This window comes from Miniopterus natalensis, chromosome 10, assembly GCF_054644295.1.
Source record: "Miniopterus natalensis isolate mMinNat1 chromosome 10, mMinNat1.hap1, whole genome shotgun sequence".
Lineage (NCBI taxonomy): Eukaryota > Metazoa > Chordata > Mammalia > Chiroptera > Miniopteridae > Miniopterus > Miniopterus natalensis.
This window is the reverse complement of record NC_142090.1, coordinates 84,524,938-84,770,527: the sequence shown is the minus strand read 5'-3', so window position 1 is coordinate 84,770,527 and position 245,590 is coordinate 84,524,938. Positions and strand designations below refer to the sequence as shown.

The 245,590-nt window shown below is 55.7% G+C and overlaps 12 protein-coding genes across 28 annotated transcripts; 5 read left to right on the top strand and 7 right to left on the bottom strand.

The window, feature by feature from the left end:
- Nucleotides 1-47,633: 47,633 nt before the first annotated feature.
- Nucleotides 47,634-51,763, top strand: LOC107542059 (secretoglobin family 1C member 1-like). Its single transcript, XM_087820888.1, has 3 exons — nucleotides 47,634-47,712; nucleotides 51,239-51,435; nucleotides 51,731-51,763. Exons 1-3 carry the CDS (start codon nucleotides 47,634-47,636, stop codon nucleotides 51,761-51,763), a joined length of 309 nt encoding a protein of 102 aa, XP_087677014.1.
- A 1,374-nt stretch (nucleotides 51,764-53,137) lies between these two features.
- MRPS24 (mitochondrial ribosomal protein S24) lies at nucleotides 53,138-55,803 on the bottom strand. Its single transcript, XM_087821301.1, has 4 exons — nucleotides 55,642-55,803; nucleotides 55,473-55,532; nucleotides 55,265-55,376; nucleotides 53,138-53,571 (listed from the first exon to the last, which is right to left on the bottom strand). Exons 1-4 carry the CDS (start codon nucleotides 55,678-55,680, stop codon nucleotides 53,288-53,290), a joined length of 495 nt encoding a protein of 164 aa, XP_087677427.1. The 5' UTR covers nucleotides 55,681-55,803; the 3' UTR covers nucleotides 53,138-53,287.
- Nucleotides 55,804-61,520: 5,717 nt separating this feature from the next.
- Nucleotides 61,521-82,266, bottom strand: URGCP (upregulator of cell proliferation). Of its 4 annotated transcripts, none has more exons than XM_087821300.1 (6): nucleotides 82,228-82,266; nucleotides 68,781-68,807; nucleotides 68,315-68,385; nucleotides 66,385-66,435; nucleotides 66,145-66,183; nucleotides 61,521-64,532 (listed from the first exon to the last, which is right to left on the bottom strand). In XM_087821300.1, the coding sequence occupies exons 4-6, from the start codon at nucleotides 66,416-66,418 to the stop codon at nucleotides 61,951-61,953; spliced, it is 2,655 nt and encodes an 884-aa protein (XP_087677426.1). In that variant the 5' UTR covers nucleotides 66,419-66,435; nucleotides 68,315-68,385; nucleotides 68,781-68,807; nucleotides 82,228-82,266; the 3' UTR covers nucleotides 61,521-61,950. The 4 variants fall into 4 exon arrangements, with proteins under 4 accessions (XP_087677426.1, XP_087677423.1, XP_087677424.1 ...); XM_087821297.1 differs by lacking the exon at nucleotides 82,228-82,266 and adding an exon at nucleotides 74,788-74,819; XM_087821298.1 differs by lacking the exon at nucleotides 68,781-68,807 and adding an exon at nucleotides 81,772-82,044 and having other exon boundaries at nucleotides 66,385-68,385; nucleotides 82,228-82,244.
- Nucleotides 82,267-82,479: 213 nt separating this feature from the next.
- Nucleotides 82,480-93,245, top strand: UBE2D4 (ubiquitin conjugating enzyme E2 D4). Of its 2 annotated transcripts, XM_087821295.1 has the most exons (7): nucleotides 82,480-82,540; nucleotides 84,546-84,609; nucleotides 85,710-85,741; nucleotides 85,833-85,910; nucleotides 87,792-87,897; nucleotides 88,900-88,993; nucleotides 90,047-93,245. In XM_087821295.1, exons 1-7 carry the CDS (start codon nucleotides 82,517-82,519, stop codon nucleotides 90,090-90,092), a joined length of 444 nt encoding a protein of 147 aa, XP_087677421.1. In that variant the 5' UTR covers nucleotides 82,480-82,516; the 3' UTR covers nucleotides 90,093-93,245. The 2 variants fall into 2 exon arrangements, with proteins under 2 accessions (XP_087677421.1, XP_087677420.1); XM_087821294.1 differs by lacking the exon at nucleotides 90,047-93,245 and having other exon boundaries at nucleotides 88,900-89,727.
- Nucleotides 93,246-96,233: 2,988 nt separating this feature from the next.
- Nucleotides 96,234-107,733, top strand: DBNL (drebrin like). The gene is made up of 13 exons (XM_087821293.1): nucleotides 96,234-96,340; nucleotides 100,363-100,418; nucleotides 101,670-101,782; nucleotides 102,295-102,369; nucleotides 103,318-103,464; nucleotides 104,253-104,330; nucleotides 104,712-104,860; nucleotides 104,940-104,985; nucleotides 105,250-105,340; nucleotides 105,817-105,912; nucleotides 106,004-106,116; nucleotides 106,393-106,489; nucleotides 106,929-107,733. Exons 1-13 carry the CDS (start codon nucleotides 96,258-96,260, stop codon nucleotides 107,066-107,068), a joined length of 1,284 nt encoding a protein of 427 aa, XP_087677419.1. The 5' UTR covers nucleotides 96,234-96,257; the 3' UTR covers nucleotides 107,069-107,733.
- A 668-nt stretch (nucleotides 107,734-108,401) lies between these two features.
- On the bottom strand, nucleotides 108,402-111,190 carry PGAM2 (phosphoglycerate mutase 2). The gene is made up of 3 exons (XM_016219278.2): nucleotides 110,535-111,190; nucleotides 110,241-110,421; nucleotides 108,402-108,691 (listed from the first exon to the last, which is right to left on the bottom strand). The coding sequence occupies exons 1-3, from the start codon at nucleotides 110,946-110,948 to the stop codon at nucleotides 108,525-108,527; spliced, it is 762 nt and encodes a 253-aa protein (XP_016074764.1). The 5' UTR covers nucleotides 110,949-111,190; the 3' UTR covers nucleotides 108,402-108,524.
- Nucleotides 111,191-111,849: 659 nt separating this feature from the next.
- POLM (DNA polymerase mu) lies at nucleotides 111,850-119,364 on the bottom strand. Of its 3 annotated transcripts, none has more exons than XM_087821291.1 (11): nucleotides 119,168-119,364; nucleotides 118,273-118,453; nucleotides 117,485-117,583; nucleotides 117,153-117,323; nucleotides 116,459-116,530; nucleotides 114,940-115,060; nucleotides 113,721-113,853; nucleotides 113,485-113,587; nucleotides 113,146-113,391; nucleotides 112,992-113,075; nucleotides 111,850-112,894 (listed from the first exon to the last, which is right to left on the bottom strand). In XM_087821291.1, the coding sequence occupies exons 1-11, from the start codon at nucleotides 119,338-119,340 to the stop codon at nucleotides 112,580-112,582; spliced, it is 1,698 nt and encodes a 565-aa protein (XP_087677417.1). In that variant the 5' UTR covers nucleotides 119,341-119,364; the 3' UTR covers nucleotides 111,850-112,579. The 3 variants fall into 3 exon arrangements, with proteins under 3 accessions (XP_087677417.1, XP_016074744.2, XP_087677418.1); XM_016219258.2 differs by having other exon boundaries at nucleotides 112,671-112,839; XM_087821292.1 differs by having other exon boundaries at nucleotides 112,671-112,836.
- Nucleotides 119,365-128,952: 9,588 nt separating this feature from the next.
- Nucleotides 128,953-138,229, top strand: AEBP1 (AE binding protein 1). The gene is made up of 21 exons (XM_087821465.1): nucleotides 128,953-129,213; nucleotides 130,741-131,082; nucleotides 131,588-131,650; nucleotides 131,753-131,824; nucleotides 131,977-132,120; nucleotides 132,193-132,261; nucleotides 132,918-132,992; nucleotides 133,125-133,208; nucleotides 133,325-133,378; nucleotides 133,888-133,997; nucleotides 134,071-134,210; nucleotides 134,523-134,607; nucleotides 134,704-134,848; nucleotides 134,948-135,033; nucleotides 135,312-135,435; nucleotides 135,699-135,895; nucleotides 136,038-136,217; nucleotides 136,385-136,736; nucleotides 136,819-136,958; nucleotides 137,079-137,178; nucleotides 137,384-138,229. The coding sequence occupies exons 1-21, from the start codon at nucleotides 128,964-128,966 to the stop codon at nucleotides 138,007-138,009; spliced, it is 3,438 nt and encodes a 1,145-aa protein (XP_087677591.1). The 5' UTR covers nucleotides 128,953-128,963; the 3' UTR covers nucleotides 138,010-138,229.
- A 155-nt stretch (nucleotides 138,230-138,384) lies between these two features.
- POLD2 (DNA polymerase delta 2, accessory subunit) lies at nucleotides 138,385-143,189 on the bottom strand. Its single transcript, XM_016219283.2, has 11 exons — nucleotides 143,078-143,189; nucleotides 142,126-142,399; nucleotides 141,348-141,469; nucleotides 141,026-141,149; nucleotides 140,661-140,775; nucleotides 140,295-140,493; nucleotides 139,957-140,037; nucleotides 139,650-139,807; nucleotides 139,293-139,420; nucleotides 139,011-139,112; nucleotides 138,385-138,640 (listed from the first exon to the last, which is right to left on the bottom strand). Exons 2-11 carry the CDS (start codon nucleotides 142,343-142,345, stop codon nucleotides 138,480-138,482), a joined length of 1,410 nt encoding a protein of 469 aa, XP_016074769.1. The 5' UTR covers nucleotides 142,346-142,399; nucleotides 143,078-143,189; the 3' UTR covers nucleotides 138,385-138,479.
- A 5,762-nt stretch (nucleotides 143,190-148,951) lies between these two features.
- Nucleotides 148,952-164,599, bottom strand: GCK (glucokinase). The gene is made up of 15 exons (XM_087820887.1): nucleotides 164,555-164,599; nucleotides 159,558-159,749; nucleotides 158,966-159,208; nucleotides 158,444-158,563; nucleotides 157,444-157,539; nucleotides 157,161-157,260; nucleotides 155,175-155,358; nucleotides 154,606-154,753; nucleotides 153,994-154,227; nucleotides 150,828-150,941; nucleotides 150,592-150,667; nucleotides 150,261-150,365; nucleotides 149,699-149,777; nucleotides 149,484-149,532; nucleotides 148,952-149,102 (listed from the first exon to the last, which is right to left on the bottom strand). Exons 1-15 carry the CDS (start codon nucleotides 164,597-164,599, stop codon nucleotides 149,001-149,003), a joined length of 1,887 nt encoding a protein of 628 aa, XP_087677013.1. The 3' UTR covers nucleotides 148,952-149,000.
- Nucleotides 164,600-169,269: 4,670 nt separating this feature from the next.
- YKT6 (YKT6 vesicular SNARE protein) lies at nucleotides 169,270-178,970 on the top strand. The gene is made up of 7 exons (XM_087821289.1): nucleotides 169,270-169,423; nucleotides 172,933-173,015; nucleotides 174,530-174,630; nucleotides 175,487-175,591; nucleotides 175,839-175,904; nucleotides 176,570-176,671; nucleotides 177,353-178,970. The coding sequence occupies exons 1-7, from the start codon at nucleotides 169,320-169,322 to the stop codon at nucleotides 177,386-177,388; spliced, it is 597 nt and encodes a 198-aa protein (XP_087677415.1). The 5' UTR covers nucleotides 169,270-169,319; the 3' UTR covers nucleotides 177,389-178,970.
- Nucleotides 178,971-182,730: 3,760 nt separating this feature from the next.
- Nucleotides 182,731-233,520, bottom strand: CAMK2B (calcium/calmodulin dependent protein kinase II beta). Of its 11 annotated transcripts, none has more exons than XM_087821454.1 (23): nucleotides 233,456-233,520; nucleotides 219,261-219,355; nucleotides 211,803-211,862; nucleotides 210,958-211,012; nucleotides 208,396-208,461; nucleotides 203,428-203,500; nucleotides 200,623-200,725; nucleotides 200,457-200,540; nucleotides 199,837-199,931; nucleotides 199,631-199,753; nucleotides 199,436-199,519; nucleotides 198,517-198,559; nucleotides 197,605-197,679; nucleotides 192,989-193,029; nucleotides 192,822-192,893; nucleotides 191,587-191,631; nucleotides 190,033-190,081; nucleotides 188,816-188,929; nucleotides 188,500-188,580; nucleotides 187,627-187,740; nucleotides 183,333-183,408; nucleotides 183,115-183,209; nucleotides 182,731-182,963 (listed from the first exon to the last, which is right to left on the bottom strand). In XM_087821454.1, exons 1-23 carry the CDS (start codon nucleotides 233,518-233,520, stop codon nucleotides 182,731-182,733), a joined length of 1,941 nt encoding a protein of 646 aa, XP_087677580.1. The 11 variants fall into 11 exon arrangements, with proteins under 11 accessions (XP_087677580.1, XP_087677579.1, XP_087677581.1 ...); XM_087821453.1 differs by having other exon boundaries at nucleotides 187,627-187,803; nucleotides 192,989-193,026; XM_087821455.1 differs by lacking the exons at nucleotides 187,627-187,740; nucleotides 188,500-188,580; nucleotides 188,816-188,929.
- Between the last annotated feature and the right edge of the window lie 12,070 nt (nucleotides 233,521-245,590).

The window sequence follows — 245,590 nt, the reverse complement described above, 5'->3', positions numbered from 1 at the left end:
CGGTATGTGCTCTGGGGGTGCTGCTGGGTGGGTCCACGAATCCTGCACACAAGGAACATCCTTCCACAGGCCAATGTGGGGGGATGGGGCCTGGCTCACCATGCACCACAGCCAAGGCAGAGCCTGGAATTCTCTTAAAATATAGAACTGTCCAAAGAAAATATTGGAAGGCAGATTTTAAGAAACACCCTCAAAGCATGTCCAATGACCAAAAAAAAGAAGACCTAAGAAACAAGGTAACCATTTTGGAAGATTGGTCCAGCATTTCCAACATCCACATCACATCTGTGCTCAAGAGACACACCTGAGAACATGGAGGGAAGAAATTATCAAAGAGACTATGGAGTAAGATGACCAAAAACTGCCCAGCGCTTAAAGGAGACCTTGATGTCTTACTTTAACTCAAAGGCTTAGCACCAAGGTGAATTAAAGGTCTCTTACCTAGGACTTAAAACTCAAAACAAAACCCTCCTTTTCAGCTTCAGCCATTCACGGTGGATGGGATATAAAACAAAAAGAGGAACCACTGAACTGACAAAAACAATCCAACTCACAAGTCTGGTTACCTGAAGAAGGGGGTGGAGAGGGAGAATTGGGTAAAGGGCTCAAAATATAGGATAACACCCCAGGCGGTGTGGCTCAGGGGTCGAGTGTCAACCCATGAACCAGGAGATCTGCAGTTCGATGCCCGGTCAGGACATGCCTGGGTTTTGGACTCGATCCCCAGGAGGGGGTGTGCAGGAGGCAGCCCATCAATAACTTTCTCTCATCACTGATTTTTCTCTCTCGCCCTCCTTCCCTCCCTCCCTCTCTGTGAAATCAATAAAAACACATTAAAATATATATATACAGTCAAAGGTGGTTAAGCATACAACTGAATATACAGATACCAAGTTATGATGAAAAGTACCTGGCAATTACGTGATGTTAGGAACCAAAGTTACCTCCGAAACTTTAATCTCTTAAAAAGCTCCAATAAATGAATTGCAGGTAACCTGCAGAGAAGGAAATGTCCAAGCGACTTGTGACTTATCAAGGACCCTGGCTGCCGCAGTGATACGGAGCTTTCAGGTTTCAGGGAGATGATGGTATCTAACAAAGTCATAACTTCAGGGATGCTTGACCTCCTTCCAGTCAAAAGAAGAAGAAAAAGTTGCCTAACATTAAAAATTACAGGTACTAGTTAACTCCTATGACTAAGTCCAAATTCAGATGTTGAAAACCCATAGCCCTAAATAAAAATTTATTCACTCTCTCTAGTTTTTTCAGCATTGTGCCTAGAAGAGGAAGGTAAGAGAAATGGAAATAGGCATCAAGGATGAAAAAATAATGCAAATTAACCTTTGTCAGTGAAAAATACTGCCTCAGGAAAAGGCTACGAACCATAAGACTCTGATTGCTCAAACCGTATGTCCTCTGGCCACCAGGCCAGTGTCAAGAAACAGCCTGGGAAACGAACAAACCTGAGTTGGAGCAATGGGAATGAAAGAGACAAAGTTATGGGATCAGGAGGACTGCTCTCTGAGAGGAGCAGCCCCAAATGGCTTCAATGCCTTTAGTATATAGTAAGTGACAATTGGTAATGAGGTGAGGGTGATACAAAGTAGTGCCTTCAAGGCTGCATAAACACTTTCAGAGTAAACTCCCTGCCTCCTGCGTGAGCCCAGACCGTGGTAATTTCTTTATCTCCACTCCTCATGGGAACTTGTGGGGAGGGTTGAGTCCTTGACTTCAAACCCTCAGGTGACATGGGCCCATGTCCGGACACGTCACCAGCTCCCAACAGGCCGGGGAAAGGGCTGTTTTACTTTCCCTTCTTGTCCAGGATCGGGAGGGTGAGGCAGTAATTCTAGCTAAAAACAAAATGACTAACTGCAAGAGTAAAACTAAAATAACTATGAACACCTGGCAGTGATGAACTGGCACCAAAGGTACGAGGCACGTCTTCCCTCCAGTCTCTGCAAGCAGACACTCTCAGGTGACTGAGGGGTCTCCCTCGTGATGTGCAAGGGCCTCATAGGGACTCTAGAATACAATTGTAACTAGACTTTGACCCGTCTGGGGAGTGCATATAAGGTTTGGTCGCCCAGCATTTCGGTCCTCAGGGTTGTTTTAGACAGCCTGTGAGAGAAACCGAGGCACGTAAACTGAGTGAGGGTGACCATCAGGCTTCGCAGGCCTCTGAGCACCTCCTGCACAAGCAGCACACTCTGACCCACCACGTTGATCCCCAAGGATTCGGCTTGCAGCCGTGACCCTGGAACCCACACTCTCGCCGTATAATCCTATCACCCATGTGTTGTTACGATTTAATAGGCCTCACCTGCCCAACTGGTCTGTTTAACCTACACTTTCGCTGGTCTCTATGCTCCAGGAACATTGTTGCATTTGTCCCTCAGTTAAAAACTGGACAGGAACCGTTAGACAGGAATCACTTTCTAGGACAGGAAATGGACCCTCCTCTTCTTACCTGTGCCCTAGTGACATTGTAGGGAACATCGCTAGGCTAGCTCTTTATTTTTAATATATTTTTATTGATTTCAAAGAGAGGAAGGGAGAGGAAGAGAGAGCTAGAAACGTCAATGATGAGTCAGTGATGGGCTGCCTCCTGCACACCCCCTGCTGGGGATCAAGCCTGGAACCGGGGCATGTGCCCTGACTGGGAATCTAACCTCGATCTCCTGGATCCTAGGTCGATGCTCAACCACAGAGCCACGCTGGCAGGGCTGGGCTAGCTCTTTAAATTGGCAGCTAATAACCTGTATCTGGAGGTGGTGAATGCCAAACTCTTTGCAGGAAAAACAATAAAGCCAGTCGTCCTCAACACTGTGGCTTGAAGGGACAAGGTTAACTGTGGTCTCTTTCCTCCCTGCATCTTTTCATAGCTATGGAGTTCCCTCTCTCTCTCCTCCCCTCCCTCTCTCTCTCTCTCCCTCTCTCCCTCCCCCTCCCCCTCTCTCCCTCTCCCTCTCTCTTCCTCCCTCCTCTCTCTCTCTCTCCCTCTCCCTCCCCCTCCCCCTCTCCCTCCCCCTCTCCCTCTCTCTCTCCTCCCTCCCTCTCTCTCTCTCTCCCTCTCCCTCCCCCTCCCCCTCTCCCTCTCTCCCTCTCCCTCCCCCTCCCCTCCCCCTCCCCCTCTCCCTCTCCCTCTCTCCCTCTCTCCTTCCCTCCCTCTCTCTCTCTCTCCCTCTCCCTCTCCCTCCCCCTCTCCCTCTCTCTCTCCCTCCCTCCCTCTCTCTCTCCCTCCCTCCCTCTCTCTCTCTCCTCTCCCTCTCCCTCCCCCTCTCTCTCTCTCCCTCTCCCTCTCCCTCCCCCTCTCCCTCTCTCCCTCTCCCTCCCTCTCCCTCCCCCTCCCCTCCCCCTCTCCCTCTCTCTCCCTCCCTCCCTCTCTCTCTCTCTCCCTCCCCCTCTCCCTCTCTCCCTCTCCCTTTCTCTCCTTCCATCCCTCTCTCTCTCTCCCCCCTCCCCCTTCCCTCTCCCTCTCCCTCTCTCTCTCTTCCTCCCTCTCTCTCTCCCTCCCTCCCTCTCTCCCCCTCCCCCTCCCCCTCTCCCTCTCCCTCTCCCTCCCCCTCTCCCTCTCCCTCCCTCCCTCTCTCCCTCTCCCTCTCCCTCTCCCTCTCCCTCCCCCTCTCCCTCCCCCTCTCCCTCTCTCTCCCCCTCCCCCTCCCCTCCCCCTTTCGCCCTCCCCCTCCCCCTCTCTCTCCCTCCCTCCCTCTCTCTCCCTCCCTCCCTCTCTCTCTCTCTCCCTCCCTCCCCTCCCCCTCTCCCTCTCCCCCTCTCTCTCCCTCTCCCTCTCCCTCTCTCTCTGCAGACTGCCACACTGTGCAGGCATGGGTAGAGTATTTAAGAGCCATTAGGCACTCGCCACTCCCGCAACAGGATGAGTTGGTCATGGACCAGGGAAGTTTGCAGTAGGGACCTCGGTGACTGCAAGACAACGTCCATACACCCAGGAACACTGTGAAATCACACAAGGCCCTTCCCCACACATTTTCCCTGTTAGGTCACTAGTTCCAATGGAGACAGAGTTTTTTGGGTTGTTGTTTTTTAATATGTATCTTTCTTGATTTCAAAGAGAGGAAGGGAGAGGGAGAGGGAGAGATAGAAACATCAAGGATGACAGACAGTCATTGATCGGCTGCCTCCTGCACACCCCTGACTGGGGATCGAGCCTGCAACTCCGGCATGTGCCCTGAACCAGGAATCAAACTGTGATCTCCTGGATCCTAGGTCGACGCTCAACCTCTGAGCCACACCCAGCCAGGCTGGGGAGAGAGATCTTTGCCCTTTGGCTGGAAGGATGTTCTTTTCTTCACTTTCTCTTCCTTCCTTTGTGTCTGTAGTTAAACTCAGATGAACTTCTTTGAGCTTCTTGAAATCCTCAATGTAGCGCTAAGGGTTAAGGGTTGAGAGACCCTAGGCTACAGGTAAGGGTCAAGAAAATTAAGAACAGGGGAAAAAATAGATGGCTGTTCTTTAATATTCACGTTTCTGTTGGAGTTGCTTTGTGAGGGTCTCAACAGGACATGATGCTGGATAAATGAGAGCCCAAAATATTCTGACTTGGAAAATGAGGGACACCTGGCAGTTTCTAACCTTCCTAGACAAGGCCCACAGGGCTCACCCCCGGGGCCGGAGGTGCTATCTCTGGCTGGCTGCCCAGCTAACCTGCAGGGAGTATGCCCACCCTCGCTGCGACTGGGCATCTGGGGCTGCTGGGAGGTCTGCCCTCAGGGCACCAGGAAAGCTCCACATCCCGTCCCCCTGGGCGAAAGGGACCCTGCCCTGCTGTGGTTCTCAGGCCACAGGACTACTGCCCAGACAGTCCAGAGACTAGCAGGGACGCCTCTGACTCTCGGCTGGGAATTTACGTCCTCCGCAGATGGGAGCCAGTCCAGTGTCTGCAGATACCCCATTGGGGTGACATGCCCCTGGGGGTGAAATGTGACGAGTCCCTCAAGCTTTGGTTTTATCTGTGTGTGGTTTTTTATCTTTATTGTTGAAAGTATTAGAAATGTCCCTTTTTCCCATTTACCCCTCGCGCCCGCTCCCTTCCCCTCTCCAGCCTTCCCCTCACTATCATGGCTCCCTAACGAGCGTGAACACTATCGCCCGTCCCTCACGGGCATGGACACTATGGCCGGTCCCTCACGGGCATGGACACTATGGTCGGTCCCTCACGGGCATGGACACTATGGTCGGTCCCTCACGGGCATAAACACCTGTGAGTTCATTGGTGACTCTTCCCTCCTCCCTCTTCCCTCTGAAACACGTCGGTCTGACGCTTTATTTCTGACGCCTTTTTGGACCTGCCTTAGTTAAACATAACTATTACTCACGATGCCACTTCGAGATTTAAAGTTCTCCCAGAGACTCTCCTACTATATTATTTCACCTGTTCTTTGACTATTTGAGCCCCACGCACTGTTCTGTCCACGACTTGTCTGGGAGGATGTGCTGACAGTCCCCCGGGTGCAGCGCAGCCTTCACCACACACGACCTGGGTACTGTTCATCCTGAAAGGGGGCTGACAAGGGAGGGCGCCCACGGGCCCAGGAGAAAGTCCGCGGCCTGAGCACAGTCTGGCGGCAGGAAGGCCCGGGCCGCCCTCAGGACCTGCGGGCGCTGGGCTCTCCCAGCTCCTGCGGCGCCCGCGCCTCACCCACGCGGGGGAAACTAGCGGGAGAAACCGCCCGCCGCCGAAGGCTTCTTGACAGACACTCGCAGGACCCAGAGCAGCCAATCACCGCGCGGTGGGGCGGGTCCTTCCACAGGATGCGAAGACCCGCCCGCCAGACGCCAGACCTGAGCCAAAGATTCTGACCGCAACTGACGGACAGGCTCCATGCTATGCCCCGCCCTTTCAGCTTCTTCTGACCACCCATTGGCCCGCAGGGCCCTGTGATCGCAGCACTGATTGGTGGCTTTGCCCGACGCCTCTATAAGGCGGGAACCTAGCCCCGGGCGCCCTCACTCCTCCTGAGGGCAGGTAGCGCGAGGGGCTCAGAGAGGGCGCTCGGCCAGAGTGGGCAGCGCAGCAGGAGAGCCGGGACACTGACAGGACAATGGGGACCTTGCTGTACGAAACCCTTAGCCCGAGGCCTTCGAATTCCAGCCCAAGACCCTAGATGCATCTCCTCCTGAGATGCTCCAAGTCCTCTCAGCACTGAAGGACCCCAAGTCTCCTCACCCAGATAAACACTAAACCCCCCAATGCTCACATCCCCAGACACCCTGAAAACCCCATTCCCCTCAGCCGGGGGCATTCTAAATACAGCCCAGAAAGACCAAACCTCCCACAACTCAAACCCTAAATGCCCCCATCCTGGGAACTCAATGTCAGGAAGCCTGAAACCCCTTAATGAGAGACCCCAAATCTCCTCACCCTCAGAGGTCCCAAATCCTGTCACCCCGAACATTCTAAATGTCCTTGACCAGAAAAACCCAGATCTTGTCCAAGTCTCCTCAGGCTGAGAAGTGTCTGCCCCTTGGAGACTGCGCCTCGTTATGCGCAGATTTTTCCAGAATGTCCAGGTGGAATTCCCTCCATTGTCGCTGGCACAGCCCCTCCTAGCTGTCAGCGCGCCTCCAGCCTCGACCCTCAGGACCTCCAGACCCCAACTTTCCCCTCAGGGCCCCTCAGGACCCCACGGTCACCCCCCCAGGCCCCTCACACACCCCGCCGCGCCCCCCAGGGCCCCTCAGAGGCCCCAGCTGAGCCCCCCAGGGCCCCTCAGACGCCCCGGCTGAGCCCCCCAGGGCCCCTCAGACGCCCCTGCGGCAGCGAAGCGGGAGCTGCGGGAACGAGTCTGCTTCCGCCCGCGGGTCTGCATGGCCGCGTCCCCGTCCCAGCCGTGCCCTGGTCACAGCTGGGTCCCGCGTCTTCCCCTCTGGACGCCCTGCCCGACGGGGACACGGGCTGTCACCCTCTCAGCACCTTCTCGTTCCACAGGCACCTTGGCCTCAGGCTCAGGGACTCGGGGTCGCAGCACCATGAACCCCGACAGGTGCTCGCAGGGGAGCCCTGAGGAAGAAGGGGGAGAGCGGGGTGGAAACCCAAGGTGGGAGCTGGGGGGCCGCGGGGAGCCGGGGAGCAGGGCTGGGTGCCCCTCTCTGCGCATGGGCAGCGCGGAGGCCGGGAGAGCCCCCCAGGGGTCAGGGCCGGGTCAGGTCACGGCGGGGGCACGAGCGCCAGAGCGGCTCAGGAGCCGGGACGCGACGGGCGGGGCGGGGGACAGAGCGCTTCGTCCCGGCCCCGCAGAGGCCACAAAGGCCTGGCTGCTCCCCGCGCGAGGCGGAGCGAAGGCCCCGCTGCGAGTTCTCCCGCAGGAGTGAGTTGTCGACGGAATCTATTATCGTCTCCAGGCCAGAGCCGCTCAGAGACATTTCCGTCTACTTCCCCCGGGAAGAGCGGGCACAGGTGGGAGACGGCAGAACGCGGTGCGGGAACGTGAAGAGGAGCCACGAGGGGCTCCCAGCCTAGGGGACGGCGGTGCTGGGCCGGGGGACCCGGGACACGGCGCACGGGGCTGTCTCTCCTCAGGCGCTCCTGCAGCGCCCTCCCGGGTGGGCACCAGTCCCGGGGATGCTGCTCCTGCGTCAGTGCAGGGCTCGCGCTGGCCGCGCAGAGCTCTCAGCACCTGGTTCTGGACTCTCCGTCCCACCCCCTCCCCTCCCCCCCATCGCATCCCATCCCCACCGGCTTGGTGGCCTTTGTTCCTCCTTCAAACTCTTCACTTTCAGGACCAAGGTTTTGTTTCCTTCCCGGTCTCAGAGCCCCTCGACCAGCTGTCATGTGTCACCGCAGGCAGGCCACCAAACCCCAGGCGGAGGACCCTGAGGACCCTGGTGAGGAGAGGACCCCGAGGCAGCAAGGTGAGGGGCCTGGAGAACTCAGAGGTGCCCTCCAGGAAAGGACCTGGGTTTAGGTCAGGCTGCATGTCAGGAGTTACCAAGGGAACTGTGTTTGCTTGTTCAGCAAACAAGCAAGATGCAAAACTGTTATACAGTAAGGGGCTATTCATATAAACTCTTTAAATGTGTAAAAGAATTATATGTTTTTATTGTCCACACTATTACAGAGGTCCCCATTCCAATATATAGTTATATATGTTGAAAGCACACCCACTCCTTTCTGCCCCCCCCCCCCCCCCTTATTCCCCCACAGCCTACGTCTCCTAAACACTAAAGGACCCCAGGAGGTTTGCATGAGCATCAGCAGCTTGTTCCTGGATAACCCCCTGAACCTGTCTCCAAGGCCCTTTCTCTGTGAATTGACAATGGGCCAAAGCAGCCCCGCCTAGGCTGATTGCTTTCCTATAACAATGAGCCAAGGCAGCCCAGACTAGGCTCTCCTGCTGCTTCTTCTGTCCTAAGCCCTTCCTTGTTTCACTGTGCCCATCTTTAATAAACATACTCTCAAAATAAAAATAAATAGATAGCCCTGGCTGGGTGGGCCAGTCAGTTGGAGCATCCTCCCCTACACCAAAAAGATTGCAGGTTCGATTCTGGGTCAGGGCACAAACCTAGGTTTTGTGTTCGATCCCCAATAGGGGTGCATGCTGATCAATGTTTCTCATATCAGTGTTTCTCTCTCTCTCCCCCTCCTTCCTCTCTCTCTAAAATAAATAAAAACATATCCTTGGTTGAGGATTAAAAACAATAATAATAGCCCTAACCAGTTCTCAGTGGTTAGAGCATCAGCCATGGACTGAAGGGTCCCAGGTTTGATTCCAGCCAAGGGCAGGTACCTTGCTTCCAGGCTTGATCGCAGGCCCCAGTCAGGGTGCGTGCAGGAGGCAACCAATCAATGTGTCCCTCCCACATAGATGTTTCTCTCTGTCTCCTTTCCACTCTCTCTGAAAAGCAATGGAAATAATATCCCCAGGTGAGGATTAAAAAATAACAATAATAATAGACACAGCGTGGAGGTGCAAGAGGGTATAGGGGGGATAAATGGTGATGGAAAAAATAAAAGAAAGAAAGAAGAATAAATAAATATATATTTATAGATAATTAATAAGCATTAAGTATATAAAATACAAAAGTGAGTAAGAACTAATTCAGAACAGCTGTCATCACTCAGGAGGAAGGTCTGCAGGTGAGCGGAGTTCTAAGACCTGGCTGCCTGTTGGCTCGCATAGGGACATGTGAGAAAAATTAATAATCATGGTGATTAAGGGGGTTGGGCTATGGGCCAGGATAGAGAGTAGTTCATCATTTAATCAGGTCCTGATGTCTGCCATGGCATCATTCTGTCAACTTTCATGAAAGTGTGGTCAGTAGAGTCATCCTGCTTTCACGGGACTGGGGTTTAAACACAGCTGAAGTCAAGATGTTATCTCTAATTTACCCAAAACTCTGTGTCTATGGCCAACAGACCTGAGCCTTTGTTCCTAAGACTGTGTGATCCTTACCAGAATCAAATGATTAAGAAAGGGGGTGGACGGCCAATACATGCAAAGGTGGAAGGATAAGAAAGGAATGAGGCAAAGTAGTCACGGTGCCATTGGACTGGACAAGGCCAGTGTGAATCAAGAAGACAGAAAGGAGAAATGGAGTTTGTGAACGGTTACGTGGCATTTATTACATTTCTGTCATGAATAGGCCAATTTTTTACATAAATGTAATAGATACCTTGTAAACATAGGAGGAAGCTTTGTCTTTTTTTTTTTTTAAACATTCTAAGATAATTGGTTGATGTCCCCAATAGAATCATAGGCCTTAATGAAACCTCAGAAAACATTTTCCAGTTATCCTTGGACTATCCTTATATTACTCTCTGATTTAGAATTCTCTGTCCCTAATAAGAATCTCCAGATTTGGGAAAAAATTACCAACCAAAACACTGATTTCTCATCATCTTTTAGTCAAACCTTCTTGGGTGGCCTTCAGAGTGGAACAGAGTAAACACCAGAAGGTGAGTATTTCCCAAATCCTGTTGACAAGAAAATCTTACTCATGGGTGCAATTCAGGTAAGAGTAGGAAAATGCAGAGAGTATCCTAGGAACCGCTGCCTTCCTCTGCTGATCTCCTCAACACAATGTCCGATATTATCATCTTAATAGTTCATGACAACAGCAACAAGAGTAGCTACCACTCACTTTATTTTCACAATGTTTCAGACTTTAAGAATTCAACATGAATAAACTCACTTAAACCTTACCCCACTCCTATGAGCTATAACTATCACCGTTTCTGATGAGGAAGCTAAGGTTTCAGACATATAGAAATGTTTGATTTTTCTGCGATCACAGTATCAGTGGTAGTGCAATATAATCCACAGCCTCTTCTCTAAACCACTTACAAGCTCATTAAACCAGTCATACTTCTATACATTTTACCCTGTCTTATTCATATATCACTACACCATTCATCTGACTGGTGATTCCAAACTCAGCTCTTTTCTGCTATGCTTCAGTGAGAGGTGCACTAAGACCCTCTAACTAACAGAAGCTCACTGACGTATACGCAGTTTGCACAGTGGGTGGTCCCAGATGAAGAAGGGTGCAGGATCCCCAGTATCAGAGCCTCCCACTCCAATAAAAGAAAGCATCTCCCATCCCTGAAAAGCTTCAGGTTTGATGACTGAGGAACAACAAATAAATAATAAAGTGACTTAAGGACTTCATCTATGTTACACGCTATTCAATAGAAACTTATCCATCTGGAACTGATTTCAAAGGTCCACTCCTGTAGGAGGAAGTACCAGCTTCTTTCTCTGACCTCTAATTAGGCCACTCTCATCTTGTTTGGAACCATTTGTTCAGCCTGCCTGGCTCTGCATTGTGAGCTCTTTGAGACGCTGATTCTTCTAAGAAGTCCCAGGCTCAGCTCAGGGTCCCTGAGGGTCCCCTGAATGTTTGCCAAATGAATGATTTCATATTTACAAATTAAACTAGAGGAAGGTCAATGAATACTAAAGATAATTAACGTGCAATTTCAAATATGGAGATGGCTGAGGGGTAAAATAACAGGACTGTAATCTCAGTCATACTGTATTAAATAGCTCACAAAATACTTTGGTGTGGACATCATTGTATTTCATGTTCACTATAACATTAAGAATGAGCATGTTATAGATCAGGAAACTGAAGAGAACTAGCTAGTGATACAACCTTCCTCAAACATAATTGATGGGAGCCAGCTAAACTAATCACAAATATTCTTTCCAAGATACAACAATTTGCAAATTTCAACACCATTTTCTTTATTGTTTAGATATGTTTCTGCCAACTATTTCTTTTTTCTCTCCCCAATACCCCTCACTTTCACTATTATAGAGAAAGCTGAAAGGAAAGAACCTTAAGGCATAGGTTCCAATCTTGGATTCACTACCCACACGGCCCTTTCTTTTCCCTCTAATATTCATACTCCCTAGGTATTTCCAAGGGTTGTTTAAGTATTGATTAAAGTCATGCATATAAAATATATCATAAGTCCTAAAGAATTAAAGAAATGAATGTTGTCTTTTAACGTGTGACTTTTACATTGCAGGCAATGTCCAGGGCACCATTAAGTAATGATTCCAGTTTGAAGGAATTGTCAGGAACAGCAAATCTGCTGACCACAAGTGGTTCAGAGCCGGCCCAGAAACCAGTGTCCCCTCCTGGGGAAGCAAGTACCTCTGGACAGCACTCTAGACCAAAATTGGGTAAGAGAAAATAATTTGGAGGTTTCAGTTCCACTAAGTCCTCTAGAAAGGCTGGTAAGTATGGCTTATGTATGTGGGGTAGACTGCAGAGGCCTGGATTGAAGCTGGACTAAGCTGAGACAGAAGGTAGCACTGGAACTTTGGGCAAATCTTATAAACCCTGAGCTCCTGAATGCTCATGTGTAAAGGGAACATAAGGATACATAACTCATATATTGTTTGAGAGCATTACATTATATTTAAAGTAACTGACACATGCAAGTTTTCCAATAAATCCATCTGTGATAATAGCAACCATACTTTCTTGGTGTTGTACGCCCAAGCCTTTACTCAATACCTAACCCATAATGTGCCCTCAATAAATATTTTATGAATGAGTAAAGATTGGGAAAGATTTTCCCTGATAATGGGAAAATCTAGAAACTAAAATTGAATTGGTCTTCGGTAGTCTTTGTGGAGTCTTAGTCTCTCTTAGTTAACAGAGGAAAATACCAGAGTATATAGAAGAACAGGTAATAATTTAATGGGAGGAGATTGTGTGTTTTCTCACAAAACACAACCCACCACCCTCGCTCACCTGCTCTTCTCAAACTTAGAACTCAGGAGGAAGGAGATGTAGGTGCAGATGTACAGCCTATGAGAAAGAAAGGGCCACGTGTACCAAGAGGTCAGAGAACTCCAGGACAACAACTACCTCTGTAAGTGACCCTCACCAAGAAGCATGTTATATCTTGATACAATAATTTCATCTGGTCATTGGGTCCCCAAATCATTCCCTTCTTCTCGTGACCTGAAGTACAGGATTGAGGCTCAATAATGTGAGTGCCTGGGTTCTCTCTGAAGCTCTTTATGTCCAGGAACATACACTATACCTTTCCTGATCCCTGTTCCTCTTGCCTCCAGATTGTGAGAAGTGTCAGAACTTCTTCATTGACGTGCTGTGCATGGGCCCCCTATATTTGTAAAAGACAGTGCAGTGGACAAGGGTCACCCCAACTGCTCAGCCCTCAATCTGCCCCCTGGGTTGAAAATCAGACTGTCAGGCATCCCTGAGGCTGGGTTTGGAGTGTGGAACGAGGAATCGGATCTGCAGGTGGGTCTGCACTTTGGCCCTCATGAGGGCCAGATCACAGAAGATGAAGATGCAGCCAACAGCAGATACTCCTGGCTAGTGAGAAGTGTTTACCTCTTCCCCTGTCCTTTGGCTTCACACATCCCTCCTGTGGCTTGGTGGGAGCCCACCTTCTACATGCTAGATCATGGGTGGGCATAATATGGTTAGCTCTGTGTACTGAGTGGAGTTTGTTTGAACAGGGAGCTCCTGTTTAAGAATCAGACGGTGAGTGGGAGCAAGGTGGTACAGACACAAAGGAGTGGCTCCTCCCTGTGAGACTCTTGCTCTCAGTGGACAAATAGACTCAGACATGTAGATGATGAGTCAGAAAAATATCATATGGTCACCATCGACAGTTGAATCCCAGGCAGGCTGAAGGAATCCTAACCCTAACCCTAGCAACCCTAACCGTAGCCCTAGCCCCAGCCCTAGCTCTAAATCTAGCCATCCCCCTCGCCCTCGCCCATTTCAAAGAATGGATGAATGAGTTTATTAGTCTTTTGCCAATATTTCCCAATCCTTAAGGTTTTAAGAGTGACTGTCTTTATTTTACAATTAGTCTTTATAGGGCCACAGGTGTGGCTCCAAAATATCCAAGCCCACCAAATCTTTTTACCTCCCCAAACCTCCTCAGTTCCTCAGAATGCACATAGATAATTGGTTTTATGAAACCCAGGCCTTGGACCTTTGAAATGCAAATACCTGGTCAAAAACTCTTATCTAGATAATCTTTTAAAATGCTAAAATAAAATACAAGTTTCTCGGAGGTGAGCCTTTTTGAAAGGAAAGAAAAAGAAAAAGGAGAACCTTAGTCATCTATGTAAATCAATTTCACTTATTTCAACTATTCCTTTTTAAATTTCAAGCTGTTAATGTAATGTCTTATAATTTGTGGGAGGTGTGCTTTTTGAAACTGAGAGTATGTTTGAAATGTGTTAATAAAACTATCTAAAGAATAGTAATTGCTTACTTTAGAGGGGTCACTAAAAGTAAAAGGTTTTAAAGAGTTAAGAATTTTAATTAATTGGCCCAGCCGGGCGTGGCTCAGCGGTTGAGCATCGACCTAGGATCCAGGTGGTCAGGGTTCAATTCCCGGTCAGGGCACATGCCCGGGTTGTGGGCTCGATCAATGACTCCCTCATCATTTATGTTTCTAGCTCTCTCTCTCAAGTCAATAAAGATACATTTTTTTTAAAAAAAGAATTTTAATTAATTGAAAGAAATTGTATGCTTTGGATAATAGAAGGTATAAGGTACGGAAACATGTTTTGAAGGGAAAAATAAAGTGAGTTGTTCTAAATCTGGTTGCTTCAGAATGGGTAAAAAGGTCTGAACTTAATAACAAACTTCAAGAATATAAAAAAGACTTACAAGGGAAAACAGACAAATTTATAATCTGTTAAATGTGTAATAGATTTAACACACCTCTCATTCAGGGGCAGAGCCTACCTCTTTCAGAACCAATAGACGCCCACTAAAAATACAATAAGGATGTAAGAAATTTCAATAACATGACCTGCAAATGGAGTTCAACAGTCACAAATAATCCACTCTACCCAACAGCTTTTCCTGATCACCTGCGCCCGGTGTTATTCCCAAGGTGCCCAGGAGAGGGCAGCAGAGAAACACGCTTGGAATGTCTCTAAAGTGACCGTGGCCAGGGCGCAGAGGGGGCAGAACAAAGGCGCTACACCCTCTGCGCCCCAAGGATCATGATCCCGGGAACTGAATCTGACCGGGGCCTCCCGGGTGAAACGCGCAGGGAATGCTGTTGGCCGAGGGGCTCCTCCACTCTATCCCCACTTCACAAAGGCCGAGGCCCATGAAGGCAGCCAGTCCGCAGCCAGCTCCATCAGGAACCTCGGTGTCCAGCCTCTGGGTCCCAAAGATGCGACGTCAGGCTGGGCACCAAGCAACATCACGTGGGCTAAGACGTCATGTTGCGTGATATTGTTGGGGGCAGAGATGTGGATCATACTCTGTTAACCGTGATTGTGAAATGAGAGGGGCATCTAATAGGAACAGGACCCTCGTTGTTTAATTCACCTTACTGACTATAAAGGATTTTCCTACAGACCCCGGGAAACTGCCGGATGTGCTATGGCGCAGCCCACATTGAGCCCACTGAATAAACCTCATTTCAGCCTCAGACACATCCCAGTGGCTGCCAGGGCAAGAGGGTTTAAAGGTCACTTCCACCGCAAGGAGACGTTAACTAGGCTGCGATGACAGAGGGGTTGGCATGTCACTGGCAGCCCCGCAGGGTAGTGCAGTTGGTTAGAGGTACCTCCTGACTAGGACAAGGTTGCGGGTTCGATCCCGTCAGGGCACATATAAGAATCAACCTATGGGTGTGCATCGCGGAAAAAGACGCATGGACTGGAGTCCCAGGACATGGCCTGTGGCCCGCAAAGTCCCCCAAGTTACAGGAGGCACTGTGACCACAACGCCAACCGTATCCTCCCCCATGGCCAGCACTGATGGCTCAGGGTGCTGAGGGCACAGAGGGCGCCGAGGCCACCACCCCCTCCCCAGGGAAGAGGGCCTGCAGCCACAGACCTGACAGCTTCACCACCCCGAAGCCCCGTCCTCTGCTCAGACTGGGCGAGTGCCGTGGAGAAAATGAAATGACTGAGGTGAACGAGGAAATTGCCAGGTAGAAAACTCCTCCCACCTTGAGATGGGAATGACTCTGGAAAAGAAAGGAAAGCATCAACGGGAAGTTGCGACTCAAAGGCATCCTTGGCCGACCTGGAGACGGACGAAACCGTCCTGATGAGAAGACAGAAGAAGATTCACCGCGGGAAGAACACCATGGCCTACAATCCCAGCATTAGAGGTCCCGAGGCACCTTTCAGACATGGCATGGGCCAGAGAGCCCAAAGGGCTTAACAGCAGAACCCCACAGGGAACTCAGGAAATCCCCCGTTTTAATCAAGATAAAGCTCTGTAACCTGTGTTGAATGGCCAAATGTCCATACCTGCTTCCCCAGGACACTGGCCTGGCTCTGAGAGGTAGCTTAGCCCAGGCATCCCTCTAAAAGCTCGAGGAGCATCCTGCCCCCCCCCCCCCAGATGGCATCGCTGCAAGCCTGGCTGTCAGCCCACTGTGCCTGGAAAACCAACACAGCATTACACAGGCAGGTGCCTTCTGCCTGACTCCCCCCCCCCCCCCCACAACCCTGCCCCGCAGCACACAGCCCCCAGTTCCCATTCCACCGACGTCCAGCTTCGAGACCTCAGGTCCTGTGTTCATCTTTGGCCACCTGATTCACTCCAGGAGTTAGGAAGGAAGCCCACACTACCTCCTAGGAAAGCCTCACTTGGCTGGATGGCAGGGGCTTGCTCAGATCCACAGCAGTCGCAGGGCTGGGAAAGGTAGACAGGGCAGGGGTGGAAATTCTTCACCACAATCCTCGGTTCCTCCTGTCTGCAGCCTTCTGGACTGTTGTCCTGGCCCCAGGGCCAGTCCACAGCAGCCAGGATACCCACGGCCCTCCCAAGCCCCTTTAAGACTACAATCTCGATATGAATCCAGGATCTTTATGCTGCTCGGAAACTCTGACAGCCTTTATCTGGGGAAAGAAAATGCCAGAAAGAGGCTGCAGGAAAATCCCAGGACAATCTCAGGGAAGAGGCCTGAGCACCATCCAGATGTCCTGTCTGCCCTCATGTTTCTGGATCTTCATTTGTCTGATGGAAAACCACCCTCTTCTTTTTGGGAGATGCTGGCTGGGGAAAGCTGTGGTTTCCAGAAACAGGTAAGCAAAGGGCTTTATGGGCACCAGCTGGGTGGGAGTCTGTAAACCAGGTGAGACTCCTCACATAGCCTGTGGATAGTGTTGCCCGAGACACAAGGCTTTGCTGCCTTACCTCTGAGGGAAGACACATTCTGGAGCCTGCAGTAGTGTCTCCAGGAAGCTGCCCGCCTATGTGCCTGCCTGGCTAACGCCAGTGCCCTGACCCTCCTCCCGGTATGTGCTCTGGGGGTGCTGCTGGGTGGGTCCGCGAATCCTGCACACAAGGAACGTCCACAGCCCAATGTGGGGGGATGGGGCCTGGCTCACCATGCACCACAACCAAGGCAGAGCCTGGAATTCTCTTAAAATATAGAACTGTCCAAAGAAAATATTGGAAGGCAGAGTTTAAGAAACACCCTCAAAGCATGTCCAATGACCAAAAAAAAGACCTAAGAAACAAGGTAACCATTTTGGAAGATTGGTCCAGCATTTCCAACATCCACATAACATCTGCGCTCAAGAAACACACCTGAGAACATGGAGGGAAGAAATTATCAAAGAGACTATGGAGTAAGGTGACCAAAAACTGCCCAGCGCTTAAAGGAGACCTTGATGTCTTACTTTAACTCAAAGGCTTAGCACCAAGGTGAATTAAAAGTCTCTTACCTAGGACTTAAAACTCAAAACAAAACCCTCCTTTTCAGCTTCAGCCATTCACAGTGGATGGGATATAAAACAAAAAAAGGAACCACTGAACTGACAAAAACAATCCAACTCATAGGTATAGGTCTCACAAGTGTGGTTACCTGAAGAAGGGGATGGGAGAGGGAGAATTGGGTAAAGGGCTCAAAATATAGGATAACACCCCAGGCGGTTGGCTCAGGGGTCAAGTGTCAACCCATGAACCAGGAGGTCTGCAGTTCGATGCCCGGTCAGGACACATGCCTGAGTTTTCGACTCGATCCCCAGGAGGGGGTGTGCAGGAGGCAGCCCATCAATAACTTTCTCTCATCACTGATTTTTCTCTCTCGCCCTCCTTCCCTCCCTCCCTCTCTGTGAAATCAATAAAAACACATTAAAATATATATATACAGTCAAAGGTGGTTAAGCATACAACTGAATATACAGATACCAAGTTATGATGAAAAGTACCTGGCAATTACGTGATGTTAGGAACCAAAGTTACCTCCGAAACTTTAATCTCTTAAAAAGCTCCAATAAATGAATTGCAGGTAACCTGCAGAGAAGGAAACGTCCAAGCGACTTGTGACTTATCAAGGACCTTGGCTGCCGCAGTGATACGGAGCTTTCAGGTTTCTAGTGGGAAAAGTATTTTAAACTCTGAATTCTGTCCCTGTCAAATCGTTGGTCCAATGTGAGGGCAGATTAAAGACAACCTGAGGACAACTTACGCCCTTTCCTATAAAATTAACCGAAGACGGTCTCCGACATAAGACATGTGCCGGGACAGAGAGGGTGAGACCTGTGACTTGGGACTCCCTGGAGCTGACCCAGGGAAGCTACTGCAGGGGCTGTCGGGAGGATTTCCACACCCCTGGCTCAGGGACACATCCCTGGGATGGGGACAGGGAGGAGGGCTGCAAGCAGCAAGTCTTCACTGGGGACACTTCAAACACTAGAAAGACTAAAGGATGTGAAAAAAAGCAGGTGATGGAAGAATAAAAGGAAGACAATTAGAAAACCCAAGAAAACATGTCTGTAACCACAGAAGACTCAGAAATGTGGGGGAGGGGCCGCAGTCATAGCCCAGGCACCTTCCTGAAGAGGTGGGAGGTCTCACGATGCTATTGTACTGGAGGACAATACAGATACACCTATCGCAATGCACATTCTTTAAAGGGACTGATGACGGCAATAACCCCTAGGAAATAAACCCAGATAGTGATATTTCCACTGTGGGGTGAGAGTGGGGGGAGGCGGGTCTCAGAATCTCCACCCTCTGCTGCAGGGGCAGGAGCTGGCAGGTCCTCAGGGGCACTGCAGTGGGGAGTGCAGGGCTGGCAGTGGCGTCCTTTCATTTTCTGCTCTTTCCTCACTGTCCCATTTTGTTTCATGTGCATATTTTATTTTGACAAAGAGACGACATGAGAACGATAACCTGGGTGGATTAAAGGTGACGGAGGACTGAGTGGAAGCTACCCTGCCACTCTCCCGGGACCAAACTGGAATGACAACTAAACTACAGAAAAACCATCCTGAAAAACCAATTGCAACTGAAGACGAGCTGGACGGCACCCCCATAACCAAGGAAGAAAAGAGAAGATCGCAGAGACGTGTAGGAAGTGTGGAAGCACGAGAGGGCTGGCTGGGCTCCCACAGGCAGCAGCTGAAGGTCCAGAGGGAGATCTCAGCTGTGGGGGGTTCCCACTGAGGACTCTGGGGCCTCAACCCCTGGTGGGGCTCCCCAGCCCAGAGCACCAGACCTGAGACGGATGCCCACATAACATCTGGCCCTGAAAAGCAGCCGCATTTCTGGCAGGGAGAGATGGCTGGAAATGCAGGCCCCCTCTTCAAGAGCCAACCCACAAAGTTTGGTGTGCAGCCACTCACCTTGGGCTCTAGCAGAGGGAGGGCAGAGTGGACCGTAGCTGTGTGGGAAGAATCTAGGCCGAAGGCACCCCTCTGGATTCCGGTGCAGAGCCATTCCCCCAGACTGCAGAGGCAGACACTGACCTTTCCAGCAGGTTTTGCCTGAGGAGGAAGGAATTGCCCCCACCCTGCTAGAAAACCTCTTGCCCTACCCCCCTGGAGTTTCTACCCCCCTGAGGCTCATTAAGAGAATCAGATTAATCAGCCTGCAGGCAGAGGCAGACCTCAGAGTGCTTTGAGTCTTTGCCTGATCTGCTTCTGGACAGGGGCTTGCAAAAGCAGACTTTGGTGTGCATCTCAGACCTGTTCAAACACACTCAGCTCCAACAGAGGGGACCTCAAGCTGTGGGCTGCTGATAGCTTTAAACAGGTTACTCAACGCCACTCACAAACAGTGTCTGGCATTGGCTTGCATTAGAGACCCTCCACAAGGACAGCTTGTCCTAGCAGGCCAACCTAATGATTAGAAACAAACGCCAATAGGCAGCTATTACGGTAACCATCAGCTGCTAACGGACCCTGACATGGAACCCTAACGCAAAACCTAAAGCAAACTTTCATCCTAACACTAAACCTAACATTATCCTAAACACTATCCCTAAACCTAGACTTACCCCTAGACATAAACCTAACCCTAACCTTAGCCCAAACCCTAACTCTAACCCTAACGCTGGACCTAAACCTAGCCACAACCCTATCCCTAACCCTTACCCTAGTCATAGCCCTAACCCTAGCACTAACCCTAATGATAACCACAAACCTAACCCTAACACTAGCCCTAACCATAATCTAAGCCCTAACTCTAACCCTCCCCCTAAATGTAACCCTAACCCTAACCAAAGCCCTAGCCTTAAACTTAACCCAGCCCCAACCTTAATCCTAATCCTAACCCTAGCCCTATCCCTATCCTTAACCCTAACCCCAACCCTAGCACTAACCCTAACGATAACCAGAGACCTAACTCTAACACTAGCATTAACCCTAATACTAGCCTTAACCCCAACACTAATCCTAAACTTAGCACTAACCCTAACCTTAACTCTAGCCGTAATCCTATTCCTAACCCTAACCCTAATCCTATTTCTAAACATAACCCTATCACTAACAAAGTTCTAGATTTAAACCTAACCCTAGGTCAAACTCTAACGCTAAACCTACCACTAATCCTAACCCTAACCCTAACCCTAATCCTAGCCTTAAAACTAACCAGAGATTTAACCTTAGCCCTAAAGCTATCCCTCTCACTAACCCTAGAACTAAACCTAATTCTAACCCTAACCCTAGCTTTAACACTAAACCTTACCATAGCCCTAAGCCTAACTGTAACACTACCACTAATCCTAACCTTAGCCATAGTCTATCCATTGCCCTAGTTCTACCCCTAATACTAACCCTAGCCCTTACAATAACCCTAAGCCTAACCATAGCCTTAAACCTAACCTTAGCACTAGCCCTAAATCTAGCCCTCTCACTAACCCTAGCACTAAACCTAATTCTAGCCTAAGCCTAAGCCTAGCCCTAGCCCTAGCCCTAGCACTAGCCCTAACCCTAACCCCAGCCCTAGCCCTAGCCCTAACCCCAACCCTAACAGCCCCAACCCTAAAAGCCCCAGTCCCAGCCCTAGCCCCTAGCCCCTAGATCCTAGGCCCTAGGCCCCAGCCCTAGCCTTAGCCCTAACCCTAACTCTAACCCTAACCCTGACCCTGACCCTAGCTCTAGCCCTAGCCCTAACCCTAATCCAAAACCCTGACACTGACCCTTACCCTAACCCTAAACCCTGACCCTGACCCTACCCCTAACCCTGACACTAACCCTAACCCTAAAACCCTAACCCTAACCCTAAAACCCTAACCCTGACCCTGACCCCCACTCCGACTCCGACCCGACCCTGACCCTGACCCTAACCCCTAACCCCTAACCCCTAGCCCTAGCCCTAGCCCTAGCTCAAGCCCTAACCCTAACCCTAACCCTAACCCTAACCCTAACCCTCACCCTCCCCCACGAGCCCACATGGGACCGCAGACCTGACAGCTTCACCAGCCCCGAAGCCCAGGCCTAGATCTTCAGCCTGGGAGAGTGCCATGGAAGATGATGAAATGAGGACTGAGGCAAACAATGAAATTGCCCGATAGAAAACAAAACCCCTCAGAAATCACTTTGGAAGAGAAAGGAACTCATCATGGGGAAGCTGCAACTCAAAGACATCTCAGTTGACCTAGAGATGGGAGAAAGCATTCTAATAAGCAGACAGAAGCACTTTCGCCGCGGGAAGAACACCATGGCATTAGAGGTCCCGAGGCAACTTCCAAACATGGCATGGGCCAGAGAGCCCACAGGGCTTCTCAGCAGAACCCCCCAGGGAACTCAGGAAATCTCCCCTTTTTATCAGGATAAAGCTCTGTAACTGTGTTGAATGGCCAAATGGCTACACCTGCTTCCCCAGGACACCGGCCTGGCTGTGAGAGGTGGCTAAGCCCAGGCTTCCCCCTGAAAGCTCAAGGAGCATCCTGGCCCCCGAGAAGGCATCGCTGCAAGCCTGGCTGTCAGCCCACTGTGCCTGGAAAACCAACACAGCATTACACAGGCAGGTGCCTTCTGCCTGACTCCCCCCCCCCCCCCACAACCCTGCCCCGCAGCACACAGCCCCCAGTTCCCATTCCACCGACGTCCAGCTTCGAGACCTCAGGTCCTGTGTTCATCTTTGGCCACCTGATTCACTCCAGGAGTTAGGAAGGAAGCCCACACTACCTCCTAGGAAAGCCTCACTTGGCTGGATGGCAGGGGCTTGCTCAGATCCACAGCAGTCGCAGGGCTGGGAAAGGTAGACAGGGCAGGGGTGGAAATTCTTCACCACAATCCTCGGTTCCTCCTGTCTGCAGCCTTCTGGACTGTTGTCCTGGCCCCAGGGCCAGTCCACAGCAGCCAGGATACCCACGGCCCTCCCAAGCCCCTTTAAGACTACAATCTCGATATGAATCCAGGATCTTTATGCTGCTCGGAAACTCTGACAGCCTTTATCTGGGGAAAGAAAATGCCAGAAAGAGGCTGCAGGAAAATCCCAGGACAATCTCAGGGAAGAGGCCTGAGCACCATCCAGATGTCCTGTCTGCCCTCATGTTTCTGGATCTTCATTTGTCTGATGGAAAACCACCCTCTTCTTTTTGGGAGATGCTGGCTGGGGAAAGCTGTGGTTTCCAGAAACAGGTAAGCAAAGGGCTTTATGGGCACCAGCTGGGTGGGAGTCTGTAAACCAGGTGAGACTCCTCACATAGCCTGTGGATAGTGTTGCCCGAGACACAAGGCTTTGCTGCCTTACCTCTGAGGGAAGACACATTCTGGAGCCTGCAGTAGTGTCTCCAGGAAGCTGCCCGCCTATGTGCCTGCCTGGCTAACGCCAGTGCCCTGACCCTCCTCCCGGTATGTGCTCTGGGGGTGCTGCTGGGTGGGTCCGCGAATCCTGCACACAAGGAACGTCCACAGCCCAATGTGGGGGGATGGGGCCTGGCTCACCATGCACCACAACCAAGGCAGAGCCTGGAATTCTCTTAAAATATAGAACTGTCCAAAGAAAATATTGGAAGGCAGAGTTTAAGAAACACCCTCAAAGCATGTCCAATGACCAAAAAAAAGACCTAAGAAACAAGGTAACCATTTTGGAAGATTGGTCCAGCATTTCCAACATCCACATAACATCTGCGCTCAAGAAACACACCTGAGAACATGGAGGGAAGAAATTATCAAAGAGACTATGGAGTAAGGTGACCAAAAACTGCCCAGCGCTTAAAGGAGACCTTGATGTCTTACTTTAACTCAAAGGCTTAGCACCAAGGTGAATTAAAAGTCTCTTACCTAGGACTTAAAACTCAAAACAAAACCCTCCTTTTCAGCTTCAGCCATTCACAGTGGATGGGATATAAAACAAAAAAAGGAACCACTGAACTGACAAAAACAATCCAACTCATAGGTATAGGTCTCACAAGTGTGGTTACCTGAAGAAGGGGATGGGAGAGGGAGAATTGGGTAAAGGGCTCAAAATATAGGATAACACCCCAGGCGGTTGGCTCAGGGGTCAAGTGTCAACCCATGAACCAGGAGGTCTGCAGTTCGATGCCCGGTCAGGACACATGCCTGAGTTTTCGACTCGATCCCCAGGAGGGGGTGTGCAGGAGGCAGCCCATCAATAACTTTCTCTCATCACTGATTTTTCTCTCTCGCCCTCCTTCCCTCCCTCCCTCTCTGTGAAATCAATAAAAACACATTAAAATATATATATACAGTCAAAGGTGGTTAAGCATACAACTGAATATACAGATACCAAGTTATGATGAAAAGTACCTGGCAATTACGTGATGTTAGGAACCAAAGTTACCTCCGAAACTTTAATCTCTTAAAAAGCTCCAATAAATGAATTGCAGGTAACCTGCAGAGAAGGAAACGTCCAAGCGACTTGTGACTTATCAAGGACACTGGCTGCCGCAGTGATACGGAGCTTTCAGGTTTCTAGTGGGAAAAGTATTTTAAACTCTGAATCCTGTCCCTGTCAAATCGTTAGTCCAATGTGAGGGCAGATTAAAGACAACCTGAGAACAACTTACGCCCTTTCCTATAAAATTAACTGAAGACGGTCTCCGACATAAGACATGTGTCGGGACAGAGAGGGCGAGACCTGTGACTTGGGACTCCCTGGAGCTGACCCAGGGAAGCTACTGCAGGGGCTGTCGGGAGGATTTCCACACCCCTGGCTCAGGGACACATCCCTGGGATGGGGACAGGGAGGAGGGCTGCAAGCAGCACGTCTTCAATGGGGACGCTTCAAACACTAGAAAGACTTAAGGATATGAAGAAAAGCAGGTGATGGAAGAAGAAAAGGAAGACAATTAGAAAACATGTCTGTAACCACAGAGGACTCAGAAAAGTGGGGCATGGGCTGCAGTCATAGCCCAGGCACCTCCCTGAAGAGGTGGGAGGTCTCACGATGCTACTGTACTGGAGGACAAAATATAGATACACCTATCGAGGTGCACATTCTTTAAAGGGATTGATGACAACAATGACCCCTAGGAAATAAACCAAAATAATGATATTTCTACTGTGGGGTGAGAGTGGGGAGAGACAGGTCTCAGAATCTCCACCCTCTGCTGCAGGAGCAGGAGCTGGCAGGTCCTCAGGGGCACTGCAGAGGGGAGTGCAGGGCTGGCAGCGGCTTCCTTTCATTTTCTGCTCTTTCCTCACTGTCCCATTTTGTTTCATGTGCATATTTTATTTTGACAAAGAGACGACATGAGAACGATAACCTGGGTGGATTAAAGGTGACGGAGGACTGAGTGGAAGCTACCCTGCCACTCTCCCGGGACCAAACTGGAATGACAACTAAACTACAGAAAAACCATCCTGAATAACCAGCTGCAACTGAAGACGAGCTGGACGGCACCCCCATGACCAAGGAAGAAAAGAGAAGATCGCAGAGACGTGTAGTAAGTGCGGAAGCACGAGAGGGCTGGCTGGGCTCCCACAGGCAGCAGCTGAAGGTCCAGAGGGAGATCTCAGCTGTGGGGGGTTCCCACTGAGGACTCTGGGGCCTCAACCCCTGGTGGGGCTCCCCAGCCCAGAGCACCAGACCTGAGACAGATGCCCACATAACATCTGGCCCTGAAAAGCAGCCGCATTTCTGGCAGGGAGAGATGGCTGGAAATACAGGCCCCCTCTTCAAGAGCCAACCCACAAAGTTTGGTGTGCAGCCACTCACCTTGGGCTCCAGCAGAGGGAGGGCAGAGTGAACCGTACGTAGCTGTGTGGGAAGAATCTAGGCCGAAGGCACCCCTCTGGATTCTTGTGCGGAGCCATTCCCCCAGACTGCAGAGGCAGACATTGACCTTTCCAGCAGGTTTTGCCTGAGGAGGAAGGAATTGCCCCCACCCTGCTAGAAAACCTCTCGCCCTACCCCCCTGGAGTTTCTAAAGCAGGAGGCTCATTAAGAGAATCAGGTTTATCAGCCTGCAGGCAGAGGCAGACCTCAGAGTGCTTTGAGTCTCTGCCTGATCTGCTTCTCAACCTGGGCCTTGCAAAAGCAGACTTAGGTGTGCATCTCGGTCCTGCCAAAACACACTCAGCCCTGAGAGAGGGGACCTCAAGCTGTGGGTTGCTGATAGCTCCAAACAGGATGCTCAAAGCCACTCACAAACAGCATCTGGCATTGGCCTGCATTAGAGACCCTCCAAAAGGACAGCTTGACCTAGCAGGCCAACCTAATGAATAGAAACTTGCCCAGATAGGCAGCTATTAGGGCAAGCTTCAGCTTCTAACAGATCCCATGCAAAACAGGTCCACTGTCCTAAGGGTTTTACCTGTTCCTTTTTGTTTTATACACACAAAATTTATTTGAAATGCAGATGTCCAAGGCCTATCTCCAGAAATTCTTCAGCTGAATTTGGTGTAATATCCAAGAATATGCATTTTAAACATGTTTAGATATTTATATCTGGATTACTGCCTGAATTTTACAACTGGCTTCTGTTTTTGTATTTGCTGAGACACAATGACAAGTAAATGGGCTTGAATTTGGAATGTCAAGATGGACCAGATATATTATATTTGAAGTTAATGTAATACTCAACATAAGATTAGTGGTGTACGCCTCTCTCGTTGCTTTCTATTTGTATAGGGTTAGATATAGTTTGTATTTTTCCAAGGTACTGCTTCCCATTTTAAGTCTCTTTTTGCACATTAACTCCCTCATATGTGCTGATGTCTATTATGTATTTGTTTAACAAACCAATTAAAATCAGTATATTTACTTATTTACTTTATAATCAAACCTCCATTACACCTCTGACTCAGACACTCCAAAATCCTGAGGCTGTGCGTTCCTTTTGCCTCCTTCATAAAGTAGTAAACTCCTACCCTATTACTTAATGGAAAAAGAACTTTCCTACATTGAAAAGGGTTATTGGAAACAAGGGGAGAAATGTACAAAATTATATAGCCACAAAGATGACGCAAGAAATTGAGCCAAGAAAGACTTTTACAAATGGATTTGTGCCCCTTTTTTGTGGCTCTTACATTATAATTATTTTCATAAGTGCTAATGAAAAATCTTCAGGGAGATGATGGCATCTAACAAAGTCATGACTTCAGGGATGCTTGACCTCCTTCCAGTCAAAAGAAGAAGAAAAAGTTGCCTAACATAAAAAATTACAGGTACTAGTTAACTCCTATGCCCAAGTCCAAATTCAGATGTTGAAAACCCATAGCCCTAAATAAAAATTTATTCACTCTCTCTAGTTTTTCAGCATTGTGCCTAGAAGAGGAAGGTAAGAGAAATGGAAAAAGGCATCAAGGATGAAAAAATAATGCAAATTAAAGGGAGATATAAAAATTATCAAACGAAGGCTGAGAAATTCAGGAATATAGTCTTAGATATTTATTGTAATCTCCAAAAATTAAAAGAAGATAAATCCAAAGAACAAAAACCACTTTCTATACAGAATTCACATACAAATACCTAATACAGCGCATACAATTTTTACACAATTAACTTCAAGAGAAGTAAAATTTCAAATGTGAACGCACGTTATAGCTTTAAGCCCAGGCAAGAGCTCCTGTGGACACGTGAAGAGTCACGAGATTTGCCGCGCAGTTTTCAGCTGAACATCAGATCGCCACAGGAAAGCAGGGAGCAGCTGCTAGTATTTGCTCAAGAAGAGCTCCACGGCGTCCCCAAGGCGCCCAGGGTGCCCGTCCCGGGGGCTCCAGCGCGCCCTCCCTCCCGGCGGCGGCGACCCGCACAGGACCTCTGGCGGGCGGGGCTCACCGCCCGAGTTACCTGAGGGCGAACTGCGGCTCCCAGGGCGCCCGGGGCCGCCTCCACTCCCGTTCTGGGCGACTTCCTTTTCCCTCAGTCCCGGGTAAATCTCGGCCTCTTTGTAACCCGGGGGAGGCTCTCAACGGACGGGGCGGGGCCAGTGGCGGCTCAGCCAATCAAGGCCGCTCGCCCGTCTCCACGGCGACCGCGGGGCTCGCTCCCTTCCCAGCTGCTGAGCGTCTCTGCTGAAGGTCGCTTGCGGTTTCTGAACATTGTATAAAAGAATCTAATAAACAAAATAGACTGAAGAAGAAAAAAGATCCAGAGAAACAGAAGCAGGGAACAGTCTGATGAATCTCAGTGGGGAGGCGGGGGTGGGGAGTGGCTGGGGGGAGATTAATCAAAGACCTTATATGCATAACCTATAGACGCAAGGCAACTGTGTGGTGAAGGACTGGGGGGCGCGGATGCCGGGTGCACGGGACCCACGGGGAGAAAAGGGGGGGGATATATATAATACTTCCAACAATAAAAGTAATTTTTTTTTTAATTAAGACAGCTCAAATAAAGTCAGACCCGCTACCAAAAGCAAAGGAAGGTCCAGGATCCAGGAGACACTCACACAACTTCACCACATGGGCAGGGAACCAGCAGGCTCAATGGCCCTTTCCTGGATCCTAGCACCGGGTCAGAGTCAAAGGGGTGGTCTTGGGGGAGCATCTTTGGAAGCCTAATGACTGCACCAAGTAATGTTAATGTCAGAAATCATTCAAACCTGTGAAGATATTTTGTGAGTTTATTTTAAATGGCATGCATGAAATCCATTGGTGATAGATTAGGGAGGCAGGAGAAAGCAAAGCAGGGAAACCTCTGTGATTGGATAAAAGGTACAATGATAGACACATACTTCTTTTACGTAGGTGGTTACAGGATAGTTAACAGTCAACAGTTAACAAGATATCAATAACAATGAGAAAATTCCTGGTCTCTGCCCTATTGCATTGAGGGCCTGGAAATTACTTTGTTTTGCAAAGACATGTGTTAGGTGTGCCATCCCAGATGCAAAAGACAACAGGTTAATGTGAAAATTAACCTTTGTCAGTGAAAAATACTGCCTCAGGAAAAGGCTGCGAACCATAAGACTCTGATTGCTCAAACCGTATGTCCTCTGGCCACCAGGCCAGTGTCAAGAAACAGCCTGAGAAACGAACAAACCTGAGTTCGAGCAATGGGAATGAAAGAGACAAAGTTATGGGATCAGGAAGACTGCTCTCTGACGAGGAGCAGCCCCAAATGGCTTCAATGCCTTTATTGTATAGTAAGTGACAATTGGTAATGAGGTGAGGGTGATACAAAGTATCGCCTTCAAGGCTGCATAAACACTTTCAGAGTAAACTCCCTGCCTCCCGCGTGAGCCCAGACCGTGGTAATTTCTTTATCTCCGCTCCTCATGGGAACTTGTGGGGAGGGTTGAGTCCTTGACTTCAAACCCTCAGGTGACATGGGCCATGTCCGGACACGTCACCAGCTCCCAACAGGCCGGGGAAAGGGCTGCTTTACTTTCCCTTCTTGTCCAGGATCGGGAGGGTGAGGCAGTAATTCTAGCTAAAAACAGAATGACTAACTGCAAGAGTAAAACTAAAATAACTATGAACACCTGGCAGTGATGAACTGGCACCAAAGGTACGAGGCACGTCTTCCCTCCAGTCTCTGCAAGCAGACACTCTCAGGTGACTGACAGTCTCCCTCGTGATGTGCAAGGGCCTCATAGGGACTCTAGAATACAATTGTAACTAGACTTTGACCCGTCTGGGGAGTGCATATAAGGTTTGGTCGCCCAGCATTTCGGTCCTCAGGGTTGTTTTAGACAGCCTGTGAGAGAAACCGAGGCACGTAAACTGAGTGAGGGTGACCATCAGGCTTCGCAGCCTCTGAGCACCTCCTCCACAAGCAGCACACTCTGACCCACCACATTGATCCCCAAGGATTCAGCTCGCAGCCGTGACCCTCGAACCCACACTCTCGCCGTATAATCCTATCACCCATGTGTTGTTACGATTTAATAGGCCTCACCTGCCCAACTGGTCTGTTTAACCTACACTCTCGCTGGTCTCTATGCTCCAGGAACACTGTTGCATTTGTCCCTCAGTTAAAAACTGGACAGGAACCGTTAGACAGGAATCACTTTCTAGGACAGGAAATGGAGCCTCCTCTTCTTACCTGTGCCCTAATGACATTGTAGGGAACATCGCTGGGCTTGCTCTTTATTTTTAATATATTTTTATTGACTTCAAAGAGAGGAAGGGAGAGGGAGAGAGAGCTAGAAACATCAATGATGGGTCATTGATCGACTGCCTCCTGCACGCCCCCTGCTGGGCATCGAGCCTTCAAGGGAGGCATGTGCCCTGACCAGGAATCAAACCTCGATCTCCTGGATCCTAGGTTGATGCTCAACCACAGAGCCATGCCGGTCGGGCTGGGCTAGCTCTTTAAATTGGCAGCTGATAACCTGTATCTGGAGGTGGTGAATGCCCAACTCTTTGCAGGAAAAGAATAAAGCCAGTCGTCCTCACCACTTTGGCTTGAAGGACAAGGTTAACTGTGGTCTCTTTCCTCCCTGCATCTTTTCATAGCTATGGAGTTCCCTCTCTCTCCCTCCCTCCCTCCCTCCCTCCCTCCCTCTCTCTCTCTGCAGACTGCCACACTGTGCAGGCATGGGTGGAGTATTTAAGAGCCATTAGGCACTCGCCACTCCCGTGACAGGATGAGTTGGCCATGGAGCAGGGAAGTTTGCACTAGGAACATCGGTGACTGTAAGACAACGTCCATACACCCAGGAACACTGTGAAATCACACAAGGCCCTTCCCCACAGCTTTTCCCTGTTAGGTCACTAGTTCCAATGGAGACAGAGTTTTTTGGTGGCGGTGTTTTTTTTAATATGTATCTTTCATGATTTCAGAAAGAGGAGGCAGAGGGAGAGCTAGAAACATCAAGGAGAGTCATTGATCAGCTGCCTCCTGCACGCCCCCGACTGGGGATCGAGCCCGCAACCCGGACATGTGCCCTGAACCAGAAATCAAACCATGATCTCCTGGATCCTAGGTCGATGCTCAACCTCTGAGCCACACACAGCCAGGCTGGGGAAAACGATCTTCACCCTGTGGCTGGAAGGATGTTCTTTTCTTCACTTTCTCTTCCTTTCTTTGTGTCTGTAAACTCAGATGAGCTTCTTTGAGCTTTTTGAAATCCTCAAGGTAGTGCTAAGGGTTAAGGGTTGAGAGACCCTAGGCTACAGATAAGGGTCAAGATAACTAAGAACAGTGGGAAAAATGGATGGCTGCTCTTTAACATCACTTTTCTGTTAGAGTTGCTTTGTGAGGGTCTGAACAGGACATGATGCTGGATAAATGAGAGCCTAAAATATTCTGACTTGGAAAATAAGGGACACCTGGCAGTTTCTAATCTTCCTAGACAAGGCCCACAGGGCTCACCCCCGGGGCCGGAGGTGCTGTCTCTGGCTGGCTGCTCAGCTCACATGCAGGGAGTATGCCCACCTTCCCTGCCACTGGGCATCTGGGACTGTTGGGAGGTCTGCCCTCAGGGCATGAGGAAAGCTCCACATCCCCTGTCCCCCTGGGCGAAAGGAACCCTACCCTGGTGTGGTTCTCAGGCCACAGGACTACTGCCCGGACAGCCCAGAGACTAGCAGGGACGCCTCTGACTCTCGGCTGGGAATTTACGTCCTCCGCAGATGGGAGCCAGTCCAGTGTCTGCAGATACCCCATTGGGGTGACATGCCCCTGGGGGTGAAATGTGACGAGTCCCTCAAGCTTTGGTTTTATCTGTTTTCTTATTTTTTAATTTATCTTTATTGTTGAAAGTATTAGAGATGTCCCTTTTTCCCATTTACCCCTCGCGCCCGCTCCCTGCCCCTCCCTGGCCTTCCCCTCACTATTGTCTGTCCCTTACATGCATGAACACTATGGTCGGTCCCTCACGGGCATAAACACCTGTGAGTTCATTGGTGACTCTTCCCTCCTCCCTCTTCCCTCTGAAACACGTCGGTCTGACGCTTTATTTCTGAAGCCTTTTTGGACCTGCCTTAGTTAAACATAACTATTACTCATGATGCCACTTCGAGATTTAAAATTCTCCCAGTGACTCTCCTACTATATTATTTCATCTGTTGTTTGACTCTTTGAGCCCCACGCACTGTTCCGTCCACGACTTGTCTGGGAGGATGTGCTGACAGTCCCCCGGGTGCAGCGCAGCCTTCACCACACACGACCTGGGTACTGTTCATCCTGAAAGGGGGCTGACAAGGGAGGGCGCCCACGGGCCCAGGAGAAAGTCCGCGTCCTGAGCACAGTCTGGCTGCAGGAAGGCCCGGGCCGCCCTCAGGACCTGCGGGCGCTCGGCTCTCCCAGCTCCTGCGGCGCCGGCGCCTCACGAACGCGGGGGAAACTAGCGGGAGAAACCGCCCGCCGCCGAAGGCTTCTTGACAGGCACTCGCAGGCCCCAGAGCAGCCAATCACCGCGCGGTGGGGCGGGTCCTTCCACAGGATGCGAAGACCCGCCCGCCAGACGACAGACCCGAGCCAAAGATTCTGACCGCAACTGACGGACAGGCTCCATGCTATGCCCCGCCCTTTCAGCTTCTTCTGACCACCCATTGGCCCGCAGGGCCCTGTGATCGCAGCACTGATTGGTGGCTTTGCCTGACGCCTCTATAAGGCGGGAACCTAGCCCCGGGCGCCCTCACTCCTCCTGAGGGCAGGTAGCGCGAGGGGCTCAGAGAGGGTGCTCGGCCAGAGTGGGCAGCGCAGCAGGAGAGCCGGGACACTGACAGGACAATGGGGACCTTGCTGTACGAAACCCTTAGCCCGAGGCCTTCGAATTCCAGCCCAAGACCCTAGATGCATCTCCTCCTGAGATGCTCCAAGTCCTCTCAGCACTGAAGGACCCCAAGTCTCCTCACCCAGATAAACACTAAACCCCCCAATGCTCACATCCCCAGACACCCTGAAAACCCCATTCCCCTCAGCCGGGGGCATTCTAAATACAGCCCAGAAAGACCAAACCTCCCACAACTCAAACCCTAAATGCCCCCATCCTGGGAACTCAATGTCAGGAAGCCTGAAACCCCTTAATGAGAGACCCCAAATCTCCTCACCCTCAGAGGTCCCAAATCCTGTCACCCCGAACATTCTAAATGTCCTTGACCAGAAAAACCCAGATCTTGTCCAAGTCTCCTCAGGCTGAGAAGTGTCTGCCCCTTGGAGACTGCGCCTCGTTATGCGCAGATTTTTCCAGAATGTCCAGGTGGAATTCCCTCCATTGTCGCTGGCACAGCCCCTCCTAGCTGTCAGCGCGCCTCCAGCCTCGACCCTCAGGACCTCCAGACCCCAACTTTCCCCTCAGGGCCCCTCAGGACCCCACGGTCACCCCCCAGGCCCCTCACACACCCCGCGGCGCCCCCCAGGGCCCCTCAGAGGCCCCAGCTGAGCCCCCCAGGGCCCCTCAGACGCCCCGGCTGAGCCCCCCAGGGCCCCTCAGACGCCCCTGCGGCAGCGATGCGGGAGCTGCGGGAACGAGTCTGCTTCCACCGGCGGGTCTGCATGGCCGCGTCCCCGTCCCAGCCGTGCCCTGGTCGCAGCTGGGTCCCACGTCTTCCCCTCTGGACACCCTGCCCGACGGGGAGACGGGCCGTCACCCTCTCAGCACCTTCTCGTTCCACAGGCACCTTGGCCTCAGGCTCAGGGACTCGGGGTCGCAGCACCATGAACCCCGACAGGTGCTCGCAGGGGAGCCCTGAGGAAGAAGGGGGAGAGCGGGGTGGAAACCCAAGGTGGGAGCTGGGGGTCCGCGGGGAGCCGGGGAGCAGGGCTGGGTGCCCCTCTCTGCGCATGGGCAGCGCGGAGGCCGGGAGAGCCCCCAGGGGTCAGGGCCGGGTCAGGTCACGGCGGGGGCACGAGCGCCAGAGCGGCTCAGGAGCGGGGACGCGACGGGCGGGGCGGGGGGCAGAGCGCTTGGTCCCGGCTCCGCAGAGGCCACAGAGGCCTGGCTGCTCCCCGCGCGAGGCGGAGCGAAGGCCCCGCTGCGAGTTCTCCCGCAGGAGTGAGTTGCCGACGGAATCTGTTATCGTCTCCAGGCCAGAGCCGCTCTCAGAGACATTTCCGTCTACTTCCCCCGGGAAGAGCGGGCACAGGTGGGAGACGGCAGAACGCGGTGCGGGAACGTGAAGAGGAGCCACGAGGGGCTCCCAGCCTAGGGGACGGCGGTGCTGGGCCGGGGGACCCGGGACACGGCGCACGGGGCTGTCTCTCCTCAGGCGCTCTGCCTGCAGCGCCCTCCCGGGTGGGCACCAGTCCCGGGGATGCTGCTCCTGCGTCAGTGCAGGGCTCGCGCTGGCCGTGCAGAGCTCTCAGCACCTGGTTCTGGACTCTCCGTCCCACCCCCTCCCCTCCCCCCCATCGCATCCCATCCCCACCGGCTTGGTGGCCTTTGTTCCTCCTTCAAACTCTTCACTTTCAGGACCAAGGTTTTGTTTCCTTCCCGGTCTCAGAGCCCCTCGACCAGCTGTCATGTGTCACCGCAGGCAGGCCACCAAACCCCAGGCGGAGGACCCTGAGGACCCTGGTGAGGAGAGGACCCCGAGGCAGCAAGGTGAGGGGCCTGGAGAACTCAGAGGTGCCCTCCAGGAATGGACCTGGGTTTAGGTCAGGCTGCATCTCAGGAGTTACCAAGGGAACTGTGTTTGCTTGTTCAGCAAACAAGCAAGATGCAAAACTGTTATACAGTAAGGGGCTATTCATATAAACTCTTTAAATGGGTAAAAGAATTATATGTTTTTATTGTCCACACTATTACAGAGGCCCCCATTCCAATATATAGTTATATATGTTGAAAGCACACCCACGCCTTTCTGCCCCCCCCCCTTCTTCCCCCACAGCCTACGTCTCCTAAACACTAAAGGACCCCAGGAGGTTTGCATGAGCATCAGCAGCTTGTTCCTGGATAACCCCCTGAACCTGTCTCCAAGGCCCTTTCTCTGTGAATTGACAATGGGCCAAAGCAGCCCCGCCTAGGCTGATTGCTTTCCTATAACAATGAGCCAAGGCAGCCCAGACTAGGCTCTCCTGCTGCTTCTTCTGTCCTAAGCCCTTCCTTGTTTCACTGTGCCCATCTTTAATAAACATACTCTCAAAATAAAAATAAATAGATAGCCCTGGCTGGGTGGGCCAGTCAGTTGGAGCATCCTTCCCTACACCAAAAAGATTACAGTTTCAATTCTGGGTCAGGGCACAAACCTAGGTTTTGTGTTCGATCCCCAATAGGGGTGCATGCTGATCAATGTTTCTCATATCAGTGTTTCTCTCTCTCTCCCCCTCCTTCCTCTCTCTCTAAAATAAATAAAAATTTATCCTTGGTTGAAGATTAAAAAACAATAATAATAACCCTGACCAGTTTGGCTCAGTGGTTAGAGCATCAGCCATGGACTGAAGGGTCCCAGGTTCGATTCCAGCCAAGGGCAGGTACCTTGCTTCCAGGCTTGACCCCAGGCCCCAGTCAGGGTGCGTGCAGGAGGCAACCAATCAATGTGTCCCTCCCACATAGATGTTTCTCTCTGTCTCCTTTCCACTCTCTCTGAAAAGCAATGGAAATAATATCCCCAGGTGAGGATTAAAAAACAACAATAATAGACACAGCATGGAGGTGCAAGAGGGTATAGGGGGGATAAATTGTAATGGAAAAAATAAAAGAAAGAAAGAAGAATAAATAAATATATATTTATAGATAATTAATAAGCATTAAGTATATAAAATACAAAAGTGAGTAAGAACTAACTAATTCAGAACAGCTGTCATCACAGAGGAGGAAGGTCTGGAAGGTGAGCGGTGCTCTAAGACCTGGCTGCCTATTAGCTTGCATAGGGACATATGAGAAAAATTAATAATCATGGTGATTAAGGGGGTTGGGCTGTGGGCCTGGGTAGAGAGTAGTTCATCACTTAATCAGGTCCTGATGTCTGCCATGGCATCATTCTGTAACTTTCATGAAAGTGTGGTCAGTAGGGTCGTCCCGCTTTCACGGGTCTGGGGTTTAAACACCTGAAGTCAAGATGTTATCTCTAACTTACCCAAAACTCTGTGTCTATGGCCAACAGACCTGAGTCTTTGTTCCTAAGACTGTGTGATGCTTACCAGAACCTAATGATTAAGAAAGGGGGTGGACAGCCAGTACATGCAAAGGTGGAAGGACAAGAAAGGAAGGAGGCAAAGTAGTCACGGTGCCATTGGACTGGACAAGGCCAGTGTGAATCAAGAAGACAGAAAGGAGAAACAGAGTTTGTGAACGGTTACGGGGCCTTTATTACATTTCTGTCATGAATAGCTAATTTTTTACATAAATGTAATAGATAACTTATAAACATATGAGGAAGCAGAGATGATGCTTTCTCTCTTTTTTATTTTTAACATTCTAAAATAATTGATGTCCCCAATAGAATCATAGGCCTTAATGAAACCTCAGAAAACATTTTCCAGTTATCCTTGGACTATCCTTGTGTTACTCTCTGATTTAGAATTCTCTGTCCCTAATAAGAATCTCCAGATTTTGGAAAAAATTACCAACCAAAACACTGATTTCTCGTCATCTTTTAGTCAAACCTTCTTGGGTGACCTTCAGAGTAGAACAGAGTAAATACCAGAAGGTGTGTATTTCCCAAATCCTGTTGACAAGAAAATCTTACTTATGGGTGCAAATGCAGGTAAGAGTAGGAAAATGCAGAGAGTATCCTAGGAACCGCTGCCTTCCTCTGCTGATCTCTTCAACACAATGTCCGATATTATCATCTTAATAGTTCATGACAACAGCAACAAGAGTAGCTACCACTCATTTTATTTTCACAATGTTTCAGACTTTAAGAATTCAACATGAATAAACTCACTTAAACCTTACCCCACTCCTATGAGCTAGGTACTATAACGATCACCGTTTCTGATGAGGAAACCAAGGTTTCAGACATATAGAAATGTTTGATTTTTCTGCGATCACAGTATCAGTGGTAGTGCAATATAATCCACAGCCTCTTCTCTAAACCACTTACAAGCTCATTAAACCAGTCATACTTCTACACATTTTACCCTGTCTTATTCATATATCACTACATCATTCATCTGACTGGTGATTCCAAACTCAGCTCTTTTCTGCTATGCTTCAGTGAGAGGTGCACTAAGACCCTCTAACTAACAGAAGCTCACTGACGTATAGGCAGTTTGTGCAGTGGGTGGTCCCAGATGAAGAAGGGCACAGGATCCCCGGTATCAGAGCCTCCCACTCTAATAAAAGAAAGCATCTCCCATCCCTGAAAAGCTTCAGGTTTGATGACTGAGGAACAACAAATAAATAATAACGTGACTTAAGGACTTCATCTATGTTACACACTATTCAATAGAAACTTATCCATCTGGAACTGATTTCAAAGGTCCACTCCTGTAGGAGAAAGTACCAGCTTCTTTCTCTGACCTCTAATTAGGCCACTCTCATCTTGTTTGGAACCATTTGTTCAGCCTGCCTATCTCTGCATTGTGAGCTCTTTGAGAGGCTGATTCTTCTAAGAAGCCCCAGGCTCAGCTCAGGGTCCCTGAGGGTCCCCTGAATGTTTGCTGAATGAATGAGTTCATATTTACAAATTAAACTAGAGGAAGGTCAATGAATACTAAAGATAATTAATGTGCAATTTCAAATATGGAGATGGCTGAGGGGTAAACTGATAACAAGACTGTAATCTCAGAGTCATACTGTATTAAATAGCTCACAAAACACTTTGGTGTGGACATCATTATATTTCATCTTCACTATAACATTAACAATTAGCATGGGCCCAGCCGGGCATGTCTCAGTGGTTGAGCGTCAACCTAGGATCCAGGCAATCAGGGTTCGATTCCCGGTCAGGGCACATGCCCGGGTTGTGGGCTCAATCAATGACTCTCTCATCATTGATGTTTCTATCTCTCTCTCTCTCCCTCTCCTTTCCTCTCTGAAATCAATAAAGATATATTTTAAAAAAGAAAAAAAGAATTCGCATGTTATCGATCAGGAAACTGAAGAGAACTAGCTAGTGATACAACCTTACTCAAACATAATTGATGGAAGCCAGCTAAACTAATCACAAATATTCTTTCCAAGGTACAATTTGCAAATTTCAACACCAATTTCTGTATTGTTTAGATATGTTTCTGCCAACTATTTCTTTTTTCTCTCCCCAATACCCCTCACTTTCACTACTATAGAGAAAACTGAAAGGAAAGAGCCTTAAGGCATGGGTTCCAATCTTGGATTCACTAACCACATGGCCCTTTTTTTTCCCTCTAATATTCATACTTCCCAGGTATTTCCAAGGGTTGTTGAAGTATTGATTAAAGTCATGCATGTAAAATATATCATAAGTCTTAAAGCATTAAGAAATGAATGTTGTCTTTTAACGTGTGACTTTTACATTGCAGGCAATGTCCAGGGCACCATTAAGTAATGATTCCAGTTTGAAGGAATTGTCAGGAACAGCAAATCTGCTGACCACAGGTGGTTCATAGCCGGCCCAGAAACCAGTGTCCCCTCCTGGGGAAGCAAGTACCTCTGGACAGCACTCTAGACCAAAATTGGGTAAGAGAAAATAATTTGGAGGTTTCAGTTCCACTAAGTCCTCTAGAAAGGCTGGTAAGTATGGCTTATGTATGTGGGGTAGACTGCAGAGGCCTGGATTGAAGCTGGATTAAGCTGAGACAGAAGGTAGCACTGGAACTTTGGGAAAATCTTATAAACCTTGAGCTCCTGAATGCTCATGTGTAAAGGGAACATAGGATACATAACTCATATATTGTTTGAGAGCATTACATTATATTTAAAGTAACTGACACAGGCAAGTTTTCCAATAAATGCATCTGTGATAATAGCAACCATACTTTCTTGGTGTTGTATGCCCAAGCCTTTACTCAATACCTAACACATAATGTGCCCTCAATAAATATTTTATGAATGAGTAAAGATTGGGAAAGATTTTCCCTGATAATGGGAAAAATCTAGAAACTAAAATTGAATCCGTCTTTGGTAGTCTTTGTGGAGTCTTAGTCTCTCTTACTTAACAGAGGAAAATACCAAGAGTATATAGAACAGGTAATAATTTTTTTTAAATATATCTTTATTGATTTCAGAGAGAGGAAAGGAGAGGGAGAGAGAGAGATAGAAACATCAATGATGAGAGAGTCATTGATCGGCTGCAGCCCACAACCTGGGCATGTGCCCTGACCGGGAATCGAACCCTGATCGCCTGGATCCTAGGTCAACGCTCAACTGCTGAGCCACACCCGGCCGGGCAGAACAGGTAATAATTTAATGGGAAGAGATTGTGTGTTTTCTGACAAAACAGGGACCAACACTCCACACCCCACCACCCTCTCTCACCTGCTCTTCTCCAACTTAGAACTCAGGAGGAAGGGGATGGAAGTGAAGATGTACAGCCTACGAGAAAGAAAGGACCACATGTACCAAGAGGTCAGCGAACACCCAGGACGGCGACTACCTCCGTAAGTGACCCTCACCAAGAAGCATGTTATATCTTGATACAATAATTTCATCTGGTCATTGGGTGCCCAAATCATTCCTTTCTTCTAGTGACCTGGAGTACAGGATTGAGGCTCAATTATGTGAGTGCCTGGGTTCTCTCTGAAACTCTTTACATCCAGGAACATGCACTACATCTTTCCTGATCCCTGTTCCTCTTGCTTCCAGATTGTGAGAAGTGTCAGAACGTCTTCATTGACAGCTGTGCTGTGCATGGGCCCCCTATATCTGTAAAAGACAGTGCAGTGGACAAGGGGCACCCCAACCACTCAGCCTTTACTCTGCCCCCTGGGTTGAAAATCAGACTGTGAAGCATCCCCGAGGCTGGGCTTGGAGTGTGGAAAGAGGAATCGGATCTGCCGCTGGGTCTGCACTTTGGCCCTTATGAGGGCCAGGTCACAGAAGATGAAGATGCAGCCAACAGTGGATACCCCTGTCCTCTGGCTTCACAGATCCCTCCTGTGGTTTGGTGGGAACCCACCTTCTACATGCTAGATCATGGGTGGGCATAATATGGTTAGCTCTGTGTACTGAGTGGAGTTTGTATGAACAGGGAGCTCCTGTTTGAGGATCAGACCGTGAGTGGGAGCAAGGTGGTACAGACACAAAAGAGCGGCTCCTCCCTGTGAGACTCCTGCTCTGAGTGGACAAATGGACTCAGACATATAGATTATGAGTCAGAAAAATATCGTGTGGTCACCATCGACAGTTGAATCCCCATGCAGGCTGAAGGAACCCTAGCCCTAACGCTAACAACCCTAAGCCTAGCCTTAGCTCTAAACCTAGCCCTCACCCTCGCCCTCACCCTAGCACTAGCCCATTTCAAAGAATGGATGAATGAATTTGTTAGTCTTTTGCCAATATTTCCCAATCCTTAAGTTTTTAAGAGTAACTGTCCTTATTTTACAATTAGTCTTTATAGGGCCACAGGTGTGACTCCAAAATATCCAAGCCCACCAAATCTTTTTACCTCCCCAAAACCTCCTCAGTTCCTCAGATTCACATAGATAGTTGGCTTTATGAAACCCAGTCCTCAGACCTTTCAAATGCAAATACCTGGTCAAAAACTCTTATCTAGATAATCTTTTAAAATACTAAAATAAAATACAAGTTTCTGGGAGGTGAGCCTTTTTGAAAGGAAAGAAAAAGGAAAAGAAAAAGAAGAACCTTAGCAATCTATGTAAATCAACTTAACTTATTTCAACTATTCCTTTTTAAATTTCAAGCTGTTGATGTAATGTCTTATAATTTGTGGGAGGTGTGCTTTTTGAAACTGAGAGTATGTTTGAAATGTGTTCATAAAACTCAGTCTAAAGAGTAGTAATTGCTTACTTTAGAGGGGTCACTAAAATCAAAGGTTTTAAAGAGTTACGAATTTTAATTAATTGGGAAGAAAGCGTATGCTTTGGATAACAGAAGGTATAAGGTACGGAAACATATTTTCAAGGGAAAAATAAAGTGAGTTGTTCTAAAGCTGGTTGTTTCAGAATGGGTAAAAAGGTCTGAACTTAATAACACACTCAAAGTATATAAAAAAGACAAGGGAAATTGATAATCAATAGACAAATTGATAATCGTAATAGATTTAACACACCTCTCATTCAGGGACAGAGCCTACCTCTTTCAGAACCAACAGACGGCCACTAAAACCTCAATGTGATGTAAGAAACTTCAACAACATGACCCGCAAATGGAGTTCAACATTCACAAATAATCCGCTCTACCCCCAGGTTTGCCTGATCACCTGCGCCCGGGTGTTATTCCCAAGGTGCCCACGAGATGGCAGCATTCAACATGCAGGTGATGCCCCTCTACCCCGCCGCTTTTCCTGAGCTCCTGCGCCCGGGTGTTATTCCCAAGGTGCCCAGGAGAGGGCAGCAGAGAAACACGCTTGGAATGTCTCTAAAGTGACCGTGGCCAGGGCGCAGAGGGGGCAGAACAAAGGCGCTACACCCTCTGCGCCCCAAGGATCATGATCTCGGGAACTGAATCTGACCCGGGCCTCCTGGGTGAAACGCGCAGGGAATGCTGTTGGCCGAGGGGCTCCCCAACTCCGTCTCCACTTCACGGACAGAGGCCGAGGCCCATGAAGGCAGCCAGTCCGCAGCCAGCTCCATCAGGAACCTGGGTGTCCAGCCTCTGGGCCCCAAAGATGCGACGTCAGGCCGGGCACCAAGCAACATCACGTGGGCTAAGACGTCACGTTGGCGTGATATTGTTGGGGGCAGAGATGTGGATCACCCTCTGTTAACCGTGACTGTGAAATGGGGAGGGCACCTCGTAGGAACAGGACCCTCGTTTAATGATGATTCACGGTACTGACTATAGGGGATTTTCCTACAGACCCCGGGAAACTGCCGGATGTGCTATGGCGCAGCCCACATCGAGCCCACTGAATAAACCTCATTTCAGCCTCAGGACATGTCCCAGTGGCTGCCAGGGCAAGAGGGTTTAAAGGTCACTTCCACCGCAAGGAGACGTTAACTAGGCTGCGATGACAGAGGGGTTGGCGTGTCATTGGCATCCCGGCAGGATAGCGCGGTTGGTTAGAGGGCCCTCCAGACTAGGACAAGGTTGCAGGTTCGATCCCCGCCAGGGCACATATAAGAATCAACCGATGGGTGTGCTTCGCGGAAGCAGATGCACCGGCTGGGGCCCCAGGACGTGGCCTGTGGCCCCCGAAGTCCCCCAAGTTACAGGAGCCGCTGTGACCAACAACGCCAACCGCATCCTCCCCCACGGTCAGCACCAATGTCTCAGGGCACAGAGGGCGCCCGGGGCGCCGAGGCCACCACCCCCTTCCCAGGGAAGAGGGCCTGCAACCACAGACCTGACAGCTTCACCACCCCGAAGCCCCGCCCTCGATGCTCAGACTGGGCGAGCCCCGTGGAGAAAATGAAATGACTGAGGTGAACGAGGAAATTGCCAGGTAGAAAACTCCTCCCACCTTGAGATGGGAATGACTCTGGAAAAGAAAGGAAAGCATCAACGGGAAGTTGCGACTCAAAGGCATCCTTGGCCCACCTGGAGACAGACCAAAGCATCCTAATGAGACAGAAGCAGATTCACCGCAGAAAGAACACCATGGCCTACGACCGCAGCATTAGAGTTCCCGAGGCACCTTCCAAACATGGCACGGGCCAGAGAGCCCACAACACTTCTCAGCAGAACAACCCAGGAAACTCAGGAAATCTCCCGTTTTCATCAGGATAAAGCTGTCACTTGTGTTGAATGGACGAATGGCCACACCTGCTTCCCTAGGGCACTGGCTTGGCTCTGAGAGGTGGCTCAGCCCAGGCTTCCCCCTGAAAGCTCAAGGAGCATCCTGGCCCCCCAGAAGGCATCGCTGCAAGCCTGGCTGTCAGCCCACTGTGCCTGGAAAACCCACACAGCATTACTCAGGCAGGTGCCCTCTGCCTGACTCCCCCTCCCCCATGAACAACCCTGCTCCCCACTGCACAACCCCCAGCTCCCATTCCATTGACGTCCAGCCTCGAGGCCTCATGTCCTGTGTTCATCTTTGGCCAGCTGATTCACTCCAGGAGTTAGGAAGGAAGCCCACGCTACCTCCTAGGAAAGCCTCACCTGGCTGGATGGCAGGGGCTAGGGCTGGGAAAGGTAGACGGGGCAGGTGTGGAAATTCCTCACCACGCTCCTTGGTTCCCCCTGTCTGCATGCTCCTGGACTGTTGCTCTGGATGCTGCTGGACTGTTGCTCTGGCCCCACACACAGCCAGTCCACAGCACCCAGGATCCCCATGGCCCTCCCAAGGCCCTTTAAGACTACAATCTGGATATGAATCCAGGATCTTTATGCTGCTCAGAAACTCTGACAGCCTTTATCTGGGGAAAGAAAAGGCCAGAAAGAGGCTTCAGGAAAGTCCCAGGACAATCTCAGGAAAAGGCCTGAGCACCATCCTTGGGACAGATATCCTGTCTGCCCTCACGATTCGGGATGTTCGTCTGAGGGAAAAAACACCCTCTTCTTTTTGGGAGATGCTGGCTGGGGACTGTTGTGATTTCCAGAAACAGGTAAGCAAAGGACTTTATTGGCACTGTCTTGGTGGGCATCAGTAAACCAGGTAAGACTCCCCCCATAGCCTGTGGATAGTGTTGCCTGAGCCACAAGGCTTTGCTGCCTTACCTCTGATGGAAGGCAAATTCTGGAGCCTGCAGTGGGGGCTGTGTCACCAGGAAGCTGCCCACCTGTCTGCCTGCCTGGCTAACAGTGGTGCCCGGACCCTCCCCCTGGTATGTGCTCTGGGGGCTGCTGCTGGGTGGATCCGCGAATCCTGCACACAGGGAACATCCACAGCCCAATGTGGGGGGGATGGTGCCTGGCTCACATGCAGCACAACCAAGGCAAAGCTAGGAATTCTCTTAAAATATATCTGTCGAAATACAATATTGGAAGACAGAGTTTAAGAAACACCCTCGAAAGCATGTCCAATAACAAAGAAAAGAAGACCTAAGAAACAAGGTAACCATTTTGGAAGATTGGTCCAGGATTTCCAACATCCACATCACATCTGTGCTTGAGAGAGAGACCTGAGAGCATGGAAGGAAGAGATCATCAAAGAGACTAACGAGTAAGATGACCAAACAATGCCCAGGGCTTAAAGGAGACCTTGATATTGTATTTAAACTCAAAGGCTTAGCACCAAGGTGAATTAGAAAGACTCTTACCTAGGACTTAAAACTCAAAACAAAACCCTCCTTTTCAGCTTTAGCCGTTCACAGCGGATGGGATATAAAACAAAAAGAGTAACCAGTGAACTAACAAAAACAATCCAACTCATAGGGACAGGTCCCAGAAGGGTGGTTACCTGGCAATAGGGGTAGAGGAGGGAGAATTGGGTGAAGGGCTCAAAATACAGGGTAACAGCTCAGGCGGGGTGACTCCATGGTTGAGCATCAACCTATGAACCAGGAGGTCTGAGTTTCAATGCCAGGTCAGGGCACATGCCTGGGTTTCGGGCTCGATCCCCAGTAAGAGGCATGCAGGAGGCAGCCCATCAATGACTTTCTCTCATCATTGATGTTTCTCTCTCCCCCCTTCCCCCCTCTCTCCCTCTCCCTTCCTCTCTCTGAAATCAATAAAAACATACTAAAATATATATATACAAAAGTTAAGCACACAACTCAGTATACAGACACCAAATTATGATGAACGGTACCTGACAATTATGTGATGTTAGTAACCAGTTACCTGCATAACTTTAACCTTTTCAAAAGCACCAATAAAGGAATCGCAGGTGACCTGCAGAGAAGGAAATGTCCGAGCGACTTATGACTTATCAAGGACCCTGGCTGACGCAGTGATACGAGGCCTTCAGGTTTCTAGTGGGAAAAGTATTTTAAACTCTGAATTCTGTCCCTGTCAAATCGTTAGTCAAATGTGAGGGCAGATGAAAGACAACCTGAGAACCATTTATGAGGAAATTTATTTTTCACTCACCCTTTACTGTCAAGTTAACTGAAGACAGTCTCGGACATAATAGGGGTGTCAGGACAGAGAGGGTGAGACCTGTGACTCGGGGCACCCTGGAGCCGACCCAGGGAAGCTACTGCAGGGGCTGTCGGGAGGACGGCCTCACCCCTGGCTCAGGGACACATCCCTGAGATGGGGACAGGGAGGAGGGCTGCAAGCAGCAAGTCTTCACTGGGGACACTTCAAACACTAGAAAGACTAAAGGATGTGAAAAAAAGCAGGCGATGGAAGAATAAAAGGAAGACAATTAGAAAACCCAAGAAAACATGTCTGTAACCACAGAAGACTCAGAAATGTGGGGCATGGGCCGCAGTCATAGCCCAGGCACCTTCCTGAAGAGGTGGGAGGTCTCACGATGCTATTGTACTGGAGGACAATACAGATACACCTATCCCAGTGCACATTCTTTAAAGGGACTGATGACAGCAATGACCCTTATGAAATAAACCAAGATAATGATATTTCTACTGTGGGGTGAGAGTCAGGAGAGACGAGTCTCAGAATCTCCACCCTCCGCTGCAGGGGCAGGAGCTGGCAGGTCCTCAGGAGCACTTTCATTTTCTGCTCTTTCCTCACTGTCTTATTTTGTCTCATGTGCATATTTTATTTTGACAAATAAAATACATGAGAACGATAACCTGGGCAGACTGAAGATGGTGGCGGATTGAGTGGAGACTACCCTGCCACTCTCCAGGGACCAAACTGGAATGACAACTGAACTTTAGAAAACCATCCTGAAAAACCAACTGCAACTGAAGATGAGCTGGAAGGCAACCTCATCACCAAGGAGGAAAAGGGAAGATCGCATAGAGACGGGTAGGAAGTGCAGAGGCACGAGAGGGCTGGCTGGGCTCCCACAGGCAGCAGCTGAAGGTCCGGAGGGAGATCTCAGCTGTTGGGGGCTCCCACTGAGGACTCTGGGGCCTCAACCCCTGGTGGGGCTCCCCAACCCAGAGCACCAGACCTAAGACAGGTGCCCACATAACATCTGGCCCTGAAAAGGAGCCTGGTTTCTATCTGCCAGGGAGAGACACCTGGAAATGCAGGCACCCTCTTAAAGAGCCAACGCACAAAGTTTCGTGTGCAGCCACTCACCTTGGGCTTCAGCAGAGGCAGGGCAGAGTGGACCGTAGCTGTGTGAGGAGAATCTAGGCGGAAGGCACCCCTCTGGATTCCTGTGCCGAGCCATTCCCCAGACTGCAGAGGCACACACTTACCTTCCAAGCAGCTTTTGCCTGAGGAGGAAGCAATTGCCCCACCCTGCAAGAAAACCTCTCGCCCTGCCCCCCTGGAGTTTCTACAGCATGAGGCTCATTAAGAGAATCAGGTTTATCAGCCTGCAGGCAGAGGCAGACCTCAGAGTGCTTTGAGTCTTTGCCTGATCTGCTTCTGGACCCAGGCCTTGCAAAAGCAGACTTAGGTGTGCATCTCGGTCCTGTCCGAACACACCCAGCCCCAACAGAGGGGACCTCAAGCTGTGGGTTATTGATAGCTCCAAACAGGGTGCTCAAGGCCACTCACAAACAGCGTCTGGCATTGGCCTGCACTACAGACCCTCCAAAAAAAAACAGGTTGTCCTAGCAGGCCTACCTAATATATAGAAACAAATCCAAATAGGCAGCTGTTATGACAAGTTTCAGCTGCTAACTGACCCCAACACAGAACCCTAACACAAAACGTAGCACAAACTTTCACCCTAACACTAACCCTAACCCTGGCCTAAACACTGGCCTTAAGTCTAACCTTACCCATAGCCCTAACCCTAGCCCTAACCTTAAGCGACAACCTAACCCTAACCTAAACCTAACACTAGCCCTAACCATAACCCTTGCCCTAGCCCTAATCCTAAACGTAACCATACCCCTAACCATAACACTAACCCTAAACATAACCCTAGACATAACACTAACCCTAACCCTAGCCCTAATCCTAACCCTAAACCTAGCCCTGACCCTAAGAGAAACATAACCCTAGCCCTACACCTAACACTACCCCTAACTGTAAATCTAGCCCTGACCCTAACCCTAAATGTAACACTAGTCCTATCCCTAATACTAACCCTAGACCTAGACCTAGCCCTAGCCCTAGACCTAGCCCTAGACCTAGACCCAGTCCTACCTTAGCCCTAACCCTAGCCCTAACCTTAACCCTAATCATAACACTATCCTTACCCCTACCCCTAACACTAGCCCTAACCCTAACCCTAACCCTATCCCTAAACCTAAACAAAACCCTAACCCTAAACCTAGCCCTAAGCCTAAGTGAAACCCTAACAATAGCTCCAACTCTATCCTAGCCATATCCCTACCCCTGAGATAAACCCTAACCCTAGCCATAACCCTAACACTAGCCCTAGCTCTAACCCTAGTCATGATCCTGAAACTAATCCTAATCCTAACCCTAGCCCTAACCCTAACCCTAGCCCTAACCCCAATCATAGCCCTAACCCAAATGCTAAACTTAGCCCTAAACCTAACCCTAATCCTAGTCCTAATCCTATTCCTAACACTGAAACTAACCATAACCCTAAACGTAACCCTAACCCTAACAATAGCTCTAGGCATAAACCTAACCCTAGCCCAAACCCTAACCCTAAATCTACCACTAACCCTAATCCTAACCCTAAACCTAGCCTTAAACCTAACCATGGCCTTAACCCTAGCCTTTAACCTAGCCCTCTCACTAACCTTAGGACAATATCTAATTCTATCCTAACCCTAGCACTAACCTTAACCCTAGCCTTAGCCCTAAGTCTAACTATAACACTAGCCTTAACACTAACCCTAGCCCTAACCCTAAACCTAGCCATAAACCTGGTCCTAAGATTAACATTAGCTCTAACCCTAACCCTAGCCTTAAACCTAAAAGTAACCCTAGCCCTAACCCTAATGTTAACACTAACCCAATCCTATTCCTCACTTTAACCTTAGCCCTAACCCAAACCCTAGCCTTAATCCTCACCCTAGCCCTAACCGTAACCCTAACCCTAAAACCCTAACTCTAACCCTTAACCCTAACCCTAACCCTAACCCCTAACCCTAACCCTAACCCTAACCCTAGCCCTAACCCTAACCCCAACCCCTAACCCTAACCCTAACCCTAACCCTAACCCTAGCCCTAGCCCTAACCCTAACCCTAGCCCTAACCCTAACCCTAACCCTAGCCCTAGCCCTAACCCTAACCCTAACCCTAACCCCTAACCCTAACCCTAACCCTAACCCTAGCCCTAACCCTAGCCCTAACCCTAACCCTAACCCTAACCCTAACCCCTAACTCTAACATAATAAAATAATGCTATGATGAGCACAGTAGACATGAATTCGTGGGTCAGAGGTCAAGGACCATAAAGCTAGGCACTATCACAAGTGCAGTGACTACGGCAAGCAGCAGCTACTATCTGACAGACAGCTTCCTAAACCAGGCACCACTATCACGAGGTGTGTGCAGTATCGCAGTAAGGGAGATGCAGCCACTATCTCATGAGGCAGCCAGTACCTTGGGAGGCAGGCACTAGGATGAGAGGCATTCATTACACAGAGAGGCATCACTTTCTAGAGGCAGCGATTATCTCAAGGGGCAGCCAGGATTGCCAAAGTCAGGAACCATGTCACCAGGCAGCCAGTATTGCGAGATGCAGTCACTATCACGAGAGGCAGCGACAATTGCAAGTGGCAGCAACTATTGTGAGGCAGACACTATCGTGAGAGGCGGGCACTATTGCAAGAGGCTGGCACTATTGAGAGAGGCAGCCAGTATCTCGAGAAGCAGCCAGTATCACAAGAGGTAGACATAAAATATGGGCTGCCCTAAAATCTGGGGGAGTTGAAAACAGAGTCAGAGGCATCTAATCTAACTAGTGGCGGCCAAGGAGACCCCTGCCCAGCCCACCCCTGATAGATGGGCACTGAGCCTGTACGGGAGCTGCTGCAGGGACAGGAGCCTACTACCCACCAGTACCTCTCCTCATGTGCCCAGCACACTCTGGGTATAGACAGCTGCGTTATTAGAAAGATTTTATTCTATTGAGACTGTTAACATAAGAAAACATTCACCTGTGAAGAATTTTTGAGTTTATTTGAGCCAAACTGTCGACATATACCGTGGAGCAAAATCTCAAAGGGTTGAATTTATGACCAAAAGGGAAATATATGAACCAAAAGGGGCCCAATACTAACCTTACAAACTCAGGCAATGACTGCGTGAAAGCCTTGGTAACTCAGAGACCTAAAGTAACTTCAAAGGATAGTCCAAAATGAACACTTTTTAACTAAAAGCAGTTTGTGGCGGACGGTCATGTCCTAGATGAGAACCTTCCCTGACAAAAGCCATCTTCACCCTGACTAGGCCTGTCTGTTGTCTGTCTCCTTTTAGTTTTTCTTATATTTGGAAAATAGAAAGATTTTAAAATTAGCAATATTTTTAAAAGTCATAAGAATAGCCCAGCTGGGCATGGCTCAGTGGTTGAGCGTCGACCTAGGATCCAGGAGATCAGGGTTCGATTCCCAGTCAGAGCATATGCCCGGGTTGCGGGCTTGATCTCCGGTCGGGAACGTGCAGGAGGAGGCTGATCAATGACTCTCATCATTGATGTTTCTATCTCTCTCTCTCCCTTTCCTTTCCTCTCTGAAATCAATAAAGATATATTAAAAAAAAAAGTCATAAGAATAATAGTCATAATAATAAAATAATAGAATTACTAGTATATTTAGTTCCATAATCAATTTCTTGTTAATTTTGATTATTTGCCAGTATTTATATGAATTATTTCTTAGAGTTTTCTAAATTTTTCTTTACTTAAAGACAAGCCACATGCTAGGAGAAAATATTTGCAAAACACACATCTGATGGGGAGAAAAAGGGGATATCTGTAATACTTTCAACAATATAAATTTTTTTAAAAAACATATCTGATACAGGATTTCTGCTCAAAATACGCAAGGGACTATAAAAAAACAACCCCATTAAAGGTGGGTAAAGATCTCAAACACCTGCCATTCTCCGGAGCATTATCTCATCCTGTTGAGATTCTGCTTCCCAGAAACTGTCGACAGTTTGGCTCAAATAAACTAAAAAAAAAAGTCTCTATATGTTTGAATGTTTCTCACACTGACACTTCACATATATTATTAAAGCAATACTGTATTTGTTTTCTTTTGCGTTGTCCTTTTTGCTGTCACTGTCTTAGATTTTATTCTATGTATGTGATAAAACCATAATTTGTAGTTATTTTAAATTTAATCTGCCAATTTTCATTTAAAGACATTTAGAAATAATTTTTATTACTATGTGTTTCCACATTTTAGTATTTTTAGCGATTCACATTTTACCATTTCTGGCAATTTTTTTTTTCAGTTTAGACTTTTAGTCAGAATATAATTATGTGTACATCATATTGTGTCATGTCAAGAGGGATGCAGAGTTTCATAACTTGATTAGGTGGTTCCCATCAGATTTATACATTATTATATGTGTGTGTGTGTGTGTGTGTGTGTGTGTGTGTGTGTGTATAGTTTGACTTTGTTAAAGTTCTGTTCCCCAGTTCCCTTGCACCCAGTGGCTACAGCGCCCATTGATGATTCCTGCCTGAATAAACGATTATATAAGCGATGGCAAAAAGGTGGCTCTATAATATTCTCAATAATTACATACTTTTTCACCCAACATTCTCCTGAAAAAGAAACTCTCCCTTCTCCCTCCCTGCTCTTTTTTTGTGGATTCCTAGAAACTTTTTGTTGTTCAATGTATTAAAATCCATTGTAAGCAGGTTGTTTTGATATTTAAATCCCTCAAAGTTGAACAGCAGGAGCCCCTCAGTGCCTCCATCAGGTGGCTGCAGCTGGCTTCCCTGAATCCTAGAGCTCCCTGGGCTGGCCTGGCCACAGAAGGAAACTCTTCTCGTCTGCGTCCCCTCCTTCCTCCCCGGCAAGGACACGATCATCCCACCAGGCCTCAGGGACGGCCCTGCTCCTCACGCCTCAGTGCTCTCAGGCTCACCTTCACCCCCTGGATGCTGCTGCCTAGCTCAGGCCAGCTGCAGCCCTGGGCCCGTCTCCCACAACCAGATGCACGGGCCCCAGGAAGCCCCAGAAAGCCCCCCTCTGCTGTCGCACCTGGGGCAGCAGAAACCGCCACCCTGTTCCTGGACTCTGAGCCAGATGTGGACCCAGGTCGCTCCTCGAGTGGAGGGGAACTCCCACCCCAAAACGAATACCCAGAACCAACCCAGATCTTGTCACTCTGAGCTACAAGCCAGAGGCCCTGAGCATCCCAGCCTTGGCCATCCTTCATCACTGACCAGGCTTGCGTCACCCCCTCATCTATGTCCACTTGCCCCCAAACCATTTGTCAACCACCCCTACACCCAAGCCTGCGTCTGCTCAGTACTCACCCTCGCTGCCCTACCTGGGCTCTCACTTGCCAGGTCCTGATGGGCAGGCCAGCCTGCCACCAGCCAGGTTCCACCCGCCCACTGGCCCTGAGACATAAAGCCTGCCAAGGCAGCTCCTGAGGAACCTCCGCTGTCAGCCATGAAGGGGAACAGCAGCTGTCACCTTGCTCTGCACCTGCACGCTGACAGGTGCTTCCAGCACATTCTGCTGTTGGGGGGTGGGGGGGGGGACTGGTAAGCTGTGAAAATCCAGGCACTGGGCCCCTTACAGTAGATGATGCCCACCTATCAAGGCACCCAACCCCTCCTCCATCACAGGAAACAAATGTGGGCAACAACCCCGGCCTCTGCCAACTCCAGTTCCCACCCCAGCCCAGCCTGACCCAACCCTCCAAGCCCTAGGCCAGCCAAGCTCACATGAAGGGAGGGTCCTTGCATCAGGGGCTTGACTCTCCTCCCCCCCGCCCCCGCCCCCACTTGTGACCCAGGGAGCATGGAGTGAGGAAAGAAAGCTGAGGTTAGGGTGATGGGCAGGGTCTGAGGGCAGGTGGGTTTGGGGATGTTGTGGAGGAAGACCACAGGCAGATGAGGCAGGGTAGTCATGGGGGACACCTGGGGCAGGTGAGGTGCGGGTAATTGTGGGGCACACCTGGGGCAGGTGTGGTGTGGTAACTGTGGGGAGCACCTGGGGCAGGTGAGGTAGGCATTGTGGAGAAATTGGGGAAAGTGGAGACCACTGAGGTTGGAGACCTGGGGACATTAGGGGCTGGGATTGGGTTGCCATCCTCCTGTCCTGGCATTATGTCGCCCCCACCATGCAGGGCTGGCCGCAGGGAAGGACAATGAGTTTTTCATGGACTTCCTACAAATGCTGCTGGTAAGGTCCCCAGAGGAGCTCTATGAGGGGCCCCTGGGCAAGTACAACGTCAATGCAGATGCCAGGGCCGCACTGACTGAGCCCAAGTCCTGCATAGTTGGCCTGCATCCCATGCACAAGGTGGAGCTGGTCAAGCTGCTGGTACTGTGTCTGGGAGGGCACCCATTCTCCCCAGACCTGCACCCCATACACCCCAACATGCCTCACCAGCAGGGGTGACATCCCAGATCTCACTGCCTGCAGAGCAGCCCTCAGTCCCTACACACACACACACACAGGCACATGCACACACCCCAGCTCCCCAGCTGCTAGGGGGGAACTACATGTGCCAAAGCCCATTGTCCCCCAGAGGGTGGCCTGCACCTGTTTTCCTGATGGAACTGTGGCTCTCTGATTGGTCACCAGGGATGAGACCCCACCTGTGTCTGCATTCTAGGTGCAAGTGCTGGGCAGTGAGGATAGCACCTAGTGGACCCCAGATGTGCGTACAAGAAGCCATACAACCAGCTACATGAACAGCCATGGCCACATCAACTACTGCAACTTCCCCATGCATGAATCTGTCCTCAACTGTTCAATCAATAAAGTCTTCTGCAGTACAGGCTCTGGTTCCTGTCTCTTCCCACACTCAGGGACACAACCACACGTGTGTGCACGCGCACAAGTGCACACACACACGCAGGTGCACATGCATAGGGTCACACGCATGAAGCATGCATGGGTAAGTACACCACACCAAAGGCCCAGGGGGTTGAGAGCAATTCACTCCCCAAAGTCACCCAAGAGCCTGGAAGACACCCAACCCAGAGGCCCAGGAGGAATCCTGCGGAAGTTAAGAAGATGGCACCTGCTAGTGAGGACAATGAGTCTGAGGGTCCAGCTGGCCAGCAGGGCACCAGAGGCAGAGCAGGGTCTACAAAGGTCCCACAGGAGAACACCAGCTCCCCTCAGGCTCCCACCCACATTCACCCTGGACCCCAGGACTCCTTCTCAACTGTTCCCAGCTCAGGTCTCTGTAGGGGGCAGGGCTCAGTAGGTTCAGCTCTGCCCCTCACCTTTGCTCCTTGGTTACCTGGGTCTGGACCCTGTGGCCTCATTGTCCTGGTCCAGGACTTCACTGTCCCTTTTCCTGCAACAAGGAGCAGAGCGAAGTCCCAGGACAGAGCCATGCCTGGCAAGGGGCAGGGTCCCTCTAACAGAAGCCATTGTCTTCATCACACAGACAGGAATCTAGAACCCACCATCCCATAGAGCCACATTCTAGAGCTCAGGGGCCGGGCCCCTCCCCAACTCTCAAAGCTCCTCAGTGGGAGAGAAGAGAGAGGTAGAGGCCTTCCTCTCCTGCCTCCTTTTGGGGGATGACGCAACAGGACCACCTCTGAGGAGGCTCAGTCCATAGGTTGCTCTGAGTGACACACCTGGATCGAAGAGGTAAGGGACTCTCCAGAGGGCCCCTCACCCTGCCCCACCCCATAGCACAGCCTCAGCCAAGAAGCTCCCCACCTTTACCCACTGCTCCTGCCCAGGCATGCCCAGCATCCTCTGAGTGGGAGAAACCTGGCCATACCCCCTGAAAGCCAGTGAGGGGTAGTCAGTGAGGCCCAGAAGAGACAGCTAGTCTGGGCTTGTACCCAAGGGTCTAATGCTGCTGCCTTGGGCACTAATGAGGGCAGAGCAAACCCACTGCTCCAAACAGAAGCTTCAACTACCCTTAGGTACAGGACCCAGCTTGCGGTCCTGCTGGGGAGTGGGTGGCCTGCACTCCTGCCCATCAGTGGGGGCAAAGGCAGGCATGGAGGTAGGACTGGGGCCTCCCAGCATAAAGACAGAATGAGAGGCCAGACAACATGGACAGTCCATTTATTCAACAGCAGCTTTGAAAGTGAAGTCTGTGGATTCTGAAGGGATGTGTACCCCCATTTCTACTTCACCCCTTTCCCACTCGTTTCTGTCCTTTGTAGGCTAGAGCCTGACACAAAAAAAGATGAATGTCCTAGATGTACTTATACACAACCTTTGAGGGCACCGTTTGCAAGTACACACGCACAGGACACTTGTAGAAATGGGACAGCAGGGTCTCACTGTAGCCCACGAGGAAGTAGAACTTGTGCGCAGGAAGCTGCCTCAAGACCAGAGCACAGATCTCCACCTGGTTAGCCCGGCGCTTCAGGACAAGCTGGTCAGCCAGGCAGCCGGGGAAGGTGCCCAGCATAAACTTGCGAAGAAAAACATCCTCCACCGTTCGCTCTGCAGCACGGTCCTCCCCATCCAGGTTACCTGAAGAGAAGAACACCTCAGAATCACCCAAAGCTCCAGAGGTAACACCCAAAAGCAAGGGCACCCAAGTCCACCCCCAACCCCGCCACTTCTCCTTCCTTCTGTAAGTGGAATAAGAAAAACACTTTAAAGTTCCAAGTACATTACTTCACTGAACTCCCAAACTAGGTACTATCAGTAGCCTTGTTTTACAAAAGGAAAGAATGAGGCCTTGGCCAGGACACAGAACTCAGATGATCACTCCCTTTCCAGCTCTTGCTTGACTGCCTTAGAGCACTGGTCATCCCACAGGCCAGAGATGAGGCCACCGACTCCTTCTGAGGTTTGGAGCATGAGCTTTCTCACAAGCCAGGGCCATGGCCTTCACCCAGTGATTCTCAGTGTGGACCCTGCCACCCCTACACCTCTCACAATATCCACTGAATCTCCACCACCACCTCCAGATCTAAGAACGAGACCCCAGAAAGGGTGGGGGGACAAGAATCTTTAATTTCTCTAAATAAGTACATAGGAAACATCCAAGTTGAAAACCCTCATACTGAACAAAATGCAGTTGATTATCATTAATTTACAATAGTTCTATAAAGTCACCGTGATCAGTGAATTAGCAAAAACCGAAGCTCAGCTCCTGGGGAAATGCAGGGTGAGGCTCCGCAAGCCTTTTAGTTCTATTGTGCTTGTAAACAGATCAACACATAACCTTGGTTTGTGTGTTTCTACTTAGAGACACCCTGTGGGTTACGTGAGCTGATTAACACTGAGCTCCCCCAGCAGCACTAGGGCTCAAGCCTGAAGGAAGTCATCGAACACGCAGTCTCTGTCAACTCGGTCACAGCCTCTGTGAGCTCAGGGGCACTTCACTAGCACTTCGGCATCACCTGCTATTTTAAAGCAGCTGAGTCACCAATAAAAAGCACAAAATTGCAAAAACGTGGCACTAATAAATCTCAAAAAGGACACATTTACTGTAGGAAAGCTGAAACAAGAGAGCAGAGCCCAGAAGGAGTCTTGACTTGAGGTGGTGAACAGACAATATACAGATGATGCATTACAGAGTTGTACACCCGAAACCTATGTAACTCAAGTAACCAATGTCACCCCAATAAATGCAAAAAGTTTTTTAGAAGAATGAGTGTGGATACATTTTTTTTAAAAAAGAGAGCGGGCAGAGGGCAGAGCCCTGTTCAACCTCAACTGGGAAGGTGCCCATGTCTGACAATGACCAAGAAAGTGTCAAGAGTAGGCAAAGGCACAAACACAGAGCAAAGCAAAACCTGTGCTTCAGTGGAAACTGCAGGCTTTGGGCCACCCCCCCCCAGCCCGAGTCACTGCTACGGGGTTCACTCCTTCCACTGCCTCTGGGCCATTCTGCGTCTCTGTGGACCACAGGCAACGGAGCAAAGCCCAGCTCCCGTCTCCTCTCGTGCAGTGGCTTCCAAGGCGCCGCCGCCGGTGTCCGCTACCCGCGGAAAGGGCCAGCTCCGCATCCCTGGCGAACACCCTCCAACGCGCCGGACCTGCCGGGCGCGGCTCTCACCGCCCCTTTGAACGTGAACGAACTATGACGCCGACACTGGCTACCGATCTGAACAAAACCTCTCCCACGAGCTCATTTCGGCCTGTGTCGGTCACAACTGAGAACTTCCGCGGGGCCTGGGGTCGCACCGCCAACCGCCAGCGTCCCCGCCCTCACCTGTGTGCAGCGACAGCCAGCCCTTGCGGTGCGCGATGAAGTGGGGCGCGTGCGCCTCCTCGTAGGTCACCGGCTTGTCCCCTTTGCCCACTCGGACCCGGGCCGCCCGGTTCTAGGAGCAAAGAGCGGCCGTAAGTCAGTGCGCACGACCCAGGCTACGACCTGGCCCCGGCCCCGGCCGCTCGCCCCCCCGCCGCGGCCGGCTCACCTTGGCGCACACGGCGGAGACGTGCAGGGCGCGCGGCAGCGCTCGGCCCCAGGACAGCACCTGTGCGTGGGGAGCGGGAGCGTGAGACGGCGACGAGGGCGCCCTCCGACCCGCCGGCCCGCCCGCGCCGCCCGCTCCCCCGCCGCCCGCTCCCCCGCCGCCCGCTCACCCGCGGCCCGAGCCCCCGGCCGCACACGGGCGCCGCCATCTTGGGCTGAGCGCAGCCCGTGACGTAGCACCGCCCGCGGGGCAAAGGGCAGCGCCGGGAGGCTGCCCGGCGGACGAGACCAAGTCGAAGCCGGCGCGGGTGTGAGTCGCTTGGCCGGGGCGGGGCCTCTGCCGGGGCGTGGCCTCTGGGCGGGGCCTCTGGGCGTGGCCTCGGGGCGGGGCGGGGCCGGCTCGGCTGCAGCCCGAGACCCGGGCTTCCGCACCTCTCCGCCCGCCGGCGCCGTCGTTCGCGTCGCGGCTCCGGTCCCGAGGTCGCGGGGGGCGGAGCGCGGGCGGGTCCTGAGGACGACACCCCGGCCCGCGCCGCCCGCCCGGACCGCCCCTCGAGCGTTTCTCAGGCTCTGCAAATTAGGCTACTTGTCTTGTCTCGTCTCCAAAGATTCTTCTTTTTTCCCCACAATGTGAAGTATATTTATTAAAGTCCTCACGATACACAGAAACAAGATCACAAAAACTGTCAACCAGATGCATTTTTGTAAAAAAAAAAATATGTACACACAGTGAAAATACAGAGACAGTATTTCAAATGTTAGCAGTAGTTTATCTTTGGAAAGTATGATCATGTGTGATTTCTTTTGGTTTATGTATTTTCTATAATGAACATATTTCTTTTATAATTCTGAAAACTACTTTGGTTTTTTAAACCATTTTTAAGTTATTTTTTTAATTTTTCTGTTACAGTTTACTTTCAGTAGTATTTTCAAATATTTAAAACAAAGGAACTCCTGGCTTTATCCACAAGTGAAGAACAAATACCTTTTGGCTAAAACGTCACCCAGGGCTTGGGACGAGCCATGCACAGGGCAGGGAGTCACCTGTGAGGGGCCCTGGTCTGCCTTAGGGGACAAAGAGCAGCCATGGGGATATTAGGGGCTTGGGACACTCACACCACCACCTTCATGGTCTCCAGTGGTCACTAATGTCACAGGGAAAGTAGCAACACTATGTCATTTCAGAACTCAACACGGTGATAGGAAAATACCTAGCATCTAGGCTCTGGAGCTGGCCCCTGGTGTAACAATCTGTGCACACTTGAGCCTTGGTTTCACGGTCTATAAAATGGGTTTACTGATACTACCTCACAGAGCTGTTAGGACAAACAGCTGTCATTGTTTCTGTAAGGTTGAATCATGTGGCATCGCCAACATTTGGCCTGTTGGGTTTTTTTACCTACGTCATCCACCCTGTTGCTGCTGTGGTTCCCATGTGAGGGAAGATGACAAGAATATCATCTACATGGAGGGGAAATGGAGGCAAAGGTGGAGGATAAGTTGCCTAAGATCACACTGGGAAGAGGCAAAGGGACCAAGGCAGTAGTCCCTTGGATTCAGTCTGTACATTCTCCATGACCAAGATTCCTTTGGCCACTTGAAGCTGGGTCCTCAAAAAACAACAAAAACGTTAGTAAAAGGACAGTGCCTTTCATGCCCATTTCACTAAGGATGTTTTAGTTCTAATTTTTTTAACTGTGGCCTCCAAATGTTCAGCATGTTGGATAAGGGGGCAGGACAGGGCTGAGATGTTCTCCAATAACAATATTTTCCAAATGTAAGAACTTTCAACTCTTCCTGAAGGACCCTTTTAAACTGATACTATTTTATTTTTGGTACAGTTTGACAATATTATAATTTGATGTTTTATAAATCTGCTCCAAAGTGGTGAGGAACATGGGATTTGGTTTTTGAATTACTGATTCCTGGCTGTGTAATTTAGGCAAGTGACTTGACCTTCCCGAGCCTCTGTTTCCCTTATCTGTAAAATGGTGACAGTGATGGTCCTTTTGAAAATTACATTGTAAAACATCTGACAGAGGGAGCAGATAATAAATGTGGTTGGGGGGGGTCTGTTTTTAACAACAGAGTGAGTCCCTGGTTTCTACATCCTGTTATGGAAATGAGCCAGCTATTGAGGGTTCATAAGAACTCACGGGAACATGACCTTAACCAGAGGAGAAAAGTAGCTGGTTTTGCAGGAAAAGTGACAATGGCCTCAACTCCTCTGCGAGCAGAAGACAGTGCTGAGCGGGGGCCACTGTGCTTGGGATTCTAGCTCTGCCCTCGAGGAAGGAGGCAATACCTCGATCAAACGTTTTTTTCTTGAGATGTTTCCCAGCAATTCCAAGCTGGTCTAGATCTTTCATGGTTACCTACCTTTTTAAAAATCTTTTTTTATACTATGCCTTGTTGCAAAAAAGGATTTCATCCAGTTCCTTGATGTGGGTGGAGGGGTCATGTGTTTGCACGATTAAAATAACTTAAAAGGACAATTTAACACATTTGTATGAGTTGTTGCACTGTTTTACATTGCTAGTGGAAATTTTTAATGGGTGTTTTATTTTCCTATGCTTTTCATTTGCTTCCCTGTCAATCCTGTCAAAGGCAGTATTGTCCAGGTTCTACAGATCAGAGGATGGAGGTCAGAGACTCACCTGAGGTTAAAACAAGCAAATGGTAGTGAGTGTCTGGGGTCCCACTACATCACTGTGTGGGTGTGGCCCTTCAGAACCACGCAGGATGGGGAATGGCCTGCCTGGGTTGCTGTGGCTGAGCACAGACTGCTTAGGACTGACCGTGGGGGACTTCCTGGATAAGGAGCAGCCACATCTAGGAACAAGTGACCCACACCAAGGGCCCGGGACACAAGGATGTACAACTGTGTTGTTCTCAGACATGAGCCCTTTGCTCTCCTCATGATCACCAGGAGTCAGTCACTCTTACGCTCTGAGTGGAAGTTCTCAACCCTGGCCGCACGTGCAAGTCCACCGGGCCCCACACCCCAAGTACAGGACTGGGGGCTTTTGCAACACTCCTCAGATGATCCAGATTTGCAGCCAGGGGTGAGAACCAGGGCCCCGAATGCCACATTTATGCAGCAGACTCCCAGAACCTGATTTGCAGGGACCCTGGAGAGAGACCGTTGGATATCCCTACGCCAGCTCACTCAGAGGGGACTTGACTGAGTCCACGCCTGCCCCTCTTGGACCACAAGGCAAAGGAGGGACCTCCTGGGTGGTCTGGACGTCTTCCAGACAGTCTTGTCTAGTGGGTCTAGTGCAGCCCAAGGGCTCATCTGTATCAGATAGGGCACTGGCCAGCTGTGGGAAACATTGTGTCAGAGGGGCTCTGGGCCCCTGGACTGGCACAGTCCAGCCAAGAAATGGTGTTTATTTCCTGGAACTCACCAGAGTCCAGCCTCAGGGAGGGGTGCCCCACCAGCGCAGCTGCCTGACTTCCTGTTGGCTGCGGGGTTTGCCCAGACAATCCCACTCACACTGGTTCTCCTTGCAAGACTAACTTATTCTCAAAACAGCTCACACTTTACATTCTGTAAACCTGTTTTCTCCTAGTAACCAACCCATTCACCAGGAAGAATCCCTGAGGCTCCAAGCTCTCTTCTGGAAACTAAGCCAAACCACAACTGAACCCGTTACATCACCACCTTCCTCTTTCTTGTGTGGGTAGCCAGAGGGGCTCTAAACCCGTTTCCTTCTCCAGCCCTCTCCCCACTGCTAGGGCACAGAATGGGGTGGGTTCAGTGGGTTAGGTCCCAAACTAGCACTACTGACTTCAGCTTCTAGGTGCTGAAATAATCCAGTCTCCTGACGGAATCGATTACGAACGCCCTGGGCCACACTGAGAACTGGGGCTGAAATCCCCAACTCCAGGGCTTGGAATAGACGGATGGGGAAATGGGCCTCACGTGCGCCAGCAACTGAGTCCTCACTTCCTGATTCTCAGACACCCTGATAGATCAGGAAACAAACATGGGCTGACACTGCCCTGCGCAGGAGCCGGGGGCTCAGAGCAGGGAGCTTGGAGGGGAGGGGCGGCAGACAAGCAGACAAGAGATAAGACAAGGACCATAATAGGAGTAATTACAGGTCCTAGGCCCCCTTGGTGGTGGAATGGAGGTGGGGCTGCCATCCTGAGAGAGAAGAGCCTGCAGGGCAGGATCAAAGACAGATGAAAGGAATCCCAGGTATAGGACAGCACGTGGGTGCTGGGAGGGAGAGGTAGAGTCACTACAACCAGGATCTCTCTTCTGCGCCCTATTCTTCGATCCTGACTCATCAGTGCTTATAAAGCCAAACTCTGACTTAGTTTTGTTGACATCTTAGGAACTGAGGATAGGTTTATAGTCAAATTCATTTTTTTTTAACTACTGACTCAGAAAAAAAGAGAAAGGATTTTTCTGTCCTGGGCTAACTCACATCTGAGGAGCTGGGAGAGCTACCATACCAGGTGTACATTCATACAGATTTCTAACACCAGCCCTACTCGGTACTATGTCTCAGTAGAACCAAGATGACATCAGTGGCAGACACTGCTTCATGTCTCATGAGGAAGAAACACGTCCCATTGAAAATCCATTGAAAGCTGTGAGCCAAGCACACACCTGATTATCAGGAATTCAATGACCAAAACTTAACTTTGGACAATTGGTAGACCCCCAAGTAAAGAGCCCTTGATTAGTAGAGAACCAGTAGGGCTGGCTTTCCCACTTCACATTTCAGGAATAGCTAGAATGAATTTTAAAGGGAACTGGTTGATAGTCAACAATTCTAAGACAAGTTTCCAGTGCCTGAACTTGGGGCCCAGAAATACCCGGGGTGAAATTCCCACTGTGCTGGAGAAGCACCTGGGTGGCTTCCATGGCCCTCGGGGAGAAAGTAATGGAAAGTTTGGGGTATTTCCAGGTGAACAACTTGAAATTTGTGTTACTTAATGACCCAGGAAAAGATGACCTTCCAGTGCCTGAGAGTTACAGATTCCTTTTAAGTTTCAGAAAGGAAAACATTTTCCTAAATTTATCAGGTTTCTGGAGTTCCAGTGGGGCTCTCTGCCTGCTATGCTCGTTTAGAGGCTCACAGAACCCAGGGGGCAACATTCCAGACACCAAGGAAGCCGCAGATGTCCTGGGACTCCAGGAAAGGGGCCAAGGGGCCTGCGTTCAAGGAAGTTGTTCCAGGGCAGAGGGCTCACTTACTGAATCTGGCAAAAGGAATAAAGGACACGGAGCTCCTGGTCACTACCTTGGGGCCGAGTTTTCGTGACGCCGCAAAATACAAAGGGAAGGAGGCCCCAAGGACTAAACTGAAATTCTCTGAGTTAGTGACACCACTGTGACTGGGTTCTGAGGCTCAGCGAGGTGACCTTGGTAAGGGCCAGTGCAGGCCAGGACTTTAGCTGGAGAATGAACAGGAGAAGGGCCTCAAATTCTGGCTCCAATGGTGGCAGGTGGGCATGACATCAGGGAGGAAGGCTGGCCCCAGGGACACTGCAGTGAACTGAAGGGCTGGCATTGAGGGCAGAAGGGGGTGAGCCTGCTGCCAGGAAGCAGAGGTGCGGCACGGAGGGCAGCGGCTCCCTGTCAGCTCTCTGCCCACGTAGGTCCACTGCTGTGGGCCCCTTCCCTCATCTATAGAATGGGACAGTGACAGAGACCTCCTGGAATTACCACAAGAACATTTAGTTCAGTTTCCCAGTAACAGCCTACAACAGACCTCCTCTGAGGGTCGACCATGCAACCCTCCCTTAGAAAGACAGGGTCCTCTTGGAGGAAACAGGACCATCAAGGCCCAAAGAGGAACCACCTGCTACTCTCATTTGTGCATTCATTCAGTTCAAACTTTTATTAAAGCGCCTACAGTGTACCAGGCCCTGGGGTGACAAGGTTGGGTAACAGCCCCCCCCCCCGTCACCCTCAAGGAGCTCACAGTGTGGGGTAGGGGCAGATGTGTGAGCAGGTAAGCCACGCTGCACCTATTTGTACTGGAAGGTATACACAAGGCGCTGTGGGGTGTGGGGTGTGGGGTGTGGGGTGTGGGGTGTGGCAGAGCGAGCAGGGTGGGGTTGGGGAGAGCTTCACAGACAGTCAATAAATAGACTTGCCCACACGGGCACTCACTGAACAGGCAGCATGGACCCACCAACGCCGGGTTTGCTGGAAGCCTGTCTGCTTCCTGGGGCCCCTTCCTGACCCATTCGCACCTGGCTGCAGTGATGGAGAGCAACTCTCCACTCCAGGCACAGATGAAAGAGGCCCCACTACGGGGGCTGCCCAAGGAACTCAAACAGAGCTCATGTTGCCCCTGACCCCAGGGCAATACACACCCCACAGCCTCTCTCAGCTTAACACTGTTTAAGAAACTCCAGGCCCGGTCTTTTGCTTTTCTACCTTTTCACATGGGCAGGGTACCAGCTCCTCTCGGGTGCCAGCCCTAGGTGGACACCCCTCAAAGCAGCTGCACTCACAGCAGTCTCACCAGCTCCATCAGCTGTTGAAAGTTCCTGCTGGGGTCGGACAGGCCGTTCCTGATGTTCTCCAGCAGGCACCTCTTCAGCTCAAACACGGCTTCACTGTACCCCAAGCTCACGGGGGCCATGGGAAGAGCCCCGTGCCACAGGCCAGGGACATGCCAGATGTGCTGCTTCTCAGGGTCACAAAAGGGCAGGTCCACCAGCGTCCGGAGGCCTTCTCCTTGCCTGTCCACATATGAAGCAGCTCTGCTCACGTCCACGGGCTGCTCCAGCAACGGCCTCCTCTCCCGTGGCTTTGGGCCAGGGGCAAAGGTGTCGTGAAGGTTCTGGTACACAAACTGGTAGTTGGGCATGTGCCCCATTTTCTCCAGCCTCAGAAAGGCATGTACAATAGCCGGTGGGATGTCCCTTGTTTCAGCTAAACTGACCACGGTGACGTTGCTCAGCCCCATAATCAAAGTGGCAAGGGAGGCCTCCAGCTCAAAGCGCTCCCCAGCCGTGGCCGGGGCACCTCCTATCAAACCCCCAGAGTCTATCACCAGGATGTGGTCACAGCCTAGGTCCTGGCTGAAGCTCTCGGCCACCGTGACGAGCTGCATGAAGGCCCCTCGAGGACCACGACCCCTCCCTGTGGCAAACCGAAGCCCGAACATGGTGTTGAGAAGAGTGGACTTTCCCGTGCCTGGCACACCCAGCGCAGACAGCACCACCAGCCGGGACCTTCTCTCCAGGCGCATGTGCAGCTCCTTCAAGAGCCCTGTGACCCAGCGCAGTGGGGTGCTCCACGTGCTCCCGTCGATCAGCTCCAGGGGCAGCCCCCTCACCAGCAGCTCCAAGGCCAAGCCTGGGAAGTGGGCAAACCGCCTCTGACCTGCGGACAGCTTCCCTGCCTCCACAAGGCAGCTCTCTGCCTCGTAAAACTGTCCCATCTCCCGCAGGAAGTGCTCCACCCCCAGGGGCTCTGGCAAGAGCGGCTCACTGAGGTCCCCAGCCCCACCCTGCTTCAGTCTCAGGGTCAGAACAGTCTCCGGAGGCTGTCTCGGCCTTGGCTGGGCCACCCAGGCCAACCCCCACTCCATCCACCTCAGGAAATACTGCCTCTCGCCCAGAGAAGGGCAGCTGATGCCAGCAATAAACTCCTGCACATCCCCAGTGGGGTCGTAGCCACTCTGCTGCATGCGAAGTTCCAGCAGCCGGCGCCTCAGCTCTGCCCGGTGCTTGTCCGGAGGGTCTCCGGCCCACTGTACCTGGCACAGCTCCTTCTCCACCCGGGCAGCCTTTCTCCACAGCTCCCCCTGTAGCCTCAGCTCTTCATGGCGATAGGCGTCCGAGTCTTTGATATTCCTGGTGATCCGCTCCATCCGGTCCTTTGCCCGCTGACACTCCTCAGAGTCCTCATCGACCCTCAGCCCCAGCTTGCGGGCTGCGTGGGCCATATCCTCCACCGACACTCTCCTGCAGGGAGACCTGGCCACGTTTGCCACAATGGAGCGGACCCTGCGCACGAAGCGTGCGCCGTCCGTGCTGCTGACCTTCACGAGCACGTGCGAGTGGTCCATCTTTAGCACAGGGATCAGCCTGTTCAGGAACCGCAGGTTCGAGTTCCGTTTCCCACGGTAGGGACTCAGGATGAAGTAGTACTTGGTGGCCGATCCCTTCATGGAGGACAGCAGTTTGTACTCCTTCTTACTGATGTTGTCGGTCAGGATGAACACAGCCGAAGAGACTTCTGTCAAGAGCTTAAACTGCAGCCAATGAGACCCGATGTCACCTCGGAGATTCAGAAAGGCCACGGGCTCTGGGAAAAGGTCCAGGTCCTCCCTGCCACTGGGCAGGGACCAGGAAATCTCCACCAGCCCGTCTGCAATCTCCCGAGAGCTGGTGCCTAGGCTCAGGTCCCGATGCCAGAAGCAGTCTCGCTGCCTGTGGCCCGGGCTCAGCACAGCGTTGAGCAGCTGGGACTTGGAGTTGCTGCTGACCTCCATACGCACAAAGGCAAAGGCAGGTGCCCGGGGCAGGACCACGCTGTCTTCCCTGAGGCTGCCCATGCCCCTTGGGGGCTGTGCCCACCACGTCCGCACAATGCCCCGCATGGCCCACAGCAGTAAGGTGTGGCAGTGGTTCTCCGAGTCAGGCAGAACAAGTGGGAGCGCAAACTGGCAGAGAGACATTCTCAGCACGATCTCTTGCTGCAGGAAACTGTCGGAGGAAAGTAGCAGGGCACATAGGAGGTCCAAGGGGTGCACGGGGGTGTCAGGGGTGGGCAGCTCCGAGAAGGAGTAGATATCTGCGGAGACATCATCGGCTGTGTCCCAGTAGATGACCTCCTCCTCCTTCTCCACAGGTCGGGCGTCCACGGGTGCATCCAGCACCATCGTGGTGTTCCTTGCTTCGGCACTCAGGGCCTGCAGCTTCCTGAGGAAATTCCAGGGCAGGTCTCTGGGAGCCTGAGGAGCCCAGTTTTTCATGCTGTCACTGCTGATCTGCAGGGCATCCTGGAGGCCCAGTTTCTGGGCCTGGTATGTCTCTAGTCCCAACAGCAACAGCATTTCCTGCAGGCGGCTCCTCTCCACTGTGGAGGAAAATGAAAACTTAAGTGCTCACCATGCAGGGCAGGGCCCAGGGTAGAGGCAGGGAGGGAACAGCAGCATGGGGGGGTGGGGGGGTTGGGGGGTGGCTGCCTTCAGAGCAGAGCACAGGACACAGGAGCCCTGGGCCACCTGAGACTGAGACACACGTAAATCACACCACCAAATCCAAATACAGGCAGACACCTGGGACATTAAAGGAAAGGGGACAGGACACCAGGGGCCACATGCAGAAGTCTACCTATCTGCTTCTCTAGAAACCTACGGGCTCCAGCAACACCAAGCCCAAATTAACAGGGTGGAGTCAGCAGCTGTGCACCCAGATGTGCAGGCAGCCCGTTCCCCCCACATACACCCCGCCCCCAGCGTACCCTGCGCCCTCCCTGCAATCCGCCTAGCAGTGAGGTCCCTCACACTGTCATGCCACCAGGAATACCCATCGGCGACACTACCCTGAAACACTGAGATTTTCTTATACATGTTCTTTTCTCTTTACAAAATAATTGGAGAATTTTTAAAGGAAATAGGAAGTTGCTACTAGGTATGGAGTGCTGCAAATCATAGCTAACCTATTTTTTAAGTCTGAAGCCAATCATAGAGGTTTAAATTTTACTGTACTCAAGTATTTGCTAGGAATTATCATAATTCTGCACTTACTTATTCAGATCTTCACCTATGGACTCAAGAACAGTCATGCCCCCCCCCCCCCCCCCAAGGACTGCGTCCACCTCCATCTTGGCCGTGGCCTCTTACCAATTTTCACACTACATATATTAGTACACTTTAAACGTTAAATACATGAACAAAATAATTTAAACTCCTGCTCTCCAGGATCCTCTTCGATTCCTTTCTCAAGAGAGGAAGCACCGCCTGTGATGCTGCTGTGGATGCTCACAGGCACCACATGGGACGGGCTCAGGACCACGCTGGGGACCAGCAGCACTCAGAGTGCTATGACACATCTGTCTCACTCCTCCACAGGGTCCACCTGCTGCCCACTGTCTGCACAGGCGCTCGCCAGGTTCTCAGGACATGGCTGCAGTCGGACTAGGGGCTGGTGAACTTGTTGCAGGGACAGAGGACTTGTGGGGAGAGACAGACACATTGAGGAAGAAACTCTTCATACATGTTATTCAGGTTTGTTTTGCCAGAATGACACCAGGGATACTGTTTTTCTTATGAGACATGGAACAACTGTCTTTATTTTTTAAGTAGTTAAGTGCAGTAGAGAAAAACCAGAGCAAACAAGCCTATTTTTATATGCACTCATGCCCCATGCGTGACCCTCCGCAGATCTGTAAATGAAACCACTAGACCACGAGTGGTGTACAAACCTGGATGTGCTTTAGAGTCCCTTCGAGAACTTGTTAAAAATAACATCCAAAGATGCCAACTCACTATGTTAGTCTATACAGTGACAGCTCCCCAGGGGTTTGTTTTTCTGGCACTATTAATATGTAAGTTGATATAAAGAGTTAATGGACTAGAGGTGATTTTGATGCAGCCAGGTGTGGGAACCACCAGCACTGATGCTATCTTATTTCAACAGGACAGGAAGCTGGAGCAGAGAGAAGAAATGAGAGAGAAAACACATACCTGTTGGAAAGTCACTGTCCTGAACCTCATTCGCACCATCTACAGAAGCAAAGGAAAAGGCGTGTCAATGAAACCAGGTGCCTGGGACTCACACCAATTAGTTTAAGCTGCACTCAGAACCCCGTTTCTCACTAAGACAGCAAGTTCTCCCAATTGTTCAAAATGTAAAACCCCAGTAAGTTCTACTTTGCCCATTCCCTCTACCAACCCCCACCCGTCAGCAAATCCTGTGGTTTCTACCTCCATACTGAAGCTCACAGTCATCTCCTTCCATTTCTCTCCATTCCAGATCTGGAAGTAAAACACATACACACAGAGTTTCATCAGCAAGTGTGAACTACATGTCCCAGCAATTCCATGTCTGAGTGTGCACCTCCAAAAACTGAAAACAAAGTCTTGAAAGGATATCTGCACACCATGTTCATAACAGCATTACTCACAAGAGCTAAAACAGAAGCAACCGGAGTGTCCATAGATGAATAAATGGATAAACAAAATGCAGTCTGTACATATAATAGCATACTATTTTTCCTTTAAAAGGAAGGAGGTTCTGTCCTAGTTGGTTTGGCTCAATGGGTTACAGTGTCGACCTGCGGACTGAAGGGTCCTGGGTTTGATTCCAGCCAAGGGCACATGCCTCGGTTGCAGGCTCGATCCCGAGCACCAGTCAGGGCCCTTGGGGGAGGCAACCAATCGATGTCTCTCTTTCACATCGACGTTTCTTTCTCTCCCCCCTCCCCCCATTCCACTCGCTCTGAAAAGCAATGGAAAAAAATATCCTCAGGTGAGAATTAAAAAAAATAAAATTAAAAATTAAAATAAAAGGAAGGAGGTTCTGCAAAATGCTGCAGCATAGATGAACCTCATGCTGAAGGAAGCCAGTCAAAACCAGACAAATGCTGTAAGAGTCCATTCATAGGAGGTACCTGCAGTAGTCAAATCATAAGAGACAGAAAGTATAATGGTGGGTGCCAGGGGCTGGTGGAGGGGAGAGCGGGGAGTTAGGGTTTAATAGGTACAGAATTTATTGACAGGATGAGTAAAGTTTATGTTGTGGATGGTGCTGATGGGCGCACAACAGTGTGAATGTATTTAATACCACTGAACTGAACACTCAGAAATGGTTAAGATGGTAAATATTATATGTATTTTAACAAAAAAGGAAAACTCTTTGGGGGAGAAAAACATTTTATGGTGAATCTGTGGCATTTAGCAGTCACAAAGTTGTGCCATACCCATTTCTTATCTATTTAGTTCCAAACATTTCCATCACTTGAAAGTGAAACTCTGTCTCCATTAAGCATTTTTCCCACTTGCCTCTTCTCCCAGCCCCTACAGCAAACCTGTGCCCTTCTCCACAGCAGCTGCACCATTTACATTCCCACCAAAAGGGCACGAGGGCTGCAGTTTCCCCACACCCTGGCCAACACTTGTTCCTTCCTGGTTTTTTGATAGTAGCTATTCCAGTGGGTGTCAGGTAGTATCTCACTGAATAAATATATGTTTGAATTAATAAAACAAAAAGTGGCTGGCCCAAACTTATTTGCATATTTTGTGGGGTTATTTTTGCATAATGTTATTAATATACAATAGAGCACATTCATTTGGAGACGCACCAAATTAATGAAAAATACATCCAAAATGAGTTACTAGGAGAAATTACAATTTCTGGAGTGTGGCCACACCTTAAAGCTGAAGTCATGAGGGGCAGCTACAGCCTCACCCCACAAATCTCCAGAGAAAGAATAACCAGTGTAGGGGGACCATGACCAGAAAGACCACAAGCCCCAATCTGCCCAGGACAGTTCCATTTAATCCTATGGTCCCAACAAAACACACGTTTCCATCTCAGAAGTGTCCAGTTTATAAGCTAGTCAGTCACCCTAGATGTGTCTCAGGGTAGCAGTTACGTGCTCAAACTGGACTGATGTGTCCCAGTGAATGGTGTGACAATCACCTGTTTACCACTGAATCCTGGTTTGAACACATAAGGGGAGTTTAAAAGACCCCAGATGGAATACTCTTGTGAAAGGAAAAACAAAGCCTTACGCTATTTACTTTTGAGGTCCATGATCCCCAGGCCAGGGTGGTACTGAAATTCACCAGCATCCCAATGGGACAGAAGAAACACACAGGATCTGCTTCAGAATGGGCCCAAGCCCGACTTTACCTGCAATGGCCACAGCTGCTTGTCTCTCAGAGGCTTTTATTTCTGGGGCCACTTCTCCCAAATCTGACTGTCTGAAACAATTTCAGAAGAACATTAAAATTAAAATAATGAAATATCACTTTCCCCTTTCAAATTGGCTGCCTATCAAGATCTCTTGGGGAGCCTTTAAAAACTACAAGTCCCCATTCAACAAAAATTTATTGAGCCTTAAGACACTAGGAACAATGTGAAAAACAGCAGGAGTAAGGCTGGGGGGGGGGACAAAAAACAAACAAACAAAAACTACAAATCCTTAAAACCAGAATCTCAGAGGTTTTGAGTCCAGGCCTGGGCATCATTGCTTCTGAAAGTGCCCTGGGTGGTGCAGCCACACTGAGAAGACACTGGTCTAGAAAACCAGCCCTCAGAGAAACCATGAGCCACAGCGTAAACCCAGCCATTCAGAAAGACATAAAAATATACATACCCTCTGACCAGTAAGTCCACTTCTACCCTAAGGAAATAATTAAGATTTAGTTACAAAGATGTTGATGCCAGCTTTATATATCACAGCAAACAACTGGACACATTTTAACATCAAAGTCCAATAACAGGGACTTCCAGTACAGTCTCACTCTGCTACCATTACAAAATATCCTCTGGATCTCATTCTGTAGACAGAACACGTCAGATAAGGTGTTGTGGAGTGGTGCTGGTGGGGAATCAGGTGAGAGTGTGCAGCGTGACGACGGTTCATCTGCAGGTAGACACGGAAGCCATAGGGTGTTCACCCAGAGTGGACAGTGTAGGCAGGGAGGGATGGTCCTGAACTCTTCTAACTAGGTTTGATAAGTATAGTCCACTTCAGAATCAACTATTTTAGGTGTATCACAGGAATGAGTAAACCTGCTGACCTTGTCAGGAGCCAGGGCTCACAAATGAAGAAAGGACACAGAGATAAAGAATGGAGAAAGTCAGACAAAACACTCACAGAGCCGCACTGGGACTGGGTGTCCAAGTGTGAACCTGTGATCCCTGACCGCATGCTTGTGTGCCCATCTGTGTGTACATGCATGGATTTCCTAGCTGTCCACTGAAAGGGCCACAGTGGCAATAAGCACACCAAGCGCCCTTTAATATCACTGCTCAATAAAAGACACCAGGTTTCCGTGGAGCAATGGCTGATGCCGGGCCTTAGTTTTGGAATCCCAGCCTCTGGAACTGTGAGGGAACAGGCTTGTTTGCTCTAAGCCCCAGGCTGTGGTGCTGCTACAGCCCCAGCAAACCGGCACAGTGCCCGTGGCTCTGGGCAGAGGCATTGGCTGCTGCCTGGCCTGGCCTGGGTTCTCCTCTCAAGTGTCTGGTTCTTCTCTGCTGCTTATAAAGACACCAGTCATTGGATTGAGGCCCAACCTTACTCAGGGTGACCTCATCTTAATTAATCACATCTACAAAGAGCCGACTTTGAAAAAGGTTCCAGTAACAGGTACTAGGGCTTGGGACTTAAGTTTCAGGGGGGACACACATGACTCAACTCACAACAACATACAAACTAGGGGTCATCCCACCTCTGCAAGGTGACCACACATTTTGAAGTTTAAAGTCGTCATGCAGAAGTGGGGACTGAGAAAACACACGAGAAAAGTTTCCGTCAACTGTCATGTGGGGACAAGCAGATATCCGGTATCAGAGCACAGGGACAAGAGCCTCAGGCTCAGTCCCGGAAGCTGCCACAGGGTGCGGGGAGCATGACCCAGGGCCCGACGTCTGCTTGACAGGGGAGGCAACACTGAGAAGAAGCACCCTTCCATTGGGCAACAATGTCCTGGCTGCTGGGCCCTTCATCAGGGCCCTGGGGCAACAATATTGCAACACCCGAACCTAAGGTGTTCCGAGGAGAGACCTGGTGTACTGAGCACCCAGTCCCGAGTTCACGCTGTGCAAGTTCACCCAATGAGAGGTAATGGCTCTAAACTGCAGCCCTAATGCTCCAGGAACTTCCACTAGAGCCGGGTTGGAAAGAGATTATAAACACTCATCACACAAGCTCTACAGAATACACACATGTGATCAACTGAACCAGGAGGCCATCCTAGGCCTGCATCAGATTAGTATCAGGATCCAGAGAGACATACAGACATGAAGTGAGTTTACAGAAGGCAGTCAATGTTCTCTTGGATTTATCCACGTATTCACTTGTTCCCTGGAACTTTTCTAAAAGTCTAGGATGCATCAGTGAAGGACACAAACATCCCTGCTCATCATCTTAGCTCACATTCAACAAGGTGGGGGAGATTGACAATAAACAATTATTAAGAGTTTTAAGCAGAGAACACACTGGGAGATGCTCAGTGTGGTGAATGGGGTAGACAGGGTGCTCAGGGCAGGCCTCCTGGAGCAGCACACCTGCCATACAGGCTTGGCAGAACGTGAGGACATCAGTCATGCAGCTCTCTGGGGAAGGTGGTCCAGGCAGAGGCACAGGCCCATTGGCAGCCAAGGCCCCAGCGAGGCTGGTACAGAGTGAGCAGAAGGAAGGCAGGAGAGGTCAGATGGGATGGAGCTTCTAGGCCCTAAGAAAAGACTGGCTTTGATTCTGAGGATACTCAAGAGTCCAAGCGTCACGTCTTATGTTGACTACAGACATGAGATGAAGATCAGACCTGAGCGGCAGCACCTGAGGTAAAAACGTGGGGCTGGGCTCCGAAATCCTTGTGAAGGGTTTCAACAGACTGGCCAGAGCATGTGAGAAAACAGTCCAGGAAACCTCCAAGTGTTCAGGCTTAACAGGGCTGCCACTGTCTCAGGTGGGAAGGGTTTGGGTGAGCAGGGCTGGAGGGGATCATGAGCGGGTTGGTGCCAGGTGCCAGCCCAGGACACACAGTGAACCCCGCACAGATGCTGCGCAGACACAGGGCTGGAAGGGGCTCGCTGGGCCCAAGGAAGTTAGCCCTCCACCATGTAGGGGACAGACCACAGCCGGCTCCTTCCCTAAAGACACACACTCTACCCACAACAAAGGCAGTCTCAACTTGTTAATGTATCCATGAAAAGAGAAAATAATCACAGTGCTGAGAGATCTGGAAAACCTGAGATCAACTGCAAAAATGACTGCAAACAATGAGCACAGAGAGCTGGGGACACCCAGCTGCCTTCCTGTATACAAAGAGCACTTTAGAAATATGGAAGGGAAACTCCCATTTATAGTCTAGTAGCAACAGGGGAAACTTAGGAATATATGTTATACCTGTGCAACACCTATATGAAAAGACTCTAAATACTAAAGAATATAAGACGAACAAATGAAAAAGCCAGCTGTTTGGGGAAAATAAGGCTTAATATAATTTTTAAAGGCAATTCTTCCTCAATTAGCCTACCAGTGAATTTAGGTTCAAAAACAGATAAGGTGATTCTATAGAGAAATAGTTGTACGACAATAATCAGGAAAACCCTGAAAAATAACAGTAATGAAGGACAAAGCCTGCCAGAGAGTGAGGCACAGCACAGGCAGTGCTTTCAGCTGCAGAGCTGGTCTGTGAACAGAGTCCAATACAAGGAGAGCCCAGAAACAGCCCCAACCAGAGCAGTGTCTGGTGACTATTCAATCGCAACAAGCTGGAAAAATAAAGGTAATCCCTAACATTCCTTTCACTGAAATGAGTACCACATGGGTCTAAGAGTCAAAGTACAAAATGAAACAAAAAATGCACTGAAAGAAAATATTAAAGACTTAAAAAAAATTCTCAGAGTAAAGTCAAAAGGCAAATGACAGATGGACAAAAAGTATTTGTGACACAAATAACAAAAGTCTTGCTTTCTGGATGTACAAACATCTATAAACCCATGAGAAAGAGCCAAGGACATCTCCAAAATGCATCTGGGACTTAGAACAAGACAAGGAACAGAAACCCACTGTGCCTCCCCCCTGGGGACAGTCTCAGCAAGGAACAGGGTGCGAGAGCCCTGAATGTTCATTTAAGTCCCTTCTATACCTTTTGAAATGTGTACCATGTGCATGTATTACCTCTTTTTAAAAATAAGGCAACTGCTCGGCCAGGCGTGGCTCAGCGGTTGAGCATCGACCTGGGATCCAGGCGATCGGGGTTCGATTCCCGGTCAGGGCACATGCCCGGGTTGCAGGCTCAATCAATGACTCTCTCATCATTGATGTTTCTATCTCTCTCTCTCCCTCTCCTTTCCTCTCTCTGAAGTCAATAAAGATATATTTTAAAAATAAAAATAAATAAAAATAAAAATAAGGCAACTAATAATTTTATAAAAAGCTACAATGTAGCGCGGACAGTGTGTCTCTGTGGGTTGGTCCACACACTGATCAGGTTCTATTCCCCTATGGGAGGGAACCAATCGATGTGTCTCTCTCACATTGATGCTTTTCTCTCTCTCTTCCCCTTTCCTCCCTTCCACTGTCTCTATTCTCTCTAAAAATCAATGGGAAAAATGTCCTCCAATGAGGATTAACAACAACAACAAAAGCTACAATATAAGAGAAATCCACAACAGAACCATCATATCTGAACTACAACAGGAAAGGCCTTCCCAACATGCAGGTGAGTCTCAGAAGGCACAATCTAGAGTTGGAATCCTTAAAAGGAAATAGCCACTTCTAAGTTATTTCATTTTCAGACATCTTTTGTAAAACCATCACCAAAGGGACAACCACTCTGCTAATACAGCTTCTTACTCCAACAAACAGTGATAACACATCCATACTCCAGCTTCATGCAGAGAACACAGGAGATATGCCACTTGTGCTCTGTGGTCAGAACAAAATACAGAATCCAACATTTTTGTTTATGCTTCAGTAACCAAATATAAACCAACCATCCTTAATGGGGTCATTTACTATCAAGTTTTAACTTAAACTGCTTAGCTGGGCCTCAGTTTCCTTACCTGTATAATGGGGACAAAAATAGGACTTACTGATAGGGTTGCTGTAAGATTCAGTAACTTAATACATGTAAAAACACTGAGAACAGGGCTTTACAACATGCTTCTTGGCAGTAAGATTGGAGGTTCCTCCATGAACAGCCCAGCAGAAATCACAGCCCCCTTCCCATCCCTGCCCTGAGCCGCTGCACTGTTCCCACAGCACGGAGTCCAGTAGGCTAAGTAACTGCTGGTCAGCTGACCAGAGAGGGGCCAGAGGATCTCAGGAAGCAGGGTCTCCCTGGCTGGACTCTGACCTACCAGCAAAACCTGCCCAACAGACACATCTGGAGGTGTGGACTATCCCCAAATCTGTACATTGCATAACGGCATAGTTCTCTCTATAAAATGACATAAAGTGTACTAAAGGTTCTGTGACCTCACCTTTGCAGTGGGTACCCCTCAGAAAACTTACAGATTTGTACCAACTTCAGACTCATGGGGTCATTCACAAAAAGTTGAAACTGCAAATATCAAGTCTGCACTAATGCCACCTTCTACAGGAACACAGTTTATGGCGTAGTGCCTCACAGAAGGCCATCCCAGCCCAGCATCAAGTCCGCTTCTGACAGCTGTCTATAAGGTAGTGGCTTGGCCGCCAAGTGCACTGTTACTTCTAAAAGGCCTGAGGGCTTCCAGACACAGGCTCAGCCACCTGCCTGCTGCCTCACCCTGCTGGCGGGACCTGGAGGCAGTGGGACCTTGACCCCCTGGGTGAATCAGCCAGGCCTTCTGAGGGATGGGCTCTTGTTTATCCTCTTTATGAGCTCAAAGGGCTGTGTGCGTCGGACCAACTGCTCCCCAAGCCTGGAGAGCAGCCGGGGGGAGTCAGATCCGGCTCACCCCACCCAGGGCTCTGGCCGCCCATCCCCACCCCGCAGGCCCGCCCCTGTAGGGGCTGTTGTGCAGTGGAAGGATGCACACAGCTTCATTCACATCACACCCACTAGGCCTGAGACCCTCTGAAAAGTGGGCAACAGTCAAATGACGAATTTTACCAACTACAGCAATGACCTTGAGTCTAATTTTCATCCTCGGTGAACTGGAGGAGTTGGACTGTCATTCCCAGCTTTCATAACTAAATTACCAAAATAAAAAGTAACAGTGAACTCATGAGGTTTTATTTTGCAAGTAGGATTTTTTTTTAAATTGCAAACTGTCTGTCGCCATCGTTTCCTAGAAAAAAAGAACACTTTAATACCAAGACAGCAGAAGGGAGGCGAGGTCACCACGGGGGCAGCAGCCCCAGCAGGCCCGGGGCCACACCGGGAGCGCAGGAGGTGCCGGGCGGTGCGCGGGGTCTCCCCGCCCTCGCTCCTGCCCCTCGGGGCGTCCGGGACGCCTCCCCACGGCGGGGCCAGCGGACCAACGGACGCGACAGCCCCGGGGCGCGCTCCCCTCCCCCGCCGGCCCTGCCGGCCGCAGCGTCAGCCCAAGGTCGGCCAGAGTGGGCCGTGGGCCAGGGCGGCGGAAAGCCTGGGAGGGGAGGCCACCCCCGCCTCGCCCACCCCCGACGCGGCCCGCCGCGGCCCGAGCGCCGCACTCACCCGGGTGACGCCATGAGCGCGGCGAGGTCTCCGCGCTGCCGCCGCCTCCACTTCCTCCGTGCGGCGCGACTCGGGGAGGGGCCTCGCGCCGCCACCGGCTGCCCGCGGGCGCTCCAGGCGGCGGGGCTCTGGGAGGGGCGGGGGCGGGGCAAGTGGGGCCGGAGGGGGCAGGGGTCCGAGGGGCGCCGGGGGAGGCGGGGCGCAGGGGGGCGCGCGAGGGGGCGGGAGAGCGGAGAAGTACAAACCCAAGAGGACCGCGCTAGGAAGGGCTCTGGGGAGTGGGCAACCCCTGGAGTGCGGGAGGTCCGATAGCTTTTTAAAATAAATGTTGTTGGTTTAAGGTATACTTTACGTAAGTTCACTAAAATTAAATATTCTTCCTCAACATGAGTTTCAACGGGTATGTAGCACTTCCCTGCCTGGTGGACCGTCCTAGGTTCTAACCAGCCCCTGGCGCTGGACGTGAGGATTGCTGCTAGTGTCCATTACTGTGAACTGGACAGTACGTGTCCCTGCAGCCGGAACTTCCCATACTAACCACGATTATCTCAAGCCAAGTTTCTAGGAGCTGAATTTCTAGGTCAGATGATACCAGCATTGTCAGTCTTTCTCAGGTACACATGTCTGTACATACACGTACACGAACATAAATACCGGTGCACGTATATACCTACGTATACATATATCATACACTTACATATACATACTGTGCACACACATACACGCTCTCCCAGCAAAGTCACCAACACTGAAGACAGCGCCAGTTTCCCAAAACCCTCTATAAATTTCACATTGTTATTCATCATTGCCAATCCAGCAGGTTAAAAACAAGTACTCTCCTGAATGGCAGACTAGCAAGTTCCAAGCTCCCATTTCTCCATAGAAACATGAAGAAAACAACCAGAAGGTATCTGAACTAGTTATGTAGAGGCTTTGAAAAGTAGTCAAAGTTTTACAGCAACCAAGCAAACACTCAAGCAAGAAAAAGCATCTTTAAAATGGCAGGAAAGTTTTGTGGCATTTTCTACTTGTTATTTACCCCACCCCTTCCCCAGGATGGTAGGTAGTGGCCCTGATATAGAGCAGGTTGCATCCTGCCTGCTCTGCTCTCTCTAGTTCAAGGGGAAGGAGATGTGGGGACTGAAAAACTGGATGGGGAACAGGTATAGGAAACGCTGGCAGGCAAGTTCTAACTGCAAGAGCTTGACCATTTGTGGTGAGGGGCATCACACAGGATCTTCCTGCACAGCAGACCCTCTGTTTCTGAAAGGGCTGTGGTGGTGGTGTTCCCAGTAAGTCCAGATTATTTGGTTCCGTGAGGGGAGCGGAGAAGGAGGGACTTTGGTTCTGGTTGCAGCTGGACGGACATTTTAAAAAACAGCAAACTGGCAGTAGGTCCCTTCTCATCAGTAATTATTTTACATGTAAATGGATTAAACTACCCAATCAAAAGCAGAGAATGGCAGAATGGATTTTTTAAACTGATCCAAATATATACAGTCTACAGTCTCTAAAGAAACTCACTTTAGATCTAAAGATAAAAAAAGGTTGAAAGCAAAAGGGTGGAAAAAGATATCCCATGCAATTAGTAACCAAAAGGAAACTATACTAATATGAAGATGAGAGCTACCATATGTGGAGGAAAGGGGGCCACATGCTAAACCTGACAAGCTCAGGGAGGCCTGCGTGGCCTTGCAAACTCAGAGACCTAAAATGACCACAAATGGTCTGAAATTAAAACTTTTTTAAACTAAAAGCAGTCTGTGGTTGGTAGCCCTGTCCTGAGGCAGTATTTTTCCTTCACAAAGATGAATTTTCACCCTAACTAAGCTTGTCCGTTGTCTTTTGAATCTGAGATAACACACCTGATTAACACAGGCCTTTGAACAAAGTAATCCCCCCCCTCACTGCACCCCCCTCACTGCAGAGACAAGGAATCCTCTCAGTTTTATTGGTATCTTAACTATTGACTTAACTATCCTGTACCCACTTATGTAAAAGAAGTGTGTGTCTATCACTTTACTTTTTACCCAATCCCAGAGGTTCCCCACCCTTTGCTTTCTCCCACATCCCTAATCTGTCACCAGTGGATTTCATATAACTCACTTGCATCTTCCCCTTTGATTGTAATCTATAAAGCAAGGTGCAGAACTGCCATCTCCGGAGCATTATCCCAATCTATTGAGATTTGGCTCCCTGGCAATTGTTGACAGTTTGGCTCAAATAAACTCACAAAAAATTCTTCACAGGTTTGAATGTTTCTTATGATAACACATATGACCCAGCAATCCCTCTTTTGGGGCTCAACCCCAGAATTTGAAACCATTTATCAGATAACCTGTGCCCCCATGTTCACTGCAGCATTATTCATGGACACAGCCCAAGTGCCCTTCCACTGATGACTGAATATGTGGTACAATGGGATCTACTACTAGCCGTAATAACAATGCAATGTTGCCATTTGTGCCAATATGGATAGATCCTGAGAGTATCAGGCTAAGTGAAATAAGTCTGAGAGGATGAGAACCATGTGATTTCACTCATATGCATGATATATTAAAAAACAAAACAAAAAAACAGCCCTGACTGGGTGGCTCAGTCGGTTGCAGCTTCATCCATACACCAAAAAGTTATGGGTTTGATTCCCTGGTCAGGGCACATACCTGAGTTGCAGGCTGGTCCCTCACTTGGGGCATGTTCTCACACCCATGTTCCTCTCTCTCTCTCTTCCTCTCTCTCTAATAGCAATAAAAACATAACCTCCATTGAAGATTAAAAAAAAATAACAAGAATTATCTCAAGTCAATAACTTAACTCTATGCCTTAAGGAACAAAAAAATGAGGAGCAAACCAAACATAAAATAAGTGAAAGGAAGGAAATACTACACACTAGAGCAAAGAAAGGCTAGAAAAATAAGAGAGAAAAGCAATTAAAATAAAAGTTTGTTCTTTTAAAATACCAACAAAATTAACGAATCTTTTGTTAAACTCACTAAGAAAACAGGAGAGAGCCCTGGCTGGGTAGCTCGGTTAGTGAGAGCATTGTCCCAACTGCCAAGGTTTTGGGCTCGATCTTTGGTCGGGGCACATACGAGAAGCAACCAATGATGCATCAGTAAGTGGAACAACTCGATTTCTCTCTCTACCTGTCTATCTCTCTCTGTCTCTCACACTCTCTAAAATCAATAAATAAAATTAAAAAGAAATAATGAGAAAGGATTCTAATTACTAAAGTCAGAAATAAAAGTGGGAATGTTACCACTGATTTACAGAAATTAAAAGAAATGTGAGAGAATAGTATGAACGGTTATGCAACAACTAGCTGGATGGCCTAACTGAACAAAACAAAACAAAAAAGATTTCCTGGAAATGCACAATCAACCATAACTGAATAATGAAAAAATGGAAAATATGAATAGATTTATAACAAGACACTGACTTAGTAATAAAATTAAAAACCTGCCAAAAAAGAAAACTGTGGGTCAGATGGCTTTACTGGTAATTCTACCAAACATTTAAAGAACCAATTCTAACACTATCTTCTGAAAACAGAAAAAGAGAAGCTTCCCAACTCATTTTATGAGGCCAGTATTACTCTGATACCAAAACCATACAGAGACCATCCAAAAAAAGGAAACTGCAGATTAATATCTCTTATGAACACAGGAGCAAAAATCCTCCATGAAACATCATTAATCAGTGGAATTCAGTAATACATAAAAATAGTTATAGGATTCTGGGGAGATGACAGAGTAGGAAGCTCCAGGATATGTCTTCTTGCCTAGACAGCTGTACTGGCAGAATCTGCTCGGTAGAACTAACATCTACATGGAACTCTGGAGTCTATTCAAAGATTTGCAACTTTGCATAGACTAGGTCTAACTTCTTACAAAATTTTTAAGTTTCTCCCCACAAGCTACTTATTTAAAATGAACTTTTTAAAAAGTTCACAGTGGCCCAGCCAGCGATGCTCCGTGGTTGAGCATCGATCTGTGATCCAAGAGATCGAGGTTGGATTTCCCGTCAGAGCACAAGCCCAGGTTTCCGGCTCGATCCCCAGCAGGGGGCGTGCAGGAGGCAGCCAATCAATGACTCTCATCATTGGTGTTTCTATCCCTCTCCCTTCCTCTTCCTGAAATCAATAAAAAAATATTTTTTAAAAAACTCACAGTGGAGAAATCTGAAATATGTCAACAAAGATATCAAACTTAATCAGTCATACTTAATAATGTCATGTACCCTGTGATACGAGCATTGAGAGGGGCACCTCACTTCTGTAATAGTCTTCTGTAAATGGGTAACTTTAATCTCATCAATTAGAAAACCCAAACTGAGGCATATTCTACAAAATAACTTTCCAATACTCTTCAAAAGTGTTAAGGTCATCAAAGACAAAGAAATACTAAAGAATTATCTAAGAGGGCAAGAAGTTAAAGTGACAGGATGAACAAGTGCATGATGGGATCCTAAGTCCACTCCTGAACCAGAAAAAGGACTTTAGATGGACAATTAGTAAGATTTGAATAAAATCTGTAAATAGTTAATAATATTGTGTAGATGCTAGTTTTCTGGATAATTATATTACAGTTATGCAGTATGCTAATGTTGGGGGAAGCTGGGTAAAGGGTATACAAGAATTCTGTGTGTTGTTGTTGTTACATTTTAAACAGCTTTACAGATATATAATTTTCCAATTAGCAAATCACCACCTATTCCCTCACTCCCTCAGCCCTAGGTGACCACTAAACTACTTTCTGTCTTTAGAGTTGCCTATACTGAACATTTCATATGAATGGAATCATATATTTGGCATTTTGCTACTGGCTTCTTTCATTTAGCATGTTTTCAAGGTTCATCCATTGTTATATATTGAATTGTGTCCCCCCACAAAAGATTTTGAAATACTAACCCCCAGTACCTGTGAATGTGAATTTATTTGAAAACTAGGTCTTTGCAGATAGCAAGGTAAGATGAGGTCATTAGGGGGTGCCTTAATCCAATTATGATTGAGTCCTTATTAAAAGGGGGAAATCTGGACACAGAGATAGGCATGAAGACCATATCAAGACACAAGAAGAACACCATCGACAAGCCAAGGAGTGCTTGAGGCTGCCAGAAGCTAAAAGAGAGGCTTGGAAAAGATTTTCCCTCACAGCCCTGAGAAGGAACCAACCCTGTCAGTAACTTGATTTCAGACTTCTAGCCCCCAAAATTGAGTCAATAAATTTCTGTTAAGCCACCCAGTTTGTGGTACTTTTGTCGTGACAACCCCAGTATATCCATGTTGCAGCAAATATCAGTACTTCATTCCTTCTTATTGCCAAAAATATTCCATTGTGTGGATATATCACATTTTTGTTTATCCAGTCAACATTTAGGTTGTTTTTACCTTTTTGGCTAGAATGAAGAATGCTGCTTAAACACGTGTGTTTAAGTTTCTGTGTGGACATGTTTTAATTTCTCTTGTGTATATACCTAAGAATGGAATTGCTAGGTCGGAAAATTGTGTTTAACTTTTTAAGGAACTGCCAAGCTGTTTTCTAAAGTAGCTGCACCATTTTACATTCCCACCAGTGAAAGTGTGAGGGTTCCAAAGTCTCCACATCCTCACCAAAATTTGTTATTGTCTGTCCTTTTGATTGTAGCCATGTTAGGATGTGAAGTGGTATCTCACTGTAGCTTTGATTTGTATTTCCCTAGTGACTAAGGATGTTGACCTTTTTTGTTTTATGTGCCTAATCGCAATTTTCTACATCTTCTTTGAAGAAAATCTATTCAAATCCTTTGCCCACTTTTTAATAGTTTGTCTTTTTTCTATTAAGTTGTTAGTTCCTTTATGTATTCTAGATACTGAGCCCTTATCAAATATATGACTTGCAGGTACTCGCTACCATTCCATGGGGTGTCTTTTTGCTTCCTTGATGTGCTAAATAGCAAAAGGAGTTTTAAATTTTTATGAAGTCCAATTTATCAATTTTAAAATCTTTTTTTTTTTTTTAAATCCTCACCCGAGGATATTTTTTCCATTGCTTTTCAGAGAGAGTGGAAGAGAGGGAAACATCAATGTGAGAGAGACACAATTGGTTGCCTCAAGCACATGCCCCAACCAGGGCTGAACCTGCAACCGAGGTACATGACCTTGGTCGGAAGGGAACCCTGGACCAGTCAGTCCAAGGACCGGCAATCTAACCACTGAGCCACACTGGCCAGGGCTTAAAATCTTTTTTTTAATATTTGCAACACTTCTATACATCTAAAATTACTTCAAAATAAAAGATTATACATAAAAACTTATGTAAAAAGTTTAGAAACCTATGTGTTAAACTACCAACAGGAAATGGAAATTATGTTTTCACTTGCTATTCAACACAAATTTCCTTTTTCTGGATTAAACAAGTGATGCAAACTTTCGGAGGAAATTTTGGGAGTTAACCTCATTAGTAAAGTCACCATCCAGAGATAACCATCATTGTAATTGAGGTTTATAGTCTTACAGGAATAGGTACACATTTGCAAAAGTTTAGGATCATTTGTTCTATGAGGGCACAGCCAGGTAAACGAAGTGGGTATGGACGCCTCAGGGACCAGCAGGACTTTGCGCTGCGCAGTGCCCAGGAGAGGAGCTCTAGCAGAGCCTCTGGGGTAGGGGTGGCGCCTGAACTCGCTCTGCAAGGCCCGGGACGGCTCCGCTCTAAGAGAGGGTCCGTGCAGGCTGGGCAGCCGGGTAAGGCGTGCGGTTCGGGGGAACGAAGCCGCCGACAGTGCGCCGGGCAGGGCGACGCTGGGCCCGAAGGGCCTTCGAGGGCCGGGACGCGCTCTTCGCAGGCCACAGGGCATCCTCCAGCGTCTTAGACAAGGGTGCGTCATGATAAGACTTACACTTGAGGGAGGCAGTTCGTGGAGCTGTGTGTGAGACAGGTTAGAGGCACGGGAATGGAAGCCGGGGCCCGGCTGGGGCCGCGGAACGTCCGCAACGCGTCTTACCTTCCGTGTGTCCCGCTTGGCCAGAAACGGCCTCAGATTACATCTTTGTCCCAATTATTCTGCACCTCGTTTCAGCATCAAAAATGTCTACGTTTGAGGATAAGTATCTCTACGCACACAACAGGACTTCCACAGGCTTTATCATGTGAGACGCACTGATACTTTGTCTTCTATTTTATCTTTTAAATGGTGGTTTCAACCCACTCAACTTATTTCGTGGCACACTAGTCGTTCCTAACCTAGTTTAAGCTCAGTCCTGGACGCCTGCAGGCCCTGGGAAACGGGAGAGGAGACGGAGAGTGAGGCTCGGAGGAGCCGGGCTTCAGGCCGCCTCAAAACGGCCGCGGGCTGGAGCGCAGGTCGCCGGCCGCCGCACGGGCTGCGCGCTCTGCGCGTTTCCAGGGAAAGAGCGGCCACGTCTCTGAGCCTGACGCGGAGAAGGGTGTGAATACTTACAGCTTAGGTTCTAGCTGGACCGAGAGCCCCTCCGCGACCGGCCGGGAGGGCGCGGGGACGCGGGCACCGCGAGCACCGGCACCGCGAGCACGGCGGCCGCTGGTCAGCCGGGCGCCCCCTCGCGGCCGGCTCCCAGGCCCCCGCCGCGCGCGCCCGCAGACGCCGGCCCACAGTGCCCCGCGGCGCGCACGCGCAGGCGGCCGTTCCCCCAGCGGCGCGGCGCAGGAGCCGGCTGCGGGCCTCGCCTGGCCGCCCTGGGCCGGCAGTCCCGGCCGCCCGCAGGGGAGGGATGGCTCTGAAGCGGATCAAGAAGGTGAGGAGCCTTCCGGTGCTCAGGCTCCTAGCGAGTCCCATCGCGGGGGTCGTTGGCCGCCGGGTGAACGGCGGCTGAGGTGCGGCTGCCCGGAGGAGGCGGGCCGCCGCGGGCGCAGCCTTGGAGGAGCCGGGCGCCCCGACGGGCCGCAGCGCCTGGTCGAGCGTCTCCCGCTCGCCGAGGCTGCGGTCCGGCGGGCGGGACGCTAGGGCCTCAGCCAGGGGGCGCGCAGTAAGGGGGCAGCAAGCCCGTTTCTCTCCTTTCTGTCCTCCCTCCCTGCCTCCCTCCCTCCTCTCCTTTTTCTCTCTCATCAATAAACTTTTTAAAAAATTAAAAGGGGGGCACGGCGCGTGGGGCGGCGCCCGCGGCCGGCAGGCTGGTCGCACGGGGGGGCGGGCTCTGCGGGCGGCCCGCACCTGCTCTCCGAGCCCCCGGCCGGTCCGGGTCAGGGGCGCGAGAATGGGTGGGCGTGTGTTTTCAAGCTCGTGGTTCTTCCTTTAAACGCCGGTTAGCGTTTGAAAGCCCGCGGTGCTGGTTGGAGTCTGTCAGTCAAGGCGCACTCGCGGCCGTAACCCTTGGTAACCGGTCCCCGCAGCCCTGAAGAGGGCGCGCTCCCAGGGACCCGGCCCGTGCGAACGCCCGGAGGTGCGGGGGCCGCGCTGCCGCAGCTCCTCGTGCGCCCCGGGACCTGCCCGGCCGGGGGTACTGGGGCGCGGAGGGCACAGAGCGGACGTGCGCGGAGAAGGCACTGCTCCCGGAGGAGCCTGTGGCCGCACCGCATCCCTGAGCCTGCCGCGGGTCCCTCGCGCCACCGGAGTTGTTGCCCAAGTTCATTTCTACTGTGACTAGTGCTGCCGCTTACTAGGTGCTTAACTCGCTGAGGCTCCTTAGAGGCTGAGAATCGGTAGGTGTTTACAAGCCAGCTCTCGGGGGTGAAAACGTGGCCCGGATGTGTAGTGCTTGCTGACTTCTGTGGTATAAACACTCCTGCGTGGCCAGTATTTGAGGGGAAGAGGGATAAGCGCAGGTGGTCGCAAAGCCGGGGGACTAGAATGCTCAGCATGCCCCCAGGTGTCAGGTGGGATCCTGAGGGTCTTTGTGGATGAGCTCATTTTCGGGCTTGTTCAGATAGGAGGAGTGTCACCAACCAGGTATGAACTTTGTGCATGTTCTCCAGACCCTGGGGTTCCCATCCCCTGGGAAGTCTCCCTGCCACCTGATGGACCGTGGTCTGTACCTTCTTCCTGTGCTTTAGAACCTCTCTGGAAGCTCCAAGAAGTTTACCCAGGTCTGTACCTGGGAGGATGCAGAATATTAGGAAATGTGCAAGTACATGCAAGCTGAAGTTTGAGAGTCACTGCTTAAAAGCTTGGGCTTTGAGGCTCGTGTTTGGCCAGGATAACGAGGGGATTGTGGCCAGTTGTATTCCATAAAGGGAATCTAGTGGTGCAATTCCTGTTCCTCCGCAAGTACATGGAGTGGCTGTGTTAGACTGACGTGGGTGGTTTAGTCTCCCATTCAGAGCCCTGGGCTTTGCCACACACGCGGTGGTGGGTCTGGTGGGAGAGGAGAAAGAGATGGAAGTACAGCAGCCCTGCCCTTAATTGGGCACTTCCTCTGGGCTGAGTGCTTCCATACCTTAATTCGGAGCTCAGAGCTCAAACCCTGCCCTTCTCCACCTGAATGGGTGAGAGGGTAGGCTTCAGGGAGAGGCACACACGGAACATCTTGCCCTGCCCTCTCAGCTCTGTGACCTTGGGTAGGCAGCTTAACCTCTTCACTTTTCAGTTTCCTGACTTACAAAAGGGAAATGATAATACACACTTGTCAGGTATCTTCACAGCCTTGAGCAGATCTTCCAGTCACTCATTTTCATTAGCTAGGTCAACCCCCCCAGAGGCTTGGGAGCCCCTCCCCACCAGGAGAATGCACTTCTGGCCAGGAGGAGGAGGGAGTAGAGCAGCATCCCAGTACTCGAGCTCTGAGCCCTCTTCTCATGTTCTAGGAATTAAGCGACTTGCAAAGGGATCCTCCTGCCCAGTGGTCCGCAAGACCTGTGGGAGATGACTGTAAGTACCTTTCATGCTCCAGATCACAGGAGGCATACAGTCAAGTCCCAGAAATGTATTAGCCCAACAATTTCTTAAGAAAAGCTGTTTTCCCTAATTTGCCTGTGAATTGCCTTTTCATTAGACGCATTGAGTTCATAGTCTTGCTGATCTGGATGGTGCCTGAAATCACCACCTCCCTCCACTGAGCACCAGAAAGCCGGCATGTCCTAAAGCACACTGGCTTCTAGGAAGTGCCTCTGACCAACAAAAACTTACGTTGTTGGTGTAAAAGTGGTTATGAAGGTAGTGGTGGAGGACCTGCTGATGAACTTGGGGTGGCTCCTGGCCTCTGCCAAGGGAAGGGGAGTAAAAGTAGCCTGAGATGCCAGAGAGGGCACCAGGCATGATGTGCAGCAAGGGAAGAGAAGGGAGAGCAAGAGAGGCTCATCCTGGCCATGTCACCGAGTCCCCAGAGCACGGACACTGCCAGCGGCAGTGTGGGAGAGGGCACCATGGAGGGTGGCCCCACTGAGGCTCCAGGGCCATGGGCATTGGCTCCTGAAAGAGACCCTTTGCGGAGGGCTTCAGTATGAACCCAGGGGAGGAGGAGGGAGTGGAAGAGATTTGTAACCAATAATATGAAAAGTGCTTGAAACCTACCTAAGGCTTAATTCCATACAGAGAAGAGTAAACTGTTGGTAGTAAAGAATCTAATTCTGTCAAAGAAGGTCTGGCCTTTGTCCTCAGCCTCTGGGAGGTGATTTCTGAGATGTCCTGCCTGTTAGGACTGTCTTTGCCTACCCGAGACTTTGACCCACACTGACCATGTTTCTTAGGGAGGGGGCTGGCCACATCAGAGAAACCAGCCAGGTGGTTTACGGGAGGGGCTTTGGGTCCTGCCCAGAGGGACTGGACACTCAGATCAGCCATGTGAGTGGTCCTTTTATCAGTTGTCACTGATGAGCCTCCCTAGTGATAAACCATTAACAATGAGCACTGAGCACAGGTCTCCTGGGAGTCTGGGGGCTCCTGGGCTGCACTTTTGTCAGGAGGGGCTCCTGGGGTGGAGTTAGATACCTTATGGGGAGTCTCTGACACCCTCCCCTTTTGTCTTGCAGGGTTCTGCTGGCAGGCCACCATCACTGGCCCGGTAGGTAGGAGCTGCTGAACGCCACCCTGCACACTCCCTCCCTTGACACTTCTGTGGGCACTAACCTGCCTTCTGTGTCTCGTCCTTCCAGAATGACAGTCCTTACCAAGGAGGCATTTTCTTCCTGAACATCCACTTTCCTACAGATTATCCGTTCAAACCCCCGAAGGTGAGGATGGGTCAGAGTGGGATGAAGGGGCCTTTCAAGTCAGTGGTGCAGAAAACTGCACACGGGGCTGCTCCCCGGTCCCTGCACATCTGCATGGTCACAGCCCCCAACTTTACACCCTGGACTCCAGTCCATCCCTATGGATAGTGCTTCCCCTGAAGCCATGGTAGACGGTGCTTTTCGTGGTTGTACTTGAGTCTGGCCCCTTCTCTGCAGTCCCTCTCAGACCAGGGGTCCTCAGCCCCTGCCCCAGGGACATTGGAGAATGTCCTGGGATATTTGGGATTGTAGAAACAGGATGGGTGGGGAAGGGGAATTGCTACTGGTTTATAAGGGATGGAGCCCAGGAATGCTGCTCATACCTACAGGGCACAGGACCCCTGAATGTCATTGGGACCCTGGCAAGTCACCACCCTTCATACACATACCATCCCAGCAGTGGGGCCTTAGAGGGAGGACAGTGTCACCAACAGGAGGAAGAAGGCGGGAGGGTCCTTTTTCACACCCCTGGCCAAGCAGGGCTGCCCACCACTCACCGGGCACCAAAGGCCTGAGGCAGAGCCCAACCCAGAGGAGTCCTGCCTCTTAATGGAACAGTTCTGTCTGGGTGGACAGCACTGAGGAGAAGCACAGAGCAGCAGGGTGGGTGGCAGCGGGGGTCGCCCTAAGCATGTCAGGGATCACAGGGTGGGGAGAAGGGCAGAGGGGCCCAAGGAGTTGTGCTCTGAGATGGAGGCTAAGCAGGGTGGAGATGACAGCCGGCGGCTACATGGAGCTGGGGAGAAGAGTTGGATTCTGGGTGCTCCACAGTAGAGCCAGCAGTATGGGCTGCAGGTCAGAGGTGGTCACAGCAGTGTGTGTGGGTTCACATCACTTTAAATTGTTCATGTTCCTGATTATAAAACTGGTAGATTGATTATTTTAAAATTAGAACATTAGGGAACTAGTGTGCAGATGGAAATATAGGTCTCATTACCTACCCGTAGAGAATACCACAGCTAACTGCCAGTATACATTCCTCCAGGTTTTGTCTGCATATACCATACAGAGTGGGCAAAAGTAGGTTTACAGTTGCTCATATGGAAAATAATACAATAATTAATGAAAATGCAAGAATAAACTGTTTTGAGTACTCACAACTGTAAGTCTACTTTTGCCACACCCTGTATATATTTTCATTCTAATTTTTAAATAAAATTATCAATTCTGGCCGTGAATGATGAAACCAGAGCCTTGAGAGGGCACATCATTTCCTGAAAATGGCTCATAGTGGAGGGTGGGCCTTAGGCCAAATGTGTCAGCTGATTCTTTAAAATTGTTTTCAATTACAGTTGACATTCAATACTATGCTAATTTCAGGAGTACAGAATAGTGGGTAGACATTTATATAATTTACAAAGTGTTCCCCCCGATACATCTAATACCCACCTGGCACCATTCATAGTTATTACAATATTATTGACTATGTTCCCTATCCTGTACTTTACAGCCCCATGACAATTTTTTAACTTTCAATCTGTACTTCTCAATCCCTTCACCTTTTTCACCCAGCCTCCCACACCCCCTCCATGCAGTGTCCAATCTAAGCCCCATTACTCAGGAGACTTCCAGTGCTGCTGCTTGTCACTCTTCAGAGCCCACTGCCTTGGAGGAGGTGGTGTCAGTCCCCCATGTTTAGAATGAATGGGTCAGGGGACTTCCCTAGGCTGCCCTGCCTGAGTCCTGTCAGGGTTTGGGGTGGGGGGCCCAGCTCACCCAGGACTGCAGAGCCAGGTACTGCCCAGCAGCAGCCACTTCTGCCTCCCTCGGTTCATTTTCCAGATGGATACTGTCTGGAATGTCCCCGTGGCCTGTTTGACTTGACGTCTCTTGTCTCTGCAGGTTGCTTTCACGACCAAAATTTACCACCCCAACATCCACAGCAATGGCAGCATCTGTCTCGATGTCCTGCAGTCCCACTGGTCTCCATCACTGACAGTGTCCGAAGGTACTGCCAGGCTCTGACAGCCTCACAGGCCCTGTCCCACAATGTGGCTCTCACAGCAGCGTTTCTGCCCCCACATCCCTGGGAGGAAGCAGACTCAGAGCAGGAAGCTTCCCACAGCTCCTAGGGGAGGAATTAGGTGATGCTGTTCCAGCCCCGACCAAGTCCACATGGATCAGTTGCTGTGGCGAGCTCCCGCCAGACCCTTGCATGAGTGAAAGAAGAAAGCACTCATCCTGTACCTGTTTCTCTAGAAATAAGAAAGGCAAATATCACATTACTTTCTCTACCCTCATTTATTCAGTCATTCAACATGGATCGTGAACCAGCCCTGAAGGAAGGAGGCACAGGCCTGTCCCCTGCCTTTCAGTCTTGGAGAACCCCCCACCTCCAGAGCCGTGTGCTGAGCACAGGTCTCTTCATGGGGTTAAAGAAACCAGTCTACACGGGACTTCAGAAATGCACATACTCCTTCTGAACTAAGAAGGGCTGAAACTGAATGTAAACAGTCTGAGTGTCCTGTCAGTGGAGTGGCCAGGATGGTGAAAAAAATCATCCCAGAGAAACAGGGTCCCAGAGCCCAAGAAACAAGCAGAGGGGAGTATGAGGCAAAACAGGCAGCCGAGCTTGGCAGGCAGCCAGGTGGAGGGGCTGGGAAGCACCAGCAGCTGGAAGGACAGGCTTTCAAAGACTGCATGATGAATCCAGAGGGAAAGCTACCTACTGGAATGTTCTGAATTCTCATTTCCTGATTAGTAAACAGGCCCCTGGGAACAAACACCAGAGTGAGTGGCAACTACGGCTTCCCTAGAACAGGAGGATGGCACCCTCAAGCAGCTGTGTCTGGGACTGCTCGGGTTCAGCCGTTAGATGAGGAGAGATAATACTTTCATAACTATTGGGGTGTCCAGAAGAATTCAGATAGAATAGAGCGTGAGTGGGGGGCTCACCAGACCCAGTGACCTGGTGGCCTCACGGCTGACCCGGCATCTCTTCTCTTCCCAGTGCTCCTATCCATCTGTTCCCTGCTCTGCGACCCCAACCCTGACGACCCTCTGGTGCCAGAGATAGCCCACACCTACAAGGCCAACAGAGAGAAGTACGCATCCTCTTTAGTTTCCTTAGGGCCTCGGTGGTACCCACCCTGAGCTGGTGCCTAACCAGGTTCCCGCAGACATCTTCCTGCCCTGCCCAGGCTGGGGTGCAGGGTCCCTCTGCTCAGACTCCCAGCTCCCTCACTCACTTACCCTCTGGCTCTGAGAAGGGAGGGGGAGGAAAAAGCAGTTCACCCTCCTGGGTAGCTCATCAGCTGCTGCTCCCGAGCCCTAAAATAGTGTTGCCAAGCCTGCCTTTGAGGTCAGCAAGTCAGAAGAATCTGACAAGAAAATGCTGGAATAAGTTCTAAAGTTTATAGCATAAGACAGGGTGTCTTCTCAGTTATGCCAGGGTAAGGCCAAGGCCAGTCAAGGCAGGAACTCCGCTGTGGTCAGTCTCATGATTGAGCCTCAGCAGTCAGCACCATGTTACTGTTTTACTGATAGACCCTCATGGCCAACCCTATTTTTGTTTATTTTTTGTTCATTCGTTTTTTTAGATTCCACGTATAAGTGAGATCCCATGGTATTTGTCTTTCTTTCTCTGATTTATTTCACTTAGCATAATATCCTCCAGGGCCATCTGTATTGTTACAAATGGAAAGATTTCATTATTTTTTATGGATGAGTAATATTTCATTGTATATATACCACGCCTTCTTTATCCAGTCATCTATTGATAGATACTTAGGTTGCTTCCATATCTTGGCTATTGTAAATAAAGCTGCCATGGCCCAGCCGATATGGCTCAATGTTTGAGCGTCGACTTATGAACCAGGAGGTTACGATTCAATTCCTGGTCAGGGCACATGCCTCGGTTGCAGGCTTCATCCCCGGTAGGGGGCGTGCAAGAGGCAGCTAATCAATGACTCATCATTGATGTTTCTATCTCTCCTCTTCCTCTCTCTGAAATCAATAAAAACATATTTAAAAATATAATAAAGCTGCCATGAACATAGGGATGCATTAGTGACATTGAGCATCTTTTCATATGACTATGGGCCACCTGTAAGATCATTTTGAATGAGTGTGTCACCTCTTCTGCTGTTTTCTTCCAGGTACAACAAACTAGCAAGAGAGTGGACACAGAAGTATGCTATGTAAGTGCCTTGGAGGCTTCACAGGAGATGCTGTTCAAGAGAAGCTAGCCAGGCAGAGAGGCCCTTCCATGAAACTGAGCTCCTGGCTGAGCCTCTCAAAAAGTGTCATCTCTTCTATGATCAAATACTGGCTGCACTTTCTCCAGCTGCAGCATGTTGGTGCCACTCTCAGTCATGGTGGCTTTGACACCATCACATCTTTGATGCCAAATCAGTAGTTACTGTTACAATCTACAACCTTCCTGGCTACACTAGAATTGGTCCCTCCACCCTGACTCAATGCTGGACTCCGGGGGGGACAGTGTGCTGTCACCTACCCTGCCCGGCCTCACTCGGTGGCCTCTCTTGCTGAGGCACCCCACACAGCCTGGCTTTCACCTTTTGGAACTCAGTGCCAGCCTGAGTGTCCAGGGCAGAGCGAGCAGGCGTTCCTCACGTTCTGTCTGCCATAAATCGTCCCAAGGAGTCTCAGCTCATCCTAGGAGGCTCCTGGGAGTTGGGAAGAGAGACCCTCACACCGAGAAGCAGTGAACAGAATGTCAGGATAGAAAGCAAAGAACACCCAGGAGAGAGGACTGTCTTTTCAGAAGCAAGACCTGGAGAGGTTTGGGTTTTGCCTTTCTATGTGAAGAGGTTTTTTACCGCCTACCTCCCCCCTCGGAGCCTACACTAAGTCTAGTGTGAGCCATCCACAGGCTAGAGCACAGGGACAGGGAGAGACTTTTAAATGTAAATAAAAATGTACTTCACGCATAACTCTAAACAGTAAATTACTTGTCTACTTTTCCCCCAGGCAGAGCATAAAATACGGAAACTTTTAACAGGTTCTTTGGAACCTTGACTTAAAACAGCCTGTTGAGTGACTGGCCACCTCTTAGGTTTCTAAGGCAATACATTTTAAGGGCTGCCCTTAGAGTTCAGAGCTTTGGGATTAGGTTAGCTAGGAGGGCAGGCGGATTATTCTAATCAGCCTATGCCGCGCATGGCTAGCTCAGTTGGTAGAGCATGAGACTCTTATTCTAATCAGCCTCACAAGAGGGAGGAAATTTGAGGGGCTTCAAACCTAAAGTGAAACCTGACCTGTTCTTTTCTAAGTGGTCTCCTCCTCCCGGGACAGCCATGGAAGTAACTTGGATGAGTAGGAGCAGGGGATGAAGCATGAAACTCTGCCACCAAGTGGCCATATGGGGCCTGTGCAGGCCAGGATCAAGGACAGGTGACCACAGGAGGCCAGCCTGCTCCAGGAGCTCCCAGTTGTCACAGTTTCACTGCCTAGGCTCCCCAGGCAACAGTCTGAGCACAGTCTGCTTTTATGGGAGTCCCCATTTAGGACCCTAATAACAGGCAACTTTTGGGGTTCCATGGGCCCTGTTCCCTGCCTGTCACCATGGTGAGGACCGCCTTTTTAATTTTTGTCTCTTTGCCACCCCTTTGGTCTTTGCTTCAACAAAATGTTAAACCTTTATAGACAGGCAAATGCCATTATCATGTCCCCTGGGAAGGATGTCAGTGGTCACAGTGCCCCTTAGCCAAGGGTCACAAAGCACAGGAAGATGGGGTAGACTCACATTTCAGAGACAAGTCAGAGGCTTAGAGGGAAATCCCAGCCCAAGCTGGTATGGAGACCATGGGTCACTTTCAAGTGTAATAGCTTAGGACTCCTAGAAGCAGATGAATTTCCTGAGTTCAGTCAAAATTTCCCCACCCCTGCTCTCCCTGCTGAAGACGTGGTAGAGAACGTGAGGTCAGCCCCTTGGGATCCCAAGTATAATTGTCTGCCCTTTGCCAGTTCAAGTTGTGCTCTATACCTGCCAGACCCTTCAACAGGCCCAATCCCTGCAGGTCCCCTGGAGTGTCTTCCCCTGGGAAACTCACCCACTTGTCAGGCCTGAAGAATGGATTTCTCAGGTCAAAAACCTTACTTCAAGGTGCCCTGTGCTGTGGGAGCTCCCATGCAACCCATGTGTGCAGACTTCATGTTTCCCAGGTGGGCAACTGGACAGCAGATCCAGAAAGCCAACTGGGGGTGATGTGGCTTTTTCCTTGTCGACCAGACGTCAGGGAGATGAGTGATCTTAAGCAATCGACCCACTGTGAACAAATGACTGTTAATACGGCCAGAAGCATCTGGGTTTGTGGGATAACACTGAGATCGTGTTTTATGTTAGGCTCTAGGAACACCCAGGAGTTCCAAGAATATGGCGAAGGGTCAGCATCTTCTGACCAGAGAAAATACAACTCAGAGCTGAAACCGTTTCCACATCCCCTCACTGCAGATGCTTACGAGGTTTCTGTCTGAAGTTCAGGAGACAGTTTCCTTAAGTGCCAGACAAGTGTTTGCAGGACAGGCCTACAGAACTCCTGGCCTGCGGTCTGTCTCTGGTAACCAAAGGGGAGCAAAGAAGCCTCAAGATCAGCCTGGCTGGTGTTGCTCAGTGGTTGAGTGTCCATCCATGAACCAAGAGGTCACCAGTTCGATTTCCGGTCAGAGCACATGCCCAGGTTTCAGGTGCAATCCCCGGTAGGGGGTGTGCAGGAGGCAGCCGATGGATGTTTCTCTTTCATCAATGTTTCTATCTCTCCCTCTCCCTTCCTCTCTCTCTAAAATAAGTAAAAACAACAACAATAATAAAATGAAGCCTCAAGATCAGCGTGGGCCTCTTGTATCTCCTGCCCCACAGGCCCTCCTTCCTGTGCCTCTTGTCACTGTGACACACTCTTCCTCCCCAGTATACTGAGTGATGGCCGGCCCTGGATTAGACCTAGTCATGACTGCTGGCCCTCTGAGGATGTGAGGACATGGCAGACAGCACCCCACGAGGGCAGATGCGCTCCCTCACTCATTGTCCTGTCTTCCCTGGCCACTCTGCCGGCCTTGTCATCCCTAGCACCTAGGTTTCTCCCTGTTGACAGATTTTATTAATAAAATCACAAAGCTATAAAGAACATGCAAAACCTCCTATCAGACTAAATAGCAGCTTCTTAATTTTCCTTAAAATGTCTCCTTCCTGCCCGGCCGGGCGTGGCTCAGCGGTTGAGCATCGACCTAGGATCCAGGCAATCGGGGTTTGATTCCCAGTCGGGGCACATGCCTGAGTTTCAGGCTCCATCCCCAGTCGGGGGTGTGCAGGAGGCAGCCAATCAATGACTCTCTCATCACTGATGTTTCTGTCTCTCTCCCTCTCCTTTCCTCTCTCTTAAATCAATAAAAGATATATTTAAAAAAAAAAAAAAAGGCTCCTTCTCCCAGACCTCCATTCCCCGCCTTCTTCAGGCAGAGGCAAGGGAGGCAGGGCTGCCACCCTTGTGTGGGAAGCTGGCCATTTCTACATCTGTGACATGCCCAGCAGTGCAGGCCTTCACCCTGAAACAGGAGAGACTGGCATGTTTCTTGACATTTTGGGCTTAAAAATGTCAGCGAAGTTTTAGTGAAACTTCAAAATCCCCACTGCTTGTATGTTCCTTTCCTTTGTGTGGTTTCTGCTGGCTCCTTGTTGTGAGCCCACGCTTGATGGCAGGAAGCTGGGCTGAGGCTTCAGGCAAGACCTGAGAAGCCAACAGACCCTCATGGTGAGAGCCATGTGAGCAGCAAGCGTACCCTCTCTGAAGCCTTTTTAACCCTTAGGTGGCAGGAAGGCGCCCTCCGTCTGGATGGAGGACCTTTGCCCTCCCGTGAGCCACCTCTGCTGGCTTGTGGCTGCCCTCAGCCAGCCCTCAAGGGTGAGGTCCTGCAGCCTCTCCCCACCAGAAGGCCTGTGACCTAGACCACGGCAGGACCGCAGCCTGCCCACCTCCTACCACTGACTGTTACTCTGTTCAAATCGTAACAGGGACTCAATTAGGAAGGTGTTTTGTTTTTTTTTAATCTCTCAAGGTGTGAAGTATTTGTTTACTGGATTCTACTTACCATGTAGCATAAATAAGTTTTCTTTTTAGGGCAGGAAAAGCAATGATTCCATCTCTCTAACTCTGTAGTAATGGGGCCACGTGGGGCTGGAACACAGATGTAATCCTGGTGGTTTTAAGAAAATGATTTTTCTGATAATTGACATTTCTGTTAATGAATACTTTGAATAAATAGCTATCCTTTCTTACTGATTGCTTTGGTCTGAATGACTGTGTCCCCCAAATTCCTATGTTGAAATCTTAACCCCCCACCCAGGTGATGGTGTTAGGAGGTAGGGCCTTTGGGGGTGATTAGGTCATGAAGGTGGAGCCTCATGAATGGCATTTGTATGCTTAAAAGAAAGACCCCAGAGAGCTCCCTTGCCCCCTACACCATGTGAGGACATAGCAAAAAGATGCCAGCAGTGAACCAGGAATCGGGCTCTCAGCAGACTGAATCTGTGGAGCCCTGATGTCAGATTTCCAGCTTCCAGGACTGTGAGGTATATATATCTCTGTTGTTTATGAGCCTTCCCATCTGTAGTGTTTTGTTATAGCAGCTTGAACGAACTGAAGCGCTGGTCTTGCAGTTCGTGTCAGTCAGTTCTTTTCCTTAATGCTGTTGGTTTATTATAGACTGGGCTCCAGAGGGAGTCTGCCAGCAAAATCCTCCCTCCACACTCAGACACAGATGCCCTCAGAGTGTGGAGGTGACTGACCATTCAGGGCTCTGGTTTTGTGTCCTGGATCTGTCCTGTGAATCCACCAGGTGAGCATCTGGAAGCAAAGCAGATCTGGGTTTACCCACATGCAAGAAAAGTATAGAGGCTTGTATAGATGGCAGAGAAGTCAGCTAAGGAGAAGAGAGAGGAATCCTTGGAATGACCTCTGGAGACCTTTCTCTCAAACAGGAACAGCCAGCCAGAGAGAGGGGGGTGGCGAAAGGAAACAGGAACTCAAAAGCAGGAGTGGCAGGGAGAGGTGGCGGGAACCGTCCCCGGGTGGCAGCCAGAAGGACCTTTGTAAAACATCGCCAGATCAGCCCTCTCTCTTGAAAGCCTACCAGAGGTCCTGTTACAGGTAGAATAAAACCCGAAGTCCCTTCCCTGACCCTGGGTCCTGCAGGATCCAGCCTCCACCCACAACTTCCTCCTGCTTCCTGTGCCCCAAGCTCAGAGCCCAGACACATCTTGTCCATCTGCGGGGAGCACTCCGGCCAGATCTCGCATCACCCGCCCCCATACTGACTGCTCCAGTGTCACTTCCTCAGAGAGGCCTCCCCGAGCCTGTCACACACCAGGACAGGACAGGAATCCCACACCAGGGCCCTCCTCAGCCTCCTCTCCACGGGCCGGGCCTCCCACCTTTCCCTGGTCAGCGTGGAGGAACCTGCTCCCCGCAGACGAAGGCCGCAGAGCCTGATTCAGGGGCGTTGTCCTCCTAGGGGTCCAGGGACCCCAGGCTGGGGACTGGCAGCCAGGTGGATGAAGGAAGCTGGTAACTAGGTGTTTAAATAGGAACATTCCCAGAGAAAGAAGAGAGGGCAGGACAGTAAGCGGGTCCCCCAGAATATGGAAGGTGGGGGAAGTCACCTGAGTGTGAGGTGCAAGGGAAACGAGGACGGCGGGGGTGTCGCTGAAGAAAGAAGACCAGAAGTGGGAAGGGCTGGGGGCTCAGTCAGTAGAGCCCATTTTTTTGGACGCAAACACGTGAAGTGAAAGTGGGGCAGACCCAGGACCCAGGCCTCCCCAGGTCCGGGCGGTCGCCGCTTCTCCCTCGGAGAGGCAGAGGCGACGGCGCGCCCAGAAACGAAAGCGGCGCACGAGCAAGGTCTGTGCCCGGGGAAGGCGACCTCGGGCTGCTCGGCGTCGCTCTCCCCGGCCCGAGACTGAGCCCGAGGCAGGCGCGGGGACGCTCGGGCCGGCGGGCGGCGGCGGCGGGGCTGGAGGCGCGGCCGTGCGCAGCCGTCCCTCTCGCCGGCGCCCGCTGCCGCGCGTCCTGTCGGGCCACGCTTCCGCTGACGGCCCACCGAGGCCCGCGGTCCCGCTGCGGGGCCGTCTGGAGCCCGGGACTCGCCGACGGGCGGCGGCCGGGAGGAGTCGGCACGAGCTGCGCGCGGCGGCGAGCAGCCCCCGGCTGGTCCCGCGGCCACGCCCCGAGGAGCACCGCCCACCCCGAGGCCCCGGCGCCGCGGCCCCGCCCTCCCGCTTCCGGCTGGGGCGGGGCTTCCGGGCGGCGGGGCGGGGCGGGCCCGGAAGCGGCGGCGGCGCGGGGACCGAGGGCCATGGCTGCGAACCTGAGCCGGAACGGGCCGGCCCTGCAGGAGGCCTACGCGCGCGTGGTCGCCGAGAAGTCGCCGACCGACTGGTGGGCGCCGAGGCGGGCTGGGCCCGGGCTGGGGCCGGGCTGGGGCCGGGCCGGGCGGGGAAGCGCGGGCGCCGCGGACGGGACTCACCTGTGCACCCACACCTGCGCCGCTGCGGGCCGTGCGGTCCCCACCCCTTGCCCCGCGGCGCGTGAGCCGCAGGCCCTGGGCTCCCCTGGGCCCGGGGCCGCCGTGCAGGACCGGTCCTGCTTCCCCGCCGGCCCTCACAGCCCCCTGAGAAAGCGGAAGCCACTCCCGCTTCTTGCGAACGCCGGGCCCCGGGACGGGCCTCTGCGGGCCGGCTGGCGGCGGGAGCCCCGCCCGGAGGCGCCAGGCAGGGAGGTCAGGGGCTGGGGCCCCCCTTCTCTGTGCATGCGGGTTTCAGAGCCTCCCTTTCCCCAAGAATCCTCCCCGTGCCGGAGCCTGGGGAGCGGGTGCCTAACGATGCGGGCGACCATCCCCCCACCTCCCGCGACTTCCTCCGCGAGGCGGCGGTGTTGAGGTCCCCTCCTGGCTGGGGTGTATGGCGCCGGAATCCTGTCCGAGCTCTCTGGGATGACCCTGCGCGGCCCCTTTGCTTGCATTGTTTTCGCTGACGCTTTTGAGCACGTCCAGGTACAAGAAGTGTTGAGTGTGGCAGCCCAAGAGGACCGGCTCTGGGCAGGGCCCACTGGGTGTGGCGGTGCTGTTGGGACTGGTCTCCACTTGTCAGGCTGCAGCTTTCTCTCTGCATTTCCTGGTGCCCAGCAAAGTGGCTTCGCTGCAGTGTGCCTGAGACAGGAGGCTTTCCTCTCCTCCAGCCCCAGGCGTTGTGGGGAAGAAGTCAGAACAGCAGCTGCCTGGTCTGCAGACCCCTCTCCTGCCAGGCCTAGGTTGATGTGGGCGCCTTGCGTGCCACTTGTGCCCAGTTCTGCAGGGGAGACACTCAGTGCACCCTGTGTTTAGGAAGCATCCCTTCTAATTAGGGAAAGGTGCCTGGTAACTGCTAGCGGTTATTTGCTTTCTCTTCCTTATAGTCCTTCAGGAAGTTCACTGTTATTTCTCTAAAGAGAGTTTCTAGATTACCACCCCTCCTCTCTGCTGTCCTCAGAGGGCCCTTAGGCCTCTGATGATACTCCAAACCTTGTCAAGGGCGTCTCCACACAGAGTGCCCCATTTTTACATCCACATGAGGCCACCTGACTTTGGAACTTGGAAGTATCTTTGCCCCCTCCAGTCCTTCCCAGTTAGGGTTTTGCTCCTTTGCGTAGCTCTTTCTGACTTACCTAGAAGACTCCTGGGCATCCTTCCACATGGGCCTTCCTTCCAGGCCTCTCTTTTTTTTCATATAACTGTTGACTTCAGAGAGAGGAAGGTGGGGAGAGAGAAACATCAGTGATGAGAGAGTCATTGATCTGCTGCCTCCTGCACACCCCCAGCTGGGGATCAAGCCCACAACCCAGGCATGTGCCCTGACCAGGAATCAAATAGTGATCTGGATCCTAGGTCAATGCTCAACCACTGAGCCACCCCAGCCAGACCAGGCCTCTCTTTATCCTCAGTCTTCTCAGCGACTATCACTGGTTTGGGGATGATTAGGCTTCCCTCTTCAGGCCCATGTTTCAGCCTTTTCGAGAACTTCTTACCAGAGCTGCCTGCTACCACCCTATCTCCTCTGAGGGTGCCAAGCTTCCTCTTTCCTCTCACCCAGTCAGAGCCCACCCATCTCACCAGCCTCCTCCCCCACCTCCAGGCTCCAATGGCAGTGCAGGTAGTACCACTCAGCAGTGTGAACCCCTGGCCTCTGCCCTCGTTGTCAACAGGTACTTTGTGGCAGGTCCCGCTCCCTGATGTCACTTCCCTGCTTATAACCCTGCAGTGACTTCTGATTGAACATTAAATAAAGCCCAGACCCCTCACCTGGCTGACAGGCCCTGACAGCCCACTCCTCACCTCCACCCCTGCAGCCCTCCCATTAGCTACACTGTAGCCCTTTTCTCTTCCTCAAGCTTGCAAGCTGGTTCCTCCTCAGAGCCTTTGCTCCAGCTCTTCCTCTGCCTGGACCTCCCACATCATCCCCAGGGCCTCCCCAAAATTCAGTTCTCAGCTCCAAGGTGGTCTTCCTCACTGCCTCACTCCCTGGCTGCAGTCACATTTTCCCAACTTCTCCAGACCCATCCAGACATCTGCATTGGTTGCTCTCTTTTCCATAAGAGGTGGGTGGGCCATGTGTCTGTCCTTGGTGCAGGGCTGTGGTGTGGTAGTAGGTGCTCAGATGAAGGATGGAATGGGGGTAGAGGAAAGGTGGTATCAGAGCAAGAAGAGGTGGTCTCCGGCATGGTGGGTGGCGCGTGGGTGATCTCTGGTCTTTCTCTTGGTTCTCCCTGGTCCGTCTTCCCTAGCTCACAGCCTGCGTCCTGCTCCTGAACCACCCCCCCCCCGGCAGTGCAGCAGGTTGCTGTGTGTCTCTCTCTGTCCCGTTGGCACTGCTCACTTGTGCTGCATTCCCATCACCAGCGAGCAGCAGGTTCTCGGTGCGTGTTTTTGGAAGGAATGACTTAATTATAAGGTGCTCAGTGCCCTATGCTCCATGTGCAGTGCACAGGCCAAAGCACCATTCTTTTCATGTTCATTAGAAAGAACATGGGGCTAGATACAATGTGGGAATGAGCCTCTGAGCTGGGAGCGTCCAAGAATGGCTAAGGCTGGAGCCCAGGGTGAAGAGTGAGGCCAGGGGATGGGTGGTAGGCACAGAGCTGGCTCTTAGTAGCTGCTGGGTCCTGGAAGAGCTGGGCTACGTGGCCATCTCTGTCCCTGCTGCTTGTGTGGTGTTCCTGACATCTGTCCTTCAGGGGGAATGGGCTCCTTCCCACTAAGAGAAAGGCTGGTCAGGACTCTGACCACCAGAGCAGGAGACGAAATACTAGACCAGGTTTCCCCTTTGACTTGCTGTCCGATGGTCAGCCAGCATGCCTGGAGCTGAGCTCCTGCAGAGTTGGTGCTGATGGCTGGACTGCCGGGAAGCCACCTCTTCCAGCATTCTCCAGGAGAAGCTTTCTTCTTTTCTGGCAGCCTGTCCTCCCTGTCAACCAGATCCACTGGGCCTGGGTCAAATTTCGTTTCTTCCAACTTTCTTAGGTATAGGCAGCTCTGCCCAGTGGCGTTATCAGGGCCGTAGGGAAGCCGAGAGGAAGCTGACTGGGTCCCTGTCAGACTGTCTACCCCTGAAGCCTGGTCTGGCTGGCTCAGCAGCCTCTGTTCCCAAGTAACCTTTGCTCTGGTTGAGGAACCTTCCATAGGTATGCCCACATTTAGTAAAGTTCACCATATTTCCTAAACACCTCTGGGCACACATTTTTAAGCCCAAATCTTTTCCAGAGTTCTTATGAATTAGTCTTACAGGAAGAGAGGTGTGGCCCAGGGTCACCTGTGGAGAGGTAAGACTCTGGTTGGTCTAGGTCTTGCCCCACTAGCGCTGTCCCTAAGGACCTGGCAGCATGCTGAGTCATGGCCCCCATGGTTTCTGGTGCTGCTCAAGGCCTAGGGAAGCCTGTGTTTGTCAGGAGAGTCCCAACCCAGACAGACCAGCTGCACCAACCCTGCCGGCCCCAGAAGATGGGGCATTCGTGCCCAGAGCATTGGCACCTTCCCAGGTGCCTGGTGCCGATTCCTCCTTCCTGCTCCTCTGGGAGCTTTGGGTTCAGGAATGTGCGGGTGTCCTTGTCTTTTCAAATTCACATAAGTGGTAGCCAGGCGAGTATTTGACACGTGAATGTATAAAAAGTTACCATAAAACTTTATAGCTCAGCCCTCCACAGAGGAGATATATGGGCCCTGTGGTCTTAGGTTTGTTGCCCCCAAGTCACTGTGGTCAGTCAGGCCAGCATCGTTTTCAGCTCAGAGCTGAGAAGGCCACACTGGCAGGCCCAGTGGGTCACCATGGGGCCCGTGTTGGCCCAGAGTGTGACTGCCATGCTGAGCTCTCTGGGCTGAGGGCAGACGGCACCCACTGCACTGGCCACAGAGCCCGCCTGTTTTCTTTCAGGGCTCTTTTTACCTATGAAGGCAACAGCAATGACATTCGCGTGGCTGGCACTGGGGGTGAGTACGGCCAAGGAGGAGTTGAATGGGCTCCCAGAGGGAGGGAGGATGAGGTGCAGGAAGGGGGAGTGTGGCTGTCACTGTCCAGCTCCAGTGGCATTTCAGCCATCACAGCAGCAGGAGGGGACTTGGGGCAGCGTCAGGGTTGAGGAATTCTCTGACCCCTGATCGGGACATGGACCAGGAAGGATGGGGGGGTTTCAGGTATTTCCAAGTGAAAGTAAGCCCTCCTTGGTGTTCTTGGCTTGAGGTGCAGGGTAGTGCCGCTCTGCGTTGTAGCTGGGAGAGCTGATGGATGGGCTACTGCCAGCTCACGGGGCCTGGACCGGAGAAGAGGTGCAGACGCACCTTTCCCTCTGCCCCGTCTAGTGGGCGCTACATGTGCAGCAGTGTATGTGTTCAGTTGGGTTGGGGTGACCTGGAAATGTGCTGCTGGAATACGGGGCAATAGGAGGTCTCTGCAGGGAGCATGGTTCGGCAGGCCTGGGCCAGAGACAGCAGGTGGGAGCTGCAACACCCAGCAAGTACCCTGACTCCATGTGCTCAAGGCCAGCTCCTGTGACTGGAGCCAGGCACAGCTTCACCACCAAGCACCTGCTGGCCACACAAATGGTTCTGATGACTTGTTAGTACAGAGTCCTGCCCTCTCTCAAGTGCCTTCCCTGGTGGTCCTCTTTCTAGAAGGGCTGCCACCACAGTGTCTCTCACACACTGTGATGCCATAGGCAGCAGTTGCAGAGTTGAGCAATTGAGTTCCTCCTTGCAATCTGATAAGAGCAGCAAACCCTGGTACATGCTGGGCCTCAGCCTCAGTGTAGGAGAGAATGGCTTGGCCAGCCCCTCCTGTGCCCTGTCACTCCCTGAGCATCTAAGAGCTGAGCCTGTGGGGGTCCTTCCCTTCTGCTCCCCACCCTTGGGTGGCCCTGCCCTCTGAGCAGCCATGTGGGCAGGGCCCTTTGTGGGGTCCAGGCGATGGTAAGGTTGTTGGAAGGTCTTCCTTTTCAAAGGCTGGTGCCTGGTCTGTAGCATAAATTACATTTTTATTTTACAAAAGTGGTATTTAGACGAGTGTGAGTAAAAGTCAGTGGAGTTTCTAGTCATAGTGCAGGTCCTGCATCCCACCCGGCTCACCCATTGGGCCCAGGATCTCACTCTGATGCAGGTGGCAGCTTGGGCTTCCGTTCCTGGTGGACTAGGTGCCAGGTGGGCAGGGGCTGCTGCCCTCCTCTGACCCTCCCATGCCTGCTGCAGAGGGGGGCCTGGAGGAGATGGTGGAGGAGCTCAACAGCGGGAAGGTGATGTACGCGTTCTGCAGGGTGAAGGACCCCAACTCCGGCCTGCCCAAGTTTGTTCTCATCAACTGGGTATGTGAAGCCCGAGGGTCCGCGTTCTCGTCTGGGTGTGACCGGAAAAGCTCCCCCTGCTCTCTGAGAGATAGGAGCAGAGGAGGACTTGACTTGAGGACTGCATAGCTGGAGGGCTAATTCATTGTGGCCCAGAGAATACCTTGGGCCTTGGAAGCTCAGCATTCACCTTCCAAGCCCAGAATTGCTCCTGCAGAATGAAGTACTGACAATCACAGGACAACCTTGCCCTTGTCCCCTTCAGGCTATCCCAAGGAAGCAGAGGGCCTGGGGAAGGGCTGGGAAGGCTTTGGGAGCACAGGATGGGGCTGGGGTGGGGACTGGAGGATTTTCAAGTGCCCCCACAGTGGAAGCTGCCCCAACCACCTTCCTGACTTGGAGATGGGGCCACCTGGTCCTGTGCTTTGTGGTAGCCATTTTCTCCTTCCAGAGACACAGAGAACCTGCCAAGTCCCTGGGAGTGCATTGGCTTTGGGGAATGGGCAGGTCATGCTGGGTGTGTTGCCTTGCAGACAGGCGAGGGCGTGAACGACGTGCGGAAGGGTGCGTGTGCCAACCACGTCAGCACCATGGCCAGCTTCCTGAAGGTGAGGGCCGCGCCCTGCAGGGCCTCATAATTCATCAGACCCCAGGTACCCAGAATGAGTGAGTGGGACCCACAGCCAGAGTTGGAGGTGTGCCCCACACCCCATGCTCTAGGACACAGGCCCCAAGGCCCCAGTGGTGAGTGCTGCCTGGGCCCGCGGGCAGTGGGGTGGGTGGGCAGTTCCCAGTGTCCAGACTGGCTGCACCTGCCCTCAGCATCTGGATCTCAGGCTGTTCCAGTCTTGCTCAGCTGGTGTGCATAGCGGCCTGGGTGTGGCCTCGGTATGGCCTCAGGGGGGAGGCAGGACAGAGGACTTCGAGGAGCACTGTGTGGGAGCTGGTCTTGGGCAGGGCTGGCCTTGCTTGCGCTGGCTTCACGAGAGCTGTAAACAGTACTGAGCAGTACTGCTGGGTTTAGTAGGAGAGGGAGGGTCACTATGCCCCACAAGTGGCCCCTTTGATGCGTTGTTTTCCGCCCACTTCTGCATGTCCGTCATAATTGGATACTCATGTGGTTTCAGAAGCATTTATTCTGACATGTCAGGTGACTGCATTTCCAGTTCTGCCAACGCTTCTTCAGATGTACCTCAATTTTTCCATCTGGGAGCTAGAAGAGAGGGTCCCAGGCTTCCTGGGTGTTTAGTGACAGTGAGTGAGGTTGTGAGCCAGGCCTCTCCATAGGTCAGTGGCTATAGAAAATGTGCTTGTTCCCAGATGTCTGTCAAGGTTAGTTGTCACTGATTAGAAAGAAATCCTCTAGTGCCTGAGCCATCTGCTCAAATGCAGAGCCACAGAACATGCCACAGGCACGAAGGCCTCACACATGAGCTGGGACAAGCTTGAGCGTTTGCCCAGTTCTCAGCAGGGTCTCCAGAACCTGTGCAGACAGGTGTGCAGCCTGTCCTCTTGTGGAGTTGCAACACCTTTTGTTACTGCTGCTCTCGCCACAGGGAGCCCACGTGACCATCAACGCGAGGGCTGAGGAGGATGTGGAACCTGAGTGCATCATGCAGAAGGTGGCCAGGGCCTCAGGTGCCAACTACACCTTCCACAGGGAGAGCGGCCGATTCCAGGACACAGGCCCCCAGGCCCCAGTGGTGAGTGCTGCCTGGGCCTGAGGGCACGGGGGTGGGTGTGCATTTCCCAGTGTCCAGACTGGCTACATCTGCCCTCGGCACCTGATCCCTCGTGGGGCTGGCTCCCACCTGCCTGGCTTCTGCCTGCCTGGCTTCAGGTCCCTGAGTTGGGTCAAGGCGCAGATGGTGACCCATGTCTGACAGGAGCAGGAGCTGCCCCTATGAGGCAGGTGCTCATCAGCATGAGGAACAGCCCTCTACCCTGACCTTGATGGGTTTTTCTGGAGCCTGTGATGCTGTGTGGCGGAGGTCCCCTGATGGGAAAGTGCAGCCATCAGAGGCCACAGCACCAACATGTCCTGTGTAGTGGCCACCATGGAGGAACTTCAAGTGGCAGACAGGGAAGGCCCCCTCCAGGTTGTGGGCAGATTCCGTTGAGCCTGTGGCCTTGGTGCTGGCTGGGGATCTGAGTCCCCTGACACAAAGCAGGGTTCATGGGGATTGGTAGGTGCTTCCCTGGTGGTCAGCTGTCTGTGGCTGGTGGGCCAGCCTCCTGGGAATGGCTGCTGGCCAGAGGTCAGCCTCAGACGTGCCCTGGCTTCACCCACAAGGGCCTGGTGTAACCAGAGGCCTACCTATGTTGCACCTCCCTGCTCAGTGGTATCCAGGGCCTTTCAGGCCACCTTGCTGTTAGCCTCCTTCAGGTCATTGAGCTGGGGCCACTGTGTCTGCCAGGGGCTGTCCTAACAGTTCCTGCCTGGCCGTGCGCTCCTGCTGAGGGCCCTGTGCTGCGGCCCCTGTCCCCGCAGGGCTCTGTGTACCAGAAGACCAATGCTGTGTCTGAGATCAAGAGGGTCGGCAAAGACAGCTTCTGGGCCAAAGCGGAGGTGAGTGCTGTTGGGGCGTGATGATCGCTGGTGTCTGTGGGGTGTCTGGTGTGCACCAGGTGGGGAATAAGTGTTTTACTCTCTCTCTGTCAGTTTTCTCATAACGAACTCCTAGAATGACCCATGCACACAGACAGTACTGCGGCGAAGGCCTTGGGGGGCAGGAGCAGGGTGGAGGGGAACAATGGGGGGGAGGGGGAACATCTGTAATACTTTCAACAATAAAGATAAATTTAAAAAGAAAAAAGCTCCTAGAGCAATGTTCTCGTCACTGCCTGTGCACCAATGGTCACTCGTGTTACCAGGGTTAAGTAAGGAGGCTGGGAGTGTCCCTCTGGAGCCCCCACTGCACTGGGTAGGGGCTGAGCATGCTCCCTGCAGGAGGAGGAGGAGGCACGGCGGGCAGAGGAGAAGCGGCGGGTGGAGCAGGAGCGGCAGCAGCTGGAACGGGAGCGCCGGGAGCGGGAGCTTCAGGAGGCCGCCCGCAGGGAGCAGCGCTACCAGGAGCAAGGCCGAGAGGCTAGCCAGAGGTGAGGTCCAGAGGGGAGATGGGGCTGCCTCAGGGGTCAGCAGGCAGAGGCTCAGCCCTGCCCTCTGCCCTCCCAGCAGGAAGTGTGAGCAGCAGGAAGTGGTTTCAAGGAGCAGAGAGGAGCAGGTGAGACCTGGGTGCTCAGACCCAGAGGGCCCATCCCACATGGTGTGGAGGCCACCCACTGTGAGCTGCTGCAGCAGGTGGGAACCTGGGACACACTTGGGTGCATCAGAGGTGGCAGTGGAGAGAGGAGCCAAGGGCAGGAGCTCCTAGCATGAATCTCAGCCGGGGCTTGGGGAAGGCCTGTGAGCCCCCACGCTGCAGGAGCCAGGCAGGCTGGCAGGCTCCAGGTTCCCGCTCACAGTGGGTCCATGCATGCTCCCCCAGGAACCTGGTCAACAGTCAGCACACCCACGGGAGATTTTCAAGCAGAAGGAGAGAGCCATGTCCACCACATCTGTCTCCAGCCCCCAGCCAGGTGAGACTTCCCTCTGCCATGAGGTAGGGCCAGGCCGAGGGGAGTGACAGATGGGTCAAAAGGTGACAGGGACAAGTGAGTCAGGAGAGCCTGTACTTATGACAGCTTCTGGGAGGGGACCCAGGTGTCCCCTCCCTGCCCTTGACTTCATCCTGCAGAGACCTGGTAGGGAAGGAGTGGAGACCCTCCAGCCCTGGCCCCATAAAGCCCTGGTACAGGTCACACTTTGGGCTGTAAGCTGGTTCCCAGTACCTCTCTGTTCCTCGAAGGACACAGGACTAGCCCTGCCAGCCAGCTCTCATACTGCATGTGCACCCGAGGGGCTGTGTGAAGCATATGGGTGTGTGTGGTGTCCTCACTCCCAGTGTGAAGCCACTGTACAAGACAGGTCTCCCTTCCGGGCAGGGCCCAGAGAAAGCAGAGGCTGTGTTCTTCCTGTCCCGCTGTGTGAGGTCCTGTTTATCATTGGTTTGCAGGCAAACTGAGGAGCCCCTTCCTGCAGAAGCAGCTCGCCCAACCAGAGAGCCCCCTCAGCGGAGAGGTGACTCACACTGCCTCAAGGCCCAGGGCAGGCAAGTCTCTCGGCACCCAGTGGGGGCTGGGGGGGGCAACGGGGGTGTCCTCTCCCCTCCCAGGGTCAGAGCTGGCTGCATCCCTGTGCAGGTCTGTGTGAGGAACCGGTGCCCAGTGCCCCTGCATGTCCAGTGCAGGCAGAAGAGGAGGCCGTATACGAGGAGCCCCCAGAGCAGGAGACCCTCTATGAGGAGCCCCCAATGGTGGGTTCTCTGCAGCAGGGCCAGGGCTGCAAGGGCCTGTTCCCTGAGACAGCCCCCTCAGCCGCACTTGCGAGGCTCATTACCTGTGGGTTGTCTTGTTTAAATTTGGAGCCACTTGTGAGATAAGTTCTGTGGCAAGCACCACCATGTGGGAGGTGCTGGGGGTGGTCACCATGCCATCCCTCACATGCCACACCCTCCCCCAAGCCTGATATAAGTCCTGGCCTTGTGCAGGGCCCAGGTAACCAGGACCCAGACTTCTTTCCTGTCTGGCAGGTGCAGCAGCAAGATGCTGGCTCTGTGCACATGGATCACTACCCGGGGCTGAGTGGGAAGGGGCTCTGTGCCCGTGCCCTGTACGACTACCAGGCAGGTAACATGCCCCCCGCCCCGCCCCCCCGCACCCTCCCAGACCACAGGGCCCAAGATAGGGGCCTGTTCTGCGGCTCCTCAGGGACAACCCCAGGGGGTGTCAGAAGACAGGAGGGTGAGAGAGGAGCAGGGTGGATGCCTTGCACAGCCAAGCCTCTGTAGGCACTGGGCAGCCCCTTGCTGTCCATAGTGTGACTCCCATTTACCAGCCTAGTTGTAGAGCCTGAAGGTGTGACTGGAGAGGTGGCTCTGGGTGGTGGCCTTGGGGAGCAAGCTGATGTGTGGAAGGAAGTGCTGTCTATAGCCTTTTGCTGGAACACTAGCCCAGAGCCAGGCCCTGCGGAAAGTGTGTTTGGGAAAGGCCAGTATCAGGACAGGCTGAGCTGGTGCCCAGGGCCCTAGAGCTCCTGGTGCAGCATCTGGGCTCACCTTCCTTTCAGCTGACGAGACCGAGATCTCCTTTGACCCTGAGAACCTCATCACGGGTATCGAGGTGATTGATGAAGGCTGGTGGCGTGGCTACGGGCCCGACGGCCACTTTGGCATGTTTCCCGCCAACTATGTGGAGCTCATTGAGTGAGGGCCGTGCCTGGGGCCAACGCTCAGGCCATCCTCCCCCACCCCCACGTGGTCTCATTGCTGGAGGTGGCAGCGTGAGGGTTGCATATGGTCTTCTTCCAGGAATGGGCCCCAACTGCAGCAATAACCTAGTGACTCCCACACACTTCTAGCAGCCCCAACAGGCAGGGACTCCCGCCTTTTCCCTGTCCTCGCAGCTCTGAGGGGTGATGGCTCCCACTGCCAGTGACCAGGGGAGACATAGCTGGTCTTTCTGGGTCCTGCTCGGTGCTCCTGTGTCTGTTCCTCTGCCTGGGCTGTGTGTGGGGACAGGGGCGACCAAGCCCCCATCAGTATGGAAGCATCAGCAGATACTTCTGTGTGGCTCACTCTTGCTTGCTGGCCCTGGTGGGGACACCTGCCATCTTCCCCATGTCCCAGTCTGCTCTGGGAGTCAGAATTGACCCACACAGGCCCTGGCTCTAATACCCACTGTTATAACCTGACGGTCCCGTATGAAGCAGCCCCTTCCTGGTGTCTGGTGCTAGTGGGTGTGCCCCTCAGACTAGCCGGCTGCAGCCACCTGGAAGAGGCGTAAAGGTTAACATGTGATCTATGTTCCTCTCTCTCCCCCCTGTCCCCCTCCCTTTCCCTCATATCAATAAAAACATATTTAAAAAAATAAAATTAGGATGTGAGTGAAATGAGCCTCCTGCACCTAGTTCTGTGGGAGGGGCCGAGGGCCTGTACCCACGCCAGACTGTATGGGTGTGCGTGGGTATGCAGCGAGATGCCTGGTGCCCAGTGGGCACCAGGGAGAATCTGCTTCCTCATGTGCCCTGGAGCTGCTGGGTGGAAGCAGCCAGGGTGGAGGCTGCGCTGGGGAGGCCCCAGGTGATAGCCAAGCCCAGTGCCCCCTCCCCGCCTGGTGGCAAGTGGCCTGTCCTGTGTGCCCCTTGGGCAGGCCAAGCTACAGGCAGGCCCCACTGTCCTGATTTCTCTCCTGTGAATATGACAGTGCTTCCCACCCCCAGCATGGAGGCTCCATGAGTTAGGTATTCCCAGTTTTGAGGCCAGCTGTGGGCTTGTCTGTTCACAGACAAAGGGACCCTCAGGAGGAGGGGCTTGGGGTGCTGCCTCACCTGCAGGGACAGCAGAGGACAACCCATCTAAAGCCAGCTGGGTGCTGTGCTAGCTTGGGGAGGGCTGGGTTACTTGGACTGTTCCTAGCTGACCCAGGCACCCTGATTCTAGAGTAAGGTTACCAAGTGGGTCTTCGGCCTTGGGGGCCACCTGATAGCCAGGGATGGGGGCCAGGGTCCTCACACCTAATGGGGGGGCAGGGCTGGGCAGGCAGAAGGGGCCAGGCCCTGCCTGGGCAGTGTTTGTAGAATCCCAGGCCCTGAGTGAGCGCTGGGCATGAGGGCCACGCTGGACTCGTGGTGGTGGGAGGTGCCTTTATTGCCAGAGCCAAATCTTCACTTGGCCTTGCCCTGCGCGGCCACAGCCTCCATGGCCTTACGAACCGTCTCCTCATCGCCCAGGAAGCGCATGGGCTTGGTGGGCTTCAGTGCTTGGTCCAGCTCGTACACAATGGGGATCCCAGTGGGCAGGTTCAGCTCCATGATGGCCTGGTCCGACATCCCTGGACGGGAGGAACCAGAGGTCCTCAGCCCCTCCCAGCCTGCCCACCAGGCAGCAGGCTCTGTGACCTTTACGAGCCACAACTGGCCAGCTAGGCACAGCCCTCCCACCCCAACAGTAGGCAAGAGAAATGTGCCTGGAGAAGGTCAAGGCGGAACTGAGACGGTGGCCTACAGAAATAGCCACACTAAACCAAGGGTTGCTGTGACCTGGGCTGGCACCATGGGTCTGGGACTAGCGTGAACTCTGGCCAGGCCGACGACATTTGGTTCAGTTAGGACGTTAGCCATTCAGTGCTAAGCTGGGGCATCCTGAGCAGAGGAGCAGCGGTGCTGCTATGAGATGGGTGGGTGAGGGACAGCAACAGGGGCCTCCGTGGCCACGGTGGACAGGAGTCTCTGCCAGGTGGGAAGGGCTGTTTTCTGAGGAAACTTGACCCGCCAGCCTCCCACCGTCTCTAGCCTGGAATAGCTCGCCCTTTGGAATTTTCCACCACCCTACAGAGCAAGGAGGCAAGTTTCCTGGGCAGTGGAAGACCCCACATGTTCCCGGTGTGCCGAGGCATGTGGGCTGCAAAAAGCCCCCAGAAGGCAGGGGCAGAAGGTGGTCTGTGCACTTGCTAGGCTCAGCACCTGCTGTGAAGGGTCTGGGTGGACCTGGCATCCTGGGGAGGACAGTAGGGCTGGCCAGGCTGCAGGGGCCTGCCTGTCTGCTCTGGCCAGCTGCTCGTTGACCCACAGGAGCAGGAGGTTTGGAGCCCACCATCCCACCTGCCTTCCTCTCTCCCTGATCCCAAGCTTGAAGGCCATTCAGATGCTAACAGATTCTCCTGATATCTGAAAATCCTGAAGGTCCCTGTCCTGCCTGGGACATTAGCAAAGGAAGCCCCTGGAGGAGCCCGTCATGCTATTTAGTGGGAGCCCAGCTATAAGCCTGGGGTCTCCAGGCCACTACACACCCTGCATCCTTTTGAGTGGTCTTATGTCTGCTGGAGTGGGTAGAGCTGGGGGCAAAGGGGCAGGGCTTTGCCCTGGGCCCCATGTCCAGCATTCAGCAGTACCAGGAGTTGCCCCAGAGGGTGGTCGAGGCCCAGCAAGTGACATGACTGGACCAGGGACACACAGCAAAGCAGGGTTTGGAACCAGAAGGCCCTGCTTTTCCTGGCTGGTGTGCTTGGGCAAGATGCCACCCCCAGTGTTCCCCACCTGCTCAGGGCTCAAGTCCAGGAACCTGGGCCAGCCCCGACGCCTTAGCCCCTATGCAGGGCCTGGGCCCTGGGTCAGAGGTGGGAGATGTTTTCACCTCAGTCTTCAGAAGGAAACTACATACACAGAACTGAAACCAAATTCTAAAAAAATGTTCCTTAAATGATTTGTCTACCCGCCCCCCCACCCCAGTTTAATTCCGTTTGAAAACCCCACCCTGGGCACTGAGGCCTGCAGAGCTGCCTCAGCCAGGCAGTGGGCCCTTCTGAAATTAGAGGCTGGGCAGGTTCAGGGACGTGTCACCCCACCCACCTCCACACACACCCCACATGAGGGTGGCCTCACCTTCCAGGTGTTTGACGATGCCCCGCAGGCTGTTGCCATGGGCTGCAATGAGCACTCTCTTGCCGGCTTTGATCTGGGGGGCAATCTCCTCGTTCCAGAAGGGCAGGGCCCGGGCAATGGTGTCCTTGAGGCTCTCACAAGTGGGCAGTTCCCCGGGCTTCAGGCCAGCATACCGACGCTCCTGGGGACATCCCCACCGCAGTTTTACATCCCACACAGCCGGCCCCCCACCTGAGCTCCCATTCCCAAGGCTCCTGCCCCCAGGCCTTCCCTCTGGCACCCCGAGCAGCCCACCTTGCTGATGGTGCTATAGTAGGGGTGCTTCTCGTCCATGGGGGGTGGCGGGATGTCAAAGGAACGCCTCCAGATCTTCACCTGCTCCTCCCCGTGCTTGGCGGCCGTTTCCGCCTTGTTGAGGCCCGTCAGTCCCCCATAGTGCCGCTCGTTGAGACGCCAGGTACGCACCACAGGCACCCACATCTGGTCCGTGCCATCCAGGATGGTCCAGAGGGTTCGGATGGCCCGCTTCAGCACCGATGTGTAGCAGATGTCAAACTCCATCTTGGCATCCTTGATGGCCTGGGCCCCCCTCCTGGCCTCCTCGGCCCCCTTCTCACTGAGCTCTGCGTCGAACCAGCCACAGAAGCGGTTCTCCTGGTTCCAGGTGCTCTCACCGTGTCTCACCATCACAAGGCGGTGGGTCGACATGGCTGTGGTGGTGGCAGGCTCTGGACGAGGACAGCTTTCTGGCCCCTGACACCAGCTTTATAACGGTCTGTCCCCACCCCCCATCCCGGCCAACTGCCAATTCAATCTGCATTCCATGCTGGACAGGCGGGGGCAGGTGGCCAGTAGCAAAGCTTTCGTAGGAGGGTGGGCCGAGAGCTGGACTTAAAATAGTTCCACAGCCACCAGTCCCCACAGTCCAGAGCCCAGGCTGGGGGCGGGGGGGGGGGGGGGGCAGGGTGCCAGGCAGGGCTGGGTGGGGAGTGAAGGTGTAAAGGACAGAAGTCCTGGCCTGGATGAGCCTGAGAGGTAGGCACTAGCAGAGGCAGAGGGGCTCGCCAGGGCAAGGCTCCCCAAGGTTGGTGCTCCAGCCCTGTCAATCCCTCCCTCCCAGGGGACCTGACACACCAACAGGCACAAAGTCCCACCTAGTCATTCAGCACAGCTGGGAACAAGCCAGCGCCTGCTGTGAGGGGTCTGGGTGGACCTGGCATCCTGGGGATCAGGCTCCTCTATGCACACACAGGCCTGTGGCTGCCTGATCAGATATAATCCGTGCACTCAGAATTGAGGTGCTGTGAGAGTGGATCTTGCCAAGCCCCACAGATGCTGCTCCCATCAGAGAAAAAAATAATTTCTTCTGAACCACATGCCCTTCCATTTCTTATAGGAAGTTCAGCTCCATTATGATCTATGGGGCCACTGTCGTACGTGCAGCCCACTGCTGACCAAATGAACACATGTGGCCATGACTGTCCTCAATAGTGAAAGATGAAATCAGGAACGAGTCTGTCCTAGCCACGGCAATTAGGCGAGAAAAAGGGAGAAGTGAAGCTCTCTCTCTGAAGATGGCATGGCCTTGTATGTAGGAAATCGAAAGGAATCCACCAAAAGATGATCAGATTTAATAAAAAATTCAGCAAGGTTCCACTATCCAAAAATCAGTCGTATGTCTACATACTATCAGTGAACAATCAGAAGATAAAATTAACAAAATTCTGCTTAAATAACACCAAAAGAATAAAGTACTTAGGAATAAATTTAACAAAAATGCAAAACTTATTCTTCAAACTATAAAACATCACTAAAACTAGAGGAGATCTAAGTAAACGGGCAGGCACAGTGTCTATGGATGGGAAGGCGACACTGGCCCCACGGCAACACTCCTGGACTGATCTCTATCACAGCCCCAGGTGATGTCCTTGTAGAAACTGCCATGCTGACCCTACGAGGACTTGGCAGTTGCTGAGGGAGGTGGAAAGCTGCTGGGGGGCTCTGAGCAAGGAGTGACCCCACAGGACCTGGGCCTACTTTTAAAAGGATGCTTTGAACAGACGTTACAGGAGCAAAGGTAGAGACAGGCACCCAGGTTGGGAGGTGGGGCTAACAAGGCAGGAGGTAGTGGGTCAGCATGGAAGGTTCTCTTCCTCCCAGTGCCCTCCCTCTGGGCCTGCTCCCTCTCCAGATGCCAAGCTCACCCTGCAGAACCCCAGGGTCACACAGCCATGATGCCCCCACCTCACCGACAGCAAATGGGAGCCAGGTGCTCCAGCCCTGCACAGCAACTTTCAGAAGACAGCCTGGTCTGCTCCATGTTCTCATTACATTAAGTCTCAGGTAGGGTATGCATCGGGGAGTGGGGATGCATACAAGGGGCTCCCCCAGGAGGGTGAGGGCTGGGGCAGCCTCTTCTGCCTGCAGATGGTCAGTGTCCAAGGGCATCCATGGGTCTGGTGGGCTGAGCAGCCCCCCATTCCCAGAGTGTCAGTGGGGCTGGCAGAGGGGGTCAGGCATTTCTCTGCTCTGGGGGAAGGTACGTGAGGCCCAGGTGCCTGAAGATGTCTTCCTCTGCAGCCACTTGGAACACCGCCTTCTGGAACAGGAGTGTGGGCCTTGGTGTCTGGAAACCCTCCACCATGGAAGCTTCCCTAAGAAAGGCGGGGAGAGCCCAGCCCAGGGTAGGGTGCCCCTCAGGACCCTGTCTGTGGGTTCCGGGCTCCCCTGCCTCCTGCCCTGGCAACACACCTGCTCCGGATCAAACAGACCATGGCTGTTCAGCCACAGACCCCTCTCCTTCCGGCTGAATCGGCGAAGCTCCCGCTCAAAATGCTGGGGGGAAAGCAGGGTGTTAGCAGGGCCACAGCCCAGTCCCAGGTGGCCCCAACAGCTTACTGCCTACCTTGGAGCCAGTCCAGCCAAGCAGGGCAAAGGGGAACTGACTGATGGGGGCGACCACCAGGTCCACACGCACAGCCTTCCAGGAGGGGCAGGGCCTCTGGGTCCCCCCCACAGCAGCCCCTGGGGGTCTGGGCAGGCGGAAAATGCAGAAACTCCGCTCAAAGGTGTCCATGGTGTGGCTCCGTGGGGGCAGGTGGGTGGGGTCTCCGCTGTGGCCATGCTGATGCTGGTGGTACAGGACAAGGCCCTGGGGGGCGGGGGCAGGTGTGACCCACTGTCCATGCAGCTGGGAGAGTGGGACCCAGTAGCATCCTCAGGAGGGGCAGCAGGAAGCTCTCACCTGCTGCTTCAGGTAGCTCATCACTCTGGGCAGCAGCCCCGCCTCCTGGCCCTCCTGGGGGTGGGTGATGAGGAAGTCCACGTCGTGGCCCTGTAACTTCCCCCTGAGGGGCAAGTCTGACTTCCAGGCTAGCCCACGGACAGGGTCTCCCTGTTCTCCCAAGACCCCTCAATATGGGACAGCCGCCTCAGCAGCCCACCTGGGAGCTGAGCCAGGGTGCACACGGGGCCCCTTACCTCCGGAAGCCGCCAGCCAGCGTGACGGTAGCCCCAGGCAGGGTGTGCCCCACAGCAGCCTCCACCACCTGCTGCAGGGCCTCCGCATCAGACCGCTGGACGGGGGTGCTCAGGTCCTGGTAGTGCTGGAGTCCTGTGGGCAACATGCTCTCCTGACCCACCCCACCTGCCCTCTTTCTCTACTACCTCTCCTCCCTTTTAAATATTAAGTTTTTATTTAGAAATAATTGTAGATTCACGTACAGTTAAAAGAAATAACAGAGGTCCCTGTGCCCTCCACCTAGCTCCCCACCCTTAGTTCTCAGACCACCGTGTGCTGACACTGCCACAGCCTCGTCTTCAGTGGTGACAAGGGGCCAGGAGCTGATAAAGGACAGAAGAAAGACACTCCACCACTTAGGAACATGCACCACTGCCCCCAGTGCCCGTCCTCGCCTGTCAGGAATCACCGCACCCTCCACACACGGGGAGAGGCCTGAGTGCGAAGGACAGCACGTGGCAGCCACTGGGAGTGCTGCTGGCCGATCTGGCTTTGGGACCCGTGGGTGTGAGCACATACTGCCGCATTGGGCACAGCTCTGTGTTCTCACTTCCTACCCGACAAACCAGGCAAGTCTCCTAGGATCCCCAGGAGCCCCCCCAGCCCCTGGGAAGATGTTCAAAGGGGTGGCGGGTGCTGTACTACTGGCTCTTTCAGCAGGGCTCCCACCCACCAGGCCACAGACACTCGCGGGACCCCCCTTCCCAGAGAACATCACTGCAGCTCAGAGAGCCCCCATCTCAGGGCCACGGTCACCTACCTGGTTAATGGGACCAGACTCAAGCCCAGGCCTAACCAACTCTCAAGCTCACGTCCTCCCTACCGCACAGGACCCTCACCATCGGTCAGTGGGCCAGAGTGCCCAGCCCCACACTAGCCAGGTGGGTCCAGGGCCCAGGCTGCTGGGGAGTAAGAGGCCCGGGCCTGGTCCAGTCCAAGTCTAACCAGGGGGTCCCGAATATCACATTAGCTACTGTGCCCATCACTGTCCACTGAGACAAGACTGCCATGGACCTTTACTCCACCTGGTGGGGACCTCAGGAAGCCCACCAAAGATGCCTGCCTACCGCTGGTCCCTCTGCTCTGAAACCCACCCAGGCAGCCTTGGCACTAAGTGTGGGGAACTCTCAGGCCTCAGTGCTTTGGGGGAGCCCAAGGTGCGGCCTCTCTGAGGGTCACCTGCTTTCTGCTGCTGGGTCAGTCTCTGCACCTGCTTCTGGACGTCATCCAGTGTCCGCAACCCTTCCCGGTACCACCGGTCAGCAGTCCTTACTCCGACCCCAAATATCTGGGTGAAGAGCTGTTGGGAGGGTGGGTGCAGGCTGTCAGGGGCCCGAGTCCCCTCCGCTAGGAGAGGTCTCTTCCCAGAACTTGCACAGCATCACTCATCACCTTGCAGCGGCTGAAACTCATGACCACATTTCTCCTTAACAAACACAAACACAACAGGCTGTGGGATGTAGAGGGAGGTGGAGGAAATGCAGCCCTGGTGCCCAGCCATCGGTCAGCAGACATCCAGGCCAGTGGGGATGACCCGACTGGAGCTGGCCCCTCATGGAGTGGCTGCCTGTCTCCCGCGGGTCTCCTTGACTCCAGCCCAAGCAAGTCGCCTGTCTCTTATAGCTCGGTGGTTGGGCATAGGCACTTGCCCTAGGCCAGCCACTCAGAGCCCCTCCCGGGGAATTTCTGGAACTAAAACAGGTAAGGCCCATGCACTGGTGGCGGCTGTAACATGTGGCAGGAGCACCTTCTGTGGCCACACCTGACCAGTGGAGGCAGCAGAGGGTAGAGGACGTCCCCAGCCCTGCTTCCTGTGGACCCGCTGCACCTGCCCTCTTAGGCTGTGGACCATCCTCTCCTTGATCCTCTTAACCAACAGCATGAGCTGGGGCACTGTCACCAACAGAATCCTCTTAGAAAGTTGCCGAGAATAACCTACTCATAGTATATAAAAATAACTATCAACGTACTTCCCTGCAGGCTCAGATGCCTCCTGGGACTGGGGGTGCCCACAAGGAGGCAGACGGCTCTGTCCTCTGTCCACACTTCCCCAGTCACTAGCTCCTGGGTCCCCCCACACCCCTTTCTCCACCCACCTGAGCCCCTCCATCCTTCACATGTGGCTCCTCCCCCTCCTGGAGGCCCCCTTGATCCTCACATCTGGGCAACCCCCCAGGGCAGTTTCACCCCAGGCCAGGGAAGCCCCATTCCCACAGGTCACCCATCTGACAACGTCTGGCCCCAAAACAAGGGTGTCCAAACAGCAGGACAGGGCACTGGGGCACCAGCAGCTCCACATCAGACCAGAGGTGAGGGGGCAGAGGAAAGGCGCACTGTGTATGCAGGTGGGACACACCAAGAAATGGGAGCTGAGCTCAGGACAGAGAGAGCGCACGGTGAGCAGCCGCACTCACTCGTCCCCGTGGCACGTTGTTCAGAGGCTCTGCTGAAGATGACAGAGCAGGTAACGTACTGGGGTAGAGACTATCCATCAACAGTCCAACAAGGACAGTAGTGCTGAGTGATCTAGAACATTCCTGTGCTCAAAATAAGCTTCTTCCTGTGGTCTGTTTGGCTGCCTCATGCAAATCAGGTGTCAGCTGCCACTTCCTCAGAGACCTTCTCTGGCCCTTGGGCGGGTCATTCTGGGGAGGACTGAGGGGCCACGTGCCCTGGCTGGGGTCTGCCCTGTGTGTACCTTCATGCTCTGGTACCTCTCTGAGAGCCGGACTTTCTCCACCTCCTCACACACTCCATGCTCCAGCAGCTCCTGTAGCCAAGACAAAGCAAAGCCCAGCCTGACCACAAAGCAGAGCACAGCTGGGAGCCAAGGACCAGCAGACCCCACATTCAGCAGGGGGCTCTGCAGTTCTAAGGACCTGAGGGACTTGCAAACGGAGGCTGTGCCCCAAAGCGTCTGTCCTCATCCCTCCAATAAGCCCCAGTATATGTAAACAATTACTTTGCAAAACATAGGTGATGAATTCAATGCAACTTCATTTAAAAGCATAACTGAATTCAAAAGAATCTTTTGTCACGATGTCCTCTCCCAGTGATGCATACAAAAGCATGACTTTCCTCAAATACTCTGTACTTAAAAGGGTTGCTCACACTCAGGCTGCTCTGCCACATCCTGGACAGTGTGGGCCGATGCCAACAGTGCCAGCTACCAACCCTGCAGCCCCTGAGTCCCCTCAGCCACTATGGAGCAGGTGCTGTGGCCCTAATTTACATGAGGCATGCGGATGGAGGGTGGCATGCCCAGCAGGGAGCCTGCAGCCTCCTCCCCAGCTGGGCTGAACTACAGAGCCACCTGATGTCACCAGGCTCCGGCCTCCTTGACACCCACTTGAGTTCACAACTCCACCTTGCTAAGTGTGGTGAGCACCTACCTGGATGACCCTGCAGGAATGTTCTCCAAAGTGGGGTAGGCCCTCCAGCTGGCTCAGGTATGTGATGGGGCCAGGCAGCGCCTTGAGCACGGAGGCTGCTCTGCAGAAGGAGAGGAGGCGGCCCTCGCTGCCTTCAAAGCCTGCTGCCTCTGCCAGCATCTCCAGCGCCTCCTGCAGGGAGGGGCCCTCGTGAGGGCAGGGTGGTAGGGGAGCCTCACCCAACCCTCCAGCTTCGACCCATCTGTCCCCAAGGCTTGGACAGAGCAGAGTGAGGAGTGCTCACAGGGGCAGGCCTGGCCCCAGCTCAGGGAGGCCAGGGTCGGATGGCTCACCGAGAGGATTGTGTTATGGTGTGTGAGAGGTGTGGGACGCTGGCAGGCATAGGGTGGCATCCACACTGGGCTTGGCAACCCCTTCCTGGGCACAGCCACCTAGGGATGAGCAATGAACAGGCCACTTGGAGGCTGCAGGGCTGGCAGCTCCCAAAGCCTTGCCTCTCCTAGGCGGTCACCTAGGGCTCTTGGGCACACAGGACAGAAGGAGCTGACCCTGAGGGGACAAGACTCCTGGAGGCCTGGAGCAGAGGTGGTACTGCCCTACAGAACAAGCCCATGATAGCTCTTCAGGCCAGAGGGGCTGCTATGACACCACCTGCTACCCTCAGGGGGCACTTTTCTGGCCAATGCACATGCTGCTGTGCCACACTGCCATCCCCACCTCAGACAGGGACCCTGAGGCCTCACGGCTCACAAGCAGAGCCAGAATCTGAACGTGGACAGCCCAGCTCCGAGACCACGCCTGCTTCCCCCAGCTCTGCTCACCCAGGAACCACGGAGGCAGGGCAGAGGCCTCCTGCTGGCCCTCGGGTCATCTCACTTAAGGTCACAGTCATCTACTTGGTGAAAAAGAAAAGGCCTAAAGATGCTAAAGACAAGTGGGCCCCAAGAGAGTTTGCAGCAACAGTGAGAGGAGAAGGTGGGATGGCCTGTCGTGGCAATCCGGACAGAGCCCTCACTGCCCTCCCCATCTGGACACAGCTGCCTGTGACTTGTCCCAGCTGAGCTACCACTCACACTGGGCCTTTCTCTGTTGCCCAACACTAATCCTCTACCCAGCTCACCTCCAGGTGGTGCCGGGCCTCCACAGGGACCGGCTGCCCAGCTGCCATGCTCTCTGTGAACCAGCTGATGTCCAGCAGCACTGGGCGGTTGCAACCTGGGGGAGGGGCCGCCCTGCTCTCCAGCCAGCAGATGGCCTCCTCTGGTGAGGTCTGTTCCATCACCACGTGCGTCACCTCGGAGCTGGAAAGGGGGAGCGGTGAGGCCCAGAGCCCTCACCAGGCCCTGCCCTCCTCTCTGCTTCACTCCACACCTGCAAGTTTGCTCTGCTTGGTGAACACTGTTCATTCTTCAAATGTCACCTTCTCAGAGAGACCTGCCAGCTCTTCTCCTGGAACCCCTCCGGCGCCCAAGAGCCGTGGTCCTCTGCTCTAGCTACCACCACAAGCCCAGCGGGATTTTGTGTTGTTCTGCCTCCTTTCTCACCCCCACCCCAAAGAAGGGGGGTCCTCAGAGGATCATCTAAGTGCTGAGCCAGACAGCTTGGGTTTGGCCCTGAGCTCTGCCACACACCTGCTGTGTCCTGGGCACCTCACTATTTCTCTGTGCTTTGATTTCCTCCCCTGTAAAGCAGAGATAAGGTGTCTCCCTTGTAGGGTGTGGTAACGATTACGTGAGCTAAGGAGGAAAAGCGCTGGACAGTGCCCAGCGCACAGTAAGCTGCCCCGCCCCCAGGCACGCAGCTCCGCCCTCAGGTGGGCGCCCCGCCCCCAGGTAGGCGGCACCGCCCCTAGGCACGCAGCTCCGCCCCCAGGTGGGCGCCCCGCCCCCAGACACGCAGCTCCGCCCCAAGGTGGGCGCCCCGCCCCCAGGCACGCAGCTCCGCCCTCAGGTGGGCGCCCCGCCCCCAGGCACGCAGCTCCGCCCCCAGGTAGGCAGCGCCGCACGACGACGCACCTGTAGGCGTCCATCACGCGGAAGCCCTTGGACAGCGCCAGGCGAGCGAGGAAAGCCCGGCGGGTGCGGCCCATGCGCGGCTCCGCCAGGTGGATGGCGACGCCGGGGAAGCGCACGGCGGAGGGGATGGCGCAGGGGGTCCCGACCCGCGCCCGCCGTCGTCTCGGGAGCATCGTGCCTGGGCCACGGGCGGCGCCCGCAGAGGCAGCGGGAAGGCGGCGGAGCCGGAAGGAAGGCGGAAGGAAGCCGACTGGGAGGGGAAGCGGCGCCGGACTCCCCGCCCCACGCAGGCCCCGCCCCCGAAGGCCCCGCCCCATGCTAATGAGGCTCGGTGAGGCGGTCCCACGGGATTGGGTGTCCGGCCGCTCGGCGCCAGGAGCCCCGCCTCTATGCAAATAGCCTCCGAGGACCCGCCTTCTCTTTAAGGGCGGGGCCGGGCGCAGGCGGGGAGACCGGGCGGCGCGGGGGCCGGGGCAGCGCCGCGGGGCGGACTCCGGAGCCTGGAACCCGCTGGTGCCCGGCCGCTTCCCACCAGGAAAGGTTTTCAGTCGAATGGCGTTGGGACAACTGGCCAGCCATCTGGAAAAATAGAAGTCGGCTCCCTCCCTCGCTCCTTAACACCAAAATAAAATCCAGATGGATCAAATAAAGAACGTACTGGAAAGGTGGTGAACGTTTTTATAGTCCAAGTATCACCATAAACCCGAAACACTGAAAGAAAAGAATGATAAACTTGGCTACATACAAATTTAAAATGTGTTCAGAAATCAAAATTAAAAAGAAACTCGGAGGGAAAAGTGTCTGTGACACATTTTGAAGCTGTCCACAGGTAAATAAGGAGCGGCGGCCTAACAGACAACTGGCCAGAGGCCGGTAGGCGAACCACAGAAGAAACGCTGCTCGTGAGCTTATGCCCTGTTGCCTGACCTGTCCAATCATCAGAGAAGTGAACACAGTGGGACACTCCACCTGCTGCATTCACTGTTAATCGTTTAAAAAACTGATCACACATGTTGAAGGAGTGAGGGAATTGGCAATTTGTAGGAAGGACTTTTTAAAAACCAGTTTGGCAACCATATCCAATAAAAACAAAAGTCACAGCCAGCAATTTCTTTTCCAAGACTGGGATTGAGCTGAATCTACAGACCGGGCTGGGAAAGCTGACCTCTTGGAAATATTGAATGTTCCTGTGTGTCTCATTTTGAGACAGCAGTGTAGCCATGCTCAGACTAGATGGGACAGTCAAGGTACAACTGTCCTCTCCTCATCACTCCCATGCAGGGGGCACAGGGCTGAGGGAGGCAGGTGCCCCAGCCCAGGACAGCCTCCCACACCAGCTCCCAGCCTGCCCTCCTGAGCCCCCAGACACACACTCCAGGAGGATGGGCTTGTGACACCTTCCGCATCCCCACTCCCCTATGTCTCCTCCTGCCAGCAGGGAATGGGGAGCTCCCAGGGCCTCTCTAAGGGGTGGGAGCCTTGTTCCCCATCTGTGGGTCCCACGTCTCCTCAGGGAACAGCCCTCTACCCCCTGAGACCATTTCCTTTCCTTCTAATGTCCTCTGTCTCTGACCAGGGCACCTGGGTTTCATCCTGGGGTGGCAGAGGAAGCTTTTAATAACCCATCACAGCTGAGTACTTAAAACACTGGGCGACTTGCAAAAATGAGGAACACAGGGCTTTCCACAGGTGCAGCGAGGTTTTGTGAGGGGGGGTGACCCTCAGTGCCCACTGAACAGAGGCCTGGGCACCAGTGGGCAAGACTATGGGTGATATGCTCCTCTCATCCATGGACCACCAGGTCACCATCCAGCCAGCTGGAAAACATAGACTTCAGTCCTCTATTTCCAAAAACCCTGGCTTGGGGTTCTCAGATGCCTAAGTCCCCAGCCTCCTGCTCCCCACACTGAGACCACCCCTAAAAAGTCAGAGAGGCTGCACAGGTGAGCTTCCAGCTGGGCCCCCCCAGCTGCCCTCAGGGTTGCAGTCCGCCTCCCTGTCCCACGCTGTGGCTCTCATCCTGTGTTTTGGATTAGTTTTATCCAGATGTATGAGCTTGTATTTTCCAAGATAAATCTCATCTAGCTATTTCCTGTTCCCACTTCCAGCTTCACGAGGTCCCTGGGCATCATTTTTCAGTCCTCGTGACCTTCATGAAGCACCTTCTTTGAAGTTAACTTCAGTGCTGTTTGTGCCTGTCCTTGGCCTGTGAGACCTGGACTCTGCCCTGGCTCTCAGGCCACCACTCCAGGTTCCCATCTTCTGTGGGCTGCTTGCCAGCAGCATTCTGGCAAGCACATGGTCAGACTGCTGATGCTGCTGGACTGAGATTCCCAAGGGCTGCTGGCCCCAGTGCGCCAGCCTCTAATGCTAGCCCTCGGCCCTCCTGAGCTATCTCCTACGTCACTGTGGGTTTGGGTTACCTGGTATATCAGTCAGCTAGACTGACATAACAAAATACCACGGACTGGGTGGCTTAAACAACAGAAACTTGTCTCACAGTTTTGGAGACCAGAAATCCATGATCAAGGTGCTGGCAAGAGGTTTCATTCGGAAGCCTCCTCTCTTGGCTTGTAGGTGGCTACCATCTCACTCACATGGCCTCTTTGTGTGCTTGTGGAGAGAACAGACAAATCTCTTCCTCTTTTAAGGCCACCAGTCCTATGGAATTAGGCCCCCACCTTATGACCTCATTTAACCTGTTACCTCCTAAAGCCCAATCTCCAAATACAGTCACATTGGGATTAAGGTTCAACATATGAATCTGGGGGGACAAAATTCCATCTACAATACCTGGTATATTTGTGTCCTGTGGCTGCTATAACAAATGACCACAAACTGGGTAACTTAAAACAACAGAAATTTATTCTCTCCCAGTTCTGGAGGCCAGAGTCTAAGACTGAAGTGTTGATGGGGTATGTGTGGAGGGGGACCTTCCTGCATCTTCTAGCTTCCAGTGGCTCCGGGTGTTCCTGGGCTGTGGCCCTACCCCTCCAATCTCTGCCCCATTTCCAACAGCTGCCTTCCCTCTGGATCTTCTCCATTTCTTATAAAGGCACCAGTCATTGGATTTAGGACCTACTCTCATTCTGGATGACCTCATCTTGAAATTCTTAAGTACATGTGCAAAGATCCTTATTCCAAATAAGGTCGCTTTCGAGGATCCACATAAACATGAATTTTGGGGGCCACCACTTACCCCACTACCCTGACCCGGGCTCAGCTCTGGACTCTGTGACAGACTCCATGACCCAAGCCAGGTGGCCAGCCTTCCCTGATCTGCAGAGATCCATCAGTTGATAAGTCAGATGCCAGTGACAGGCAGGATTCAGTGTAACATCTCCATTTCTGCACATACTTGGAATTTTAATAATAAAATGCTTTTAAGCATGTGCACATGCATATAATGAGGTCAGTGCTGCCAGGCACTGTTCTAGGCACTTCACAGGTGTCAGCTCATTGATGCCCAGGACATTCCTGTCTGTGGATGACATCCATGTTCCCATTTTGCCAGGGAGGAGATAGACACAGAGAGGGCAAGTAACTTGCCTAAGTTTGCAGAGCTATTGAACAGCAGTGTTGAGATCTTGTCTTGGAAAAACACTTCTGTGTTCTCCTCGATTCTCACATAGCATTCCTGACGCCGATGTGCAGGTTTTCCACACAGAGCAATTTGGTGCCACCAGCTAGGTGTCCTACAGCTCAACTCAGTCACCTCACACACACACACTTCAGATGCCAACCTTGTCTCCAGGTTATCATCTGTACTCTGACTGACCAGCTATAAATTGAGGTTCCTATGACCCCCCCTCCTTGAATTTGGTAATTTGTTAGAATGGCTCACAGGGCTCAGGTAAACAGTTTACCTACTAGGTTACCAGCTCATTACAAAGGACATGAATAAACGTCGAGACAAAGAGACACACAGAGCGAGGTCTGAAAGGGTCCTGAGCCTGGAAGCTTCTGTCCCTGCGGAGTTGGCTGTGCATCCCTAACACTGACGTGTTTAAGAACCAGAAGCTCCCTGAACCCTATACTTTAGGAACTGCAATGGAGCCTTCATCACATAGGTGTGATCCCTTGTTAACTCAGTCTCCCCTCTGGAAGATGGGGCCAGGGCAGAAGGTTCCAAGCTTCTCTTTGTGGCTTGGTCTTTGGGGTGATCAGCCCCATCCAGGAGCCCACCCAGAGTCGGCTCATTAGAACAAAACACACTCCTTTCACCCAGAAAACTCCAAGGGATGTAGGAGCTCTGTGCCAGAAACGAATATGTATACTTTTTATTACCTCACAGATGTGACCCAGCAGGCCAGGCTCCGTCACAGACCTCCCACCTATGTGCTTCCAAAACACCTGGACGATCGTCTAACAGACTGCTCCCTGTTCTCTCTGAGAAGTGAAGAGTGGTCTGAAATTCAGTAAAACTTATCCTAAGTGTTTTATTACTTTGCCTTTTTTAAAAAAATGTTTTTATTAATTTTTTAGGGAGAAAGATAGAGATAGAAACATATCGGGACTTGAACTAGTGACCTCTTGGTTAACCAGTGACCTTTTGGTTCATGGGTCAACACTCAACCACTGAGCCACACTGTCCGGGCTATTTTGCCTATTTTTTTACAGTGAGCACATGCCAGTTGCATAACAAATAACTTTGACGTAAGAGTCTTCAATGGGCCCACAGCCAGGAGCCGGAGGAGTGGAGGAGTCAAAGCTTTAGCCAGGTGGGGTGCCCAGCCAGGGGTGGGGGTGGAAGTGGGGCAGGCAGGGGGCACTGGTGGTCCTGAGGCTTCCCAGTCTACCCCCCTGTTTCTGATGACCTGCAGCTGGCAGAATTCCAGACCCCAAAGCAAGTTGGAAAGACCACCCAATGTCCAGCAGGGCAGACTTGGGCCATGCACAGGCCTAGGAGCACAAGCTTTTATGGGAAGTGGCATCTAAAATGACCCCAAGAGGCCAGCAGGGGGTACTCTCAGCCCTAGTGGATCTCTGAACCCATAGGGAAGAATTGTCCATCATCGCAGCTTCCTCTCTATTCTCTGGCCATTAGGCCCCAAGTCCCAAATTGCCATTCTCTGTTGTTCCTGAAGAAACCGATTTCGCTGGAGAAATATTTGTTTAGGTCAACAGTGAGATTGGGCACCACCACCTCACATCTGATCTGTCACCAAACCTGGTGGGTCGGGTCACTGCCTCATTCCCCACACATGCATTCCTAGGGCCCAGCAGTCACCCCAAGTCCACACTGCCTGGTGCGTGCCCAGCTGCCCGCAGAGCAGGCCCCACACTGGCCTACCCCTCCTCACCTCCCCTGTAACTGCTCTTCCCAGGCCCCTCTCAGAACCCCACCCTCCAGTTCCCAACCAGTGGCCTTGCTGGCTCCTCTCTCATCACCTGTAGGCCCAGGTCTTGAGACCCTGCCCCAGCCACATCCCTAGCCTAGCACCCTGCACCCACAGCCCCCTGCACCACAGCCCCCTGCCCTCCTTGTTTGCACTCAGTTGTACAGAGCCCCACAGCTCTCGGGATAAAACCCAAGTGATATAGAGAATTATTATGAAGGATTGGCTCACACGATTATGGAGCCTAAATCCCTCCGTCTGCTGTCTTTAAGCCAGGGGCCCAGGAAATCTGGTGGTTTAAACCCGGAAGCCTGAGAACCAGGGATTGCCCCCCCCCCCCCCCCCCCGCCCCGGCCATCTGCTTTCTCAGCTCACTGACTCAGATGAGGGACTCTCTTCTGGAGACGTCCTCACAGACGCACCCACAGCTGTCCTGGCGTCCCTGAGCCCACTCAGTGGACACACATTAGCCACCACAGTAGCCCAGCGACCCTGAATGACAGCAGTTTCCCAGCCCCACCTACACCAGGACATTTTTTCATCTTTGAGGATTTGATACAGGAAAAAGTATTGCTCAGTGTATTTTAATTTGCATTTTCATGGTTCTTAGTAAGGTCAACATTTCTGCATGTTTATTGCTCACTCCGGTTTCTTCCCTTGTGAATGACCTGAAGAGGTCTCACAGCTCACTTTAAAAAAATGGAAACAGTCAAATTCGCTTGAAAAATGTAGAGAACTTTATTTAACAGCTTTCCTTTACCTAAGACTTACTATTTTTCAGGCATAACTTTCTCAGTGAATCCTTGTGCCGTTTCACAAGGCAGAGGTAGTGTTATTACCCACTGTCCAGAGGGAAGAAACTGAAGCTCAGGCCACAGCCAACCTCTAAATGCTCGCTTCTGAGCTAGGGCTTGCAATTCCTTTCCTGGTGTTTTGTTGGCATTTTAATATCATTTTCAGTATACATTGAACAGAAAGCTAAAACTTTTATGCAACCAAAGTTCTGGATCCTTTTTCTTCTACAACCTCTGCTTCGAATATAAACACAGGCTCCTGTTTTCTTTCAATGCGTCGACGTTCTCTTGAAACCCCTGTGTCTAATCCCCCGGGAGTGCACTGCGATGACAGTGGGACCTTCCATCAGGGGACCCTGGTGAGGAACTGAAGACCCTCCTTTCCCCTTGGACTTGCACACAGGTCTTGTCACCCTTCCTTCCACACCCCTGTCTGCTGGCTGCTGAATTACTCATGGCCCTGGAAGGCAGCCTCCTGCCCCCTCAGCCAGGCCACCCCCCTGCCCATGGCTGCGGTGACCCCCCAGGCTCCCCAGGGGCTGAGTCCTGTGGTGAATGGAAGGAATTTGGGTGAGCCCTGCTCGCTCAGCAGTCTGGGCCTGGGGAGCTGGGCGGGGGCACCGGATGGTGGAAAATCACAAGTGGTTTTCAAGTTGTTGGAAACCAAAGAAATTGTTCTGCCAGTTGTGCACATGGCAAGACATGGTCTGGGAGACCCCAGGTCCCACAGCTCTGGAACCATCCTCTTGTGGGCCCCAGCAGCCAGACTGCAGGCAAAGGGTTGCTTCTAGCCCCTCCCCCCCAGGAGGGAGGAGCAGACGGACAAAACAGGCCTGGGTCTTTCTCCCTGGGTCCCTGGAGGCAGACCCATGACTCCAGGAGACTGGGAGGGGCTGGGGTCTGATCCTGAAGCCTGTTGTCCAGAGCCCAGGGTCCTGGGTTCTCTGGTTAGACCATCCCCAACAGTCATGAAGGAAGGCACCTCGGAAGGGTCCACTCAGCCATCTCAGTATCGTGGCTTCCCTCCCGTTGTGGCCTGGCCTCTGTTGACAGAGCTGCTGCCTCAGAGGCCTGAGCACCCAATTCGGTCTCCTCCAGGCCTCCCAGACCTCTGAGATGACCCTGTTCCTGACCCTGGGTGGGGGCACTGCTCCTACTCTTTGTCCAGGGTATCCCATCGTGGTAGGCAGCTGTAGGGAGCTCCACGCACTTTCCCCCAGCCCATGGCCCACTCCCCAAATAACTCTTCTTACCCCTCTGGGAGCAGCGAGGGTAGACCTGCCTAAGTGACCTGTCACCTTCCCTCCCTGTCAAGCCCAGTCCTGCTGCAGTCCCTCGGGCAGACCCTCACTGGGAGGGAGGAAGCTGAGGGATATCCCTAGGGTGTCCAGCAGACCCCCAGACTGGCTCACAGGGTCCTTGGACACAGACACAAATGCCTTTCCTTGTGCCAGGGGCACTGGACCCTGGAAGGGTGAGCAGCAGCCACGGGAGGCATGAGCCTCCCACCCCCCACCTGCCTTTCCCTGGGGAGTTGGTTTAGACGCCGCCTCCTCAGCACACAGGGTCTCCTGATGGGCCCGGCTGCCTCCCTGCACCCAGGCACGGACCCTGGCCCAGGTCTAAGGGACTTCTGTGGTGTGGTCTTAAAGCTAAGTGGGGTCCCAGCCTCACCCATGACCCTGCATGGAGGGCAACCACCCCTCCTTTCCACCTGCCCAGACCCTCAGGGTGAAGGGACCCCGATCCCTGACGCCCACCCTGGGGCCCAGCACCCCAGGGGGCCTTTGCTCATCATGTTCCCACTGGTGAGTCACTGTGGCTGAGGCAAAGTTTCTTTCTATTCCTTCCTAATGTTTTCATGGCTTCTATTTTCCCTGGCAGAGGCTGCTGGGCCCAAATCTGATCCATGTGTGAGCCAGCTGAGCCGGCCTCTGCGGGAAGTGACGCTCCACAGCCTCGGCCTCCCTGCTTCACACTCAGCTGGGGCAAGAGAGCAAATTCCAGACAGCCGAGGAGTGTGATTCAGAGGCTCGCAGAGGACATTTATGGGCAAGAGCTGGCTTCATGTGCCTGCTGCTAGGACCAGCCTGGGGACACATGGCAGGGTGAGAACAGCCAGGAACAAGGAGGCCTGTGCGGGCAGAGAGCCCAGTGTGTGCGCTTGCCTCCCAGGGGAGATGGGTCCTGGAGTTGTACTAGGCATAGCTTGGGCAGGACCCTGTCTGACCTGCAACTCGAGGGGGGGCACAGGTGAGGAGCAGAAGATGACACTGCGATCAGATGGCCCAGGGGGCCCGGCCCTTGAAACGTCCCACTGCCTCCTTAAGCGGGTACAAGGCAGAGCCCGTGGGAAACGCAGGAAGGGCCTGGAAAGGAGGAGGCGGGAGGCGCCAGGCAGCAGCCCCGCACTCTCCTGCTGCTTGCTCGGGGGCCAGGGCTGTGCAGGCCCCATGCCCCTGGCTGTGCTCTGGGCTCTGGGGAGAGGAGGGAAGGAGAGAGCCCGTCCCGCAGCTCGGCGGGGGCGCGGCGGGTCTGCAGAGCGAGGCGGCGTCCCCTGTGGGAACAGTGCCTGCGCTTGGGTGGCCAGCAGCCAGCGCGTCCACGCGGCCCCGGCTCGCAGCTTCCTCGGGGTGAAGGCACAGGCCCTGGCCCCGCAGGCCGCCTCCTCGGGGCGGCGTCTGGCCTCCTCTGCCTTTCAGGCCCCCTTCGTCCACCTGGAGCCGGCCTCCCAGGTGCGGCCCCTAAAGCCGGCCCTTGATCCGACCTGGCTTCCCGGGGGCCGCTGCCTGTCGCCTCCTCGCCAGGCCCTTACCTGGGCCCAGGCGCCCTCTCGGCCGCTGGGGGTGCCGCGGGGCGCCCGCGGGGAAACCGCCGGCCGCCGAGCCCTCCGCACCCCTGACAGCCTGTCCCGCGGGTCCCAGCCTAACCAAAGGGGTCTCCTGCCACGCCGCCCTGCTCGGCCTGACCGCACGGGCCGGGGCCGAGGCGGGCACTTGCCCGGGCTCCTGCCAGCGGCGCTTCTGCTCCTGCCCCAAGCCCGCGCTCCCGTGGACCTGGGCGGTCCTTGGGCGTCTGGGAAACATGGGCTGGCCCGGCGCCCTCAGGGCCCTTCCGACGGCGGAGAAGGGGAGGGTCCCGGAGGCCAGAGTCCCCTCCCGCGGGCGCGGCGGCACCTGGCGTCCTGGCCCGGGAGGCGGGGGCAGACCTCGGCCCCCGCGCCCCGCGCCCCGCGCCCCGCACCCGGGGGCGCTCACCCGCTCGGCCCCCGCTCCCCGCAGCCCCGCCGCGGGCTCGCAGGCCTCGGGCCGGACGCCGCCCCCGCTCCCGCCGCGGGAGGTGCCGCGCGCCGCGCCCGCCCCCGGCCCCTCGGTCCAGCCCGCTGCTCCCGCCTCCCTCCGCCTCCCGGGCGGGGGGCGGGGTCCGGAAGCCCCGACGCCCCCGCCAGGCCGCGAGCGCTCGGGAGCGGGCGGGCGGCGCAGAGCGCGCCACGCGGGACCGAGCCTGCAGCGCGGCCGGTGCTCGGACCCCGCGCCGCCCCTGCGTCCCCACCGACCCCGGGCCACTGCCGGCCCGGAGCCCTCGCGTCGCACCCGCCCCGCCCGCGGCCCCCCCGGGATTCCGCCCCCCCCCCCGGCCCCCGGCCCCGGCGCGTGCCCCGCCATGGCGGCTGTGCGCGGGGCGCCCCTGCTCGGCTGCCTGCTGGCGCTGCTGGCGCTGTGCCCCGGGGGGCGCGCGCAGACGGTGCTGACCGACGACGAGATCGAGGAGTTCCTCGAGGGCTTCCTGGCGGAGCTGCAGCCCGAGCCCCGCGAGGACGACGTGGAGCCGCCGCCGCCCGAGCCCACCCTGCGCGCCCGCAAAGCCCAGGCCCGGGGCAGACCGGGGCCGCGCGCGGGGCTGGACGCCGAGGGTAAGGACGCGGAGGGGCCCTGGCCGCTGTCCAGGCCGCCTGGCCCAGGCCCGCTCTGTGAAGCACGGGACTGCCCAGATGTCTGGCGGACACCGCGCCGGGCCGTGGCCAAGGCTGGCTCGCAGCCCGTCGGGCAGAGACACATGCAGCAGTTCCACTGACCAGTAGCTCTGGTCGTCCGGTACCTCCTCCCAGCTCCAGCCACCCAGGGGAACTAGGCTTGCGCCCCAGGGGACTTGGCTGCCCCTCCCAGGTGGGTGCTGGGAGCCGGCCGCTGTCCCAGTGGGGCCACTCAGCCTTTCCGTGGCACACAGTGCCCGTGCCGCCCTCGCTGCCCAGCCCCAGCGCCAGCCTCCCGGAGGGATCCCCAGCACCCTCCTGCCCAGCTTCGGGCTCCCAGAGCACAGAGGCAGAGACCCCCTCCCACGGGGCTCATTGTGAGCACTTGGTGAGATGATGCATCCCCAAAGCATCTTGTCTGGCCTCTTACATAATCAGCTGTCGATAAATCTTAGCTGCTTTTGTGCCTTTGGGAGGGTGGCAAGGGCCTTGTTGATCTCTCTCCCAGGAGACTCCAATCCACCACCCCTCATTCCTGAGGTCAGCAGCCCCTGCCCCCACTCTATACCCTTCCTGGTTCCTCCCCCCTGGGGGGGCAGTTCTGGGACCCACTGGGCCTCTCCCACCTCTAGCTCACATTCCAGGCTTGCCCTTCTGGCCTCTTGGGTGTTGCCAGGACCAGAAGTTTCTCCCCCAAGTTTGCATTCTGTAAATTTTCCTATGTTCCCACCACTTAGCCTCCAACCCCCTTTAAATTCTCTACAGCATAGTAAACCCCATGCCCTGCCCCCACTTCAACTGCTGCCTTGCCTGTCCCCGTCTTCTGTCCTGTGTGGCCCCAGGACCCCCTATTGGTTATGGTTCCCAACCACCCCAGACCCTGTACTTCTCAATAGGAGATTGCCCATGAGTGTTCCTTACCTTCAAAGCTTTTCTTGCCCCTGCAGGGAGCCTCAGGATACCCAGCAGTGCCCCCTCCAATGTGCGCTTTACTTTGGGTGGCAATTGGCAGGAATGAGACTGCCTCCTCCTTGAGACTGCCCCCACCCCACCCCACCCCGCGCCTCAGACCTGGATGGCTTAGCCACCTGGACACCTTCCATGTCCAGCACAGAATAGCACTCCCTGACTGGCTGAGAGGACATGTTGGGAAGGGGTGCATTGTGAAGGGCCCCTGTTCCTCAACAGAGACAGGTTGGAGGACAAGGGCCTACTGCATGGGAGCTGAGCCACCACGGTGAGGGTGGGTCCGTGGGCCCTGAGCCCAGGTGTGGTGACAGCATGGACTTGCAGACAGAAACCTGGGTTCCAATCTCAGCTCTGTCACAGGGTCAAGTGACTTAATCTCTCAGTTTCCTTACCTGGGAAACGTGGGATAAACAGGAGCCAAAGCCCAGGTTGTAGAGGGGCTCATGGGGCACAGAGTGGGTTCTCCATTGATGGGCCCTACATCTGCACCTTGGACAGCACCTCCAGAAAAGGCCAAAGACAAAGGGAAGAAAGGAAAGAAGGAGAAAGGCCCCAAGGCGACCAAGAAGCTGCTGGAGGGATCCCCTAGGCCACCCAAGAAGCCCAAGGAGAAGCCACCGAAGGCCACCAAGAAACCCAAGGAGAAGCCACCCAAGGCCACCAAGAAGCCCAAGGAGAAGCCACCCAAGGCCACCAAGAGGCCCAAGGAGAAGCCACCCAAGACCACCACAAGGCCCTTGGCTGGGAAGAGGCACCCTAACCCAACTCCCTCAGAAGCCTTGTGGTGGCCACTGCCCCCGCCCCTCAGCCCCAGCCCCGAGGAGCCACTGCAGGAGGAAGGTGTGTGTCAGCTCTTCTGGGTTGTGGGCTCTGGCCTGCTGGGTTTCGGGGAATGAAGGGTGAGGGTGGGTCCCTGGTTGGGTCCTTGGGCCCCTGCTTCTTACAGACCCTCAGGCCCCGGGCTGTTGGGTTGGAGCTCCCTCAGGTCACACAGTGAGTGGGTGGGGGGCTTGGTAGCCTTATTGGGTGCTTTGCTCTCCACTGTCCTAAAATCTATCTCCTAGACCCCACTTAGAACCACCCCTCACGTGTTGCTGGGATCCCTCCTGCTGGGGCAGCTTTGTGGTAGAACCTCCCAGACGGCAGGGCCTGGGCTCCCCAGATCACCATCCAGCAATCTGACCCTGGGAATGCCAGCAGGGTGCTGAGGGCAGAGCAGCTCAGGCCTCCTGGGAGTGAGCTGAGGCTTCAGGGAGTGTCAGCAGGGCCCAGATGTGGAGGCTCCAGGAGTGGCCCATGCTCTGCGCAGGCCTCCCATCTATCTGCATTGGGGTTTGTGTTGCAGGTGGGGCCCTCCCAAGTCCCTGGCAGGGTCCAGCAGGAGAGACCCGTGTAGAGCACCAGCCTGGTGAGTGGGAGACCAACCACCTTGACTTGCTGGGTTTCTAGGGCGCCTAGGTGGGGGGCCTCAGTGAGTGTCTTAGTGAGCAGCCACTAGTGTTTCCCCCAGAGCCGGAGGAAGAAACGGAGCAGCCCACCCTGGACTACAACGACCAGATAGAGAGGGAAGACTACGAGGACTGTGAGTAGGAACCCCGCTGACCGGTGTCCACCTGGCCCCACCTCCCCATCTGGATCCAGACGCCTTGCCTGGGGGTCCACTGATGGCCACTCTGGGGCCCCCCCCTCCCAGCCCTGCCTCCTCTGCCCCGCTCAGCCCACCCTCTCCCCTAGTTGAGTACATCCGGCGCCAGAAGCAGCCCAGACCACCCCCCAGCAGGAGGAAGCCTGAGAGGCCCTGGCCTGAGCACCCTGAGGAGAAGGCCGAGCCCCCGGGACAGGGGGTTGATGCCCCAGAGGAGAAGAAGGAGAGGACAGGTAGGACGGGGGCGAGGGGTGGGGGGAATCCTTCTGGGGCCGTGTGCCCACCCCTGCCTCCCGTCTCCACAGAGCCGCCTCTGAAGGCCCTGCTGCCCCCCGACTATGGGGATGGCTATGTGATGCCAGACTACGACAACAGTGAGTGCCAGCCAGCTTGGTGGCAGTGACCCTGACGTCTCCACGGGCCACCAGCCTTGCTGCCCTCACCTGCTCCCCTTGCTTAAGCTGGGCCTTCCCTTGACACCTTCCTGGTTCCTGACTCTGCTCTTCCTCCCCCCCTTTCCTCACCCCTCTTCCAGCCTTTTCTTCCTGCGCCCCATCGGGCTCCCCTCCCTTCAGCTCCCCATCCCCTGTGGATGACCCCCTCCTGGGACGCAGGCCTGAGTAGGTTCTTGTCTTTTCCTGCCCCATCAACCCCTCCAGCTCTTGGCCCCAGCTCAGCCCTCGTGACCCACTCCCTCCTGGACATGGTGCCACTTGTCATTCTAGGCATCCCACCCCCTACCAAGCCCATTCCACCTTTTCCCAGGCCAAGCCCTCCTGCTGGGTGGGGGCTGACTTCCCTGGTGTCTTCCAGCCTCACCTGAGCCCAGGTGGCCTCTCACCCAGAAGGACCTCCCTCCTCCTCTGGGCCTGTCGAGTCTTCAAAGCCCACTGACCCCACCTCCTTGTCTTGTGCTCCCTCTGGCCCAGTCCTGCCTCCTGAGCTCCTATGAATTCAGGAGCTCTGGCTCTTGCTGTGGGGCCCTGGGAGCAGCATCCGGGCCATCTCAGCAGGGCTCTCCCTCCCCCAGTGGACTATTACTTCCGGCCTCCCAGCCCCCGGAAGCCTGGCACTGAGCTGGAGACTGACGAAGAGAAGGAGCTGAGTGAGTGGAATCATGCTGCACCCCACCCCCACCCCACTCACCTCCACCGACTGCCCCCAGCTCAGCCTGCCGCCCTGCAGCCCCTTCAAACCCAAGGCTAAGGGACAGGTCCTCCCACCTTCCACCTTTCAGAGAAACCCAAAAAGGAGGGCAGCAGCCCCAAGGAGGAGGAGACAGTTGACAAATGGAAATTGGAGAAAGGCAAGGACCAAAAAGGTGTGTGTCTGGGGCTGGGGGTTGAGCCCACATAGCTTGGCTCCTGATGGCAGAACAGCTGGACTCCTGGGTGCTCCAGGACCCTGAGCACCAAGTTCTCTCTTTTTTGTCCCCAGGGCCCCGGAAGGGCGAGGAGGTAGAGGAAGAGTGGGCTCCAGCAGAGAAAATCAGTGAGTGAGGGGCTGGGAGCATGGGTGCAGGGTGTGTGTCGGGGGGGGGGCTGGGGAAAGTGACACACCCAAGGTCATATGTGGGTCCCAAACCTGGATTTCCTGCCAGCGCTCCAGGCCTCCAGAACCCTTTCCTGCTCTTAAGTTCTTGGGACCCAGAGGGAAGGGGGCCTGGAGTGTCTGCCCTGGGCTTAACCCCAGGCCACAGAGCTTATGGCACAAGGCAGGAGGTGTGCAGACAGCCCCAATGTGGATGATGCCTGTGAGTGGCTGGGCCCTGGGATGGCTCTCTGTGATTTCATGTGCACCTGTGACCCCCTGGAGCAGGGCATCACCAGCCCATTCTCCAGATGGGGAAGCTGAAGTCTGCAGGGAAGCACAGGCTGGGTACAGCTGCTCTGGCTGGCTCCTTCTGACATGAGGGGAGAGGCTCTGGGATCCTCAGTTCTTAGTTGGGTAGAGGGAGGAATGGAGCCACGGGCCACCAGCCTGGGATACTGTGTCTTCAGAGTGCCCCCCCATTGGGATGGAGTCGCATCGCATCGAGGACAATCAGATTAGGGCCTCCTCCATGCTGCGCCATGGCCTGGGGGCCCAGCGAGGCCGGCTCAACATGCAGGTGGGTGCTGGGATGGGCCTCTCTCCCAGCTGGATGGGCTCTTCCTCCTGCTCAGCCTCCCCCTGCCCGACAGGCTGGTGCCACTGAGGATGACTACTATGACGGGGCATGGTGTGCTGAGGATGATGCTCAGAACCAGTGGATAGAGGTGGACACCAGGAGGACCACCAGGTTCACAGGCGTCATCACCCAGGGCCGTGACTCCAGTGTCCAGTACGTCGCTCACAGGCAATGGTGGGGGATAGGGAGCTCCAGGCTTACCTCCTGAGTCCCATTTGAAACACTCCTGTGGGCCCCCCAGGGCCCCAGCCCCCTCCTCGGCCATGGCAGTGTCCACATAAGCAAACCACCCATCCACGGCCATGCAGCAGGCATGGGAGCCACTCCTGATGCCAGGGAGCACCATACATCCCTCCAGCTCTTTAAGTGCTTGGGCCCAGGAGAGGGGCCTCAGCTACCTGAGGGCCTGGGACCTGGACTAGAGACCAGCCTTGTCCTGACCACTGACCATTGTCTGCTCCCCAGTGACGACTTTGTGACTTCCTTCTTCGTGGGCTTCAGCAATGACAGCCTGACATGGGTGATGTACACCAATGGCTACGAGGAAATGGTGGGTACCTGAGCCCTCAGCACTGCTCCCAGCATCTGGGCTTCAGGTGGGCTCTGGCCCAGGGTGGGTGCTGCTCTGAGGTCTGCCTCTCCCCAGACCTTCCACGGGAATGTGGACAAGGACACACCTGTGCTGAGCGAGCTCCCGGAGCCAGTGGTAGCCCGCTTCATCCGCGTGTACCCCCTCACCTGGAATGGCAGCCTGTGCATGCGCCTGGAGGTGCTGGGTTGCCCTGTGTCCCGTGAGTGCAGGGGGTGGCAGGGGCTCGGAGGGGCAGCTGGGGCAACGGGCTGGGCTGGCAGCTGGTCAGCTCAGGGCCTTGCCTGTCCACCCTCTGCAGCTGTCCACAGCTACTACGCACAGAATGAGGTGGTCACCACTGACAACCTGGACTTCCGACACCACAGCTACAAGGACATGCGCCAGGTGGGTTGCTTGTCCCAGGGCAGAGGGTTCTGTCCAGAGCTTAGGCTCCATTCTGCTCCCATTGCAGACACAGCCACCTGAGGGACATGGGATGGCCTTTGCCTCTGGAAGGAGAAACTCTCCACCCTGCACTAGTACCTGAGGGGCTGGGCTCCCTTGCAGGGGTCACTCCTATTACAGAGGCCTTCTTATGGAGCATATGGGGCAGTGGGGGAGGTCATGGTCCCTGGGGGAGGTAGGTCGTGGACAGTGTGACTGGTGTCCTCTCCCATGACCAGCTGATGAAGGTGGTAAATGAGGAGTGCCCCACGATCACCCGCACATACAGCCTAGGAAAGAGTTCACGGGGGCTCAAGATCTACGCCATGGAGATCTCCGACAACCCTGGGGATCATGAGCTGGGTGAGGCCTCCACAGCCCCCTGAAGGCCTGCCCCCCACTCACAGATTTGAGGCAAGGCCCTGGCACTGCAGCTTAGCCTGAGCCCCAATGTTCCCAGCTCACCTCGGCCTGTCATTGGAACTCCTCTGTGGGTCCCAGTATGTCTTCCTGGGCCCTATAAGCCTCAGCTGCCCCCAGCCCTCAGAGTGGGCCCTTCCTCAGAGCCTCCCTCCCCACCCCCGCCTTGGTAGGCTGAGTAGTTGCTGAGGCTCCTGCTCTTGCAGGGGAGCCCGAGTTCCGCTATACAGCTGGGATCCATGGCAATGAGGTCCTAGGCCGTGAGCTGCTGCTGCTGCTCATGCAGTACCTGTGCCGCGAGTACCGTGATGGGAACCCCCGAGTTCGCAGCCTGGTGCACGACACCCGCATCCACCTGGTGCCCTCACTGAACCCCGACGGCTATGAAGTGGCAGCGCAGATGGTGGGTGTAGAGGAGAGAGATTTGGGCAATGGCCTGTGCAGGGGGCAGGCGGGGCTGGGGCAGGTGGGGTGGGAGGGGCTGGGGCTGGCATGGGACGAGGCTGGACCACCCAATGCTGACACCCCAACCCCCATGAACCCAGGGCTCAGAGTTTGGGAACTGGGCGTTGGGGCTGTGGACCGAGGAGGGCTTCGACATCTATGAGGACTTCCCGGATCTCAACTCTGTGCTTTGGGGAGCTGAGGAGAGGAAATGGGTCCCTTACCGGGTCCCCAACAACAACCTGCCCATCCCTGAACGCTACCTCTCCCCAGATGCCACGGTGAGGCCGCCACCTGGCCAGCAGGGCCAGGGGAGCACCCGGGGCCCAGTGGAGCTCTGGGCACTGACTGCAGGACATTGGAGGGATGGGGGCAGGAGGACTGGTACAGGGTCTCCATGGAGGGAGGTGGAAGCTGCAGCCCAGGCCTCACGCAGAGCTGCCCCCAGGTGTCCACTGAGGTCCGGGCCATCATTGCTTGGATGGAGAAGAACCCGTTTGTGCTGGGGGCGAACCTGAACGGAGGCGAACGGCTTGTGTCCTACCCCTACGACATGGAACGCACACCCAGCCAGGAGCAGCTCATGGCTGCAGCCCTGGCGGCTGCCCGCGGAGAGGACCAAGACGAGGCATCTGAGGCCCAGGAGACTCCGGACCATGCCATCTTCCGCTGGCTGGCCATCTCCTTCGCCTCGACCCACCTTACCATGACAGAGCCCTACCGGGGAGGGTGCCAAGCACAGGACCACACCGGGGGCATGGGCATCGTCAATGGGGCTAAGTGGAACCCCAGATCCGGGAGTGAGTTGCCCGGGGGGGGGGGGCAGTGGTGGGCTGCTTGGTGCAGGGCAGGGGTGACTGCAGTTCTGTCTGCCCCACCCAGCCATCAACGACTTCAGTTACCTGCACACCAACTGCCTGGAGCTCTCCATCTACCTGGGCTGCGACAAGTTCCCTCACGAAAGCGAGCTGCCCCGAGAGTGGGAAAACAGCAAGGAGGCCCTGCTCACCTTCATGGAGCAGGTGGGGCTGGTGGAGGGGGGCAGGGTCCTAGGGAACTCCCGCCCAGGGGGGCCTGGACAGGGCAGGGGAGCAGTCCGCCAGGGTCAGCATGTGGAACCTGCCCTCGCCCCCTTTCTGCAGGTTCACCGTGGCATCAAGGGGGTTGTGACCGATGAACAGGGCATCCCTATTGCCAATGCCACCATCTCCGTGAGTGGCATTAACCACGGTGTGAAGACAGGTACCTATGTGTACACCTCTAACCCACTTCCCAAGGTGGGGGCCCAAATCTGTTGGTCTTGGCAGGTGAGCCCAGGCCTGCCCAGGAGGTCCTGCTCTTTCAGATACCTCCAGAGGGTCTAGGGTCTGCCCCAGCAGAGGGGGGCTGGGGGCCGGGGGCTGGGAGGGGGTGCTCTCGGGCAGCTGGACCCGTCCCCCCTCTGCAGCCAGCGGTGGCGATTACTGGCGCATCCTGAACCCCGGGGAGTACCGTGTGACGGTCCAGGCGGAGGGCTACACGCCGAGCGCCAAGACCTGCAACGTGGACTATGACATCGGGGCCACCCAGTGCAACTTCATCCTGGCGCGCTCCAACTGGAAACGCATCCGGGAGATCTTGGCCATGAACGGGAACCGGCCCATCCCTCGCATCGACCCTTCGCGCCCCATGACCCCCCAGCAGCGGCGCCTGCAGCAGCGGCGCCTGCAGTACCGGCTGCGCATGCGTGAACAGATGCGGCTCCGCCGCCTCAACGCCACCGCGGGCCCAGCCACCACCTCCGCGCTGCCCCCCACGCTTCCCCCCGTGTTGGTCCCCACCCTTTCCCTTGCCCCCTCTCCTGTCCCCAGCTCCACCCTGGGGCCCTGGCGCTTTCAACCTGAGACCACAGCTGACTGGGAGGAGTCTGAGACTGAGACCTACACGGAGGTGGTAACGGAGTTTGGGACTGAGCTGGGGCCTGAGTTTGGGCCGGAGGAGGAGGGGGAGGAGGGGGAGGAGCAGATGGTCACGGGCCCCGAGCTCCCCTTCACCACAGTGGAGACCTACACAGTGAACTTTGGGGACTTCTGAGAACAGGTCTGAAAATGCCAGAGCCCGCACCAGGGGTCACGTAGCCGCCAGCTCAGCAGCCATCAGCACACTAAGGCCCCCCTGGTGTGGGCACACATGTAACCAACACAGAAGAGCCAGGGTCTGCCAGGCTCCTGGACTGCCTGCCGGCCTGAGAGACGACAGACCGCTGCAGGCAGAGGTGGGGCAGGCTTCTCAATCGCCAGCCCAGGCCACACTAATAAACAAGCTCATGGCACACATGTCACTGACCCCTGGCCTTCTGACCAGCTTGGGGAGGGGGGGAGGGAGGCAGTATTATTCAGTGTGGGCTCCTTCCACAGGAGGGCACTGGCCCAGCCCCAGCCCCAGGTCTGCCCAGGAGATCAACACCACTTAACAGTCAGGTTTTATTTGCAAAGACAAGCAGCTGCAGTGCTGACACTGCAGGGGCCATGGCTGGGGCCTCTTTGAACAGGCTGCCTCCTCACTCAGGGGCCCAGACCCAGGCCCCCCAGGTCGTCATCCTCGGCCCCGAAGCCCGAGAAGCTGATGGGCTGGCAGGCCAGGCTGCGCAGGTTCACAAGGCAGGCCGTCTGCGTGGTGCTGAAGTCTGGCACTGCTACCAACAGCACTGTCTGGTCCTCAGGGCCTGCAAACAAGCCACATGGGGACCGCTTTAGGTTCTGGGCAAGCCCTGCCTCAAGGGAAGTCACCATAAGTAAACCTGGAAGTGTTGACCACAAGCTCCTTTGGCCCAGAAATGGAAAGGGCTGAGGACACCTTACAGGTCAAAGGCTAACGTGAGGCTGACCAGAGATGAGCTCTGACACCACCACATAGGCGCAGACAATTTCAGCCCCTGCTTGGCATGCTCAGCTAGCCAGCGCCAGGTGGGCCTGGGCCATGCACACCACAGGGCCTGGGGCTCCAGTGTAGGTTTTCTTCCAAGCCTTGTCCCCAGTTGAGAGCAAGTCCCTTGTGACAGCCCAGGCCTGGGGCCCCCAGAAGACAAAACTCACCTCTGATGATTTTGGAGCCAAAGCTGGGGGTGTTGCCACAAAAGTAGACATGCGGGCACTCCAGAAAGATGAACGGGTCACTTTTGTAGAAAGGGTAGCAACCTAGAGAAAGGGGGCCTATAGCTGAGAGTGGGGCTTAGATTCAGGGTCGCTCCCAGAACAGCGTCAAGCTCTAGGGCTTTTCCTCGTGGCAAGGCCAGCAAGGGCAAATCCACGCCAGGAACCCATCAGGCCTTCCCTGGTCTTTGGTTCCACCCCACATGGCTGAGTCCTGCTCATTACCCAGGGTGTCGGGGGCTGTGGGGCTGATGTGACGGACTCGCAGAGTCCACTCCAGGATCTCCAAGTGATCCTCCATGCTGCTGTACCGAAAAATGTCACTCACATTCTGTCCTGCTGTGCCCAGGAATCTGCAAGGCAAGGCTCGGCTGACCCCCATCCTGGGGGTCTGACATCTGTATTCCTTCCACAAGGCCAGCCTGGAGCTCACCAGGTACTCTCATGAGGGGTGTCCCCTGCCACCCTTGAGAAAGAGGCCAATGGAGGTGGGCTCTCTGTGGTCCTGAACCCAACCCTCCCCGCCTGGTGTCACTGAAGCAATGGCCACGGGCCAGACTGGAGTTAGGCTGTGCCAGCTACCTGACTCCATCAATAGTGGCCTGGTAGGGGTTGGTGACCAGCTGGAGCGTGGAGTAGGCGGTAGCCAGTGGGAACATGCAGGGATGCAGGGGCTGCTGGGGGAGCGTGTAGTTGGTTGGATCAAATTCCCCTGGCATCACGTCCACGGGTACTGAGGCCTAGAGAGCACAGGGCAGGGGAGCTTCAGAGCCTGGCACCCTCCACACAGCCCTAGAGCTGATCAGTCTCCCCTTCTGCCACCTGCATTCTCATGCACAATTGCAGCCTCAAAGTGTTGAATCCCCATCTCTCACCATCCCCAACTCACACTCAGCTGTAGGAGGATCTCGTCCAGCATCTTGATGGCCTCCACACTGGCTGCCTGGGTTTTCTTGGTCAGGTACTTGGCCTAAGAGTAGAACCATAGGCTCTGAGGCCCCAAGGGAGCATCAGATCAAAAGGACACTGAGCCCCTGCCTGGGTTGCTGAGCTAGGAGCACAGCAAAGCTCTCCCAGCAGGGGGACAGAAGGCAGGGCCTGAGCCAGGACCGGTCCCCGAGCAGAGATAGTCCCAGCATCACTGTAGGGCACAGCCCATCAGAACTGCAAGACCCTGTGCCTGACTTGGGGGAAGGAGGGACTGCAGCAGGCAGGCGGGCACCATACCTTATTGATGGAATCCCTGCTCTGGGTGCTGTGGCTGAGAAGGTTCCCGGCGAGTATGACCCGGGAGACGTGGGCGGCACTGCACTGCTCTCCCTCGTCCCCCAGCTGCCCCGTCACCACGTCGACCAGCAGCTGGGTGCCCAGCAGGCTCTCGCCTCCACCTCCACCCAGGCCCAGACCAGATACCAGCAGCACAAACCTGCAGAAGGCAGGGTCTTCCTGGGTGCCGTGAAAGCAGGCAGCCCCCAGGTGCGCCACATGGAGTCACTCAGGGAGCCCCATCACCATCACAGGTGAGCAGGAAGATGGAGCCCAGTGACCGTGATTCCCCTGGACCACTGCCCAGGACCCCAAGCACCTGCTTACCTGTCCAGGTCAAGGGGTGGTGCAGGCGTCTGAGGAGCAAGCCCTGCGAAGCAATGGTCCTCCACCAAGAACTTGCCATCGTCTCTCACGGAGCCCAGCACGGCCAGCACGGTCCCTGGGAGCAGCAGCGTCAGGCCCCAGGAGGGGAGCCCAGGGGACCACCTCCTTCAGAACCCGAACGGCAAAGCCCGCCACTTCTCTGCCATGATGGTGAATTCCCACTCAGGACCTGCTTCCCGGGATAACTGCCTTCAGGCAGAGGCAGAAAGAATGGACCCCTACTGCCTGAACCCAAACCCATGACTCCTGATATGCAGGTGTGTGCCAGCACCTAGATGCACAGGCCATCCCTTCCCACTGCCCACCTGTGACCAGCTTGGACACATCGATGGTGCCTTCCAGTTTGATACGCTGCAATTCATCTTCCAAGACCAGCTCATCATCTGGGTGGATGTACTTGCTCCGAGGAGGCTGGGGGAGCAGGTTGTGCTGGAATGCAGAGGTTGAGAGGAGGTCTTGGGGCCAGAGTCCACCAGGGCTCCCGTGCCTACTCATGGAGATGGTCTCACAGCCCGGCCCCCAAGGGGCAAAGGCCCAGCCCCCAATCTCTGGGTCCAAGGCAAGTGGCCCACTGGTGTCCCCAGGGAAGTGTTCTAGGGGAGGCACATGTGAGCTGGCCGGCCTCACCTCCTCGCTGACCTCCCGCAGGATGGAGGGCTGTAGCGGCATGGCCTTGAAGAGGGTCCCCACCACACAGCACTTCTCCCCAGGCTGCAGCTCACACAGCTTCTTTATTCGGATGCCACTGCCTGCGCAGGAGGGACCTGAGCTCAGAGACCAGGCAGCCCTCCAGGCACCCCCCACAGGGCACTGAAAAAGGTCTCATGGAGCACAGCAGCCCAGGGACCCTGCCTCTGCTGGGAGGGAGAGATCACTGAGGGCAAGGACCCCTGGACCTAAAGGGTGACTTGGCCCCAAGAGGACAGAGGGACTCGGGATGTGGATGGGCCTTGAATGGATCCTTTCAGGAGAGGCTGACATGCAGAGGAGGAGACATGAAGACAGGGCAGACTGCAGGGCCAGGGCCACAAGCCTGGAACACCAGCAGTCACCAGGAGCTGGAAGAGGCAGAAAGGACCTTCCCCTGGAGCCTTTGGAGGGAGTGCAGCCCGCTGACACCTGCACCTCAGGCTTCTGGACTCCAGAACTGGGAGAGAATGTGTCTGTTTTAAGCTGCCCAGTTTGTGGCTTTGTTGTTACAGCAGCCACGGGACACTAATGCGGAGTATTACCTCATATCTAAATTATAGCACTGATTCTTAGAAAGAGAGGTATGCCGAGTCTCAACATAACCCTGGGATAAATGAAAGGTCCCAGTTCTACCAGGTCTCGCGGACATTTCTAAAACACCCCAGGTACCTCCTGGATGGTGGGAAGGATGCACTTCTCCATATTGGTCACTTACCCCACTGTTGCTGGGCCCGGTTTACCAGGAAGGGCCTCATTTGGATGAGGCGGGTGGCATAAATGTGGGCATACTGCCGGCTAAAGCTGCGCTCCCCAAGCCGGAAGGGCTGTGAGGAATTGGTGTAAGTCGCCACTGGCACGCGGGCAAAGGTGGCGTTGCTGGCTGATGGTGGGGATAGCAGAGTGTGGGCCCTCTGGGCAGCCTGCTCGGAAAACATGGGTGTGCTGGAGGAGTCCGGACCGCTGCGCCCAGGCCAAGGAGGAGGTGATCACTGTAAGGACACAAATGCACGCCTGCAACCCCTGCACATCCCCACAGCAGCCGCTTTCCTGGTGTGTCTGCACGGAGCTGATCATCCAGCACCCATGGACCACTGGGGAGGGAGAGGAAGAGCAGCAGCCCCACCAGATGAGGGCTGAGCTGCTCCTGGAAACTGGTTGTGTGGAATACCAATGCCTCACCCTGTACCCTCACCCAAACGGAGAAAAGGAGAGCTAGGAAAATTTCTCCCACCTGGAGCTCTCCAAACCCACCGCAGGTGTCCGCTGCCTGCTCCACGCCTCCACCTGGACAGCTACCAGGGTTTCAAATCTACCTGCCCCACGTGAATTCCTTATGAGCCACATCTAGCAGCCCAGCACCTGCTCCATCTCGGGGCATGAGGCCACTTACGCCTACCCAAAACAAACCTATTATTATACAATAAAAACAAATGTCAACCTTCTGCTCAGAACGTTCCAAAGGCTCCCCATGTCACTGACTACAACCCCAAATCCCTACAATGGCCTATGAGACCTGCTCCACTGGTCCTGCCCTCATGTACCCCCAAAACGACCCACACGAAGGGCTCACTCCCTCTTCCTCAAGTCTTTGCTCATATCTCGCCTCCTCCAGTTGCACTCCCCCCTGCACTTCTGCTTTTTCAATACTTTTTTCTCCTGGCCCTTACCTTCTAACTAAAGGTACATTTTAAGTTTACTGTCTGCGTCCCCCGACGAGAACATGGTCTCCGGGACAGCAGAGGTGTCAGCACCCGACCCCGTCCCAGCAGCGGCCACAGCGCCCCGGCCTGCGCTGCAGGCGCCCGGTCCCCAGGGCTGCCCAGCGCGAGGGTGGCCTCGCCACGCACAGGCCCGGGCGAGACCCCACGCGGCCCCTCTTCCTCCCGGGCAGCTCTGGGTGGCTCGGGCCCGATCCCCGCGCGCAGATCTGGAGCGTGCAGGCGGGGGCTGCGCCGGCCGCACACCTGACGAGCCCCGCGGGCCGCCGGCCCCGGCCCGCGCTGGGTGGGAACAGCGGAGACCCCGCTCAGACTCCGCGAGACGACCCGCCGCCCCGCCGCCCCCACGGGCCACGCACAGCCGCGGCCCAGCTGCCCCCACGCCGCCAGCCCCACTCGAGACGTCCCTCACCTCGCCGCGCGCTGGGGCCCGCCCACCGCCGCAGCCGCCAGTCTGAGCGCCCCGCCCGCCCACCGCCGCACCCCGCCAATCGCCGGGCGCCCGCTCTGTCCGTCACCGCGGGGCCCGCCCACCGCCGCGCTCCGCGTCCCGCCAACCGCGCGCCCCGCCCGCCGCCATCGCAGCCCTCCAATCCGCGGGGGGCCCCGCCCACCATCCTCGCAGCCCTCCAATCCGCGGGGGGCCCCGCCCACCATCCTCGCAGCCCTCCAATCCGCGCGCGCCCCGCCCCGCCGGTTGCAGAGCGCAGTCTTTGGGCGCTGCGCTTGCGCAGAGCCACGCCCCCGTCTCCCAGGCAACGCGGTGCGGAGTGTGCGCTGCGGGACCGCGGTGCGGGGTTGGGCGTCGCGTCTCGCGGGCCGGACCGTCCTCGGAGGCAGGTCCCTGACGTCCACGTGCTTTCAGGGTAGTTGGCGTCCCTCGCGCTGACCCAGGGCCCCGCCAGTCGCCAGACTGCGGCGGCCGCCCGTGCGGACCACCGGGTGGGCGCGCGGAGCCCGCAGGCTGCACACCCAGGGGAGCGGGCACTCCGCGGGGCCCGGGGGCGGGCCGGGGGCGGGAAGCGGGCGGTGGAAGGCCCCCCGCACGGGCAGTAGCCCCGCCAGGCCCGCGCAGCACGGCTCAGCCCCCCTCCCCGCGCTCAGCCCGCGCACCCCTGCCCACGCGCCAGCCCCTCCCCGCCCCGTGGCCGGGGCCCTTCCGCACCTCCACGAACCCACGGAATTCCTGAGCGAGCCAGGGCCGCTCCGGGAAGCTTCCCGCACTCCCACCACGCCCGCTGCTCATCCCGGTCCTGTCCCCACGACACAGTGGACAAAGACGATGCGTGAAACATAAAAGCCCTTGCTGTAGACCTGCCGCTGTTGTAACTTCTTGGCACATTAATTCATCTAATCCTCATATAACCGTTTGACGATGAGGAAGCTGAGGCACAGAGGTCACAGCTAGTGAGTAACAGCTGACTCACACCAAGGCAGCCTGACTAACCTGTGGGCCCCGGACTCCAGGCGACAGGCTCCCTCTCTGACATTTAACAAAGCGTTTGTCGCGCGTCCTGAGCATCCCAGGCTGAGCTGGATGAGTCCCCCAGCAGCGTGCGTGGGAACACGGTGCGCACAGGACAGCCCCAGGTCAGCGCCTGGTGGTGAATGGAGTGAATGAAAGAACTTTGGGGAGGGCAGGCGGTGTGCTAAGTGTCTTAAGTGCATCATGTCATTGAATCTTACCATAGCCCAGTGAGGCAGGTACTATTATCATTTCTATTTTACAGATGACTCACCGTGGCACGGTCACACAGCCAGGAAGCTGGGGCCCAGCGCTCAGACATGGCTCGGTGCAGCCTCTCCAGTGGGCTCTGCTACTGGCAGGCCTGTGCCGGGCGCACAGACATAGGAGGAATGCTGAGGGCCGTGAAAGGGCAGGGACAGGTGAGTGGTGTCTGCACTGCTGGGGACCAACACCACACCTTCCCTACCCCCCCTCTCCTTGCTGTTTGCCAGGATGGAAAGTCCAAGTGCTGACTTTCCCAGTCTCCGTGGCAGCCATGTGTGGTGGTGAGATCAGATCTGGCAGAGGCACAAGGAGAAGTCTGGCAGGGCTGGGGGGTTGGGCTTCTGAGAAGTATGCTTTTGTGATGAAAGGGAGGGGTGCAGCCAGCTGCCCATCCACCATCTCTCTGCTGTGCACGCAGCATGTGGCAGTGTCCTGGAACATGAGAGAATCCCGGCGATGCAGCCTGGGGACCGCTCAGCCACTGGACCAAGGCCAGCAACGGCTTGCTTCTTATTTCATAGCAAAAACATCAACCCCATTTGCTTTCTCCACTTGGGGTTTTCTGAATGTGAAACCAAAGATGTTCTTAAATGAAATATGTAGGTATATAAACGGGCGAAGGGTTCCCAGGAGGCCTAAGAGAAATGGTACCTTTGGGGTTGGACCCTTCAAAATTAGTGCAAGGGCTGAGTGGGTCTTCTGTGGTGCTCTCTCATGTGTGTTGTTTTTTTTTAAATGTTTTGTTGTGGTAAGATATATACAAATGTAAAAGTTACCGTTTTACAAGGATACAGCCCTGAAGGAACAAGGCAGGAGAGGTGGCCCCTCCCTTGCCTGTCACTTGGCCTTAGGCCTGTGCCTCTGCTCCCTCTGTCCCACAGACCTGCTGCCTCTGCTCCGTATCCCTCTGGGAGCAGTGACCGCCCCAGTACAGTCACCTGTGATCCAAGGCAGGGCCCCCACCTCTCAAGGCTGCTACTGCTTGACCCTGTAGGTGTTTTGGGGAGGGGGACCACAACAAGGGGGCTGTAAATAGTGCATGGGCACTGGGGGTGGTTCCCACCAGGCTGAAATGCTGTGCCAGTTGAGAAGGGATGGACAGGGTGCTTGGTGGGTCCTGGGAGAAGGAGGGGGGAGGTGTTGCTGACGGCAAAGCGGTGGGGCAGGGCTGATAAGGTTCTATTTCGGAGCTGTGTGACTCTCACTTCAGCAGCCTGTCCCTATGGGGATTCTCCACAGAGACAGGAGAGCTGGTAGGAGGTCAGAGGCTATTCCAGCTCCTGGGGTGCAGAGAGGGCGGGGGATCCCCACCCCCTCCTGTCCCTTTCCTATGTGCTGGCTCCTGGGGGGCAGGGCAGACTCCAGGAGTCGAGATTCCTACACCCCTCATCATTCACTAGCTCGCCCTGTACTACAAGACACATAGCACCTCACCTGCCCTCAATGGTGCACACAGGCTGTGGCTCCAGAGGCTCTGCCACCTCAGTTGGGTGGAAATCTTCTGGCTGTGCCACACTTCAAAGGCCCTCACCCTCCTTTCTGGTAGGAAATTGTCAGGCCACCTGTGCAGGAAGCACTTGAACACTGTCGGGGTTACTACTTCAACCCCTGTCCATCCACAGGTCCCTTATCTGCACATTTAGTCAGAAACATGAAGCCATGTGCTGCAGCAGCCCAGCCTTGTTGTGAGCTAAGTCAGTGTCCAGGGGCCGACTCCGGATGGGGTGGGGAGTGCCTGTCAGGCGTTAGACTCAGCACCACATCTGGAGGCTCAGTGAGACCCAGCTGCTGTCAACATCCAGCCCAGCTTCTCCTTCACAGAGGAGGAAACCGAGTCCAGAGAGGGAGCAGGGGTCCTTCAAGCTCACTCATGTGCACAATGAGTGGTCTGACTCCCAGGCAGCTCCCATGCCTCTGAGGGCCTCACCCAGCATGTGCCCCTCTTTGCATCTCCACACCCCTAGCCTTTGACCAGAAGTGACCAGAAGTGTCTGGAAGGCTCACAGCAAAGGAAGGGAAGCGTGTGTGACCTATTATTTACTAGTCTGTCCTGCATTTCTGCTGAGTTAAATCCAGCAAAGTACCTGAGATGCCATCTCTCAGACCCTCCCACCCAAACAGGGGAATTTGGCCTCAGCCCATGTGGGAGACAGTCTGGGCTCAGGGTAGGCAGTGCTGGCGGTGGGACAGTGACAGCCATCTGACCCCTTCAGAGAAACCTTAGAACAGCCCCCACCTCCTGGGAGAGGATGCCGATGACAAATTTCTCCTGCCAGGGCTCAGTTTAAGAGCCTGTGTTTACTTTTATCAGTGGAGTTAACACATCTAAAGAAAGAATGTACAACCTGCCAGAGGTGGGGTGGGGGCAGGGCAGGGACTGGGGCCCTGGCTAGGGGCTGAGGGGTTTCAAGATAAAATCCAAAAATACCACAAACAGGGGCCTGGACATTCACTGACTGTGTGAGGCCACTGAGCCCTCAGCCCCTGTGGCATGGCTGAGGCTCCGATGGAAGGGAGCTTTAGGCCTTGCTGGGAAGATAAAACAGAAAACCTCTCCACAAAGGTAACGAGAAAGAAAACAGATTTATTATTAAATGAGCATTAAACCGAAGCTCGGTGTTCATCACAAAGATGGGGCGAAGTCAGGTGCATCCACCCTACTATTCTCAAGAGAACCGGACCTGGTCCTGCAAAGACACACCTCACAGACCATCAGCTTCCCTCCCCCTCCTCTCACCTGGGCTGGCTCATTGCCTTAACCTGGAGAAAAACAGACTTCTCTCACCTTTACCACTTGAAGTAAGTTAGGCTCCTACCTCCCACAGAACTGGGAGACAGGCGGGTGTGACCTCCCTTCAAAGCGATGGCCCTGTCCTGGGAGCCGTCCTGGGTTGTAAAACTTGCAAGAGGCTCATTGAGCTTTTAAAGGGATTTGCACAAAAAGAGGCACGGCAAGAATGTGCCATTACAGGTTTTATAAAGGAAATGCCCTAAGAAAAAGGAACAGAAAAGTGTTTCCTTTTTTTGCACTAGGGAGTATTAAGCTTTTCTTATTTCTAATGTGTGCATGCCATTCTGGCCACCTCCATCTGGCACAGCAGGCCAGCCCTAGCTTGAGCACTGTCCTGAGCACCAGATTCCTGGCGTCTCCTGAGCTGCATGTCCAGCAGCTCCTGTGTGAGGCCTGGGCTGACCCTGGGGACTCCAGTTTTGCATCCAGGGCCCTCAGGGTGTTGGGGGTGGGCAGGAGAGTTCAGGTTGGAGCCTGGGTCAGGATGGTGGTTCTCTGCAAACCACTCGGACTGAATGTGAGCTCCTGGCAGAGAAGGAGGAAGGGGCAAGAGCCCATGGAAGTTCCTCTCCCCCGGGGGACGGTATTTTGGACATGGTCCCCAGGAAGGCCATAGGCTTGGACACCTGCTTAGGGACCCTAGGGGAGCGGGCAGTGAGGGGGGCGGTTCTCTGAACCCAGACTTTTGTGATCACTGATAGGGAATAGTAAGATAACTTCCAAACCCAAGTGTCAATGTAGTAACTAAAATTGCCAAGTCCCAAATAGAAATAAAAACAGCACCTCTCCCCACAAAAATGCCTGCCCTCATGGGTGCTCTGGAGGTTCCCCTACTCTCTAGTACCCAGATGGGGGCATTTCTGCAGGTGAGGTGGGGAATGGGATACTTCAATCCTCTGCAGAGAACCCCTCCCTCCCTATAGCCATCTGACCCTTAACCCTGAGCCTACAGCCAGTTTCCCAGCATTTCCCCTGCAGGTGCCTGCATTTCCAAGGTAGAGTGTGGTTGTGTTTTCACGCGTGTGCAGAAATGGGGCTGCTTGGTCAGGGGTCCTAGGAGGACAGAGCTGGCAGAACTCTGCTGAGCACCGGCTCTCCCGGGCCTGCCATTCCTCCTCCTAGAGGTGGTCCTCAGGCAGGATGCCCACCCTCTCAGGCCTCAGTGTCCCCATCTGTAAACAGGGCGGTGTGGGGAGAACTGAAGGGCTGGCGGTCCCTGCATCTGGCCCTCAGCTCCCCTTGGCTGCCCCCACCTCATCTGTCACAGAGATGCCACCACGCAGGGCTCATTATAAATGGTGTTTATTGAGGTGGCCGGAGCACGGCCCTGAGTTCCACTGCAGCCTCAGTCACTCCTCTTTCTCATCCCCATGGGTGATGATGTAACACAGGGACTTGTAGTCGATGTCCCCCGCCAGGTCCACGGGCGTCAGGGAGAACATCTGCTCCACCTGAGGGGGGTTGCTATGAGAGGCACAGCCTGGCCAAGGGAGGCTGTGACCCTCCCCCGCCTTCTGGGGCTGTGCCTCGGTCCTCAGCCTCTTCAGGCCCAAGCCCAAAACTCTAAGTTAACATTTTTCTGTTGTCTGACTATAGGCAGCCTGGGGAAAGGGTGGTGCCAAAGGGAGTCGTGGCTCCATATGCCCCCTCTCTTCTCTGTGCCACTCCTACCCCTAGTGACAAACCCTCCTCCAGACGCTGTAGGTGCCACTGGCTCTCACCCCCCCCCCCCCAGCCTTCGCACATTCAGCTCTCCTGGCCTGGCACACCCTCTCCCTTGTTGACTACACACTGCAGGGTGAGCGCTCCACAAAGGAGCCAGGAATCCTCACCTCAGCCTGAGAGAACTTGTCTGCCTGGGTCAGGAGAAGCTGCTTGAACCTGGGGGAGTGAGAAGCAGTGGGAAAAGCCTGGGGGGTGGCCACATGAGGCAGGGGCGAAGGCTCCCATGGTCCAGGTGCCCACCGCCAAAGAGCAGAGAGGGCTACAAAGTAAGGGCTGCCCCCCCCCCAAGGGGCCTCAGCACTGCTGGCCAGCTCACACTTACCCTTCCTTGCTCACCACGCCCTTGCCACTGGGGTCAAACACTCGGAAGGCGCTCAGGATGGCTTCCTCAGGGTCTGTCCCTGGGAGGCCAAGGGAGCAGGTGAGCACCCATACCCCCAGCCTCCAAGGTCCACCCAGGGGAGCCCTCCATGTCCCAATACAAAGTGTCCTTCGGGGTTCAAACAGGCCAAGACGGAAGTCCTAAGGTGGGCAGACCTGGCTGGGAGATTGGGATTTGGGAGTAGAGGCTGAAGGCATGTTTCTCAATACCAAACTGGGACTTGGGGTGACTAGGTGCCTGTGGGTGTGGGATGCAGGGCTGGGCCCACATTCTCTGTGTGAGCAAGAGACAGGTGGGGTCTTGGCGGGGTTCTGGTGGTCCAGGAGGCTTCAGGCTTGCTGCCTGGCTGGGAGAGATTCAGGTGGGGTGCAGGCAGGGTCCAAGGGGGATCCAGGTGGGGTACAGGTGGGTTCCGGTGGAGTGCAGGTGGGGTTCATGTGTTTCCAGTTGGGGTTTAAACTCCCTGCCCTAACAGGGGGATCCAGACCTGTCCCAGGCTCACCATTGAGCTTCTCTCCAAAGAGTGTGAGGAAGACCGTGAAGTTGATGGGGCCCTTCCCCTCCTGCAGCATGGCATCCAGCTCCTCATCTGGGACACTCACCTTCCCTGGGGGGGGGGCATGAGGTGAACACAAGGACCCTGGGTATCCCCAGCAGGGCCCAGGTTGCCCTCCCCTCCTTCCCAACCAGGGGCAGCTGTGGGTGGGGGAGGTAAAGTGTGGGACCTGAGACAGCCAGCAGAGGGAGGGAGGTGTAGGGAGTGGAGGGAGGGAAGAGGCCTGTTTCCTCCAGGGGTGAGCAGGTGAAGCTGAGTGGGAGGTGGGTGTCCTCACCCAGCTGGGAATAGGTCTCCCGAAGGTCCGACTTGCAGATGATGCCATCACGGTTCTGGTCGATGCAGCTGAAGGCCTGTGGGGTTGGGGCCACACAGTCTCCAGGTGGGAGCAGCCCCCACCCGGGTGAAGGGGGAGGTGAGGGAGTGCTGGGTGGTGGGAGGAGCAGGAACAGCTGTTGGGACCTGGACCTGCAGGGAAGGGGATACATGGGGGCTGGGAGGAGAGGCACTCACCTCCTTGAACTCCTGGATCTGGGCTTGCTCAAACATGGAAAAGACATTGGAAGAGCCTCGTTGGGCCTGCTTGGTGGCCGCAGCCTTGCCCCGGGTCCCTGCCTTCCTGCTGGCCTGAAAGAGTGTGGGTGGGTGGAAGGGGTCCTCTCTCGAGCTCCCCCCAGATGCCCCCATGTATGCCCCAGAGCATTCCCAGGAGAGCAGGGTCAGGGTCCTTTTCCCACCCTGGGAGACCACCTCTCCAGACTAGGCAGGCACAGAGGTCAATGCTCTGTTCTCTCACCCCAAAGAACAACAACCCAGGGTGCCAGTGTTCTCCAGTCCCCCAACCTAGCACTCACCATCCTCTCTCTCTCTGGTAGCCTAGTGGCTGAGGGGGACACAGACTCCTTTATGTCTCAGCCTTATCACCTGCAGCACCAAATAAGGAGAGGAGGAGAGAACAGATCCAAACTTGGCAGCCCCTGTCTGGGCTAGGGGAGGACAGGGCCCCACATGGATTCCAGCCACATTCCAGTGACCCTCAGGCCCCTGACATGTAACACCCGGTGTCTACCATCCAGGTGGTGCAGGGCTCAAGGCCTTCTGAGAGCAGGCTCTCAGCTCTCACCACTCACAGTGCTGAATGAGGGGTCCCTGTCACCCCCATCTGACTGTCCCTCCTGCAGGTCCAGCCCAGACCTGCCCAGTCCAAGAGGACAGCTGGGGGAGGAGGGCTGGTCGAGGGGGCCCTGGGCCTGCGAGGGCAGCGGGTGGTTCTGAGGATGGCCTCTGGCCTGAGACCACCAGGGACTCCCAGGAGCTTTGGTGCAGAAGCTTGGCCCTGACCTCTGGCCCCCAACTGAAAGGCAGGAGGCAGCCCAAGCTGGCTGTGACCCCAAACAGAACCTGTGTGTGAGGCATTCAGAGCAGGAACACTGCCTGGACCCCAAACAGTTGCTTGGCCCCCCATGAAAGTGGGTCATGAGCCCCTGGTTGGGGGCTCAACTGTTGAGGAGCCCGGGTGCGCAGAAGGCAGAGGAAGCAGGAAGACCTTCCAGAGCAGGAGTGGCCTTGGCTGCCCCCTGCTGGATAGGGTGAGGAATGCAGGTGGCCCAGCTGGTGGAGCAAGGGCTCTCACCCATCAGCCCCAACGCCGATTTTGTATAACAAGTATTTTATGACACCTCCTTTACACTCCTAAAATGAAATTCACAGGATATATAACCTACCCATACAGAGAGCTATAAAAAAATCAATACAATGCCCTGAACTGTAACATAAGGACAACTAGGAAGTCACTTCTATTGAAAGGAGATCCAATGAGTGACCTCTGGGACGTGAGTGCATCAGCACAGGTGGAGTAATCGGAGCTCCAAGAAACTGTTGTGCATAATTTAGATTCAGGAGAACTAGCGAACAGGAGCAGTGAACGCGGGGTGCACAGAACAAGAGGACAGCTTAGGGAATGCCCTGCTCAAAATCACAACTTTGAGTTAAGCTCCGAATGAAACAAGTCATTCCAGATTTGCTGGGTACTTTCTCTCACTGAAAATCATACAAATGTGTGCTTCTATGTACCTGGGTTTAGGTGTGAGACAGAGAGACCCCTTTCTGAGACAGACCTGGGGCAGGACCAGCTTCCAGAGACCAGCCCTGCTCCCTGCTGGGCACTCTCTGGGGCTCTCCGAGATCTCAGAGCTGCTGCAGATTCGATTGGTGTATCCACACCCCAAATCCCACAGGCAGGCAGGGGGTCTGGGCAAGTCCAGTACCTCTGACACCACCTAAAAGTCACTCCACTCCTGTTCCCACAGCCTGGTCTGTCACTGGGCATACCTCCTGCATTGCTGGCCAGAGGAAATGGCAAATTAGTATCTGTGCAGGCGTAGCCATGTCTATGTACTGTCCCACAGTCTTTATGCACAGAAGTCACAGAGCGGTGGACAAGGCCATGTTCTAAACGTTTAAAACTTTTAATTTTTAAAAAAACCACACAGTCCCACACTGGGCATGAAGAGGCTGGTGTGGCACATGGAGGTCCGGTGAGAAGAGAGAGGTCTGGGCGGTCCCTTGGGGGCTGTGCTGAGTGCTGTTCGGCTAGCGTGTGGCAGCCCCATGGGGGTGTGTCCTCCTCTTCCTGGACCCTTGGACAGGGGCTTCGGGGACTCTGTCTCTTGTACCTCCTGTGAGGGTCCATCCCAGAACCACAAAGCACTCAGGGATGTTGGTGTGGGAGGGAAGAGGCTGCCATCTTCCGGCCTCCTGGTCCTGCAGTCTCCATTCTGGAGCTGGTCCCTCCCATTTCACTCCCCCATCCCCAGGCAAAGAAACCCCAGCCAGGCCTGGTGGTCAGCAGCCGTTGCTCCCTGTGGAGCCCCGGGGTAGGTCTGGCCAAGTGCCTCCCATGTGGGTTGAGTTCCCAGGGAAGCCGGGCCACAGCAGGGTCCACAGAGCACCCCCTCCCCAGAATAGGGCCCAGGCATGGCTGAACCAAGCGGAAAGCTCCAACAAAGTCTTGAGAGGACAACGCTCTCCTGGGTGGTTGATTCCAGCAGAAAGACTGAAGACTGGGGCTCTCCATTTCTGCTCCTTCAGCCCCAACCCTCTTAGGGCCCTAGGGCTGTCCCACCACCTGGCTCAGGAAGAACTGGCCTGCCTGGGGCACCCGCGTTCTCCTGCAGGCCTTTCCCCGTCTCCAGGCGGCAGTGGGGACAGGAGGCAGGCCAGGCTGGGTGCACCTGTGGGCGGGCGCTGTCCCCTGGAGCCCAGGTCCAGCGACGTCACAGCCGCCTCCTCGCCTGGCCGCTGCCGTCACTGGCCCAGCATGTACGCCTTCTTACAGGCCACCGCGGAGACCAGAGCGGCGCCGCGGCCGCTGCCGTCCTCCGACTGGATGAAGGTGATCTCGCAGCTGGGGGTCAGCCTGCGCACTCTGGCGTGGAAGCGCTCCTTGAAGCTGCGGGAGCAGGCGGCGCTGAGGCCCCTCCCCGCGCCCCGCGCGGCCTTCCCAAGCCCACCTTCCCGAGGGGCTGGGCTAAGAGCAGGGAGCCCCTCCCTCGCTCCCCGGCCTTGGGGAAAGGGGGTAAGAGCCGGGGTCTGTGAGCAGCAAGGGCCCCGGGCGCGCATCTCCCGCCGCGCTCGCTGGCGGAGGCCGGGGCCGGCTGGGCGCTCGGGCCGCGCTCACCTGGGGTGCAGCTTGTACACCGAGCCGTCCACGCCCACGGTGATGCGCATCAGGTCCTCGCTGCGGCTCTCGCGCATGCGGTTGATGACGGCCGCCAGCCCCGCGGCGCACATGTTCGCGGCGCGCGTGGACACGCTCTCGCAGGCGCGGCGCACGATGTCGCAGTCGGTGGCCGAGGGCCGCAGCCCCAGCCTGCGCAGGATGTTGTAGATCTGCTTGCGGTCGCCCGAGTCGCTGCGGGCGGGAGGGGCGGGGCGTCTCCAGGGGGCCAGGGGGCCGCGGGCCCGCCCCCCAGCGGCCGCCTCCCCGCCCTGTCCCTCGCCGGGCGGAGCGCTCGGGGCTCGCGCGGGCGGCGGGGAGCGGGTCGGGTTCCGCCTGCGACGGGCAGTAACCTGGTCACCGCTCCTCTTTAGGCCCAGAGCCTCCGCTCCGACGCGGGCGCCACGGCCGCGCCTCCGGGCTGCCGCGTGGACGAACGGAGACGAGCCCACGGCGGCGGGAGCCGCGGAGGGGACACGGGCTCCGTTAACTGCCGGGGGCGGGCGACACGGGACCGGAGGCCACCCCCGCGCCCGCCCTCCCCGCGCCCGCCCGCCCCGCGCACCTCTCCACCTGCGACACGAAGCGCGTCTCGAAGGCGCCGCGTGTGCGCAGCTGCTCCGAGGCCTCCCCCTGAAAGAGCAGGTTCTGGTCCACCAGCTTCAGCAGCACGAGCCGCACCAGCTCGCCCATGTACTTGCCGCTGATGAGCTTCTCGTACCTGGGCAAAGGGCGATGCCGCCTGTGACGGGCGCCGTTCTCGTCGCCCCGTTACGGTTGGGGAAGTTAGGGCTCAGAGGGCTGGTGACCACTCCGGGGCTCCTGGGCCCTGCGCCCTGGAATGCGCTGCGCCGCAAGTCCGTGCCCACTGCCAGCCTGTTTCACCCTGAAGTGCACTGACTACCGCCCGCCTAGCAGGCCCTGCCAGCCAGGGGCAAGGCGGACGCGGGACTGGCAGGCGCCCGACGCCGGGGGCTGCCCCTGAGGGTCGCCGCGGCTCCCACAGCCTCCACGAAAGGCTACGTCCGTTCTGGGGGCGCGGGCAGATCCACACTTTGGGGAAGTCTCGGTTAAACGCCCTAAATGCGGCGGGGGGTGTCGTTCCTACGCCCGTGGGAACGCGGGGCGGGGCGGGGCCTTACAGCTGCTGGCCTGGGTTCAGGGAGCTCCCGTCCACCGCGCGGTCGTACTCCAGCAGGAACTCGTCCAGCTCGCCCGCGTCCCCGAAGGCGCCCCACTCGGTGTTGACGCACATGCGGCCCTCCTCCCCTTCCACCAGCTCCACGTTGTGCATCTCCTCCATGTAGCAGGCGTTGCAGCCCGTGCCTGCGGAGGCGGCCGCGCTGACCCACCTGGGACCCGGGCGGGGGCTGCGCTGCGGGCGGCGCCCCTCCTGGAGCCCGCCCCGCCCCTCCTGGAGCCCGCCCCGCCCCGCCTCCCCTGGAGCCCGCCCCGCCCCGCCTCCCCTGGAGCCCGCCCCGCCCCGCCTCTCCTGGAGCCCGCCCCGCCCCGCCTCTCCTGGAGCCCGCCCCGCCTCCCCTGGAGCCCGCCCCGCCTCCCCTGGAGCCCGCCCCGCCCCTCCTGGAGCCCGCCCCGCCTCCCCTGGAGCCCGCCCCGCCCCTCCTGGAGCCCGCCCCGCCCCGCCTCTCCTGGAGCCCGCCCCGCCCCTCCTGGAGCCCGCCCCGCCCCGCCTCCCCTGGAGCCCGCCCCGCCCCTCCTGGAGCCCGCCCCGCCCCGCCCCTCCTGGAGCCCGCCCCGCCCCGCCCCTCCTGGAGCCCGCCCCGCCCCGCCCCTCCTGGAGCCCGCCCCGCCTCCCCTGGAGCCCGCCCCGCCCCTCCTGGAGCCCGCCCCGCCCCGCCTCCCCTGGAGCCCGCCCCGCCCCTCCTGGAGCCCGCCCCGCCCCGCCCCGCCCCGCCCCCCCGCAGGAAGCCCCCGCGCCCGGTCCTCCCGCTCCCGCCACCGTGAAGTCTCTCCCAGGCACACAGGCCCTGGGCTTGCTGTGCGACCTCAGGCGGATAAACCCATCTCTCTGGCCTGTTCTTCTTTCCCAAGAGGAAATGGTAGCACCTTTTCCTCTCCTTATCTGGGTGGTTGGAAGATTGAGGGAACCGTGTCAAATGTGCAAATAGAGATGGGCGTGGGAAGTTATGATTTTTGTCTGTGCTCCACCCTTCTTTTCTGGCCTCTCCAGGCGTGCATTTAAGCTTCTCCGTCCTGAGCCCTGTCCTCAGGGGCACCCTGAGGTAAGGCGCGTGTGGGCAGGGCCACGGCAGGTGGGATGTGTAGTGTGCAGGGAGCCATGCAGTCAGCAGAGCGTCATTCTCAGCAGGCGTGGGCTGCTTGCCCCAAAGCCACTGGGGACAGCAACTCAAACGCTGGCCAGTGGAGCTGCCCAGTAGGAATCAGGGCCCAGTGATGCCAGGCCTTCCAATTTTTTTGTGGAGGGGAAAACATAAATCCAGACTTGGATGTGAATTCTCCCAGTTCTTAGGCCTTGGTGGTTATCCTAAACATGTTTTTAAGGCCTGGGCAGAGTAACCAAGAGTGTTTTCGGGCAGACATAACCTCAGGCTGCCCTCTGCCACCTCTGCCACAGGAGGGTGTGCCTGGGGCAAGTGGCCACAGAGCTCAGGTTGGGGTGTCTTGGGGATGACCCCAGGTGCTCTGAAAGAGAGCAGGTGAGCACCGTCAGGGCCCTGAGGTCTTGTGTAGGTGATGGACTTAAAGACCCCTCAGGCTGGGTAGGCCAGTGGCCACAGGCAGGGTCAGACCATCCAGGAAGAGATGATGCCACTTTCGCATATGCTCTTCCACTTGGACAAATCTATCTAGTTTGGTCAATTTACCAGATTAGGTGTTTTAATTAAATCCTGATGGGCCAGGTGCACAAGCAGCTGGTGTGCCATCTGATGCAGTGACTTGCAAGTGTCGAAATGCTTCCTACTGGGACAGAACTTGTGCATTCAGGGCACCCCTGCCGCTTCCCAAGCCTGTCCCAGGCTCCAGCACCAGTGCGTCTGCACCTGGCACACAGGCCCCGCGCTATCTCCGATGGCTCAGCACTGTGGCTCTTACTCCTCAGAGCCCAAGGCTGAGGCCCCTGGATAGGGCAGGGCACGAGTCCTTACCCACAATCATGCCAACCTCACACTGGCGGTCTTCGTAGTAGCAGGAGATCATCGTGGCCACAGTGTCATTCACCATCGCCACCACGTCCATCTCAAAGTCCTGCCAAGAGGCACAGATGTGGCAGTGATGAGGTCAGTGGTCTCAGTTCAGCCTGCCCTGGGCCAGTCCAGCCCAACGAGGGAGGCCAAGACCCCTTCCTGAGGGGACACTCAGAATGCCCTCCCTGGCATCCTGGCTTGGGGGGGAGGGGCCAGCACAGCGAGGGTGCAGGGGCCTCCTCACCCCTCTCCGCTTGATGGCATCTCGCAGCAGCCCCACGATGTTGTTCCCCTCTGCTCCCGAGGCCTTGAAACCCTTGGTCCAGTTGAGCAGGATGCCCTGGAGGGAGAGGACCTCAGAGGCTGCTGACTAGGGTAGGGGCGGGGGTGAAGGGGTGCGGAGCTACTCAGACCACACACCCCATTTTGTGGGTGAGCAGACTGAGGGTCATGTAGTTTTGAGAGGTGCTGGAGACAATTCTCCACAACTATTCATATTCCTGCAGAGCTGGGTCCCAGCAATATAAGGATGTTTGTCTAGTAAAGCCCAGAGATGTCACCCCAGAGTAAGGATGGGGTCTGGAGGGGAGCAGCCCCGTTTGAGATGAGGGTTCCCCTCCTGTAGTGGGCCCACTGCAGAGGAAGGAACCAACTGACACTCAGTGTGCTGTGGGGTCTGGGGCTGGGAAAACCAGCGTGAGAGATCACTCCTGCTGCTGTGCCGTGAGGCCTCGTGTCACAGGTGCATGTGTATTTCGCGTGTGCAAAGATAGGTGAAGTTAAGGTGTGTATACAACTGATGTGGGTATATGTGTATGTATAATTGACGTGTTTGTGTGTCACTGTGCCAGGCTGGTGTGCCAGCTCGAAGGCAGACCATGGCCTCAGCCCTCGCACAACTCAGCCCCCGGCACAGGCGGTCCAGCAGGGTGATGACACTCCAGTGTGCCGATGAGCCCTCTTGCCTGGGTCTGAGCCCTGGGGCTGCCACTTCCCACCTGGGCTAGTCGCTAACCTTCGGTTTCCAGATCTGTAATGGGGTGCGAACAGTTCATTGTTGGGGGAGGTTAAGGTAAATAGTGAGAACCGGTGTCACAGAACATGGGTGATGGGCACAGTTTGAATTGAAGGCTCTTTCCCAACAAGGGAACTGCATTTGAAGACAGCACTGGGTGCCTTTGTTTGGGGCACGTGTCCATCTGCCCGTCCATCTGGTCAGTCTGGCCAGCCTCCCTGGGCCTCACCTTGTCGATGTCTTCGTGCCTCACGGGAAAGGAGAAGGTGAAGCCCAAGGGCAGCTTCTTGTGCTTCATCTGATGCTTGTCCAGGAAGTCGGAGATGCACTCAGAGACGTAGTCGAAGAGCTGGGAGAGCCACGGCCACAGCTGGTGGGTGGCCGCAGCCCCCTCCCCCCCAGAGCCCAGTGAGGAGCCATCAGCCCCTGAGAAATGCCAGCTACAGGCCTGCACACAGCTCCTCACTCGGGCCCCGAGCTGCCCCCAGGTCCTGCTGATGCCCCGCCCCCGGGGGCTTCCTGACAGGGCCAGTCCCCAGCCCAGCTGTGCTGTCATAGGACATCAGGGGTCAGGCCCTGGACAGAGCCCCCTCCTTGGCTATAACTATGACTTCTGTCTCCAGCACCCAGAATGTCCTCTGTTGTGTCCAAGTGTCCTGGCCACAAACCCCTGCTGCTGCTGAGGACCAGCCCCCACCCAGGTGGGCAGGTGGGCCCCCTCCAGGACTAGCAGAGCCTGAGGCCCACTCACCATCTCAGCAGTGCCTGTCATGGCGTCCTCCGGGATGCAGTACATCTGGTGCTTGGTCTTCACGCTCCACTGGCCTGCCTCCCCCTCCCCCACCTTCACCAGCATCACCCTGAAGTTGGTGCCGCCCAGGTCCAGGGAGAGGAAGTCCCCGACTTCTGCAGCCACAGGGAGAAGCCTGTCAGCCTCAGGGGCAGTGACCGCAGGGAAAGGAGGAGGGAAGGCCCAGGGGAGATGGACAAGGGGCTGCAATGCCAAGATTCTGGGGACACCACTTTCAATGGTGGAAGGGGTCAAAGGCGAACTGGGAAGTCCATGGGAACCCCCTGACTTGAACTGAAGTCACCCCAAGCCCAGGGCTCAACTGAAAAACTAGTGAAATGGCCCCGACTCAGGACTAAGGGAGGGGAAGGGGGGCAAGTGACCACAGGAGCAACTTTCTCAATGTGAGATGAAAAAAGCCAGGTTCCCACGGTCAGAGTGAGCCTGAAGGCACCAGGGTGGGAGCCAGATGAGAATTGGCCTGTCTGGGGCCCAGCCACTGGGGACTGGTCTCCAGGCTGCTGGGGACAGAGCCCTTGGAAGGGCCTGGGACAGCTGCCCCATCCTGGCCCTGGGCAGTACCTGAGCCTTCGGGGGTAGAGCGCACATAGGTGGGGAGCATCTTCACACTGGCCTCCTTGTGAGTCTCCAGCCTCAGGCCTCGGTCCATCTCCTTCTGCATCCGTCTCATCACCTTCTGCAAGTCCTCCTCCTGCAGCCGGAACTCGGCCAGGATCTGCTCCGCCTGCGCAGGGCCAGGGGCACGGCTGGGTGGGCAAGGGGCTGCACCGCACCCATTCTTGAAATCAGCACAGTTAAGACCAGCTGAGCAGTTAGAGCAAGAGTTTCAAGACCAGCCTCACGGAGGCTCCTGAGGGTCGGGGGCGAGGGCAGAGGGCAGATGTGGGAGGCGAGGGGAGAGGGAACTAAGCAGGAGGGTGGGTGAGACACCAACGGGCCAGGGCATCTGCCTGCAGCTTCAGGAGAACCTCCGGAGGTGCTCTCCTGGCCTCCTGACCCACAGAATATGCACATGGGAGGAGACACAGCTGAATGATTGTAGGGATGATCGTTGTGGAAACAGGAGTGATTTTATTTTCCTTTTTGCTTATCTGTCTCCTACATACTCTGCAATGAATATGTATTGATGGAGTACTATCTAAAAGTCAAGTTAAAAACACAAAAGTTTGGGCCTTAGCTGGTATTTTTGTGCATAGGCTCCTGAGCCCAGACTCTGAAGGATGGAAGGTCAGAGTTAAATGGGTCAAATCACCAGGCCCCATGTTCCAGTGAGAAAGAAAGTGGGCCTGGGGCTGGGGTGAGAGGGCCAGTCCCTCCCCCAAGGGCCTGTGGCCCTCAGCACCAGCCAGGCCCCAGGGTGGGCACTCCCCACGCCGACACAGCGGCCTGGGGGCCAGCACTGTGGTGCAGGTGTTTGCCGTGCCCTCATGTAAGCCTGGTGGGGAGGGTGCCAGGCAGTGTGACCAGAGGCCAGGAGAAGCTGAGGGGGAGTCAGCAGAGCACTGAGGTCAGGGTAACCCTGGCAGTGAGGTGTCCGTGGAATGTGAGCAGAAATGGTGCATAACACTTCCAGGTCCAGGCTTTCTATAAGGGAGTTGCTCTTCTGGGTCGTTCTGATCTTTCTGTGGGCTACACACAGGTGGCAATGAGGCCACAGGAGGTGGGGAAGCCATGAGACCTGAGAGGCCTGGGTTCCCAGGTTACTGTGTGCAGGATACCCCCAGCCTGCTCACACCTGCTGGGCTAGCAGGTGAGTAGGAAGTACAGTTGCACTCTGCAGACCCACCTGCCATTCTAGTGAACTGGTTACAGCCATTAAGTGTGTCCTAATTAATACTGGAACTGTGACATCAATAACTAAAGGTAGAGGTTAGCAGGTTAGTGCAGGGTGTGGGTCACTCCTTGATGTCATGTTTAGTCCCTGATTTGTGCTTGCCTGAGGGTACGAAAGTGACCAGGTTTTCATTCCCAAGGAGCTTACGGTCCTGCAGAGGAGACAGCAGGTAGCTGTACAGATGGACACTGGATGCTCAAGTCCTTGGGAACTCAGAGGAGGCCTGTGGAGTTTCCAGAGGCCGAGGACAGGGTTTCTCAAGACTCCCTCCTGCTGCTCTTGCTGTGTGAGGAGGTGGCCAGGGTGAGAGGGACATTCCAGAAGAGGGGACAGCAGGACAGGGTCAGTGGCATTTGCAGAAACACCGGGATTTAGAGTGGCCTGAATCTGACACACGCAGAGGGATCGCCCAGCAGGGCAGTTGTGAGTGGCATTTGGGCTGAACAGGACACCTGAGCTGGAGTGCAGGCCTCCGCAGGAGAGCGGCTGTGCCAGCACCAAGCACACAGTGAGGCTCACAGCCAGAGCAGGACTCGGGGACATGCGCGCTCGTCGGGGGCGCACAAAGGATAATGGACACTGAGGTGCAAAGAGGTCCTCCCAAGTGCTAGAAACCCCAGCACACAAGAGGTAAAGTAAACCTGAGGAAAATTAGAATAAAAGAATCAAGAATGATAAAAGTAGAAACAAGTTACACAGAAAACAACAGTGAACTCGATGAGCAAACATCAAATGCAGTTCTTTAAAAAGACCATGAAAGAGCAGAACGGGGCAGACTGGTCGAGAGGGAAGGAGACAGCAACGAACACCTTCAGGGCACAGCCGCGGGTAAAGCGTGGGAGGTTTGTGGAGTTACATGTAACACTTGCTCCCGTACGTTTAAAAAATTTAGAGACAACGCAAGATTTTTAAAATGACATAAGTTATCAAAATGGACTCGGGAAGACAGAAAAATCTGATTAGATGGATACAAATTTAAAAAATGTTAATAGATGTCAAAAACCTTCCTCTAACAAAAATAACCAGGTTTAGCTAATTTAAAAACACAAAAACTACAGATATGAAAATGTCCAAAGCAAGGCCTGGCTCACGACAAGTCTTAATAAGTGCTTGGCTAATGAGACAAGAAGTACACGACCAGTTTGCAGGCAGGAACCGCATGAGTGACGCAGCCACAGCCAGGCTGGCGACGCAGAGGGAAAGGAGGAAGGGGGTTCGTTCCCACCCCTGGACAGAGCCCTGCGGGTGAAACGCCTGTGTCCGGAGTTAGGAAGCACTCTCCCGGCCGGGGCTGTGCTGCAGGGAGGGGTGGGAAGCCCAGCCCAGCCCTCTCGTGGCTCTGCTAGCACAGGTTTCCGGGATCGGCTTCTGTCTGCTTGGAATTCCCGGAGTGGGTTCTGTTTCTCCCTAAGCCTAAGCCCACTGTCCTGAGCTACCGCCTTCTCACAACTCAGTCCTGACGACAGTGCCCAGTCGTTCTGTTTCCATGCTTGACCCCTGCAATCTCTTCTTCCCTTAGCACCCAGAGTGACCTCTGAAAAGCAAAAATCGAATAATGTAACTCCCTGATCAAATACCTCTTGGGGTTAGGGTTAGGAGGCCAGGAGGCAGGAGGCAGGAGGCAGGAGGCCAGGGGATTAGGCCAGGGGACCAGGAGAACAAAGATGCTGGCCCTGAGGTAGGCACTGTCCCACCTAGGCTCCCCGTTTTCTTTCCTGTGGCCCCCCAAGCCTGCTCCCACACTGAGAGCTGGGTGAGGAGGACATGGAGGGTGTATCCAGGTAGGGCACCAACGGCAGCCAAGGCCAGGAAGCTGGCAGAGTGCAGTAAAGGGCACTGGATCTGGGGTGGCCAGTGTGTGGCAGCAGATGCCAAGTTTCTCCAAACCTCCAGAGCGTGAGCCTCATGGACTCAGAGGCCATTTGCAAAGCTCGGTGTCCTGGGGTGGGGGCTAGGGGCTCACAGGGCTCCTTGTATGTGGTCTCCCTGCCAATACTCTTCCATCCTGAGGTTCCAGTGGTGGCTTATGAGCACCTGACACTCTGCTGTGAGCCTGAGCTGGGCTTGGCCTAGGGGATTCCAGGCACGGAGGAGGCCGGATCACGGGAGGGGAGGGGCCGGCACTTCCGAAGCGCTGGGCACCTGCCGGAGTGTTCAGTGAGCTTCCTTCTGGGCAGAATCTCAGGCTTGGTTATTGGAAAACATAGCTCTGCCCCTGATACTTCACTCTGTGATTAAAGTGTCTAAGTAATTAACAGGTGATGCGTCAACCAGAAGTTGAGTATGAGATTGTGTGTGTGTGTGTGGTCAGGGGAACGCCCACCACTTCTTTGTAACCAACTGAAATCTCCACCCTCTCATTCGGGGGCCTTTGGGGGCCTATTTTCTTTCAATCCTCATCCAAGGATGTTCCCCCCATTGCTTTTCAGAGAGATCGGGAGGGAGAGAGAGAGGAACACGGGTGTGAGAGAGGCATGGATCGGTGGCTTCCTGTATGCACCCCAACTGGGGATCGAATCCACAACCAGGTAAGTGCACTGACAGGGAATCGAACCCGCAGCCTTTTGGGGCACAGGACGACATTCCCAACTGGGCTGGGAGCTATTTTAGCAGCAGCTATCACTTATCTTCACTGACTTTTCTTACAACTATGCATTCGTGTTTCTCATTAAAGCCTTGCCTCACTCTACTCTGGGCCCAGATCAAGGTGTCAGTGACCCACGCCCTCTGCAGCTCACCCGGCTCCCGAACTGGAACCAGCATCCCCTCGCCTCTCTCTGCCCTGAGGAGCCCCGTGTCCCCTGGGACAAACAGGAAGGGACATGGGTCAGCTCGAGTCTGGGGATAGGTGCTCAGCACCAGTTCCCTGGGGCAGCCACAGGCCTCACACTCTCGCCAAGCCACCTCTCCGCTAGTGCAGAGACACCTCCTCGCTTCTCCTCAGGCGGCCGCCCGTGGCCCCTCCCTGGAAGGTGGGGGACTCGCCCGCCTTGATGCCTGTGCTGCGGGTGCCCTGACCTGGCTGCTTGTTTTTCTCCTGACATCATCAGCTCTGCCAGGAACAGGACCGGCTGCTGTTTGTGCTGACCGTGTCATTTCCCAGAAGCAGAGAAGACCAGTGAGGGCAGAATTATACCGAAGGGAGGACAGGGCCTCTCCCTGGGTCCCCACTGCACCTGGGCCTGGGCCCCTCTCCTTGGGCCTCCTCTCTCTCCTTGCCCACTACATGGGCACAGGGCTGGCTCAGGGGATGTCTGGATTTCTCTCTGTTTTGGAAAAAGTAACTGATCTCTGCTTCTCACAAGGAGATAACGGCTCTCAGGCTCCTCATGAAGAGAGCCCTTCGAGGAAGTGTGGGCATCTGAGACCTCTCATCATGTCTGTTGAGTGTTTTCTCATGGCTGGGCTGTCCGTTCTGCCACTATGACCCCAGGCTCTAAACTCCCCAGACCCTCTAACCAACACAAGTCATTTCTGGACCTCCTGGCTGCCTAACTTCCAGGTCACGGGGCTGGAGTCTGAAGCAGGGAGGGGACTGGGTCTGCTGGTACCCACGACTCACTCCCTAGCAGGTCTTCCCTAAAGCACCTGTGCATAAAGCAGGTTCTGAGCAGCAGGCGCATGTCGTGCTAAACAAACCATTGGATGTGGGGACATAGGACAGAGGCTTCTAGAACCAAAGGAGGCAGAGCTACCTTTTCCTTCTTGGCATTCTCCATCCTGGCACTGTCATCCGGCATCGGCACCACAGCCCGCTGGTGGGAGCTGGGACCCCTTGGCGTTCCCCAACAGGTTTCTGAAGCAGGAATATCCCAAGGCTTCTCCCCCAAGGGTCACACCGGCCCTGGGTGTCTGGGAAAATAGGGTCCACCTTCGGCTGGTTTCTGGCTGGAGCTTCAGTCAGAGTTTCCTCCTTTCCATTGTTCTCTGCAAGCCCTCGAGCCTTGTCTTTGGGGCCACAGCCGGGACCCTTCCACACAGAGTCCTGGTCAGGCCAGGTGTGGTCAGGGCAGGGCCATCGCTGGTCTGCGGTGCTGGTCAGCTTTCGCTCCAGGCTGTGCTGAGCTGTGCAGCGTAGTGGCCTCTAGACAGACTCAGCAGAAAAGCTCCTGTCCCTTCCTGTGGCTGGGGACAGCATTTGAGTAATTAGGCTGAAGGTGACTGTTTCTCTCACACCCTAACTTGCTTCCCGGAGCTCAGCCACCACCTAACAATTCCCGCTGCAACCAGCTGTGCAGTGACCAGGTGTGCGGTGGGGAATTCTGCTGGGGCCTCCTGTGGCTGAGAGGCCTGTGCTACCATGGCAACCAGGAGCAGGGCCTCCTTGCTAGCGCCCTCCGGCCTCAGCAGGCCTGGCTGCCTGTCATTAGAGCTACCATGCAGAAAACTGGGGCTGACGGCAAAAGGCCTCCATCCCCATCACCATAGCAACAACCCAATGGCCTTGTCACAGAAGACTTTGCCACCTGTCCACTTCCCAGGGCAGGGTCACAGGGACTTCCAAACTCACACCCTAAAGAGCAGAGGCCTCTGAGAGTCTGGGAACTGGAGGAGAGGGAGTAGGCAATGTGGCCACCCGCATTGCCACACATGTCGAAAGCGCCCAAAAGCTCTGTAGCTGCCCTCTTGACTAATGTCCTAGCCTAAGCCAGAATAGCGGGCCCAGCTAGGCAGAGCCCCACAGACCGGGCCTTAGCTTGGGAGCCACGCACTCCACCCACACTGCAGTGGGCAGACCCTGGGAGAGGAGCAGGGGGCCAGGTGCTGGAGATGACTCTGATGCTGCTCAGGGGTTCATTCACGGCTGGAGCAAAATGGGACCCAGAAACAGTCTCCCCCAAGTTTCTAGCCTGATCAGAGCTGGTGTGTTTGTGATACTCAGCGCCTCTCAATCTGGACAACGGTGCCACACAGAGCAGAAGGCTGAAGACACCCAGAGGTCCAGCCCAGGGCATGAGGAGGAGTGGCCAGGGAGACCAGCCTCCCTTGGGCAGGCAGGCAGGCAACTGCACTTTCAGTTTCCCAGTTACAAAGCTGTTTCCCTGAGTCACAGGTGCCACTCCTTCTGGATGGTTCCCATAGCTGAACCACTGGACAGCGCTTCTCCGGCCCTCACTCGGCCACGCCAGTTTACTAACCTTTCCACCGACATTAGGCTCCATCCCGGACAATCCTCCAGATGATAAATCTATCATTTTCTGCTGATCTGTCGTCTCATTGTCATTTTAATTGCAAAGTGCTGGACACCTTTTCATATGCTTAGTGGTTATTTGTATTCCCCCCCCCAAAGATGATTTGTGTACGTTACTTAACTATTTTGTTACTGAATTATCTTCTATCATTCTATTTGTATAAGCTACTTTTATATTCTGTCTACAATATCTATTAATCCTATGTTTAATATGCTATAATAATGCCCAGTCTATTGCTAAACTTAGGACTTGATTGGTGGTGTCTATCATCACACAAGTGTTTCCTTTTTATCAATTATAATCTTTGCTTTCAAGAAAAGCACTTCCTGCCCGGGCGGGCGTGGCTCAGCAGTTGAGTGTCGACCTAGGATCCAGGCGGTCGGGGTTCGATTCCTGGTCAGGTCACATGCCCATGTTGGGGGCTCGATCAATGACTCTCTCATCATTGATGTTTCTATCTCTCTCTCTCTCCCTCTCCCTCTCCTTTCCTCTCTCTGAAATCAATAAAGATATATTTTTTTAAAAAAAGGGAAAAAAAAGCACTTCCTACCCCAAATTACAAAAATGATCTTCCACACTTCTTTTCAATATTTTCCCCAATTTTTTAATTTAAAATTTCCAATTTTAACCATTTTTTATATATTTTTTTGATTTCAGAGAGAGGAAGGGAGAGGGAGAAACCGATGAAACATCCATGGGCTGCGTCCTGCGCCCCCCCTGCTGGGGATCAAGCCTGCACCCCCCCAACCCCCTCCCATTCGGACTGGTGACCTTCCGGTGCATGGGTTGACGCTCAACCCCTGGGCAATACCAGCCGGGCTATTTTTCCAATTTTGTAATGGTTAGCACTTTGGTCCCTCTGTATTTGTTTTGTGTGTGGTGAGAGGTACTTGTCGGCACCTTTCCCCATAGACTTGCGACATTGTCTGCATCACAGCTTGTACATCGTTTTAGTCTCTAGTGCAAGGCTGGGGAGCATCTGGCCATGCGCCCGTGAAATCATTTGGTCCGGCCCTGCCAAAGCCTCACCAAAGAGAAGCAGTTCCAGATGAGTTAATTGTTTGACCAAATATAGCAGGCTAATTTTTAGGTTGATAATTTTATATGGCCCAAGAACGATGTTATAAATATCCAAATGGCCCTTGGCAGAAAAAGGGTTCCCCACCCCTGCTCTAGTGTAAGGAATGGTTCAGTTCTGGTCACCTAGCAGGTGTACCCACAGGCCACGAGGCTAAATCCCGCTCCACAGCTGACCCGAGCCTCTCGGAACACACTGCGACCCCCATGGAAAGACAGGGCTGCAGGCCGCTGCTCTGAAGCCATCTCCTATTCTCTTCCAGCAGGAGTTTCCCCGTCTCCTGGGCCCCTCAAGGTCTAGCTGCCAGGCAGGGGACATGCGGGGGACTCAGCCTCCTTGTTGGGGTGTGAGATCAGGAGCTCACCTCTGGTGCTTTCTATTCCTGCCTGTGTCAGTAACAGTGGTCTCAAAGGGAGAGTGGCTCTTGGTTCTCTGCCTACCTCGGCCTCAGCTCTGCCTGTTGCTGGCATCTTTCGGTGCATTCCTCTGCCCACACCACCTCTTTCCATTGGCGTAGCTTTCTAGGTTTTTTTATATCGGGTGGGGCAAATATCCCTTCTTTCTTTCCTACAAAATTTTCTTTACCATGAGCTTTAAATCTTTCATATAAATCTCAGAATCTACTCACCCTGCTTCACAAAATAATGCTATTGATAATTTCACTGGAAATGTGTAGAACTGGGGAACTGAGGGACTCACATTGAGAACTGACATCTTTATCATGTTGCATCTTCTCACGCGGAAACGCGGGACGCTGCTCCACGCGTTCAGGCCCCCATTTGTGTTTTCCGCGAGCTTCATTATTTTTCTCATATAGATTTTACATATTCTTGTTAGATTTAATCCTAAAGAAAGGGTCATTATAACTAATATGGATGACAGAGGCTGGGCTCCGCCGGGCTGGGCCTCGGGGAAGGTGGTGGCGCCCCCTTGCCCAGCGCGGGTGAGCTGCGGCCAGGCCGCTGTCACGGGTGGGTCGCTCCGCTCAGCGCAGAAGCACGCGTCCCGGCGGCGCACCGGGGCCTGGACGCCCGCGGACCCCGCACGCACGACGTCAGCGCCCCTTCCCCGCAGCGCGCCCCGGGACCTGCGGAAACTGCCCTCGGGAATCCTGGACCCCGCCTCCCCGACGCCTTACCCTTTACACACCGCTGCACCCCGTGTGCGTGTCCGTGTGCGTGTCTGTGTGCGTGTCCGTGTGTCCGTGTCTGTGTCCGTGTGTCCGTGTCTGTCTGTGTCCGTGTGTCCGTGTGCATGTCCATGTGTGTCCATGTCTGCGTGTCTGTGTCTGTGTGTGTGTCTGTGTGCGTGTCCGTGTCTCTGTGTCCGTGTGTCCGTGTCTGTCTGTGTCCGTGTGTCCGTGTGCATGTCCATGTGTGTCCATGCCTGCGTGTCTGTGTCCGTGTGCGTGTCCGTGTCTGTGTCAGTGTGCATGTCCATGTGTGTCCGTGTCTGCGTGTCCGTGTCTGTGTGTCTGTGTGCGTGTCCGTGTCTGTCTGTGTCCATGTGCGTGTCTGTGTGTCCATGTCTGCGTGTCCGTGTCTGTGTGTCTGTGTGTGTGCGTGTCCGTGTGTGTCCGTGTGTGTATGTGTGCGTGTCCGTGCGTGTCTGTGTGCGTGTCCGTGCGTGTCTGTGTGCGTGTCCGTGTCTGTCTGTGCCCGTGTCCATGTCTGTGTGTCCGTGTGTCCGTGTCTGTGTGTCTGTGTGCCCGTGTGCGTGTCCGTGTCCGTGTCTGTGCGTGTCCGCGTGTCCGCGTGCGCGGCCGTGTCCCCTGAGGCCCTTCCCGACTACGGGGCGCTCTTCGGTCCCCGAGGGCGCAGCGGGACCGCCGCCCGCCCCCGCCGCGCGGGCAGAGCCTCCTCTCAGCAACGCGGGCGGAGGAGCGGGCGGGGCGCGAGCTCGGGGCGACCCCGGGGACCGGGCAGGCGGGCGGGCGAGAGGCCCCGGAACCCCGGGAGGCCCCGGGAGGCGGAGCCGCCCCGCGCGGGGAGTCCCGGCGCACGCGCGCCCCGCCCCTCGGTGCGCATTTCCGGCCGGACTCTCTCCGCAGCCCGGGCACCGCCCCCGACCGGAACCGGAAGTGGGCCGGGCCGGAGGAGGGAGCGGCGTCGGACCCGTCAGCAGCCGGCGGTTTCGAGGGGCGGCGGCCGCGCTGCTCGCTGCTCGGCCGGCGGGCGGGCGGCGGGCGCCATGAAGCTGTACAGCCTGAGCGTCCTGTACAAAGGCGACGCCAAGGCGGTGCTGCTCAGAGCCGCCTACGACGTGTCGTCCTTCAGCTTCTTCCAGAGGAACAGGTGCGCGGCGGGGGCGGCGGGGCGGCGGGGGCGGAGGGGCCGACGACCCGGGGCCTGGGGGCGGGGGCGGGGGGTCGCGGGGCGGGGCGGGGGAGGGTCCGCGGCGGGCCGGGCGGGGCCTCTTCTCCGCCCGCGGACTGTGCCCCCAGGATCGCCCTTCCGCGGGCGAGGCCTGTTCCCTGGTAGAGGGACTGTCGCGCTCGGGGTGCCCAGATGTCTGCCCTGGGAAACTGTAGGGGGACCTGGGACGTGCGGATGCCCCAGGTTCACGCCTGGATGTCCGAACTCGTAGGCGGAGGCCCGGAAATCGGTTTTAAACCGGTTATTCTCAGGCAGCAGTTCTGGCTCAGGCACTGGGCTGCCAGGACCGGGCTGCCACGTCCTGAGAAGCCCGTTTATTCCATCAACCGAGTGTGAGAGGTGCTGGCGGACTCTTCGCTTTATGGATGAAGCCCCTGAGGCCCCAAGCCAGCCAGGACCCAAACCCGAATCGTGTGCCTCTCTCGCCTCTTACGTTGGGCCCTCTGGTACAAAAGGGTTCTCCACTGAGGACTCAGAGGGAAGCAGGGGATTCGCAGGGCTTTCAGCTTTTCTGGGGCGCTTATGGCAAGCAGGTGGGTGCTGGAAGTATGACAGACACTTCCCGCCCATTTGTGGCAGGGTGGGGTGACCCAGGCACAGGAGGGGAGGGACCCCACAGAGCCTGTCTGTGGTCACCTTGCCAAGCCTGGTGCCCTCTGCCAGCTGGACTCTGTTCCCACTGTTTCCATGGAGCTGTTCTGTTCTTGATGAGAGTGGCTTGCTGGCAGGATCTAAAACAATTTGTTATTTTGTTGAAACTTCATTTTTCTTTGGGGTGAGTCTTGTAGGATCTTCTCGATACTTAGTTTTCTGTACCATGGCCTCGGCTCTCTGCTCCTTGTGTTTGTGCCAACTCGGCTCACTCCAATCCTTTTGTTGTCCCTGCACATGGATACTGAAGATTCTCGGGGGTTTCGCTGTAGGACTGACACCTCAGGAGCTTGGGATGTCCATACCCATTTCACATGGTTAACACACTGCAGAACTGAAGGGATATTTCCAGTGACAACACATACTCCAGCTGGGCTCTTTGTTTTTCTCTTGAGCCCCCTCACTTCCATCCTTCCTACCTCCTGATTACGAGACCCTAGGCTTCTGATAGTTTCCCAGCTTTTCTGGCCCTTGTATACAGCCTTTCACAATGAACACAGTTCTTCTTTGTCTAATCACGGTCCTATTCTCAGCTCTCTCTCTTCATGGTTTTAATGCAAGGACTTCTTATTTGTAGACCTCTTCTCTAAGGGATTACAGTCATGTGTCACTTACCAACAGGGATACATTCTGAGAAATGTGTCATTAGGTGACTTTGTCATTGTGCAAACATCACAGAGTGCCCTTACACCTAGATGGTCCAGCCCACTGCACACCTAGGCTGTATGGCACAGCCTATTGCTCCTGGGCTACAAGCCTGTACAGCACATTACTGTGCTGAATACTGTAGGCAATTGTAACATAATGGTGAGTGTTGGTGTATCTAAACTTACCTACATATATAAAAGATACAGTAAAAATACAGTGTAAAAGATAAAAAATGGCACACCTGTGTAGAACACTTACCATGAATGGAGGCTGCAGAACTGGAAATGGCTCTGGGTGAGTTGGGAGTGAGTGGGGAGTGAATGTGAAGGCTAGGACATGACCAGACACAACTGCAGACTTTATAACCCTGGATACCAAGACTATACTAATTTATATTAAATTTTTTCTCCAATAATACATTAATCTTAGTTTACTATAATTTTTTACTTTATAAACTTCTTGATTTTTAATTTATTTTTTAATATATATATTTTAAATCTTCGCCGAGGATCTTTTTTCCATTGCTTTTTAGAGAGAGTAGAAGAGGAGGCAAGGGAGAGAGACATCGATTGGTTGCCTCTGACTCATACCCCAACTGGGGCTGGGGATCAAGCCTGCAACAGAGGTACATACCCTTGGCTAGAACTGAACCCAATTGCCTTGGACCCTTCAGTCTGAGGGCCGATGCTCTAACCACTGAGCAAAACCAGCTAGGGCAAACTTTTTAAATTTTTTAAAATTTGACTCTTGTAATAACACTTAGTTTAAAGCACAGCACTTTGGCCCGGCCGGGCGTGGCTCAGTGGTTGAGTGTCGACCTAGCATCCAGGAGATCGGGGTTCGATTCCTGGTCAGGGCACATGCCCGCATTTGCGGGCTCGATCAATGGCTCTGTCATCATTGATGTTTCTACCTCTCTCTCTCCCTCTCCTTTCCTCTCTCTGAAATCAATAAAGATATATTTAAAAAAAAAAACCAAAAACACACTTTGTACAGCTCTACAAAAATATTTATATCCTTACTCTAGAAGCTATTTTCTAGTTTTAAAATTAATATTTTTAACTTTTAAAACTTATTTGTTATAAACTGATACACAAACACACATATTATCTTAGGCCTATAAAGGCCAGGAGGTCAGTGTCACTGTCTTCCACCTCCACACCCTGTCCCACAGGAAGGTCTTCAGGGGCTGTAACACATGGCGCTGTCACCTCCTGTGACCACAGTGCCTTTGATGGAAACCTCCTGAGGACCTGCCTGAGGGTCTCCTTGAGGTGTCACTTGTTCCAGAAATATGTCCGTGCTGGTTTGCTTGTTGTTGGTTTTTTCCATCATAGATTTGCTTATGAACAGATAGTGCCCCACAAACATTCTTCTCTGTTAATGACCTTTCGGTGTTGGGGTCCATTGTTCACACTTCTGAAGGCAATTGTTGAGCTCTGCAAACAATTCTCCTGAGCCCTTTATTGTGCATTTCCCTGGAGGTTCTTATGGGACCACTGTCGTACATGGGGTCTATTGGTCAGAATCTTGTGCATGGCCCACGATGCGCTCCCTCTCCCTCTAAGCCTTTGTCCCATCCGTTTTCCATTTAGTGTCCTGGCTGGGCTGTTGCCCTTCATGCCTTCCGGAGTGCCTGGGACTTGTGCTGCGGGTCATGCAGCCATCGCTGGGTGTGGGCCGTGGCCATAGCTGGCTATGTGTTTGCCAAACAGTTCTTGCCACTTGTGTTTTTCCAGGACAGGTTTTATTTGTCCTGCTTCTTGGAAGCGAGTGGGGCCCTTAGTACAGGAGCTGGCTTCTGCTTTGTTGTTTTGCTCCAGGTCATTCTCCAATCAATAGCCTATAAATGCCCAGAAATCTGGACGTAGGTTGTGGGGGTGAGCTGGGTAACAAGCAGGTGTGATTTGAATAGTTGTGACGATTTGTAACTATCTTGATCTGTGCACATACAGAGTGTTTACTATTTGTCTAAGGTTGGGAGGGAAAGGAGTGTAATTAAGGAGCGACGTCTCCGTATGGATAAGCTCGGGTCACTTTCCATCATGTTGGGGACAAGGTGGCGGGAGTAGGTAATGTGTGTTGGGGACAAGGTGGTGGAAGTAGGTAACGTATGTTGTGTGTCTCAGTGTTCAGGAGTTCATGACCTTCACCAGTCAGCTGATTGTGGAGCGCTCAGCAAAAGGCAGCAGAGCTTCTGTCAAAGAACAAGGTAAGAGGACCTGCTACCCTTGCATGTGTGCTGGCCCGGCCGCCATGCCTCAGGCAGCCCGTGGGGCTGAGCACACCCTGTCGCCTCATGGAGGAGAGGGCTGCCAGGACCCCTTCTGCCAGCCTGATCACTCTTCCCTCCTCCTCCTCTTCCTACCTGCACAATATTCTGTGCCCACTGTGGGTGTCTAGCTGCTTGGTTAAAGTCACCCCCAAAGCTGGCATGCACTTCAGGTTAGGGTCCGGCTCTCAGAGCAGGAGACATCTCTCTTCCAGAGTGTAGGCATCTCAGAAAAGGATTTCCCGCTCGCCCTGTCCAGGCGCTACTGCTTTCTGTGCTTCTTAGATTTTGACAGGAGGCGTATGTTGTACAGACAGGTCCAGAAGGTGTGAGTGAACTTCCGGCAGAAACAAGGCCTGTGGCACGTTGCTCAGACCCTGGGTCCCACGGTGTGGAGGTGCTGTGTCGCCGGTGTCTGTATAAGTGGCTGTGCAGGGGGTGTCTCTGGCTGTGTTCTGTGTGGGACCCTGTGCACTTGCCTCCAGCCGTGTAGTTGGATTGTGGACATTTGAATATTCTTAGTACCCTTGGGCTGTGTCTGCCTTCCCAGCTTGGTGCTTACAGACCCCGACCCAGCTTGTCTGTGGTGTGTGATCTGTCCCCACATTTGAGTCTTTCTTACTTGGGCATAGACATCGGGAGCCTATTGGGGGTGAGCTCCTGTCCCTCATCCCTGCTGTCATTTGTCTGCCCATTGCTGGTTTCGGGGCTTGTGCCTTCCCTTGCCTCTAATTTGTTTTCCTTGTTTAGCTTCTGAATCTCCTGGCTGAGAGTCTTAAAGACAAGAAGGTTCTTATTCATCAGCTGCAGTCCTTTCCAAGTGACAGGAATTAATCCTGTGGATTGTGAATATCTGGCAGAAGCCTTTGTATAGACTGTGCATGTTGCTACTTTGACGACGCATAGTAATCCTGGAAACCCCAGCCTTCAGTGGCCAGTTTTTTCCTAGATGGGCCTCCCTCTTTGCTCCCTCCCTCCCTTCCCCTCCCCTCCCCAGAATGGAGCAGGCCAGACAAGGACCAGAGAGCTGATTTCTTGACTTGGGGTGACTCTTAAAGGTTTTTTTTAAAAATAGTGGGGTTGCGTTGCTTGCCCAGGGTTTCCTCAGTTTGGGAGCAGAGCCTTGGGGGGCTGCCTCTCCCCTAAGGCCTGACCTGGAGCTTAAGGCTGTGCCTGGAAACGTGCCCTCAGACCCTGGCTTAGCACACTAGGCCTCGGGGCATTTTCTTGTCCTAAAGTGGGTGTTGGGCTGCGCTGACAGCCCGGTTCCTGAATGCGCTGTCCTGCGTGTGTTTCATCAAGCTGTGCTGCAGAGCGACCCACCAGCCTCACTCAGGGATTGTGGCTGGTTTGCAGAATGGCTTCATTGACCCAGAAGGCAGGAACCCAGCATGGTGACACTGAGAAGTCTAAAGCCCCCTGTTCCCCCTGTTCCTCTCCGTATGTCTCCTTAGACTATCTGTGCCACGTTTACGTGCGAAATGACAGTCTTGCAGGAGTGGTCATTGCCGACAGTGAGTACCCGTCCCGGGTGGCGTTTACCTTGCTGGAGAAGGTGAGTTTGTAGTTTGGCTGGACTGGACTTGGGTGGACTGGGGCCAGGGTGAGGACAGTGCCCAAGGCCTAGGGATGAAGTGGTGGGTCCAAAGTCAGCCTGTGTTCGGCTTTCCCCTCACCCTTCCCAGGCTCTCTCCATGGCACTGATTTCTGCCCTGTATCTAGACTCGTGCCCCAGGGCTACTGTTACCCTCCCACCTGCCCACAGTCACTGCATCTCTCCTCTGGGACTGAGCCCTTGGGTCAGCTGTGGCTGTGCTCTCTCCCCATGTGACTTCCATTTCCTTCTGAGCCACACCCAGCTCCACCTCTGCCTTGTCTCTGACCTGCCTCCCCTCCATCAAACCTTCCCTGCCAACGCCAGGGTCCCCTCCTGACCTGTCCTGCAGTTCCGGTGGCTCCCTTCCCCAGTGTGGGCTCAGCACCTGCATGTTCTTCTGTTTCTTCATGTGGTACTGATTGCAAACTCCTGAAGACACTGGCCATGTCTTGTCCCCCAAGGGACTGATAAACTTATGAGCATGTGAAATTTGGTGGTGGCTTAACTCTTTCCTATTTGAAGAATTGATTGGAAAATTAGAGGGCTGGTATCCTAATTCCTGGAAGTTTATAACCTGATACAAGTGGAATCTGTAGTTTAAAATTCTAATACTTTTATTACTCATCAGCTAAGATTTGTTCTTGGAAAGTACTTGGGAAGGAGGAACTTGAGCTTGGACTTCCCCCTTGCTGCTGGCTCTTTGCCTCTGCCCTCCCCTGGGCCCTGGGAGCCTGAGAGCCTCTTTGGGGCCAAGTCTTGTTACTTGGGGCACAGTGAACACAGATGGGTGTTATTGAGTTCCTTTGTCTTGCAGGTGCTGGACGATTTCTCCAAGCAGGTCGACAGGATTGACTGGCCAGTCGGATCCCCTGCTACTATCCACTACTCAGCCCTGGAGGGCTACCTTAGTACATACCAGGTAGGGTGGCCCACAGCCATGTGAAACCTTCCAGCCCTGATAGCTGTGGGTCCAGATAACCTCCTGATAGCTTGTCCCTGTGAAAAGTGCGGGGACTACATGAGGACCTGGACCTGGGCTCTGAGGAGGCTGTCACCTTCCTGTCCTGTGTTCAGCCTGTGAAAGTGTGTCCAGCTTGCTCAGTTTTGAGCTTTGTTTCCAGGTGGCCGCTCCAGTCCTGACGTTTTTATTTTCGGTTCTTTCCTAGAATCCCCGAGAAGCTGACCCCATGAGTAAAGTGCAGGCTGAACTGGATGAGACCAAGGTCATCCTGGTGAGGAAGACGTCGGAAATGGGGGCTGCGGTGGGGAAACCGGGGTGGTTGGCCACGCTGCCTTTCACTTCATCCGTATCTTAATCCAGTTAACTTTGGTGGTGGAAGCCGGGTGACAGGCCACGTGGAGATGGCCACTTTTGCTCCACTGTCACTCATGCCTTTTCACCTGTGTGGACTCAGGCTCATTGGGCGTGGGGGCTGCTCTTGCAGCAGCCTTTGGGGTGGGGGTGGGGGAGGGAAATGAGCCCGCAGCAGGGCCCTGGGTTCTTTGCCCCTTGGAAGAGGGTCTGTGTGCTCATAGTCCCTGAAAGCGAAGGTGCTTGTGCAGACTGTAGTCATGACATTTAAACACAGGCCCCTCAAGGAAAGTGGAATGTGCCCTGTCCAATGGGAGTCCCTGTAAATGCACACAGGTGGCCTCTGCCTGCGTGGCTGTCCAAGCCTGTGCCCTCAGAAAGGGGCAGTGCTTTCTGTGCCAACTAGAACCTTCCAGGTTCCACAGGAAGGCCACTAGGTCCTGCTGCATGCCCACGTCAGACGTGCCTGGGTGCTTGTGTATGGGGCGGGGCCCAGGGGAGGTGCTCCCCCAGTGGTGCTTGACAGGGACTCGTGGCTGCTCGCTGTGGACAGAGCAGAGTGTCGCTTCTGTTTCCTTCGTGCAGCACAACACCATGGAGTCCTTGTTAGAACGAGGCGAGAAAATAGACGACTTGGTATCCAAATCCGAAGTGCTGGGAATTCACTCTAAAGCCTTCTACAAAACGGTGGGTACGCTGGCCGCCCCGGGCGCCTTGCAAGGAGCAGAAGCAGCGCCCTTGTAGCCTGGGTGCTTGGCAGTGAGAATGAGCGGGGCCTGTCCCCTGTCACCAGCTGCCCTGCAAGAGGGCAGAGGTGGGTTCAGGTTCTGATGCGGGTTCACCTTTATCTGCTGTCTGCTGAGTGGTGGGGCACAGCCGTCCTTAGGTTCTGATGCCACCTGCTCTCGTGTCCCTTGCACAGAGTCTCATTGTGCATAGTGGGGGCCGAGGTCACTTGCTCTCCGCACACGGTTGCTTTCGTGTGTGCCTTGGCAGGAGGTGCCCTGCGGGGTTGGGGTGTCTGAACAGGACGCAAGGGAGGAGGTCACAGGGGCCCAGCAACCGATTGTCTGAAGGAATGCCAGAGCCAGCCGGCCTTGTTGGGGGAGAGGATGGGCAAGGATGTCCTTGGCCAGCCAATGTCCATGCCTTTTTTTGTGTCTGACACCTTCCTGGTGGCAGAAAAGGGTGAGGGGGAAATGGTCTTGTCTGTGAACTGCTTCCAGACAGCTGCCTGGGAGGCAGCAAGGATGGGCACTTTCCCACCCTCTGTCCCGCTCAGCACTCTGGTTCCCGGGCTCCCTCACTGTATGTGCCCAGGTCACGGCCGCCTCAGTCTCCACTTAGTTCCTCTTTGTCTCTTACTAGGCCCGGAAACAAAACTCGTGCTGTGCAGTCATGTGACTGTAGTCCCCAGAGGCCCCCTCGCTGCAGAGTCCCTGTCATTCACATCAGAACCTCAGCTCTTGGAGAAGCCTAGCGGCCACAGAAGAACCAGAACATAGACACTCATCATCACCTTGGAGCTCCTGAGAAGAGCCGAGGGCTGGTGGAAGGGGCCTGGGGTGGGAAATGTTCTAATTTGTGCGTCTAGTGATTTTTGAAAAGATAATTTGAGGCCTTCAGAGGTGTATTTTTGGGCCAAATGAAACCATAAACACTCCATGACTCTTGCAGATGCCCAAGGGCTCATTTCTAACCCTGTGACGGCCCCAGGGTTAGAGCCAGCTCTGTGTCGATCCTCAGCAGCCTTTGGGTTTTACTTGTACATTAACTGTTAACAGTTCAGTAAGGGGGAGGGTTCTCGATCCACAGGGGTGGGGGGGGCAGAGCGCACACTTGGATTTCCTGGGGAAGCTACCCAGGGTCACTGGGGGGTGGGGGCAAGCAGGGACAGGGACAGGCCAGCACTACAGGGCCAAGGCCAGGATGAGATAGTCATGGAGTCACACATTCTGAGACATGATTTGCGTTTCTGCTGAGATCCCCTTCTACAGAGGTCCCCAAAGACGCCTGGGAGGTGTTTGGAGGAGGCGGTGCACCTGCCCTGACCTGCAGGTTGGCCTTGACCGTCAGGATCACAGGCATGTGCCTCTGGCAACAAGACTGTTTAGGCAACCATCTGGGTGGGGCCTACGTGTCTCAGCAAGTGACCTTTCCCTTGGCCACTGTTACTGGGCACCAAGAACGAGTGCCAGCTGACCCAAGGACTCCCAACACCTCATTATGGTCTGAGCCCCTTCCCCCCTCTGCCTAATCCTTAGCAGCAGGAAAATAGGCCACACAGCAGCCCAGGCTATGGCTCAGTGGTTTCCGGCCCCCTGCAGCCTGCCAGTCCCCTGGATCGTGCTGCCCCGTTCCACACTGCTGCCTCGTGCCATTGTGCCACCTGAGGACAAGAGGCACCCTTGGGACTAGTCCCCACAAAAGCCCTTGCTGGAGTGGTGTCAACTGGTGTGATCTCATCTGTGGGGGTCCTTCCTTGAGCATGCTGGTTTCTGCCCAACCTGAAGGTCCCACTCACCCAACAGGAAGTGCCAGCAGCCCTGAACTTTATTGTTTGGACCAGAATGTGGGACCAGTGTAGCTTCTGAGCGCACTGTCCCACACAGGTTTACTTGCTGGCTATCCTCTGGGTACTGCTGGCCTACCTACCCCTAATGTAGCCTGCCTGCCCGTGTGATTTTCCTCCTGCTGGATGCACCTCAGGAGGCGCAGACCCATCCTGCTCACTGTCACCTGAGATGGCTGTGACCCCACTTAAAACGGTGGGGTCATGGATGATGGAGAGGAGCTGGGGGGCAGGAGGATTTGGGGAAGAGGGAGCGGGTGGGGGCCTGGCTCAGACCCTGTGCCAGAGTGTCCCGTTCATGTCATTCTAATGTTAAGTCATCTGGCTAAGAGTGTATTTTAATAATCGCTGCCTAACTTTTCTCGTGTTGAGATGTTCCTATCTGGATAAAGTTGTCTTTTGAAATTCCCAAAATGGTCCTGTGCTTTGTTTGAGCCTCGGGAGGCCCCTTCCCCAGGGTGCTCTCCACTCAGTGCTATGTGGCTGCAGGGGGCGGGGGGGGGGGGGGGGGGAGGGCAGGGAGGAGGCATCTGCCTTAACCCCAGGCCCAGGGTGTAACCTTTCCTGCAGACCTGGTAGGAACCAGGTGAGGGAGCGAGTCAGGCTCTGCAGTTGTGTGGTGCATCCTTGTGGGTTGAGGAGTCTGGCCCTAGTTTAGGGAAAGAGCGAAACAGCTGGTCATTGGAGGCCTGTGGAGACTTAGCAGCCTGGCTTGTCACTGGCCCAGGGCCCTGCTTCCAGCTTACAGTGACCATCGAAATCAGAAGCAGCCCCAGGTTCTGGCGGGACCAAGTGCACTGGCTTTTCCTGCTGAGGCCCAGGGAGCTCTGCCCAAAGCAGGTGCTCTTTCAGAGTGACGGATGAAGGCCCTCAAGTACCTCCCCTCTGCCTGTAGTGCCCAGCCTTACCTGCAGGCTTACCCCACACGCACCAGGATGAGATGTCCCACCTCAGGGCTCAGGATCCCAGGGAGGCCTGGCCTGGGCAGGCTCCTCCGATTACAGCTGATAGCCCTCTGGTCTAGGAGATATGGTGCTGTGACACTGCTCCCCAGCTCTGTCCTACATTCTCCCAGACCAGCTCAGATCCCGCGAGGCACTGCCAGGGAGAGTCCTCTCCTGCCCACATACCTGAGAATACCTGTTAGGTGCAGCCCACCAACCACTGAGACTGTCAAGGGCCTTCTGGCCTATGCAAGGTGTCTGCCACCAAGGGTTGAAGCTAGAGGAGGTGGCTTGAGGTGGTCCCTGGGGTACCTGTGTATTATCAATCTCTCAGACCCACAGTGGGTGTGTCAGGTGTCTAGGATGGTGTTGAAGCCCCCATTTCTGTCCCAGGAAAGCACATGGTATAAGGTACAGACAGGCCTAGGGTCACGGGTGCAGGGGAGGCTGCCCATCTCCAAGTGAGAGTGTGTCTGGGAAGGAGGAAGGCCAAGAGGCCTGCAGCTTAGCCTGAATGTGAGGACATGTGATAAGATGGCTATAGGACCAAGTGGTAAGTCAAGTCTTACAGCCATGAGATCAGCGCTGACAGCCAGCACAGGCCAAGGGTGGTCATTCCCGAGGGAGGTCCCTGCAGGCTTTGTGTGCCCATGCTGTAGGGATACAGCTGGGTGACATGTCCCTCCTGAGGGACAGGCCAGGAGCACCGATGGTGGGGCAGAGCCCAAGTACAGGAAAGGCATGGGGTTGTCTGGGGAGGTGTTCATGCTGGGGCAGCTGCAGAAGGAGGCCTGTTGGGGAGCGCCTAGCCCTGCCACCAGGTCTTCACACTCTCCTTCCCTCAGTCTGGGTACCTGGCACCCTGCTGTCCCCAGATATCTTCTGGGGCTCCTTCTTGAGAAGCCTGTTCCCGCTGCCATCACCTACTGTTTCACCTTTGCATCCCAGCAGCCAGCACTGTGCTGTGTGTGACGTTGGTGTCTGACACCGATGCAGGCTTGTGTGCCGTCTGCATAACCCAGGGTGTGGGCTCGCCTGGGCAGGTCAGAGTGCCTATGGACACCATGTGTCCCAAGCCCCTGTAGCCGGTGGTGAGCAAACACACAGGTAGGATGGGTGAGTGGAGGGAGCCACTCAGTAAGACAGTGGAGCCCGGTCCTGGGGCTCCTCCCACTCCAGAGGACACTCTGGTGACTAGAGCAATTGGGGGTGTTGAGGCGGGGGGGGGCAGCTGTTGGAGCTGTGACCTGGGGCTGCAGAGGGACCCCTGGCGGGCCATCCACCCCCGACGGACTCAGGAAGGTCTGGACTTGGCCTCCGTAGCCAAGGCCAGCTGGGGGCCCCCTATGAGAAGGGACTGGCTGTAGGGTGGTGGGGTCCCAGCATAAAGCGCCCAGCTGCACTTAAAGCAATTTGTCCTGTTTTCCTTTTATTTGCAGTTTCCCGAGACAGAACAAAATAATTTTTGTACACTTACAAGGCTCAGAAAGAAAAGACAATGAAACTCAGCAAAAAGAGAAGAGGAAAGCCGGCCAGCACCGTGGCAGCCGACCATCTGCCGGCGGGCCAGTGAGGCCACACCACGGACATCTAGCTAGAAGAGCGGGTGTGGCTTGCTCATGGGGGTCATGCAAAAGAACTATCCCCCAGAAAAAATCCCCAAATTAATCTGGACAGGCAGCTCCGTGGAGATAATGAGGAGTGGGAGAGGTGGGAGGAGGCCCCAGGAGGTGAGGGTGGCTAGGCCACACACTGTCCATGGTGAGTCCTGCCACTTGCTGCTGCCCACACCCAGGGAGCCTGGCAGATGTTTACCCTGCGTCCATGGGTGGGGACAGCTGTCCTGAGCACAGCTGTGGATGGGCAGGTGAGTGTCCACTCTGAGTGTCTGACAGTGGACAGTCTCCTTGGAGAGATCAGGTCCTCTGTCCTGTTCCCCACTCCATGCCCCTCCCTTGGCTTGATTTGTGGGGGGAAGATAAAGAAAATCCTTGTTGAAAACAATGTGAACTGAAGGGGGGCAGATGTTGGGGCAGGAGGGTCCCAAACCTCTGTGACCAGGCCTGGTCAGACCTGCCCCCCCCCGGCTGCTCTCTGCTGCCAGCTGACCATGCAGCCCATCCCTGAGCCTCACAGAGGTGAGCCCAGCCGCCTCCTCCCCACCTCAGGGCCCGTCACACTGCAGCTGCCTGAAGCCTGGCGAGGTGGTCGGCCCTGCCCCGCCCTGCCCTGCCCTCCCAGAGCACACTGCCGCAGGCCTGGACCCTTGCTGTGGCCGGGAGCCCAGGGAGCCACGCCCCCCTCTGACCCCTCTTTCCTGTGTCAGAACTAAGCCCCGCTGCGCCTGGGGCCTGGGGCCCATGTCCCTCTGTGTCGGAGGAATGCCCCACGAACAGGAGGGAGGCCAGCCCACGGGTCCTCTCCCCGCAGGGCTGCTGCCGAGGCTGTTTTCCCAGCTAGTCTGTAGCTGGCCAGCTGGAGTCTGAGGGGCCAGAGTCTGAAGCTAGTTGTGCCCATCTGCACTTTCTGTCCCTGGGAGAGCCAGAGAGGGGCCCTGGGCCCTTGGGGGCTTCTCACAGGGCTCATCCTCCCTGGGGGCTGGCGCTGCCCCCCCACGGTGGGGCACGGGTGCTGGCTCTGGAGGAGCCCACACCCGCCTTCTGGGGGGGAGGGGAAAGAAGCGGAACAGCTGCACTCAGGGCTCAGGCGGTGGCCCCGCAGCTCCGGAGACGACACCTGACACTACCCACCACGCGCAGGGTGGAGGGGTGGGCCCCATCGAACAAACACCGTTAGGGCACAGGCCTGCCCCTGGACAAGTTCACCGCCGGCGGTCCAGAGGCCAAGAGCGGACAGACAAGTGGAGCTTGGGTGGAGAGTGGCCAGTAGGTTTGAAGCCCCACAAATGCCAGTCATTTTTACAGCTTTTTCCTTTGTTTAGTTTTTTTTTCCATTTCATCCATCTATTTTTTTTTTTCTTTTTTTGTGGTGGTTGCTGTCATCTTGTTTTTAAAAAGAAATCACATCTGGTCTTGGTTTTCTGCAGACACAGGCACCGGGGGGAAGAGGCGGACACAAACATGCGACAGGCAGGCCGTGCACCAGGCGGCCAGGCGCCAGGCAGGATCCGTGGGCTCTGGAACGTGGGCGGCGGGTCAGCTCCTGGGTTTGCGGCGCCTGGTGACCCTGTCCCGCCCGAGGCCCCGCCCCGCCCCGCCTGGCGCTCACCTTCACTGCAGTGGGGCCACGGGCGCCCCCGAGCAGTGGAAGTGCACATTCTGCCACTTGCCGTCGCGGCGGTGCCACACGCGGGTCTCCTCGGACTGGCTGGTGCGGGGCCGGCCCTGGCCGTCGATGTACTGGGTGAGGCGGACGTAGGCGATGCAGGCGGCGTCCTCCCCGATGACGTGCACATGCGGGTTCAGGATGGTCGTGTGGATCGGTTTGCTGTTTTTGGCGAGCACTGCAGACAGGCCGCTGGGGCTCAGCATCGCAGCAGCCACCCCCTCCTGCACCGCCCCCCAAGGGTCCATGGCTGCTCGGTCTGGGCACAGAGGGGGTGGGCTTCCCTGGGCTCCCGTGCACCCCTCCCCACCCCCCGCTCCCGCACTCACAGTTCTCGAAGTAGAACCTGTGGAAGTCCATCCCTTCGACCAGGTTGCCCAAAGCTTCAGGCTCAAATGAGGTCAGGCCTGGGTCGCAGATTTTCCTGGGGGGCAGACCCAAGTGAGGAGGGGCCCCTCTGAACCCCCCCAGGACATCCAGCCCTCTCTTCGAGGGACACCCACAGTCCACCCAGGCTGCCCGAGGAGCCACACAGGCCCCGACTCACGCGTAGGCCTCGAAGTCGCCGTTGTTGACGGCCTCAATGAGCTGCTCTGTGATCTTGATGATCTCCTGCTTCCTCGCTGCAGAGAGAGGGGCCCAGTGACCCATGGCCCCCCATGCCCCTGCCCCTTCCTGCCTCTCCTCTCCTGGGGGCCCTGAGGTCCGGTTCAGACCATTCTCTCCAAGGCCACCAAGGCTTTCACAAGTCCAACAAGCTTCTACCTTGTCTGTCCTAAATAAAACATCTGAGTAACAGAAAATTCCATCCCCTGCACAAAATGTCTGGAAAATGAAGAAAGGGGCACGGAACCCACCACAACCCAGCCCAAGCCCATTCACTCCAGAAGTGTCCCTGGGCCCTCTGCAGCCGTGATACCGTGACCTGCCTTCCTGGCTCTGGCCCACTTGGGCTTGGCCCACAAGGTCCTTTCCAAAGCCAACACTTCCTCCTGGGGGACTATGAAGGGCTGGTTCGCACAGCAGCGGGTCTGGGGGTCCAGTGAGGCCTCTGCCCAAAGGCCAGGAGCAGGGCCGCAGGGTCCAGGCAGAGTGGAGAGCAGAGTGTGGGGGCTGAACCCCCCCTCTCCCTGGAAGCCAGCAAGCCAGGTGTTGGCCTTCACCTCCTCCTGTCTCCACCTGCTTGCAGTCCTAGTCCCAGGTGCCAGCCAGTGCACCACCAGTCCATCTGGTCACCCTCCCTCCACCCAATCCTCCGAGCTCTCACTTACTTGGCCTCTGGTCCTCAACAGGCCTGGCCCTCAGGGTGGTCACCTGGGGCCCCTTTGTCTCTAAGTACAATTTATTTTTGTGCAAAAAGTTTTAAACACGTGGAAGAAGCAGAGAGGATAACCCAGCCCACTCTGGGCGGACTCAAATCTGAACACTGTCTTATTTGCTCTAGATGTTTTTTAAAGAAATAAAATCTTACATAGTTGCAGGCACCTGTGTTTCCTCAATCTTGTCCCTCATTCTGTCCCCAGAAAAGTGCTGTCCCAGGGTAGGTGCTGCACCACTTCCGTGCAGACACAGATGTGCCCGCGTGCACCCGCAAAACACACATGTGCGCATACAGGCACACACACACCGTGGCCATCTCTTAAAGCAATGGACCCCCAAAGTGGCCTGAAAACAGGATCCCACAATCTCTCCCCGGGGCCCCACAGGTCGAAGCTGCCCCAGCGGCGTGTCTGCGCACACGAGCCCTCCGCTCGGCAGCACTTGGGACCACGGCTCTCTGGATGATTGCACTTGGAATGGGCTTTCACAGGTCTCCACTTCAGCTGCTGGGAATGGCGTACGTGTGGGTTGATCCATGGGCTCAATTTCCCGAGCACTTAGCATTCAGAAGCATGTGCCCATGGTCCATGCTGGCTGTCCATTCACCTTCCCAGCAGCACTGGAGCTGTCTGGGCGCTCCCTCTCCCGGGTACCCACCTGGAGGGGGACTGAGCCCATGGCAGAAGATGCTGTGTGCTGCATGTGAGCCCCAGCGTGCAGTGACACAAATCTGAGGGGCTGGGTGCATGTGTGTGCGTGTCAAGTGGGAGTGTGTGGATGTCTGTGAGTGCACAATGGTCTGCGAGCACGCATGGGCTTCCCTGTCTTGAAAAGACCCCTCTCTGGACCACTGCACTTCTGCTACTGTCCTGTTTTCCTTTACTGTCAAACTTGTGTCTGGCAGGATTTGGGCTCGGGGTGGTCATGGCAGAAACCCATCCGCCTGGTTGGCCCTGGAGGCTGGCCTCTAGGAGGGTGGCTGTGGACTCCAGCTCCCTGGTCCCAGATCCACCTGCAGAGCTCTGTCCTGATCCCCCCTAGGTGCTGAGCATGGCCATGTCTGACACTTCAGGGTCACAGTGCATCCCCAGCAGCTAGCCCACCTCTCTGCCCTCTGCCTGGGCTGTTCCCAATTCTAAGCCTCCCTCTCTGCTCTGACACCTCATCCACCCCCTCTCGGTTCCCTGTCACCTTTATGGATGTGACTTCAAGCCTTCCCATCTGCAACCCAGTGTCTCCAACCAGACCCTCCCCGGTAAGGCCCGGCCACTTCCCTGACACAGCCACCAGCCCCGCCACATCCTGTCCAGGGCGTCCCTTTCCCAGGACCAAGTCCAACCCCTGCTCAGGAGCTCCCACCTCCCACCCAACTGTGCTCATGTCCCTGCTTCTCAGACGGCGGAGCTGTCCCCCCCCCCCCAACACACACACAGGGCCCTGGGCAACAGCCGTGCAGCTGGAGCCAAGTGACATTTTTCCTGTTTTGTTTCCAGCGCACTTTGATTTTATAGCCACCCTGTACTGTAAGTGAATCCAGTCTTCCACTTAAAGACGAAATATTGAGTGTTTTTAAACAAACTGTAATTTAAAATGGACATTAGTGTAAAGAGAAAGTACTCAGTAAACAGAAGGACATTCCTGAGCTCGCAGCAAAAATCTTGAAACCTCAAGTTGGGGGAAAGCAGCAGCCCCGCTCCACGAACACAGCCCAGCTCAGGAGGGGCTGATGCTCTGGGCATTGGCAGAGGGCCCTGGGGGACCCCGGTGACTCCTTGCTGGCACCAAGCCCTGTGCCTTGGCGTCTGTTGAGGCACTAGGGGCCCTCCAGCCATCCCAGGCAGACAGCTGCAAGGATCAGGCGGATTGTGTGTAATCCCCGATGATGAACACGGCTTGGGCCAGTGAGCACCGACCCCATTACACACTGAGGCAGCTGGCGGTGCAAGCTCGAGAAAGGAGGGGCCCACGGCCTGCCCAGGACCGCCCCTTGTGCCTAGGCCTCGGTGGTGGACAGGCAAACCCTGGTCCCCAAGTTGGAGAGGGGCGCCAGGTCTGGCACACATCCGCTCAGACCCACTGAGAGCAGATCTCAGCCCCAGACAGTCCCTTCCCCAGGCTGCCCCACCTCATTCTGTCACCTGGGGACCCCCTCCCCACACATGCAAGTTGCTGGGATGCCAGGGACTCCAGTGGGGCACATTCAGGAGCAAAGACCCTGTTCCCTGAGGGAGGCGGCTGGGGTGGCCCCTGCCGGATCCAGACCCTGTCCCCTTCTATTTAATCCTGCTCGTGGCCCTTTCTGTGGCCCCCACCTCTTTGTCAAGCTCAGGGTAGACTCTTAAACAGGCAGAGCTGTGCTGCAGCCCCACACAGGCTGCTGGACCGACCCCAAGGTGGGGGTCACAACCTTGGGACCGTCCATGCAGGTGGACCCCTTGGGAGCACCCCTCCGGGTCTCCAAGCCTCAGGTGAGGGTGAGGGTCTGGGAGATGGAGCCTCTGAACTCAGGTAAAACGCTGCAAGAATGGAGTTCTGACCGCCCCACAGAGTCCCCTGTGTGCCCACCTCAGTGTCACCACCACAGCTCGCTTCCAATCCCCTCAGCCAAGTTGGACGTCCGGTGGCCCACACACTGGCCCTTACCCCTCAAGCCAAGCAATTCGTCCTCTTGGCAGGTCCTTGGCCCCCCAGAGGCCACTCCGGTCCTCCTTTCCGGCCACCAGGGTGGATCCATGTGCCTTTAGCCTGCAGGCCACAGACCCCCTTTCCAGCCCTCCCCCACGGCTCCCACAGCTCAGCTCAGCTCAGCTCCCCTCTGCCCTGACACAGCCTCCCACCCGCTTGGCCTGCATGGGGTGGGCAGGGGTCAGCACTCACCCAGCCACTCCCCCGCCATGCTTGGCCCCCGGCCCAGCAGCCTCTCCTCTGAGAGCCCAGAATCTCCCTGGAGGTGGGGGTGGCTGCAGCCCTGGGGTGTCATCCATCCCTGTAAGTGATACTGGCGAGCAGTCGGCAGATGGGCTAGATGGGCTGGAGCAGCCTGGCTCCTCCCTGCCTGGGGGGGGCAACCCCAGCCCCCAGAGGCCTCAGCTGCCACCCCTTCCAGCCCCTCCCAGCAGGGGCCAGGTCTCCCCTTGCCTCTGAGAACCTCCACCCGGAGCTGCCCTTCTACCCTGGACCCTGGCCAGACAGATGGATGCCAGACAGGACCCCAGTGGCGCCCTCACTGGCTGGGTCCTTCTAGCTTCTAAGCACCTCGCTGCCGTGTAGGGAACCCGCACGGGAGGCTCGGCCGGGATTACCCTGAACTCGTTTTCAGGTTCTTTTCTGACACACAGATGTCACATCCCTGTTTTCAGCCACGAACTCTGTTTTCCGAAGCCAAAGTCACCTCGTGTGGAATCCCTGTACCCCTTTCTGTGCTCCCCAGCTGTGCCCTTCCCAGAGCACACTGCAGCCTGGGTCTTGACACCCTGAGAGCCCCAGGGAACAGCAGCAGGGCCACTCAAGGTGTTACTTACATGGGGTGGGTGGGGGACCTGGGAGAGCTGGAGACGGGCAGAGTGGGGGGCCCTGGGCTTCTGGGGTCCCTGAACCCCTCCTCACCGTGTTCAGGATGTCAGAGATCCTGGGGGCTGAGGTGGAACAGAACAGACGTGAACACGAGGCAAGTGGGGGGACGGTGCAGGAGAGGAAACCTGTGGGCTGACAGCCAAGCGGGGATGGGGGCACAGAAGTGGTCATGAGGGACTTGGGGAGACAAAGGGGATTATGGGGGGTGGAGGAGAAACAGGGGGCCATGGGGAACATGCAGGGGATGGAGGGGTCGTGGAGGAAATAGGGGGACATTGGGAATCATGGTGGATGGAGAGGGTCACAGGGAGGACATGGGGGATGTGGGGGGCAGAAGGGGATGGGGGTGGAAAGCTGCTTTGAGCAAAGGGTGCTGGCCAAGGAGGGGCACTTGGCCCAGGAGGCCAGAGTGTGTGACGGGCCTGGGTAAGGGTGTGACAGAGGGTGAGGCTGAAGGATGTGCGGAGGGCCTGGCAGCGCCACGTGGGGGAGCCCGCTGGGCAGGAGGGCCAGGCCCTCTGTTCCTCTAAGCCCACACCTGTGGTCGGACAGGGGTTTTGGAAATAGCTCCTGGTCCATGGGCTCCCTCAGCGCTGCCTGGGTGCTCAGTGTGGGGGACCCACGTGAAGTCAGCGACGAGGGAGGCAGGGGACAGGCCAACAGCCTCAGAGGCTGCCAGGGGCCTGGGCTGGACAGCAGCATGCGTGTGAAGGGAGGAGGGGGGAGGGGAGCCAAGGGGGAGCTGGGCTGCAGCTTTAGCAAGGGTGCCCCTGCCCGGACACTGGGCCATGCCTGGCGGAGTGCAGAGCCACACTACTTACACGGGGCAGGCAGGAGGCCCTCGGCTTCCACAGTCCCCGAGCCCCTCCTGCCGGAGCTCAGGATGTCAGAGATCCTGGGGGCTGGGCAGACGGGGGGGTAGACATATAAGAAGGGGACAGGGAGGCTGCTGTCTCCCGCCCCTGGGCCTGTCTCAGGAGCAAGTAACCCCCAAACTGACGTGAGGCGTGAGCCAGTGGAAACGGCCCACACGGGGGGGGGGGGGACTCAGCCACCCTTGGCTCTTGAGGATCCCCTTAGGGAGGGGCTGCAGGCCCTTCAAGGGGACCCTGCAGCAGCAGGGGCCTGGCTACTTACATGGGGCAGGCAGGGGGCTAATGGGAGCCAGAGACAGGCAGGGCAGGGGGCCCTCAGCTTCACGGGTCCCAGAGCCCCTCCTCACCGAGCTCAGGATGTCAAGGACCCTGGGGGCTGGGTGGACAGAGAAGGTGTGAACAGGAGGCAGGCAGGGGGAACACAGAAGAGAAGGGGGCAGGAGAAAGACGAGGTGGGGTTAAGCTGGAGAACCCCCAAACCAGTGACACAGCTCGTGGCCACCCCAAGACCACATGGTGGGGCCTGGGGGCTCCTGGGGGCAGCATCACCCCCACGGGTGTTCAGGGCTGTCCAGTCACAGCAGGTATGAGGTCATCTCAGGACCACGTGGGTGGGAGGGCTGCATGTGCCCCCTGGGGCTTCTCTGCATGTGAGGCCTTCAGTGCACTGGGTGCTGGCCCAGCTTCACAGGCCAGTCAGGTATCTCCCACCCTCTCCCAGCCAGACCAGGGTCAGGGTCAGGTTTGGGAAGAAGCTGTCCAGGCTGGTGCTTGTCCCCACCCTCCTGCAGGCCTGGATCTGAAGCCCCCACGAGGCCGGGGTGGGGTGGTGGCCTCCATGCTGACGACTCCAGCCTGTTTCAGTCTGTTTGGGGAAACCACACAAACATCCAGTCTCCCTGGTCAAAGTCTCGTGCTCACTCTGCTCTGGGGTGTGGGGATGCTCGGGACAGTTGCCCCCAAATGGCAGAGTGGCCAGCTGTAATGCCCTGGGCAGCCCTGAGGGCACTGGTGTGTGATCAGCGGGGCCAGCGGCCTGCACCAGGTCCCCACCCTCCCCCGCTGAGGCCACGGAGATGCACAGACCCCGCAAAGGCCCCTGGTTGCCCGTCCACTGAACTGCCAGCCAGCCAGTCCCATGACTTTAAGGAACTTTAAGAGAAGAAAGTGAGCACATTCAACCATGAGCTCATTCTTCGCTGCCGGAGGGAGAAGGGCAGTAGCTTCCTCACCGGTCAGGGCGCCCGGCCCAGCAGGCTCGGCCTGGATACCTGTACACGTCGGGCAGCCAGGCGCTCAGGCTGGCGAGAGTCACTGCACTGAGCAGTCAGCCCCAGGGACGCCCCAAGTCACAGACCCTGACATGGAACCCCGCCCGCCCATGAACCCACCCCTCGCCCCGCAGCCGCTGGGGGCGCACAGAGCCGTTTGCCCGCCCGCGACCCCACCCTTTGCCCGCGGCTGCCAGGCTCACAGTACCTTTGGTGTCCTCATCTTCTATGGTGGTGTGGGTGCTGTCGGGTGAGTCCTGGAGAGGCACAGCAGGCACCGGGTCAGGACCTGACTGCCCCGGCCCGCCCCATGGGGCCTGGTGATAAGGGGCTTGGGAAGTGCCCACACAGGACCCCGGCCCCAGAGACCCACAGGCAGCTAGAGCTCCATGTGGTCCTGGGGTTCAGCTGCCCACGTCCCGTGGCCAACAAAACATGCCCAGTGGGAAGACTGTGCTTGGGTGACTCTAACCCAAGCCAGAGGACACCAGGCTTTATTCCAAGGCTCCTAGGGAAGCAGGAAGGTACCCCAGATGGGCCGGAGGCCTCAGCAGCCCTCGGAACCTCAGCAGCCCAGGCAGAGTGCAGCTGCACCCACACCTCCTTCCCCAGTAGGGCGCCTGCCCCTCCCCAGCCCCCAGTCCAGCCAGACCTGGTCCCACCTCTCCAGTGGCCTAGCTCCCAGACGCAACCCAGCACCTCCCACCCCGCTCACGGCTTGCTGCCCTTCAGATAAAAAAGCAGGTGCCATCCACCTGTCACCAAGCTCCCAGGAAGCCTGCCTGCTCCTCAGAAAGAGTATCTTAACAGGGTCCCTGAGGGACACCCTCTGGCCCCCCGACAGGACACAACATACTGCTCTGGGCCTTGGGCCAGTACAGAGGTCTGCATGTTATAGAATCAGGACGCATGCCACAGCCCCAAAAGGTTGTCTAGAGGTTGCTTGCAAGAAAAATGGGAGCCTTACCCCAGATCCAGGGACCAGGGCACACCCTCCCTGGTTGTGAGGTGGGAGGATGCCCAGGCCCTTCATAGCACTGTTTGTCTGGGGCAGCCGAGAGACAGTGGCCATGGCCCCCTGGCCCCAGCCCATGGCTGCAGGTGTGGGGGCCCTCTGAGGAGCCCACGGCTCAGGGGGAGTCTGACTGCAGGCCTGGGTTTCAGTAGGGCGTGCTGGTCCTAGAAGCAGTTGGGCCACCTGCCCATCCCACCCATCACCCCAGAGGGCCAGCCCTATCCCTGGCCCCAGAGAGATGCCAGTGGGATGGGAGCAGATGCAGAGCAGAGGAGGAGCAGAGGAGAGGTCAGCTCAGCAGGAAGCACTGGGCAGCAGAGGTGAGGATGGGCGAGGTCACAGGTCTGTGCTGCTTCCCCACCCCTGCCAAAGCCCTTCTCCCAGGGACCCTTGGAACAGGGTCCTGCACTCAGCTGCTCCTGGTGGTGCTGGGCCAGGCCTCTGTCAGAGCAGAGTGGACAGGGCCGACGGCAGCCAGGAGGGTCCTAAGAAGTGGCCCTTGCTCTGAAATCAGGGAGCCCTGGCCCCCGTGTCCCCAGTGGGCTGGGTGTAACGAGGCCTCCAAGGGGCCAACACCTGGGGCCTTCCTGGCAGGAGCAGCCCGTGGGCTGGTGGGGCTCCATCCTGCCTTGGGAGAGGTTGGGGGATGCCTGCCCCCACAGGGTCAATGCCCAGACCTTCTCCGGGGCCAGGGGTCTGCCTCCTGCCCCCGCAGAAGCTCCTCGCAGGGTGAGGGCGGTGCAGTACCTTGATCCCGTCCACAGGGTTATGAATGACGGTGGTTTGAGGCTCCTACAGAAGGAAGCACAGAGGAAGGGAGGGGGAAGGTGAGAAGAGGGCCAGGGGCGCCCAGCAGAGCCTGGGAGAGGCAGGCAGCAGGGTGGAGGGGAGAAGCCTGGTGGGGGAGCAGCTGCGGGAAGGCCCTGGGACAGGCTGGCTGTACGCAACAGGCAAGATGCCCAGGCCATGAGGCGATGAAGAGCTCAGGGCCCAGGGCGCAGGCGAGAGGCTGCAGAGGGGCCCAGGCTGCAGCAGGGGTGGGCACAGGGAGCCCAGGCTGGAAGATGGCATGGGGATGCGATGGCACATGGGATGGATTGTCCAAGGTGGGGCTGGCTGTGCGGCCGCACGTGGGACTCTCCACTGCTGGGTCCTGGCCACCCGCACCCGCCCTGGACGGCCATTTGGCAAACCCAGCCTTCCCGAGGACAGTCAGGTGGGCTCCCGGTAGCAGGGCCGGGGCCGGGAAGCCACTGAGAGCCTGTGGACCAGCAAACCCAACCTCCACACAGGCCACAACCCTGACCACCAGCTGTGGGGTTCCCCTGGATAAGACCCCTCCCAGGTGAGGTCCAGAGCCAAGGGTCCCTCTGACCTCATGTTTGCCTGCCCCGCCCCTCCCTCTGGGCAGCCACAGGCCAGCACAGTCACGTAGGTGTGTGTCCCAAGCCCACCTCGGGTGTGCAGGGTAGGACTTTGGGAAACCACCAAAGGGCCTTGGCCTCCCTCCAGACCACTGGGCTCAGAAGCTAAGACCAGCCCACCCTTCTTCCTGGAGACAGCAAAGCAACCTCACAGTGCATCTGAGCAGCACCTGAGGGGCTGGGGCAGGGGTCCCCGCTGTGGCTGTCTCCCTGCAGCCCGGCCTGGGCTCTGGGCCTGCTGAAGGCAGAGGAACAAGGGCAGCCCCCTGGGTCTGTGTCTTGGCCTCACTGGTCCCCTGAAGGTCCCTCACCACTGACCCACCAGTCAGTGAGGCAGGAGGCCGACCTATCCCCTGCTGCTGAGCGGCACTTTCAGCACAGCCTTGGGAGCTTCAGCAGGGTGGGTCCTCATCCCACCCCCAAGGGGCAGTGGGGGCTGGAGGGACCAAGCATCATCCGTCAAAGACAGGCTGGGAGCTGGACCCCACCGTCACCCCAGGCCTCCTGACAGCTGGGGTGCGGGAGGGCTAGGAAGTCGGCAGCTGAGGGGCTCAGTACCAGGGCAGCCGGAGGAAGTGTCCCCTTGGGGCTGGTGGCAGCTGAACTGTTCTTGGTGCTATTCGTCTGGGGCTGCAGGGGGGAGACAGAGAGGAGCATTAGGGGGAGAATGGTGGCCACCCCCTTCCTCGGGTCTGCCCTGGCAGGGCCAGGGCTTGGGGCCTCACCTTCACTCCGTCTGCCTTCTTGTTGAGCATACTCTTGGCTGCTGTATCGGGAGGAAACAGGTGTCATGAGGGAGGGGCCACCCCACTGCAGCCCCTCCCCTGGTGCTCGGTCACCTTGGGGACCTGCAAGGCACCAAGCTCCCCAAGAGTAAGTAAGGGGGTGGCCAGGCCCTGAGGCAGGGGTGGCTATGCTGGAGGGGACCTGGGGGTGTTCCCTCATCCCCAGAACAGGCCCTTCTACTGGAGGACACCAAGATTTCTCCTCCCACTTGGGACCCTTGGCTTCTGGGCAGCAGGCAGTCTCTGTGAGGAGGAAGGCCAGGAGCCCCCCAGGTGAGAACACAGGATGGGCGCCAGGTTGGGTGGTGGGCATCCCTCATAACTGCATGTTCTCGGCAGGGGTGGGTGGGCTGCAGCTGGCTACTCACAGAGTGAGGCTTGTCCCAACCCCAAGTGCCTGCCTGCCCTCGGCCTCCTGGCCCCCTCCCTTGGAGGACAGAACTCAGAGCTCTGCCCCCACAGCCAGAGCCCCGAGAGGCAGCCTCTCCCTTTGGGGCTACTTCTTAGCCTTGCTCTGGCAGCTGGCTAGGGCCATGCTGGCCTCTGTGCCCACCTACCCGGGATCCTGGACTCTGAGTGGGGTCAGCAGGATGACAGGAGTGGGAGAGGGTCAAAGAGCCACCTGCATCCCAGGCTGCCACCACCCCTCCCACACCCAGGCCCGGTGGTCAGCTGCTTGCCCCCACGCCCACACAGAGGTCAGGGCGGCCTGGCCTGCCCCCGCCCCTGTACCCGCCTGCCTGCCTCACCCCCACGTTCCTCAGCCCCCAACACCTGCACCCTTCACAGAGGCTCATTTTAATTACAGAACTGCAAAGAAAAGTCAGCTTACCTTACAAAAAAGGTGGGGAGGGGAGGGGAGGGCAGGAGGAGGGGAGAGAGAAAACAAGGTTGTGTCAGTTCAGGCAGCGAACAAGCCTGTGTCCGGACCCACAGCGCATCCTGCCCACCCTGCCCCTGCCAGACAAGCAGTGCCCAGCACGGCCGGCGGGTGCGGGTTAGAAAAGCAGCAGAGTCCCTCACCTTGGGCCCTGGGCCCGCTCCACAGGCTCTGGCTGGCCCACCCTGAAGAGGGGTCCTGAAGGGGGGTCTGCCTGCTCACAGGGACAGGTGGCCCCAGAGGGCCTGGGAGCCACACTTTTCTGCTGGGAGCATCCCTGGAGGAGGCTGCCTTGCCCGGCACAGCAGACAGATAGGCACTTAGACCCCGAGTGTGTGAGGTCCCCCTGCCAGCAGCATTAGCATCACCTGGATGCCCCCAGATCCCTTGAGGCAGAAACTTGGGGCAGCTGGGCATCTGCTCAGGGAGCCCTCCGAGGAGGTCCTGATGCTGCTCCTGTGGGAAGCATGGTCAGCACCCCAGTGCAGTGACCAGGCCAGGGCCAGGGCCACCAGGCTGCCTACTGACCTCCGTCCTCTGGGTCCAGGACCTCATCACCGCCCTCGGGACTCCGCATGGGGACATGGGTGGCTGTACTTGGTCAGAGGCCCCACGGGGCAGTACGAGCGGCCGCACTGAACGTGGCTTCCTGCCCCCCCCAGGGACCTGTCCATTCTCTCAAAAGCTCCCCTCCCAGGATCCACAGGTCAGAGTTGAACCAGCAGCCTGACTCCGGTTCGCCTCACTCTGTGAGAAGCGTTGCAGGGTCCCAGTGAGTGAGGACCCCAGGCCGCCCTTTCCTCATCCCCCAGACCCTCCAAGGGCAAGGCCTGGGCAGCCGACTCAGGACCCTGACAGATTCCCTGGTGGCCCTGCCCTCAGGCACCTGAGAACCAGAAATTGCTGGGGCCACATGAAAATCTCTCCTGGTAGCAGCTAGAATTTGCCACCCTGTCACTCGACGGAGGAACAGGACAGCCCTGCAAACACCAACTTGGGTCTCCCCAGCCAGCAGTCTCGTCCTGGTGAGCACAGCCCCTCAATTGCCCGCTCTTGTCTCCAGCTCCAGGGACAGGGAGAGCCCCACCTCCTCTCAAGTGGAAGTTGTCTAAGGGCATGGAGCCCAAGGACCCCTGTCCGGGCTGCTGACTAGCTGGCCGGATACAGCCTGCTGAGCCTGGAGGAGATGCATCCAGCCCATCTTGGTCCTAGGAGCTGAGCAAGCTGGCCCCCACCCTCCAATTTAAGACCAGTGGGTTCGCAGCCTTGGCCAGTGGCATTCCCAGCAGGCTCTGAGTTAGAAGCAGTGCAGGCCTGTGCTGGTTGGGCAGAGATAGGGTTTGTTCAGCCCAGTCTTCCCTTTGGGTAGGAAACGGGCCCCTGGGTCAGGCTTCAGGCAGAGGAAGGTGGAGACCCTGGGACAGTCCTGGCTTAGGGTTAGGGTTAGGGTTAGGGTTAGGGCTAGGGCTAGGGTTAGGGTTAGGGTTAGCTTAAGAGGGTCCCACTCAGTCCCTGATTCTATCAAACCTGTGTTCCAGACCGTGCTACTCAAGACCCGATACCCCTTTGGAGACACAGGTGGCCAGTACCCTGGCCTGGGCTCCAAGCAAACACCTTTCCTTTTACTCAATTCCCCTTCAGCCAGCCCAGTGCATGTCTGAGCATAGCTCCTGGCCGCTGTGTTTCCTGGAAATTCTCGTCTGTCCTGAGTCCCGTCAACACCAGCAGTCAAACCACCTGGCAGCAGCCAACGGAGACTGAGCAGGCACACACATCCCAGGCCCCTGGAGACAAGCACAGACCCTCTGTCCCACCCATTCCACCTGAGGTCCCAGGCCAGGCCATCGCTGCCACCACAGCAAGTCTCGGTCTCTCCCGGTGAAGGCCATGTGGGACCTGACCAGGGCTTCAAAAAACGGCAACATCTCTACAAAGACACCCAGTGTTCTGCTGTCCAAGGGTGCCACGTCACCCACAGAGAAGCAAGGGCCTCGGAACTGAGACCCCGCCCCCCACTGTGTCTGCTGGGTTCAGTGCGGCATCGAGGTGGGCCAACCTATCAGGGGAAGCCCCTCAGCCCACAGGGCCAGCCTCTGCCTTGTCCTGTAGCTGGTCACCTGGGGACAGCCATGCTGGGCTCTGTCCACATGCACTGACCACCCCCCAGGACAGGCTGCCTCGGCGCCCGGGATGGAGCTGCACATGCACGCGGCCTCATGCAGGCAGGCGGCATTGCGGGCAGGGAGCAGCTCAGGCACCCGCCTCACTCCCTGTGCCAGGAGGCAGGGCCTCGCTGGGAGCCTCTGGCCTCATGTTTCTCCTGCCCCCTACCCCCCATTCAGGTGCTTCAGAAAATGAAGCAACTCAGGACAGCCCTCTGGGACTGCCTGCTGACATGTCCACAGGACTTGAGCACAGACCCTCCTCCCCGAGGCTGGTCCTGCACTAATGCCCCAGAAGGAGGTGGCTGGATTGCTGGGCCCTCTTTTGGGCAGGTGGGGCTGCCCAGTCTGTGGGGTCAGGGATGGAGTGGGGTGAGTGTGCAGGAAAGGAAGGGCCCGGGCCCGGGAGAAGACTGGGGTTTTGCCTGGGCTGCAGCCCTGGGAGCACCAGGGTGAGCCCTCAGCTGCACCCCCACCCTAAGCCCACCCTAAGCTTGCACGTCCCTCAGCAAGTGCTGGGGCTGTGGGCCCTCGAGGAGGACTTGAGGTCTGGCAGCCCTCACAGGGTCAGGCCAAGGTCCCAGGTGGGCAGGAGCTGACCTAGGTCTGCTGGGAGCTGGCTGGCAGAACCAGTGTCCCCCCTCACGGGTTTGGGACGAGGGGAGAGGGTCCTTGTAGAAAGAATCAAGAGGAGCCTGGCCGGTGTAGCTCAGTGGTTGAGCGTGGACCCAGAAACCAAGGAATCACAGGTTTGATTCCTGGTCAGGGCACGTGCCCAGGTTTCGGGCTTGATCCCCAGTAGGGGGCGCGCAGGAGGCAGCCGGTCAACGTTTCTCTCATGAGTGTTTCTATCTCTCTCCCCCTCTCCCTGAAAATCAATAAAAACATATTTTAAAGAACAGAACAGAAACAAGAGGAGGGCTTCAAAGTCATTCTCAGGGTGGCCGAAGACCCCTCGCCTGGGACTTACAGGGCTGACATGCACGTGCCTGTGTCGAGCTCGTCTAAGACTCAGCACAGACCACCGGCCGCGTGTGAGCAGCGGGGGCCAGTCGGGGGGGGGGTACAGATTAGGCCGGGTGGACGAGGTGACCAGCAGGTTCTCAGGGGCAGGGTCTCTGCTTCTGTGCCCTTCTCCTGAGGACCCCCAGTCAGGACTCGGACCCGCAGTAGCAGCCCCGAGTCTTCCTGTGGGTGGCCAAGGTCATCTGAACGAGGTCGGGTGGACAATGGGGTGGACAAGTGGGACAGAGCTTCAGAAGCAAAGAGCTCTGGCCAAAGGGGTCTCCCGATCCCCAGACTTAGGGGGTCAGGGCTGGGGGGTTCAGTTAAATGCACATGGGGCACTGCTTAGGGACCGCCTAGCCTGTCCCTCCTTTGATGGGGGGGCCTAAGGCGGCTGGGGCTCTGCGGGAGGTGTCCACGGCGGGAGCGGGGCTCCCGGGCCTCGAGGCGGCTGCGCGCAGCCAGGGGAGCTGCATGCCGACTGCGGGACTCAGGTCCAAAGCATCTACCTTGTTCCACCAGCCCCATGGTGGTGCCGGAGGCCGCGGTGGACATTGTGGCTGGAGCGGTGGTCTGTCTGCCCACTGTTAGCACCGGGTTAGAGATGAGGGGGGGCGGACACAGACGAGGGGCGGGCGAGGTGAAGGAGAGAAGAGACAAAGGAAGCAGAAGATGATTAGAGCCCAGGCTTGGGGGTCAGTGCTCCAGAGCCCCTTTCACAGGACGGTGGACACAAGGTGCAGACCACTGACCGTCGGAAGCATCTGCTTCCCTTCTCCTTAGAGAACCCACCGGCTTCGAGGTGTGGGCAGGACGCACCCCATCGGTCCCAGTGTGACAGGGTGCCCGCCCACAGCCCCGTCCACAGCAAAGTCACAGGAGGGAGCCGGATGCAACAAACAGGACGGACCACAGACTCCCACACACACAAGCCACAGGACAGGGTGACGCTGTCCCTGATGGGCCTGCTGAGGCCCTTGGCCTTGGGGTCCCAGACACCCCCCGCCCAGCAGCCGCACGCCCCCAGCCCTGCCCACCTCCAGTGACCCGGGCAGGTGGCCACCAGAATGTCCAGAGCTCAGCAGAGAGGCCCCAGACCCTCCTCTCACCTCCCACACACAAGACGGTGCTCAGAAGTTTCAGGACAACGACAGGCCACAGAGGTGCCGACCTACGCCTGGACAGACACACGGAGCTGGGGTGTCAGGCGGGGACACAGAGACCCACAACGAAGGGGTAGGGCGTGTGCTGGGGGGCCTCCTGGCGCCGGGCAGGTGGGTGGACCTGCAGTGTTGCCCTTGAAGGATCTCAGAGGGCAGAGGGCAAAGGGCAGGCCAACAGCAGAGGAGGGGTTCCGGGGCAGGAGGGCAGGTGGCCAGTGGTGGGTCATTCTGAGCCTTCCTGGAGAAGGCTGTTCTTACCTGAGAAATTCCGGGTGGCCAGCATAGTGGTGAGGATGGCTCCCTAGGGAGAGAGACACCGCTGAGGCCAGGGCCATCTGCTGGCCAGGAACCCCCCTCCGGGCCTCAGCCTGGGGGTATCCGGCAGGACTCACCTGCTGCCACCCGCTTCCAGAATTAAAACAGTGACACAGCCCTGTGTTGTGTTGCTCAGTGGCTAGAGCCTCGCCCAAGCACCAAAGGGTCACATATTCAATTCCTGGTCAAGGGCATGTACCTGCATTTCAGGTTCGATCCCCGGACTGGGTCAGGTGAGTGAGGGAGGTAACCAATTGATGTTGCTCTCTCCCCCCCCGCCCTCTAAAAACCAATGGAAAAAAATATCCTTGGGTGAGTGATGCACCCTGGGCCCGAAACTGCCCACTGACCACAGCTTAAAAAGTGCTTCAAGACTCCCAGGGGTCCTCTGAGGTCCACCTTTCCCTGACAGGCACATCCACATGTGCTCAGCCACGCTGGGCACCCCCTCTGCGTGCAGCAGCTTTCCAGGAGAGCAGGCCAGGGCCACCTCCCTCCTGTCCCCCCACCCGCCCAAGCACTAGGGCTGTGTCCTCACCACACTGGCCTGGGCAGGAAGCTTGGTGACTCACACACACCAGGAGAGCCGCGCGGAGGGCCCCGGTGTGCAGCCCAGGAGCACCTCAGGGGTGGCGTGAGAGGTGAGGAGGGGCCAGCTATGCACCTGGGGGCCAGGCCCTCGTCTGGGCACCTTGGCGTTGTTACCAGGGAGGCACTGAGTCCACCTGACACGTGTGGTCTGCTGACAGGCAGACTGTCTTGAGGGGCCGGGACCCTCAGAGCCTCCCCTGATCCCAGTGTGGGGCCCTCGAGGGGACAGGTACCTTCACGGGTGCTTGGCCAGGACGGGGCCCAGTCTCACCTTGAGCTTCCTTCGGGCATTGAACTTTTTCAGGCACTCCACCGTCTCCTGCCTGTGCATCATGGAGGCCACCGTGGAGCGTTGCTGTGGGGAAAGGGTCAGGGAGAGGCTCAGGGCAGCAGAGAGCCCGTCGGGTACAAGGGCAGGACCCCAGGGTCAACCCGCCCAGGGTGGCCCAACGCTGAGGCCACTTACGCAGACCCACGGATGCTTCAGCGCCTCGTGCGCAGTGATGCGCTTGGCAGGGTTGATGGTCAGCATCTGGTTGATGAGGTTTTTGGCTTCGGGTGTGACTGTGTCCCACTCAGGGGACGGGAACTGGAAGAGGAAACAGTGCTCGGGGGTCTGAGGCCCCCCAGGCAGGAGCCGGCGCCTCGGAGGGCGGGAGGGAGGGCACTCACGTCATAGGCGCCAGCCTTGATCTGCTGGTACAGCTTGTGCTGGTCTTCATCCCAGAAGGGGGGGTAGCCCACCAGCAGGATGTACAGGATCACCCCTGGGAGGGAGGCAGGGGCTCACGTCGCTGCCCACGCCCAGCCCCACCCCGTACCAGCACCCCACGGAGACTAGTGCCAGCAGGTGGGCACCACCAGGAGGTGTCAAGTGTGTGGCCGGCAGGGGTCAGATGCCCAGCTCAACAACTATGGAACCCTCAGTTCCGCTAAGATGTGGTTCCTGCCTGAAGCCAGGGAGCCCTAGGAAGGCACCGGGGTCCTGAGCTCCCCTAACCGGAGGAGCCAGTATCAGCGAGTATCATTATCTGGAGACCCTCACATTGGCAGAACATGATCCACAGCCTGTCACCTCTGCCCCACCCTCACCCTACTTCACGGGGTGGTCTGCACAGTCCCCGCCCCCAGCACCTGTGGCTGCCGAATGCAGGGGGCATGGGGTGGCAAGCTCAGCAACAGCCAGGGTCACAGGTCTAGTCGGGATGGGAGGGGTTCCTGGCTGGGGCAGCCCCAGGGGAGCCTCGTATGTTCTCTCCACCACCGCCCCACCTGCCCCGTTCTGGCCTTACCGCATGCCCAGATATCCACTGGCTTGCCGTAGGCTTCCTTGCGCAGGACCTCTGGAGACAGGTAGCCCGGCGTGCCAGCGAACCCTAGTGAGAGGGGATGGGTGGTGTGAGGGCTTGGGGGCAGCTGACCCCTCTCCCTGCCCCTTCCACCAGCCAGGGTGCTCACCAAACCATGCCTGCTGGTCCCCCTGCACCTCGATAGCCAGGCCAAAGTCTGCAAGCTTCACTGCGGCCCCCTTGCACTTGCTGGCCAGGAGCAGGTTCTCTGGCTGCAGAGGCCATGTGGTTTACGCCCAGGGATCCCAGAGGGGGACAAAACAGAGGTGGCATCAGTTTGCAGGTAGGGACACAGGTCTGACCCTGCCATGTGGGTGTCTCTAGGCACTGCTGACACTTCTGGGCCCCTCGGCCTGCACCCCACAGCCCAGCCCCTGGGCACAGGGACAGCAGCCTGGCATAGAAAAGCTGGCTCCCAAAGTGCGAGGGGACCCTTCAGACCCTATGAGCCCTGGTGGCCCATTTGCAGGAGGCTTCCCTCCCCACCCATGTCTGGCTGCCTGCTGGGGGCTAAGGCACTGCAAGGAGGAATGACCAAGGGCCCTGAAGCCCAGGCAGTGCAGGACGTCCGCCCGCCACACCCACGGTTCATCATCCAGTGCTCAGAGCTCTCAGCTGCTGGACCCTCGTTCCTGACTGCCAGGGTCCCTTCCTACAGGCAAGCCCCTGAGACCACACTGCCACTTGGGGACTAAAAACGGGTTCTGTGGAAAGTAGCTCCACAGGCTGATCTGACCATATATCCCCAACTGGGCAGGTCATGGCAGTGGTCAGGACCCAGGCCTCTAACTTCTTTCGTAAAAGGCTTGTCTTTGCCTTGAGCAAGCCCTGTCCGTTGTTTCTGTGCATCTAGGATAACAAGTGGAGCCACCCTCAGGAGAGAAAATAATCTTGTCACCAGTCCTGTAACCCAGTCCCCGCCTTGCCCTCTCCCCCCTCCACAGAACCTTCCCCCGGTCTCCTCTTCACTCTGAAAGAAGGGGTGGGAAGGCTGTTCTCAGGAGCACCTGAGATCGGCCCCCAGCAATGTCCTTGGTTTGGCTCAAATTAACTCCTATAAATTCATTACAAGTTTGGACATTCTTATGTCAACACACTTTAGTGCCACCAAGAAAGGCCAACATGCCCCACCAGTGTGGCTCAATGGTTGAACATCGACCCAGGAACCAAGAGGTCACCAATTTGATTCCGAGTCAGGGGCACATGCCAGGGTTGTGGGCTCGATCCCCAGTAGGGGGCGTGCAGGAGGCAGCCGATTGATGTTTCTCTCCCTTCCTCTCTCTCTAAAAATCAATAAAAACTTTTTAAAAAAAGGAAAAAAAAAAGAAAGACCAACACCACAACCAAACTTTGTGGATCCCAACCTCCTGGGCACCACGTCAAGACGTCTGAAACAGGGCAGGACTGCAGCTGGGGCTGGACCTGAATCTACGGATCACACAGTGCCCCCTCCAGGAAGAGCACGCCCTCCCCTGCAGCCCCAAATGGTGACAACCTCTCCACAGGCCCCACACTCTTGCCTCAGTCACAGCAAACCCACCACAGTGCTGTTCCTGGGGGCTCAGGACAGGGTCCCCTCTGGAGCTGGGACAGGCTACTTCCCCACACCCAGCAGGAGATCCTGCCCAACTTTTCCCTTTTTTCGGCAAGGACTCGGTGTGTCCCCAGGTCACTCGTGGCCTGGGTGAGAGCCTGTCTCCATCTCTCTGCCTTGGCCTCCAAGCCAGCTATGAATAGTGGGGTCCATGCACAAGGTGGGGACTGCTGCCCACTCCCCCATGGCCTCTCCTCTCAGCGGCCCCCAGGTGGGGCCCATTCAGACAAGACACAGAGCAGAGGGTGGGACAGGCACATGAAGCAGACAGGTGAAAGGACAAGCACAGGGACCACCGGGACAGGCACAGAGAGCAGGGACACCTGACGAGCACAGGAGAGGGTCTGTCCCGAGCATCCCACAAAGATCAACTCACATACACACACACCTCAACGCCCAAGGAAGGTGTGACCCATTCAGTGCCAGCACCTGGGAAAGTTTGTCTCAACCACCAGTGAGTCTCTCAGCAGGAATGACAGCCCAGGGGTCTCCCACCCCAGACAAGAAACTGGCCCAACAGCCTAGAGAACAGTGGAGTCAAAGAAACGAGGGGGGGGGGGGGGGAGGAAGGGAAGCTGCTCTCCGTCCTAAGCCCTCCCACCATCCTGTGCCCTGGGGGTGATACACCTTTTGAAAGATCTGTAGGCACTTTGCCCAGGGCTGCTGAGCTAAGGGCCACAGAGACTTTGGGAAAAGGCTGGACGTTTGCCCAGCTGGCGTGGCTCAGTGGCTGAGCATCAACCCAGGAACCAGGAGGTCACAGTTCGATTCCTGGTCAGGACACATGTCAAGGGTGAGGGCTCGATCCCCAGTTGGGGGCGTGCAGGAGGCAGCTGACCAATGACTCATCATTGCTGTTTCTCTCTCTCCCTCTCCCTTCCTTTCTCTGAAATTAATAAAAACATATATTTTTTTAAAAGGCTGGACATTTGCAGAGACCCTGGAAGCTGGCCTCTCACCCTCTGCTCCTTCAGCATCAGCCTCACCTGCACGCACATCACCTGTGTCCCACTTGCCAGGTCTGCATCTCAACCGGAGCCCAGAAAGTGAGACCCTGAGGGGACATGTGCTCATAGTCTGAATTTTAACAACTGTCCCCGCTCAGTCCTGGAGCCTGGATGTGTTGTGAAGGCCATGTGCAGACACCTCCATGCACACACACACATGCACACTCGTGCACACACGCACACACACACATACACCTCCATGTGCGCATGCACCAATGTCCGGTGCTCACGGTGCCCCCTCAGGCCTCCTTTCACAGGACATGCAGGTACAGACCACAAAGCCCTGGCACAGAGCAAGGCAAGAGGGACTCACCTTGAGGTCCCTGTGAACGACCCCCATCTGGTGGCAGTGGAGAACCGCCTCCAGGATCTGCTGGATGCAGTGACTGTGGCAGACAGCACGTGCATTAGTGCGGTGGCCCGTGTAGATGCAGGAGCGGGGGCTGTGGGACTGGGGGGGGGTGAGGTCCCAGCCTGGCGGGGCCACGGGAGGCAGGGAATCAAGGCGCTGTCTCCCTGCCACATGGGAGCAGAGACGCTGTCCAGGAGGGGCCTCTGGGGTGCCTCCCTCACCCCAGGTCAGCTCAGGCCTGGCCAGGCCCCTATGCCAAACCCCACCCCCACCCCGCTCTCCCCTTTGCCAGGCCCATCTAGCGACACTCTGAGGAAACATCCCGGCTGCCCAGGGCCCCTCCCCAGGCTCATGCTAGCCAATCCTGACTCTGAGCTGGGCCCTCTGAGAGGAAGGCCAGGGTGGGGCCCACACCCTGCAAGCCAGTCCAGGAGGAACCCAGGCGGGAAAAGGGCAGAGGGGAAAGGGAAAGGGCAGAGGAGAGAGGGCAGGCGGCACCCAGGTGTGGGCAGTGCTGATGCTGCAGCCCCCAGTCACTCATGGGCCAGAGCAGGTGCCACTTCATCCCAACAAACTGGAAGCCCCCGCCCCCCCCACTGCCATCCCTGCACTGGACAGCTCAGCTCTACAGCAGCCTGGGCTCTACTGCTCTCCTGAGAGGGCAGCCAGACACTGCCCCGGGCCCAAGCCAGGGGCTCCCTTCCAGGTCAGGGAGCAGTCCCCACCTTTCCGGGCATGACTGGCCCAAGGGAGAGTTCTGGGCTGCCCTGGGCACCACCAACACCTGTGCTTCACAGTGCTCTGCACGTCTGACCCGATGTCCCCGCCCTGCACACAGGAGACCCTGTGGCTGAGCCTGCCTCCCCCAACTGTCCAGTTTTCAGCAGCCCCCAGAGCCAGACACAGGCCCTTGGGGTCCCCGACCACCCTGTGGCTTTGCCAGCTATGGGAGACGGGAGGCCATAGGCCACCTGAAGCCCACTGCCCGGGGTCTCCCTCACAGCCCCTCTGAATGGGGTGAAGGGGGGATGGAAAGATTCCCCCAGGACCCTTCCTGCCCCTGCTGGACCCTGTGCAGTGACCGAGGGTCAGAGGAGGGGTGGGCTTTGTTTTCCTAACAACCAACAAGGCACAGGATAGGGACCAGCCCTCTCTTCACACAGCTGTGGCCACATCTAGATACCATCGGTCACCGCACAGAACAGCAAACCTGAGCCCCTGCCCATGGTGGAGCCCAGATCCCAGAACCCCAGAGACAGCATCTGCTGAAACTGTGGGTCAGGCGAAGCTGGGGTTAACCTTGTGGAAGACAGTCCCCCACAGCCCTGGGCTGGAGCCATAGCCCTGTCCCCCCACCTCGGCCCTGGCTCTCCTCCCTACTCCCGTCCCTCCCACACACCCTCATCTGCCCAGAGCAGTCCTGTCCCGTGTCCCCAGCCCACACTCAGCAGCACCCCCACCCCCACTGCCCTGTTACTGCAGACACCCCAAGGGCTGACCCAGCTTGAAAGCTGGTCTAGGGTGGGCAGAGCTCAGCCGTGAGATCTGAGCCGCTCTCGAGGGCATCACAGGCTGCTGTGAGGAGGCCAAGGCCGGGCAAAGCCCCTAGTACTTGCCAAGGAGGTTTTGGCCGCTGATCCAGGGCTCAGGGCAGGAGACACGGGCTTTTGCAGCCCCCAGGGGCCCTCACAGGCCCAGTGCTCACTAGGGGAGCGCCTGCTGGGACCCTGCGGGCACCACCCCACACTGGGCCTGCAGGACTCCTGGTGCACCAGCCTGGGCCTGTACTGATGCCCGGCCTGGCTCGGCCCCAGGGTCGGCGGTGGTTTGTGCGCCTGGCTGTGAGCCCTGCTGCCTGTAGAGCCCTTTTTCCTGTGACCAGAGTCCTACGCAGCCCTGGCTACCGTTCCTGCGCCTCTAGCCACTCTCCACACCCTGGAGTGACCTTTCCAACTGCAAGTGCTGGTCTCAACTCTGGGCAACAGACCTGTGTCTTCACCCCAAGGCCCTGCCTTCCAGATGCCCTCCGGAGTCTCCATGTCAGGTATCCTCGAAGAACCCACGCTGTCCCCCTGCAGTCATGGGGGGCTCGATCCTGGGTGGGTGTCTGGGCAGCATCCATCTCCACTGATTGTGGCCGTGGTGCCTGCAGGGACGCTCCCTTCTCTCCTCTCACCTGTGACCTCAGCTTATGCCTTGCAGACCCCATGGGTCCCTCTGCCACAGCACCTCTTGTGAGGTCGACGCGGATGGGTGGGCTTCGCCCCTGCCCTCTGCCAAGTGCCCTCCTGGGGACACAGAGCTCCTGCTAAGCGGGCACTGGGTCTGCACCTCTCCGGAGCACCACAGGACTGGGCGGCGCAGGACATGTCAGGGCCACCCTGATGGCCACGCTGTAGGCAGCACACAGACTTCCCCTGGCTTCGCTCCCCAAGCTTATGAAGAACTGGACAAGCAAACCAGGTTCCCCAACAGAACACGGTGGGCTACCCTGCCCACAAGACAGCGCTGACCCTTCTCTGGCTGGCTCTTCACAGGGTCTCCCCAACGTGGGAGTCACCTCTGCAGCCTGCAGGTGTGCAGGGCGCCCACCTGCCTGGAAAGCAGCCTATTCCGGCAGCCCCGGATCTGGGGACCCCTGGGGACTGCTCCTGGGACCCTCCTCACCTTGCTCTCACCCTAGTATCCAAGCTGAGACTACAGCCGGAGGACGGGAGGCCGCCTGGCCACAGCCAGCCACGAGGTCTGGTTGCCTTCTTCCTCTGGTTTATTTACACGCACCTGCTTCCTCATGGGGCTGTCTGCCACATTCTGAACAATCTAGAGTCACTTTCGTGTTCAGAACCGTTCCCAAGGAGCACCTTAGGTGCCAGCTGGCCTGGACATGTTCTCAGGGCTCTGGGCTCCTTCCCTCCTCCGCACTCCCACGGCCCGTCGCCATCTCTCTCGAGCCATATTGCTTTTCAGGGTTTTTAAAACTGGGTTGTAAATATTCTGAACTTTGCTTTTCCAGGTGTGATGAAAGACCCCTCGGTTTCCCTGCCAACTCTGAAATGAAGAATTGGTTTCCTCTTCAAAGGGCTCGCCAGCCTCCTGGGTTGGAAAACAGTTCAGCAAAGCCGCTGCCACCTGGCTGCTTCTCCTCCAGGGACCCACACTTGGGGCCCACACGAGGTGACGCATCTGCTGCTGGGCTTGGAGCAGCAGGCCCTGGAGGGTCACTGGTGAGGGAAGGGCCCCGGCCCTGGGCCTGGCTAGGGCTCCTGCCTCAGCACAACCCTGAGTCCTTTCTCTGGGGGTTCCCAGGGGATACGCAGCCCTCCTGGGATGGGATTCTCCCCACAATGCCCGTGGTGACCCCCCAGACTCCCTCCTGACCCGGGCAAAGCACCAACACAATGGTCGTACACAGGCCTCCAACACAGTGGAGGATCCAGGACCCCCGGGAGAAGAGACACCGAGGGTGTTCCCTGTGGGGACAGCTAGAGGAGTGTCCTTCCTCCTCACTCCTCACGGTCTGGCTGTGACAGGAAACGAGGCATCGTGGGAGGGGCCCCAGCACAGAGCCCCCCTCCTCTGGGCCAGTTCCAACGGGCCCCAAAAGTCAGTGGAGCCCTATCACTAGAGAGGGCAGAATACAGGCAGGAGGGGTCCCCAGGAGTGAAAGGGTAAAGCCCGGGAAGGAGGGACAGGTGAGCAAGGGAGGAGCTCTGAGGCCAAGGGGTCTGGAGGCATGAGGTGTGACTGGACTGTGAGGCGTGACTGGAATGTGGGTCAGGCATGGTTGGAGCACTGTGGGGCGTGGCAGGAGAGGGATGTATTTGGGACGTGGGAGGGGGTGTGGTCATAGTGGGTGTGGTGCGGGCATGGTTGGAAATGTAGTGTGGCCAGGGTGTAGGCGGGCACAGGGCTCTAGAGGAAGGCCCTATGAGCAGCTGGCTGGATTGTCCGGGGGCTCCAGGCTGAGTCCCCTCCCCGACCTTGCACTGCTGCCCCAGAGAGCGCCAGGCCCCAGTGGTGCCCAGAGCTGGGACTGGATGGTCCAGGTAAGCAGCCTTCCCACATCCAGGTGGCACCCCTCCTCCTCCGAGAGTTCAGTCTAGCTGCTGACCCGGGGCCATGAAACCCCTCCTGGGGGTGGCCCATGGGACCTACTTCTCCCACCCTGGCCCGGCCTGCACCTGTCGCCCAGGAGCCCTGAGCTCCAGGACATGTGAGGACGGCCTGGGTCCTGGAGTCCCGACCTCCCAGCAGGCAGGCACTCACACTGGACAGGCCCACAGGAGTGCGGTGGAGCAGAAGGAGGGGCTGTGCCCCACTCCCTGCTTTCCTAGTAAGTAGGAAATAAAACATGTTTTCTCTCTCGAAAGGGACAGGCCACTCACCGGCTGTTTGCAAAATGCAAGTCCTTCCTTGAGGAGCCTCAGAAAAGCAGCCAGTGCCCCTCCACCTGCGCTGGTCTGGCTTCCCCTCCCCAGCCCAGGCCTCCCCCAGCGGCCCAGCTCTGGGAGGCACCAGCACCCCTTCAAACCTCCTCACAGGGACTCAGACCGCCACCAACAGGCAAGGTAGGTGCAGAACCAAGTCACAAAAAGCTACTTTAAAAAATAACATTCACTTTCCTTGATTAGAAAAGTAATACATATTCATTAAAGAAAACTTTTAAAAGAGACAAAGACGACTGAAAAATGGAAAAGCATCCATAATTCCACCTAAAGAGGGCCACTGGCAGCCTTCTTTCTTTTTTTAAAGGCATGTCTCCTTGCACCAGGAGGGCAAGGTAGGGAGTGGCTGCCCTCAGCTGTCTCCAAGCTTAGACACACTGTCAGGAGTGGCATTCCTGTCATGGATCAGGGTGGCATCTGGCCCACAAGCACGGGCTGAGTGAGGGGTGGGCAGGGCGGGACAGGGTGAGGGCTCTACACCCACCTGGCATCCGCCTCGCTGTAGTACTCCCTCGCCACAATGTCCTCAAATAGCTCCCCACCAGTGACCCTGCAGGAAAGCACACAGGAGTCAAGACTCTGGAGACCCGTCACCCCGTTCCCTCCATTATTGTCTCTACCATCTCCTCCCCCTCTGCCCCGGCACCTCTGCCCCACAGACACTGTCACCTAGGACTGGTGGCTTACTGAGCACTCATTCAAAGACGGTGCATTTAGCATTTTGTCCTTGCACCCCCTCCATGACAGGGGTGCTCAGCTCAGAGAACTGAGTGTTGATTGTCTCAGTGACCTGCCCGAAGAGTGGGCAGCTCAGGCGTTTGATCCAGGCCTCTGCCGTGGTGCTCCGGCCTTGAAATTCTAACTAGAGGCCTGAGAAGGTCCGAATCCCCTCCTCAAACACCCCAGGGCCAGAGATGTGCCCCCTGCCCCACACACAGAGCAGAGGGTCTGGCCTCCTTTATGGGCAGGGTCTCAAGGTGCCCAAAGTCCCACCTCCAGGAGGAGAGTGGGATCTCTGTCCACAGACGCTCTAGTTGTGTGTCAGTCCCTACGGTCAGGATGGGCCCCCTGGGTAGGAGCCACTGCCTAGAGGGCCTCTGGGAAGCCAGAAAGGGTCCAGGCTGTTCAGGGTCCCCTAGGCTGGGAAACATGGATGTGGAAGAAAAGGTGCAGAAAGCAGAGTCCAGGGAGGGACACGTGCACAGGGAAGCAGGGAGGAGCCACCCTGGGTCTACCCAGCCCCTCACTCAAACCCACCAGTTCTGCACCTGCAGGGAAACTCCGCCTAGAGCTTTCCCACCCTGAGGTGGTCCACAGCCTCCCTCTTGTGTCCTCACTCTGCCTTGCACTGCACCCTCCTCAGCTGCCCATGGGCTCTGGGCTCTGCATATGAACTTCAGTTCCCATTAATTTCTAAGGAGGCCTCAGTAGGGTCTGAACCACCACATCCTCGGGGGCCACAGAGGTCGGAGGAGAGGATGCCTCCTCAGCCCCCAGAAACACCAGCCAATTTCCTCTCGCTGGCCCCCCTCAGAGCCTCTCCCCATGCCTGCCTGCCTTGTGGGCCAAAAGGAACAAGAATCTCATGGGCACACACATATATACATGCACACTTGTGCACGCACTTACACAGTGCACGCATTCACATGTACAAGCGTGCACACACACACCATCCCCTCCCCTTGACTACTCCTGAGTCATACACCCACCTGTCAGCCACCAGAGTCCCTGGACAAGGCCACCTCCAGCTCGGTGGCCTCTACATTTCCTGGGAAGGGGGATAGCGAGCCTGCCACCTCTGAGGGGCCATGGGACAGAGTTTCAGGGTACAGCCTTGGCCTGGCAGCCCTGGACACCTGATTGGTGACTCTAAGCGGTGTCTTGTGGGACATGAGTACTGAGAGGTGGCCAAACCCTCACAGGGATAGCCCTAGCCTCTCTCGACTGAGGAACCTGAGTGGGCTGAGGACTTCTCAGGCCTCCATGCCCTATGGCCCGAGGCAGCTGTCCTTTAAGGGAGAGAGCGCCCTCCATGCCTCGTCACCATGGCAACAGCACCCAGTGGGGCTTTCCTGGCCCTGAGGCAGCCTGGAGGCCACCCAGGGCTGCCCAAATCCTATGGCCCCTGCCTGCGCCATGTCCCAAGCACCCTGTGTCCCCAGTGGCAGTGACTCACAGACAGCTAAATATAGCCCTGCTCAGGGGAGCTGTCAGGGAGCAGGGGGTGAGATCACCACTTCTAATTCCAGCAGGAAGTGAGAGGTGGCAGAGGCCCAGATGCCTTCTCACTCAGTCCCCACACATGTACAAACACACATGTACACACACTCCACAAACCACACGACACAACACGTACACACCATACAAATCACACAGACATACATGTACATGACCCACAAACCACACGTATGCATACTACACTCCACAAACTACACAACACAGACGTGTATGCACCACACTGGTCATGTCAGCACACACATGCACATGTATACACACACAAACCACACGTGCACACACTCCACAAACTGCACAACACACATGTACACACCCCACACATCACACACGCACATACATGTACACACCCCACAGATCACACATGCACCCAGGTACACACACATACACAGATATACCCTCTCAAATCACACGTGCACACGTTCATGCAGTCACTCACCTATGCTGACATCCACACGTGCACACTCATCAACATACACAAATGCACACATGCAACCATAGCCACACACATGCATTCTCACACACGCATGTGCATGCTCATGCCAGCCAGGTGCCCCAGTTCAGCTGTGGGGAGGACACCAAGGGAGAGAAGGGATGTAAGGCCAAGAACCTTTGCCTCAGGGCCCCCCCTCCTCTCCCCTTCATGTTCTGTCTGGAAGAGAGGGCCCAGCGCAGTGGCCCCAGCCTGTGGGACCGAGTAGCTGGCTGCTAAGCAGCCAGGGAGGAGCGGGAGGCTAGGCCAGGTGGCTGGGACTGTCCACCAGGGGCTGCGAAGGTCTTGGGTCCCACTCCAGGCCCGAAGCTGAGCACTTACAGATCGAAGACCAGGTAGTGGAACCCCTCCTCGGAGATGCTGTCATGCAGACGCACTGTGGGGACAGAAGAGACCGTGAGGGCTGGCAGCAGCTGGATGCCTCTGTGCAAGGGGGAGCCCGCCCCTCCAGGGCCTGGGGCTCCTACGGTGCGGGCGCGCAGCAAAGCTAGAGGGAGGCTGTGGGCCCTGAGGGCCAGTGGCCAGGGGAGTGTTCATGGGGCATCCGGGTATCCCCATGACGACGGGCTCACACACCAGGCCCCAGAAAGGAGCCATGGAGGAGCTTTGGGGAGAGAAGCACAGTGGGCTGAGGGTCAGGGGTCTCAGACAGAGACCACCCACCAAATGGGGCATCACTTCCAAAGGTTCAGACCCTGGGCTCAGATTCCAGACCCTGGGGGTCAGTAGATGGCCCTGTGACCAAGCACTCCCCCACCACGGCTTAACCACACTTCTTCTATCCCTAAGCCCAGAACCATGCCCACCTAGTCCTGTGACAATGGTGAGTGAGTGACAGCAAGGTGGGCTCCAGCACGGGAAGGCAGCCTCTCCCTGAGCAGGAGGTGCACACCCGAAACAGCAAACATTTCTGGGAATGGCTCATTCTGGACACGGCCCCCATGTGGCTGCAGTGGCCCCACGTGACCAAAGCCCTGGTCTGGTAGTGGCAAGGATGCCCAGGCCAGCGGCTCCCAAACCCGCTACCCTAAGAGGTGGAGACGTTTCCGGCTGGAGGGTAGGGCTTCAACGCAGAAGAGAAAAGCAGTCTCTGGAGTCTGGAAGGGACTGGCTGCCAACCACTGGGAGGGAGGTGGGACCCTGCTCTGCCCCCACAGGTGCCTCACCTATGTTGGAGTGCTTCAGAAGGCGACAGATTCGAGCCTCTCTCTCCAGCTTCTGGTGATCTGGGGACAGAAAGGGACATGGTGTCACCTCGTGTCCCAGCAGCCAGTCACTCCCCAGGCCTGCAGCCACCCAGACCACCATATGCTGGACCAGCTGCCATCTCTGAAGGTGGCTATCTGTGACATGGGCCTTGGGCAGGACCTCTGAGGGTGCAGGACCTGACCCCCCTCCACACACACACATTCACAACCAGAGGCCTGAGCCTGGTGGGTGTGTTTATGCAGCACTGGCAGGAGAAGGACTGGAGGTGACCGGGGTCCTAGCCCTGTGCCCACACCCCGATGCAGGACCTCCATTCCAGAGGCTGCCCCGCAAGGACCCAGCAACTTACCAGCCAGAAATTATAGATCTCACACAGAGGTGTCAGGAGAATTTAAAAGCTGATGGAAATTGTAATAGCAAAAAACTAAAAAAACACTTCCACTGACCAGAGAACACAGAAATAAATGTGGCTGCATCACACAACAGGACATGCCCGTCCACGCGTGTGCATCACCCCAACCCCAATGCAAGGCTGAGTGAGAAAAGCCACTCACAAAGAAAAAGCCAAATCGTGCTGTGTTCACACACACACTACTGCACACACACACAAATGCACGTGCACACACGCATACAAAACACACATGCACACATGCCACTGGGCGCGCACACACGTGCACACTCACATACCACTGTGCACACATGTGCAGGAACAGGCTGGATCAGGACACGCATACGTACTTGCAAACACACATGTCTTTCCTGAGTGGGGAAGTCACACCTGCAGACAGGAGTTGCTCGGGAAAGGAGGGGACACCTGGGGCATCAGCTGTCTCTCCCCCCTCCCAGGACAGGCACTCAAGCCTCCTGGAAATGCTAATAGCCCCTGCACAGCTCACCTGGCCGCCATCTGTCCCTGGCACCGGGAGGCTCCCTCACCTCCACACCCCACGCAGCAGACACTGGAAGCAGCCCAGCACCCCCACCAGGATGGACACACAGGCGGCAATGCCACAGAACACAGCCTGAGTACTGTTTTTCCAACACTAAACACAACTGTGGGGTGTGGGGACCTGCGCCCGGCACCAGCTTCAGGGTACCTGTCCTGACACCGCCTGCCCCTCCCCTGAAGGTGCACTGGGAGGAAGGGCTAGGGTGCAGGGTGGTAGGCTCACAGGGTGCTTTTTCCTTTCACAGTTTTTTTTAAACTATTCTGAACATTTTTTAAACTGAGAGAAGAGCTGCAAGGTCACGGAGTTCTCATGGACAGCACTTTTGTGTCTCTCTCCTTCCACACACACGTGCACACACATTTGCACACACGCACATGGTCCCCAGCCTTCCCCAGGTGTGTATTTTGTAAGAACAAGGACATTCTCAGTGCAGTTACCCCACATAGTAAACCCCATGAGGATATGACACTTGAATCCAACCTACAGTCCACATTCCAATTTTGTCAACTGTTCCAACAGTCAGTGTCATCACTGATTTCCCCCCATCGTGTGGGCGGCAGCTGAGACGCCCGCCTGTGTGTGGATGGGGTGGAGCTAGGCTGAGGTCAGGGAGAGCCGGGAAGGTAAGGGGGAGGTTCTCTTTGGAACACTGCCTGATTTCAGTCATAAATAAAAACCAGGAGCGAAATGCATGTGGGAGCCCATCTCTGAGAAGTAAATGACCTAAAGGCCTGTGTTATTACTAAAACCTGTTGCTGAGGGTGGGGCCCCATCCAGAAGGTCTCCACCTGCTTCTTCTTGTGTTTGGGGACATAACTTATTTGTGTGGGGCCAAGAAGAGGCACCTAGATGCCCTGCCCAGGCACCCGTGTCCACCCCACCACAGCAGGTCACTGGCCCTCCCGGCCACCACCTGTCTGCGTCAGGCACACGGTACCTGGCCAGGGCTCGGTGGCTCAGGACGCCATCGCCGCACCTGCGTACAAGACATCACCACGGTAACAGCGCTTCAGGCTGGGTGGCAGGATTATGAGTAATTTTATTTATTCTTTATATGTCTCCCCAACTTTGACAATGATCTTGTGCTACTTTTATAATTAGGCAACATGTTTGTTGTTTTGTAAAAATAGTTTGACCTTCATCCTGGCCAGTGCGGCTCAGTGGTTCAAGCGTCGGCAGGAGCACCAAAAGGTCTCCGGTTCGATTCCCGGTCAAGGGCACATACCTGGGTTGCAGCCTCGAGCCCCAGCCCTGGTCAGGGTGCCTTCGGAAGGCAACCAATGGATGTGTCTCTCTGGCATCTGTGTTTCTCTCTCCCTCCCTCCCTCCCTCCCTCTCTGAAAATCAATGGAAAAATATCCTCAGGTGAGAGTTAAAAACAAGGAGGAAAAGTGAGAGCTGCTGAGGGTGTCGGGAGATGGGGGAGGACAGCGTGGCCCTGCAGCGGGCACAGTCACAGTAGGGAAACTGAGGCACGAAGCAGCGCTCAGAGTCCTCCAGGGCTGGTGGCCTCCTTCATGGCCCCCAGTGACAGCCCCCCTGTGTCCTGACATCCCCCACCGTCCTGGCTCCCACCTGCCCCCTGGCTGTGGGGCTGGGGGAGAAAAGCCAGGGGGAGGTGGGCAGGAGGGACGTGGGTGGATGCCTGGCCTCTCGCCAGCCATCAGCAGCAGCAGCACTGTCACTGGCAAGAGGACATCTGAGAAGGGCTGGGCGGAAGCATGGGAGGGGGCTGCCAACCTCTCCCCCAGGCTCTGCCGGGAACACGCGCGGCCGAGTACCGGGTGTGAAATCCTACATGGGAAGGCCACACTGCCCGGCACCAGGGCTCTCTCTCCTCCCAGGGCATCTGCTGGACACCATGGACCCTGGGGCCAGGCGGAGAGGCCGTGCTCACTGGGAGACCCCTGCCTCTGCCAGCATGAGGGTTCTCCCCTCTGCCTCGGCTCCCAGCCTGCCAGAGGAGGGCAGGGACAGCACAGGGCTCTGCTGGGGCCCTGGCTGGGACACGGAGCCTGGGACATGTCGGGGCGCCAGCTGAGGTCATGGGCCCCCCTGGCTCTGGCCCAGGATGCCACACACAGAGCCCCCGGGGGGGGGGGAGGCCCATGCTCATGCTGACCACCTTGGGGCTGAGGGGGGCGAGCTCCCAGGTCCTGCCCAGTGTCCAGCTGCTGGCCCTGCTCTCCCCAGGTGAACCCGCTGCAGACCTCAGCCACCGCCTGCAGCTGGGGCAGCCGGCCCCCCGTGCGCAGGTCTCGGGTGGCCCTGGGGACACGGGACTCGGGCCCTGAAGGAGCCAAGCCGCCTGCGAGTGTTTCCAACGGGTGAAGGGTGTGGCCCTCGCCCACCGCCTGCGGTGGCCCCTGTCCTGCCAGCCCCGCCCCCGAGCCCGCGTGCTGAGCGCTGTGGGGGCAGCTCTTTGACTCACCCCCCGAAGGCCCCCGGCCCCGGGGCTGAGCGCGGGACCCCAGGCCGCTGGGCCAGACCCTGGGGGGCCGCCCTGGACCCTCACGCCCGCCCCGGAGCCCCCAGCCCCCCGCCTCCTCCCGCCCGCGGTCCCGCCCTGGGGCCTTAGGAGGAGGAGGGGCGGGGGGCAGGGGGAGGGGCGCGGGGGAGGGGACGCGGGGGAGGCGACGCGGGGGAGGGGGAGGGGACGCGGGGGAGGGGGAGGGGACGCGGGGAGGGGACGCGGGGGGAGGGGAGGGGAGGGGAGGGGAGGGGACGCGGGGGAGGGGACGCGGGGGAGGGGACGCGGGGGAGGGGGAGGGGACGCGAGGAGGGGACGCGGGGGGAGGGGAGGGGACGCGGGGGAGGGGACGCGGGGGGAGGGGAGGGGACGCGGGGAGGGGACGCGGGGGGAGGGGACGCGGGGGAGGGGACGCGGGGGGAGGGGAGGGGACGCGGGGGAGGGGACGCGGGGGGAGGGGAGGGGCGCCCGCGCGCATGCTCAGCCGCCCCGCAATGCGGCGCCTCCGCCTCGCTTAACCCAGTTCGCGGGATTCGCGGCGCCGCCGCCCCGCGTGGGGTCGTCTTCGTGGGTCGCGCGATGGGAAGCCGCGGGGGGGGCGGCGGGAGAGCCGGGCGGGCGGGGCGGGCTCGGCGCCCCCGCACCAGGAAGCCCCGCCCATCGCGCCCCCCGGGGCGCCCCAACAGGCCCTGGGAGAGGGTGGCCCCAGGCGACCAAAAAGGGGGCGGGGCTGAGCTGGGCGCTCGCCTGGAGTGAGAGGAGGCGCCCAGGGCTCACCCGGGAGGTTGGAGTTTCCCGGGGGGCTCGCCCCGCTGTGAGGCCCCCCGCACCGGTGAGCCCCCCTCCCCGCTGGATGCGCCCACACCCCAGGCTCTGCGCTGCGGCTGTGGGCTCCTGAGTGGCTGCTTCTGGGGGCTCGTGTCCTTGGCTCTGCGCCTCCGAGAGGCCAGGGGTCACCGAGGAGCGGGGGGCAGTGCTGCTGAGGGGCCGAGTCCCCTGCCCCGGCTGGGCCGCCCCTGGCCGCGGGTCAGCCCTGGCGCCTGCCCCCAGCACTCAGGCCCGGCTCACGGCCGCGGGGCGCCCTCAGGCAGCAGGATCGCCCCGAACAGCTGCACAGAGCCAGCAACGAGCTGCGGGGGGCAGCAGGAACCAGAAACGCTTAGAAAACCCATGTCCCCAATGATCTCCTCGCCCCCAGTCAATTAATTTTCCTCTAACTGCCTTTGTGAACAGGGGTTTAATAATCTCTAATTATTCAGCACATTCTCAGACTCTGAACGTCTCACAGTGCTCTATTAAGTATTAAATTTTACAAATCTAACTCTCACAGCCCCTGGCACAAGCTGGGGGCCATGGGCAGTGTCACGGCGAGCGCTGTCGGTGTGGGGCAGGCAGTTCTCTGTGTCCCCTCTACGTCCCCCCGCCTCCCAGGACACAGCTGGAGCAGGCCACTCTGCAGTGACTCCCTGGGCTGGGCACTGGTCCGGCCCATGCCACAGAGGCAGCCATGCTGGGAGCCCCAGCTTAGGACACTTTCTCCCCTGGGAGCAAGTCGGACCCTGTGGGACCCAGCGCAGGCTGCAGGTAGCCACCAGGCCTCGGAGGAGCAGCAAGCCCTCCCCTCCTGCCTCCTGCCCACTCTCAGGCTCCTGAACTTGGGCCTTCCAGGTGCCCAGGTGTCCAGTGACCAGGGGCCTCCCCTGCAGGAAACCCTTTTCCAGGTCCCCCTCCACCCAGCACCTGCCCAGCCCCACCCCTAGGAGACTGACTGACTCAAGCTTGGACTGCACAGCCGTGCGTCCAAATGCATCCACTCATTCAAAGCACCTGCCAGGCCTGGGCGGGGGGGGGGGGGGGGGGGGGGGGGGACACAGCACTAAGCCAGACAGATGAAGCACCTTCCCCGTAGGGCCTGCTGGTCTGATGGGAGATAGCCATAAAATAAAACAGGTGCTGGGGTCCCAGAGTCCCACTGGAGGCTTGGAGACACCCCTTTGAGGAAATACCATCAACAGTTCAGGTACAAAGTTTGGGAAAAGCATGTCCAAAGAGTACACCCTGGAGAGGAAAGAGCTGGAGGCAAAGGCCCTGGGGTGTGAAGAGCTGGAAGAGGCCAAGTGCCTGGGAGAGAGGGGAAGGGCAGGGCCATTGTGTCAGGCCAGCGAACGTCAGGTGTTTTCTAGTTGGCTCCTAAGGGCTTTAAGAAAAGGTGGCAGGTCACAGGGGAGGTACACAAGTAACTGACTGCATCTACCCCTCAAGGAGCAAGAATCAGTGGAGAAATGCCTGCAGGGTCTGGGGTTTCCAAGCTGAGTGAGAGCACCCAGGGCCGCTTCCTGGAAGAGGGGCCCAGAGGACTGGCCAGGACCTGGGAGCCAGGTGGAGAGGGGAGGTCTCAGGCAGCACCTCCCTTCTCTTTCCCTCACACTATGCTCCTTTAGTAGATACCAGCTTTATCCCTATGTTACCTCCAGGGAAACTGAGGTATAGGGTGGCTAAGTAACGTGGCCAGGTCCATGCACAGCAGAGTCTCGGCTGTGTGGAGACGAGACAGTTACTGGCTGACCCTCAGCACGGGGTGAGTCGGGGTCCTGAGACCCTCTCCTCACCCCTCCCACTGTTCCCTCAGCTAGGAAAGTCCCTGTGATGGGGGGGGGGTGTTGTTTCTGGAAACCTTTTCTGTTAGATAAACATGCGAAATGACAGGCAGTCTGGGCTCTGCTGTAAAACACAGGCAGGGAAGGGGTGGGGATGCCAGGGATAGAACAAAACTGGCCCAGAGCTGATAACTTTTGAAGACGGGGCTCATTCTATCATTTTCTCAATATTCAGAGACATTTGGAATTTTCCCTAGTAAGGAATTAAGCAGGAAAACAAAACACCCTCGACCTCAGCAGGGCCGAACAGGCAGAGGCCCCGGGTGCTGGCTGACACCCCTGCCCCCCTCCCAACCCAGGCTTCGCCCAACAAGGAAACAAAGGCCGGGAGCAGGGCACTGGGGGGGCGGGGGGACGGGACTCAGGCAACAGCAGGTTGTGGGTGAGGCAGGGCAGAAGAATGGTGGCCACATCTGGAAGCCCAGACTCCCCTGCTCTGACCCTCCGACTGGAAGAACACATTGACCATATAAACTGGGAATGTGGGGTTACTTTAGAGGAGCTATGTGATTTTGCAGAAATGGGTCCAGGTGTTTTTGGCTAGAATCTCACAAACTCCTATTCATCCTTCAAGACCCACCTCATGTCCTCCCTGTGGTCCCACTGGAAAGTGGGGTTGTGGTGCCCATTCAGATGCGTTTGTTCCTCACAGTGTCTACATGGATGAGCAAGAGGCTCCCTCATTAGTCTAGGGGACCTGTGATACGGGCTCTCGCCTGGGGCTAGGGGCAAGCCTATGGAATGAGACTGGGGTTGGAGGACCCGTGGGACCCCCCCACAGCACTGAGATGGGGACCCTGCACACCCATCCTGGGGATCCTGCCCTCCCTGCCAGCCCTCCATCTGTACGCCCATGTCACCTGCTCAGGGCAGCACCTCTGCCACACATGCCCCTGTCACAGCCACTCACCCCCATGTTCCGCCATGTCCCCACACATGGACACTGTCCAGCCCCACGAGGGCCATCACTCAGCAAGGGCTCAGGAGGTGCGGGCAGGTGAGGCCAGTTACCCAGGGCTGGCCCCGGCTGGCACCATGCTCAACCCTGCGGGCCCACTGAGTGCCCATGTGCAAGGACCAGAAGAGGCTGGTGAGGATCCGCAGCTCTCATGGCCCCTCAGCATTGCCCAGCACCCAAGTCCTTCACCCACAATTCACAGCAGGTGGCGTCAGAGGCCCGGCCACCAGGTCTCTGCCCCTCCTCACCCCCAAACCCTGGTGAAGGTGTGATCCCACAACTGAAGGTGGGGTCCCCGTCCCTCCTGCCCATTTAGGTCCCACGGCAGCCAGGACCCCACTTGCTCTGGCGCCCTGTGCCCAGCCCACAGCCCACCCTACCTCTGGCCGACAGCTTCTTGGTGTTGATGATCTTGGCTGCATACTCGTGGCCGGTGCAGAGCTTGACACAGCGTCGGACCACAGAGAACGCCCCCCTGGGAGTCAAATGGGGACAGGGACAGGGGCAGAGAGACAGAGACACAGAGAGAGAGCTAATTAATCTCCCCATGGACGCCCAGCACCCCACCATGAGGCCGGGCCTTGGGTACAGATCTGAAAAAGGAAAGGGCCCCCTCCCCAAACAGCTCCCACCCTCTACTCTGTGCCAGCCCAGTGGCCCTTCTCTGGCAGCTGACACAGCGCAGCCAGCCCCGGGTCCTTGTGCACCCCCTGGTGCTCTGTGCCAAGTCCGCAAGACCCAGTGAGGCTCAGCAAGTGCTCCCGTGGATGGAGGTAGGTGCAGCCACACAGGACTCACCAAGGAGGAACATCGGGTCATTAAGCTGCAAAGCCGGAGAAGCGGCCCTCCACCCTCTGCTGCCCCCACCTGCACTGCCCCCCACGTTTCCCACAGCAGAGGCCGCGAGTCCCACATGACAGGCCCACAGGTCAGTGCTTCTGAGGGAGCAGCAGGAGGGGGAGCCCCTGAGGGCCAAGAGAAGGAAAGGTGTGCAGGAAAGTGGGGTACGGCTGCAAAACCCACAGACACTGACCCTGGAGAGGAGGTGGGTTGCAGGAGGTGCAGGGTCCAGAGCCCAGACAGCTGGCAGACTGGGGCCCATCAGAAGGTCCTCCCCAGTACTCGACTTGTCACCACGGTCGGTTTAATTTTATTTCAGATCATTTCTAAGAACATTAGACCCATCACACGTGAGGCAGGGCTGGAGTAGGACACGTCTCGGGGAGGGTCCTAGTCCAGACAGGAGGCAGCCGGGGCTGTTCTGGCTCTGCCCTCCCTCCCCAGGACCCAGCAGGCACCGGCCCCCGTGGGATAGACTCCCCGCCACCCACACAGCCTGGCACCCACATGTGCCAAAGCCCAGGGCTCCAGGTGATAGAAAAGCTACGTGCTAAACAGGGAACACTTTTTGTTATAGTCCTTTTTGAGACAAAACTTCATTAAAATGTACTGGTCACTTCCTGGAAAAAAATAAATATTACAGTAAATCTAATTGACCGTTTTCTTAATGACCCAGGTCATTGTGAGCAACAGCTGTGCTTCACGCTGCATCTCCTCTATTTCCAAGTCAGTGAGTAACAGGTGGCAGCTGCTTGGGGGCCAGGGGTGGACCACACTATTCACCTGCGTCCTTGGACCTGGCTCCTATCCTGCTCCACTGCATCCCGGCGGCACCAAGCTGCACCCTCTGAGCCTCAGCTTCCCCGTCTCAGGAGCAGGCAGGGCCCCTGCCCTCTGCCCAGACAGCTTTGGTCTCACCCTCACCACCCTTGCCCGCGGCGGGTCCATGCACCCCTTCCCCTCAGGAGAGCTGAGAGGATCACATTTACGAGCCTGAGCTGCCACATGTGACACTCAGGCCCCCAAAGGGCGGGGACTCCCACACACGGCTCCACAGGCCTCCCTGGAGGGTCAGGGCTTCCTGGGCCAGAATCCGACCTCAGGCTGGCCTGACCCCCAGCTGGAAGTTCCAAACAGCCAGACTGCTTGTTGATGGGGAATGTGCAGCAGGTGGGCAAAGGTGCATGGGTCCCGGAGTAGGGAGGGACCCACACTGCCCTTCCCGGGGAGTAGGGGACAGTGGCCGGAAGCCTTGCTAGCACACAGCAGGGAGCGTAAATAAAACGACCAACGACCAAGAGCCAACAGCCAGATGGGCCGTCCCCGACAGACGGCTCTGCAGACCCCTGTCCAGGGCCGCCCGCTGCCCCACATCCCGGGGGCCTGCTCCCCCCAGGTCGGACCCTGCTTTTCTTCACGAGGACGGCCGGGTCTGGGATGGCACGCGTCCATGACAAGGCCAAGGGAGACACTGGAGGGAGCGTGGAAGGTGTAGGCGCAGCGCCAGGCATCCAGCAGGCAATTGACGGTGGACAAGGCTCTGCTCTTGGACACAGGCCTCCTCTCCCTAAGCCCCACCTGTCAGGTGTGGGGAGGGCACCTTCAGAAGCCCCTCTGGGGTGGGCTAGTCCTGCCCCTGCTGCTCCGTCTGAGCGAAAGTTTTGGAAAGAGCTGCCCCAACCCCTGTAGGTCTGACCCTGGGCATGGGCACACCGAGAACCTCCGAGGGGCCTCAGTGCACATCTGCCAAGGGACAGGAAGGGGAGTCTGGGGTGAGGATGGGCCAGCGGGGCCGCGATTACCTCCCAAGGCTTCCCTGGGGGGGGCGGCTGTGGGGAAGGGTGTCTCCCCTGGCAGCTGGGGGGCAGAGCATACACACAGGCTGGTGCAGAAGCACACAGTGGGGCCACGAGAGCAGCAGCACACGCAGGGGAGGCCAGCCCTGCACTGCCTGACCCTCCCATCGTCCGTGGATGGTGGCATGGCAGGTGGTGGCCAGCTGCAGGGTCAGGCAGGTCACCTGGAGTGAGGCCACCTGCACAGCTGTCGGGGAGGCTGGGGAGGTGCTCTGTGTGGGGTGAAGGGCAGAGCAGAGGGTGGGGACAAGGATCGGCTGGCAGGGGAGCCACTCAAACCTCCAGGCCACCCCACGATGCCCCACGTATGGCACCTTCTACTGAACTCACTTTTAAAGCATCTGAATAACGTGTTCAGGTCCTGGGCCTGGGCACCATGCGCGTTAGAGGGTTTTTACAGATGATACTTTTAAAAGGAAACATGAGTCCTCGCTGGCTGGAGGCTCACCTGGAGTCCTGGGGGACCTCGGCGCCCAAGCAGCCGAGAGCTCCTAGAAGCAGCACCCCATGGTGTGTCTGTGCAGAGTCCCCTCTTCCTAAGGACACGGTCATATTGGGGAAGGGCTCACCCTGGACCAGTCCCACCTCATCTCAACATCTGCAAAAATCGTCTCCAGGTAAGGTCACGTCCTGGGGTCCCAGGGAGTCAACATACAAATTCTGAGGAGACTCCATTCAACCCCTAACACATGCCGACCCTCACGGAGTCTGCCCTGTGTGTACCAGGGACTCTGCTCCCAATTACAGTCCTCAAGCATCAGCTCCACGGGTGTTAGCAGGTGTCAGGCCCATGGGGGTTCTGTAAGCAAATACGTTTGGGAACCAGTGAGTAAGATGGTGTCTTCCTTCCTTCTTTCTTGTAAATCCTCCCCCAAGGATATGCTTTTATTGATTTTAGAGAGAGAGGAAGGGGGAGAGAGAGAGAGAAACATGGATCGGTTGCCTTCTGCACATACCCTGACCGGGGATTGAACCTACAGCCTGGCTATGTACCCCAACCTGGAACTGAACCCATGACCTTTCGGTGCACAGGATGGTGCTTCAACCAGCTGAGCCCCACCAGCCAAGGCCTTCCTTCACTTTCTGACTGCAGGATTTCTCCGCGCCTTTAACATGGTCATCCGTGCCTTGAATTTGCAACTAGGGAGTCTGAGGTTAAGCCTTTCGCTAATTTGTTCAGCCACAGAAATCTCTATTCCAAAAAGTCTCATGAGGGCCTGGTGTGGGGCAGAAGGGACTTCTAGTCTAAGGCCTCAATACCGACCCTTCCTGAAACCCCATGGGACCCTCTGAAGACAGCAACAGACGTCCTCTGAGGATGAAGCCTCCAGCAAGAAACAAGTGGGGAAGGCAGAGAAATGCCACCCACAAGTGGGCCACGGGCCCCCCGAGGACACCTACCCCCAAAACACAAGAACGGCAGCCACTGCCCGTGGGCTCGTAGGCGCCTGTCAGAGGAAATCCCTGCAGAGCATCCTCCCCGCCCCTTTGAACAGGGCACCCACGCCCATCAGGAACCCCCCACCCAACCCCATGAGCTGTGACATCTGCCACTGTCCTCCCAGGTGAGCCAAGAGCACAAATTCGGAGCCATTTCCTTTACATTTCTGACAATGCTGGGAGCAGGCAGAACTCGGTGAGTGGAGGGAGGCGATTTCCAACCAAACAAGGCTCCTGACAGAATCACTGCACTCTAATGAGATTCAGGTGTAAATAACCACAGCACACAAGGCCGGCTGGCCCCACGTTTGAAAACCAATTAACAGAATCCATCACATCAACCGACTTAAAAGCAAAATCGCACGATCATATCAATTGATGCAGAAAAACCATTCAACAAAATCCAGCACCAAAAACTCTCAGCAAACGAGGCAGAGACGGGAAGTTTCCAGCGAGATAAAGAGCCTCGTATTAGTCAGCTCTGGCTGTCAAAACAAAACTTCACAGGCTGGGAGCTTAAAGAACAGAAATTCACTTTCTCACAGTTCTGGAGGCTAGAAGTCCAAGACTAAGGTCCGACAGAGTGGTTCCTGTGCGAGCTCTGCTCCTGTGACTTGTCTGTGGTCACCGCCTTGCCATGTGCTCACCTTTCCCGGGTGGTGCATGTGGAGACGGAGCAGGTGAGCTCTCTGGTCTCTTCCTAGGAGGACACTAACCCTATCTGGTTGGGGCCCCACCTTATGACCTCATTTAACCTTAATTATCTCCTAAAGATCACAGTCGCATTGGGGGGGGTAAGGTTTCCACTATATGAATTGGGGGAGAGGGGACAATTCAATTCATAGCAAGCGTCTACCAAAACACCTACAATTAACCTCACGCTTTTTGTGAGAAAGTAGAGGCTTTCCCTGTCGGGTCAGTAGTGAGGCCAGCACATCCCTCTCACCACTCCTCTCCAATACGTACTGGAAGTCCCTGCATCTGTCCATGGCCAGCTGCCCTCCACAGACGCCCGGCCAGGTGGCCCAGGGGGGCCAGCGAAGGCACACGGAGGCCGGCCAGGCAAGGCTCAGCCTCTGCGCTGGACGCTATCCCACGGGGCAGCCGCCGGGAGGGCCTCACTGCAGGGGCTCCGTTCTCCCTGGAGCAGGAGGTTCCACCAGGCGCTGCTCACACCTGCCTGGCTGGGGCAGTCCACCCGTCTACCTCGGACCGAGGCCACCTGGCCTGGGGACACTGATGTCACTTCCAGGCCACTGTGCTCTCAAGATGGCTCCCAGAGCTGAGCCCAGGGCTCGCAGAAGCAGGGCCAACCTGCCAGCACCCCTGTGTCCACCTGCACGCTCAGGGCTACCTGCATGGTGACAAACCCAGGTCCAGGCTCCACACCCGGAGGGAACCCAGCAAGGCTGGCTGCAGACCAATCCCAAAGCCACCTCGGAAGAAACAGAGAGCTGGGCTCACACCATTGCAGGAGCAGCTCCGTGAAAGAACTTCCCTCCCGGCCAGTCTGTGAGCAGGGCACCCCACAGAGTGACCTTCAAAGGCAGCTCTTCAAAGCCGGCTGCCCCACTCGTCGCAGTGCCAGGCAGTCACACAGCTCACAGGACAAGGGGGGCCACACCGGTGGGGGGACAGCCGCACTACCACACACAGGCCTCCGAACAGAGCAGGCCCGGCCCGGCCCGGCGGCCCAGACCACAGTAAATGTGTCTCAGAGTTCTAGGCTTTGTTTTGTTCTGTTTCAGGTCAGTCAGATCATCTGTCTCAGCTTTATTCCCGAGGAATGCAAACCCTGTGAGATCACCCACGGACGTGAGCACCACGGCAGGTCTCAGGGGAAACTCATGGGGTTTCCACAGAACCACAACACAGAGCCCAAGGGGCCCCAGAAAGTCATCCCCAACATTCCTGGGGAAACTAAACCAGAGAGGTTGCATGGTGGCCCTGGGCCACACAGCCCAGTGTTGAGACGTCGTGGCTGCTGAAGGAGACCACGTCACGCCCCAAGTCCACAGCAGCACCCCTTTATGGTGGCGAAAAAGTGGAAGCAGAGCAGTGTCCGCTGTGGGTGAGGGAGGTTCCTCCACGGGGGACAACGTGGCTGGGCCTTGAGGACATGATGGTAATGAAATAAACCAAACACAGCAGGACAGACACCGTGATCCCACGTATGGGAGGCCCCCAGAGGGGTCAGGTTCAGAGGCAGAGAGCAGAGGGCGGAGCAGGGGCTGGGGGGGGGGGGGTGTTAGTATTGATGGGGACAGACTGCCAGTTTGGAAGACGGGAGGTTCTGTACACGGTGGTGGTGTCAGTGGCACAACAGGACTGCATTTAACCCACTGAGCTGTGCACTTAACAGCGGCTAAGATGGCAGGTTTTATGTTAAATATATTTCACCACAATAAAAACATGTCCTGGACGTGGATGCAGCCGTATCTCTAGGAAATCATTAAGAAAGAGAGAAAGAAATTGGTACTTGTGAGGCTGTCTTCAAAATCAGGTTTTTTTAAAAAAGCTCCCTTGGTACCATGTGACAGATCAATTTTTAACCTCTACTGACAAACAAGAAAAATTTAAAGAAAAAAAGCCCTGGCTGGGCAGCTCAGAGAGGTGGTCAGAGCATCGCCCCCATGTGCCAACCTGGGCAGGGTACATGCAGGAAGCAACCAATGAACCCATAAATAAGGGGCCAACAGGGTGATGTTTCTCTCTTTTCCTTCCTCTCTCTCAAAACAATAAGTTAATACAATTTTTAATTTAAAGAAAAAAACCCCATCATCATAAACAGAAAGCCATGAACTCAGAGGATGAGCAGCTGCGACAAGCAGGCAGAGCCCCTGGCTGACTTTAAACAGAGCCCTGCAGGGGCTTCAACGCAGACTGCGCCCCAGCGGGGGCCCAGGCTGAACACCCCACATGCCAACATGCGCTGGCACAGAAGTCTCCAAGAGGCCAAGCCCCTGCCCACGGCGCAACGAGGTGATGCCCAGCAGTCGCCACACCAGCCCTGGGCCTGTCCTCAGGCACCACGAGTGACCACGCTGGGACGGCCGCAGCCAGAGCTGCGGACACTTTGCTAAACTCACTTCTCAGCAACTTGAACCCGGGGATCCAGGTGAGAGGTTTGTTTTTTTCTACATGGGTTTTATTTGTTTTTAAACATCTTTAGTGGAAGATAACTCACATACCAAACAATCCACCTACGTAAAGCACATAATCCAACGGTTTTTACTACATTCGTGTCCATCGCCACGATCAAGTACACATTTCATCAGTCCCAACACCGGGGCACATCTAGGTCACGCCCCACCGTGCCCACGGCGCCTCCTGTGCCGGGTGCTTCGTGTACACGGGACCGAGCAGGTGTGGCCTTTGTGACGGCCGCTTTCCCGAGCATCCTGCCTCCAATGTTCGCGGCACCGCGGCCTGAATCAGTGCTCAGCACCAGTTCTTTCTTTCAGCGCCTGAATGTATCCATTATGTGGATACAACAAGTATGTATCCATTGTGTGGATACAACGCGTCTTCTTTACCCCATTCATCAGTGGACGGACATTTGGGACGTTGCTACTTTTTTTCTTTTTAAATTTTTATTGACTGATTTTAGAGAGAAAGAAAGAGAGAGACAGAAACGTCGGCTTGCTGTTCCACCCGTTTATGCATTCACTGGTTGGCTTTTTTTTTTTTAAATCCTCACCCAAGGACATTTTTTCCATCACTTTTCAGAGTGGAAGGGAGAGAGGGGGAGAGAAGGGGAGAGAGGGAGGGAGAGAGAAACATCGATGTGAGAGAGACACATGGGTCGGTCACCTCCTGCACGCACCCCAACTGGGGCCAGGATGGATCCTGCGACCCAGGTACATGCCCTCGGCTGGAATCAAACCTGGGACCTTCTAGTCCGAGGGCTGACGCTCTGACCACTGAGCCAAACGGGCCGGGGCTCACTGGTTGACTCTTGTATGTGCCCTGACAGGGGGTCGAACCTGCAACCTTGGGGGTGTCAAGGGGATGCTCTGACCAACTGAGAGGACAGGTCCGGCCACTCAGGCCGTCTGAGGATCCCCGAGGCCGCCCCCTCCCTGCCAGGCTCCATGTCTCACGGGGTGAGTGCGCCAACGTGCTGGGAAGGAGCCCAGCCCACAAGGCCTACTGTGCGCCGGGCATGGCCCTGAGTCCTGGAGTTCAGTGTGGTCTGGGGGACAGAGAGGTGGGCCCCCCTCAGCTCCTCGAGGGAAACAGGCACCAACGTGGACACGCTGGACGCCCCGGGGGCATCGCGTCAGAAGACACGCCATTCCCGCCGCATCCTGACGGCCGCGGCCTGCTCAGCGTGTGGGTGGGGGCGGCTCTCACATCGGCTCCACGGACAGCGTGGCTCATGCTTCCTCCATAAATGTTCTCAAATCTTTGCCCGGCTAGTGCCAATCTGTTCCAGAATCAACAAAAGCTGGGATCTGACTTAGCAAAGAATCGCAACTCAATTACCAGGATCACTCTCACGGCAAAAAGAACTGTGTCCACCAGGATCCGCTAAGCAGGCTGGCGACCCTGGGCCCGGGAGACGGGCCCCCCGGACGCTGGGCAGCCGGCAACCACTCACATAGGCGCAGGTTTTCATTTTAAGCAGATCCTGATCTTTGTATGAATAAAATATACATTTCATGTATATGCCAATATGATCGTTTTTGGAAAACCTTGTGGATACATAATGCATTTTTATGTTTCTGCACTAACAAAGCGACTCGTGCCTTGAAAGATGCCTTAAAAATAATCAGATCAGTTCCATTTTTGTCAGAGAGAAAATTATTTTTTTAATCCTCTCCAAGAAGTGAGGATATTTTTTCACCCATTAACATCTTTTTTTAACCCTCACCTGAGGACATTTTCTCCATTGCTTTTTCAGAGGGAGTGGAGGGGGGAGAGACGTCGGTGTGACAGGCGCCTCGACCGGCTGCCTCCCGCACTCACCCGGACCTGGGGCCGGGATGGAGCCTGCAACCCACGTGCGTGCCCTTGGCCACCATCGAACCCAGGACCCTTCAGTCCGGAGGCTGACGCTCTAACCACTGAGCCAAACCAGCCGGGGCTCCCCTACTGATTTTCAGAGAGAGTGTAGGGAGTGGGGAGGGGGGGAGAGAGAAACGTCGACGGGAGAGACACAGCCGCTGGTTGTGTCCCGCAGGAGCCCCGGCGGGGGCCACGGATCGAACCTGCAACCCAGGTACGTGCCCTTGACCGGGAATCAAACCCTCGACCCTCTGGTGCACAGGCCGACGCTCTAACCACTGAGCAACACTGGCCAAGGCAGAAAATTAAATTTTTGAAAGTATATTTGAAATCTCCAGAAAGGCCAGTCTCTTGCCTTGGACCAGGTGGCCTCAGGGAGCAGACACTGTGCCCGCCACCTCCGCCTGCTCTGTCCTGTAGAGCACTTAGATTCTGGACGGCTCCCTGTGGACACGTAAGGGAATCATCTCTGTTAAAAAAATAAAAAAAAGACAAACAATCCGACATTGCCTGTCTCTCCCCCCAGCTCTCGGGAGAGGCTCCAAACCACATCAGAGAGAAATACGTTCCTGGCCAAGAACAAAGGCCCACAGTGGCTGGAGCTCCACAGTCGTGCCCTCCTGGTGATCCTGGGAGCCCCTCTTCAAACACAGGGGCCTCTCATCCCTCCATCATGCTTGTCAGAGGACAGGCCCCCATTTTTGGCTTTTAAATATGGACACCCCCCCATACACACACATCCCTGCTTCTGAGAGAGCTGGCAGGCTCGGGGCTGTAAGGAAAGACTGTCATGGAGCGAGCACGAGAAAGGGCTGGGGGCCAGCACATCGAGAATCACGTATACGGGGGTTCCACCTGCCTTTTTAAAATCCCTACAGTGACATTGGCCAGGGTCCTCTCGGGACCAGGAAACCCTGCATGTCAGAGTCACCTTTATGGCACATACGTGTGAATTGCCTTTTTTTTTTTTTTGTACAAGACAATATTGTCCTTTTGTTTAAGTAATAAAATTTCAAGCCTTGCTGTTCCCAAATGGGGGCAGAGTGATGGTTGTCATGGAGAGACAGGGAGAGGGAGCCATGGGACGGCGCCTCGTGTTGGGAACGCATCAGACAGCAGGACCAACAGCCCGCGAAGGACAGTGAGGGCCGAGGAGCCGAGGGTCAGAGCAGACCACAAGCAGCCAAGAGTCAGCCAGGGGAACGGCAACATTTTTTTTAACAATTTTTTTTTTAATTTTTTAAATTGATTTTAGAGAGAGAGGGAGAGAGAGAGAAACATCAATGATGAGAGAGAAACATCGATCACCTGCCTCCTGCACGCCCCCTACTGGGGATCGAGACCACAACCCGGGCCTGTGCCCTGCCCGGGACTCGAACCCTGACCTCCTGGTGCAGAGGTCGACACTCAACCCCTGAGCCACGCTGGCCACGCAACAGCATTTTTAAAGCACAGAACCGAGTAAGGTCCTGAGCTCCCGAGAGAAGCAGACGGTGAGTTCCAGAGTCCACGGCCTGCATGCGAACCCCGCCCTGTGTGACCTGGGCCCTGGACAGAGGCCCCTGGCTCAGTCTCCTCTCCCACAAACTGGCCGTGACTGCAGGATGGGACACTAAGGCGATAAGCACCGTTTCACTGCTGGCGACTGTCACAAGAGCAGAAAGAGTGCAGGTAGCAAGCACAAGCTATATTCTTAGCTCTCAGCAAAGTAGGTTATGGTATAAAAATACCGCTCAGTAGTAACCAAACGAGCATCACCTTCATGTGCACCCTGCCGCAGAGTCAGCGTGTGCGAGCTCTGTCTCAAAGCCTCCTTCCCGAGTCGGGGCCCCAGCGCCCAGCCCCTCATCCATCCTCGGGAGCAGGAGCAGGCCCCCAAAACCCCACCTTTTTGTAGGGCTGCCTGGGGTATCAGATGGTGCCAGGTACTCAGGGAAGACAAAGTGGGGTCTGGGACATGCCAAGCAGCGGGGGAGTGAGCTGTGTGGCCATTGGGGGCAGAAGGAACAGCACAAGCAAAGGCCCTGAGGCAGGAGTGCTGCTGGGCAGGAGGAAGCAAACACCACAGTTCCTCCTCCACCCAAACCCTCTCTTCCCAGTTTCAGAGCTCAGAGACCAGCACCCGTCTGTCCTGAGTGTTGGGAGTTTATCTGTTAATCGCCTAGCCGGCCAGTGGTTAGTTAGGAGTACAAGGGCTGCCTCGGCAAGGGGTCACCCCACAGGGCAGACACTGGATGGAGTCAAGGGCACACCAAGGTCAGCTCTGGCCTGGACTGGAGGTCAGGTCTCCTGGCTGCTGGGGCAAGTCACCCACCTTCCCACAGCATCATCTCTGTTAAACGCTGTGGGGTGAGGGGGGGTGAGAGGGCTTCTGGTTAACTAATTAAATAAAATCACAGGTTCAAAGTGACATGCTCCTTAGAGGTTGTCACGGCAGGTCCATGAACCCCTGAGTTATGTTCAAAACCTCATGGGAGCTGCTTTCCTCTGGGAGAGCACCTGTATTTTGAAGGAGACACCCCTGAAGTGGAAGGCTCAGGAGCTGGGGCACAAGCACCTCTTCTGACCCAACAAAGAGGGGGGTTAGAGAAAGGGCACAGAGAGGGCACAGCCCCGCCGGTGGCCCCACTGCCAGGGACACACCCTGGGGAAACCTGCAGGCCTGTGCCCTGCAGACCCACCACGGGGTTGGAGAGGGGACAACCTCAAGGGACCCAGACCGCCACCAGTGGCGGGACAACGGGCTCACACCAGGGTCGCTGCGCACGAGCGGCAGTCAGAGGTCACAATGTGCCACCACACAGTGCCCACGACGCTCAACTGAGGCCAAACACGAGTTTCAGGATTTTTATGCAAAGCTCCAAGAACGCACACGAAGAATCCTATACGTTAGTAACCGGCACCGACATCTGTGTGTGAATGAGCCAGAAAGGGTCTGGAAGGAACAAAGCCACGAGCAGGGCAGCTGCCGGAGGGACAGGGGCTCACCTTTATCTGTGAGCAACAAAAAACCAAAAACTTAAAGCCAAAATGATATAAGAGGAACAGTATCCAATTCTGGGTGGAAGAGATACAAGTGTTTATTACTCCTGAAGTTTTCTCTGTTTTAAAAACCACGCTGCTGGCTGGTCAGTGCTGGCCCAGCATCTCACTGCCCGCTCTGTGGCTGTCTGGGGACCCCGCTAGAGGTGGTTCCTAACCCAGGACCTGGACCAAGTCGGGCTGGTGTCCAGCTGGACAAGGGAGGGCAGAGCCCCAGAAAACAGCTCCTTTTGGCCTTCAAACCTCACTACCCAGGCCCCCAGGGGACAATCCGGAGCAGAAGCAGCAGTTGCGGGGGGCGGGTTGGGTAGAGAAGGGGAGGGGGCAGGAGGCAGAAGCTGTGGCCACGTCACGAGGGCAGCTGTGGGCCTGTGGCCTGGCCCTTCCTGGGCAGAGGGCTCAGCCTGACTGGTGCCAGGGGCTGCAGCTTTAAATAAACTTGGACGCATCCACCTGGGCCAGGAAGTAACACCAACTGTGCCTCCGGCAGGCCAGGCACTGTCAACAACCGGCCAACATGGCCACTGTGGACCCCAGCTCTTGGCTCACCCTACACTGGTCTGGCCTCCTCCCTGCCCAGGATGCCACGGCGGAGCTGCGACAGGCCCCTCAGCAGTCCTCACTGGACCAGGCCCCTAGGGGGGCTCCAAAAAAGGGTGCTGGGCAGAAAGGAACCCTCCTGGTCCCTGGGTGTTTCTCCCCCAGGCCCCTGGCCCCCTCCATGGCTGGGCTTCCCCACCGGCTCAGCCCGTCCCTGGGCACTGCTGCATGGGCATTGGCTGCTCACGTCCCTGCGGATGGGGTAGGAGCCCAGCTTGCACTGCAGGGTCTGCCACCCCCTCTCCGTTCCTGAGGGCGGCCCCAAGGACCTCCACTCCCCAGCGTGGGGTGGGTGGCATGGAGCATGGTAACCAGCCACTGCTGGAGCCACAGGCCAGGGGTGGGGGGCCACCCTACACAGTCATGGACCCAGAGAGATCCACAGAAAAGTGAGGGGGGTCTGAGGAGCTTCAGGTTGAGGAAGCAGGGTGCACCTCCTGCCCCAGCCGCCCTCTGCCCCATCTGAGGACCCTCAGCCCAGGCCTGCCTCACAGGCCTGGGGCCAGGGGCCTGCGGAGGGCACAGGGGGAAGGCTGACCCTCCCCTTCCCTCTGCTCTGCTCTCCAGGTCCACCTGCCTTGCGACGGGGCACCCAACCAGCCCCCACCGAGGGAAGGGAGTCTGGGTCCCCAGGGCCTGGCCTTGCCCCCACCAGGGGTTCCCTCGCCACCCCTCAGCCCCCAGGCCGGGGCATCCTCCAGCACACGCAGGGTGCGCGGGGATTCCCACACCCCGCACTCCTCCCGGCTGGGCACCCACGGTCATCAGTGGTCAGCGTCGCGCCCCAGCACCAGGATCCCTACCGACGCGTTTCAGGACGAGCGGACGGGGCTCCGACCCGGGCGCGTGAGGGGAGGGCGGCGGGCACGGGGAGGGAGCGCGGGCGCGCCAGGCTGGGCGGCCGCCCTGGCACAGCGACGCCCGGGCACCGGCCGCCCGGGGCTCCGGTCAGCGACCCTCTCGGCGGAGCCCGGGCGAGGCCCACGGCTCCTGTTGGCGGGCAGAGCCGGGGCCACCTGTTCCCGCGCCTCCTACCTGAGCCGAGCCCTGGAGGCCCGTCCCTCCCGCACCGCCCAGCGGCTCCGGAGCGCAGCCCCCTCCCGCGGTGACCCTGAAACCAGCCTCACCCCTTCCTTTCCAGCCCAGCGACCTGACCCGCCAACCTCCCCGACCTCGGCGCCCCGCGCGCCAGGCTCCCCCTCCAGAAGGATCGGGGCGGGGGGGACCCTCAGAGCCCAGATTGCCCGGGGCACCCTCGGCGGAGCCTGTTCCCACGCTGCCCGAGACGCACCGCCCCCCCACGGATGGAGCCGCGCGCCCGAGCAGGCGCTGAGCGGGTCTTGCCGCCCCCGCAGCCGGCCGCCCGGTGGGGGAGGGACAGCGGGGCCCACGCGGGGACGACCCTCGGGCCGGGGCTGCCCGCACCCCGCGCTCCAGGCCCCCGCGCCCCCGCGCGCCCCTCCTCTCTGACCTCCCGCCGCCAAATGCGTCACGTCTGCCGGGCGCTCAGAGCCACCTGCTGCCGCCCCCGCCGCGCCGCCCGGGCGCCCGGAGCCTGGAGCCTGGAGCCTGGAGCCCGGGCAGCCGGCCGGCGCTGCGCTGGGCAGGGCCACGCGGGGCCGGGCCCGGGGTCGGGGCCGCGCGGCCGTGCTCTCCGGGCCGGAGCCGGGAGGAGCGGGGGCGCGCGGGCCGCAGAGCGCCCGGGCCGGCGCGCGGAGGGGCCGGGGCCGGGGGCCCGGGGGCCCGGGGTCCCGGGGCCCGGCCCTGCCCGCGCGCGCGGCTCTTACTTGCCAATATCCTCGTAGAGCTGGTACTCGTCGGTGAAGCGGGTGCAGGGCACCGTGGTGGCCATGGCGGCAGGACGGCCTGGCGTGCGCTCCCCTGCGCTCGGGCGGCGGCGACTCCGGCTCCCGCTCGCGGGCACGGCGGCGACACGGGCGCGGGCGCGGGCGACACCTCGGCTCGCGGCGCCGGGCGGGGGCCGGGCTGGGCTGCGAGCGCCCGCGAGATCTGCGCGCTCGGGGCTCGCCAGGAGCGCGCCGCACACCTACGCGCGGGGAGCGCGGGAGCCGCTGCCGCCGCCGCGCCCGCCCCCCGCCGCCCTGCGCCGGCCCCGCGCCCAAGCCCGCGCCTCGCACACGCACCCGCGCGCTGCACACGCGCCCAGCCTGTACCCCTGCACGCGGGCCCGCGCCCGCCCTGCACACGCACCCACTTCTGCGCCCTGCGCAGGGGCCTGCGCCCGCACCCGCTCCCCACACGCACCTGCACACGCGCCCCCGTCTCCTGTGCACAGGTCCGCGCTCTTCCCATGCGCGGGGCTCAGGCCCTCACACCCAGGCTGGCGGCCTCTCTGCTCCCTGCTGGGGACCCCCCTGCGCGCAGACACAAAGTGAGCCCTCTCTTCCCTGAAGGCCCGCCTTGCCCCAGACTGCACATGGGGGCAGGGACAGGGGTATCACCCTCCACAGGATTCATTCCTGCCCCCAAGGAGGAGATGCTATTGGCCCCTCCACGCACACAGTCCAGTCCCCACCCCCTCCGCAGAGCTGTTCAGGAGCCTCCCAGACCAGGATCACCCTGGGGACACGGTGGGAGATGAAAGGGTGGAGGCTGCGCCTCCCCTATGGTCCCAGCCCCTCCCCCCTCGCTCCTCCTAGCTCTGGATGCCGGGGTGTCTGCACTACAGGCCCCAGGGAGGGACGGGTGGGGGAGTTCAGGCCAAGGGTCCTTGAGTCAGGGGAACAGGCTGCTCCATCAGGAACTCAGGGTCCTGAGAGCACACAGCCCCCTTCCCAGGTAGGGGGACACATTCTCCCCTTCCCCAGGCCTAGCCCACCTGCCTGCCCCACTGCTCTGGCCTGATGGAACAGGGTCCTTCTCGGAAGTAGCCCTGGAGGGAAGGAGGCGGCGGGGGGAGGACCAGGCAGGAGAGGCTGGGCTGACCCCATTTTTTCCACAGAAGAGCCTCCCCAGGGCCACACCCAGGCTGCCATCTGGAACAGGGACTTCAGATCCAGCAAAGAGGGCCCACTGGGCTCTGGCACCCCCACACTCCTTAAGGGGCTGGGGCCGGGGCCAGGGCCAGGCTCAGTCCTGGGCAGGCCCTGAGGAAGGAAGTTTCCAGCAGCCAGCTCTGGATTTGGGTCGCCCAGCTGCCCTGATGTGAGCCACTGACTGCACCGCAGGCTTCCAGCTGTGGGCTCTGGGCCTGTGCGGCTCATCCCTTGCCTTGGTGGCCAGCCCAGGGCCGGCCCCAGAGGCCACAACAAATGTCTGCTGGATCGAGGTTCACATCAAAGGGATTCTGGGGTGGGGGCAGCCAGGGCCTCCCCACCAGGATGCCTTTGGCACATGGCTGTCCCGCAGATTAGCAGACCAGGTGGGGTCAGCCTGGGTCCCGGGTGGTTCTGCAGACCCTGCAGACCCAACTCACACCCAGGAGACAGCTAGAGGCAGAGGACACTCAGGGTAATGGTGAGTCCTGGCTGAGGGCATCAAGGGCCCTGTGGGGGGCATGGCCATGATCTCAGCAGGGAAGGCAGGGGGGGAGACCACCTGCACACCTCACAGAGCCCCTGTCCTGTCCTGACACCCACCTCTCCTGTGAGGCCCCGCACAGTCCTGCTCTGGCGTGTGCTCAGCCCCACAGGGATCTCTTCCCCCACAGGCTGGGCAATTGGCAAGACTCTGAGCTCAGGGGGGAAGGAGGCAGTCCCACACAGTAGCATGCAATTAGCAAACAAAACAAAATCGCACCCCTGGACAAATCAGGCTCTCCTCACTCAGGCTACCAGCCAACCCCGGGCACTCCCAAGGTCACACAGGACAGTCCAGGCCGTTATGGAGGGGCACTGAGTCCCGACGACACTGACTGGCCTCCACACCTACATGTCTTACTTCTCTTACCTCTCAGACAGTCCTAGGCAAGTACTTTCATCACTCCCATTTACACAGCTAGAGGCGCAGCAGAGACAGAGAGGTGAAGTAACCTGCTCGATGCCACACGCCAAGAAGTACCTGGGACTGAAACCCCACTGCTCCATAAGGCCTCTCGTCTTTTATTTTCACACACACACACACGTACATGCTCACATACACACACACACACACACACTCGCACTCACGCACTCTCACAATCACATAAACTCCGACACACACAGCCGCACATTCACATGCACTTGCGCACGCACACACACACATTCACTCTCACATGTGTGTGGCTTCCACTGCCCCAGGTGAGGACACAGCAGCCTCCTGGGGCTTTGCTTTGACGTTCCTTCCCCTGGGTGAGGAGGCTGCCCAGGAACAAGGTTACACAAGAGGTCAGGGTCACTAAGGGGTGCAGCATGAGGCCCTCCTGGGGTTCCCCTGGCAGCCCCTCCCTGGGCTGAAACATTAAAGGTGTGACGCAGAGCAACCCTGAAAGCAGGAAGGTGGGGTGATCAGGGCACCCCAGAGGGGAATGGTGGAGCTACCAAGGCCCAGACTGCCCCTGCTTCTACAGCCCCACCCCCACCCCACTCACAGAACAGCTCACTCCCCACCTCCAGGTAGTAGAGTGGAAAAGCTGAGGGGTGAAGGGCTGTCAGCCATGACTCTTCCTGGGCCCCAGGCCCCAGAAGCCCTTTCATCTGGCTTTGGCCTCCCACCCCTCTGGGAAGGGTCCTCTTCCACCCTCACCCCCATGTCATCTTTGCCTCCCTCCTTACCCTTTCTAGCTGGCTTCCCTCAGTGAGGAGGGCTCTCCCTCCCAAGTGGCAGCTGGGGCGGCGGGTGTGGGAAATATCAGTTCTGGGAGGTTATTGTTAGGACGGTCCCCATGGCAACAAGCATCACATCTGCAGAGCCAAAAATGTTGCGCATGGGGCTCATTCTCCCAAGGAAGGCCATGGCCTCCTCTACCCCCTCATCTCCAGGGTATGCTGTCATGGGAGGTCACCTCTCCCAGTCATACCCATCTGCCTGGAAGGGCAGGCTGCAGTCCCCAGGGCAGGAAGACTCTAATCCATCATTCTTCAACCACCTGGCCCTTGATGTGACAAGCCTATGCTGGGTGCTTGGCAGGCATGTGGGATGGTGGTGATGATGGTGATGATGGTGATGATGGTGATGATGATGGTGGTGGTGATGATGATGGTGATGGTGGTGGTGGTGGTGGTGATGGCGGTGATGGTGATGATGGTGGTGGTGGTGGTGGTGGTGGTGGTGATGGTGGTGATGGTGGTGGTGGTGGTGATGGTGGTGATGGTGATGTGATGATGGTGGTGATGGTGATGTGATGATGGTGGTGGTGGTGGTGGTGGTGATGATGGTGGTGGTGATGGTGGTGGTGGTGATGGTGATGGTGATGGTGATGGTGATGGTGATGGTGGTGATAGTGGTGATGGTGATGAAGACTGTGATGATGATGATGGTGGTGGTGATGATGAAGACCAAGCTATGATTTACATGTACTTACTACATACTGGAAATTCTTCTAAAGCTCTACCCATCACTTTATTAAATTTTATAACAACCTTGCAAGGTAGGGGCTATTGTTAGCCTCCTTTTACAAATGGGGAAACTGAGGCACAGAAGGATGCTGAGCCTGGGCTCAGGTCACACAGCTAGTCTGTGGCAAAGCCAAGGCAGGCCCCTCTGAGGAGGTTTCCCCACAGACAGCGGGACTTATCATGGAAACTGCCTCTCGGTGAGTCAGGAGACCATGCTCTCAGGGCCCTCCCATGCCCACCTGCTCACCCTGCACCTGCAAGTAGGCAAGGCATGCTAACGTGGCTGCTGGCCTGGTGCTCCCAGTGCAGCCACAGAGGACCTGAGTGCATTAGCCCTGACTTCCCTGTACCCCGGCACCCCTGCTGGTCATGGCCCTCGGCTCCACATAGCCCACAGGGATCCAGGCGGCATCCGGCTCTCTGCCCTGCCACCTGGGTTGGCCTTCCTCCTGGTGCTCCAACCTGGAGATCCAGCCATCACCTCCAGGTTCCCGGTGGCAGGATCGTGACAGTAAGGATGGACAGTGGGCACTCAGCTGCTTTGGCCACGTGAGGAAATGAGAAATAAACCCTGGTTCACAGCTGAAGAAGCTGGAAAAAGAAAACAAAATACCCTGGGAAAGGTGCACGGATGAGTCTGATAAGGCCAAGTGGAGATTAATGAAATGAAAAACTGCCAACAGTACAGCGAATCAGGAACACCAAAAGCCAGGTCTTTGAAAAAAAATTTAACAGTAAAACAGACAAGTCTTTGGCAAGTCTGGTCAATAAAAAAATCAAAAAACGTAGATGCAAAATGGGGAACAAAAATAAAATAAGAGAGAAAGAATATTAAAGAACATTATGCACAGCATTTTACCAAGAAATAGAAAAATATATTTGAAACAGAAAGTTTTCATTTTACGCAAAAAAAGTAAAATAACAGCCTTGGCCGGCACACTCAGTGGTTAGAGTGTTAGCCTGCGCACCGGAGGGTCATGGGTTTGATTCCCAAGGTACATACCTTGGTTGCAGGCTCCATCCCCAGCCCTGGCTGGGGCACCTGCAGGAGGCAACCAATCGCTGTGTGTCTCTCACATGGATGTTTCTCTCTCTCCCCCTCCCCCTTCCTTCTACTCTCTCTAAAAATCAATGGAAAAAATATCCTCACTCCTTGGGTAAGGTTTAAAAGAATGAAAATTTTTTAAAAAGTAAAATAACAGAAGACATGTAAAAACTGTGCTGAACTTTGCACAATAAGAATGTTTTCACTTATTATATTTGTACTAATAAAAGAAACGTCAATGAGAATTATGTAAAACAAACAAGCCCAACTGTCCCAGGGGAGGGGCAGAGGGAATAATGCCCCTCCCTCCCCTGCTAGGGCCCAGGTGGCTAACGACCTCCTCCTAAATTTAAGGGAATACACTTCAGGGAACCCTGGGGGCTTCTTTTCCTTTGGTGTTTGTTTAGTTTAGTTTATGCCTGAGCCTGTAAGGACCTGCCTGCATCCCTGCTGGGGGCCTGGCTCTGTCCTGCCCCCAGTCCCCCCGTCCACCTGCGGGGTGGCCTGCACAGCGAGCTGGGACCCACCAGGAAGCAAGAAGGGCTTTGTAGGATGCACTGGCTGGGCCTGGGTGCCCCTGGGGCTCAGTTATTCAGGGTTTCGGAGGAAGGATTTGTAATAAAGACGTGCACAGCGGTGCTATTTATAACCGAGAAAACTGGAAACAACCCAAATCGCCCCCCACTGGGACCGGCCTGGCAGATACACAGAGGAGGGGATGGAGATGCCGCACGTGATGCAGGAGAGAGAGCTCCGTGGAGACCGCAGCCACGTGCGTGGGGGGAGCCAAATATAACGCAGTTTGCACACAGCGGGTAATTATGGGACACTGCGGCTCCCGGGTGTCTGCCGCCAGTCGTAACCTCCTGTATCCTGCACCATGTCACCCCACTCTGCAAAGGAGGCCGCTGGACTGGGAGAGGGGCAGCCCACAGCAGTCCGGGGCACATATCACGAGGGGGTGGGAGGCCAGCCTGGTGCAGGGTCCTCCCAATCCCCAGGCCTGCAGAACCAGCAAGCTGGTTGTGCAGGCCACCTGCAAAGGGTCCAAATGAGGGTGACAGAACTTTAAGGTCCTGGGCCTTTGCCCCAGAGATGCACCATCTGCTCCTGAGCTCCCCCACTGGCAATGGAACTTGGGTAACCACCATGCTTCTTGTCCTGCCTCACAGGGTCCCCTCAGCCTCTTCTGAGGTGTCCCGAAGTTCAGGGTCTCCCAGAGTCTGGCCTCCCCTCCACCCAGGAGTCCTGAGAGCAGTGGGTGGAGGAGGGGTGCGGGCGGACCCTGAGCCCGCAGAGTGGAGTGGTCTTGCCAGTCTGTCCTGCCCAGGCCCCAGTCGAGGCACCTTGGCTTCTGCGAGCTGCCAAGGTATCTGGCTTCTCAGCTTGTACAGAAGCAGCTCCACACCATGGACGAGGCCCTCCTGCCCCCACCGCACCACAGCCTCTGCCTGACAGGCCACCTGGGCTTAGGGGCTCTGACACAGGACAGCCAGAGTAGGAGGGGCTCTCTCAGGGAGGCCCTGTCCACGCAGCTGGAGGGCGGGACTCAGCTGGGGTCTTGGCAGACTGGCCTGTGGGCCTGGACCCTCGCAGGGGTCAGCCAGGTGCCGGGAAGCGGCCCTTGCAGGCTGGAAAGCAGCCCTGACTGCGGTTGGCCCCCAGGCAGGCTGGGCCTCCTGGGCCTGGCAGACAAGGGCAGCTTTCTCCTCCCACCTCCTCAGGCCTCCGTCGAAGCTGCCGACGCCCAGGGCTTGCTGCGGGGTTGTTGACCCAGGCAGGACCCAGGGTCTCCTGAACCCACCTGTCCTTCCTCTGTCCCCAGGAGAAACTGATGGAGTCACCCCTGGAAGGTGCCAGTCTCAACATCTTTGTGCTGTTGATATTAATTCTATTCATAGCCACTGTTTGGGGCAGGGGCTAGAGGGGTCCACTGAAAAGGGATAGTTCAGAGTCGGAACTTGGTGGCCACTGCAAGTGAGAAGTGAGTGTGGGGAACAGGGCTGCTGAGGGCGTCAGGGTGGAAGGACCCAGGGATGAGCAGGTTTGGGGGGAAGGTGCTCAGTCCTGCTCAAGGTGTGGGGAAGGGCTCCGGGCACCACCACCTGCCGTGTGTGGTGAAGACGGGCCTGCGGGGCCGGAGCAGAGATGAAGACTGAAGGTACAGACCAGTAATCATCAGGAGGAAGGAGGAGTAGACGCCACAGCCTAGCGAGTGTCCCCAGGAGGAGGGGAGAGGGCCGGTATGGGGCAGGTGGTCTGAGGAAGAGGTGATGACGGAGCTGGGAAGGACCAAGCAGAGGGTGAGAGGCCAGGAGCCCCAGGTGGGAGTGTCCAGCAGAGAAGTGTCACTGGGCTGGGGGCCGGGACACAAGAGGTCAAGACGAGTGTGGGTCAGAGAGTGGACACAGAGCATTGCCTCCTCTGTCGAGAGGCTCACCCGTGACGCCCACTTGTGGGTGGATCAGCTGGCACCAGGCTTGCCGTTCCACCACGAGCGGCCATAACCCTGGGCAAAGTGTATGAGGCAGCTGTTTCCAGGCTGTGGGCAGACGGTGCGACTGAACTCCCCAGCAGGACAACTCAACAGTTGCTCAGCTCTCACCAGGGGGCAACTCCTAACTGTGGCCCAGAAGTCACAGGGGCCAGACGAGGTGGTGACCAGAGCCAGGGCGGCAGAGCCGCTAGGGCAGGGGGCAGGACCGAACTGCCTGTGGAAACAGAGTCCACACTCTTCAGAGGAAGTTAACAGAATATTGAGTTTCACGACATATCAGCCACAATGTCCAGTATGTGAGTTAAAAACCGCTAGGTATATAAAGAAACAGAAAAAGGTGATCCCGGGCCAAAAAAAAAAAAAAATCAGAAACTGAGAAACTAAACCCCAAATGGCTGAGATGCTGGACTTGGCAGATTGCAAGGCCACTGTTAGAGATGTTCAACCAATTAAAGAAAGATACGTTTTTTGGGGGTTTGGTGTGTTTTTTTAAAATACGTCTTTATTGATTTCAGAGAGAGGAAGGGAGAGAGAGAGAAACAGAAACATCAGTGATGAGAGTCATTGATCGGCCGCCTCCTGCACGCCCCCGACTGGGGATCGAGCCCACACCCGGGCATGTGCCCCGACTGGGAATCGAACCCCAATCACCTGGATCCTAGGTCGATGCTCAACCGCTGAGCCACGCGGGCTGGGCAGGAAGATATATCTTTCATCAGTGGATGGCTCAAGAAGCTCAGCCCCAAAGTGGAAGGTCTACATAAAAGCAGATTAGTAGGAAAGATCTGACCTGAAGATTTTGAGTAAAAGGGCTGGAGGGAAAGGAGGAGAGCGTCTGAGACCTGGGAACAAAGCACATGGTCTCCCACGCACGTGACTGGAGGCTCGGAAGAAAGGGCGTGAGACTGAGACAGAATAAATAAATATTTGAAGATATAATAGCCAAAAACTTCCCAAATTTGATGAAAAACATCAATTTACATATCCAATAATCTCAACAAACACCAATCAGCATAAATATAAAAAGAACGGCACTCAGACACCCACAGTTCTGAAAACCAAAGAAAATCCTGAAAGCAGCCGGAGAAAAAGACACATCACGTACAAGGGAACAATTGTGAGAATTATAACTGACTTCTCACCAGAAGCAGTGAAGTCAGGTGACAGAGGCATCAGCCAAGTTCTGAAGCAAATAAAGTTGTCAACCCCCCAAAATTTGTATCCAGTAAAAATGTCCTTAAAAAACAAGGTCAACATAAAGACATTCACACAACTGAGACAGAGAATCCGCGGCAGAAGACCCCCAGTTGACTCGGATGTCCTCCAGGTCAAGGGGGGGACGCAGATGGACGCTGACAAGCACAGTGAAGACCTGGCAGGTGCCATTCGAGCTGTGTGGCGGAAGGGCCGTCACCAGGAGCGGGACCGGTGGGCATTACAGCATCACCCCTGCGTCGTCTATCAGGAAGCACAGGGGGAGTGAGACATTTGCAAAGCAGCTGACCCGAGCTCTTCAAAAACGCCAAGTCCCAAAAGGCAAGTGAAGACGGAAGAGCCAGTCTAGGCAAGAAGAACCCGATGGCGCTCGGCCACGTGCAACCCCGGTGGACGGAGGCCGAGCCCAGAGGACGTGTTGGGGAAGCAGGCAAACTGGGCCTGGGGTCTGGGGTTCAGTGGCGGCTGCAAGATTGATGTCCAGCTGTGACAGTGGCACTGTGCTTATGGGGGGAGGGATGGTGATCTTGCCTACAGCTTGTTAGCAGACGACTCAGAAAAAAGATTAGCATATAGAGAAAAAGACCCGCGAGGCAAAGGGACCAAGTGTCAGCAACTGGGGCATTGGGCTGGAGAGTACACGGGGCCTCTGGACGGTGCTGCGACTTTCCAGCAGCGCACCCTTCCTCCTCCTGCAACTTGCCTGCTCCTGGTCCTTTGCAACCGCAAGTAAGATTTAGAGTCAGCCTGCAATTCCACATGCGCGCACACACACACACGCATGCACACACACACAGGCGCACACGCACACATGCACACACAGACGCACGCACACACACGCACACACACTTCTGTCCGTATTTCAGGCAGTGATGTGCAGTAAATATACAGCTCACGCTGCAGAGAACTTAAGTTTCCATGTTGAGTCTAACAATCCACGCGCGACACTCACCTGGGACGGTTAAGGAACCTCAACTGCAGCCGGAGTCGGAAGGGCCTGTAGGGGGCGCTCTTGCGCCCCACCACTGCCATCCAGGACCCAAACAGGAAGCGCTGTCAATCACAGCTGTCAATCACAGCTGTCAATCAATCACAGCTGTCAATCAATCACAGCTGTCAATCACAGCAGCAGTAATTCGGGTACAGACCCAACAGCGCGAGGCTTCCTCCGCCGCAGAGAGCGCACCACCACCGCCCTGCCCGGAGGAAGATTTTCTTCTCGCCCAGCAACAGGCCCTGCCAATGGAAACTTCGCAGCTCAGCCAATGAGAAGCCACCGCGGCTCTGAACTTGCTTTTCTCCAATGAACTTCCGCTTTTGCTTGCTGACGACTTCCTGCCCGCCCCCCTCCTATAAAAGGCGTCGTCGGAGGGCCGCCTCCCAGTGTCTCCGCTTTGCCCAGTGAGAGGCTGCCCGGTTCGTGAATCATTTAATAAATCTATTCAGTTAGATGTTGTTTAGTAACAGAGCCTTGGGTTAGGTGTACTTTATCTCAATAAAGTTCATAATTTTCCGTACACAGGTTTTGCATGTCTTTTGTTAGATTTATTACTAGTTTTTTGTTGTTTTGAAAATCCTACTTAATAATTCTTAAAATCTTTTTAATTGCTGCTGATATATAAATACAATGTTTGAAATATTGACCTTATAGCCAGCAACCTTGCTGATTTCACATATTAATTTTCTAAGTTGCCCAAAATGCCTTTGGATGTTTTATGTGTACAATAATGTCACCTCTAGGTTAGTGGCTATTTTATTTCTTCCTTTTCAACCTTCAGGTCTTTTGCTGCTTGCCCTTGGCACTGGCTAAGCTCTCTGATGCCGTGTTGAGTGGTGGTGGTGATGACTGGTAACCTTGTCTCAATCCTAATCTCAAGGGGAAAGCTTTCAATATTTCACCATTAATAAGGGTATTTGTCGATATTCTTTAACAGAATAAGAAAGTTCCCTTCTCCTAGGATATAATTTGAATCACTTTAAACCTTTAAAATGTGTTAAAACTTATGGCTCCAACGTTCCGTGTGCAGGGGAAGACAGCGTGCGTCCTGTGGTTACTGGGTGGGCTACTCTCACGTGTCACATACGTCATCTGTTCAGGTCTCCTGGACGACAGGTTTGTGGGTTTTTTGTCTCCTTTTCTCTGATATATAAAGGAGGTGGGTTAAAGTCTCCCACTGTTATCACCAATTTTTATTTCTCTTTATATACTTTGAAATTACTAGGTTTATACAAAATGTAAAGTTGCATTTTTGGCGAGTCTGCCCTCTTACCTTCACACCCGTCTCTATCCCTAGTTACTTGTCTTTCCGTCTATTTTGTTTAGTGACGGCAGAGCGGCATCAGCTCTCGTCCGTGCAGTGCTTCGTGGTGGCAGTCAGGGATTGACAGGCACATCAGACCCTACACATCCCGAGATGACTGACCCCAGACTGGCTCCTGGGAGACAGCCTCCGAGCCCTTGGGGTATCCTGCCTAAAGAGTATTTCTGTATGCCTGAGGCCTGACGACATCCGTTTGACCAGGGTTATTAATTAAATGTCCCCTCCAAACCCATATGTTGAAGCCCTAACCCCCAGGACCTCAGAATTGATTGTATTTGGAGAGAGGGCCCTTAAGGAGGTAATTAAGTTAATGTGATTCCATTTGGATGAGCCCTAATCCAATCTTACCAACGTCGTTCTAAGGAGATTAGGACACACCGAGGAGGCACCTGGGATGCACGGGCACGGAGGAAAGGCCGTGTGAGGACACAGCGAGAAGGCGGCCATCTGCAAGCCGTGGAGAGAGGCCTCGGGAGGAACCAAACCTGCTGACACGCTGATCTTCCAGCCTCCAGAACTGTGAGGAAATGAGTTTCTGTCATGTCAGCGACCCAGTCGGTGGTGCTTTGTTACGGCAGCCCTAGCTGACTAATACAGACGGACAGCCCACGCCACCCTGACTCGTGCTGGGTGCTGGCTCCCGTCTGCCCCAGACCCCGGCTCTGCTGCTTTCAGTGTGGCCTCTGGGAACTGCAGGCCAAGTGGCTAAGGCCAGTCATGCAGACAGTGTGACCGGCCCCAGTGAAAACCTTGACGTGGAGGCTCCAGACTCCTCGGTTGGCGATACCTCCTACGTGTTACATTGCTGTTGCAGCTCGGCTGTGCAGTTAAACATGGGTAAGGTGGCAAATTCTCGTGTATTTTACAATAAACAATTTTAAAGGGTGTGAGCTTCCTGAGTGCCTGACTCAAAGTCACCCTCCTGCCTAGAGGTGAGGAGGGGCAGGTCCAGGATGTGCTCCCGCGGTGGGGTCCCTGAAGCAGGGCTAGGGGAGATGTTCCTCAGGGTGTCCTGTGGCTGCATCAGTGGAGGGTCGGAGGGTCACTCAGAGGCAGGTGGGGGTCAGGGACCAAGGGCTAAGGATCCTGAACTTGGTCTGGCTCCTGCAGGGGGGAGTTTGCACAACCCCACACATGGGAGACTGGGTGGCCCCAGGTGACTTTTTTTTTTTTTAATACATCTTTATTGATTTCAGAGACAGGAAGGGAGGAGAGGAAAGTATCAATGAGTCATTGATTGGCTGCCTCCTGCACGCCCCCTGCTGGGCCCCAGTTAACTCTTAGTGACACAGAAAGGGGGCCGTTTATCTGAATTCCCAGCACAGGGGGCCCAGCAGGGTTGCAGGAGT

Coding starts and splice junctions, on each gene's coding strand:
- LOC107542059 (XM_087820888.1), top strand. CDS start 47,634: ATGTCACCAGGCAGCCAGTATTGCGAGATGCAGTCACTATCACGAGAG. Junction 47,713..51,238: donor TGCAAGTGGCAGCAACTATT/GTGAGGCAGACA, acceptor CCCACCATGCAG/GGCTGGCCGCAGGGAAGGAC. Junction 51,436..51,730: donor TGGAGCTGGTCAAGCTGCTG/GTACTGTGTCTG, acceptor TCTGCATTCTAG/GTGCAAGTGCTGGGCAGTGA.
- MRPS24 (XM_087821301.1), bottom strand. CDS start 55,680: ATGGCGGCGCCCGTGTGCGGCCGGGGGCTCGGGCCGCGG. Junction 55,377..55,472: donor TCTCCGCCGTGTGCGCCAAG/GTGAGCCGGCCG, acceptor CTTTGCTCCTAG/AACCGGGCGGCCCGGGTCCG. Junction 53,572..55,264: donor CTGGCTGTCGCTGCACACAG/GTGAGGGCGGGG, acceptor TCTTCTCTTCAG/GTAACCTGGATGGGGAGGAC.
- URGCP (XM_087821297.1), bottom strand. Junction 68,386..68,780: donor GTGGACTTACTGGTCAGAGG/GTATGTATATTT, acceptor AAATTGTTTCAG/ACAGTCAGATTTGGGAGAAG. Junction 64,533..66,144: donor GGACAGTGACTTTCCAACAG/GTATGTGTTTTC, acceptor TTTCCTCCACAG/TGGAGAGGAGCCGCCTGCAG.
- UBE2D4 (XM_087821294.1), top strand. CDS start 82,517: ATGGCTCTGAAGCGGATCAAGAAG. Junction 82,541..84,545: donor CTCTGAAGCGGATCAAGAAG/GTGAGGAGCCTT, acceptor CTCATGTTCTAG/GAATTAAGCGACTTGCAAAG. Junction 85,742..85,832: donor AGGCCACCATCACTGGCCCG/GTAGGTAGGAGC, acceptor TCGTCCTTCCAG/AATGACAGTCCTTACCAAGG.
- DBNL (XM_087821293.1), top strand. CDS start 96,258: ATGGCTGCGAACCTGAGCCGGAACGGGCCGGCCCTGCAGGAGGCCTAC. Junction 101,783..102,294: donor AGTTTGTTCTCATCAACTGG/GTATGTGAAGCC, acceptor GTTGCCTTGCAG/ACAGGCGAGGGCGTGAACGA. Junction 102,370..103,317: donor CCATGGCCAGCTTCCTGAAG/GTGAGGGCCGCG, acceptor CTCTCGCCACAG/GGAGCCCACGTGACCATCAA.
- PGAM2 (XM_016219278.2), bottom strand. CDS start 110,948: ATGTCGACCCACCGCCTTGTGATGGTGAGACACGGTGAGAGCACCTGG. Junction 110,422..110,534: donor ACTATAGCACCATCAGCAAG/GTGGGCTGCTCG, acceptor GGATGTCCCCAG/GAGCGTCGGTATGCTGGCCT. Junction 108,692..110,240: donor CATCGTCAAACACCTGGAAG/GTGAGGCCACCC, acceptor CCTCCCGTCCAG/GGATGTCGGACCAGGCCATC.
- POLM (XM_087821291.1), bottom strand. CDS start 119,340: ATGCTCCCGAGACGACGGCGGGCGCGGGTCGGGACCCCCTGCGCCATC. Junction 115,061..116,458: donor AGAGGTACCAGAGCATGAAG/GTACACACAGGG, acceptor CCCTCCCAACAG/CTCTTCACCCAGATATTTGG. Junction 112,895..112,991: donor GTCTGTTTGATCCGGAGCAG/GTGTGTTGCCAG, acceptor CGCCTTTCTTAG/GGAAGCTTCCATGGTGGAGG.
- AEBP1 (XM_087821465.1), top strand. CDS start 128,964: ATGGCGGCTGTGCGCGGGGCGCCCCTGCTCGGCTGCCTGCTGGCGCTG. Junction 131,825..131,976: donor GAGGGAAGACTACGAGGACT/GTGAGTAGGAAC, acceptor CCTCTCCCCTAG/TTGAGTACATCCGGCGCCAG. Junction 135,436..135,698: donor CCCTGGGGATCATGAGCTGG/GTGAGGCCTCCA, acceptor CTGCTCTTGCAG/GGGAGCCCGAGTTCCGCTAT.
- POLD2 (XM_016219283.2), bottom strand. CDS start 142,345: ATGTTTTCCGAGCAGGCTGCCCAGAGGGCCCACACTCTGCTATCCCCA. Junction 141,470..142,125: donor CCGGGCCCAGCAACAGTGGG/GTAAGTGACCAA, acceptor CCTCCTGCGCAG/GCAGTGGCATCCGAATAAAG. Junction 140,776..141,025: donor TGTGTCCAAGCTGGTCACAG/GTGGGCAGTGGG, acceptor TGCTGCTCCCAG/GGACCGTGCTGGCCGTGCTG.
- GCK (XM_087820887.1), bottom strand. CDS start 164,599: ATGCCGGATGACAGTGCCAGGATGGAGAATGCCAAGAAGGAAAAG. Junction 154,754..155,174: donor CTGAACCCAGGCCAGCAGCT/GTAAGGCCCCGC, acceptor CCCTTTGCCCAG/GTACGAGAAGCTCATCAGCG. Junction 150,366..150,591: donor GGAGACCTATTCCCAGCTGG/GTGAGGACACCC, acceptor CCCCCCCCCCAG/GGAAGGTGAGTGTCCCAGAT.
- YKT6 (XM_087821289.1), top strand. CDS start 169,320: ATGAAGCTGTACAGCCTGAGCGTCCTGTACAAAGGCGACGCCAAGGCG. Junction 169,424..172,932: donor AGCTTCTTCCAGAGGAACAG/GTGCGCGGCGGG, acceptor TGTGTGTCTCAG/TGTTCAGGAGTTCATGACCT. Junction 174,631..175,486: donor CGTTTACCTTGCTGGAGAAG/GTGAGTTTGTAG, acceptor TTTGTCTTGCAG/GTGCTGGACGATTTCTCCAA.
- CAMK2B (XM_087821453.1), bottom strand. CDS start 233,520: ATGGCCACCACGGTGCCCTGCACCCGCTTCACCGACGAGTACCAGCTC. Junction 211,863..219,260: donor CAAGAAGCTGTCGGCCAGAG/GTAGGGTGGGCT, acceptor TTCTGTCCCCAG/ATCACCAGAAGCTGGAGAGA. Junction 199,520..199,630: donor TGAAGCATCCGTGGGTCTGC/GTAAGTGGCCTC, acceptor CTTTCCCCACAG/CAACGCTCCACGGTGGCCTC.